General features: G+C 42.6%; 2 protein-coding genes across 7 annotated transcripts; both read left to right on the top strand.

Moving 5' to 3' along the window:
• Positions 1-10,120: 10,120 nt before the first annotated feature.
• Positions 10,121-58,628, top strand: GOLGA4 (golgin A4). 5 transcript variants are annotated; one of them, XM_033165385.1, is made up of 26 exons: positions 10,121-10,344; positions 13,636-13,728; positions 15,767-15,859; positions 19,574-19,636; positions 20,072-20,386; positions 20,735-20,782; positions 21,475-21,531; positions 25,561-25,659; positions 26,479-26,617; positions 27,381-27,568; positions 28,563-28,646; positions 29,301-29,448; positions 36,087-36,265; positions 37,076-37,207; positions 38,807-38,962; positions 39,155-43,347; positions 44,242-44,363; positions 45,334-45,464; positions 45,648-45,761; positions 47,544-47,564; positions 47,698-47,766; positions 49,463-49,538; positions 52,416-52,519; positions 54,592-54,678; positions 56,250-56,315; positions 57,934-58,628. In XM_033165385.1, exons 1-25 carry the CDS (start codon positions 10,252-10,254, stop codon positions 56,277-56,279), a joined length of 6,834 nt encoding a protein of 2,277 aa, XP_033021276.1. In that variant the 5' UTR covers positions 10,121-10,251; the 3' UTR covers positions 56,280-56,315; positions 57,934-58,628. The 5 variants fall into 5 exon arrangements, with proteins under 5 accessions (XP_033021276.1, XP_033021272.1, XP_033021274.1 ...); XM_033165381.1 differs by lacking the exon at positions 15,767-15,859; XM_033165383.1 differs by lacking the exons at positions 15,767-15,859; positions 37,076-37,207.
• Positions 58,629-74,948: 16,320 nt separating this feature from the next.
• ITGA9 (integrin subunit alpha 9) lies at positions 74,949-287,873 on the top strand. Of its 2 annotated transcripts, XM_033164920.1 has the most exons (28): positions 74,949-75,166; positions 92,103-92,230; positions 93,158-93,264; positions 98,981-99,104; positions 107,346-107,413; positions 111,440-111,569; positions 112,987-113,072; positions 114,493-114,561; positions 117,183-117,320; positions 122,253-122,358; positions 124,618-124,712; positions 129,152-129,242; positions 130,017-130,062; positions 140,158-140,312; positions 146,971-147,131; positions 198,410-198,559; positions 203,041-203,117; positions 214,231-214,381; positions 233,599-233,691; positions 234,669-234,748; positions 238,580-238,663; positions 239,248-239,356; positions 243,812-243,919; positions 252,876-253,001; positions 255,824-255,943; positions 257,683-257,784; positions 265,271-265,390; positions 287,423-287,873. In XM_033164920.1, the coding sequence occupies exons 1-28, from the start codon at positions 74,982-74,984 to the stop codon at positions 287,519-287,521; spliced, it is 3,108 nt and encodes a 1,035-aa protein (XP_033020811.1). In that variant the 5' UTR covers positions 74,949-74,981; the 3' UTR covers positions 287,522-287,873. The 2 variants fall into 2 exon arrangements, with proteins under 2 accessions (XP_033020811.1, XP_033020812.1); XM_033164921.1 differs by lacking the exons at positions 252,876-253,001; positions 255,824-255,943; positions 257,683-257,784; positions 265,271-265,390; positions 287,423-287,873 and adding an exon at positions 243,983-244,001 and having other exon boundaries at positions 243,812-243,945.
• Positions 287,874-288,358: the final 485 nt, after the last annotated feature.

The following is a 288,358-nucleotide window of genomic DNA, read 5'->3' as shown; positions in this document are numbered from 1 at the left end:
AACCTTTCCCCGACCATGCTGATACCACCCCCTGGTGTATGGATGATGTGATTTTGCCTGCATAAATATCTACTCAGTTAATTAAATTATCTACTAATGCACATAATGATTTTATATAATCTGGGAGGGATGCATTTGAGGGGAATTCCTCCACATTTGTCTCCACAAGTGGACTCTCCCCTCATGAATTTCGGTAAAAAAAATCTGTTGACAAACAGCCCCAAGGTAAAATTTTACCACGAGAGATTCTGGGGTTTGGGATTGTGCTCCCCCTCCCTCCATAATTATTGGTTGATAAACTATAACTGTGCCAAATTTCATCCTTCTAGCCTGTCTGGAAGATTAGCAGGATACTATTCCCTCCTCTTAGCAGTTCAAAAGCACGAAGTGCAAGTAGATAAATAGGTACCACGCTGGCAGGAAGGCAAATGGCGTTTCCGTGCACTGCTCTGGTTTGCCAGAAGCAGCTTAGTCATGCTGGCCCCATGACCTGGAAGCTGTACACCGGCTCTCTTGGCCAATAAAGTGAGATGAGCGCCACAACCCCAGTCATCCGTGACTGGACCTAATGGTCAGGGGTCCCTTTACCTTTACCTATTCCCTCCTCTAGTAGTAAATGAATATTCTTAGACAAGTGGCAACTGCAGGGAATTCTCGGCAGGCTTAGAATCAGGGGGTGGGAAACAGTCTAATTCTTTTTCTCCCTGACACAGTTCTCTATGCCCCCCCCCTGCAAAACCACCCCCCCAAAAAAACAAAAAAACCAGGACTCTGTAGCTGCTATTTGCATTTCAAGGAAAGCTCCCATGGGCACTAATGGAGGCTTCCTCTGAATGCAAATAGTAGCTTCTTGGGGGACTGTGGCAGTGGTGTAGCGTGGGTTGCCAGCATCCGCGACTGTGCAGAGAAGTGGATGAGTGGGATGGAAAAAGGCAGTTGAATGCGCATGCATACTCCGTCCAACAGGAGACCACAGCCACAGAGATAAGAAGAGTCCTTCTGTCATCTAGAGAGGTCACTTCCTGGTTTGCATGGAGAAGCAGTTTTCAACGGAGCCCAGTGACATAAGTGTGCAGAGGTGTACTGAGTCAGCACCAGGTGTTGAAATGTGGAGCCCTTAACAATTTTGAACCCGGGGCAACCGCCCCTGTGGCTCCCCCATGCTATGCCACTGTACTGTGGTAGGACCAATAAACAAATCAGGAATCAGGACCAGAAGATAAGCAGACCAGAAAATAAGTCAGGACCGGAAGATAAGCCAGGAAGCTGGCTCAAATAATCAGTCAGGATCACACCCAGGCAGACTTTGGCTGTGTACACATTACCATTTAATCTGACTTCAGTGCACCGCTCCCACTGATGGTGTTTGAAGATTTGTATGCATGACATTGGCCGCAATCCGTATCTGTCTCACATTTCCTTCAGAAATACTGCTGTTTGGTGCATGTTCCTTCAAAGCAGCTGCACATGCGCAGATGACAGCTTGTTGAACAGGAAGTGTGTGTGTGTGTGCGCATGCACATGAACAGGGAAACCAAACAGATAAATTGCATCAACTGAAGACATCTTGCATCAACTGAAGACATCCCAATCCCATCTCCGCTATGTGCCTCAAGGGCCAAAAAGGGAGGTCCTATTATCACCACCAATCAGCTATAATATAATACTTCTTAATTACAACAATTCATCATGCCACTGGCCAGATTTTGACCCCAAAGATTTCTGCCCCCAAAAGACAACACCCAAGATATTATGCCCGAGTGGTTCAGCTTGCAGAGGAGAGGCTCCCCCCTCATTGCTGTATCTCGACCCCATGCAACATGACCTGACTCTTTCTTTCGCCCCACAAACTTCACAAAGGCCAGTGTTGCTGAGTCCATTCCCCCAAAGAAGAAGAAGAAGAGAAGAAGAGTTTGGATTTGATATCCCGCTTTTCACTACCCGAAGGAGTCTCAAAGCGGCTAACATTCTCCTTTCCCTTCCTTCCCCACAACAAACACTCTGTGAGGTGAGTGGGGCTGAGAGACTTCAAAGAAGTGTGACTAGCCCAAGGTCACCCAGCAGCTGCATGTGGAGGAGTGGAGACACGAACCCGGTTCCCCAGATTACAAGTCTACCGCTGTTAACCACTACACCACACTGGCACAGTACCCTGTCAAAATCCCAAAGAAACCAACTTCCAATTTCCATAATGAAAGATGTGGAAATCTCCCAGAGTGGGACACATATAAAATAACCCCCCCCTATGGGTGAGCAGAATCCTTCTAGACTCCTTCCCACACAGAAATATCCAGTGGTCAGGCCAGATGGGTGAAGTCGGCACATTAAGAATTTGCTACCTGCAGGTCAGCTGTTCTCACAGATTCCTCCAGGTCCTGACACATGGCCTGTTTATTTTTGTCAGCAAAATGGCTAAGGTCATCCCTGGACATTTAGTATAAATGGAATGACTAGGAATAGCTCGTCGTTATGGGCTTTAAATATGGTGTGCTCCAATCAGTATGCATTAGGGACTATGGAAGATAACAGTTGCACCCTTTAAACAACAGAATTCAAGTAGCGCTTGCCAGTAGTAACACGCTTTCATAAATGTTTCTTATCTAGTTCAGTGAATTATCTGTTGACCGGTAAATAACACATGTGGGGAACCTTTGGCCCTCCACATGCTGCTGAACTACAATTCCCACCACCCCCTGGCTGTTGGCTATGCTTTCTGGAGGCGAGAAGTGTAGTTTAGCAACATCAGGCTGGGGGTGGGGGTGATGAAAGCTTCTCCACACCTGCACTATAACATCGCGTCTAGACACCCTGTTCACTGAGCATTCATCCTGATTTGTTTGCAGGGAGGTTAGATAATGTCAAATCAAGCATATGTCAGTATTGTCATAAAATTCTGGTTTTTGGGAGGGGTGAAGCCTAAAAGTTTCAAACCAACTTAGTGGAAGAAGGAGAGCCAAGAGCAGAGACTCATTCAGAGACGTAAAAGGCAGCCTCTGCTGAAGGCAGGTTCGTCTGCCGCATCTTTGCATATGGAGAGTCCCACAAAGCTTTGTCTGCTGTTGGCAGAAGCTGCTGGATCTGGGTGCTGCCGCCGCTAGTGGTGAACCACCAAACTGCAAGAACATTGACAGCTGCACTGAGCCAAAAAGGAAGTGGTGTGCCCTCCTTGCAGAAACGATAAAGCCATGCAACCTTACTGTTTGTGTTATTTCCCCCTGAGCTGCAACTTGTTTTATTCCACTCGGCCAGCCAGGGGTGACTAGTGAAAACTAAAATTAGAATTCTGCCCAAGGCATACAGAAATACAGTTAACTTAATATTTTCCATTATGCACCAGGATGAATCATCTAAACTGGATAGGCAATTGGCAACCCAGGACTAAATCAAGCTCTCTGGCCCTTAGCATAGTCCCCTTCCCTGCTGTTATGGACCAAAGAGCAACTTGTGCCCAGCAGACACTTTGGCAAAACTTTCCCATTAATAATTCTTATCAAAATTTAGGTGATCCAGCTTGAAGCCAGTCTTTCCACTGAGCAATAGGTCAAACGTAGAAGGAATGTCTCCTAAAGCCTTTCTAGCTATCCAGCCTAGTGGGAGGTTGATGATAGCAGATAGGCAGGAAATAAATCTCTGATGTCAGTATGAGAGATTATGAAGTGGATAAAGCTGTAATTAGAGCCCCCAAGCAAAAGCAAGGAAAAGCAGCGCTGCAATGAACCTTGCAGAAGGGCTGAACGCCAGCAACTTAAGTGGAAATTCCCAATCTGTCAAGCTTTTTAGCTAAATCATTTTGAGATTTTAAGCAAGAATCACACTAAGTGACGCAAACTTTTCACTTAATCTGCTTTGCATTCTGATTCCCACCCCTTTCAATGCACTTTTTTTTTTGGCAAGCTGCAAAACTAGATGCACAGGAAATTTTAAAATAATGTTCTGTTTCCTCACTGCACTTTGTAGTTTAATCTGGCCTTCTTACTTTGCAGTGATGTTGGCATCTCAGCTCTTTCAATAGACTGCCATGCCCTGAAATAAGATAAACTTACTTTGTCAGTGCCAGAGGTTTATGACACCATAAACATATATTTGACACGTGTGACACATTCTGTTTAAACAGTGAGGATGAACCTGGGAGGAGAACCATAAACACCACCCTGAGATCCTTGGAAGAAAAAGGTGGCATATAAATGTAAGTATTATTATTTTTTAAATAAAACCATCCCTAACTATTGGCCACCCTGGATGGGGTTGATGGAAGCTGGAGTCCAGCAATGTCTTCTGTTAGGTGCCCTGTGTCGTAAACCGTGCTGTGGTCTCTAGATGTAGGGCAGACTGGGCAGTATATAAATTTAATAAATAATAAACAACATCTATAGGGACACAGGCTCCTAATCTCTGCTACATATCTTGAGCTTTAGTCATGGGCACGAAGGTATTTCACCAGGAAACGGAAACAACTTTGTACAATATTTTAAGGCTTGGACTTTTGACATATTCAGAATAAGCAGGACCTACTGTTAACGTGTTTCAATATGTAGTGTTCCTGTTCACACGCCTAGCTAGCCATACCCTAGGATGCTTCATACATTCCCCCCACAAGTTTGCTTGTTTTGGTTCAGTCCTCGTTGGGCAGTTTTTTGGCCCTCCCCTTGCATTAGGGTATTCCCCATAACCTTTCTTTTTTACCTCTGCAAATGTTGGGGTTCCCTCAAGCTTGCTGATACCTCCTGCTTGTGTGTTGCTGGTCCCACAGTGGTGACTTAAAATGAACCCCCTGAGAATACGATGTGGTTTAAAATGTGGGGTTTTTTGGGGGGGACATGTTATTGGGTTGTTGTTTTTATTTTGATTATTTATTTTGTGGTTTTATATTTTGATTTTGCTCTGTGAACCACCCTGAGACCTCTGGGTATAAGGTGGTATATGTCCGGACATGTTGTTTCCAACCCCTGAAAAGTTGGCGGCTGAGATACGTATCTTTAAATATTGCATTAGAGTTGGAAGGTACTCTAAGAGTCATCTAGTCTAACCCTCTGCAATGCAGGAATCCTGCCTTTATTTATTATATGAAGGATCATATGCTGCAGCAAACATACCAAGAAGCTACCGGTAAGTCTTGCTAATTTACAAAAGACTCCATCGATCAGATGGCACTTTGTAAAAATAAAAAATTACAAAAAGACAAGAGGACCCAAAGCTGAATCATTGCTGCAAACACCAATGTTCTACTCACACTGTGCCATCTAGTGGTCATTGTCACTAATAGCACCAGTCCTATAACCCTGAGTATGGGCAGAATTGCCTTCTAAATCCTCCCCAGAATCAGCATGTTTTTGTTCAGTCGTGTCCGACTCTTTGTGACCCCATGGACCAGAGTATGCCAGGCACGCCTATCCTTCACTGCCTCTCGCAGTTTGGCCAAACTCATGTTAGTAGCTTCGAGAACACTGTCCAACCATCTCATCCTGTCGTCCCCTTCTCCTTGTGCCCTCCATCTTTCCCAACATCAGGGTCTTTTCTAGGGAGTCTTCTCTTCTCATGATGTGGCCAAAGTACTGGAGCCTCAACTTCAGGATCTGTCCTTCTAGTGAGCATTCTGGGCTGATTTCTTTAAGAATGGATAGGTTTGATATTCTTGCAGTCTTTGGGACTCTCAAGAGTCTCCTCCAGCACCGTAATTCAAAAGCATCAATTCTTCAGCGATCAGCCTTCTTTATGGTCCAGCTCTCACTTCCGTACATTACTACTGGGAAAACCATAGCTTTAACTATACAGACCTTTGTCAGCAAGATGATGTCTCTGCTTTTTAAGATTAAGATGCTGTCTAGGTTTGTCATTGCTTTTCTCCCAAGAAGCAGGCGTCTTCTAATTTTGTGACTGCTGTCACCATCTGCAGTGATCATGGAACCTAAGAAAGTGAAATCTCTCACTGCCTCCATTTCTTCCCCTTCTATTTGCCAGGAGGTGATGGGACCAGTGGCCATGATCTTTGTTTTTTTATGTTGAGCTTCAGACCATATTTTGCGCTCTCCTCTTTCACCCTCATTAAAAGGTTCTTTAATGTTTTTACATTGATAGAATGTGTCCTTTTATTTAAAATGCATCTCTGGGTTATTTGTGGGGCACAGGAATTCGTTCATTTCCCCCCCCCCAAATATAGTCTAGCCCCCTGCTGAAAAAGTTTGCTGACCCCTGACCTTGAGCATACAAAAAGAAAAACCTTTAATGGAAAAAACAAAGCTACTCGCTTCCAGGGGCCTGACCAGAACCCAACACTACAGCAGTAAGAACAGTAACTCTACAGAGGCGCAAAAATGCGGTGTTGGTCTGCCATAGTCGAAAGAAAAAAAAATCCTTCCAGTAGCACCTTAGAGACCAACTAAGTTTGTTATTGGTATGAACTTTTGTGTGCATGCACACTTCTTCAGACATGAAAACTCATACCAATAACAAACTTAGTTGGTCTCTAAGGTGCTACGGGAAGGTATTTTTGCATTGTTTTGTTTTGACTGGAAACGGTTATCCTGGGTTTTAGGCAGCAGGTTCTCCCAACCTTACTTGTGAGGTCCTGGGAACTGAACCAAAGATCTTCTATACGGAAGGCAATGCACGAAAGCTCTTCCCAAAACTATGAACCTTTCACAAACGGCCACAGTCCCAAAACTAGATGGAGAAATGCACCCCCATTTAGCTTTTATAATTGCTATAATTTAATAGAATTAGATAAGTGTCTTGTAAAATTGTCCCCAAGGGAACAAGCTCATCTACTGAAAAGTGTGGCCTACATACCTGAAGATCCTTTTAAAAGGAAGATTATCTTTCAGATTGATTTCTTAGTGTGAAGAATGGTTGTATTTGGGAATGCTGCTCATTTTATTTTTTTTAGCTTGCTAATATTTGTGTTGGACAGGTTGCTGACGGATGAGTTGCTGTCAAATCTGTACATTTCCCATGGGTCATTGTAATTGTGCATCTGAAAAGCTATACTGAGAATTGCATGAATAATATATGCCATTTTCCCAGGGAGTGAGTCTCTTGACTCAGAAAGCTGTCACCCATTATTTCAGCATCAGATAAAGGCTGGCAGGAGGCCTTCTATATATTGTTTTTAAAAGCTACTTACTAGAAAAATGACTGAACAAGTGTTTCTTGTAGTGTTATTCTAAAGAAAATTTCATTTGCGGCTTAGCCATTCACTTAGAGATGGCATTGAAAATTTGCATGTTTGAAGCCTTTGAACCTGCAGTACACAAATGTAAACTTTTTGAGAGATATATATTTTGTATGAGGAAATTAGCTTTGGAATGAAATGAATAATGTACAGATAGCTCTAGTGAGGAGGATGGAGAAGAAAAACAACATCATGAAGTCTAATTTATTGTGCAATACTTGCTCTGGCTTGAAGGGATTACAGCAGAATTCCTGCTTCTAAATTGGAGAGTCAGGATCTGCTTAGACTGAGCAAACATTTTAGAGGATAAAAAGACAAAGATCTTTCAGGTTGCTTGACAGTCTTACTTTATTTTAAAAACAAAACTGGTCTCTGTTACCTGAAGTCACATACACAGTTGTTTTTAGGCTATATATGACAATATTTCTGTTTCCTTACTGCAACTTAACAGTAAATATTCAAGGTATGGGTGGGGATTCTGTGGCCGGCTCTCCAGATGTTGTTAGTTAGACCCCCCCAACTCCCACCAGTCCCTCCCAGAATGACCAATGGTCAGGGATGATGCAAGCCAGAGCCTAACAACATCCGGAGGACCACAGTTTTGCCATCCTTGGTTTAAGGGCTGCTCCCTACATTGCTCATTTAAAAAAAAAAATGGTTACACCACAAATGTTGCACTTATGTACATACTTATGCGGGTGGCGCTGTGGGTTAAACCACAGAGCCTAGGGCTTGCCGATCAGAAGGTCGGTGGTTCGAATCCCTGCGATGGGGTGAGCTCCCTTTGCTCGGTCCCAGCTCCTGCACACCTAGCAGTTCGAAAGCACGTCAAAGTGCAAGTAGATAAATAGGTACCACTCCGGCAGGAAGGTGAACGGCGTTTCCATGCGCTGCACTGGTTCACCAGAAATGGCTTAGTCATGCTGGCCACATGACCCGGAAGCTGTACGCCGGCTCCCTTGGCCAGTAAAGTGAGATGAGAGCCCCAACACCAGAGTCGGACATGACTGGGTCCCTTTACCTTTATATCTCAAGTGTACACCATAAATGACTTGGTGCCAGGACTGGCCACAGCTACCAGTTACGTTTACATTGGGTGGAGCAAACTCCACAATATCTCAAGTAGCTGCATGTGTATTGCGTGCTTTCCTGTAAATGTTGTTGTATGTGGCAATCCCATCAAACTGCCTTCTAGGCAAAACATGTGTAGTCTTGCATGCATGGTTGCAGCTTCCCTAATGCAGCTGCTAAAACTGCATGTGAATACCTGGTTGGGTTCTGTCTTAAGAGGGCATGAGCATACCTGTCCATTTTGACTCTGAAGCAACTGTTGTCCTTTTTCCTGTGCTCACATTCAATATGTAGATTATACAAAAGGAAATCACAATAAGGCTGCAGAAAACAAGCATTTCTTTGGGTGGTCCAGTACAAACTTGTAGCATTGGCATATTTCCAGACCATGGGCATAGTCAGGATTTTTTGTGGGGGCAGGACTTTTGGTTTTTTGGGGGTAGGACAGAACCAATGTGATTGATCAGTTAAGTGTTTCTATTGTCTTACTTCCATTTTAATTCTGAAATTAATTACCTATATTTCTGAAATTACATGATGACTCAAACTGGGGCTTTTCAACCACGCTCCCTTTTTGATAGGTGTGGAAAACCTGTTGACGACTTTTAATGGCTGCACCCCTTGCCTTTCCCTGCAAGACTAATTGCAGCCATTAAGAGTCGTCAACAGGTTTTCCACATCTATCAGCTGATCACCCATTCCCACCACCCTTCTGAGTAATACCCCTCCCCTCTCCCTCACTATATTTAAGGATCTGGTGACTTCTGTTTCAGTGTGTATCTGAAGAAGTGTGCATGCACACGAAAGCTCATACCAAGAACAAACTTAGTTGGTCTCTAAGGTGCTACTGGAAAGAATTTTTTATTTTGTTTTGACTTGAGATATGGTCTCACTTTCCAGAATGTAACAGTTGGTTTGTCAACTGGCAATTTGTGTCACCACAATGGAATGCGAATTATTTTTTGCAATGAAATTTATTATTATTATTCATTTCAATACTTCAATACTACCTAGGCCCAAAGTCTTATCAAAGGAGCTTCCCCCAGGACAGATGCGCTGCCCTGGAAAGTAAACCTCTCACCAATTTTGTTGCTGCGCTGATGGCGTGGAAGCAGCAAACATGCACACACAATCATGCTCAGTCATGGTCTAGCTTAGTGTTATCTGACTGGGTTTCCTCTTCCACTCTGGGCAGCTTTCCAGCATCAAACACAGCAAAGCACCAAACATTAACAACTTCCCTACACATGGACTTAGCCCCTTTCTCATGCTAACCTGGAAGAATATGCGTTTCTTAGGTTTGGCTGCCGGTCTCCCGAACACCCCCACACCAAATGCATTCTCACTATTCCGTGTGAAGGCGGCACAAACTCCATGTGCCACTGTTCACGATCGCTTTGTCCTGCATTATGGCAGGCGCTGAGCATCCCTCCCCATGCATCAGGCGAAAGAAAGCGGGCGTAAGGAAAAGTCCGGATCAGGCCCCATTCCACCTATTGGGAATTACACTTCCGAGCTGCCAAACCTTTCGGCGGCCGAGGCGAACCGAACTGCAAGGGCGCAGGAACGACGCGGCGGACTTTGGTCACCTCGTCCCGGAGGAAATTTGAGCCTCACCCTTCGCCGTAGCCACTCCATTCCTTTCCTCCTCCACCCCCTCCCCATTACGCTTTCGGAACCACGTCGGCCGCGCATGCGTGCTGGCCCTGCTTACTCACCTGCCGCCAGAGCGAGCCCAGCGAAGAGGGGCGGGGGTGGGTGGGCCGCAGGGTCAACGAAAGCGGCGTCAGCGGCCATTAAGCCCCTCCTCCTCCTCCTTCACCTCGCGCCGCCCTGAGCAGGGGGGGAGGGGAGAAGAGCCGCCGTGAGGTAAACCTGAGGGCGAAAGACGTTACCCGCCTCCGCCGACCCCACCTGGGCCCTGGAAGAGGCCGAGCGCCCGGCGCCGAGAGGGGCTTCCCGCCCTCACATTTCACCTCAGCCCGGCCGAGAGCTCTTCTCCCCGCGCTGCCATGTTCAAGAAGCTGAAGCAGAAGATCAGCGAGGAGCAGCAGGCGCCGGCGCCGGCGCGGAGTCCCGGCGGCCGAGGCCCCGGCCTGGCCCAGGTAAGGCGGGTGCGGAGCGGAGGGCGGCCTTGGCCTTGCGTGGCTCGTCTTCATTCCCTGCGAGGGTCTCTCTCTCTCTCCCCCCCCCGCCGCTGCGTGGCCCTGACGTCAAGTGGCTCCCCGCCCCCTCCCGACCTCCGCTGCCTTTGAGGCTGCTGAGGGAGGCGGGTGCCGCGACGTGTTTGTTTGTTTGTGTGTGTGTGGGGGAGAGGCTGTCTCTCACCGCCGCGGCCTGATCCTGCGCGCTCCTCTTTCGCCTCATTAGGTGCGGGAGGCCGGACATCCTTCCACGCAGGTGCGGCATGCACAGGACAGCAGCCTCCGTGACCCATCCCGAGCTGATAACGTCTCTGACACCGGGGGTAGGGGTGGGGTGGAAGGATTTAGAAGCGCTGGAAGGGGATCCTTTAGGGTCATCTAGTCCAACCCCCTGCGATGCAGGGATCTTCTTGCCCAGCGTGGGGCTGGAACCCACGGCCCTGAGATTAAAAGCCTCATGCTCTACCGACTGAGCCATCCCAGCGGTTTTAGTTGGATTTAGTTGGGGTTTCCCCCACCACTACCACAACCCCAGATACTGGATGGACCTGAATATACTGGGTAGGATTGTAGCCTGGACATAACAAGTAGTAAGGGGTGTGTCTGTCTTTCTGTGTGTGTGGAGAGGTATTTTTGTGTGTGTATATGTCATAGCTGTCAACCCTCCCTGCTGTTCCCCACTGCTATATACATAGCTGTCAACCCTCCCTGCTGTTTCCCAATGCTATAATAAGGGAATTTCCCGCAAAAAAGGGAAAGGTTGACAGCTATGGTATATGTGTACATACATACACATACAAATTCATATACAGTGGTACCTCGGGTTACATACGCTTCAGGTTACAGACTCCGCTAACCCAGAAATAACGCTTCAGGTTAAGAACTTTGCTTCAGGATAAGAACAGAAATCGTGCTCTGGCGGCGCAGCAGCAGTGGGAGGTCCCATTAGCTAAAGTGGTGCTTCAGGTTAAGAACAGTTTCAGGTTAAGAACGGACCTCTGGAACAAATTAAGTACGTAACCAGAGGTACCACAGTACATATAACATCTATATAGACATACGTCTCTCTCTCTCTCTCTCTCTCTCTCACACACACACACAGAAAGAATATCATAGAATTGTAAAGTTGGAAAGGGGGTCCCAAGGGTCATCTAGTCCAACCCCCTGCAATGCAGGAATCTCAACTAGATCATACATGATAGTTGGCCATCCAACCACTGCTTAAAAACTTCCAAGGGAGGAGAGTCTACAACCTCTGGTGGGAGTCTGTTCCACAGTTGAACAGCTTTCACTGTCAGAAAGTTCTTCCTGATGTTGAGTTGGAATTTCCCTTCTTGTAACTTGACATCATTGGTTCGGGTCCTAGCCTCCAGGGCAGGAGAAGACAAGCTTTCTCCATCCTCTGTGTGACAGCCCTTTAGATAGTTGAAGGTGGTTATTCACTCTCCTGTCAGTCTTCTCTTCACCTGGCTAAACATACCCAGTTCCCTCAACCATATATAAAGTCCTGTTGGTTACAATTATATTTGTGCCTAGTCTATGTCTTAAAAGACCAAATGCAGCACATCCACTGTCTGCACCTTCTTTTTTCATTTTAAAAATCAAAGCCTACTAGTAGCACTATATTTAATTCTGTTAGCTCTTTGCTGTACAAAGAGTTCATTCCAGCCCCAAGCCCTTCAAAGACAGAACATCTAATGCACAGAAATTTCTTTTTACACAGACAATTGCGGAGGGTGTCTTTTGGCAGGAGCAGTGAGTGCTTGAAAGAGGTGGAGACAATTGCTGCAATCCCTGCTGGGAATCTGGCAAAGGTGCAGCAGGATATGCAGAACTGTAACTGATTTTGTGGAACAGATTGACATGTTTAGCTTTTCACATGATTAAGTTCAAAGACATAAAAGAGTAAATATGGGTGTGCTTATATTGTACCGTCTTCCATTACGTCACCTTTTCCTATAGAATAATATGAACTCAAGGGGCTGTTGGTGTTGGATGGTTACATGAGCATTTACCCCAAGTGATTTATAATTCTCAGTTATCACTTTATTGTGGGGGGTGGAAGGGAGGGAGAGGACTCTGAATGAACTCTACAAGCCTCAGCTCATGACACCCCTGAATTCTCATCAAATCACAAACCCCCTTCAAGTAGTTAAGAGGTTGTAACCAAAAGGTGAGGAAATCTCCCTTCTGCAATTTGAACACTGGTGAGTTGAAGTTGGTGGGGCTTTCTTGTACATCTAAACTTTGTACAGAGTGTTATGAGCAAATTTGTACTAATTAGGTTTTTGTGTTCATTGAACTTTCATTGCAGCGTTAAGCAGCATACTACATGGTCTATATATGCAGAATAATGAGGTGTTTAAAGTGCTGAGATGGGAGACTGGATTTCAGAATTGCATCAGTTTCTGGTGGAGAATATTATTTTTGAATGCTTTTCCACATCTTAAAGATTAATCTCATCCACAATCTTGAAGATTAGCTCAACAGGGAGAGAGATTTGTGTTGGCTTTTTTGCTATTGTACTGATTTGTAGGGAGTTTTTCCATGTAGGGTTGTATTTAAAATGTGATCACTACTTGCTGTCTGAACTGGTACAGTCAGTTCTACTAGCATAATGCATAACCACTTTATTCTGCTGCATGTTGTGTATCTTTACTAAATTTCTGCCCCATGTTTTAGCAGTGCTCTTGTGGTGACTGAATAAAAAGGAAAAAAATACAAGCACAACAATATAGAATAAAACAGTGTAGCTGCAGGAGATAATGATGGCAGATTAAAATAGCATTAACTGATTTTAGCAATTTTTTTAGAAAAGCGAAAGTATTTTTCTTGGTGCCAAAATTACATCATGAAGAGAGAATTCCAGAAGCTGAATCCAAGAAGGCCCTGTCCCTGATTGCCATTCACTTTGCCTCCGAAGCCATGGGCACCTGAAGAAAGGCTTCTAATGAAAATTTAAAGCATAGGCGGGTGCATATGCATTATTTGACAGGATGGATGGTGACCAGCCCCATACATCCAGATGGTTACATGCTGTGTTCCTCTTGAATGAAATTGCTGATCAGTTAGTTTTGGTCTGTTTGGCATTATTTTTTTCAGTTTCAGGGTTATGGCCTACGATCTTGAAATCCTTGTTATTGCAACTTGGTGGCAGGTACCCCAGCTAATGGATGCATGTAACACTGCATATGGTCAGATTGCTTGTGTGTAGGGACTAGCAGTTCTTCATTACTGTTACTTCTTTTGCAGGGATCCTCTGCATCTTCACCATCAACTTCCAGGAGTAGAACATCTTCATTTGAAGATCAAAATGATGAAGGCACTTTAACACCCAACAGAGAGGTAGGTGGAAACCTGTTGTCTGAAAAAGGTTGCACCCCAAAATAACCAACCACAAGAAAAGTAGAAATAGTACAGCAAAATTCAGTGAAACATTAAGAAAATTGCATGTTAAAAATATATTCGTCAAAGGGTAAGTATCGCACACATCATTGAATCGTATGATTGTAGAGTTGGAAGGGACCTCAAGGGTCATCTAGCCAACCCCCATGTGATGCAGGAATGAAGAAGACACATAAACAATGCAAGACGATGAGCACCCAAACTTGAGAATAGGATTGCACTGTTAAGGAGTTGAAGTACAGGGGCTCCTAAAACAATCGGGGGCTTGTTTTCAGTTTAATTTTGTATCCTTAGTTTGTTCAAGGGAATGACTATTCCAAGTACATATTTATCATTTCTGTCTGTATTGCACACCACTCTGAAGGAAGTTAACTAATTCTGTTATGGACTTTTTATTACTTAGCATTGAACATATAATTTCTTGTGAAGAGGAGAAAAAGTCATTTTTCATTAACACTGTTTCTTAGGGGCCAGGGTGGAAGCTGGGAAAGAACGGAGTGTGCAAGTGTGCGATCCACTTGTTGCACTTTTTCTTAGTCATGTTTTTATGTTTAGAGGGGTTAGAAAAGAGGAACAGAGCAGGGTGTTGAAACAAGGGAGCAATTCAATTTCCCCCCAATTCTATTTTCTTTACAGCCCTCCACTGGAGGGGAGGATGCAACAGAAAAGGGGAGATTCAGGATTGATCGGTGTGTGCACGCTTGAGGAAGAATCCTCATTTCTTACGTGGGCTGCTGTTTATCCTGCCTTTATTCCTGTTCATTTGTAGAGTGACAGTCAAGTTGCCAAACCTTACTTTCATACACTTGATTTTGAATAATTATTAGTGCATAGAGCAAAGGACAGGTTTTGCTAGTTAGAGTAGAGTCAGTTTATCAGTTTTGTGACTAGCAGTCTGATACCATCAGATTTAGTTAGCAAGCAGACTTTAGTTAAGTCTGTATTAATTGGGCAGATGACACATTGCCATCTTTTCTGCAACCCACTATTCTTCTTGACATATTTCTTTTGGCGAATAATGCACAGAGCATGGGTCAGCCTGAATTAAGTATTCAGCATGATTATACATAATCTGTTAGTGCATTCAGCCTTGATGCTTATAGCCAGAGTGGTTTAGAATAGCCTTTGCCAGCCTGGTGCTCTTTGGATGCCTTGTGCTACCACCTGCCCCAAACAGATGTGCTGGCTGAGGCTGGCAGGAGTTGTAGTTCAAATCTGGAGGGCACTAGGTTGTTGAAAGCTGGTTTACAGACATGTACTATTGTCATGCACTTTTAAAATAATTCCTGAGTTATTGTGTATATTATAGTTGAAAAGTTTGTTTACAACTTACTTTACTAGTTTAGAGAAGTAAAGGAAAAATCCTGCAATTATAATGTCATGTGAGGCTTTCCCTTCTTTGCTGTATTTTGATATGTGTATGCTTATACTGCTGTCACCATTCATTTAAATAAGTTGGAGTGGAATAAAATACGTTGGGTAGTGCATGTTAAAACGTAGATCTTTGCTCGTCATACCTTCATAACATGACAGTTAGTGAATTCTTGGAATCATAATTTAGACTATTGCTGTGGTAGTGTCTCATCCAGAGCTCTTTCCCCATTAAGTATTGACTTGTAAATATTGTGACCATGCACATATATGTAGATGATGCTTAAATATGTAGATGATACTTGAGAATGCACAATTATTTTCATTTTAAAAACTCTAAAATAAGGCCTATCAGTTTCTGTTGTTTATTCTCTCATGTCTGTATACATGCATATATCTTGGCTGGTTTGAGTGCTCTGTTCCACTTTCAGTGTGTCCTACTCAATAACTTTCCTTGATGCTAGTGATACATACTTTTGCAGTTTTTGTAAGCATTATGCACAAACATTTCTGAATTCAAACTGCAACATGCTTTTGTGTTCCTTCCCTTTACCTTATTACCATGTTTTATTTTTCATTTCCTTGCTTTTTGCAATGAATGACACAGCTGCTAGCTGGGATGATATCAGAGCCTGCTTTTCTTTCTGAGTATACTGTCTTTGCTTTGGATCCCACCAAACGACATAAGAGTGAAAGTGTGGTGAGTCCCTGCCCCTGTTCTGTCCCTCATAGTGACACTCTGACTTGGACAGGAGGATATTATAGGGAAAAACCAGCGCTTCTTTTGGTTTATAGTCTCACTAAAGCATACTGAGTGCCGTATTGCTAACCCTGCACTAAAATTCAGTGCATATTTTTGCTTATTCAAGAGTTAAACAAACCAAGTTATATGATAACATCAGCTTAATTTAACATATAAATTAACATTGCTTTGCTTTCAGGCATTAATCACAGAATACCTTTGTAGTATAGGTGATAATTTCAGTGTGTGGTTCTTTTAATTTTTAAAAAAGCTTTGTTCTTTATAGAAACAGACCTGATCTTAAAAATATTTTTTGCCTAGTATCCTTGAGAGTATTGAGGAACAATTATTTTCTAGTTCTAGTTCTGTGAAGAATAATATTTTGCACTTGCTCAGATAGAGGTTACTGAATGAGGACAAGCAGAAGAGTAAGAACATGAGAAATGGAATTGTTGCTCCCTGGTGTACAAAGGGTTCCTTTTGCTAATTTGTTCTGTTTTCTTTTTTGACCCTGTTAGAAATGATGGATGATTGAGAATAGAAACTTCCCTTGGAAATTAATCATTCCACCTCGATCCTTACGTCACCATCTTCAGTTGGTGCCCCATACAATTAGAACAAGCAGATGAGGCCAAAATTAGGTTTGGTATTTCAGGCCAGCTTGTTCTGCTGCCTTAACTTCAAATTGCTTAAAAGAACGTACTATGATGGCCTTTGGACATAGCATCCACAGTATTTGCATACCGTTGGAATAATAGAGGAGAAATGTTTCCCATAGGTTGCTTTTCCTTTTCATTGTTGAGCCAGTGTCACCTGCAGCGGACAGTTTATTTTTATTTTTTAAAAATGTTTATAATTGTAAGTAGGCTGTGTATTACATTCTCCCAGGGACATCCATTGATACTATGAAGTCTGTAAGCTCCCTTTTGTATTAAAGTTCTTGCATCTATCTGGGACTAAATGGCACTGGAAACAAGTATTGGCTGGGGCACAGAGGAAGCAAAGTTCATGCAGATGGGGTGTGTGAGAGAGCTTTGTTCCAAATATTTAGATTTCATAAATAAATTACATAATTATCCCAACCTAAATGGATTTTCTCTGATCCCATTATCTTTGACAGAGTTTTTTAAGTAAGCATGTTTAGGATTATGCATGTTTAGGATTATTACCTTATTTTAATTTCCAGTTTGATTGAGTTCCAATTTGTATGTGAGAAGTGCCTTTAAGTAATCACATGTGGTTGGTGATGAGATGAGCTACTTGTTTGGAGTGGCACTTACTTCCCCTCTGCTGCCGCCTTTGCAAATCTACTGGTAAGCTGGTTTAGGGCAGACTGATTCAGTATGAGAATGCCATTGTTTATGCACAAAAGTCCTGAAGCAAGCTGGTAGCATTGATTACACCTCAGCGAGTTGCTCATTGCTTTATGTTCTGGGTAGGTTTTGAATTAGTGTTGAATAATGGAATCCCCCTTGCACTTTTTGAGAACACACTATGATAAGGGGCAAGGTAGATGATACAGCTGGCAGGCCGAATCCAGAACCAGCTCACCCTCAGCTGGTTACATTGATAAAAGGAAGAGGCTGCCCATCAATCAATTACCTGATGTTATGTGACATCTGGTGATCCAAAATCCAAGCTGTGGGAGCTTGCAGGAGCAAGCAGGTCCTGCGGGACCTGACCTCCTTCTTCAGGGCTTGTAAGACAAGAGTTATTCCGCCTGGCCTTTAATCTAGCCTGATCCCCTTTTCCTTTTCTCCTTCCCTTTTTTCTGAAGAAACCCTTCTGGGTCCCTACATTAAAATTCCTCCCTGGGCTTCTTTCGGCGAACGGAAGTGCTGGCACGATCCAGCAACATCCCCTTTGCTTCCCGCTGCCTCCCCCCATCGCCTGCCGCGTTCAGCGGGAGGTGGGGAGAGGCAGCGGAGATGTTGCTGGATTGTGCCAGCACATCCATTCGCCAAAAGAAGCTTCTTTCAGCGAACGGAGGTGCTGGCATGATCCAGCAACATTGCCGCTACCTCCTCCCCCCAAACACTGCGGGGGGAGGCAGCGGGAGTGAAGCCTTCGCTCCATAAGACGCACAGGGATTTCACCTTCCTTTCCAGGAGGGAAAAAGTGCGTCTTGTGGAGTGTAAAATATGGTATTTCTGTTCGTAGTGTTGTGGTTCCAGGCAGATACTTATCTCAGATCTTAGTGATAATAGCTGTCTTTCATTTTTGTTGGACTTGGATAGGAGACCAACCAACTGGATTGCTCCCATTGACTAGTTCACACTTAACACTAAGCTAGACCATGACTGAACATGATTGTGTGAGCATGTGAGTATTTATAGCAGAAATTGCAGCATGTCCATTCCTCCTGTGTCCTCCTACTGCTGTGCTACACAAAGTTAAGCCATGGTTTGGCTTAGCATCACATCCAAACCCAGGTTTGTTGTTTTCCTCACTCAGATAAAAGAACAAACCCTGTCTACAGCTTGTAGTTTGTCTGGAAAAAAGACAAATGGGGTGGGGCAAGAAGCAAAATAACAAAAAAGGAGAAAAAGTTTTAATATTCAATAATAAAAGGACAGTAGAGACTTTATAACCAAGGACTGCACTTCTGATGAAGGACCTGAGAGATCTAAAATGCACTGGATATTATACCAAATATGTTTCTAATCCCCAATATATTTCTCTTTGTTTTGCTTATTTTTCTGACAATATAATATTTTAAAATGTGTGGGCTTAGTGAGTTTAAAGCAGAAGAGGGCTTTGGACTGGTGCTCTGTAAATAGCAGCCTCCATGCCTTGTATCAAACACTGTTGAACCCGAGGAGGCTTTGCAGAGCAAATTGTGATAGGTGGAGGTCAAATAAAAGAAAAAAAATTCAAAAAGCCGTTGAACGTACCTAAAATAGTTTTTTGGATCTTGGCTAGTATGGTTAAGCAAAATGTAGGGTGTATATAGGAAATACTAAAAATATTGCATAGTTTATGCTAAACGTTCATTATAGTAAGTAAGCATTTTTATATTTGAAGAATGCTGTGCAACTTATAACAATCTCTGTAAAATAAGTTTGGATTTGAGAGCAATCAAATTAATAGCTTTATTTTGAAATATCTTTTCACCCTAAAAGTGCATTTTCCAAAGAAATGGTTGAAATTACAACATTGAAAAGGTATAAGTACTAATCTTCATAGTTATTTTAATGGGATTTTTGTGTATATAAGACTGATGTTATCAGCAAACTTTCTTTCCCCCCATTTAGTTCTGGTATAGGGAATGATAATAATCCAAAGTTGTATGAAGTAGAATGTTTTCATGTAGGGATTTTGCTGGTCATTCAGGAGACCTCAGAATCAGAACCAGACCTGTGCTTGTTAATTAGCTTTTGAGATTCTTCTTAAGGAATACATCTTATGATAAATTCTCTATATTTTTTCATTGTTGTGCTAATTCATGTAAGCACAATTGCTTTATAGTTCTGTATTACGGGAGACTTTCTGGTTAACATGCTTGTTTCAATTTGCATGAATGCATCTTAATAAGCAGTTGCAAAGTAAAAGTACTAATTTACTAAAAAATAAAGTAGATTGCCAAGTATATTATTTATATACTGCAAAATTGCTACTTAGGACATTGTGTTCTAATTTTTTTCTTGAAATGTTTATTTTTTCAACTTTTAGAATGTATCTAAGCAAGCAACACCCAGCACTAATAATAATGAAAGTGAACTATCTTCCCCACAGGTATGTCGCATACAATATATCTTTTATTTTATTTTTGTAGCTATTGACTAACTTCTAGTTTGTGTCTGTAATGTCTTGGTACTAAAGTAGAGGCAGCCAAATAGCTTGATGCTTGAGCCTCATAGTGTCTTAGGAAATACATTATTTTTATACTTCTTATATTTTACTGTCTCATCAAACTTGCCCAATTCAATATATACTATATTTTACTACTTCTGGAAATGATCTGTTTGTTAGATAAATAAATAAATCAAAATTTATTCATACACTGATGGAGTACTTATATCTCATAAGCATCAAAGAAAATGATTTACTTTTGGAAGTAAATTTATACTGGCTGTGTAACACTTTACATGTGTGCCAGTATGTTTTGTTTGGTGTGTGTGTTAAGATAATGTGGTCTAGAAACTCAGGCAATGTCTTGTGTATTTACAGCCTAGTGATGTCCAGTCTTTTGCACAGAAGATTCAGATTCGAGTTCCTTCGATGGAATCATTGTTTCGAAGCCCCTTAAAGGAAACTTTGTTCCGATCCTCTTCTAAAGAGTCTTTAGTACGGACTTCTTCAAGAGATTCACTGAACAAACTGGACTTTGATTCTCCTGGTCCCACGTTTGATCCACCTTCTGATGTGGAAAGTGAAGCAGAAGAATTGCCCGGAAATGTAGACAGCCTCCCCAAGGAACAGCTGCTGCAACGGTTGCGCAGGATGGAACGAAGTTTAGGCAGCTACAGAGGAAAATACTCAGAGGTAGGAACATACTTGAGTTTTTTAGTGAGCCATGTGAAAAAAATAATGTGGGAAGAACTAACTGAAGGTGAAACAAACATTTGTTAACAGAAATTTAGGGCGCCCCCCCCACCCTGCAGCCTCCTTTGCCCTCCCTGTTCCTCAACCCTCTGAAGCAGGTTTAGGGTGTTCTTTGATGTATATTATAGTATAGTAAATTCAAAGTGTGGTGGTGAACATTTTCATAGGGGGTGAGAAACAATAAAGCTCAATGACCTTGCTAAAGCACATTGGGTTTCACAGTAAACAGTTTGTATAGACACTTCTTCAGATACTTCTTCATTGTCAGCTGTGTTTTACACTTTTCAGCTGGTCACTGCCTATCAAGCTATGCAAAGAGAAAAGAAGAAGCTGCAGGTAAGAAAAAAAAGACTTAGGATATTACCTGAACATTTTTCATAGCCTTTTCTTTGCCAGGCAACACTTTTAAGGGTGTAACTTTAAATTGTGTCCAGTATGCAACAGAGAGTCTTTAAATATAAATGTAATCCACAAAAGTGTTCCTTTCCCCTGGTGTGACCGTTTCCCTGGAGTCTCCTTCAGTCAAGCTCCAGTAAGCCTACCTGAAAACCAGATTCCCTGCACTCCTAAAGGCTGTTATTTCTAGCCTAAAACTATTTTGTCACTGATCATGACCATCACTGAAACCTCCTGACCAGAGGCAGAACAGTGATGACAAAGATGAGTGGGAATTAGAAATTGCAGTAATGTGCTTGTCTGTTTTAGAAACATTCTTAATAGGAACAATATTTTGCAAAGCTTGCAGTCTTCAGGACTTAAAGGAGAGAGCCCAAAATTAAACTGGAGCAAGCATTGCTAAGGAGGTAATGTTGGAGGGATAAGGAAATTAATTCCTTAAGTTTAAGAAAGTACAAACTGCTTCGTGCTTAATTTACGTCTAGACATTTCAGATTTCTATTTTAGGGGAAATATACCGGTAGCTCTTGAACTGGAACTTGAATTGTAGTGGCAATGCAAAGCAGAAATTGTTATGTGTAGCTTTTATGTATTCAGTATTTCAAAAATCATCTTTCTCTGTTTATTTTTAGGGAATATTGAGCCAGAGTCAGGATAAAGCACTTCGCAGAATTGGTGAACTGCGGGAGGTAATACTTAATTCCAGTTGTGCATGTAATCTTACAACAAAAAATCATGAGAATTGAGTTTACATGATTAGCTATGTGACAGTAATAAAGCACAGTAATAAAGAGTATTCCAGTGGTCAGCAGTGCAGTAATAAAGAGTATTCCAGTAGTCAGCATAGGCCTTATGAAGATTTTACGAAAAGCAAATATCTTTTCTAATATCTTAGCAGTAATTCTCAGTGCATGGAGCCAGCGTGGTGTAGTGGTTAAAAGCGGTGGACTCATAATCTGGTGAACCGGGTTTGATTCCCTGCTCCTCCACATGCAGCTGCTGGGTGACCTTGGGCTAGTCACACTTCTCTGAAGTCTCTCAGCCTTCAATATTGGTATAGAAAACATGTCTAAAATAGTGAAACCACAATGACGAGGCCATTCACTGGATAAGATCAATATGAAAACAATCAATCTTTCATAGGGTAAATAATATGTAGATCTAAAATTAAAGTATAACAGCGCAGGCCTGGCTTCAGATAAGCTTTTTTTTTAGGTGCAAATAATCTAGTTACTGTTTTCAAAGGTAGTAAAGGTAAAGGGACCCTTGACCATTAGGTCCAGTTGCGGACGACTCTGGGGTTGCGGCGCTCATCTTGCTTTACTGGCTGAGAGAGCCGGCATGACTAAGCCACTTCTGGCAAAACCAGAGCAGCGCACGGAAACGCCGTTTACCTTCCCGCCAGACTGGTACCTATTTATCTACCTGCACTTTGACATGCTTTCGAATTGCTAGGTGGGCAGGAGCTGGGACCAAGCAACGGGAAGTCCTAGGCTCTGTGGTTTTACCCACAGCGCCACCCACGTCCCCTTTCAAAGGTAGTATTGCAGTATAAAAACTGGTTAGTGCTGGTCTATTTATGGTCAAATATACAATTGTTTAGCCAAGTCAAGTTGGAGTATTATGCATTTTGGGGGGAAATTGTAACATGATCTCCCAAATTGCCAGGAGACAGAACTTATAGCCATAAGGAAAGGGAACTTGAAATACGTTTTCCCTGTTACTTCAGATGTATTCCCTAGATTGTATGTATTGCCATTTTCACAATTAATGTTCATTTAAAGTACCATTTACTTAATTACTCCCCACTACCAATACTGGTTTTATGGCCAGTTATCAGGGAAGATGGGAGTTATAGTCCCACAACAACCGAAGGGCCACGGGTTAGCCACCTCTGCTTTGCAGTGTTAGGGTTATCTCTAATGGTGTCGTTGATTTTGACAGTAAATTTTCAGTCAGCAGAATGGGTAGGGAAGCAGTTTCCCAGAGGTGTACTAGGGAAGGGGCAAGAGCTGAAAAACTCTTCCTCCTCCTTTTTGTGGATGGAAGGCTTAGCGTCAGCTGAGATACAACCCTCAGACTCCACAAATACTGCAAAGCCAGAAATTTGTGAGTTGCTTGCCTACTTCTATTCATTTTTCTGTATGTTAAATTAAGTTGCTAATCTCTGTTCTACTGTACAAACATACATTTGCAACTGCTCAATAAAGTTAAAGTGTTCTAGCACATCATTTTGTACACTAAAGCCCACTAATTTATTGGGACGAAGTACTTGGGAGTGCTGCAGGATTTGCAGCATTACTTCTTGCAAATGCATGTAAATAAATCCACTTTCTATTGTGCTTTCTACCAACTGAAGAACCATTTCATAAAGAATGATGTGTTCGCTTAATCAGTTTGAAATAAAAGTAGTAAAGTTAATGCTAGCTTTGCTAATTCATATCCCAAAGTGTTTGCAAAATTGTTAGTGTCACGTTATGTTATTAAAATTGATCAGTGTGTAATGGAGAATAGATACCTAAGATAGATAATAAAGGTCCATGAACATTGGTTATTTGATTTTATCAGGTAACATTGCAATGAGCTGGGATTTTCTGTTTGTTTGAGGGAGCAAATGAACACTTACGGTACTCAAAACAGCAGGGGACTCTCTATTCCCTGAACACTTTGCTCTGTTCTAGTGAAGCTGCAGCATCATTTGACATAACTGTAATAAATGTAGATGTTTATTTCAGAGTATTTAGAAATCAAAACAATGAGCAATGTGTTTAAAGTGGGAATGTGACATCAATCACTACATAGAAAAGCGTACCACAGCAGTTGTCAATATTCCTAGCTATTGGTTGACTTCAGGATATAATCTGCTGTTGAAATTAGTATGACACATTCTGCATGCAAACTGTCACAGTGATGTCACTGGGTTCCACCGGGTTATGTTCAACTAGGTTGCCATAGCATCAGTGAACTCCTAATGTCAGGAAGTATGCACGTATTAACCAATCTGGTCTGGGGTAATTTTAGGTGGCTGATGTGTTTAGATCAACGATAAGACAAATGATTTTAGGAGATGACTTGGCAAATACAAGATGTCTTCAGATATTGCCAAGGCCTTCCCCAATTCTGTTCAGCAATCCTTGTGGAAGCATGTATAGCTGTTCTGTGCAGCAGTATTTATGCCTTTTAATCCTTCTTTTTGGATTACAAGAAATTGGCCCTCTTTTTGGCCATGTGGAGTGTTAATTCAGGTATGTGTATATAACACTCACATTTTATGAGCAAAACAGCAAGGAACTAGACCTTCTAGCTATTCTGTTCATCACATTTCCGGAATGTCTTGTCAACTGGCCACAGGAAAAAATGGCTTAGTCATGTGTTGTTAGTTTTTTTTTTAGCTCTTGTGTATTTTCTAATTTTCATTTAGAAAATACCTGAAGGCAGCCCTGTTGAGGGAAGTTTTTAATTTGTGACTCTGTATTGTATTTTGGTATTTGTTGGAGGCCGCCCAGAGTGGCTGGGGAGACCCGGCCAGATGGGCGGGGTATAAATAATAAATTATTATTATTATTATTATTATTATGCGTTTACCATCAGCTCTCTATGCAGGAATTAACAGGTGGCATGGGGCTGTTAAAAGGAGAGTTAAAAGGGTGCTTCATAAGTTGGCAACCCTGTTGCTCTATGAACTTCATTAGGAATTAGTATGAGCTGTTTCACATTTCTCCACTGTTTGAGCAGCAAAAATCTTACTAGCTGCAGTCATGAATTTGTCACAAGAAAATCATTACCTATACACATTATCTGGGAGGGGATTGTAAACAGTGAAGTCAAAAGGGAACAGTGGTCATTCAAACAACAACAACAAAATAAAAACCAGTTGTTGATAGGAGGGTCATTCTGGCATTGGTTGTCAGCTAACATCATCATTTCAATTTCTTACCAGACCTTCAACCATACTTAGGGACCAAGTTGTTTAGGGCTTGAAACACTAATGTGAATACCTTGAATTGGGCTTGGAAACAGGCAACCAGTGAAGCTGCTTTATATGAGTTCTAAATTGAACCTCAGCCAGTAATCTGGCTGTTGTATATTTTAGATCAGCTGAACTTTCCGTGTCATCTTCAAAGGCAGCCCCAGGTAGAAGCAGTAATCCAGTCTTGAAGTTATCAGAGCATGGAGTATGTGGCAAGATCTCTGTCCAAAAGGAGCCATAGCTGGCAAACTAGACATAGCTGGAAAAAGCACTCCTAGCTACTGAGGTCACCTGAACTTCCAATGGCAATCCAGGAATGCCCCCAAGCTACAGATCTAATCGTTCCAGGGGAGTGCAACCCTGTCCAGAAAAGGCAACCTCCTGGACTTGAGACCTCAGAACACATCAGACCTCTGCTTTTGTAGAATTCATTTTCAGTTCTTCAGCCAACATCCAGCCCATCACTATCTCCAAGCACGGGTTTAGTACTTCACCCGCCTCTCCCAGGTAGGTGTAGAACAAACAGAGACTTGGGTGTTATCTGTGTATTGGTGACAATTCACTCCAAATCTGATTTCAACACACAGCAGTTGCATATAGATATTGAATAGCATGGGGGACAACATGGAGCCCTGTGGGGCTCATGGTGTGCTTGACCGCCCTTCTTCCAATGTATGGATAGCCCCCTAATTAAGCTGTTTTATTATTTTCAATTAGAAATATTTGCAAAATGTATGTTCTATTTAAGGAACTCCAGATGGATCAACAGGCCAAAAAACATCTCCAGGAAGAGTTTGATGCATCTTTAGAAGAAAAGGATCAACTCATCAGTGTCCTGCAGACTCAGGTATCTATGTTTGATCAAGAGAGATGCTTCCAAAGTACCCTGGAAGAACAGTTAGTTGTTTTTTCTTACACACTGAGTATACCAGCTTTGCCAAGAGATATCATAATCTTTCATTCTGTCTAAATTATCTGTGTCTCATTCTTTCTAAGTCAGTTTCCCAATTGTTTTGTTGATGGGTTCAAGAGAGAGGAAAATTGAGGATGGAGAAAAGTGCTGCTTGGTCTGCATTTTCGACCAAAATTTACACTACCTGTCCTGGACGAATGCATAGTTGGGAATGTAATTGTCCTTCAGATTTTAAACATACGTATCAGAGTCTTACTGTCATAAGCGTTGTGCAGATCTCATGGAGGGGATCTTGAGGAGGAATGGGGGGAGTTGGAGCTAGATGTCACTAGGAGAGTCCTAGCAGGATGGGAGAGGTGAAATTCGGGACCCCAAGAAGTGTCTGAGCCAGGGGAAGGGGTGGAGAACTGGATCCAGGGGAGGGACCAAGCAGGTTGACAGAGGAGTGTTCCGTCCCTGTGACCTCACACCTCTAGTCAGATACCTCCTGCACCCAGTGCTACCTACCTGTAACTCCCCTTAGAGTTGTTCCTCTGTGTCTCACCTGGGGGCCCTTCCCACCTGACCTTGCCTTCCTCCTCTGCCTGCTTCTGTCTCGCTCTCCAATATGCCTGCAATGGGCCAGCAGCTTTCAGAGGTCTGACATTATGCTGTAGTTCACCTGTCAGCAGCTAAGTGAACATTTTTATTATATGTTAAGAAATGTCAGACAGTAGCTGAATAAACAATTATATTACTTTGTTGTTTTTGCAGGTATCATTACTGAAACAACGATTGCAAAATGGCCAAATAAGTTTTGAGTTACCTGATCCAAATGTTCAGACTCAACCACAAGTTCAGAGTCCAACAAACGATTTAAATACAGAGAATGCTGTGCAACCAGAGAGTCCTGGTAGGTTGGTGTATTAGAAAAAGAGTGTAAATATCTTGAAAATAAGATATTAACAATCTTGTGCTTTCATCCAGTTCTACTGAATGTTTCTATGTTTCCTAATGCAGATTTCCAGTTCAGTGTTGGTAGGGCTTTACAGCTGCATTTTAGATTGTTGATAAAATATTGATCTTAAGATCTCTTATTGAACATGCAGGGGATTTTAAGTACTTCCAGACGATGTTACTATGAGAGCACTACAATAGTATTCTTCATTTATTTAGTTCACATTTGCCAGTATCCAGTGCCCTTGTTCCATTAGAATTTATGCTTGTACAACAGAAATTCCTTTTCCTCCTGCATGCACCCCTTTCTCTCCAGGAGGAGGGGCAAGATGGTGCCGAGGTAAGATGTGCTTATCAGAGCTCCGCATATTCCCTTTCAGTTACATGACAGGGGTTTGCTTTGCTGGATTCTCTCCCCCTCTTTTGTTCTTTTAAAAATTCCTCCTATCGAAGGCAAGGTTGTTTTATGTGTTCCGGCAATCCCAAATCTGCTCCACAGCGTAAGAAGAACCTTCAGACAAGATTTAGGGAAAATATGGGCAAAGGAGAGTGGGGAGTTTGGTTGTGCAAGCAGAAAATATTGCAATAACGGAACCAATGACTTAGTGCTATTTTGGATATAAACTTTACTTAACTCACACCTTTCTTCAGTCATGTTATTCAAGCATTTTTTGTCCAGGCAATTATATTGCCCAAACATAATTTTCTGTTTGATGTAGGTGGTGATGGGGATTCTGCTAAAACACTAGAAGCTCTTACTCAGCGAGTCAAACGTCAAGAGAACTTGCTTCATCGATGTAAAGAAACAATCCGCTCATATAAAGAGCGCTCAGCACAGCTAACCAATGAAAAAGAGGCACTTCAGGAACAACTGGATGAGAGACTTCAGGAAGTAGAGAAAATAAAGGTACTGAAAAATGACTTTGTGTATCAATTCATGCAAGGTGAAAAATTTCTTTGCTTAACTGATAAAGCAAAAGATGCCAGATGTCACATATTGTAAAATTCCTGAATGCCCAAGGTAAGGTCAAGACATGGTGTTGATTCTATTAAATGGACTAATAATAATAAAATATGTAGACTATATGTCAGAACCTTCCAGAACTGCATATTTTAAACTACACATTTCTAATTGTGTGTGTCTATTAACCTAACTTAATTAGACTTCAAAGTAGGTTTGTTTGGTTTTTTATTTTCATATAAGCATTCAGTGATGTTTTTATTCAGGAAACATATGGTCCTCTAAATGTTGAGCAGAGTGAGATATTTCATGCACAGTTGGGAGCAAGGCTGTAGTCCTTGTTACAATAGGAGGAACTGGACACATTTTACTCTTGATTTTATTTTATTTTTAATCTAGTGTATGCCTGAAAATAAAAATTTTAAGTGAGTTTTTATAGTAGCTTCCACATTATTCCTTAAGAAACTCTAGGAGCCTTTTTGGGCAAAGAGCATAGTGTAAATATTTTAAGCTTGTACCCTCAAAGTCTGTAATGTCTGATATCACTATAACTTCGCCAAGGAAACAAGTATTTTCAGCCTCCTCCCTATATAACCAGCATTTATAAGGAGCTAAAAGGTATCTTAACGCAGGGGATTCCCAGAGTTGCGTGTGTTGATGTCTTCCAGAGGGGAGCTGAATAATAGTATATATTCAAGTAAGAAATACAGGGTACTCCTTGTTTCCATGGGAGTTGCATTCCTGGTCATTGTGTGTGTCGGCAGGGTACGTGTAAGCCTGCGCCGTTTTACCCCCTTCCCGGGCTGAAAGTGGTGTGTGCATCAGCAGTCACATGCAAAATGGTCATTCCACGTAATCAAATGTGAAGCCTTGGTGGGTGAGGGGAAGAGAGTTCAATTGGACAACAGGTACACTGCTTATATTTTAACCTGTCTCCTAGGATCTCCATATGGCTGAGAAGACCAAACTGATCACTCAGTTACGTGATGCCAAGAACTTGATAGAACAGCTAGAGCAAGATAAAGTAAGCAATATAGATTATTTTAAAATTCCTAAAGTATTGTACAAATAGTGCTAATTCAGGCATAAAAATTGCATGTAATTTATTTTGTCAACTGTCTTGAAAATAATTGCTAAAATGAGGATATATGAGAGAGCAATAGAGAGAGAGAGAGAATTGGATCCAGAGTTTGTCTTCTGTGAGCGGAGCAACTCCTTCCATCCACGGAAGGCTTTAGATCCAGGGGCAGAATCCTTTTCTTGGAAGGAAGGGGAGGTAATTTTTGCCAGTTCTCTTCTCCCCTTGCAGCTGTCACCTCCAACACTGGTCTAGAGACTGTTCCAACAGGAAACCTCCAGAGCAGATTGCATCTCTTCTCTTCTGCTGGCAGGAGCAAAGTCTGCTGTTTGCTCTTCTTCATGGTCTTTGACTTGTCACATAATCAGAGTCTGAGGGTTGTTGTTTTTTTAAGTTCCACCAGTAATCTCCAGATCCTCTTTCCCTCCCCTTGGTTATAGCTGCTATATATTTGTCCAGCACAATGCTTCTGCACTTTCTTCTAATGCAACAAAGAGGTGGGGAAGTTGCATAACAATAACTATGTCTTGTTTCTGAGTGTGTGTGTGTGTGTGTGTATCCACACAGCACCCTCCTTATCTGTAATTACCCATTTTATAGGGCATGGTAATAGCAGAAACCAAACGGCAGATGCATGAAACATTGGAAATGAAGGAAGAAGAAATTGCCCAGTTGCGTACTCGCGTGAAGCAGGTGGTTATGCAAGGTGAAGAGTTAAAAGAACAGAAGGAAAAGTCTGAAAAAGCTGGTAAGAAATTGTGGTGATTGTTTCTTATCCAAGCAGGAAACGTTTCTTTGGCATCATTTGTTTGCACTTTGTCACTAACTGTCGCAACAATCCCGTTTCCCTGACCATCAAAATTAACATCACTGTTTGACTAATGGTAGTGAATATAGGGGTGTCCATATGGTTTTCAGAAGACCATGTTGGTGCCTTGTGGAATTTGGTGGAAACCTGCAGCCATCCTTGCTCTACTCCTTCCTTCATTGCTTGTACAGAAATGAAAGAGGCAATAAGTTGGCAGATAAAACAGTTTCAACATTCCTCATTCATAACACAAACATGTTAGGGGGGAAATGCTCAACCCTATCATGGAATCAAAGCCGGCTAGGATGGTCCTCATAGATTTAAGCCACCTCATTTTGAATAATGTGCTTCTGCAGTGCCTTACAAGTTGAAGGAGTTGGATCAGTAAGTTTGACAGCAAGTCCTGTGATGAGGAGCCACCTTACTTCTAAGTTCCACGCAGCAGCTAAAACTCTTGGCATTCAGTAGTAGTCATACCAATAGCTTAAGCATGAAGTCACGTTATGAAAAAGAGACACTCCATTCCTGCTGGTTAGCTTAAGCATGAAGTCACGTTATGAAAAAGAGACACTCCATTCCTGCTGGTTAGTCTGACCTAGTACAGCAATAAGCATGATGTACAGGGACGCAGGTGGCACTGTGTTCTAAACCACAGAGCCTAGGGTTTGCCAATCAGAAGGTCAGCGGTTTGAATCCCCGCGATGGAGTGAGCTCCCGTTGATCGGTCCCTGCTCCTGCCAACTTAGCAGTTCGAAAGCACGTCAAAGTGCAAGTAGATAAATAGGTACCGCTCCGGCGGGAAGGTAAACAGCATTTCCGTGCGCTGCTCTGGTTCACCAGAAGTGGCTTAGTGATGACCCGAAAGCTGTATGCTGGCTCCCTTGGCCAATAAAGTGAGATGAGCGCCGCAACCCCAGAGTCATCCGCGACTGGACCTAATGGTCGGGTCCCTTTACCTTTACTAAGTATGATGTAGACACTGAATGTGGGGACAGCAGGAGAATCTGTCTTTTGAGACCTGGTGCAGACTGTCTGCAAGCCATGTTTTTCAAATTTAGAAGCAGCCTTATGAATACACTTTCTTGCCTTCTCCATCCAGAGCACTTTACCTCTTCCCTTCTCTTCCCAGTGTTAACCATATGTATTATATGTGCACTGAAGCTATGGATAATGCCAAATCACATTTCAATGTGAAGAAGTGTGCATGCACACGAAAGCTCATACCAATAACAAACTTAATTGGTCTCGAAGGTGCTACTGGAAGGATTTTTATTTTATTTTTTTATTTTGTTTACACATTTCTATAACTATGGATTGCAACCACTTCAAACCATGATTTTCAACTCAGGTTTACAAAGTAATTATGGTTTGTTAACCAGTATTGACAGTGCAGGAGAAATTGCTCATGGGAGGAGATAATGTGCAGCCATGAGGGTGGCTAATATTTGCAGCACTGCAGTTTTATGTCTGTATTTTCTATGTTCTTAGTCACTCCACACATCCAACATCCTATCTCCAGACATTGCATTTCTCTTCTCGCTTGTTAAACAGAAATAGTTAATTGTGGGGGAAATGGCAGATAAACAGAATGGAATGCAAAATGTTACCTTTTACAATTTTTTTATTTTGATATATATGTTAGATAATACTTTACAAAGTTATTGCATCTATTTAATATTAGGGATAGGTAATATTTGATATGCTCTGTATTTCTAAGTCGTTGAGAGACACAAAGATACTGCTTTAAGCCACAGTCCTACTTGTTTTGATTTTTGTGAGTCAGTAGGTAGGATTGCGTTTCCAGTGTTCAAATGTGATGGACAAGTCATTGCAGCAAGTCTTGTAATAAATATATATAATAAAATATGCTTGGAATGCTAAACTTTGAAACTAAACGAAATAAAACCATAACAGTTCAGTTCATGTCAGATTATTATTGCAGCTTTTCATTCTGTAATAATGAAAGTATTGTGTTAAAATCTCACTAAGCATCTTATTTTTGTGCATCCACACATGCCAATAAGTGAATCATGGTGCCTTTCCCAAGCCTTGTATGAACAGGATTGGGGTAAGGGATCTCTTACTTATATCACTCAACTGCTGCTTGCAGAGGGCTTTAGAAAGTAAATTCTGTGCTTCTCAGGCAATACCTAAAGTAAGTGCCTTCAGTTGAATGCAATTAAATCTCTTAACGCCTTGGAATATTTGGCGTTGTTTTACAGCTCTTGGAAATCAGTTATGTTATAATAACTTGTACATTAATTTCTCATAATTCAAACTTTAGCATTATACCAGTATTAAATATTCTGCACAAAACATTGTGAGGGTTTGCCAGCGTTTGGCCATGTAAAACAGCCATTTCAAATAAATCCTTGTAATTGTTTTCCTTCTTTGCATAAAAGCTATTTCATTCATAGACAAGAAATTCTTTTATATATTCAGGTGCTTATTCAAAATCATTATTGGTGCAGGTTGCCTAAATGTTAGAGAATGTTGTTTTGACTAGATGATTTTTTTTGTTACAGTTCTGCACTTCCATTTCTTGCATACTTGTTGAAACAGACTAAATGAGTATTTCTTAGTCTGCATAATTTGGTTCCATGCTGCTTTCTCCTGCTTTCACCACTAGATAGTGCCATAAGTTGAAGACACCAGTTAATATGGCATGAAAGACTTAAAAGAAAGAGGTAAAGATAGCTTTTATTGCACCAACTCTAGTTGTTTATGAAAATTTGTTGCAAGCTTTTGAACCACACCTACCGGTAGGTGTTTCATCAGAGCAAAAGCAAGGAGTTGGCTTATGGCTGGCACTTCACTTTTTTTTAAAATGAAGGGTGTTTAAAAATAATTGCAAATTGTGCTCATCATTTTCCTTCACCAATTCCAGTAGAGAAAAAGGATATGCTGTTGATCTCACAGAATACCACTCTGTGGCTCATAATGATGCAGCACACTTGTATATGGCTGCCTTCATCTTTTTTGACACAACATCAATTCAATTGCCAACATTCTGCAGCCTGGTAGTGTTTCTTTTATCCCTTAGAATCCCACAGAGCGTAGTCAAATGTGATATTTTTCACTGAAACACTCTGAGCCATGAGCTACCTCTTTGTCCAGTAAAAGTCAATTGAACCTTCTCTGAATCTTTATTTGTTAGTGCAAGGTGAGACGCTAGGCTTTCATGTATAAAAACAGATAATTTATACTTTATCATAAATCCCCTATGACTGATGGAGAACCTGTGTGCTCAGCTTGTGTTCAACAGCTTGATAACTTGCTTTAAAACAGAGTTGGACCAGTAAAAGATACCATTCTTCTATAGCTGATTATTTCATAGATAGATAGACCATTTTGTGAAAAACCAACAAAATGCATTTTTGAGAATATGAATGTAAGCTTGCTAGCTCAGGTGAAGCTCAACCCTTCCTTTCGCTCCTCTTCCTTATCACAAACTCCTTTTAAAAAGTGATGACAGTTTACACAAACAGCAGATTAGGTGATAAGCATGGCTTTCCACTGCACAGCTTTCTACTGTAGAGAGAAGGGCAGTGAGGTTTTCCCCCTACTGAAATCAGTGGGTTGGATCTAGTCTGAGAGTTAGTTGTACTTAACTTTTTGTAGCAATTTCAATAAGGACTATTTCCTGTTGAACGAATGAGACTTGGGTTGTGACTAACCCTTTTCATTGATTGCAATAAGGACCAAGTGTAGTTAAATTAAAAGTGGATCTTTTATTTTTTTATTTTTTTTAATCTCTGCTGTCCTCACCTGCAGTCTGAAGGAGCACAGTCAAGAACTCTGGCTTACCATCTCATCTATTGTTTGTGGCTCGTAGTTTCAATTGCATTGATGGCATTGCTTAGGAATGCCTTCAGCGTTTGCCTTGAAAAACATTCATGTTTACCCCAGGATAGTGAAAGCTACAATGTGATCACTTCAGTGGAAGTGATTTATCATTGTGTACTTAAGATTCATAGAAACATAGAATTGTAGAGTTGGATGGGAACCAAAGCGTCATCTTGTCCAACCTTGTGCAGTGCAGGAATCGCAGCTAAATAATCATTGACAAATTGCCATCCAACCTCTGTTAAAAAAACCTCCAATGAAGGGGGAACCCATCAACTTTGGAAGTACCCTATTCCACTGTCAAACAGATCTTGCTTAGATTTCCTGTCAAGTGCAAATTGCAGAATATTCTTACACATTGATTACTTTGAAACAGCCATGCTAGTATAATGGGGGCGAAAACACACCTCTGTTTTACAATTTGGTTTTATAGCTTTGGTTTAACCAGAGACTCACTGAGTGAGTAAAAGGTGAACATGGACACTTGTTGTGTAACTTCATGAGTATACACAAATCATTTGCAGCTAGCTGGCACCTGCCCCTTGTATTAGAATTAGCTACCCTAAAATAGTAATGTTGTGTTTCTGCTTATGTGTTAGGATGCCTGAGATGCATAAAATTTTACTTTTAGAGAACAGAATGTGTTTCTGTGAAGTGCTGCTTCCTTGTGTTTTCATGCTTGCCTAGCTTTCTTCCTGGTGTCGTGTGTTTGTATTTATGGTAATGCATGTTGCTGGGTTTCTGCATTTAAGTAGTCATTCCTAGTCTTTACTGGAAAGTTTCTGTTCTTCCTGCCTGTGGGCCTGAATGTGTGTTTCTTTTTCACCCACTTTACATTTCAAAAAGCTAAAAATAAATAAATAAATAAAATGGCCTGTGCATTTATGAACTCTGCCTTTCAGAAAGTAGCCCTTTGACATCTTAAATTCTGATTTATTGCACTATGAGGTTTCATTGCTCATCCATCAGAGCTTAAGGGGAAAAGTGTGTGTTGCAGTTGACAAGCTGCTGCCACCCAAAATAGCATTCTCATGTTGAATCATTTCCCTTCCCCCTTATAAAATTTAGCACAATCCTATGAGTATCTACTTAGTAGTAAGACCCACTGAATTCAGTGGAGCTTACACCCAAGTATAGGATTGCAGCCTTGACAGTGCTGTGACACTGTGCTAGACATTTGCAACCATGGCCCAGTAAACAGGCAATGCTACTGCATATAGATAATTCATTAAAAGAGAGAGAAGATGGGCAGTGCCATATTTTTAAATGCAGTAGTGTTAATGTTTGGATTATGTGGCAGTTGCTAAATTTGTCCGTTACTACAAGTATATTTTTATCTATGTAAATACTTTGTGCTGAATTAAAATGCACATACAATTCAGTACAATGAGATTGATAAATATGTTCTGAACTGTGCTGGAAGGCACATGGGACCAAATCTCATGCTAATGTGGTAGAGTCTTCATAAAGGGAGTTAACGACACCATTTTTCTATTGCAAAGTGTCTTTATGGAAGAGTCCCCCCATGTAGAGGAATGTAAATTGCTTTTTTTAACAATTTAACCAATGTGGCAACTTGATTTTTTTTACTACTTGAGGATTTTACTATGCCAAAACAACAACATTGATAAAAATTATTCAGTCATAACATTTTTTAATTTTAAAATTATTTTTTCATGTATTTAGAACAATCGTCATTCCACTTTTCTGTCTTAAAAAGGGATAATCAAGGCAGCTAAGACACCAACTAAAGTTACATAAAAGGAAGACTAAGACAATACCAGCATATAGTCATTTGCATAGTAAATAATCAGCAAGTTGCAATATTAATTATGCACTGCCCAGACTTGGTTCACATATAACACTATGCCAAACTGTGGCTTAGGTTGACATGAGCAAGCTTGCTGATGCACAGAGCAAAAATATCAGCTGTTTTGCTTCCCTCCTGTTACTGTGGTAATACTGAGAGCTAAATCACCATTTGGCTTAGCATTATGTGTGAATCAAGGCTTATGGTTTGTCTCACTCCAAATAATGAGTTGTAACCAGCTGTTATTTGCTTATCACTCGTTGTTTGTTTGGAGATGACAACCCCTTGCTCAGATTTGCATGTAATGCCAAAGCAAACCATGACTTAGATTCTGGTAGTGAAACAGGTTCAGAGGAGGAACGAAGTGGCTGTGATTTTTGCTTGTTCACACTTAGCCATGGTTAGATTTAGTGTTATGTGCAGATGAAACTAGTGTTCTGATCTTTCTTCTAGAGAGCTAAAACAAGGCCATCAACTGAGCTGTAATAAAATTTAAAGAAACTGTATTAAAGTTAAATGGCAGTATAGTTATTCACGGTTCTAATGCAAAGAAGCTGCTCTTATGATTACATGAGTGCAGGCATTCTAGACATTCTTACATACTCCTGAGAATTGCTATGCAGTCATGTGTGAAAAGGGAATTTCTGTTGAATTACCTCTTCTATACAAAATTCTTGTTCAATTTATTTTAAGGGTTGAGAGGTTTGACACTAAGCAGGAAGCAGAGCCTAGTCCCTTGATTTCTGAGTTTTATTTTGTTGACATGATAGTAAATGTTTGCCTTTCCAGGCTGACTTCATGATTCCTCTTTAGCTAGGTTATTCAGTGAGAATATGGCCTACATATGGTAATTTTACTTTGTCTAGAGTTTCTGCGATGTTAAACCATACATATTACCTCTTCTTTTTCTTGTTTTCTGCAGCATTTGAAGAGCTTGAGAAGGCTCTCAGTGCAGCCCAAAGGACTGAAGAAGCACGCAAGAAACTGCAAGCAGAAATGGATGAAAGGATCAAGGCTGTAGAAAAGGCAAGCGAGGAAGAGCGTGTGAGCCTTCAACAGGAATTAACAAGGGTGAAGCAGGAGGTGGTTAATATTATGAAGGTAAATGCTAAATCTTCTGTAAGGTAAACTGCAGAGATAAGGTAACAATTCACTTTGAAATCAGAATATTTCATGGCAGAGTTCAATCTCCCCTTGTGGGGGGTGAATAAAAGTGCAGTTTACTAAGAAACTGATAGTAAATCAATCTTGCAGCTTTACACTGTTCCATTAAAGCCTTGGTTAACACACAAAAGAATTTGTGAGTTTAATCATGCTACTTTCTCTGCTGCAAAACCTAAATACAGATAGGAATTGTTTGAATCTCTGTACGGAAGAAAAGGTATATGGATTCTGTAGTATTGTTTTGAACCCGGCTGCTAGGCAACACTCAGAAATATATGACTAAGGTTGTAATGCTATACATACCTATCTGGGAGTTAACTCTATTGTATGCAGCTATTACCTCTGAGTAAATATTAATAGGATTGCACTGTTTGGCTGTAGTTCTGTGCATGCATACTTTGAAGTAAGGCCCATTGGATTCAGTGGGACTTCTGAGTAAGCATAATTAGAATTGTACTCTTGAAGGCCTATTAAGAACTGAATGGGAAGATGCGAGTCATTCATAGTGCAATTCTCTGCATCTCTGCCTCTTAGAGGTGAATGGGACTTATTCCTTAGTAAATGTATATAGAATTGCAGATGTGAACTCTTTTGGATTTTTTTTTTAAAGCACCAAATAGCATTTCTTGCAAGAAAGCAATCTGTTTAGTCACATTTCTGTTCTTTATTTCATTTCTCTTTGATCAATAATATAGAAGCACCTTTGTTTCTTGGGTAACATCAGACGTGTGCCTTTCAAATTTGCAGAAATCTTCAGAAGAACGAATTACCGAACTAGAAAAGTTACATAAAAGGGAATTGGCTAGCAAAGAACAGATATTAAATGATAGATTACGGGCTCAAGACCAGGCGTTTCAGGAACAAATGAAAACAGCTCTTGTAAGTGTCTCTTAAGAGCCAGATGGGTCTGGTGTGTGTATACGTGTGTTTGTGATGATGAATAAAGCTAAGTATGAATAGGAGAACTTGGTGCATAAAGATGCATTTGAATGTATGCCTGGGAATCTACAGACCAAGTGAATAATAACACCTATTTATTAAAAATATATACATATATGCACACCACCCTTCAGCAATTTTTAAAATAAAATGCAATAAGTAAGTTCATGTTAATCAAGAACACAAAATACATTAAAAAGTTTGGGAGAATAGAAGGTTGGTGCCTGGTGTCAAAAGGATAACAATGTAAGTAAACGGTAGGCCTCCGTGGGAGAGGAATTCTACAAATGGGATCCCACCACTGAGAAGGTCATCGCCTTTCTTACCTCATAATGTTGGGGCACCTGGAGGAGAGCCTCCGAAAATGACCTCAGTATACTGGCAGATTGGTATAGGACCAGTGTCCTAAACTCTAGAAGGCTTTAAAGATGAGCACTGGCATTTTTAGTTCTAGTAAGAAGCTAGTGCTTTCAGTATTAATGGGATACAGTGGTGCCCCGCTAGACGAAAATAATTCGTTCTGCGAAAATTTTCGTCTAGTGGGTTTTTCGTCTAGCGAAGCGGCAATGACAGCCGCGCTTTCGCTAGAGGAAAAAAAAAAGACGACAAATTTTCGTCTTGCGAGGCAGCCCCATAGAGTTTTTCGTCTAGCGAGTTTTTCGTCTAGCGAGGCATTCGTCTAGTGGGGCACCACTGTACTTTCCTACTGACTTGTCCCAGTTCAGTAGTTAGGACACTGTATTTTGAACAAACTCTAGTTTTTTAATAGTTTTCAATGCAGTGCATTACAGCAGCCAATCCTATACGTTCTAGACATGCCTGTTGCATAAAGAGGAACTTCTGAACTTTTGACACGTTTTGGAGAGATTTGCCTATCTGTTCTAAATGCTTCCTTTTTCTTTCTCCCCCACCCCCTTTTAGGTAGTTTGCTTGGTTTAAACATATACCTGAAACATAATGTATGGAAATGGGTTTCCAGATAAGAGTTTCCAGACAGAACTTGTCCATATTTCATTGTGTTGTGTAACTGAAAAGGCAGTCTTTTTTCTTCAGTCACCTTTACTCAAGTGTTTACAAATGCCCCTATTATTAGTAAGCTGTGTTTGGTTGAAGGCTCCCTGTATACCATGGAACAAATGTGCTTGCATCCCTATGGATGGATAGGTAGAGTCGGGGAATTATGCTGAGGAAATGTTAGAGTTTTGACATGGGAGCTTTCCCCTTAGACCCTGTTACTGTTGGCCATGCACATATGTAAGGTTAGGTAAGGACTAATAGATTAATTCTAAATCTAGATTATTGCTGTTATTTCTTCATTTTCTGCACACAGAAACTTCACTTTCAGATTTTTTACAGTTACATGAAAAATATAAAATTATAAGGTTCTTTGTGATTTTTAATCGGTTTGTGTGATATCCACTTTTATAAAAAAAAAAGGTACGAGCAAGAATTTTAAAATAGCTAATACTCCTAGTGCTGCTGATAGATCAGTGACTTTATGGTACTTTCTTTTTTAAAAAGTCATAATTCTTGACACAGGAAAAGTGCCAGAGTGAACACCTACAGACTACACAAGAAAAAGAGCAACAGGAATCGTTAGCCCTAGAAGAACTGGAATTGCAGAAAAAAGCAATTCAGTTGGAATGTGACAAAAAACTAGAGGACATGCAGCAAGAAATAGAAACCTTCAAAACTGTGAGTAAAAGATTTGTAAACTGCATATGGGGGGTATACATACCTATAATTGTGGAGCATATGTTTAACACGCCCATCAATGGGATTTGAAAGTACTTAATTTTGGATGGATTATGTCATAATGTTTTGAAATGTATAGCTCATAGTAATAATTTCATTAAAGTATTATTTTTCAACCAATCTTTTAAACAGAGAATTCTAGAATTGGAAAGTTCCCTTCCAAAGTGTTCGCAGAATGACAACAGGTTGGAGGAACTGACTGCTCAAATAGAATCAGAAAACAACAGGCACAATAAAGAAATCACTGCCATGGTTGAAAAACATAGAGAAGAGCTTGAGGATGTGAAACGGCAAGAACAACAAGTTTGGACAGAAAAACTTGATACATTAACACTGCAGAAACAGTCGGAAATGGAGAAATTGAAAATGCAGCTTGAAGAAGTGACTAAAGTATTGAAGGAGAAAGAGACTCAATTTCATGGCCATATAGAAGAGATGAATGAAAAAACTTTAGAAAAGCTTGATGTGAAACAAACTGAACTAGAAGCACTCTCTTCTGAGTTATCAGACACACTAAAAATTCGTCAAGATCTTGAACAGTGTTTGTCGAAATTAAAAGATGATGCAGATAAAGCAAAGCTAGAGTTTGAGGCAAAGCTGGAGCAAGAGAAGAACCATCATAAGGAACAAGTTAAAACTATCTTTAAAGATAAGGAAGTCATGGAGGAAACATTCAAAAATGAAATTAGTCAACTGAAGCTACTCTTGGAAGAAAAAGAGAAATGCCAAGTGGAATTGGAAGAGCATTTGAAAACACTGAAGGAATCGCTTGGAAAGGCTGAAATTGAATGCAAAGAAAAATCTACTGAATTAGATTGCCTTTTACAGTCCAATGAGAGCATGGCCAGAGAACAAGCAAGCATTTACGAACAAAAGTTAATAGATTTGCAGCAAAAGCTGGTAAATGTAGACGCTGAAAAATCACGTCTTGATGAACAGATTGTAAAAACTGAAGCTGAACTGAATGAACTCAAAACTGAATTAAAGTTTCGGATATCCGAGGTACATGATCTGAAATGTGAACTTGAGGAGCAAAAGAAAGAAAATATGCAAAAAGTGTCATCCCTGACAGAACAGCATGAATCACAGTTAAGAGATCTTAGAGAAGAGGTAAATCAGGCAAAGAGTCATTTTACTGATAAGGAAAATGAGCTTGAACAAACAAAGGGGCTCTTGAATCAACAAATTGAGAAACTTGGACAGCAGCTATCAGCCAAAGAGGCAGAAATTAGTGCTTTAAAGAGTGAATATGAAATCAAATTTAAGCAACAAGAGACACAAATGGGGAAAGTTAAAGAAAGAGCAAAGGAAATGCAGGAGAGATTCAAGAAGAAACTTTCAGAGCAGGAAGCAAAATTCAAAAAGGAGATGGAAAATAAACAGTTGGAATTTAGTCAGAAAGAGAAGCAATTCAATTCAAAAATGCTGGAAATGGCCCATGCCAGTTCAACTGGAATTGATGATGCTGTGTCAGAACTGGAGAAGAATCAGAAGGAACAACTAGAAAGCCTGCTTGAAGCTCACAAACAAGAACTAGCAGAAGTTGTCCAAATCTGGGAGAAGAAGCTGAGTCAGCTGGCTGAAGAACTTGGAGAAAAGCATGAAATGGAGTTGCAGGAAAAAGATCAAGAAGTAGGAGACCTGAAACAGAAACTGGCCACCTTCAGTATTGAAAGGGAGGACAGAAATGCAGATATTGCTCAGTTAAAGAATGAACAGACAGAGAGGGACAAATTGATGAATGAGTTGCAAGAACAGCTACAGCAAACATTAGCTCAAGTGACTGTTTTGATGCAAAGAGAAACTGATTTGAAAAAGCAACTTGAGAAATTAGAAGATGACCTTAGTTTGTCTCTGAAGGAGAAGATAGAAGTTCAGGAACAGCTTAGTGAAGTAAAAGCAGTAGGAGAAAAAGAGAAGAACAAAATTGGTGAGCTGGCAGAGAAGTTGAAAACATATGATGAACAACTCAAGGCTCTGAAATTGTCACATTCTAAAGAGTGTGAGGATTATGAGAAAAAGCTGGAGGACAAACATTTGGAGCTTCAACAAAAAAAAGTGGAATTTGAGAAGTTTGCAAGGGATATAGCTACACAACTAAAGGATTACCAGCAGAAAGCAGAATCTTTTCTAGAAATAAAAATCACTGAACTGCTTGAGAAATGCAATGAAAAAATTTCTAAAGCAATTTCTAGAGTTGTACACTGTCAAAATTGCACAACAAAAATTAAAGAAACAATATTAATTAAAACCTGTAAAATTCCTGACCTAGAAGCTCAACTTAAACAAATAAGAGAGAGTCGTGATACTTTAACCAGCTGTTTCAAAGAATCAAAACAACACTTGCAAGAAAAGGAAAACTTGATAATGTCTATGAAAGTGGATATTGACAGACTCATATCAGAAAAAGAGCAATTGCAAAAAGAAGGAGGACACCAGCAGGAAGCAGCAACAGAGAAAGAAACTTTCATCACACAATTGAAGAAAGAATTGTCTGAGCATATTAATGCTGTCACTTCTCTGAAGGAGGAGCTAAATGAAAAGAAGGCAGAGATCATTGATCTTAACAAGCTTGTCAGTGAGTTAAATCTCAAGCTTGAAATTGACAAATCAGAAAAGGAAGCTGCCACAACTTTGTTAAACAAGCAACACAAAGAAAATCGACTTCAGCTGTTGAATGAGGTGCAAGAATTGTCTTCCAGAATTGAAACACTGAGTCAAGAAAAAGCAACTGCTCTTGAACAGGTAGACCACTGGATGAACAAGTTGTCAGAGTGGAAGAAGAAAGCCCAGTCAAGATTTACACAGAATCATAACACAATTAAAGAATTACAAAACAAAGTTGAACTAAGTAATAACCAAGCTATTGAAAAAGAAGAGGAATTGAATAAAATGAAGGAAGTGTGTGATAAGCAAACCAAGCACATAGAACATTTGAAAGGCTTACTGGAACAAAAGCAGATTAGAAGAGAAAAACAAGAGTCTGATTTGGTTGCCGAGTTAAAAATCCATACAGCAAGAATTGCTGAGCTAGAAGAACACATCACTCGGAAAACAGCAGAAAATGATTCCTTAATGGACGAACTCAAAAGGCACAATGAGCACAACAGTGAGCAAAAAGAGCTGGCACAAGAGCTTCAACAAACTCAGGTGGCAGTTATGGAAAAGGATAAAAGGCTTAAGGAGATGGAACAAGAAGTACTACTTTTTGAAAAGAAAATGCAGACCATGGAAGTTGACCTTGGGGAAAAATCAAAAGAATTTGAAGAAACAAAAGTGGCTTTAATGAAAAGCAAAGAGGAAGAATTAAAGTCTTTGGAAGAGAGGCTTACTTCAGAAACCACTGCTAAAATAGGAGACCTGGAAAAGAAGGCTGAACAAAAAATTGCTTCTATTAGGAAGCAACTAACATCTCAAATGGAAGAAAGGGAACAGCAATATAGACAAGACATGGAACAGCAGTTAAAGCAAAAATTGCAAGACAAAGAAGACAAGATTATGTATTTAGAAGACAAAATTAGATCAATCAATTCTGAGTTAGAAAAGGAGATGATACAGAAGGTAGAAACCATAAAAGTTTCCACAGAACAAGACAAAGTATGTGCATTAGGGAACATGCAACAGATGTATGAATTAAAAATAGATGGTTTACAAAAAGATTTATTGGAAAAGGAGAGACAGCTAAAAGTGTATGACGAGGAACAAAAAGCAAGTAGTGTTTCAAAGCTAGGGGCTCAGTATCAAGAAGAAGAACTCTGTAAAAAGGAGCAAGAAGACCACATGCTCATGGAAAAGCTTCAACAAGCACTTGAGGATCAAATTAAGAAACATGCAGCTATCCAAGAAGAATTGAAAACCAAAGAACAAAATATGGAGGGTATGATTAAAGACTTGCAGGAAAAGCTGCAAGAAAAGGAGGGAGAGAGGCAGTCTTTGCAACAAAAGATACACAGTTTGGATGAGGCTTTAACAAAAGAGAGAGAACTGAACAGAATTGAGATGGGAGATACTATTTCAAAACATGATGAAAATTTGCAGGGACTCCAACAGCAGCTGGAGGAAAGAAATGGCCTTATAAAAGACTTGAAAGAAAGCACAGAAGAAAAGAGTAGATCAGTCTTTGAGCTTCAGAAACTGCTTGATGATCTGCACATCGAGCAAAAGGATATGCAAGTTAAAGTGGAGGAGACTGAGCGGGAGAAACAGAAACTTGCCAAAGATGTGAGTAGGCTACAGAAGGATTTACGCATCCTGCGGAAGGAACATCAGCAGGAGCTGGAGATAATGAAAAAAGAATCGGTAGAAGAAATGGAACAAAAAATAAAGTAAGTTCTAGTAGTAGTCCATAAAATTTCCAGTAAGCACTTGCATGAGCAGTAACACTATAAAATTAGAAAAGTTGACATTACATACCTTTATGTCCAAACAATAACTACTTGATATATAAAACCTCTATTATTCATAATCAGCATTGGCAAAATAAATCCTTCAAATTCATAGCAAATCATATAGAAAACTAGTCCTTGGCTGCATTTGGGCAATTGTAACGCCAGTTAAAAAGCCTCAAGTGAACCTTATACTCTGCCCTCAGTACACAAGCTCCTTAATTCATCCCTTTGTCTCACTTTAATAATCAAACCAAGAAGTCTCTCACCATACTTTCCCATTTATCCAAATTTAATATTCTGGCTTGTTCCAAAGCTGGTAACCATGATTTCCTGGTTTGGATGCAGCTGGAAACGTAGTCATTTCCTGGTTTCATTTCACATGCCTCAAAGGGGAAGATTGCCGGGTCTACATCCTTGTCCTACATTGTCCTAAAAGCCTTAGGAGTTTGCAGGTCAAATCTCAGGTTATGTTTATATGGTGTAATTAAATTATTTCATTTGCCCTAACAAAATTAATTGGATTTGTACAAGCTGCGCTGGACACATTTTTCAATTATCATAGGTAGATGGAATTTTATGCTCAGTACATTTTCACAAAAAGTCTATTTGGTATCATTTTTCTTAATGAATTATTTTTCTCTTTTCAGTAACTATTGTCTCAATCATACAAATAGTCATACAAATGTAAAGAAAAACTGTTAGTGAAACCCATTTATTTTAACGTAATCTTATGCTTGGGCAGGCTCTGTTGGAAATTAATACGCTTTTTTGCTTTGAACTGCCATATCTGCCCTAGAATATCTGGACTTCTTATTTTGCTGTACTTTATAGATATGAACAGGAGGACATTGAATTGAAGCACAACTCCACATTAAAGCAGTTGATGAGGGAATTCAATACCCAGATGGCAAAAAAGGACCAAGAAATAGAAACAGCCGTAAAAGAAACAATCAGTGAGTTGGAACAGTATCTTGTGTTGATTTTAAATGGCTATATCTCTTGTAAATTCAACCATCAGATCCATTCCTATAGGATCAATTTAGAAGAAAGAACATCCATAAAGAGAACAGTCGGGCATGATAACAAGCCTTGAATTCCCCTCTATTCTAGCCCTAGATTTGAATGCTCATGTAATACTGTATCTTTTGGCGTGTGAGTGTATATTTATTTAATGTAACTATATTAATTTTGCATATATATATGATAATAAACAAGTATGAAGTTACAGTTAGGTAGCTGTGTTGGTCCGCTGTAGTCGAAACAAAATAAAAAAAATTCCTTCCAGTAGCACCTTAGAGACCAACTAAGTTTGTTATTGGTATGAGCTTTCGTGTCTGAAGAAGTGTGCATGCACACAAAAGCACATACCAATAACAAACTTAGTTGGTCTCTTAACGTGCTACTGGAAGGAATTTTGTTAGTATGAAGTTCAGATAGGTTGAAAGTACCATAACATCTGTTTAGTTTTTTTAAGTAAGAATTAGGCATTCAATGACTCTGTATAGGAGTGGGGAATTCCAACTAACTGTACTAGCAGCTTTAAAAAATAAAAGTAGAGAAAGAAGAGGTGATAGATAAGCAGTTAAACCTTTGAGTGAAGTTTAATTCATTGCTTACTACTCAAAGCATAATCTTGCCTACTGATTTTAACATGATACTGGCTTGTTTGTCCCAACCTACTCTAGTGTGAAAGAAGACACCTTGTATGCCAAAATAAGAAAAGGAATATGTTATCAATTATGTTTTGACATGTCGACATCTCATTAGATTCTAATAGCGTTTTTTAAAATGAATTCTTCTTTAGAGTTTCTTACTGTAGTATTCATTTTTTTGAATGTATCTAGAATTTATTGCTGCTAATTCAGTTAAAATAGCAGCCCAGTTAAAATGCGATATATAAACACTGTTGACCATTTTTCACAGGTAAAGCCCAGGAGGTTGAATCTGAACTGATAGAAAGTCATCACGCAGAGATAACTCAGTTACATAAAAAGTTGCTAGAAAAGGATGATGACCTGCAAAGGACAGTGAAAAAGTATGAAGAAATCCTTGAGGTATATATGGTATTGCTTGTTTTTGTGTTTCTAAAAGTCAGAGCGCAGTTTCATCCAGTATTGGAGTATAATTCAGTACTTTCGCAGTTAAAGTTCTTGTCGCTAAAGCTGATGGAAGCCAGATTGTTTCCTAATTGTGATATATATAAAGTAATGGTTTTATTTATTTATTTTGTTCTGAAGTCTCGAGAAGAAGAAATGACAGAAAAAGTAAATGAGCTTCAGAACCAGCTAGAGAAATTGCAGGAGGAGTACAAACAAAGACTGGCGGATGAAGAAAGCTGGAACAGTGGTGAAGTAAGTTAGAAAATATTATTTTACAATTTTTTACTTAGGAATTTATTGTGGTTCTTAGCTTGTATCTTAGTTTACCTTCAGAGTTTTAATAGAAATATTTTGTTAATATTTAGAGTATTTTAACCGCCTTTTGATCTAACAATTGGCACAGGGGCTTGGCTGTTTTTTATCCTTTATTGCCACAGTTGTGTCTCACATTTGAAGCAATTGCTGTTCTGTGCTACAGAGGCAAATAATATTAACTGTGCAAACTGATCTATTCTTAAATATCTTAGTTTTATTTCAGTAGTAAATCAGTTAATAATATATACAGTTGGTTCAAGTCTAAGTTAGTTGCACTTGATTTCCTTTTAAATTAGTGAGATTGGAAAATAAGTGACAGCATTCAACGAAGCTTTACTCAGAGTTGACCCATTGAATTTAATGAATATAACTAAGTTAGGTTGATTAATTTCAGTGGGTCTACCCTGAGTAAGACATGGTTGAATACCACCCAAGCGCTTTTGTGACGCATGTGATTAGAACCACATCATATACGTACAGCTAGCTGCTGATGTGGTCTTGCTGCTTATCTGGAGGTGCTAGTAAGGAGCAGGATTCCAGCCCCACAATAAGAGACTACCTTCAACCTGCTCCTGACAACTGATGGTGCTTTATTCCCAGAAAATGCTACAGTTAGAATTGGAGGGCTCGGTGGCGCAAGCTTGTAGATTGGCTTGGGAGTTTGCTTACCATAAGTATGTCCGTTCCATAGGGATGGATGAGTATGCATGACAGCATTGCCATGTCTGAGAAGTCATTCATCCAGCTATTTTATGCTGCGAGTTCAGTTTGGCTGTTGAAACCTGGGGTTCAATCACCCTAAATGGAGAGTGTAAAAGCCCCAGCGCTACAACCAACACGCTAATTATTGCCTATGAATTAGTACCACATACCACATACTGTAGTAGTGCAGGGAGAATGAATAGCTTTGAGACCATCTCCTAACATGCAAATAAAAATCAAGTTCTGTATATGCCTTACCCCCCCCCCCAATTGTTTGGTTGAAAGCCTGATCTCCTGAGATGAGGAGAGTCGGTATCCTGGGGTGAAAAAATATTTCATACCTTTTATTAGTCCCATTTGAAACTGCATGTTCAGATTGCCTTTTACCCATATATTATATATGTTGTATTTTATCCTTTTGAATAGTGGGATTACAATTTAGTGTCACAAAATTTATAGTTTCTTTGATAATGTCCTTTTGCAACCATTTATGTACACTCATGTCTCATTAATGTAAAAGGGGCTGTGAGTTCATGTAATGACCGTGGGAATTTAGCATAAAATTAAACCTCTGCTACAAGAAAAAACCCAGTCTTCCTTCATGGCTCTCAACTGATAGAGATTATGATGAAAGCAAATTGTTCACAAGAAAACATGTATATTACTTATTTAGGAATTCATCTAATAGTTACTTAAGTCTCTCATTTGAATAGTTTCTTTGTACCACTTAGATTTATTTCAAGCTGTATTTTGGGTGTAACTAAGCTATTTTAATTATTCGTGCTCCTCAAAACTGCTTTTATGTGATAAAAAAATTGCAAGACAAATTTCTTCATACCAAATAGTAATATATACCATTTCAGATTTTGCAATAAGATTATGAATCAGATAGAATCAGATAGAAATAGATAATGGAGAGTTAATCAGGAATTAAAAATATCCTGCAGTGCTTTTTGTTTTATTTGGCAGGGTACAAAGCAAAAAACATTTTATTAAATGTTCATTTTTCTGTTTTAGGTAACAATAGCTGAACTTCAGGTAAGATTGGCTTCATCTTTACCACTAGCATGATGTCAAGTTTTCCTTTGATGCTGCTTACAATTTTGATGAAAAGTAAAAAATTAAGTGTTTGTAGTGCACATTCTCATATATGTTTTTGGTTGTGTTTCAGGCCCAGCTAGCCCAGAAGACAACACTTGTCAGTGATTCAAAGCTGAAAGAACAGGAATTCATAGAACAGGTAAGGATCTGATAAAAAAAGAAGGAACTTTAGCTCTTGGGTACATTAAAGTATTTTCTAGGTACAATTTGAAAAGGTTATAAAAGGCTACCTAGGCTGCAACCCTATATCCCATTTCATGGAAGTAGGCCTTATTGAACTTACTTTTGAATAAACATTCATAGTATAGTGCCGTTAAACACAGATTCAGTCTGATCATCATCACCAGGCTATTAAAAGTGTGACAGTCTAAAGCTCTAAAAGGAATCAGTTTGCAACAATCAAAACCAAGCTCAAATAACCTTTGTTTCTACAGTCAAACCTTGGTTGTCAAACATAATTTGCTCAAGAAGCCCGTTTGGCTTCTGAAGTGTTCAACAACCAAGGTGCGGCTTCCAATTGGCTGCAGGAGCTTCCTGCACTCAAGCGGAAGCTGTGTCGAACATTCAGCTTCCGAAAAACGTTCGAAAACTGGAACACTTACTTCTGGGTTTTCAGCATTCGGGAGCTGAAACGTTCCAAAATGGAGGCTTTTGTGAACCAAGGTTTGACTGTATTTCAAACCTACTTGAGTGTTATAGTCAGTTACTCATTCTCAGCCTACCCTACTTCACATGGTTGTTGTGAGGATAAAATTGGGAGGAGGAGGACTTTGTAAGACGCCTTGAGCTCCTCAGAGGAAAGAAGGGATATAAATGTAACACTAAAGGAAGTATGCATAATTCAATTATCAAAATACAGATAAAATCAACAGAATTTAAGAACAAGCATACATAATAAAACTATATTTCTAGGTAAAACAATAAAATTAGGTAAAAAAAAAGTTTTTAGCAAGTGTTGAAAAGAGTACAATACTCTTGTTAATAGAGAGGGAGTAGATGTGTAAAGCATTTGTTCAAGGAAACTGGTTCCAAGCTGCTGAGGGCTTTATATACCAATAGTAACACCTTGGGTCAGAGAGACATGCCTGTTTTTCTTGTACCGTTCCAATTTCTAACCCACAGTGGGAAGCACTGCTGCCTGTGTGTCCTCCAAGTGGTGACCCCAAAGGGAGATGATCTCTGATGTCCCCCACTTTGGGATGAATCCCCCCATGGTTGACCCCACCACATGTAGCTGGTTCTGTTCTTATCACCCGAGCCAGAGGCAGTGCTTTGATCCAAAGCAACACTCCCATGTGAATACTCAATTCAGAACAGAACCACTTGTCAGTTGCAATCAGCAAAAACACTCTTTCTGCAAACAGAAAAAAACCCAGTAAGACTATGAAACTGAAGTGGCCAGATAACAAGCACTTATACTGGATAAGAGGACAGTCCGGTCAAGGGTCAGTATAGTGCTAACCATCCCCTCTCTGCTCCCCAGGAGATTCGTGGCCAGGTCTACTTTTATCAGATCTTAAATTAGACAGAAAGAGAGGCAGACAGAAAACCCTAATCTTTGCTGATATTTCCCAACATGTCTAATGCACACTAACAAATATTTACATGGTAAGTTTAAGTGAGATAGATAGATAGATAGATAGATAGATAGATAGATGGATAGATAGATAGATAATATTTAACACCCTGAGTTGTCACCAGTAGTGGGTGGGGACAGACGGACAGGGTTTGGTAACTGCTTTCTCGTACATTCAATACACCTCAAAGTTGAAGCATATTCCAAGTCATCTCAGTTATGTTTGTTTTATCCTCCTCATCCATCACTTTATTTTTAGATTCATACACTACAAGACCGGTTGAAAAATTACGAGAAGAATATGTATGTCACAACAGTTGCATCGCCTTACAGAGGTGAGGAATGTTTGTCTTGGCACTGAGCTACAGAATAAAGCCTAAGAGAATACTTGAAAACCTAACTAGGGCTGCAAATATATGTACTCTTACCTGGGAGTAAACCCCATTGAACTATCTAAATTTAGGGTGATAGATAAATTTAGGGCCAAAAGTTAGTCTTCATACTTTTATAGTTGTGTGTCAGGTATGGAAGGCCTTCTTAACACTTGTTAATAGTTTCTCAGTTCCATGCCACTTTGCTCATTTGCGTTGAACTGAGCTAAACAGATTTTGCCATGTATCTAGACCCCTTCCTGTACAGTTGACCCTAAAAGTTTGCATATATCAGATGAAAGATGTTATGCTGAAATACTGTTCAGTAGGGCAGTTCTGAATCTTTTTACACAATACATATTTTAAAAAATGAAGTGATTTTGCATGATCTGTAAATGTAAGATTAGTTGCGTTCCAATGTCCACCTCATAGATCACATGCAATTTATATAAGTATTCCCTTGTGGAAAAATTGCTACATTGAAATCACAAATAAAACATAGTTCATATTTTCAGTCATTTTCATTCCAATTGCTTACATATCCTGACGACTAGACCTTCAGAGCAGTAAATCAACATGTGTTGCAGTAATACAGTTCCTGATGCAGATTATGGTTTATTCTTTAATTTTTATGTTTTGTTGTCCTTTAGTATAATTTTACTTCATGGCAAATGAGTGTGACATGTAAGGATGTTTGCTGCATGTATTTATGTGTGCGTGTGAGCACATGGAGAATATCAAAATTAAGGTATAACCAGTAGCTAACATTTTGATATATGTGTAGTTCATATTTTTCCAGAAATCAGGTATTGAAGACATGTTTTAGATCTCCTCAAATCTTGGGATTGATGATGCCTGCTGCAACGTCAGCAAGCCAAAGTATAAATACAGTATGACTGAGAGTTGGGCTGTAGGTGTTTTCATACTGCAGTCTCATACTAGAGGAAGATATTTTAGTTTAACAATCCTCTAGTTTTAGCAAGGGATTTCCAGGGGTAGCCACGGGTGTTTGCTGAATTCCATCAGCAATTATGTGTGTGCATAAAAAGTCAAAATTCACACGTAACTAGGAAAGTAAAATCCGCTACTTTTGGACTTTTAGTTTAAGTGAACATAAATGGAAAAATAAGAGTCATGGCTTAATCTCCAAGAATGTAGATATTTTCCTCTTACCCTCTGAAAGCTTGTCTAATGGCATACTTAGAATGCTTCTGCTTTCTTGTATTGTGTTTTTATGAAGAAAACATTTTAAGATATCAGTTACCATGCAAAAATATGAAAACAATGTTGCTAAGAAACATAAACAGGATTAGATTAGAAGTCTTAGGAGAAACACTTGTAGGAGTTTAGTTAATACAATATATTTGCAAATATTTCCCCAGCTTTGTCCTTCAACATTTGATGTAAAACTTGGACATGCATGCACACTCACACACAGTTGTCTCAAAGGGTGTCTGGGTTCTGTGGGGTTTGCTTTCTAAACTGTCATATCTCCATGTTGGGGGTGGAGCAAAGGATCAAGTTGTAATAAGCAGCAGCCAAAGATGCAAATCGCTTGATACAGGTAACACAGTTCTACAAAGGAAGGCTTTAAATTCCAAAGCAGTGAGGTGATGGTGGTCCAATGAGATGGCTTTTCCAGGCTGATGGAGCTAGATATGCTGAGAGAGAGAGCGTGCTTATTTGTAGTCTAGATGACAGCCTTGTAGAATATTGATCCTTGATAAAAATGTGGTCATGGTGATACAAGAGATAAGATGGTTAGATCTGGTTGCCGAGAGCCCCAGTTGGGCCCTACCCTCAGTGGTTACACAGGGTTTGATAATGCAGGTTTCTCACCTTCCCCATTGTGACCTTAAAGCAGGAGTGGGTCACACACAAACAGGTGGACAGGATCGCCTAACTGTCAATCACCTGACGACATAATGACGTCGTGTGAATGGCACCTGTCCAAATTGGTGCTTGGGGAGCACACCTTCAAAAGAGCTTTTTGAAACCACTGATCAAGTGATTGTGGATACCTGGAGCTCCTTTGAATTCTGTTTGGAGTGGGAGGTTTGGATCAAACTGCTTCCTTCAACTGGAACCTTTTTCTCTGTGGAGAGGAAGAAGTTTGGATATTAAACCACTTCCTCCAAACAGAGAAAGTGAGCCTCTTCAGCTGCACTAAGGAGCTCCTGTTAGGAACTCCCTAGTGCAGCTGATCCCAGTGGATCTCCCTGTCCATTCCAATCTGCCCTACTTACCAAAGGGACAGCGAGAAGCAATCTTTGGGCTCCTTATGGTATGTTCGTTTAGAGCATTTGTGCTCTGCTCTTCAGCTGAAAATCTCCCAGAGCGGTTTACATAAATCAGTTCAAACAAGACAGTCCTTTCCCTCAGGCTTACAATCTAAAAGACATGACATAAAAGAAAAATGGGATGGAGAGGGGAGGGGGGGTTGAATTCAGATGTTGATTCTTTGAGCTAAATAGTAATTCTTACTGACCAGCTTGGACAGAAACAGTTCAGGGACTGGAAGAGCCATCTTTCTCACTGAGGCACAAGTTGAGAAGCATGCTACCAGGAAGTGGCTTGAGCAGTAGTTGTCTGCCTCTGCCTGGCGGCATATTTGAGGCAGAGGATAATTTAGTGTCTTGAGTACAGAGGCAAGAGTTAAGAACTAGCTGCTTAATCCTCATGTTAAAATGTAAAATGCTCTTTACAAAAGCAGTATAATCCGGGTAAGTGGCAATCATTATGTCTGTATGTTACAGTTTGGTCAAGAGAGATAAGCATGCTGATTGTAGCACATCTGTGTAAAATGACAATTGTATAAAATACTGTTTCTTGTCTGTGCAGATGGGAACCTCTGCCATTCAGATGTCTCTCTTTTTGGAGAACCGACGGAGTTTGAATACTTAAGGAAGGTGTTGTTTGAGTACATGATGGGCCGTGAGACAAAGGTATCCCCCATATTCAAGGCACATGTTTGTTTTAACAGTCACTTCGAGAAAGAAGCAGAACTGCACAAGTTGTAGTATTATTATGCTGTCACAGGATGAGCCAGTTCTTGCTCTCAGCTACCTTGAATAGAGGCAAGATGTCTGTATGTTACAGCTTATCTCCTATTTATGAAGAGTTATATTTATTTTTGATGGATTTGTTTTAGTGTTTCATCATTAATGTGTGGAATTGGTTATTAAAGTTGTTTAGTTGTACCTCATCCTGGTTTCAGAATTGATGATGGGTTATAAATCTCCTTAACTAAATAATGCTTTCAAACAGGACCACTCTCGGTGGATATTACACTCCATAGGCCAGGGTGGGCAGCTTGCAGTAGATTGGCAAGAGTTTCCAACTCCCAATTGTCATAACAATAGCAACAGCTAAAAATCCCTCCTCCCCAAATTAGCTTGCTGAAAAAGAATACTGGACAGGAGTGAGGAACAGGAACAGATTTTTATGTGAAAGGATTTGCTACTTGCTTTTGGCATTGGTAAATTTATGAGCTGAACATGTGCTCAGAGGCACATGTAGTGTGTGTGTGTGTGTGTGTGTGTGTGTGTGTCCAACTGGCTGAGCCACTATTTTGTACCTGCCTCTGCTTCATTGATCTCAAGGTTCTAGCTAGCATAAAACAAAAGTAGGCCCCAAGTCTGCCCACTCCTTCTTTATGTTTCATAGGCTCCCCTTTGCAAATGTGATGAAGCTATTGTCCCCAAGCTTCCAAATACTCATATGCCAGCCCTCTTCCTCCTGTGATGTAGGACTCATTTAACCCTATTTCCCTGAAAACTTCATTTCCATCTCCCCCATGGAACCATAGCTCCTTCCTGTCCCCCATCCCCTTCCAAGTGAGATTCCAGACCACCTCCCCTGCAGTTTTGTCTCTTAACTATCCCTGAATCTGAATCAGGTTTAAACCTTCAGCTACATCTTTCAGCAAGTTCCCAACCTTCGGTCACAATCAATTTGCATGGGCTGTTGTCTTTTCTGGCCAGGCATCTGGGAGAAATAATGAGCAGCAGTAAATTCATTAACATAGTGTGGAGAGGGAATATGTGTATCCAGCAGCAGTCAGTGGGGCAGCACAGGCAAGGTGCCATTGTGCACCTGGGTTGCTAACAGCAAGCCACTTACCAAGAGGGTGAGGACTGAGGAGTAGTGCAGCAACAGATCCAATCTGATGGTCCTGCTGCTGTGCCTGCACTGCGCTGAACTCTCCACACTGCAGTCGTATCCCTCTTAGCAAGCAGTAGCAAAATTCTTAATTGGGAAGCCAGGTGCACAGCACTGCCCTGCTGGAGTTAAAATTTCAGATAACAAATCACGCCACAACATAGTTCAGTCACCATCTTCTTAGATCTTTTTTTTATTAAAATAAATTAATTTCCTTTGATTCTGCTGTGGACAGAAGCTGTTTTTCACTTACAAACAGGACCTTCAGCAAATAATACCATATAGCAGAGTCACCAGCACATTCTTACTTATGAAACTGTTTACTATATATTTCTTGCTATGAGGCCAGCTATACTACATTATTTTTTTTCTCCTTGCAAGAATTAGCAGTGGGAAAGAATGCTAAGAGCCTTTCTTATAAGTTGAACTTTGTTTTCAGTGGATAGCATTTGAGTAAATATAGGTTTTATCAACTAACTATTTCAAAAACATTGAAGCCTTAAGTGATGGAATACTGACTTTATTGTTGTTTGGAACTTGTACTCAGCTTTATTTTAAATCTGATCGTTTGGAATCCATTTCTGTATCATTTATTCTGGCCAAAAGCACTTTGGGAATTTTAAGTCACTGGTGATGTTGGATTAGAGATTCTTAGCTTTTAATGTAGTGCATCTATTTTAAAGTCTTAGCCTTAGGTTGCCACAGATTTTTTTTATGAAAGATACAAGTATTCTTTATGCATTCCTATGCTTTCATAAGGATTACAAAAAATACAGTGCTTTTATAAATCAATGAAACTGCTGTTTAGCAGATCATATTCTTATCGTTCCCATTACTTTGTTCACCTCTTCTTCAGACAATGGCAAAGGTTATAACCACAGTGCTGAAATTCCCTGCTGACCAAGCACAGAAGATCTTGGAACGAGAAGATGCACGGGCATTGGTAAGCCATAGAAGATACTAAATAAAAGTGGCTTCTCAGGTGTGTCTTAACATTAAAGCTCTTTGATTATTGGTCATCTAACTTTCCTGCAGAAGGATTTTGTATTTGGAAGTAAGGATTTCACACAGGGCAGGAAAACTTAGTGATAGCAATAAGCACCTTAATGCTGGAAGACCCTGAGTGCATCTTTGCCGATTGTGATGACAAAAAAAAATCTCCTGTTATGTCTACACCAGCACTTTGCTTGATATATCTATCTGTCTTCCAGTTGGACTACAACTACAAGTCAGGGAAACCTATAAAATGTCAGTGTTAATATGGAAGAAGTCCACAACAGTTTTACTCATCTATGCAAAAGCCTACTTACATGCCACCTTGGGAACTGTGATGTTGAAAAGCAGTTGCTTTTCAATTAAAGTAATTTAATAAATCCTATAGTATTGATCTCAGCTTGGGAAGGTGATAAATGCCCACAATCATAGGACTATCCAGGAATTAGGTTTATCATTCTGTTTGTTTTATTATTAAACACTAGGGTTCAACGTAGGAATTGCTAAAGGGAAAATTTGCCATATAAAACCAAGATACATTCATGGAACTTGGACACATGAAGTGCGGGTCATGATTGTTAATTCTTTCTCTTTGTTTCTTCTTTTTGTTTGCTCAGAGGATGCTGCTATCTGTTTTCGCTCACAAAATACATTGATCCCAGAGCAAAACAGTTTAAATGGGGTTTCTCCCCTTTTCTACATTTTCAGCTAACAATTAAATATGAAATAAACTTAATTCTGCCAGCATTCCATTCAAAATTATTTACCTTTTGTGGCTACCATTGGTTTGTTCTAAAACTGTGTACCATTTGAAGACCATGACAAAGGTACAAAGTAGAGGAAACGAAAATTCTGTACAATTCAGTTTTATGGGGAAACTATTTGAGTGGTGGCACACTATATTTTGTGGGATTCTGTTTGAAAATGGAAACATTGTCATCAGTTGGTTTTCCTGTTTGGCTACTTTCATATCCTGCTTTAACACATACTAATACTTGTCCTTTTCTGTTAGCTCTATAATTTTGCATGCAGTTGTTAGACGAGACGGGGGAAATAGAATACCAGACCCAATATTTCATGTTGTGTCTATCAAAATAAAGTCACATGTGTTCCTACCCTGGAGTCCTATTTTGATACTAGCAGCTTTAGTAGAAATTAGTAGGCCTTTGCCTGAGCCATCTGAAGGAAAAAGTAGCAAGAAACAAGAACGAGGCATCCTAGGCTTAAAAGCAAACCTCTGCAGGTTCGTGGATTGTGCATGTGCATTGCATGAAGCGGGCAACACTTGGCTCTAGTTTACCCTGGAGAGCACTGCCAATGCTAGCTGCCATTGCTGTTTTTACACTTCACCCGTATGTCAAACTCTGTACAGAGCAGAGAAATGGCACGGCTAATCATTGGCATCTCTCTTGCTATGTCCACAAGTTTGACAGTGTGGAAATAGATGTCTAACATGTCTAAACTCACATTGCTTTTATTAACACAGTAACCCACTAAGCTGTTCTTCTCCTGGCTTTGTAGTTCACCTCACCTCGCAGTGGCATCTTCTGAATAAGCCATCAATCAGTGCTTTTAGTTAGCATGTGGGTGAGTGTTGCCTAGTACATACAATATTTGGTTTTGCCTAGTACATACAATGTTTGTTAATAATAGTGAGTGGTATCCACTGTTAGTTGTACAGAGTAAACCCACTGAAATCTGTAGACTTAAGTACATTCACTTCACTAGTATGACAAGCTTTGACTACCACCCAGTAATAAATTGTCCTTCCCACTAACAAGCATGCCAAACACTTGTTCTTATCATATTTATTTTGCAAGGCAAGCACTTGTAATGAGGACTTCTTAATCCCATAACATTTTTTGTGATCTTGGACCAATTTGAGATTATTTTGAAGAACATGTTTGCAGCTTCACACATCTGATGCATAAGATTAGAACAACATAAGATTATGATACAAGTTGCACTGATTTTGGCTCACTTTACCTTGTGTACTAATAGCTGATATACTGCAGACCAAACTAGATGTAGTATATTGGATTAGATCTTCTGGCATTTTTTTTACTTTATTTCAATAGCAACAGCAGTACCCTGTTGCACGTTTCCAGTGTCATGTTTAGTTTGACCTTTATTTGCCTAAATATATTAATGTCAGTTTTCACTTCAATGCTCAAAATGTAATAAGAAATGGAAAACTCAAGTTCCAAGCCAGAAAAATTCAGTAATAGGTTTATTATTCAAAATTGATTGTACTAGTCATTCACAACTGTCAGGAAGGGCTAGCTATCCCCCTTTTTTCTAGCTGCCTGTGAATTCTACATCTGTTTTGAAATCTGGCATAGGACTGAATTCACAAGAAGCTAAAAAATCAAGTTGGAAGGAAATCTGAAAATGTGAAGCAAGCTGTCTGCAGAAAGTCCCAGTGCTGCAGAAGTGGGAAGTTTATCCTCTGTATTTTTACATGTTCTACTTTGCATAGCCCCCCAACTACTGAATTCCCACATAAAACTAGGTTCTTCAGAATTTAAATAATGATTTAAAGTCAAGCGTACAAAATGTGATTATGCGGAAGTTTGTTTTGAAAATACAAATTTATGTAACTTAGATTACAGAATACAGAAGCCAAGGAACTTGCAGAGTACAAATTATTTTGACCATATATATCCTCCAATATATTTATACTGGGTAGCATGCATGGAAATTACTCAAGATAATATGAAGCTCTTGTAAATGAAATGTGATCAGCTACGTTGGCCATTTCAGGGTAGACTAAAACAGCAAAACATTAAAATCACCTGTGAGGTCAAGTGAGCCAAAGGAAAAGCTGTTTCGAAGATAATAGATAGATAGATAGAGTGTGTGTCTTCCCTGCACCCACTGTTCTGGATATATTGCTCCATTCCCCATAGTACATTGTGCCTGCTGCCTAGCCCAAGACCCTTGCAGTCTTTCTGTCATGCCATTGTGTCTTTTCCATTTACATACTAAGGGAGGGGGACTGGATCTGGCTGGTGAGCCAAATGTGTAATATTGCCATTGAACTGTATTAAGCAACACACGATTAAACTACTTTTTTACTTGTGGGGACAGATAGTTTTTGACTTGCCTCTTAAACCTATTATGTCTTTCTATATCATAAATTAGTTTGTTGCTTTGCTTTTACTTGTGCTTTTATTTATTTTTTCATATCATCCCTTCCTTCCAGTCCTGGCTGCGATCGTCCTCTTGAAGAACTTGCAACACATGCACTTTGTAGCAGATGACGCTCCTTTGAAATCTGATCATATCTCCAAACTAGCTCTATGAAGAATGGACAGGAGAAGTACTATTCATTGCCCCACGTGAAATGAGCAAAATTAAGAACAATAATGGGTTGTGGGCTGGGCATGAATGTAATCAAACAGTTGTCTTGAAAGATTGTCTTATCCAGTGATGGAGTGCTTATATTGAACACAGTTCTCTATTTTGGTTTAGAATATTTTTCAATAAATGTTTTGCCTCACTGCAATACAGATCTCACAGGATCTCTCTGAAGAATTAATGGTTTGACTGCCCTATTTATTTTTAACGGTTTTATCGCCTGAAATAATTGTGCAATACACTTTGGGTGGGTAGGAGACTTTGGTGATGTTCTTGGTAAATTAAACCTCTCCCTCACAATTTGATCTGTTGATTGTTTGCTAAAGGTACTTTCTTTCAAGCACTTGCTTTATAATGAATCCAAATTGCAGTACCTCATTTGTTTATTCCTAGCTTTTGTACTCATATTTTGTGGGGAATAAATTTACACTCCTGTAAATTGTAAATAGTTACTACTTACTTGTATCATAAGCTGATCTCTGACTGTTGGCAGTGCTAATCTTGCAGAGCTGGGAGAGAATAAAACTTCTATTTACTGTACAATGCTGCAGACTGTTGTACTTTTTAATAGCAAATGTCACTGTCTAATAATTGATGTGATCTTATTCAGTAATATAGGTGAACTACCCATAAAGCCTAATACCCTGCTTCTGAAACAGAATTGTAAGCTGGTGATGCTTTTTGGAGTTCTAAAATTGAGCACGGCCTATCTCAGGAGTTGGAAAACTTTGGCCTTCCAGATGTTGATTAATTCCAACTCCCATCAGTCCTAGCAAGCTGTAATTCAGCAACATCTGGAGGGCAAAGCCTGGCCTGATAAGCAGAAAATGTATGATAGTGTCATTCACAAGCTTGGTAAAAAACTTACTGGAATGCAGTTGTAGAGTTCCGCAAAACTCAGATTCTGGCCAGAAAACAATTTTAAAAGGCAGGTATAAATCTTATGGCAGACATACAGGAATATTCCCCCCACCCCAATTCTCATTTTCATCTCACAACAGGCCTAGTAGCTTACTTTTCATGTAAAACAGATTTTCAGTATGGAATCCGTGGACAATTAAGTCACATTGGAGTGGATAAGCTGAGCTGGCATCCATGGTTTTTCAGCCTGTAACCCAATTTTAAGGGACCAGCTTATATTCAAGTACTGTCTTTCCCCCCCCCTCTTGAACTTTAAAGGTGTGGCTTATTTGTGGGTGCGGCTTATATTCGGGCCAATACGGTAATACAGATGTATGTAACTTACACAATTTGATCCTGGTACAAGCTTTTGATTTCCCTTGTGTTGTTTCTAGTTTGCTTTGGCAAACGAGCTTTGTTTCCTTAGAACAAAATGTTCCTATCCCGCTTCAGTAGCATTGCTCGATGAGTTTTTTCTTAAAGTTCCAGTCCCTAAATGTGTGACTAATCTTTGTTTGCATACAATACTTTCTAAGCCAGCAGCAGCTCTGCCATCCTACCAAATGAGCTGTCCTTATCAACTGAAGGGGAACGTAGAGAATTTCAGAAGCAGTTATCTAATGTAGCTTGTGGGGCAGCTGCTGGTGGTAGACCTTTGAGAACCCAGGAAGGCCTTCCCCAGATCATCTGCACAATTCCTTGTGTGCACCAAAGGAGGTTGTTAGGGTAGCAGCACATGAATTGTAGTTCCTTAAAAAAAAAGTAATTATCCCTCTCTCTGGCTTTTTCATGTTTGAGCATATATGGAAGAACTCAACCTACAGAAAATTGGCTAATATATAACAACAGACCTCACACTCCTCCACACTATGTCGAATGAGTCCTTTTCTTTCCCATCTTGCCTTTTAGGGCTTTTAAAGATTTGCACCAGTCATCTTTAGATATAGCTAAAAATACACATTTCCAGATTGGAGTTGCCATATACAGTATGTCACATTACTAGAAATTCCCACACCTGCAGTCTTTTACTCTTGACATCAAACTTTTGTTTTCAGCGTCTTGCACTTAAGATGCCAAAATCTTTTTTTTTCTTTCTCTCCCCCCCCCTTCAGAAGTGGGATTTATTTTCATTCCCATAAGATACTAGTGAAGAGCTCTTTTTTGCCAAATGTTGAAATGAAACTTAGGGCTGCATAAAATTATTTGTGAATAACATTGGAAGGGAATTCCCCTCTCCTTCAGCTTGCCTGACGTTAGCCATAAAGGACCAGTGATTTGATTAGTGGACAAATCGAATTGGAACTGAGAGCCTCTTAATTTCTATCCAAATTGCAGATATTTATAAGTGCCCAACAGTACTGCTGTTGCCATCTTTTTTTTTTTTTAAGTGTGTTTAAAATGCAGCAACACATGTGGCTGGTCTGAGTGAGTGTTGATTTTTCATCATGTTGTTCTGAAATTACATTCCTCTTGGCGGATGTAGACTGCTACCCAAATCTAGCCTTCAAGCTGACATGTGGGAGAGGGCATCTAACATAAGGTTACCAGACATCCCCGTTTCCTGGGGACAGTCCCCCGGATTTACAAATCAGTCCCCATGCAAAATCCATTGAAGTTGAAAAGTGTCCCTGGATTCATTGAAAAAAACTGTTAACCTTAATCTAACACAAATCCCCCACTTGCTCTTCTGTTATGCATTTTCCTCTACTCATAGTTCAATATATTTTGATACATTTTTGGGGGATTATCATGGATTCATCCCTCTTTTCCATGTTGCAAGCTGATAGCTAAAGTAGGCAGGGAGAGTAATCCTTCCAAGGACTCATTGCTCACTGGTCCTCATGCAGTCCAGGAGAAATGACCAATGGGAGGAACGCAGAGAGAAGACCCGCTATGGTGCATGCGTAACAGCGAAACCAGACACTTTCATCTGCCCCAGCTGCAGTAAAACATGTCTCTCCTGTATCAGACTCCACAGCCACAGCAGGCACTAACTCTCAAAGGGTTTGACCTTCCCCCTGATGGCACACTTCCGTTGCCTCTTGAGACAGACGGATGCCGAGGTCCAGTCCACTACAACAGTGGTTTTCAACCAGTGTGCCATGGCACCCTGGGGTGCCTTGAATGATGGTCAGGGGTGCTGCGGGCAACACTGGCCTCTGTCCCTCTTTCCTTCCCTCCCTCCTCTTGCATCTCTGCCTCCCCAAGGCTTGCACAGCTGTTTGTTGCAGCAGCCCTGGCTATAAGCTTTGCAAGCGAATGGTGCCTCTAGGAGGCACCTCTCTTTGGGGTGGGTGGGCAGCCCAGAGACCAGGGGCGGCAGCAGCGGTGGCTCAGAGGGCTCCCAAGTAGAGGGGAGAGGAGAGGAGGCTGAGGGAACACTCCACAAGGGAGTTACAGGTAGGTAGCCGTGTTGGTCTGCCATAGTCAAAACAAAATTAAAAATTAAAAAATCCTTCCAGTAGCACCTTAGAGACCAACTAAGTTTGTTTTCTAAAAAAAGGGTGAGAGGCTGCTGGCTCTGCAAGCAAGGGGTAACATAACTGGCCATCTGAGCCCTACAGAAAGAAGGTAGCTGGTACCTTACCTTAACTTACCTAGTAGACTCATCATCGCCAGTTCAAGGAAGAACATCACCCAGCTAGAGATTAAGGTGCACCATAAACACGCATTGATGAGGTACGAAAGGGGTCAAAATAATACATATTTACTAATTATTTAAAAAAACGGTCTTGGATTAAAATAAAGCATAATGCCCCATCAATTTACAGAGTCGCAAGACGATGCAGCACAATTCCCTCATGCTAGGCTGATGGCCAGGAGCTGTTTCGCAACCGAGCAAGTATATATTTGACATTTTTTATGTGTCAGGCTTTTTATTTTTGATGTCTGCTATTCAGCCTTTTATAAATCATTCAAATGCACATTTTCTTCAGCACAGCATCTTTCTACAAAAGGCACCAATTCAGATACAGCAGATCAATGCAACGAGATTCAGCAAGCCTAGCATAAAAAGAACACAATTTTGAGGGCCATTAACTACCCGGTTTCTAACAGAGAAAGTCCAGTTTGCTGCATGGACATATTACTGTTCCAAGCTTTTAAATGTTGCCAACTTGTTTTTGAGATGCATATACATTCTCCCCCTCCTAGCTTGATAGGAAATGTAGTTTCTCTTTAAATGCACGAACTGTTTGCAGGCTTTAGAAGGGAGGTAGGAGAAATTGAGATTAACAGCAGCTGAACAAATGCTAACCCGATGCAGTCTCAACGGTGAAAGACAACAGAGGTATTTTGGTTTAAGGCATGCAACTACTGTACAAATCCAGTCAAAAAGCCTTTAGCAGCAAACAAAATACTCTCTGCATTTCTCTCTATGTAAGTACCTGTGATATCTGGACAACTAAAGTGCTAACATATCTGAAGTATCAATGAGAACAGGTAGCAATGAGTTGATGTGGCCTGATAATGTGGATAGGATGTGCAATTATGTTCCCTGGCTGGTTGAAGCTAGCCAGAGTGGAGCAGTTGGTGGGTCCAGGGTGTTGTGAATGCCTTGTGAATGCCTCGTTGCATGATGGAGAGGTATCAGCCACATGATGAGTCTACTAGGTAAGTTACAGGTAGGTACCCGTGTTGGTCTGCCATAGTCAAAACAAAACAAAATAAAAAATTCCTTCCAGTAGCACCTTAGAGACCAATTAATTTTGTTCTTGGTATGAGCTTTCTGAAGAAGTGTGCATGCACATGAAAGCTCATACCAAGAACAAACTTAGTTGGTCTCTATGGTGCTACTGGAAGGAATTTTTTATTTTATTTTGTTTCTGCTAGGTAAGTTAAGGTAAGGTACCGTGATAAGTGGACTACCAAAGACACTTCAAGAGCTCGTATGTATGTATGTATGTATATATATATATATATATATATATATATATATATATATATATATATATATATATATATATATATATATAAAATTTTTTATACTATACTACTACAATACAAAACAAATCCAACATTCTCATACATTTTCCAATTTTGGCTGACGAAGTCATGACTTCCCTCAGTCCCTCCACATGGCTTTCAAAATTATATCTTAATATTATACTTCTTTAATCAACCATTGCTTACATTATCATAAAATTCCTACTTACTTTAACTACCATACTTACAATAATATTTCTACACATTAACTACAAAACTTCTTGAAGTCCTATTAGCGTATTCAATTGTAGATTGTCTTTTAAATAATTCGTAAACTTTAACCAGTCTTTGATGAATTTCTGGTCCCGCTGCTCCCAGATTCTTCCCGTCATTTTGTCCATTTCTGCATATTCAAGAGCTCGTCTCTCATTCTCTTCTAGAATCACTCTTTGCTCGCACAGTTTTGAGAAGGAGGAGGAAGAGGGTGCCATGGTTCTATGATACCCAAGGGAGTCATACTGATGACCCCCAACAGTAAAGTAACAAGGAAGCAACAACATCAAAGAACAGGAAATTCATTAACTTAAAACTTTGGGCATTTTTAATACGGAATTATTTAGGAGCGTTGTGAACAAGATAGAGTGAGGAGAAGGGAGGAGGGCAGGCAGGCGAAATCGGAAGAGGAATATTTGGCTGAGTTTTCAGGGTTAACTTAAAACAGCAGACCTACATGTGGGATCTCTGTATCTTTTCAGGCAACCCCTTGGGCCTGCATTAATTGGTGTCAAGGAAAGGGAAAAGAAATACCGGTTTTGGCAAGGTGATAAATATCTGAAACTTGCATTCTCGCTTGCCATTAGCCAACCAGGAGGTTTGATTCATTTCGCCTTGTTGCATCATTTTTTTAAGGCAGAAGTCAGAACAAAGCACAAAGGAAAGTTCCCACAGCCATATCAGAGGAGAAGGATGTTCTGTGCATAAGGATTCTCTAGTGAAAGTCGCTGAAGTTAAAGCATGCCATTACTCCGGGATTATCGCTTTATTAATCAACTGTAAGAGGGAGGCATGGCACTTGTCTACATTGTGAAGTTTCTGGTTTGTGTCACCTCTAGTTTAGACAATTGCAGCCTCCCCCTCCAATTGTTGGACTTCAGTCAGTTCAGGCTCTGCTAAGCTTATCTTCCATCAGCCTCTTTTCTTAAATTTATGCGCCGACCCCTTGTCACGGCCCACATCAAATTTGTACACATCTATTCGTTTTAATGCATTCCATCCTTTTGCCCCATGGCTTGGTCTCCTCCCTTGTTTCCCATTATGCTCCATCTTTCAAAAGGCCCTGGATTCATATACCAGGCAAGAGGCGGTGGCTTTTCCTTTATTAGGTCTCGAATCCCTGTGACGGGGTGAGCTCCCGTTGTTCGGTCCCTGCTCCTGCCAACCTAGCAGTCCGAAAGCACATCAAAGTGCAAGTAGATAAATAGGTACTGCTCTGGCGGGAAGGTAAACGGCGTTTCCGTGCACTGATATGGTTCGCCAGAAGCGGCTTACACATGCTGGCCACATGACCAGGAAGCTGTACACCAGCTCCCTTAGCCAGTAAAGCGAGATGAGCGCCACAACCCCAGAATCGTCCTGGACTTAACGGTCATGGGTCCCTTTACCTTTCTTTCTATATATTGCACATATAAAAAGCTGGGAAACAAAAAGACCCATGTGCACACATGCAAGGTGCTTCCAAACACATGGTTTTTTTTTTCTTTCTGGAGGGAATTTGTTGGTTTGGTTTGGTTTCTGTTGATGGTTTCTGCTTTCTCATTTTTACTTCCAATTGCTGCTTCTGCTGCTCAGTAGAATGCCACTCCTGAGAGTCGCCTAGACTTTGAGGTGGGCTGTAAGATTTCATTGGAAGTCTGGCAACCTATTGCACATGTGATAGGCTTCACCTCTCCATTAATTGAGTCACTTTTCATGCCCCTTAAAGCAGGGGCATAGCATCGGACTAAGGGGGGCGTAGCCCCTGGTGCACAATTTCTAGGGGATGCAAACCAGCCCCCCCGGGATCCCTGTCCCACCCTGCCTGCTGCCAGGGGTCTCTGGGCCTTGGAGCCCAGCCTGGCCTCATCATTGCATCCCTGGCCCCCTCACTAAATGGCTGCCTGGTCAGTGTTCGGGGGGATTTGCCCGCCAAGGGCTGTATTGGCTGGCCGGACTCCTCCGTATGCAGATGGGGAAGCAGCACAGTAAGTTTTGCATGCACAATTTATGATGAACACATCTCAACTGGAAGTATATTTTTGGGTCTGGGGGTTGGGGGCGAGGAGTTTGGGATCTCTCTAATGTGACAAATAAAGCCTATTATTCATCTGAACTTTTCACACAACTGTCGCATTATAGTTAACATATGTAGGAATAAACACCAAAAAAAGCTAGTTAATCAACAGCAGATGTCTGACAGATTTCCCACTGTTGTGTTTTGAAAGCTGAGCGGTAGGGTGGACCTTTCAGTAAGGCATCCAGATTCACTGTGCGATCATCTGGGTCTCTGGCTATTCATACCAGGAGAGAAAGCTGGGGAAACGGAGGCTATTGTGCAGAGTTGGGGAATGCTCTTAAGGGGCTACATACTAGTGGTTGGTGGGACCAGAAGACAAAAGGAAATGGAGCAGAGGAAGCAATTCTTACACTTGTTGTACAATAGACTACATTCCAGCCACACAAAAGCCAGAGGTTTCTACACACACAACCTCCTTCCTCCAAGTAGGCAAGAAAGAGCACATTCTAACCAGGCAAAAGGACATACAGCAGGATTGGTGAGGCATCATTAACTCCACCCCTAAAAGCTGAGCCATGTTGCTTGTTGTTCTCTCCAGACAAGATGTCTGCTACTCTCTCTCTCTCTCTCTCATCTCCACTCATCCATAGTTCCTGCATGAAACCTTTGAACTCCAAAAAAACTGTAAGTGATGATTCCAATCTAATTCACCCAAGCTGCAAGGTGTGCTTACAGGCCTGAGGTTCCCCACCCCGTCTCTAGTGGTTTATGTTAATCGGTGCACCTACATAATTAATGGGATTTACTTATTGCCACTGGCCTGTCTTACCAACACGACTCTTTCAACTGCTTAACAATGGCAAGGGAGGGGGGGAATGCTCTGGATTACAAGTGTATTAGTGAGCATCTGAAGTCCAGGACATAAGGCATTCTACCAGGGTTCTTGCTTAGACCACTTATGTTTTGCGTGTTAGTTTTGTGTGTCATGGTTTGCAGGCATCTAGTGCTGACAGTCACTAATAGTTAAGTACTTTCTGTTCTGCATGATGAAAAGTTCTGCCTAACTTTGTAGACTCGCTTCTTCTGCACATAGGACTCTGTACACATAGGTAGTCCTGAACATTACACGGGAGGGAAAACAATGTGAAAAGTCCGATTCTTTTAATTGCAGTGGTTTTAAGAAGTGCTTTGTCTCTCACAATGGCTACACATTTACACATTACGTTTGATTTCTCAGTGTGGGGGCATTATCAGTGGTGGTGGAAGCGACTAGCATTTGCAAAAATAGTGTATTGCAATCCATCTCTGAAGGGTATAATTTAAGGAATTGCATCACTTTGAGCTTTTATTATTATTATTAATAAATGATATATTTGAGATTTGTGAGGAGGTCTGTGTAACCATCTTACAAAGGTTGTTATCTACATAGGTGATTGTTTAAAAAAATGCTTGCGCTTTGGATAAAATGCTTAAGTGGTTCGGTTTTATTATTGTATAGATTTTAGCTGTAATACAGCATGGAGTGAAGTATGTTTAAGGCCATCAACTTTGTATTGGAGTGTAGAGGAGATACAGTTTTAAAATCTATGCACTACTTAAGGCAGCGTTGTTGCTTATCTGTGTCTAACTAAAGAACATAAAAAATACCGGATCAGCTTTTGATGGCCAAGGGTTTTGTTTTAATCAATTGACATAAATGTTCAATTCTCCACGTACACTGCTAGAGAGGTGTCATTGCGAACTAGATCACTAGTAATGCTAATCAAGTATGACTTAATAGAATAAAGATGAAGTCTCAGAGGCAATAGGGTGCTATTGATTTCATTAGGTCTGCTTCATATATAAGTACTGTAGCTGCAAAGCAGGTCAGCCTCTTCAGGTTTTAGTTCCACAGATATTTCAGTGTTTTATCCAGCAATATGGAAGGCTAAACCACACAGTTTTTTTTTTTAAATTGCAATCATGCTGTATATATAAAATGGAAAGAGTATGGGGTGTTTATTGGGTTAGGAGTAGGAGTAGGAATGATGGAGAATTCTGTTGGATATGGAGTAAGAAGTGGAAATTCCCACAAATTGCATGCTTGTCAGGAACAGAAACCATGCTTGTGGATATTCACGACCATTGTTTTAGTCTGCAAATGTTAACATAAATAAATATGTTGTTTTCTGCACTGTTTTTGATGTTTCCCTTGCATAAAAATTAATTATATACTTTCTGGCACTTCACTGAAGTTCAAGTGTTAGGAGCGAGCAAGAAAAACATTTGAATGCCCAGCCTAGGGAGATTCACCTGGTGCCTTCTCTCTCTCTCTCTCTCTCTCTCTCTCTCTCTCTATCTCTCTCTCTGCCTTTAGAATCATAGAATTATACAGTTGGAAGGGACTCTGAGCATAATCTAGTCCAGGCATAGGCAAACTTCAGCCCTCCAGATGTTTTGGACTACCATTCCCATCATCCCTGACCACTGGTCCTGTTAGCTAGGGATGATGGGAATTGTAGTCCAAAACATATGGAGGGCGGAAGTTTGCCTATGCCTGATCTACTCCAACTCCCTGCAATGTAGGAATATGCAGCTATGGGATATACAGGGATTGGACCTGCAACCTTGATGCTATCAGACCCATGATCTAACCAGCTGGCTTCAGGAAAGACTTTTTAATTTAAGAAAGCCTTTGCAACGTGAGCCAGATGACATTAAGTGCTTCCATTTTTCACTTGGTTATTTATTAAATATGTCATGCTGTTTTTATGAGATTGCTTTGCCTCTTTAATTAGCACTGGGCTTCCTTGGCAGAATTTGTCGGGGACCAAATGGTGGGATGTACCTTTCAACATAAATATGTCAAGTACATCTGATACATCAATTGTAAACCATTTTACTCTCCAAGGGAGTTTTCCTCAGTAATTTTAGTTGGGGTTTATATTCCACCTCAAGCCTGCTCTAGTCGGGCATTAGCAGATTTGGCAGACAGGATTATCAGTATGGAAAAGAAATACCCAGATTCCCTACTTATTGTACTAGGGGATTTTAATAAAGCAAACTTATCTCATGAACTGCCCAGATATAAACAATATGTAAATTGTCCCACCAGGGAAATGAATATATTGGATCACTGTTATACTACAGTTCCAAAGGCTTACCGGTCAGTTTCTCGCGCAGCCCTGGGTTTGTCTGATCACTGTATGATTTTTCTCATTCCAACTTATAAGAAAAAACTAAAAGCTGTGAAGCCTAGGGTCAGAACAGTGAAAAGGTGGACAGAGGAGGCAAAGCTTAAGCTTCAGGCCTGCTTTGATTGCACTGATTGGAACATTTTTGAAATGGCCTCAAACAACCTGGATGAATTTACGGACACTGTGACATCATATATTAGCTTTTGTGAAGACTTATGCATGCCTACTAAAACCTTGCGCATATACAATAATAATAAACCGTGGTTTACAGGAAAACTCAAGCAACTCCGATATGCTAAAGAGGAGGCACATAAGAAAGGAGATAGAATTTTGTACAACCAAGCTAGGAATGCACTGGCCAAGGAGATCAAAGTGGCAAAACGAACTTATGGTGAAAAACTGCAGATTCAATTCTCAAATAGTGACTCGGCTACTCTTTGGAAGAATTTACAGAATATTACTGGATATAAGAGAACATCTTCTTCTGCTCCGGAGAGTCAAAAATTGGCAAATGACCTGAATCAGTTTTATAGCAGGTTCGAAAGTCAAGCATTGCCAACTAGTGTCATTCAGTTGGCGCCAGAGGCATCAATAAGCAACTCAACATGTTCTGAAACCACCCCACTGGTAATCTGGGAAAAAGATGTACTGAGCCTTTTACAGAAACAGAAGACCAGAAAAGCTCCAGGCGCAGACGGTGTGACTCCTCGTTGCTTGAAAGTGTGTGCAGCACAATTGGCTCCGATCCTCACACAGATATTTAATCGTTCTTTGGAGTTGTGTAGAGTCCCTTCATGCTTTAAACATTCTGTCATCATTCCTGTACCTAAGAAGCCTTCCATCAGTGTGATGAACGATTATAGACCAGTTGCTTTAACATCTGTGGTAATGAAAGTATTTGAGAGACTAGTGCTGGCCTACTTGAAAGACGTTACTGATCCCTTGCTGGATCCTCTGCAATTTGCTTATCGAGCTAATAGGTCAGTAGATGATACAATCAACATGGCATTGCACTACATCCTGCAACACCTGGATTCCTTGCGGACCTATGTACGAGTTCTGTTTGTGGACTTTAGCTCAGCTTTTAATACTATTGTACCATCTAAATTGTTTTCTAAATTAATTCATCTCAATTTACCTGCCCCTGTTTGCCGATGGATATACAGCTTTTTAACGGACAGGAGGCAGCAGGTGAGGTTGGGGAAAATTATATCGAGCAACAATACCATCAATATCGGTGCTCCCCAGGGGTGTGTCCTTTCCCCACTTCTTTTCTCTCTATACACAAATGAATGTACCTCAACTGATCCATCGGTTAAGATCTTGAAATTTGCTGATGACACAACAGTTATTGGGCTTATCCAGGAGGACGATGAATCTGTGTATAGGCGGGAAGTAGACCATCTTGTTTCGTGGTGCACCGAAAATAATTTGGTACTAAATATCCAAAAGACAGTAGAAATGGTAATTGATTTCAGAAGGCACTCTTCTGTTCTGCCACCACTTTCCATTCTTGGTAACATGGTTGTAATAGTAGAGTCCTTTAAGTTCCTGGGCTCCATAATTTCTTATAACTTAAATTGGTCAAGCAACATCAATAGTATTATTAAAAAAGTCCACCAGAGGCTGTATTTCCTGCGTCAACTAAGGAAATTTAAATTGTCCCAGGAAGTGTTGATTCAATTCTACAGAGGCATCATTGAAACTGTTCTCTGTAATTCTATAACAGCTTGGTATGGTACAGCCTCTAAGAGAGACAAGAAAAAGCTCCAACGAGCTGTAAGAATTGCAGAAAGGGTAATTGGTGTTAGCTTGCCTTCAATAGAGACAATTTATGCTACCCGAGTAAGGAAGAGAGCAGAGAGAATTGTAGCAGATCCTTTACATCCCGGTCATTATCTGCTTGATTTACTTCCATCTGGACGTCGCTACAGGACTTCATATACAAAATCGGCCAGGCACAAGAATAGTTTTTTCCCTTGTGCCATTAAATTGTTAAATTCGTAGTTGTATAGCTTAAAGGGAGGTAAAATATGGGTGGGGTTTCTTTACTTCTTTGTATTGTGAGAGGAACAGTGTCTGTATGTTTACATTGCAATGTAGCCGAAACAAATTCCAAGTATGTTGGAAAATGTACTTGGCCAATAATAAATTATTCCTATTCCTATAGGAAAAAAACATTTAATTCTAAATGGAATTTTGCTCGTTTTCTTGGATACAAATGGATAACAGCAAGCAGTTTAGGAAAATGCATGCGCATCCTATGGTCACTCACGATCTTTGTATGCTCAGATTGGCACTGTTTGGATAATAACTGGGGGAAAGGGAGGGTCCATCTCCTTCCTCACAGCAACAGCTACATGATGGCTGAGCTCGAGGCCTGTGTAATTTCTGCTAAGGAAAAGAAAAGTCCCATATTCTTCCTAGCTGTAGTAGCTGTGTGGTGATAAGGTGGGCAGAGCAGCTTGTTGTACAGTTGCAATACTGTGTTGCCTGCCCAGGTTTCTGACACCCGTCTACCCAAAAAGGTAGACACCGCATGCCCTTCTGAATGGGTTGGACATTTTAATGAGTGTACACAATATATCCCCCATGTATACACACACACACATTTGCCTTTCGGTACAGAGGGGCAATAAATCATGGGGTAAAATTTCCCTCATTCCACAAACAGAGATACCTGCATTCCCTAAGCCCCTTCTTAAATAGAGGGCTTTTTTTGTTTTTTGAAGAGTAGCAATTCTTCAACACAGATGAAAATCCTTAAGTAGGGTTCTTTAGAAAAGAATCTTGAACGCTTGAGGTGCGATTGATTTTCCTGATGGAACTGAGAAAAATGCTTCTGAGGCATTACATATGATTGAAAAGCTTAGAGGAAGATGGGGTACACTTAAATGATTATTACCTCCTGTTCTGGTTTAAAAGGCAGTCTTTGACTGGGCTTTGAACTTGAAGGTGGTGGTGGAGAGAAATCCTTTGGAACTTAAATTAATTTGAAACTATGTGTCCCCAGTGAAACCACCCAAGAAGCATACATTATTATTTATTACATTTCTATAGTGCCATTCACCTAAGGATCACAGTGTGGTTCACAATGTGAAAAACACAAAGAATACAGCATATTGTAACAAACCAACCATAACCTGCCCCCAGTATAAAAGGCCACAGATTGTCTATTAGGCTAAAGGCCTTGGAGAAGAGGAATTATTTTGCCTGGCGCCTAAAGACATGTAATGAAGGTGCCAGGCAAGCTTCCCTGGGGAGAGCATTCCACATGTGGGGAAGCCATCACAGAAAAGGCCCTTTCTCATCTTGCTGCCCTGAGGAAGCACACAAAGATTTCAATTAGCAATAATTGTGCCTTGGATTAACCTAATTGGTTACAATATTGCCATAAAGGTGGACCATCAAATATTTGATACCCGAAAAGTGCACTATCAACTATATATGATTTTATTAAAAAAAAAAAAAAATATACTTGGGTTTGCAGCCAAATGAAATGGAACGACACTACTGCTTTGACATTTAATTCGACTTTCTGAACAATTACAAAATGCATTCCGTGGCACATTAAACTTGATCCTGCAGGTTGTGCCGTGTTTAAGAGGAATAAGTCTGTGTAATACCTTCCACTTCATGGGAAATGGTTAAGGTGAACTACTTTAGGATATGCAATTATAAGTGCTATGTTTCATGGACAGTTGTTTTAAATACCGTTATGTTTTAAAACTAATAAAACTTTGTGAATGCAAATCAGAAAACCAAAATCGATATGAATATAGTATCCTCATTGAAATGGTCATTACTGCTTGAATTGTACTTTTAAAAAATGACACCCTGTTTAGGACTTGTATGTGTGTGTTTTTAATCCCAGTACTGAAACCTGAATTGCCAACCTCTCATCCTTGTGGAGATGACGCCCCATGTCTACAGTCCTATCCACACCATGTGTGCATCAGTTTCCATCTTCTTTAATTTGATTGGAAAGCTTTTCCAGTGTTGGTCATTGTTTGGTGATTTAGCTGGAAAGCCTCAGAGCTTTGGTATTTCCAGATGCACACATCTTTGGCACTGGGTTTATTAATGGATTGCATTGTCATCTGTGGAATTTGCCTAATCATTTCATATCGACTTCCCTTCCAGTGGGATTATTTCACACAGAGGGGATAGCTCCGTCACTGAACTTGTGGAAATTCTGGTGATACAACATACGTGACAGTCACAATATCGTTTACTTTAGGACATTGCAAAAAAATGCGAAAATCTTTGTTTTGACCATTCTTTGTAACTGGCAAGCAGTTTAAATATTTTTAGATGCCCATGCCCATGGTAGATGCATATATGTGATGAGACCCCAATGGTCTGCTTCTTGTATAGATCAGAACACATCAAAATGAGGGGTTGGAGAATTCTGGACTGTGCTTTTTCAGCTAGATTGCAGCTTTGAGCGGAGAGAAAGCGCAGGGGGCGGGGGGGGGGAGTGGGAAATACTGAACTTTCATTCTTTTACATAGCATTTGTGAAAGGTTTTTGTGTCAGCATCATGTGGGTAGGTTCTTTTTTAATATTATTTTTTATTAGATTTTCCAAAAATTTAACAAATTTACTTCACATACAATATATTACTCTTATATTTTTTCTTTTTGACTTGCTACCCCCCACGCTGATGTTTTCATTCTTAACCATAATTGCTGCATTATACTTGTTATATCCCCCTAACTCCATCATAACATCATTTTAATGTTCCCCCCCCCCGTCGCTCATGTCTCAAATCCTGCACACAATTTCCTATCGATAAAATATCTTGATAGATAGTCCCCCAAAGGCCTCCAATTTTCCATAAACAGTTCATCATTTTGATCTCGTAGTTTTACAGTCAATTTTGCCATTTCAGCACAATCCGTCCTTTTTAATTCCTCTGCTGGAGTCTCTTCCATCTTTCCACTTCTGCGCATACAAGATTCTGGCTTCGGTTGTTGAGTACATAAAAAAGCTTAGTCGGTTTCTTCGAAACTTTCGTACTAATTATCCTTAGCAAAAAAGGGCTTTTTTGGAACCACCAATTTAAACATCTTTTAAAATTCACGATGGGTGGAGGTAGCTTCTTTTTCCTATTCATTTATTTGTTTTCGTTGGTGGTGTGGGAGAGACAACCAACCATGCCCTGGACCATGCCAACTTGAACAAAATATTATTTTTTGGGGGGGTGAGGGAGGGCAGATAAGCCCCGCCCCACACAATTGATCACATGACACACACCATTTTAATAGCAATAACCAGGGCCTTTTTTTCCAGCTGGAATTTTCCGGAACTCAGTTCTGGCAACCGTCAGGTGGGCACCATTGCCATTCTGAGAGAAAGAGGGAGGCGTTCTAGAAAAATAGGTGCACCTTTAAAGAAGATTGGAAAATGTTTCTTGGATATATGGGTGAAAATTGTGCGCATTTAAAAACGCTGGTAGCATTAAGATAAATTCTACGATGTAAATAAGCTCTGATGGAGGTTAACCGTGGAATACTGAATGGTTTATGAAAAATATGCAGGAATGTATGGCATGCCAATCAAACCAAGGAAAGAGAAGAAGGGAAGTCAACGATTTAAGGTTGTTTAAATGAATAATTTAAAATGTAAACTGGAATATAAGATATAATATGCCCATCAGGTTCGGGGGGGAGGGTGGCCCCCTCAAATATTTTATGGGGGCGCGTAGCCAGGATTTATTTTAGGGGGCAGGCTTTATGTTTGGGTGTGTGTGTGTGACAGAACATCAATTAAGCATTTTCAGTGCTTTTTTTCTAAAAAAAATGTTTAGGGGTACTCTCATTTTGACTCAAGAAAACCACCATTTTATAGTTCCAACCGGGAAAAATAAATACAGTAAAATGGACAAAAGTACAAAGATTCACTAAATGTTCAGGGGTATGCGTCTCCCCAGAAAAAAAGGACCGATGTATTTTTATTCATTTACATGCTGGGGGAGGGCAGCTGCCCCCTGCGCCCCCCCCCCGGCCCCTTGGAGTTGGCTCCTATGCCCCGGCCCCCCTAATCTCTCTCACGAAGGTAACTTTCTTATTTTTTGATTTTTTAAAAGACGCTGCGCCGGGCAGCTGCAGCCGGCGCAACTCTCTCCTCAGGCGCGCAAGCAGGGCGGCCGAGCGCGAGAGCCGTCGCCAGAGGGCGCTGCGCCTCCGGCTTGGACGCCCGGCGGGGATTCAGCTGGCTCCGCGGCGCGCGCCTGCGATTGGCGCCCAGCGGCGGCGCTCAAAAGCCCCTCGCTTGCTCCGGGACGCGGCCAGAAGAGAGCCCGCGCGCTCCAGCTCCAGCGTCCTGCCGCCGCCGCTGCCTCCCCCCTTGCAAACTCCCGCGGGGAACTGCCTGCTGCCCGGGGACTCGCTTTTGGATGCTCTTTGCTTGCAGGGGCTGCGTGGTTGCGCGAAGCCGAGCGCTGCTCGCTCCTCCCTTCCGCTCTCGGGCCCGGGTCGCGGGGCTCCTGCTGCCGGTCCTCCTCCTCTTCTTCTTCTTCTTCCCCGGCGACCGACGGAGCTGAGCGGCCGGATCCGGGCTTGCCGATCGCGCGCCAGAGAGAGAGAGCAAGAAGAGGCGCGCTTTCTCCGCCGAAGAATGGCTGCTGCTGCATCCCGCGGGGCGCGCAAGCGGGGCGCGTGTCAAGTGCTGGTGGCGACGCTGTGCGTGGCGCTGGTCTACTCCTACAACCTCGACGTGGACCACCCCGTGATTTTCCAAGGACCCAACAACTCTTTCTTCGGCTACTCCGTGCTGGAGCATTACTATGACAATACTCGATGGTGAGTAAGGGGAGAGGGGTGGGGACCCCCCTCCTCTGGCCGAGCTTCGCCTCTCCCACCCCCTGCCAGAATCATAGGGACCACAAGGGTCATCCAGTCCAATACAGTACAGGAAGCTTTTTTGTCCAAGGTGGGGATCGAACCCGCAACCCCAGAGATCAAGAGTCTCATGCTCAACCAACTAAGCCAAAGTTGATTTCCGATCTTCTAAGACCCACTCAACCTCCTGAAGACTCTCCTCCCCCTTTCTTTCTCTTAAAGTGCCTATTTCATATAATCACAGAATCTTAGAGTTGGAAGGGACCCGAGGGTCATCTAGTCCAGCCCCCTGCAATGCAGGAATCTCAGCCGAAGCATTAATGACAGATGACCATCCACCCTCTGCTTAAAACCCTCCGAGGAAGGAGAGGCCACAACCTCCCAGGGGAGACCTGCTCCACTGTCAAACAGCTCTTACCTTTTAGCTCTCTGATGGACTTACCGGTAACCCCTTCTGCCCTCTAGAACTGTGTATGCTGAAAGCCTGCTTTGTGATAAGAAAGCGGCCCTCTGCATGCGCTCAGAGGCTTAGAATTGTGGATTGGAGGCCACCTAGTCATCCCCCCTGGATCATGCAGACAACCCATTGCTTGGGCATCCCTAACAGATGGTTGTCCAGTGAGGGTGAGCCTGTTCCATTCTTTCTTTACCCTTGCAGTCAAGAATTAAGGATTTTCTCTTAACGTTAGTCCAGAATCTGCCTCCTCCCACAGCTGAAACCCATTAGCTGTAGTCTTGCCCTCTAGGGCAGCAGAGAGCAAATCTTTGCACTCTTCTTTGTGACAGCCCTTCAAGTAACTGAAAAGTATGGTGCTGTTTCTCCACCGCACACAGAAACTCTCCTCCAAGCTAAGCATGCCTAGGTCCACGCTCTTACTAAATCACACGTTTCAGGGCCAGATCTTGACGACGAGAGCCCTCGCTGAAATTAAATTTGGGTTCTCTTAAGTGGTATTGATTGGATGAAATTTTAAAATGCCAGCAATTGTCTGTCATGAAAATGGGAGGGAGGGTTAAAGTGGAACTCCCCAAAGTCTGCCTTCTTCCCTCCTCCCACTCATGTGATGGAGAGAGAGAGCGCACTGTTGGGCTGAGTTATTAGTTATGACAAATAGTTATGGGAGAAATTGATTCCTTTCCCCTCTTTAGGATCCTACAGCAGCAGGGTTGTGTTTGTGGATGTGGGAGCAATTCTGTATGTTTGTATACATTTTTTAAAAATCTTTTTTTTCTAGTTTGGGGTAAGGAAGAGGGCCACTTCCCCCTCCCCCCCACCACACAAAGAAGCATTGATTCTCAAATGGTCTGCTGGGAATGGTCACTGGTGGGGCTAGAATCTTATTAGGAGCTGTGTGATGCCATCGGGTCGGACTTTGGGGCAGAAGTCCAGGGTCTCTCTCAGCAAAATGAGCGGACTCCAGATGCAGCAGGGCTAGCTTACTACATTTTGAAGTGAGAGATGCAAGGCGCAACTGCTGTCTAAAGAGCCCCTCTCCCCATTAAGACCATTAAGCTCAGAGTCTAAAATAGAGAAAGCCAGTGTAGTATTGTTAGGCTCCAACTCTCATCAGCCTCAGCCAGCATGGTCTATGGTTATGGATGATGGGAGTTGTAGTCCGACAACATGTGGATGACACCATGTTGACTAAGGTAAAGGTAAAGGGACCCCTGACCATCAGGTCCAGTCGTGTCCGACTCTGGGGTTGCGGTGCTCATCTCGCTCTATAGGCCAAGGGAGCCGGCGTTTGTCTGCAGACAGCTTCCAGGTCATGTGGCCAGCATGACAAAGCCGCTTCTGGTGAACCAGGGCAGCGCACGGAAACGCCGTTTACCTTCCCGCTGGAGCGGTCCCTATTTATCTACTTGCAGTTTGATGTGCTTTCGAACTGCTAGGTGGGCAGGAGCTGGGACCGAGCAACGGGAGCTCACCCCGTGGCAGGGATTCGAACTGCCGACCTTCTGATCGGCAAGCCCTAGACTCTGTGGTTTAACCCACAGTGCCACCCTTCACTAAAATGGCCTAACTGCACCACTAATGTGGCGTGTGCATGTGTGCAGTATCTGTGTTTGTGTATGCGCGTTACCAAGCAGAGGATGACAAGGACAACATGCAGGAACTTGATGTGAGTTCACCCTTGAGTGAGGATTGGACCCGACTGCTGGATTTGGACCACAGACAAAGAGATCTGTGGCAGGGCCCCATGTGGACCCCTGGTGTACGTTGTACTTTTAAGAAAGAAGACAGAAAGTGTTTCCTCAAAGTCTCTAGTTGTAAGGATGCTTGGGCAATGGGGTAGATTGGCCAGAGAAATGGAGGTGTTTCTTTTCCTGCAAGTTCTTTGAAGGGACATCGGATATGGTGGTGGTGATCTTGGTACCAAATATCTTGCTCTGCTTTCCTTTGGACCATAACAGTGAGGCACCATCTTTATGCAGTTTTAGATACCAGGCAAAGGATTTCCTTTTCCCCCTAGGCTTTTGGCTCTTAATTTGAAGGGTATTGTGGGCTTTCATAGTGGGGTGGAACCTTTTGGTTTAGCTGTGCTTTTAGCCTTTTATTTGTGTTGCTGTGCTTTTAGGTTTTTGTTGTTGTTTATGTTGTTGTTGTTGTTGTTCAGTCGTTCAGTCGTGTCCAACTCTTGTTAACCCCATGGACCAGAGCACGCCAGGCACACCTATCCTTCACTGCCTCCCGCAGTTTGGTCAAACTCATGTTGGTAGCTTCAAGAACACTGTCCTACCATCTCGTCCTCTGTTGTCCCCTTCTCCTTGTGCCCTCCATCTTTCCCAACATCAGGGTCTTTTCCAGGGAGTCTTCCCTTCTCATGAGGTGGCCAAAGTACTGGAGCCTCAACTTCAGGATCTGTCCTTCTAGTGAGCACTCAGGGCTGATTTCTTTGAGAATGGATAGGTTTGATCTTCTTGCAGTCCATGGGACTCTCAAGAGTTTATAATTGGCATTAATGTAAGTTGCTCCTGGTTACTTCATATGAAAAGAGGCTTAATAAATACAACAACAACAACAGCAACTGGGAGTCCAAGATTATGTCCTTTAAAGCTCTGGACAAAGAGGCAAGTGGCCCCTTCCACTTGTCAAAGTGACTTGTAGAGGGATGGACATGGCTGGAACTGTCTCCCCCAGCTAGAGCCCCCCCCCCGGTATTAAGTGTTGAGGGGTGCTTTGAAAGCACGGTGATCCATGTTCACACATGCAAGGCAGCCTTTGATGCTAGTCACCAAACACACAGGTTTGAGTCCAGACTAGCAGCTCTTCACACAACAGTCATATTCATCATCTCTCAGAGGATCTGAGGTTGAACTTCATGGCTTTTGGGTAGGATATTGTTACGTCAATGTGCAAAGGTGACAGGGAAAGATTTCTTTCTGAGCAGCATTGCCATAAGGACCAGTTACAGTCCTGGTTTTCTTTTATGGCACGCTACATCATTTGATGCCTCATCTGCAGACCGAACCATCTCAGTGAAAAATGGACTTGAGACTGATTGTTTCAGTTCAGGGCCTTGCAGCCCTCCAGATGCAGCTTGACTACAGCTCCCATCGTTTCTGATCGTTGGCCATGCTGGCTGGGGAGGAAGGGGGTTGGATTCCATTCAGAGGGGCTTCGTTCCCCCGCCCCTGCATTAGTTCAGCTTCACATGACAATCTTAATGGTGGTGACGGAGTTTTGTGGCAGGTGGATGCTAAGAGAGTTCCTGGTGCCACAGCAAACCATTTCTAAATAGCACCCCACTTCAGATGCTATGCGCGATGGAGCCAGCAAAAAACTATTTGTGCCGGGTCAACTTCATTCGTCAAAAGTCGGGGCTTAATTTTAGCTGGGGCCTATCCCTGAAACCTGTTTTCTGTAGTCAGATCTGGAACATGTGAAGTAGTGGCTGTCAGCACTGAGCAACCAGGGTGAGGATCAAATAAGGAACAGATTGGGGCCAAGAGTCATGGTTTGAGTTATGGCATTTCTATATTTTAAAGAAAGGGAACTGGCAAAAGTGTGGAAAGTTTCACACTTTCTGCAGATGTCAAGCACAACGACAGAGCACTTAGAGTGAGAACTGTCTCTTTCCCATCTTCATGTGGGCTTCAGATCAGCCCTCTAGGTTAGTGAATCAAATATAAGGGGTTTTGGGAGAGAGAGAGAGAGAGAGAGAGAGAGAGAGAGAGAGAGATATTCAAGGAGCAACAGATGATGAATTGATAATTTATAGCCAGCAACTTTTTCCACTTGTTAGTTTCTGGGAGTCTGAGAGTTTTCATTCATTTACATTTCCGTGCCCCACACCCGTTAATCCGAAAGCTTTAGGGGGTCAAATTACTGCACGAAGAGAACATTGTCTGTCCTGGATTCTAATGCCTCTTGCCAGGGGCTTGTAGATGAAACAGTTGAAGAGGTACATTTGTGCGTCTCATATATAGAATTGACGTTGACATATCAGTCTGTACTGGATAACCAAAGTCTATCCTTGGCAATGCTCCCCTCTCTCTCTCCACATGTCAATTGCTCCCTAGCAAATATGTTCTCCTTTACAGCCATGGAGTTGACATTTAAAATCCAGCTTCAGTGATTTATTTTTTTTGTTGCAGAAAAGCTGCTTCTCTTGCTGTGGTTCAGGGATAGCACTAGAGTTGTTAAGCCTCCAGTATGACTGAGGTCACTTAGTTTGTACTTGGTATTTAAAGTAATTATGCTCCATCCTGGATATGATACAGTGGAACAAGCGCGGACTATTCCTGGAAACTGCAAATTACTACATAATATTTAGAAGTAATACTTTAGAAACAACAGCAGCAGAAGACATGATTCTTATGGTAGTTCGTGTCTTGTAGCCCTTTATTACTTTTCCATTGTTTACAAAGTAACACCTGCTTTTCTGGACTTTTTTTGGGGTGTGTGTGTGTGTGATAATCTTCACTTATTTTCTCTACTAGTAGCTCTTCAGATTTTATTTTATTTTAAAAAAAGTGGGAGGGTGGAGCAAATAGTTACGAAGATCCTGTTTCTTAGTCCTTTCACATTTTTATAGGTGTTGGGACCTCACCTGGGTAGCAGCCCACATGCTCTTTGAAACTGATTTCTGCAGTTAAGTACAGGTAATCCTGGAAGATGTTCAACCTGCATTCTGAGATGACATTTACAGTTTAATTTGGTAATGGGCTCAGGAATTGTTTATGGTTGTGTTAAGCCAAAACCCATGCCAACCATTGATGTCAGTGAAGTCATCGTGACCCAACCATTGCCGTATCTCACACAGTGTCTGCTTTAAAACCTAAGATTTTCTCCAGGCTAGTAACTGCTTTCTACACTAGTGGCAAGGAACTGAATCTTAACTGCTAGGCTGGATCCTTTCCCCCTTCACCCCATTGGCCAACTTTGAGAGATGGTTAAGGGAGACCGCTCACAATGAGGCAACCTGTTTTCCTTTGCTTGTGTGGTTGAGATTAGAGCGCTGTGGGCACATCGGTTTGCTAGTATTGATGATCAGTGATCGGTGGGGCATCACTTTTCAAGAGGCAATAACCAGCTGACCATGAGCACCTGCGGCCAGCTGAATGCCAACACTTGCAAAGTGCTGCGCTACCAATGAAATATGAGCATGTTTAAGGGTGTTGTGTAGAAGTTCAGACAGCAGCTGGGCCAGAAGAGCAAACTGTCTCCCATGCATTGTGGATCTTTGAGTGGGTATTTACCGAGACCTTTCTCGGGCACCATTTTAAGTACGAAGACTGGTGCCCATGGACAGCCCCTGGAATAAATTCTGCTGAGACTTGAAATCCAGCTTTGTAGTTGTTCTGTAATCGTGGTGATCCCCAATAACTGAGAGCAAGAGTCACGAATCCCTCTTGAAAACAGACACAGAAGAGTAGCTTGGCAATGGGAGTTGGCCTTAGTAAGCTTGCAGCAATGGATTCCAAATGTCAAGCTAATGAGCTGCTGCCGCACAAGGTCCAGTGTTTTTGTTCGCAATGACAATTTGGACTTGGTGGCTAATGGAGCATGTAGGCACCTGTCTCTCGCACTCCTCGGAGCACTGCTTATGCTTCGTTTGGTTGCCTTCGTTTCCCGGCTATTTCTCAGGAACGAGTGGAGAGCCCATCATCTTGACAGCAGATGCTCTCGATATGAAATACGATAGGTCCGGTTGCGCCGGATGGGAATAATTCGAGCAGCCTTAACAACTTCCAGTGAGGCTGGGGAGAGTAAATTCATTTCATACCTCTCGTGTTTTAAATGGTTAAAGAGCTGGATGTGGCCTTCTAAAAACAACTGTTGGCATACAAGGCCATAATGGGAGAAGGAGGTAAATATTTCAAGTGATGATTTAAATAAAAAAACACAGTGGTACCTCTGGTTACAAACTTTATTCGTTCTGGAGGTCCGTTCTTAACCTGAAACCGTTCTTAACCTGAGGTACCACTTTAGCTAATGGGGCCTCCCGCCACCGCCGTCATGCAATTTCTGTTCTTATCCTGAGGTAAAGTTCTTAACCTGAGGTACTACTTCCTGGTTAGCGGAGTCTGTAACCCGAAGTCTTTGTAACCCGAGGTGCCACTGTACTTCTTTCTACTTCGGAGCGGGGTGCGTGCAAGCACTCTTTGCACATTTATTGGGGGTGGGGGGGGGAGGCTCTGTGAAAAAGTAGCTCTCTGGTTTGGATGGCTCTAAATTCACCTGGAGCCGTTTGAATGAAGGCAAGGACAAGTGTTCACAATGCTTGCCTGTATCTCATTCCAATAGATGGGACTCTTATTTCTTAAAATGCTGGCCTTGGAACTGTGGCACATTGTGGTATCAATAAATGCATTCAGTCTGGAACCAGGCCCTAAAGTTGAATTGCCATCGTTCTCTTTGATTTGAAAGTGCTTTTGCACTTTTTCTGCCTTTCAGCTTTCCTGCGGTGTGTTTACTGATGGGGGGGAGTTTCTCGAATAATATTGAGAAGCAAATTGAAAGAGCTTATTTTAATTTGGGCTGGGGAGAGGGGAATAGAAATTATATTTTCAAATGTTGAGTTGTCTCTAACACACAATACACATTTCTTAGTGCAGGAAATGCAAAGCTAAAAATGGCTTGTTGGTTCACGCTGACCCTGGATGTACACTCATGTGTGAAAAACTAGTATGGCAGTAAAAAACCGTTATAAATATGATTATTGTTCCTGTTCATGGCATTACCTTTAGATTGTAAACAACAACAACCCAACTAGATTCTGTTAGATTTTTCGTGTTTCTCCAGGCGTCAGTTCTAGGGCCAGTGAAATGGATAGGTCATTCTGGATGTACAATTTATGACATATTCTTAAAATAACCTTTCTCAGTATTAAGGGCAGGTGCACCCCACACATTTAAAGCACACCCAGCACACCTTTAAAGCGTACGGCATCTCCCCAGAATCTTGGGAACTGTAGAATATTAAGGATGCTTAGAATTGTAGTTCTGTGAGGAAGAAACTACAGGCCCCTGGGATTCTCTGAGGGCCTGTGATTTTGGTGTGTTTTGGATGTGTGTGTATCTGCCATTGTTCTAACTATAGAGCCCAAAGCTCATACGATTCTGAAGGGGTCTGCAGTTATTCAAACCGGGTGTTAATGGGCCTCGTGCATAGAACATTAGACAACCTCTTCTGGATCAGACCAAAGGCCCATCTAGGTTGGCATCCTTTTTCTCACAGTGGCCAAACCCAACCAGATGCCTCGAGGAAAGTCGCAAAGAGGTATGAGGTTTAGTTCTCCTATTAGGGGAAGGGCTGTTCCTCAGCGTCTGTTCCATCTGTTTATTTAAAATGATATTGATATGCCACTATTTCATTAAAAAAAATCAAAGCGGTCCCTCACTGACACTTGCCCTTCAAACCAGAGCAGTATAGATAGTTTTCAACAGGGAGAACTGTCTTCTGGACTTCCAGATGTTGTTGGACTCGAATCACATCAGCCTCAGCCAGTAATGGCTAATGTTGAGGGTTGATGGCAGTGGAGTCCAAGCAACACCTAGAGGATTGCAGGTTAGTCACCCCTGTCTTCAATATGTGTGTGTTTTATCTTTCTGTTAGGGATGCGGGTGGCGCTGTGGGTTAAACCACAGAGCCTAGGGCTTGCTGATCAGAAGGTCGGCGGTTCGAATCCCCGCGATGGGGTGAGCTCCCGTTGCTCGGTCCCAGATCATGCCCACCTAGCAGTTCGAAAGCACGTCAAAAGCGCAAGTAGATAAATAGGTACCACTCCGGCGGGAAGGTAAACAGCGTTTTCGTGCGCTGCTCTGGTTCGCCAGAAGTGGCTTAGTCATGCTGGCCACATGACCCGGAAGCTGTACGCCAGCTCCCTCGGTCAGTAATGCGAGATGAGCGCCGCAACCCCAGAGTTGGACACGACTGGACCTAATGGTCAGGGGTCCCTTTATCTTTATCTTTCTGTTACTGGCTTCCCGGGTTTGGGAGTAGACAGCTGTTGCTTGTACTGTGGACTGGACACAGCTTTCTCTTACGCCAAAGAGAAAGTTGAGAACAAATTGAAATCCTGGGGCCTGCTTCCAAATAAGCTATATAGCACAGTAAAAACAAACAAACCTCTCTCCAGCGCCGTGAGACCGTATTGCTGTCATTATACACATTATACAAACAATCTGCAAGTAAGAGCTAGAAAAGATTAACCATCTGAAAGCCTATTCTAAATTCCACAGGGGAAATTTTTCACCTATGTGGGTTGTAATAGAAACGGTCTAAAGCCTGCATATGTGAAATAAATGATAGTACACTTTGGGTGGGTTCATGCATCACAGTAAGCCATAGATGATGGCTTACTACTAACTCACAGGTGGCTACAGATTTAGTTCTCACTAGCAGCAAACCATGACTCTTGGTTCACTGTTATGCCAATACTGGGTATTCAGTTGCAAACAAGGTGTGATGTAAAGTGATGTTTTGCTCGTGGCTTATCAACTCTCGGATCCTCTTCTGTCACTGTCACCAGATGCATAAGTGGCCTTCTATTGACTTTGGCTGTTGGCTCAGTTGTGACGCCATCTGGACAGGAATAGCCTTGCTTCAGTTGTTTCTAGGTTAGATTACTGAAGTGTGCTATATGTGGGCTGCCCTTGAAGACAGTTTGGAACCTATAGCTTGTGCAGAATTCAGTGGCCAGGTTAATATATTTACTAATACTGTCATTTGCTATAGTGATGGGATTGGCGATGAAGACCACAAGCTCCAGCATGCAAAATTCATCCCATGAATTGTCCATTTGCTTTGTGGTGTGTTAGTTTTTGTGCATATGTGTTTACATGTGAGTCATGATTCAACCCTCCCCCCCAACACTCAGATATTTAAATTGCAGAGGGTAGGGGCTAAATCCTGAAGAATGGTCATCCTAGTGCATATATGCAAATCCTTGTAAAATTTGATAAAGGCTACTCTACCCCAGATAGTCAGAATAGAGATAATGATTTATTCTCGCTCTGTGAAGATATATCCTTTTTGCCCCCCCTAGAAAATTGGCATGGAAGTCATGTTAGTGTTCAAACTTGAAATGTAGAATTGCTTTTTGTGTGTCTTCACCTGTTTCCTTCTGATATTTTTTTGTATCCAAGGCAGATTTTGCAGTATAACATATTTTGCATGTTTATTCCTCCCCGCACAGAAAGCAAGGTGGGGGTACTGAGCTGGTGTTTTCACTTGAAACGTAACATTGTGCCCCAAACACACGCACCAGGTTTAATTTCTTTATCTCAATGTTCAATAGAGACGTTGTATTTCAGAGAATGTCAGCCAGGTAAATGAAACTGAAGCCTTCACTTAATCCAGCCATTAAAAGTAATTCAGTTCACTGCAATGCAGTTGGCTATTTTTAAGCAATTCTATCTCAGCGGTTTATTGTCATCCAGGTAACAAAGCAGCATTTGAGCTATGGTGGTCTAATCGCTTTCTGGCACCACTGTGGGCAGATGCACATGCTTGGCACCACACAGTGCCCTCCATTCATCACTCCTTAAAGTGCCGTACTTCCTGCCATCTTGGCTTCCAAAGCTGTTTATCCTGAGGGCTTCTCAGCAAGAAAGGGACAGGAGGTGCATGTAAGGAAGGTACCAAGCAGAGAGGAAGAGGTCATAGGCGGATGAGTTAAAATTGAAATTGCTGTGTCGGCTTCATCACTAGCTGAGCCAGTCCTGCTGGAAATGGCGTTTTATTTTGCTCTTGAAACGGAGAGATGTGTACCTTCTTATCCTCTAGGTATGAAAATTGAGGCGTTAACTGTGTCAGGGGCAAGCTATGTTCCTTGCAGCCAGTCTTGCACGATAGATGTCAGCATGCTGTGGGGCGTGCGTACACGGTGTTGGCATTCCCCGTCGCGTGCTCCCGCCATGCGTGCATGCCCCATGGCATGCTGACATCACTTGTTCATGCTGCGGAGCATGCTGACGTCACTTGCACATGCCACAGGGTGCATAGCTGTCAAGTTTCAGATTTGAAAATAAGGGATCAGCAGTCTCACCTATCCCGGGGACAGTCACATGTCAGTGGTGGGCGGAGCCAGAAGCAAAAGTGGGCGTAGCAGCAAGGTAAACTCCAAGCGGGCTCAGGCTCGGAGCGGAGCAAAGAGGAGGGCAGCCATGTGCTCTGCGCGATGGAGCCTCATCGTCTTCTTGTCTGATCCCATCAAAACAGGACAGGAAGCAGCAGCTGCTCAATGGCAGCCAGGCTCCGCCTGCCAGCTAACCCTATTGGGCGGCTGAGGGGCTTGGCGGCAACGGATAGGGGCTGATGCAGGGGGAGCAATACACCCCCCTGTAAGCACGGGAAATGGCTCCCACTTGCTTTGAGGGCTGAGGCTTTTCTCTCCAAGTAGGCGAGGTCTTCCCACCCAGTCCCTGGCCAGCAGGAGAGGAGCTGCTTCGATTAAAAACGGGAAATTTAAGGGAAATAAAAAATAAGGGAGAGCAGCGGGAAACTGCTTAAAATAAGGGAGAATCCCGGGGAAAACAGGATACTTGACAGCACTGACAGGGTGTGCTGATGTGTCGGGTGGATACCGAGTGGCCTGTGCTTGTGATGCAAGCACGCCCCACGGCTTGTGTGCACAGCTGCCATGGAACTTTGAGGGAGCCCAGACTGTTCATAGATTTTTTTGGGGGGGGGGGCTTGGACCCCCGTTCTCCTCTAGATGGCGCACCCGCATGCAGGTGCCAACTAGACTCCAACTCGCTTAGCTTCAGCAAGGCTACAGCATTTTAGGCCTTCAGACCATGCTCCCAGGTGTGAGCAGTAGCAGCTTTTGTGTTGGAGCCGCCCTGCTGGCATTGGGTTACAGATGGTAGATTAGATTGCAGGTGATAGAATCTTAGAATCGTAGAGTTGGAAGGGACCCCATGACTCATCTAAAAAGGTAAAGGGACCCCTGACCATTAGGTCCAGCTGCGGACGACTCTGGGGCTGCGGTGCTCATCTCGCTTTATTGGCCGAGGGAGCCGACGTACAGCTTCCGGGTCATGCGGCCAGCATGACTAAGCCGCTTCTGGCAAACCAGAGCAGTGCACAGAAACGCCGTTTACCTTCCCGCCGGAGCGGTACCTATTTATCTACTTGCACTTTGACGTGCTTTTGAACTGCTAGGTTGGCAGGAGCAGGGATCGAGCAACGGGAGCTCACCCTGTTGCGGGGATTTGAACCGCCAACCTTCTGATCGGCAAACCCTAGGCTCTGTGGTTTAACCCACAGCGCCACCCGCGTCCAGCCCAAAACTGTGACCTTGGCGGTTTCAGCAGCACACTCTAACCAACTGATCTGGCTGGACTACAACTCCCATTTTTCCTTACCTCTGAGTATGCTTGCTGGTGGGGGTGATGGGAGTTGGAGTACAACAACATCTGGAGGGCATCACACCAGATATCCCGAGGGAAAGCTCTTTTCTCTTGTTTCTCTCTGCTTGAATTTTTGCACTGGATGCTGCTGCTGCTGCGAATTCCAAATCTGTAACCAAATGCTGCCTCAAATGCTTGAGGAATTTGTAACTGTAAAAGCCCCCCCCCCCCAATTTGGCTTTATTTTACATACTTTCCCATGCAGTTAGTCACAGAGATTCCAGCAAAAGGCTAACTTCTTGCAGTTAATTGTGGTTACAACAAAGCTTGTGAAAATAAATAATTTTCTTAAACAGAACTCTGACCACCTTGTGACCGGGTCTGCTACATGCAAGATTCCCATGTAAAATCTTTCTCGTCTTGGCCTATGGCTGAAGGATCTTGTTTTATCATTAAGCTGTGTCATTTAAACTAAAGTTGATTACAGAGGTGGGGAGATTTAGATTTGTTGCATAGATACCTGACAAAGGATGCAGTCCTTTGATTTTGGTGGGAGATTTTTTAAAAATATGTGCGTAACCATGGAACCATACCCCCAAAGAATAGCACTGTTTTTCTGTCCAATGGTTTGGATTTGGACTTAGTCACCCTTCGAGTATACTCATTGAAATCAGTGGAATTTGAGTTAGACACTTTTGTTCTGAAAAAGCTGGAGATCTCTCTTTAAAAACACACAGATGAGATTATAGCCATGCATGTTCCACTATGATATAATGTGATAATATATGCTCTGATGTCCCTTAAACATTGATGGATGAATCAAAGGAACTTATTGAATTCAGCAAAATTATGTAAATAAGCTTTCTAAAAAAGTTAAGTCATGAGTAACTTAACTCCCATTGATTTCGGTGGGTCCGTGTGGGTGACTTAGTCTGCATCCAATTCATTTGCAGAGGGTAGCTGTCAGGTCTGCGTTGGGTTGCTCACAAGTAAGCAGGCATGAGTCCGATCTGTCTTTTAACAGTTTGATTGTGCAAACTATTTACAGTGCAGAGTGCTGAAAAACATGACCGTATCAGTCGCTAGCAGAATCCGGGAGTGGCCCCTTCCGGCTGGGACCCCAACATAACAGTTTCGGTATCTGAAATCTCCGCCTCCCCTCCTTGCGTTTCACCCCTCTGCGCACTTAGGGCGACGGAAATGGCATGTCTCCCCCCTCGCCCGCTGAGCGAGGGGGGTGCAGGGTCTCTCCAACATCCCCAGAGCCTTTGCTCCCAAGCCCCTGAGCTGCATGCCCCTCCTCACTAGAGACATCGCTGCTTCCTCTGCTGGAAGAGGAGGTGCTGCTGGTCAGGTGGGGCCGGGGCTCTCTGTAGCATCCCGAGAGCCCTTCCACCACCCTGCGCTGAGTCGGGGACAGTTCCCTGACAGTAGCCAATGTTACACCCTCCAGATGTCATTGTATTCATCATCCATCATCCCTAGCCATTGGGTATGTTGGCTGGGGCTTATGTGAGTTAGGAGTCCAGTGATACCTGGGAGTCATCACATTGGCTATCATGTGGATTGACAAAAGAAGTGTTGCATCCCTGCAATACCAAATACCTCTCGTCAGGCCTCTCTTGTTGTGGAGCTGCCTCTGGCACCCTCTCCTGTAAATTATGCGCCTCTTCCTTCTGGGGAGGCAACTGAGAGTAAGTCAGATGCTAAGCCAGCTCCAACTCCGCCTCTGTCTCCATGGCGACACCTGTGTGAACAAACTTCACAGGCCCAATGCACCCAATGCCCCTTTGCTTGTCCAGTCCAGGGACTCTGGCCGCTTTCTGTGTTAACAGCTGTGCTAGTCCTGATCTTCAAATGGAAGATGCAGGGTGTTTGTGTCGCTTGTTGGGTTAGCGTCTTCGCTTGTGCTTAGTTATGCATTTACACCTTCCTTGTACCTGCTATATACCTTGTAACCAGAGCCTTGTCCACATACTGATCTGATTTGCGCATGAAAGTCTCTGGGAGTTCTCCTTCCAGCTGTGAGGGCCAGGAAAGTGCCTGAAATAATGAAACACAGGGAATGTTTGCTACCTCATCCTTATGACCTTTGTATGAACAAGAAAGAGAGCATTTGCTTTTCTCTCTATCAAACTTTGGGATGTATAAATAGCATATAATTATGTTGGTAAAAACTGGTTTATTTATACAGTTATAGATATTTATTTACATGCGGTATCATGCATTTACCCAGAAAAATAACTCTCACACTGATGTTTCCTCTGCAGCTTCAACATTGACTGACTTCATTGAAGCCAGAAAAAACTGTGCTAAGATATTTAAAACAAACTTTAAAGGAGAAAAGGCTACATTAACAGTTTGATTTCTCTTGAGTTTCAGAGGAGAAGCTGCCAAATCGCAGGCTTTTGACAGGGGCTACCTTCTAAAGAGCCATGTTTTCACAAGTGAGAACAATTAGTGGCCCAGTTACCTAAATTACAGAAAACTACAAAGCCAACAAACATTGAGAAGCAAACACAAGGGAGTCTGAAATAGCAGCTCTCAATACAAATGCCACCGAGAGACTGGCCAGCTTGGATAAAAAATGCCAATCATTTCCTCCCTAATGTACACCATGAAGGAGTGTCATTCATATAAATTTATTGACATCATTGAAAAAGTAAACTTTGATGGCAATATTACCAGGGTATGGGCCCACAATTTAAATTGGAAGTGGTTGATAAGGAAACTATTTCCATGACTTGTTACAAGTAAATACAGTTATGTCTTAGCTCTGCCTACTTTAAATGGATCTAAACACACTTTTCACCATTGGTGAGAGAAGAGATCTCTTAGTGGCCAATGGGAAAAAAGGAAGCTAGTCTGTAAAACTAAGGAAAAGATACACCCATTAATATAAGACAAATAAATGTGCAGAGCTTGAGACATTCATATGCTCATATAGAGGACTGTACATGTTGAGACTGTAATTTGAAGTTATTATTAAGTATCATGTTTCTCAGCACACCACTAATTGTAAGGAGACAGCTAGCCCCCCTTAAGGAACTGCAATTCCCAGAGTTTCCTGGGGATAGGCAATGACCAGTCAACTTGTTTCAGAGTGTAATATAAATAGGCATTGAGTTCCCCATATAAGATAGGATGACACTTCGTAAAATGCCTTTCAGGTTGAATGTAAGCAACTGAAAATTTCTCCTCAGATATGTTTTATATGTGCCTCCTGGTTTTAGCTAATCGTTGTTGATATCTATGTGAATTGTGTTACATAGGTAGGCATGAGCTCAGTTAGCTTGGCTTTGAAAACTTGCAACCTATTGAAGCTCTTGCCCATTCCGGAAAAAGGCTTCTGGAAACATTGATGCTACTTTTGCAATGCGATATCATCATCTGCTCACATTGGATTACTATATACATGGAATCTACAGGGCCTAATTAGAAGAATTTAATTTCTGTTTTCTGATATGAAATGAGTGTTCCAGTCTTCTTTCACCAAATTTTGTAGGGCAGAGCCAGCCCTGCCGTTAGACAGAGTGAGCAGGGTGCAGATTTTGGGTTTCATGAAAAAGAAGCAAATACAGTGGTAGCTCGACTTACGAAATTAATCCGTTCCGAAGGCGTAAGTCGAAATCTTCATAAGTCGAAGGCGCCATCTCGAAACGGGAAAAAAATTCGGAAGTCGAAAAAAGCGCATTCAAATTTTCGTAAGTCGAGGTATTGTGCCGCCGCTTTCCCTTCGCAAGTCAAAAATTTCGGAAGCGGTGACCATTTTTTCGCTTCCGGAGGTCATTCGGAAGTCGAAAAATACGGAAGTCGAGTTGCTCGTAAGTTGAGGTACCACTGTAGTTGCTTTACTCATTGTTGTATTTTTACAGGCAGTGAGGTAGAGAGGTGCTTGTGTGATTTTCCGCCTCTTTTGCCACAAGAACCTGACTGACCTTGGGTACAGTGCTTTATGATTTGTGCTAGGGGCAGGGGGCAACATTTGCTGTTCTGCCCGAGGCAGGGAAATGTCCCGGATACCCTATTGCAGAGTGTGCATTATGATGCACACATTTACCATGAGTACAAAAATGGAGTTTCTTGCATCTGGTTATGGGGACAAATTCAATTCAGTTCACACTTAAGAGGCTGACCTACCTAATTTGCACTTTCCAAAACAATATACAAACAGAAAAACAAACACCCTTTGAAATTTGCACTGCTCTGAATGTTGCAGTGCAGTCCTCCAACCAAGTGATGTTAATAAAAATGTGTATACTAAGGGTAAAGTGTGCAAAGAGTGCATCTAATAGACAAAATGGAATAAAAAATGCTTTGTATGAGACAAAATCACATACAAATGTAGCAGAAGCTCACACTAAATGGCTGCAGACTTTTCAGGATGACTTAAAAAAAAATCTTAAATGGAAGTGGGAATATGGAGAACTAAACTAAGATCAGAAAAATGAGAAACTAAAATGGACAGTCTGCCATCCCAAGTTCCAGCACAATTTCTTCTTCTTCTTCTTCTTCTTCTTCTTCTTCTTCTTCTTCTTCTTCTTCTTCTTCTTCCTCCTCCAAACTTTATTGATTTTAAAAAAATAAAAAAACCAATTATCAACCATAATGTGATGTCTTCCCAAAGAAATGCATGTACAAATGTTAAGTCTTGTATGCTGTCATGCACATGGCATCAAAGCAGACTTGGAAAATCTTTTACATCGCATATTAAGCTCATACCCACAGGGTGTACTTCAATCTCAGTCCATTTTAATGACTGTTCCACCTTTGTTCTTCTGGGTTGAGGGGTGCTCATATTTAGAGGGGTGGGGAGAGAATGCATACATAGTTGCTGTTGTTAATTTTCATTCTTGTGCAAAAGCTTATATTGGGGGGCTAGGGATTGTGTTGTGCATTCTTAGCTCCTTCAAATAATTCATAGTTTTATTAAAGGAAAATGCCTTGCCATGCACATGCATCTTGGAACATAGCTTCCCAAGGGTGTTGGGAAAACATAGCCTGTCAATGAGACCGAGCTGTTACTGTGCAACTTGTGTGCATTCATTTCCTTCTTGTAGCGTTAATGAAACATTCCTTTGCTCTCAATTTCCAGGGTTTTGGTTGGCGCCCCAAAGGCAGAGTCTAAATACAGTGCCTCTCTTAAGTCCCCAGGAGCTGTGTTTAAATGTCGTGTTCACACTAACCCTGACAGGAGATGCACAGAACTGGATATGGGCCGAGGTATGTATGGGGCTACCCTGTTTTAAGTTAAATGCAAACATTCTCAAGAGCCTTAGGGCTTCACTGCATGGGGAACGTCTCGTGACCCTACTCTTACTAAAGTTGCACTACAAGAAACTTAGATCTGTGCCTTACTGGAGGCTTTTGACAACCAGTGTTTCTCAGATGGAGGATACAGGAAATATTATTTGAGAAAAGAAGCTCCTCATCGTTAGTCACTGCCAGGTCCTCTTCAGGACCTGCATGCATGTTGAAGTGCTCTTTGCTCCTCCTTTAAATAATTGCAAATCAGAAGTCAAAGCCTGTAATGATATGTTTCTGATATGGCCACAGAGAAAGACTTTGATAAAATGTGTTTAGCCCATTCAGGATTTAAAGCAGTGTAAATACATATGAAATACTCGTTTAAGTGTAATAAAAAAATTCTATTTCCTTTATACATTTTTGTCTTAACTGAGTTCCCCTACCCTTAGCTAGCTGTACAAGAAAACCAGGGCTGACATGTCATGGGAGCAAATCGTGACCCTCCCAATTCTCCCTCCATTGCCCCATAATGAGCAAAAAGTGCTAATACATTTTGGGGTCTTGATCCAAAAGCTCTTGGAAGTTGGGAGTGGGTGAAATATTACAAATTTGCAAATCCATAATTTATCAGCAAACTCTGCGAGGAAGTTCTTGCTTGGGCTTTCAAATATTTCATCATTCAGCTTCCTTGGGTGACCCCAGATTCTGCTTCTGTGAGAAAGGGAGAAAAACTTATTTCTATTTATGCATTCCTTTTATTTTCCATTGCCATTGAAGAGGATATTGTGCCCACATCCTGAATTCACCATATATATGATAAATAACTATGTAAACTTACTTGTGTGAAATAAATGAATCTTTCTCTCTTATTAACTTTCATCCTTGCTCCTGCATTCATTCCAGCGAATGTTCAAGGAATGACCTGCGGGAAGACATGCAAGGAGGACAGAGATGAAGAATGGATGGGTGTAAGTCTGGCAAGGCAGCCCACAGCTGGGGGAAGTATCCTGGTAAGTTTGCCGTTTCCTTCATCCCATCAAAGTGTGAAGTGTCACACTGTCGGCCGGTAGTAATGCATGCGAATTAATTTGCTGTGCCGGTGATTGACAGAACCCAGCTAACTCTGTAATCACATCCTTTAAGAGGAAGGCAAATAGGGTCCCTGGGACAAAGCTTGCTTCTGGAAAGAAGGCTTCAAAGCGGTTACACCTGCTTCTGTCACCCTTGAGGGCTTCCTCTTAAAATTGGTGAATGCTTTAGGACTTGGAACAGAATGAATAGCACTTTGTATTCCTATGAATGAGTCGGGTCTCCTTTCTTCTATTAAAAAGCATGAAATTAGTGGTGCCACGAGTAGATGTTATGTGTGTACCTATAGATATGGCAGATTCATTATACATCATATCATAATTCTACAATAAATCTTCTAATGTATGCTGAAGCTAAATATTAAGTAGAAGGATTTCGGTACACTTACTAGACATGCATACCTCGTTTTGTGGCTGGTCCTTCTGGTATCAGAAGTTAATTACTGAAATCAGCAGGAGTTGGTATTTTTCTGTGCTAAGGGACATCAGTGATGAGCATGAACTGATGAGGATTATTCTGCAGAGGAACAGTGTGATTGTCCACACTCATTCCATGGTCCTTAGCTGCCATTACCAATGTTTGTGACATAATTAGTGCATATGATGTCACATTAGGCCCAAGCAATGGTGATCCAAAATTACTTGCAATGTTTTGCAAATATTTTTGGAAACCCTCCTGCCCCAAAAGACCTTCTGGCTTTAGCAGCTGTTGCAAAAATACCCACTTGCCCCTCAGGGGAAAGAGCATAAATAAGACTTTTAATCTCAGGGTTGTGGGTTTGAGCCCCACATTGAGCAAAATATTCTTGTATTGCAGGGGTTTAGACTAGATGACCCTTATGGTTCCTTCCAACTCTACAATTCTATGATTCTTTGATTCTGTTCTACTGCAGAATGAAACCTGGAGAATGTTGTGCTCCAGTTCTAGCCTCATATTTATTGAAACTAATTATGATCATAATTAGGGACCCAGGTGGCGCTGTGGGTTAAACCACAGAGTCTAGGGCTTGCTGATCAGAAGGTTGGCGGTTCGAATCCCTGCCACGGGGTGAGCTCCCGTTGCTTGGTCCCAGCTCCTGCCCACCTAGCAGTTCGAAAGCACGTCAAAGTGCAAGTAGATAAATAGGGACCGCTCCGGTGGGAAGGTAAACGGCGTTTCCGTGCGCTGCTCTGGTTCGCCAGAAGCGGCTTTGTCATGCTGGCCACATGACCCGGAAGCTGTCTGCGGACAAACGCCGGCTCCCTAGGCCTATAGAGCGAGATGAGCGCCGCAACCCCAGAGTCGGACACGACTGGACCTGATGGTCAGGGGTCCCTTTACCTTTACCTTTATGATCATAATGATGGGTATTGAGAGTTTTGTCCTAAGGCGTGATTGGTTAAATGAGTCAATAAACAGAGACCTTCACAAGTCTGCTGGTGCTCCAGTAAAACATGGTTCTGTTAAATATCAGTTTGAGATAGAAAGCTAAATAGAAAACCGGAGATGAATAAAGTGCTGACAGCATGAGCTTAAAATATAATTTTAGAAAGCCACTTGGATTTTGAAATATCAACATGAGAGTTAGTGTTTGTATTAATTTAAGTGTTTCTGTAATACAATAGAAGTTCCTAGTTCCTCCATGCTACAGTTGTAAAATTCATTATCTTATTTGCACTGGAAAAGTGACTGGGGACAGTGCATTAAAACTTGGAGAAAAGCCAGGCATCCTTTAATCTTGTTCTTTCAAGAAGCACCTGCTCTATTTATCATGCAGCTTGTTTCTTTTCCTCGTCAGAAGGAATTTCTGTGTATTCATAATGTGAGCTGGTGGTATTGTTGTTATTTCATTTCTTTTTCTTTATTTTTAATACACTTTTTATTTATTTCTTTTTTGTTAATACTTTAAATGTAAAATTAATAATAACAAAAAGAAGTATTTCCATTCTAAACTTATTTGAAATAGCCAAACAACTAAACCTCTAACTTCATTGCAGCTTCCTGTACCTAGGTGGTTTTGAATTTGAATGCCAACTTGTAAGCTTATAGGAGGCTTGTTTATCAAATTCAGGATGTGAAGTGATCTCTTCATGGTTGGATATATCTGAGCTCACATAAAAGCCTTGTTGTTACTTTAAGAAAATATCCACTGAATGGTCTGGGAAGTCTGATGCTCAATTGCTGAGGCTATTCAGGTGTGGAGCTGGTCAGAAGACCTTGGACAGAAGAGCTCTGGAAGGTTCTTATAAGAAACAATACACATAATAAATATTTAAGACAGAGGTTTTCAACCTTTTTGAGTTCACAGCTCTCTTGCCCAACTACATTCTTTCCGCGGCACCTCTGTGGGGCTCAGGAGAACTGGCAGCCTCTCACCCTTTTTCAAACACCCGCCCTTGTGGAGTGTTTCCTCAGCCTCCTCTTCTCTCTCCTCTCCTTGGGAGTCCCCTGGGCAGCTGCAGCTGCCGCCCCTGATCTCTGAGCTGCCCCCCCTCTGCCCCAAAGAGAGGTGCCTCCTCACACTTCCCCACAGGGGCATGGGAAGCACCCCCAGTCAACCCCAGAGGCACCGTCCACCTGGAGCAGGGGTTAGCAACCTTTTTCAGACCATGTGGTTGGCCGGACTATATTTTTTGGGGGGGAAATGAATGAATTCCTGTGCCCCACAAATAACCCAGAGATGCATTTTAAATAAAAGCACACATTCTACTCATGTAAAAACACCAGGCAGGCCCCACAAATAACCCAGAGATGCATTTTAAATAAAAGGACACATTCTACTCATGTAAAAACACATGGATTCCCAGACCGTCCACGGGCCGGATTGAGAAGGCAATTGGGCCGGATCTAGCCCACGGGCCTTAGGTTGCCGACCCCTGACCTGGAGAGTATGTAGCCAGGGCTGCTGCAACAAACATCCGCGCAAGCCTTTGGGAGGCAGAGATGCAAGACGGCATCAGAGGAGGGAGGGAAGGAAAGAAGGCCAGAGGCCAGTGTTGCCCGCAGCACCCCTGACCATCATTCAAGGCACGCCAGGGTGCCATAGCACACTGGTTGAAAACCACTGATTTAAGATAAAGCACCCAAGCTGAACTTTAATCAATTCACTCTTCTGCTGGCTCTTTTAGTTGGTGGATAGATAGATAGATAGATAGATAGATAGTACATTCTTTATGCTCATTATATTCTAATAGTTTAATATTCCCTGGTATATGGCAGTGACTGTGTGAATTGTGAACGAGGAAGCCCCTGGTTCAATCTTGTCTCTGTCAAGAACTTGCCCTAGACAAGTACAGAGGTTCCCCCAGTAGGAATCAGTCTTGGGATTTCACTTTCTCTGGAACAAACCCCTCCCCCCAGCTTTACCGTGGTCAAGAAAAACATCAATACTCACCCTTAACCATGGTTAACACTAACCACAGTTTCCCTTTTTGTGGGATCTGAAGCCCATTTGGTGATTGTTTACCATGGCTGAAGTGGCTAGACATGGGTAGTAGTTAACCGCAGTGAATAGTGCTGTTGTTTCTCTTAACTGTGGTTAAGGCAGAAGGGGGAATTTGCTTGATGGAACTATTGATGATCAAGGGTTTGTTTATAGGAGGGACCCTAGCTCAGTGGCAGACTACATGCAGAAGGACCAAGGTTAGATTTCTGCCATCCCCAGTAGCAGCTGAAGTTAAAGACCTCTGCCTGAGACCACAGAGAGCCACTGTGAGTCAGACCTTCAGTAGCCAACATAATGCTTTCTGTATGTTTGGAACTACAGCTTCCATCATCACTGACCATCGACCAAACTGCTTTGGGCTGATGGGAGTTGTAGTCCAAACAATCTTGAGCGTACTGCGTTGGCTCTCGGTGGAGTAGATAACACTGGGCTGTTATAAGGTGATTTCTTATGCCAGCAGCTTTGTTGTACACCTTTGGCTCTAAATTTTAGGCCATTTGGGTGAGATGGGATCAGAGCCCCCCACCCCATTTCCCTCCTCCTGCGCTTGGCTCAAAATTTTCGTTTCTGAGCTGGTGGTGCCAGGGAATCGCTGCTGATCTTCTCCATTTATAGCAGCCATGAATGCTCCTCTGAGAGAGTTTAAGTTGAGGAAGTGGTGTAGGTCACTGGCAGTTTTTTTCCTGATGTGGAAGATAAATCTACAAATGAGGAATTGTGAGACTTTAGTTACTTAGTCATAATTTAAAGGGGCCTTTTGTTTCAACGATTTGCATTGGATATAAATTTTCTTTGCAGTCAAGATTCCTTCCTCCTTGTGGCATGCTCTCCTCACTGGTTTCCTAGGGGAGGCTTGTAGAAAGTTGGCCTTGACACTGTATGTCTGTAGGATACTGTCTCCCATTAAAATGTATATCTGTGTGTTGTATTCACAGTGGAAATGCTCCATGAGAGAAGCTATTTCCTGAACACTCTAGATATAAATATTTCATGATTATTTTTTTTAAACCAAATTCTGAATGCAGTGTGTGTTGGGAATTGAAACCATAACCGAGTCTACTTAAAAGAGCAAATAACTTGAGTTCAGTTTCTTCCAAGCTTCCTTACATACATCTGGCTGTCAAAGCTGAGTGCCATTATAAACATCCTTTGTAGAATTGCATTCCTTGCCCTGACATCAGAGAGCTTCACAGAAACCCTTAGGACCAGGGGCATCGATAGGCTTGTGTGATAAATAGCTTAATTCAGTAAATAAAAGCATCTGCATTGCTGAGCACAGCTCATTTGAACTAAACAAGCCTGAAGTCTGTGTGATAATGTTCCCAGGGCTGTTAGGGCATAGACCAGCCTTGGGTCCCCTGATGTTGTTGGACTACAACACCCATAATCCCTGACAACTGGTCCTGCTAGCTAGGGATGATGGGAGTTGTAGTCCAACAACATTTGGGGACCCAAGGATGTGAAAGGTATAGAGAGTGCCAGCAGAGGCTGTCTTCCTTTAGGGAATAGACTTCCAGCTGTGAGGAACACTCTGGACTGACTCACATCTGGAGATGTTCCCTCTGCCTTGGAATAATTTTTGAGGCTTAACAGCTAGGAAAGGACAGTGGAATGAAGAGGTGGAGAAATCAGGAAGGACCACAAAGGCAGATGAGAACACCGAAGCCCAGAGTCAAATGATTTACCTTACCACATCTCCTTACTAATAAGGTATGAGGATAATACAGCTTGCAAGGTGACTTACTGCCTGTGTCTATCTAGATAACAAAAGGAGATGAACCTGGGCATGCCATAATCTAAAACTAAAAATAAAAATACTTGTTTAGTTTTAATTTGAAAAGTTCAAAAGCTTTCATTGCTTCAGTAATGCCTTTTAAAGAATGGAGACACACACTGATGTCCATAAGAGTGTGTTGAAGATAGTGTCATCATTGCCTGTGATGAATACTTTCCCTTTTTGTCCAGCTGTTGCCTACTGGTCAAATAGGGTTTGCAGCTTTCTGAAGCACCATGTACAGCTGCCAAGCCTATGCATGGAGATGGAGTGTGCATAGAACAGGGAATGATCCCTCTGTCTTCAAGTCGGGTTTTTTTTGCTGCGGGGGGCGGGGGGGCGGGGACAGGGATGGGGACGACACTTTCTGCCTCCAGGCACTGATTTTCTGGATCCAGGTATAAGCATTAATTTCCCCCATCTGGTTTGCTTGCCGTAGGCCTGTGCACACCGTTGGAAGAATGTCTACTATGAGACAGAGTACATCCTTCCTCACGGTTTTTGCAACATCATCCCACCCAATCTAGGGTCCAATGGCAAAAGGTTAATGCCTTGCTATGAAGGTAAGGGGATATTTTTCTTCTTTGTATGTACTACTGCTTGTGACTGAGTAGATGCTCACTATTAACTTCCAAAATTTGGTGCTCGGTGCATTTTAACTGTCTTTTTTTCTTGTATGAATGTAAACGGTATCCCTAAGAAAAACCTTAGACAGACAGACAGACAGATAGATAGATAGATAGATAGATACTTTATTTTCATTGTACATATACTTGCACTTTGACGTGCTTTCGAACTGCTAGGTTGGCAGGAGCTGGGACCGAGCAATGGGAGCTCACCCCGTCGCAGGAATTCAAACCGGCGAACTTCTGATCAGCAAGCCCTAGGCTCAGTGGTTTAGACCATAGTGCCAGCCACATCCCCAAATGTCTCTATAGGTCTCAGCAATTTTAGAGAAGTATCCTGGAAGGCATTTCCTTGGGTTTCCTGTGGTTTCTCTCCACCCTCCCAAGTGTCAGTCTGCTTCCCGTCCTCTTTGGAAGGCCTGGAGTCTGAAATGGGGTGGTTTGATGCAAGCAGTTCTTCCCTGTCTCTTCACTTTTGGCTCCAGTGGCAGGTTCTGGTATACTGCTGCTATTAGAAAAGGTTCTAGTTAACAATTTTGTTAGTTAGATGTGGTCAAAACTGGAGCTGTCTTGAAAGGATGGATTCATTACATTGGAGAGTAAAACTTTGCTGGATATTGTTTGAATTGGACCTAGGTATCTGATTTGTACGGTATGTCTCTCCCCCCCCCCCCAGTACCCTGTTTTCACAGTTTTTGGGTTCACGCCAAAGTTAGAATGTGGTGAAGAGTGCTCAGAGCAACACCCACCCCTCAAAACCCCATGCCAGATTGGATTTTGCAGTAGGTTTGGTCAGACTTTCACATTTGACAGCTGGCCACGCAACCAAAAACAACAACAACACCACAGAAAACTTGAGTTTAAGAAAAGCAGGCAACCACCCCCACCACAACAACTGTTGTGTGTCTGGAGATGGTGACTGCACTTCGGATCATTAGCAAAGTGCTTGCAGGCTTAACAAGTGTTTAGAGGAGAATTGTCTGGTTTTGGTTCTGTGTTTGGATCCGTCACTCCAGCTCAACTCTAATAAAATGAAAGGAAGCTATAAAATCCTCCCACTTAGGAGACTGTCTTGGGCTTTTCCCCTTTCATGTTGGTAGGTTCAGCCTGGATGGACTAAGAAGCGTCGTGCAGGTCGCACAATATTTGCTTTTATTACACATGCAAAATTATGGACAGAGGTGGCTCCTGGATCAGGCAGTCGCTTGTGTATGTTTTGGGTACCCATCACCTTTTCTGAGCAAAAACACCTCAGTTAATCAGACACAACTGCTATTAAAAATAGAACTGTGTGGACCCAAGATCTGTGAAGCAGCCAGTGGGAAATTGGCAGTTTGGCATTGTCTAGTGTGCAGTTGGTCGTGCTACAAACTGTCCTGAAAACTGGGGACTTGGTTTGTATGTCAGTTGCCAAACAGCACCGTCACATGCATTGAGTGGGGTGACTGAGTTTGCTTTTGGTGAACTCTGTCGCTTTCAACCTGAACTGCAGTTAATTAGCTTCATCTAAAGGGATGGCTACAATCCATTGCTCCGACTGGGATCCTCCCTTCCTGTAATAATCATTTTTAATGTGCCCTCCAGAAAGAAACAATGAAATCCTTGGCTGGGAGTTTGCAGCTAAAGATGGAACAAATGGAAATTGAGGGTGGGGAAGAAACAATCCAGGATGTAATTAGTTGCACAACAGCAGTCCAGTAGTATTTGCTGGATGTGAGCCTTTGATCGAGTCAGATTTATGTGCACCTTTTCCTGTGATAAGAAGGTCTCAAATGGATATGAGGTGGAATCTTAGGTAGTGTGGGTGTGAAGTCCTATGGGGCTGGTTCAGACTCAGGAGAGACACCCTCCACATCGACCAAGCAGCTCACACTCTACTATCACCTAAGATTCCACTACCATGAACAAGCAGAAGTTACCTATATTGGATTAAACTGCATCCTTACCTTCTCCATTTCCTTCCTGCTGGCTGCTGTGATTTGTGCGTAACTGTGCCCCTGAAGGACCAGGTGCGCAGCCTGGGAGTCATTTTGGACTCACAGCTGTCCATGGAGGCGCAGGTTAATTCTGTGTCCAGGGCAGCTGTCTACCAGCTCCATCTGGTACGCAGGCTGAGACCCTACCTGCCCGCAGACTGTCTTGCCAGAGTGGTACATGCTCTAGTTATCTCCCGCTTGGACTACTGCAATGCGCTCTATGTGGGGCTACCTTTGAAGGTGACCCGGAAACTGCAATTAATCCAAAACGTGGCAGCTAGACTGGTGACTGGGAGTGGCCGCCGGGACCACATAACACCGGTCCTGAGAGATCTACATTGGCTCCCAGTACGTTTCCGAGCACAATTCAAAAGTGTTGGTGCTGACCTTTAAAGCCCTAAACGGCCTCGGTCCTGTATACCTGAAGGAGCATCTCCACCCCCATCGTTCAGCCCGGACACTGAGATCCAGCGCCGAGGGCCTTCTGTCGGTTCCCTCACTGCGAGAAGCAAAGCTGCAGGGAACCAGGCAGAGGGCCTTCTCGGTAGTGGCGCCCGCCCTGTGGAACGCCCTCCCATCAGAGGTCAAGGGAATAAACAACTACCTGACATTCAGAAAATACCTGAAGGCAGCCCTGTTTAGGGAAGTTTTTAATCTGTGATATTTTATTTTTATTTTTTTTACAAAGAATTTATTAGTTTTCCACATAATACAAACAAAACAAAACGACAATACAACAACAAATACAACAAAACAAACACCAATATTTCTTATTCATCTTAAAAAAAAAAAAATTCTTGTTTCAAATCTTACTAAATGACTTCCCCCGTCCTCTCTCCTTTGTTTCCAATTCCAATCCACTTTGATAACTTCTCATCTTTAAATTTAGAATCATCAAAATTATCTAAACAAACTTCTTAATATTCAATTATTACATATAATGTTCACAATAACAAACAAACTTCTTAATATTTATTTTTAACTTCATGATATAACCTATTACTTCTTAGCTCCAATCTTACATCTGACTTCTCATATATAAATTTAAAATCATCAAAATTATCTAAACAAACTTCTTAATGTTCAATTATTACATATAATGTTCATAATAACAAACAAACTTCTTAATTTTTATTTTTAACTTCATGATATAACCTATTACTTCTTAGCTCCTAATCTGTGATATTTTAAATGTATTTTAATATTTGATAGAAGCCGCCCAGAGTGGCTGGGGAGACCCAGCCAAATGGGTGGGGTACAAAGAATAAATTATTATTATTATTATTTTATTTAATTTTTTTATTTCTATACTGCTTAATGTATTGAAAATATCTCTCAGCAGTGTATAAAAAAGAAGCAACAGCAGACAGCTTAAACAAAATATTACAAAAATATGTGGTTACATATAGACATGTTGCATCAACACAAAGTTACTAATACAAATTCATTTTCCTTCTGACACACCTTCCCTCTCAGCTTCTGGGTTCTCACTCAGGGTCCAAACAAACTCCTGACTCACCCACAAAAGTCTCACACCGAGAAGAGTTCCTGGAAGCAACGGATATCGCCCTGGTCTCTCACTCTGGACTTGTTACTGATAATAAGAAAATCTTAAGGGCCATTACATCAAAAGTGGGGTATTGGAAACATGGGTTTCAGAGCATGCTTCTGAAACCGCTGTTTCTAGTGGGTATCTCCATTGCTTCTCAAATGCTGCAAGGGTGCCCTTTTTAGATGTATGGCTGGTCAATGTAGAAAAAGCATGGGAATTTAAAAGTTAGAATTGGTTAGTATGCTGCAGTCTTTGACACAGTCATTCTCTGTAGGCAACATCACACCATCCAAAAAATGACCTTGTGAGTTAAGTTCTGCCTCTAAAACTTCCCAGAAAAAAAGGGATGGCCTGAGCTGACCAGCACATTCCTTTATGCTCCCTCCCCCTTCAGATTAAAAAAAAATTGTTTAGTTTGAGGAAACAAGTAAAAAAAAAAAACCTGCTCTTTGCAAAGTTTGCCTAACCATATAAATAACTCCATTACATGGCTTAGCTGAAACATGGCAGAGGCCCAAGTTTATCTGCCCATTTCCCTATTTTCATAGTTTCCCAATGATTTGCTGTTTAAAATCATCGTAGGACCACTGAAGGGGCTGCCTTAACACAAAACAACTGCTGCGTTTTCTCTTTGCTGCTGCCTTTGGATGCAACATCAATGTTGGAATGAACAGAAAGTGCAAGATGCCGTTGGGGGGAGCTTTCTGCTTTAGATGCCACACAGATATGAAGAAATATATTCATAATAGGAATAGCTACCAAAGTGAATTGGTGTCATTTTGTGCCAAATGCATGCGTGTCTGTTGATGACCATGCATTATGGGAATAAATGCCAGTGTGCCGTTGTTGGCACTGGTCTGTCTCCAGAAACAACGGCGTATGCCTCCAGGGGCGAAGTCGAACTGCGCTGTAAGCAGCACCAAAGTGACCTTCCCGGGGCGCAAGCCTGGGAAGTGTGTCTGGAGGTCCTGGGCTGCCCAGTTGACAGTACCCCTCTCTCGGCCTTGCTGATGTGGTCCAAAGAAAAGCAGAGCAATACATCAGGCACCAGCTTGGCTGCTGGAGTTGCGGGAAGGAGGTGTAGAAGGTGCCATCCAAACATTTTAGGGACTTGACTCCAGATTTGTGTAGGGTTTCCTCTTTAGCATTTTCTTCTTCCGAAGATAGCCTGCAAGGCAGAAGAGGTTTAGGATCCATTTTCCTTCTCCTAGATGGGCTACCTTCCCAGGCTTACAAGTCTGCCCCTGACAGAGTACTATAGTATCACAAAAATAACCCCATATTTGAGGGGGGGGAAGGGTTATCTGTGTGAGAAAGGGCCCTATGCACTTACTGAAGTAGATATACAGAATTCCTCATGAAGTGGAATCTTCATCTCAGGGTCGTGAGTTCAAGTCCTACACAATTGGGCAAGCGATTCCCGCATGGCAAGGGGGTTGGACTAGATGACATTTCGTGGTCCCTTCCAACTCTACAATTCTCTGTGCAGATATGAAGGCCCAGGTGGTCAGTGTGTGCATGGGGCTGCCGAGTGCCTCTCCTCATGCTTTCTCCTGTTGTGTCTCAGAGCTTTGCAAAGGGGGTTGGCTAAGATGGCCAATCCTTTCTCATTGTTTCTTGAACAATTGATCAGGATATGCCAGCCCCGTGGAAGAAATGCTCTTGCTTCAGGAGGTTGATTGCCTAGAATGAATGGGGCTTGCGTGCTCTTCCTGCTTCACGCAAGAGGCCCATTCTTTTTCTCAGCCATCTTTTCTATAGCTCTGTTTCTGCCTGCAACACAACATCTCCTTGTTCCTCCCTGCATTGTTTTTTTCCTCACCCACACCTCAAATCTATTTCCTTTTTTTCTCATGTGTAGATGAGAGTGGAGCTCTGTTATTTGTGCTCTACATGCCCTTCTCTTCATTCAGTCATTTTCATATTATACAGCAACGCGGGGTTTAAGAAATAACCCTTATTATATATACTCTTGATCAACCGATTTGGTTATTTCCATATTGTTGTTAGCTGTGACTGTCGCCCACCTCATTCCTAACGATTAATGTCCAGTATCTGCTCGGGAAAATTTTCTGTGCTTTGCATGGTTTGGCTTGGCACTAACTTAAACCAGATTGCTTTGATAACAGCTGCCTAATAATTGTGCTGCTCTGCCCTCCATTCCACTTTTCAGGAAGTCTTTTATCAAGTCTGTGGCCATTTGGGCCCATCTGCACTATACAATTAAAGCAGCATCACGACACTTTAGATAGTCATGGCCTCCCCCAGAGCATTATGGGAACTGTAGTTTTCTGAGGGTGCTGGGTGTTGTTAGGAGACTCCTGTTCCCCACATCACCACAATTCCCAGATTTCCCTGGGAAGAGGGATTGCTTGTTAAGCCACTCAGGGGATTGTAGCTCTGTGATAAGAGTCTCCTAACAACTCTCAGCAGCTGTAACAAACTTCAGTTTCCAGGATTAGTTGGTGGGGACTGTTATGAATTAAAGTGGTTTGATATAGTGCATAAATGGCCTCTGTCAATACTTAGCTTTCTTAGTTTATGTTACCTCAGACCACTGTCTTATCAACATATTATTCATACGAATTTTTCTGTTTTGTAGGCCTTAGGAATGAAATCCTGACCCCGATCAGGAGTCTCCCCACTTGTTTTTTTGCTGGGATTTACCCAGTACAAATGATCTTCATATTTGTTAAAAGTGGAAATAATTGCTGGCCATTCCGGTCAATATTCCCTTTTCTTTTATACAGACTCTTTCTATGTACAAGCTAAGGGTTCATTATTCAGTTCTTGTGGTCTGTCAAACCATGAGGAATACATTTGGTTCCAAAGAGACAATCTGCAAAGTACATTCCTTATAATTTAGCAATGAGTCGGTGGTTGGATGTTTGAGAGTGTTACCAGGTTACATGGCGGTTCCCCCCCCCCCCGAAACTGAAGCACACTATGTTTTCCTTGAAACCCCAGTTATCACGGGGGAGCATGTTGCAAGAAGCAGGAAGTGGGAATAAATGCTGTAATGATACTCTGATTTTCTTGCCAGAGATTTGAATGTGAAGTTCAGAAGCTGTTCAGATGAAGGACAGAGGCGCAAGATTCTAGTAAAGATTGGAGCCCTGAACACTTTGATTCTTATGGCACAGCTACACTGCACATTTAAACTAGTTTCATGTTGTATTCACTTGTTTTCATTTGGCTCAGATAAATCTGGGAATTGTAGTTTGGTGAGTGGACAGTTCTTTTAAGAGACCCTTTGTTAGTTCTTTCTCAATACTACAATTCCCAGGGTGCCGTGGTTTGTAGCAACAGCCTTTAAGCGGGTTTGCCATTTGGTTTAAATTTTCCAGAGCGAGTGGAAGTGAGGTAGAGAAGAAAACTTAAATAAACACCATAGAAGAAAATAATTTTCATGAAGGGCTTGGAGGACACACCAGACAAGAACTTTATTGTCTCTCTTTGACAAGGACAGACTAGACACAGAAAACTCCTTTTACCCAGGGTCAACTAAGTCCAGTGCCACCTAGTGATTAAACCATATAATGACACTATCCACATTTTGTCTGCTAAGTTAGCTATAAATTAGTACCCTGTCAAGCATGGTTCTATGGAGTTCTCAGTGTGACTGGTTATCATGATTCATTTATTTTGCCCAAAATGGCTGCTTCTGGATGTGCAGTAGCTTTCAATTTTTCTTCAGAAAAGCCCTGTTAGTTCTGTGCTATGCTGAATTTTTTCTACCTTACAGAGATGATGTGTATAACTGGGATGGTCTTGCTTAAAGGTGGGTGAACAGGCAATCCTGTCTTATCTTGAAGAAAGCAGAGTAGTAATTCAGAGGTGCAAAACCAGAGGAATATTCATGGTTGGCATTAGTGGTGCCACGTGCCGAGTATTCCCTGTGCCTCTGTTGCGTTCTCAGAGGCTCTGGGCTGCTCTTGTTGTTGTCCTCGTGGTCTTATTGATATTGTTATAGCACCATCAATGTACATGCCGCTTTATAGCCTAACATAAGCCCATGGAATAGGTCTCTGCCCCAAAGTGTTTACATTCCAAATTATCACAGTGGGAGGAAAAAGAGTAAAGGGAAAGACACGGAAAGAATGTCAAGAGAAGACCTGGGAGAGGCAGGGCATCAAGAATCAATGTGAGCAAACGCCGTTCTGTATTCTTCAGCTTCATTCTGGTTGGGGACCAAAGGGTTAAGTCAGTCCGCCTCTGATCAATGCTTTCAACCTTAATTGAGTTGCTGCGATTTACAAGCTATCAGGCTGCCCCCGGCATACAGGTCTCCCCCTCTCTCATTCTCGAGTCTCACGACTGGTCTCCCATCCTAAATGGTCAGAGGCTGTTTCCTGGGCCCTTTCAGATTTCACAAACGGGGAAATGATATCTGTTTACAGTGCTGTTCCTCCAAAGCTTGGCTTTGACAATACCCATGTACTGTGGCAAAGGAGCCTGGATTTCTGAGGTTTTTGTGAATTTCGGAGATTTCCCAGTGCTGGCTCCGCCGACGGCCTCCTGCAACTCAGCGCTGAGCAGCACATGTGGAATGAAGCGGACGGGACTGTGCAACTGCGAACCACACACATTTGGCAGGGACTGACGTGACTGTGTTTGTCCCCCCTCCCCTTTAATCCTTCTCCTTGCTAGAGTATAAGAAGAAATACGGCGAAGAGCATGGCTCATGCCAGGCCGGAATAGCAGGCTTCTTCACAGAGGTGAGTGGTGGAGCTTCGGCCAAGACCTCCCGGTTACTACGGTGTAAAAGTCTCCGAATCGAGAAACTTGCCTTCAGCTTTCAAGCTTTCGGTGCAGCAGTTTCCCAGCGTTTATGTTGCCTTTTTATTCTGCAGCTTTGCATATGAAACTATGCAGGAACTATTAGATACCTAGTGATTTTGCACACTCCCAGTTCACTTACTTAATAGGCGCTTATTTTAACACCATGCACACATCCAGATGCAACATAGCCAGCTGGTCCATCTATGACTGGCACAGACTCTCCAAGGTTTCAGGCAGGAGTCTAATGGGATTTGAACCTAATATCTTTTCTATGCAAAGGATTTGCTCTACAGCTGAGCTGTGGCCATTCCTTGCTGCGTGATGTATTGCGAAGGCAAAAGTGTGGGAAGCCACACCCGCATCCAGAAAAGCTGTGCAAAAGCCACTGCAGTTGTCCCTTGTTTAGCCTCTGCCACCCTCACTGACTGTGATGAATCCTATGCTTTGGGGCTCTCAGAAATTGGCCTGAGCGTTATGTGGCTTGTGGGTCTCAGTCTCAGGTGCAATGGCTTAGTGTGACTTTGCCCCCCTCAAAATCTTTTATCTTTTATGGGTGCAGGTTTTGGGGGGCCCTGGACAAAGCGCTCTTGATGGGGCTCTTCCCAGTCAGCCGGCTGGGTTGCATTTAGGGGAGTGGGCTGCTCATCCATGATGATGGCAGTGGCATTTATTGGAGCGATGAGCCCCAAATCAGTGGGCATACGTAAGGGGCAAGGCCAGTGTATTTAAGCTGATGCCTCTAAACAGTTGGCTCCTGGAGTGGGGGGGTGTCAAGCCACCTGCCGTGATTGCCCCTGACTCTGCAATGGGCATCAAGGAGCTGGCGGCAGAAATAGTGAAGGTGGAGGTTGGCCCAGGTGGCAGCAGTGGACTGCTGGGTCCCAGGATTCACCCCACCATGCCAGGCTCTGGCACCAGGCCAGAGGACTGTTTCATGTATTACAGGTCAGTTCTCATAGCTAAATTCTTATTGCCAGGAAGAAATTCGACAGTGCAAAACAAATTTGAAAAGCTGGGACCTCTTATTCCTGTATGCTTTTCCAGGTGGTAGCTGCTATTTGTTTCTGGTTGCGTGGTTGAAAAATAATGCAATGTGGATATATCTCATTCTTGGGAATTGGGCAGCAGGCAGGCTGCAACTCAACATCCCATAATGCTAACTCTGCAAACTTGGATGTGGTTAAAATTCAGTCCCTTTCTTTCTTGCTCCCCGCTTTTTAGTTTTTTGGGTTTTTTTTTTAAGCCACCAAGTTTCTAACATTGTTCACGTCAGTAGCTGCTGTGGATAGGGAGCGGGGAGGTGTCTTGATGGCATGGCAATATCACACCCCACATTTCATGACTGCATACTATTAGAGGAAGAACCGCCCCAGTTTCCCAAGGTTCTAGCATCCCAAAGGATATGTCAGACTTCTTTCTACCCGAGACCAACAATGGTTGGCAGGGCGGTGCAGACAGGCTGGCAATGCACACCTGGCAGCTTGATGCCGAGTGCTACTGCTTACCAGGAGAGGGATGGTCAAAATTCAGGGAGCTCTGTGTGGTGCAGCTGCTTTGGCAGGAGTGCTCTGTTGACTCCATCACTGCGCTTGCACTGAGCTCTCTGTACCTTTCCTTCTTGGAAAATGCTTGGTGCTAGGAAGCCCAGATGCACAGTGCTGCCCTGCCTGTGCCACCCTGCTGACCTCTGCTGCCTGAGACCCTTCAGAGCTGCTGCAAGCCAGAGCAGACAGTACTGGGCTAGACGATTGAAGAAGCTTATCAGAACATGAAACGAGACACAAGGCCACTGTTTTTGGCAGCGGTCGTGTGCTTTGGGTAATGTCTAGCTCTGCCTTGGGCAAATCTAGATTGGAAGGGAATGTGAAAGAGATTAATTGCCAAGGCATCTTTGCATCGGGCCCAAAGGGTTTAATCACTCAGGATCATATAAACAAAGCATGTGCCCACAGTGTTCAAAACAAGCCGGTGGGATTTTTTTTCAGGTTAATCTGGAAAGGGTGGCAACCTGTTTGATAACGCGTTTGATCACCAGAGCCGTGTCAGCAGCAGCTGTTTCCTGACTTGTCTGCAATATCAAGCCTGTTCCTTTTCCCATGCTCTGAACTCCCTTTGCCTGCTCCGCATTCAAAAGGTGGCTTTGAACTTCTGGTGCACTGCCTCAGAGCTTCAGCCATTTCAGAGTCAGCAGGAAATGTAGATAAATGGGTTCTGGGTCAAACAGACAAGCGTCTAATGCACAAGCATTCCGTCTTGCTAATGCATGCTGTTTTCTGCTGAGAGATGGGTTGGTTGTCCCAGAGCAGCAGCCACTCGAAGTTACAGAGCCTGTCGTGTTACATACACTGTACAGGTATGTATAGAACTGGCTGCTATAGCTTCTGACCCTGTGTATATGGAAGCAGCCAAATTCTGATAGTCCAGGCCTAGTTTGTCGGTCTGGTGGAGAAGAGCTCAGCAGCCCAGGGGATCCCAAAGTTTCTGAGACCCAAGCTGAATTCTTGTGAGGATTTGCTGTGATTACCCTATAAGAGAACTGAGCAGAGACTGGGGCGGTGCTGCTGGGTCCACCACACACTGGCGGAGGAAGAGGGGGGCAGTGGGAGCGCCCCGCCCCCAGCAGCGTGATCCCGGTGGGGTTCCATCACGGGTGCACCCCGCCCCAGGACGTGCGCCATGCCCCTGCGGGTGGCGCGCCAGCCCTGCCCCTGCCTGCTCTCTGTCCCCGGTGCCGCAGCATGAAGCACCGCCACTGCCATCACACTGGGCGCCGACACTAGAAGGCACCGCACAGCTTCCCAACTATAACACAGTGAGCTGAGCAGAACGGAATGGGGGGGGGAATGCCAGATTTTGGGTTTGCACAGTGCGCCACTGAAATTTCAAAGTTCAAAGCCTGCCACTGAACTGAGTAGAAGTGTTGGGGATAGATTCATAGCTAAAGGTAGGCCTTGAAAACGTGACAGTTCCTTTGCTACCACGCCTCAGTAAGTTCATTTCATGTTTTATGCTAACAAATACTTGGAAATGTAAATAACAGGAATGGACATTTTATCATGCTTGGTGGATGTGTAAAAAAGCCAAAAAAATATTGGATACAAATATATATACATTGATACGGAGAATTTTGAAGATTAACTTTCAACTGAAGCCTGAATTTTTCCTGCTGGGACTTATAGTTAGAAAAGGGTCTATGGAACTTCGTTTCAATTACAGCAGTGAGACTTTTATATGGTAGAGCATCATGCAGGACAGAAGGTCCCAGGTTCAGTCCCCAGCATCTCCCGGGGGGCTGGTACTGTCTAGCACCCTGGAGAGCTGTTGCTTCTCAGCGTTGGCAGTATTGAGCTAGATGGACCAGTTAAAATGGTTTAATGTGAATGAGCTGCTCCATTTCTCCCTTGTTCCTTCTTCTGCAAGGAAACAAGCCATTGTCTAGCTTGATGCACTGTTATATCCCAGGCGTGTGGTTTGTTCCCCCTATGCCGCGGACACATATTGGCTTCTGCTTGTGGTTTGTTTGGAGAACCTGCAGCTGGATGCGCAACAAGCAAAACCATAGCTTGTTTCCCAGCAGTAGGAGGAGTTCCTCACCTGGGTAACAAACAAGGTGGTATAGTGGTGAATTCTTACTACAAGGGGAAGAGCAAAACACCTGGGATTTCAACAGTGTGCATCAGCATGGTGAACGTTCACATTAAACCACAGTTTATTTTAACTATGGTTTAATGTGACATGCAAACCAGGCTATTACATTCTAATTGCACGATAGAATTCATGCTCTTAAAGTAATCCAAAAAGTTTAGATTATTTAAACCTGTTTCAGTCTCCTCCAATTTATCAATCTTCTCTGCGCCCCAGCACCACAGAATTTCTGAAGATGATTACTTTTCTGGTCTTCATCATGCTTGAGGAGCTCCAAATATTTATTTTATTGACTGCTGAAACTCTTCTGTTGGCAGGAGCTGGTTGTCATGGGAGCCCCGGGATCTTATTACTGGACCGGGACCATCAAAGTGCTGAATCTCACTGACAATATTTATTTCAAGCTGAATGATGAATCTGTGATAGCCAAGCGGTACACATACCTAGGTAAGTGATGTGGAGTTGCCCATTGTTACTAGTCTCAAATCTTGGTTTCCTCCAGATGTTGGGACTACAACTCCCATGAGTCTCAGCCATCACCACCATGCTGGTTGGGAGGCACCAAGCTGTGGGACACCGGTCTAAACTGTCTTGCTCAAAGTTTTTTTGTGGTAGGTATGGGAAATCTGCATGAATATAAGCCTTCTAAATGGACATTTTTTAAAAACCTAGTTGGTATCTGCATCAAATTTGAATTGATTTTATGAATATGCTCTGGTTGTCTTAAAGTGTTTGTTTATATCTTTATCTGTTTAGAAAAAATGTTTTTATATATGCAGCTGTTTCATATAAGTTTTTGTTATGTTTTAAACTGCTTTGGGGTGCCCCATGGGAAGTGATTAAGAAAGAAAGAATAGATTTGAAAAGCTAGTCTTTTGCAGGCAGAAGGGACTATGAAATGACAGCCTTACAAGGAGTTGAACCTCCTCCTCCTCCTCCTCCTCCTCCTCCTCCTCCTCCTCCTCCTTTACTTACAGACTCCACAATATATCATCTGTAGGATGGCAAATTGGGCCACATTACTGATCCCTCTTCCAAACAAACCCTTTCCCCTTAGTGTAGGCCCTTAATTTTTGTTTTAATCCTTAGCCAAGCAGTATTATTATTATTATTATTATTATTATTATTATTATTATTATTATTATTATTATTTTATTATTAATTTTATCAATAAAAGCATTTATAAACCGCAAGATCACAAAACTTAATCACAGCAGTTTACAACATTGAAAGGATAAAAGTCATACAACAAAAGCATTAAAAGATTAAAACAATTTTAAGCTCTTGTTAAAGCATACACTTTATACCTCTTCCCTGACCCCCACATCCCTTGGCATATCAGTTTAAACTGAGGGAACCCCCATTTTTGGGTGCCAAATGGAAACTGTCACTAAACAGGCATGAAAGATAGTTCCTTCAACATGAAGCAATCTGTTTCCTCCCCCTCCCCCGGCAGGTTGCTTCTCCTCCCATTGAGCATCTGTACTCTTAATTTTTATTTTGGAAACCAGGGCTTTTCCTGGCTTAAGCTCTTGTGCTTGTCACCTTCACAGCTTCTGTCGACACCTTTGCCATCGGGTCGTGGTGGAAAAAAAAGAGACATTCCGTTGCTTATTGTCACTTCCAGCGCTGCATGGTGCGCCAGCAAGTTCCTGTGCTGAAGAAGCAGACCTCTTGTTGGTTTTTTTGGGTTATTTGTAACAAGCCTGGTATATTTACACTCTATGAGAAGAAAGGGGGGGGGGGAGGGAACTTTGCTTTCATCCAGATGGCTGACCTTTTCCTTGGACCTGTTTCCTTTTCTGAATTCATTTGTCATTTCTCTCCTCCCATTCGTCCACCCAAAAAATGCTGCCCTGCTTAGGATATGCGGTGACAGCGGGTCACTTCTCTCAGCCGATGACGACGGACGTGGTTGGAGGAGCTCCTCAGGATGGAGGCGTCGGAAAGGTGTGGCTCTCGATCAAACAATGGCTCATTTAACGAACGTGGCAGCATATTCACTGTTTTGACTGAGTTCCCGGAAAAAAGGATGAACAAGGCATTTGGGGCTACAGTAATTTGGAAAGGGTTTATTGACACTGGCTTGGATCATAAAATTAGTTGCCTTAAAAGTGGTTCATGGGAGGGATGTTTTTCATTCCCACCAGACCCATGAAAAGCCTCTTTGGGGATTGGGGGCTCTTCTGAACGATATATGGTGGGAGTGTCCTAAAATTAGGTGTAGGTCTGCCGATTTTGGCTGGTTATCCCCTTCCTCAGAGGCCCCTATACACACCCCATGTTGTTTAGGAGGGTGATGGTGTTTGGGTAGGTAGGAAAGGGCAGTGTGGAGGAGGAAATGGAAAACGTTCATTCTGTGAACTTCCTTAACTTATGTTAGGATCAATGCCACTGTTATGCATTGTTGTATTGTTTATGTAACATTCCTAAAAAAAAATGTGCAAAGCATTTTTTGCAGTGTTGATCTTCCTTGGTTTTGTAATGGTCTTTTGTAAAGGACTAGCGTGGTGCTGTGGGTTAAACCACAGAGCCTAGGGCTTGCTGATCAGAAGGTCGGTGGTTCGAATCCCCATGATGGGGTGAGCTCCCATTGCTCGGTCCCTGCTCCTGCCAACGTAGCAGTTTGAAAGCATGTCAAAGTGCAAGTAGATAAATAGGTACCGCTCCAGCAGGAAGGTAAACAGCGTTTCCGTGCGCTGCTCTGGTTCACCAGAAGTGGCTTAGTCATGCTGGCCACATGACCCGGAAGCTGTACGCCGGCTCCCTAGGCCAGTAACGTGAGATGAGCGCCACAACCCCAGAGTTGGACATGACTGGACCTAATGATCAGGGGTCCCTTTACCTTTAGGGACTTGGAGGGTTGCTAATACTGAGCTGAACCAGTTCAGCGCTGACTGTCTAACCAAATGCCCTCTTCACGTGTTGCTTGTGCAAAGAGGGAACAGGTATACAAAGGGGCCATGCAGATACTCCTTGTCTTACTGTGAAATGTCTTCTCCAAACAGATTTACCTGTCACCTACTTTGATTTCTTTTAGAGGCCACTTGAAAACACCTTTACGTACAAAAGTCTATGGTGGATTTTCATAGGATATAGCTCACATTTCACTGCGGGTGGCTCTTGCTTTTTTCTGTTTGCTTTTAAAAATTGTATCCATCTTTAATAAAACTTAGGTTTTATTCTTAGTTTTTTATTGTATTTTGCTAAGCTGCCTTCAATTTTGTGGAAAGATGAGGCAAAAACTTTTCAGATTAATGAATGAAGTACCCGCAAACATGCACTCTTAGCCATATTTTGCTAATCAATAATGAGTGGATTCATATGCAATAGAATCAATTTGTTTCTTCTTCTGTTTAAAACTTCACAGGTATATATATTTCGCACTGATAGGAGGTCTGGTTCTTTAATAAAGATCTTTCAGGCTTCTGGTAAAAAGGTGGGTAATCGTTTTAATAATAACTGGTTGTTTATATTCTATGTGGAATATATCACTTTTTCTTTTAGTCCTGCAGATTAATTCTGATTACAGCTATGCTGCTCACAAGTTCTTATGTCCTGGGGCTGTAATTTTCTCTATTGTCCAATGCAGAGTTGGTCTAAGAGATGTCGCTACTTGTGGTATAGCAGCAAATGTCCCCCCCTGCCCACCTTGCAAATCTTGGTACATAATACCTAAGGTTGGTCAAGATCTCACAAGTGCCTCTTCCATTCCCTAACAGCAAAAATAAAATAAAACCATCATCAATGAAGCAACTAACAATTTGTGGTGTTTCGCGCCATGCAAAATCAGTTGCCTGAGGTGGCTGCTCCGCTCCGCCACATGGCAGGGCCGGCCCTTCACATTTTATTTTTTCTCACTGCCTATGTGGGTATCTTAATGAATTCACATGTGGTGAAATAAGACATTTGAGCGTTTGTCAGAAGTGATGGTTTGAGGTGAGAGGCAATAGCTGTGTGAGAAAATCTCGTATGTAAAATAGCCCTCAGAGATTTTGATACTGAGCCCTGTTCTGGCAAAGCCTTTGAAACAATTGAGGTGTGTGTGTGTGTGCACGCAGGGGAAGGCTTTTTATTTGTGAAATGTGTTTCTGAGGTACTAAAATCACGAGAAGGTCTAACATTTCCATGACGTCAACAACAAGGGTGCACTCTTGTGCTTTTTTCCTTCGTGTTAACAACCTTTTCCTGTTTCTTTGGGGAGGGGGGGAAATGTTAGGGTTGTTAAGCAGGCAAGTGAATATCGATCCATCCAAGAGTAGTTCACTCTGTGCCTCATTTCTGCGTTGCTTGGGTCAATGAAACCAGTAGGTTTATGGGACCACGTGGAATGCAGCTGTCCCTTTCTGTCACATGATCCTGTCATGTGATCCTTGCTGAGTTGGTAGCTGCAAGACCACTTTTGTGGGCATTTGTGATTCTGTAGCACAGCAAAGATCAGGCCAGCGACTCTCTTATCTAGTGAGCTACTACAATGGCACAGAGAGCGCTTGAATCCTGCTGCTGGATTCTTCACTGCTAGAGACTCTTAGTTCCTTAACAGGAAATTGGAAACCATGTGCCAGATGTGAATATCAAAAAGTCACGGTTCTCACAGTAACACCAGGTCACCAACTCTGCGCAATAATGTTGCAGTTGGGCAAACAAAATCCCTTTCCCGCTTGAAGTTGCTTACATCCACTGTGACATATTGCTCAGGTATTCGCTGCCTAGATTTTTTATTAGTATAAAAAACTGCAGTGCTTAATGAAAGCCTTGTAAACGAAGAACCCACAAAGGGAGCGAAATGCTAAATGTTTGACCTTAACCCTGCAAAAGCAACCAGATTGGAGATCAGAGCTGATGGCTTGCACTTTCTCTCATCTTTCTGCAGTGACTTGCAAACAGTGCTTGCGATCTTTTCTGTATTTGAGAAGTCGGTGTCGACTCTGTAGTGATAGGTGTGGCTGTTGCTGCACGGCTGATGTCACCATTGGCTGGAACCTTTGGCTCATCTTGGCCAAAGACAAGTTGAGTGACCAAATTAAGGAGTGGGGGTGGAGGGCGGGAAGGAAACAAAACTTTTCAGCCAATCAAGAGCAAGTGATGAGGTGAGAGTAATAATGCTAGTGGTAAAGTAAAGGTCATCGGATGTGCTTGCAATCTGGCACTGGATGAATTACACACAGTCCCAGATTCACAATGGGTGAATAAAGACAAAAGGTCAGGAAGTCAGGAAGAAATGGAACCATTTCAGGCAGAATCGTATTAGGACTGCCACATGGAAACTCCACTGAATGTGACAGTTCACCCTGTTTTGTGGAGCACCTCTGTACTTGTGCCAGCTGCCACCAAAAATATGCGAGATTGGCATGGAAATTATCCGTGTAATGGAGCCATTCTGCATGGTGTGGAGTCTTCAGTCCTAGGGATGCAGCGTGCAAACTTCATGACAGACGCCTTGCAAACATTGGCCACCACAGCATATTTGTCTGCCATCTTGATCCTTTTTCATTAAACATACTGCAAAGACATTCCTTGAGTGGCTGGTTCTAGAGCTTGTTCGGATCATAGTTTTCAACCCTGCTTACTCAACACAGCAGCTAAATATTCCTAGGCTTGATACACATTCCTTAAAAATCACATTGAAGTTAACATGAGTTTACTTTTCAGTCTTTTTTTTGTTTTTGTCTGTTAAACCAATCTTGTGAATGCCTTGAGCACATGCCTGACCTTTCCAGAAAGGATGATGTAAATGAGAATCTGCATGTTTGCTGGCATATTCACAAAACTATCATTATCGCTTGAAAGAGCCCGTGTGTGTTTCAAGTAATGATTTTTGGCATGCAGCAGCAACTTGTTAAAAAGTATAATTTTAATTCCTTTAATAATAAAAAAAAATGAATGAATGAATGAAAAGCTGACATGACCCAGTTGCCCAGAGACTTCCTAGAGCTGCTGTGGTGTGAGAGATAAAGTAGCAAGTTGCTATTTCAATTACAAACAACGAAAAGCATAAATGATTTCCTCCTGTGTGTGGGCAGATACTGAATGCTTTGTTGTGACTCGGCTTGGTTGCAGATGGGCTCTTACTTTGGCTCCTCCTTATGTGCAGTTGATCTGAATTCTGACGGCCTTTCGGACCTCCTGGTGGGAGCACCCATGTTTTCCGAGATCCGGGATGAGGGTCAAGTCACCGTCTACCTCAGCAGAGGAAATGTGAGTACAAAAAGGAGTGGAGCAAAATGTCCTGGGGAAATCCTTTAACACTAATCTCAGATCAGCTGCACCGTATCATGCAAGTTCTGCTTTAAGGCACTGAGCAGAGGTGGGTGCTGTTTCGGCTCCTGAATAGAAATGGCCAAACAGTCCTAGCAAAAAAGTAAGGATTCACTTGTTTTTCATAATTTGTTGGGATGTCCAAAATCCAGTTGATATCTAATTCCATTCCTGAAGAGCTGCCACATTAGCTTGATATTTCAAAAAACAGTAAAGTCCTGTAACCCCTTAAGAATAAGAATAAATAAGAATAAATGCTTCTTCACAGGTTAGGCTCACTTCTTCCATTGCATAAATCATTATAAACATTGTGGTTCATTTTTCAGTACTTTTATCAAGCATTTTCATTGGCAAATACCTAAAAGGAGCTTGTAAATGTAGCATAAAGGTAAAGGGACCCCTGACCGTTAGGTCCAGTCGCGGACGACTCTGGGGTTGCGGCGCTCATCTCGCGTTACTGGCCGAGGGAGCCGGCGTACAGCTTCCGGGTCATGTGGCCAGCATGACAAAGCCACTTCTGCCGAACCAGAGCAGCGCACGGAAACGCCGTTTACCTTCCCGCCGGAGCAGTACCTATTTATCTACTTGCACTTTGACATGCTTTCGAACTGCTAGGTTGGCAGGAGCAGGGACCGAGCAATGGGAGCTCACCCCATCGCAGGGATTCAAACCGCTGACCTTCTGATCAGCAAGCCCTAGGCTCAGTGGTTTAGACCACAGCGCCACCTGCGTCCCTAGAAATGCAGCATAGCCCAGCATAAAAAAACCCAGCAATATGACAATTGCAAGGAGCACACTATGGCAACAGCATAAAACTCACAGTCTGAAAATACCCAAGAAGAAGAAGAAGAAGAAGAAGAAGAAGAAGTGTTTGGATTTGATATCTCGCTTTTCACTATCTGAAGGAGTCTCAAAGCGGCTAACAATCTCCTTTCCCTTCCTCCCCCACAACAAACACTCTGTGAAGTGAGTGGGGCTGAGAGACGTCAAAGAAGTGTGACACCCCAAGGTCACCCAGCAGCTGCATGTGGAGGAGCGGAGACACGAACGCAGTTCCCCAGATTACAAGTCTACCACTCTTAACCACTACACCACACTGGCTCAGGGAAATGCTTATGTGTTTACTGCTTGCAAAAAAGCAAACAGTGATGGCTGTAGACAGGCTGCCTCTGAGAGGGCATTCCATAATTTTGGCACCACAATAGAAAGGCACCGTCCTTTGTGTTCACTGGCCAAGCCTCTAATGGCGGAGGCATATGGAGCTGTTTGGAGAGGCGGGTTGAGGTGGGCATCTAGAATTTAGATTGGGATAGAAGCTTGGGGACTCCCTTAGTTTTATACAGAAGGACTCAAAGCCTAAGAGTACACAGGAAACAGCAATGTCACAATTCTGTGCTCAGCTCTGATTAATGTAGAATCCTATCAGAGTAGGTCTGTTCCTTTCCCACTGTCAGGGATCCTGCAACTTGAACCAACAAATTTATTACAGCATAGGTTTTCATGGATCGGGGTCCCCTTCATTAGATGGTGTGCGATGAGAGCAAGGCTCCTGTGATTACAGGCAGTTGTTATTTATTAAATTGGTATACCACCCTTCATCCATAGATCTCAGGGCGGTTCACGGCATAAAAATGATTTGCCAACCTTCTTGTTAGGAGTCTTCTGCATTTGCTTGGTCAGCTGAGCGGTATGTTCTGCTTGCTGTATTCCAGGATCCAGTTTTTCTCCTAAAGTCACTAACTTCAGGGCCCTTGAATTGGGTATCATGTACTCCAGGTCTATAGTTGCTTGTGTCCAAACCAGGACATGACACCCATTACAGCTGAGGTTTACAGAATGCACCCGAGTAGCAGCCACTGTTGATATATAGAACCTGCATAGTAGAAGAAATAGCATTCATTTCACTTCACTGTATATACTGTGAAACCAGCACCAAATTAATTCACCTTCCCTTTCTGCTGAAGTATGGTGACTCTTAAGACCAGCCTTTGCATTCTCTGGGAGAAAGAAGCATGATTTTGTTTTTAAATGTGTAACTGAAGGTAAGTTTTGAGAGTTGAAGCCATATGAAAAGCAGCTGCAAGAACTGACTTTCATTTTGATTGCGTTGAAAACCCTATACAGTGTTGGTGTTCCTAGGAAAAGAAACCACTGGACTCTTGGTTGCAAAATTGCCCATTGCACAACCACCGTGACCCAACAGTAGCCTAGGGAAATAATCAACATAAGCTTCCTGTACTCTGAAATGACCGCGACTTGTTTGGAAGGAACACGAGCCACATGGGCTCTCTCAGAGACACTTTTGTTTATGAAAAATGTCTCCTTTCCCCCTAAATAAATGCTATTGGCGCTCTCCTTTCTTGCAATTCGACTCACAAACCATGGCTACTTAGGTCAATCAAGGCCAAACAGTCACAATGGCATGATGTAACTTTGTGCCTTTCTTCGGATAGTTGAATAGGTATAGTGCAAAAATGAAGATTTAGAATTAGAGCACCAGAAATGCAACGCCCTCCAGAATGTCGTAAATGGAGAGACCCTTTTGGATTGGATAAAATAGTCTTGACGAAAGTCCAACTAGAAGCACTGGGTTTTAGAGATCCTTGTTTCAATCACAACATTCCATTCCTGTTTGGATCACAAAATTCTAGTTGTCTGGAACTTCCAGTCTTATCTGAAGAAGTGTGCATGCACACGGAAGCTCATACCAAGAACAAACTTAGTTGGTCTCTAAGGTGCTACTGCCCAGGAAGGGCAGATCCTGAAGTTGAGGCTCCAGTACTTTGGCCACCTCATGAGAAGAGAAGACTCCCTGGAAAAGACCCCGATGTTGGGAAAGATGGAGGGCACAAGGAGAAGGGGACGGCAGAGGATGAGATGGTTGGACAGTGTTCTCGAAGCGACTGGCATGAGTTTGGCCAAACTGCGGGAGGCAGTGGAGGATAGGGGTGCCTGGCGTGCTCTGGTCCATGGGGTCACGAAGAGCCGGACACGACTGAACGACTGAACAACAACAACAACAACAACAAGGTGCTACTGGAAGGAATTTTTATTTTATTTTATTTTGTTTTGTTTTGACTATGGCAGACCAACACGGCTACCTACCTGTTGCAGACTTCACTCTCTCATCTACAAATTATCTACAAATTATACTCAACCTTAGTGTTTCCCCTTTTTAAAACCTATTGTTAATTTCACCAGCATTCCACCTTTCCTCACAGGAGTTTAGGGTGTGGAGTACAGTGAGATGTCTCCTTTTCATCTTGACGACAATCTTCTGTAACAGGACTGGATGAGAGAATGTCCAAGGCAATCAAGCACCCTTCGTGTTTGAGCAGGGATTTGAATCCACATCTTCTCACTGTAGTTGTGAGGCACATAGTCAGGAAGCAAGGTGACAGAGAACACTCAAGAAAACTGGGGTGCTCACAATAATGAATCGAAATATTATCTTCTGGGTTCTGTGAATCCTGAAAAATATTTCGCGTTACTAGTCCCTAATGCCCATCTCTAAACATGTATTTACTAGTAATTTCCCTGTGAGGCTTTATTGAAATGAATCTTATTAGGAAGTGTGTTCTAGATTTGCCAATGTGTTATGAATGCGAGGGCCACTCGTGTTGATTCTGATTTGCCACAGTCCAAATTACTTTCACTCACTCCGCATGTTCCATAGCAAAGTCACTTTGCACATAAGCATTATTGTACCACATGTGGAGCCTCAGGGCAAGCCTCATGAAACTGTACCTTGCGCTCAGTGCAGAAGAAAAGAAAAACACAATAAAACTTTGCTTTCACCTCATTGTTTTTGTTACAGATTCATTATATAGGATTTTCTTTATGCCAGCAGCTTTCTGAAGACCTCCCAAAAGATTTGGTTGCAATTTCCAGAAACCAGTCCTTACCTATTCACGAAAAACATGGGAAAGACCCCTTGAGATAGACACGGAGCTGGGTTTAAACAACGGTGTTTGGTTTCCTTATGGAAATAACTCTCCTGCAGCTGAAGTGTAGGGTCGATGGCAGAAATGGACATAAAAGCATGAAAAACATACCAGCATTTTTGTGGGAGCTTTGTTAGGGTTTAAAAAAGAATAATTATTCTTGTTCTTTTTGGTCACTCTCTTATATCTACATTATAATGTTGTCAGCCTATTCCTATGTAAAGTGGTTTCTTCGTCTTTTAAGATTCTTTTGCTTTGCTGCACCCCAAAATAACAGACTCCAAAGCATGGCATTCCCCCCCTATGTTTCATACAGTAGGGAACAACCCTTCTAAGACAACACTTGCTAGCTCCATTTTTATAAGTACTTTGTTAAGAACGATTTAAAACCTGTTGGCTGATTACCTGGAAGCATTTTTTTTAGGCAATCGAAATGTTTTAACGAATTATTCCAACAGATTAATTTACTTAAGTGCTGCAGACCTCATTATTATCACATGGGAGTTTTGCTGCACAGACTGAATCTATGCTATTACAATAGTTCTTCTTGGCCGTTCCTTGGAACGGAAGAGAATTAACCTCACCGGCTTAGTTGTTCAATTGTTTGGAACTTTTGCACCTGTCTCGAGTGCACGATTTTACTTATCTAAGATTTCTTTTTGAAATATTATAGTTGGCCACTAATCGGTCTTTGCTCTGTCATCCTGGCTAGCCGCTTCCTTTTCAGAAGCAATTAAGTGCCTTTTCAATTTACAGCATTTCCTTTATATAATGCCCAGGTTTAGCGTTGCCAACTTGAAATTTGGTTAGGACATGCTCCAGATGCTTCCTGAGTAACATGTGCATTGAGCATGCTCTAGCAAAGAGGCCCTGCATCTCTCAGCACTTCCTCTGTTTTTCTTAGCCTGTCCTATTTCCTGTTTGCTAGGGAGTCATGGAAGAGCAGCTTGTTCTGAATGGTGACAATGCCTACAACGCACACTTTGGGGAAAGCATTGCCTCCCTGGGAGATATGGATGAGGATGGATTCCCAGGTCAGTGTGTTTTCTTCTGCACGTGGGCTCTGGGCTGGTGCTGGGTCTCTCTGGAGCACTCTGAACTGAGGCAGGGACCTGCTATGGACTGCTTCAGAAATGTGTATGCTTCAAACCCGTCCCACCCAGATAATTCTTCATCTTTGAAGGCACTGGCGTAGGAAAGGCGGGGCGTAGGGGGCGGGGCGTCCCGGGCAGCGGGATCCCGATAGGGTTCCATCTCGGTGCGCCCCGCCCCCAGAACGCGTGCCAGCCCCGCCCCTGCCTGCTTCCCGCCCCCGGTGCCAGAGAATGAAGCTCCACCACTGTTTGAAGGCACACTTTCTCCCCCAGAGAGGTTTTTTTTTGTGTGGCTGACAGATCTAGCTTCTAATCCAAGCAAGTGATTTTACCAGGGCTCCCCAGTTATGGTGCTCCATGGAAGGGATGTTGAAGCAATGTATATTACCTCCTTCTTGTCAGTTCTCTGATCTTTCCTAGTTCTGCTAGAGTTGCCTGTCTGGTATCTGCAAGGAAGTGTGAGAAGTTACTATTTTAGGGTGCCATTGTATCTGTGGGTCAAATTTATTCCAACAGGAAAACACTTTCCCTCTGTGTTATTCTCACTGCCAATGCAATGGCAAGTAAACTACATTTGTTTCACGCTGGATTTTCCATACTCTGTTGCTGAATTTACTTGTTGTTGTTCAGAGTGTAGCTGAAGTTACTGGCAGTAGAAATTGGAGTTCTTGGTAATACCCAGAAGTCAAAAATTAAAGAATCCAAGAAATCTGGCCAGGCGGGAGATCAATTTTAAAGTCTTCAAACAGTTTTATTAATATAGAAGCAAATTCCAGTCGAAATAAATTCCAGGACAAGGCCCTGTTTCGCTAATTCTTCCTCAGCTGGAATGTTAAGAAATCCTACGTTAGAAATAAATATTATAATACTTTTAAGTACTTATGTACATTATACCCTTTCATGAAACCATTAGTTATGCAGTTTATACCAAACTAAATCCATAATTTACACAGTATATAACTAACAAAGACAGCTCACCTAGATTTTCATGGTCAAGGTGTACCAATTCTCGGTATGCCTAACTTACTCACACTGTTTGTAGTATTTAAAGGAAAAGCAAGGCGTGGTCCATTTAGTGATTCAAAGAGCAGTACTGCATCTATAGATGCTGAATCATGCAGTATAAGTTTAAAGATACAGTACCAAGGTATAGTTTAAAGATGCACTACAATATAGAACCAATCATAAGAAGTTATTGGCAGAGCAAACTATCCCTGTTCAAAAGAATACCTACCAGTCAGCCTTAATAAACAAAGGGCACTTGCTGTTGGAAAGAAAGGTCACTTGTCAACATTTTTATACTCCCAATTACAGTAACACACCAGAATGAAAACAGTTCTAGAAAAATAACACTGAGTTCCACAAAATCCAGTTAAAATTTGCCCTTGCTGGTTTTAAGTTGGTTTCTGCTAATTAATTAACTAAAACGAGTTGGTTTATCTGTGAACTAAAGGTTGCAGCTCTAATTATAAGCAAATTTGGAAAGTGTTGATGTTCCAGCATTATTATTATTATTGTCATTAATTAAATTTATTAGCTTCCCTTCATCCCGAGGCCTCAGAGTGGGTTACAAAAATTTAAAATCCAACATTAAAAACAATTTGAAGCAACTTACAACTTACTTAAAACAGCAGTGCCGTAATTCATCTGGATATAATGTCATTTGGGGGGGGGGGCTTGGCCTAGACACATTTCCTGCCACCCCTCTTTGTTGCTTTCTTTCAAACTCCTCTCAGTGCTTTAGAGTTGAGCAATCCATCCCAACTTGCATCATATCAAGGCTTTAGAAAGCTGGCATTTTGAGTGGATTTTTCAATGGATCTGCCATGGAGTGGCTTCATGGTGGGTGGCTTGTGTTCTGTGTGCCAATGGTGGCTTCATGTACAATGCCAGATCTTTCCCTTGAGATACATAAAGCATGCAAAGGCTTGCCGTGAATCCCCTTGTGCGTGGCTGGTATTATTTGTGGAACCCAAACAGATGTTTCTTATTAGAAGCAATGTAAATATACATTTTGAGGGTTTTATTTTTAAAATCAGCTCATTAAACGGGGCAACTTTTTTCTTACAAGCCAGGGAGCTGCTGATTGAGTGGCTTTCATCTTTATGATGAAGATGATTTGTTGTGGCAAGAGTCTTAAAAAATAAAAATTGAAAGGGGCTCTTTCCCATTTTCACTGTCTCACATTGTCTTACCTAGATGTTGCCATTGGTGCTCCTAAAGAAGATGACTACGTTGGATCAGTCTATATCTACCATGGATCCATGGGGGGCATCATACCTCAATATTCTATGGTAAGCGTTGGGCAAGTGACACCATAGGTTATGTAGAAACATGGCAGGATATATAAGGGGAGTTGGGGTAGATATAAATGCCACTGGGTGTTGTTATTGTTGTTTAGTCGTTTAGGCGTGACCCCATGGACCAGAGCACACCAGGCACTCCTGTCTTCCACTGCCTCCCGCAGTTTGGTCAAAACTCATGTTGGTAGCTTTAAGAACACTGTCCAACCATCTCGTCCTCTGTCATCCCCTTCTCCTTGTGCCCTCAATCTTTCACAACATCAGGGTCTTTCCCAGGGAGTCTTCTCTTCTCATGAGGTGGCCAAAATATTGGAGCCTCAGCTTCAGGATCTGTCCTTCCAGTGAGCACTCAGGGCTGATTTCCTTCAGAATGGATAGGTTTGATCTTCTTGCAGTCCATGGGACTCTCAAGAGTCTCCTCCAGCACCATAATTCAAAAGCATCAATTCTTTGGCGATCAGCCACTGGATAGACAACAACTATATAATGTGGGGCTGAGTTCTTGCATGGTTAATGTGACAAAAAGGCCTTAAGTAATATCATTTGATGGTCCACACAGCACAGGTCTGTGCCCAAGGTACTTTTGCTTAGGTAGGCTGCTGCCATTAGCATTGTCACAAAAGGGTACATCATCACAGCGACTGTGCTCTGCAATGACTCATCATGTTGTAATTTTAGCTAGCAGCTTGAAGTCTAGCTCCATAAGTGCAGTGTGTGTGTGTGTGTGTGTGTGTGAGAGAGAGAGAGAGAGAGAGAGAGAGAGAGGATGCTTGAGAAATAGAAGCTGTCCTGTGGGGTTCATCACACCACCTAATAGAAGCTGTCCTGTGGGGTTCATCACACCACCTATCGCTCCCCTCAGAGAATAGACACCCTAAAGATGGCCATGTGATTATCTTATTCGGATGATTCTACCCCTCCTCCCCACACTGTTGTTTTTGAGGAACAAGTGAATGCACAAATGTGGTCCTTACATGCTTGGACATGTGTGTGGTGGTGATTTCATGCCATACTTCACTTCGGTATCTGTTGGGGCAGATTGGAATGCATCCATTCCATCGCCATGGGAAGAAATTTGATGGCTTAATGTTTTTTTATTAATATTTTTATTTTTTAAATATTATTAATGTGAGGCAGGAGGCAGAAGATGTCATTTCCATGCCACCAATGTTTGTTGAGTATCGGGGCTGGGCACACATTGTGGGTGGAAAAACAAGAGGCATTACAACGAAAATCACAGAGATAGTGAAATATCTGAAAATAATGTAAATACAGGCATGTTTCTGCGCATGCGCAGGGTGCACAGAGTGCTTCTGCGCATGCACGTGCTGTGAAACCTGGAACTATATACTTCTGGGTTTGCCGTGGCCATAACCCAAAGATTCCGTATCCAGAGGGATACATAAGTAGAGGTACGACTGTAATACATTGTGGGGAATGAGTCTATGTCAAGGGTTCAGGTTCAGGGAATTTATCCAGCACAAATTTTAGTTGGCTTGAAACTAGTTGATAGTGATAAGGATGGTTTGTTAGAGCTCTCTGGACCCTTTGATGAACTATATTTCCCTCTTCCTTGGTTGTTAGCCAGGGCAATTGTGCAGGTTCTAAATTCGATAAGGTTACAGTTGTAGATGTGCTCTTAAAAACACTTTCCCAGGGATCAGGAGGACAGCTATGGGTTTTCCTGCCTAAACAGCAGAACAAAATTAGGAAGGATGTTTCCCCTTAAAGTGTTTGTGGGACTGTATTCCAATCAGGGTGGATTTGATTTAAATCAAACCGATTTAAATCACGATTTAAATCACTAGTCAGTAAGGCTCAGGGCCGATTTAAATTTTTAAAAATCTGATTTAAATTTAAAAAATCCGAATTAAATAAAAAAATCCGATTTAAATCGGATTTTTTTTATTTAAATTGGCCCTGAGCCTTACTGACTAGTGATTTAAATCGTGATTTAAATCGGTTTGATTTAAATCAAATCCACCCTGATTCCAATAAGAAAAATATAAATGCTTCTTCAAATGCACCTAATCTGCAAGCTACTTAACATCAGGCTTTTTCTAATATTCTTAATAAAATTGTTTTTTAAAAAAATAAAATAAACTAAAAACAGACAAGCACTAGGCACCTTCTATTGACTTCAGTGGAGTCAATCAGCAGAGAATTAATAATGTACTGTGTATTTCAAAGATTTAGTCAGTCCTACCTCCTGCAATGATTTAGAACGCTTTAGTACAAATGCATCCGTAGATCATAGACTGAGTTTTTTGTTCTAGTCTGGATAGTGGCAAGTTTTTGCTTTTTCAAAGACAAGAAGAAACCAGGCTTGTTTTTTCAACTTTCAGCTGTTTTAAAGTTCTGGTCTAAATATTTTGTTTTGTTGCTGGGCGGGAGCTGGTGCAGGATGCTAAGTCAGAGTTTCAGTGGTTGCATTTGAGATGCTTAGAGCAGGCTGTGAGTGATTAGTTCCGCCGTTTGCTGACTTTTTTAAAGTACGCATTAACTTTTTAATAAAGAAAATGCAAACGAAATCATTTTTTATGATAATTTTTATAAGTGATAATTTGTGGCATGTGAATGACAGTGAAAAGATGGGAGATTACTGAACAGACTGAAATGCAAAATGGCATTTTGGTTGAGGATGTCCAGATTTGGACTGATAGATGTTATTTCTTAATTTTTACATATTTGAGGTAATATAGGCATTTCAGAAGGAGACAGCTTAATCATAGAAAACAGTGAAGTTGAATGCTGTCTCTGACCAGATTAGTCTTCAGCTTTTGTGATCTTCTTCAGGAAGTGCTCTTGCCAGCTACTTTCCATTACTTTTCCTTGTGTTCAGTGTCTCTCTCTCTCTCTGCCATGTTTTAGTGCTATGCTTTGTCCTCAAGGAAGAGGGCTGAAGGTCATTTGGCTACAAATCCATCAAGCTGTTTCATATGTTTAATTTGTAGTGTCTGTCTACCTGGCCTCTATTTGAACCAGTAACCTTGGGGTGAAAGGCTTTGTGTCCTATTGCTGGAACTCTGAACCATCCAGATGCTGTGTATTAAAACACACACACACACACACACACACACACACACACACACAATCTATGTTAGAAGAAAGGACCATTTGTTTACAGTGAGATACTCCTACCCCTCCCATCTCATTTTGAATGCCTGATTTTTACCTCTGCTGCAGCAAGATTTGGATACAGATGAAGCACTTTTAATTGGTTTGCAGATAAATGTGTATGCTAGATAAATATTATCAGGCTAGGTTTCAGGGCCTTCGGTTCTGTCCGCAGCTCTCAAAGCTGTGTCGCATTATACTGCAATCTTTATACCCTAATAGCCTGCAGATGTCTGTGGGATATGCATAGCCCTGGTTTGCCACCCTAACAGGGACCCCCCACAAAAACCTAGCCACATTCTCTTGTGTAAATGTAATTTGAGGAGTTCAGCTGCTTTCAGTTGCCTTAGTGTTATCAGGTCCAAGAGTGGGAAAGTTTTCTTCATTACTTTTTTTAAGAGAAGAAGTTTTGGAGTGCTTTCCTTTCCTTTAAGCTTTAGATATTTGTTGTTTTCTATTAATTTCCCAGCTGACAGTTGGTCAATATCACCACCCATTTTATTTCTTTTTCTAACCCATTAAGAGCACGTCCACCTGGGAGCTTTGCATCCAGCCAGAGTGATGCTTTAGCACTAAAGTGAAAGTGCAGGACAATAATCGCACCCCCTTCTCCAAAACGGAGGTGCCGTGTTCAGTGGGGTATTTTGCAGTGTTTTCCTGCATGGTCTGTGCTAAGGCCTCTATGAACATCTATCCATCTGTTAAATGGGCTAGCAGAGAGTCAATTGACAACTGCCTTATGGGTATTGGACCAATAGTACTGTTAGGGATTGGAGACCTTGCTCTGAGTTGAAAGCATATTAAGAGATCTCACAAATCACCCACTCAAAGCAGGAATCTGGTGTTCTTTCCTCTCAATATTGCTCTGTTGAAACTCACTGAGAGAGTCACTAGTGCACATTATACTTCTGGGGGGGGCGGATAGTGGTGAATTCTCACACAGGTGGTTCAGAAGAATGAACAAGCTAAGGAGCATGTGGATAGAGCCTCTTTTTCTTAAAAAATACCCAGTGTCATTGCTTACGTGTTGCCTCAAACAGAATGGCCTTGAACAGAGGAGGTGTAACGTTGGTGAATTAGATCCAGTGTGTGAGAATTCAAAAGAGCTGGAAAACCTTGCATGTCCCTTTTTATTTTACAGTATTTCCCTCGGTTAACAGTGAGACCTCAATCAACGTGTGGTTCCCAGCTCATGCATTCCAATTCCATGAAAATCATTGAGACTTGCCATTGAATCCAACGGATTTTAAGCAACTTCGGTGCTATGTTTTTTCTTGGTTCCACTGATTCCGGTTCTGTGTTGTCTATTGCAGAGGATACCTGGGAGGAGAGTAAGCCCAACGTTACAGATGTTTGGCCAGTCCATTTCTGGAGGAGTTGACATGGATGGAAATGGCTATCCAGGTAGGTTTGTAATACTGGTAAAGAAGAAGAATACAAACAAACAGATGAAATGGAATGGAATGGAAGAATGGATAATACGAATGAAAAGATCATAGGAATAGAAAAAAATGAAGGGGAGAATTTTCATATCGCTAACTAAGCCTAACTTACCTCACAGGATTGTTGTGATATAATATGGAGGGGGGGGGAACAATGTATACCATCTTGAGTACCTTGGAGGAAAGATGGGAAATAAAAGGAAGGAAGGACCAATTTTGTGTATACACCCAATTCCCTTTTGTTTCCTTTTTAAAAAAATATCCACATGTTTCAGAGTATTTATTTATTTATTTGTAGTTGGACTAAATTATTTCCTTTGGAACAGATCTGAGCAGCAGTAAATAATCCCTTCCCCCTGATCACGCCACCTTTTAGGAAGAGGATGATAAATCTCAACTAATGTGAAGTTAAAAAGACCAATGACTATGGTACCTTCACAAACCACAAAATTGGTCTCAGATTAGCCAAAGGGCAACTGCCAACGACCAGTTTTTTTTTGGGGGGGGGGAAGCAGTAGATAACTGCAAGTTGATAATTGGATGGTGGTCAGGCAACTGCTTGCTGTCTAGCTGAGATGCATGTTATGATATGAAAGATATTAATGGTAGATTATATTAACTGGGAATATTACATTGCAAGTGGGGAGAGATTTGTTTTTAACAACTGTAGTGTGTTTTGGATGTGGATGCTGCGCACCTGTGCAAATTTCCCTAAATGTTTTCTCTTTATTTTCAGATGTGACGATAGGAGCCTTTATGTCAAACAATGTGATTCTTCTAAGGTGAGATCAATTTACTGCCTTCCCTTTAATAAGGTTAATCTCTGTGCATCTTGCAGTTTCTTGCTGTTCCTCTTCCAAGTTATCTTGGGAAGAAATTGCCACTGAGTCTTGCATGTGCAACCGTTTTTACTTTTTGGACATTGGTTATAAAGAGTATTTATACCCGTTAGCAAAACAGCCAAGCACTAATAGCAGCAACTGCAGGTTAATATTTCTACAGTATGCTCAAGTGGTTGTACGGGAACAACACTGTGTGCACAGCAGCTACAAATGGTGTTAAACTGTTCTTAGCTTTGGCTCTGGTAAGAGATTCTTTTCATGTTCACTCCAATTGAAGCAGCGCTATACAGTTGAGCATTGAATCTATATGCTACATTGCTACATTTCACACACGGTCATAACTCCCCTTGTTTACACCTCTGGCCGACAAAGAAACAGTGCTGCTAATGCTCTTTCATTGATTTGTTTAAGCTCTCGGAGCACCATAGTATTGATTTATTTGAGCTCCTAAAGAGCACCGTAGAATTGAATGAATGATACTCAGGGTTGTAGATGTTGTTCACTTAGACGCAGCAAAGTCAGCAGTTGACAATAAATAGTGGCAAAGTGTTGAAGGAGCATAGCAGGTTATCAGAGCTTTTTCTTCTTTGGCGTTCACTCGTAGCTGAGTAAGATTGTCTTCCATAAACACAGTTTTAACAATGAGTCCATAAGTGATTGTGGAGGCCAATTCTGGATCCACATGTCCTTCCACAGTGGGGACATAGGTTTCTGGGCGGGAGTTGATCACGGTGAGGGTTTGCCAAGCGTGCCTTCCTCTTAGCACGTTCCTCCCTTGCGTCCTGAGTTCGAGCGTCTTCAAAGCCCATGACACCTTTGGTAAAGGCTGTTCTCCAACTGGAGCACTCGCAGGCCAGTGTTTCCCAGTTGTCAGTGTTTATACTACGTTTTTAAAGATTTGCCTTGAGACAGAGCAACCTGTACCCTCAGTGCTTCTTCTCTTTATATTGCTACAGGAGATGCATGTGCAACTGTTTGGGAAATCATATGATATTGTTTAGTTAAATTGCCAGTTTGTGACTGCAAAATTAGGGAAGATAGCAATGGTGTTTTGTTTCATAACTGTGATCTGCTGAAAAGGCTTGAGAGAGAGAGGTGGTGTGTAGATGATCTGATTAGAGGAAACAGCTGGAGTAACATGCCCATGAAACGAACAAAGAAGTCTGATAATAAATGGTGGAAAAATGAGAAGCTCTGGGTTTTTCTTTTGCTGTTTTATAGGGCCGCTCATTAGTGTATCAGCACCAATCAAAAGGCAACTTAGAACAAACACAATTATGGGCATCCTTCATTCAATTAGGCACCCCTTTGTACTTGTTTTATGGTTTCCCATTTTTTTGCATACCGTTCTATTGCAAACAGATGTTAACATTTTTGGAGGCACGTAGAAATGGTTTCTGCTATATAGCTGTGCCATGAACAATATTTCAAGGCAGTTCCCCATTTCCTCTCCTCGCCTAGCCACAATAGCTAAAATGGAACCTCCATATTCAGAGGCAGTATACCTCTGTTTCGGCAGATGCTGGAGAAAAGAAACAAGGAGTGGCTGCCTCTACCATGCCCTTCTTGTGTGCTTCCCATGAGAAGCATCACCGGCTAACAAAGGTATTTTCCAACATGCTGGAAAAGGGCCTTTTACATCTGAATTGTTGCTCTGCTCCACCACATTCCTCCTCCAGCTAATTCCTTTCATGGCCATGGAGGTAGCTAAGAGTTGTTTCTCTCTCTTTCCCTCCCCCTCTCCTCCTTCTCCCTCTCCCTCTCCCTCTCCCTCCTTCTCTTTTTTTGGTATTATAGGGCATGGAGAGTGCCAGAATATTTTTCCAGTTGTGTGTTTCATTGTGTTGTGAGACAGCCCTGTCTTTCTCTCTCCATGCCTTCTTGAGCAGAACCTGTGAAGCTGCCTTGTACAAGCAGTTGGACCTTTGGTCTGTCTGGCCCAGGCTTTCCAGTCGGGTCCCCAGCATCACCTGATACCCGATTCTGCTTCATCACTGCTCTTCTTTACCTGCCAGTGCATGTAGTAACGCAGATGATGAAGATGGTTCCAACAAGGGCAACTAGTCTGCACGATTGGCTTCCCGTGTTGTGCTTGGGAGAGTACATTATGGGAAAGGACACTTGTCTTTCCTGGGATATTTCCCATATACAGGGGTACCTTGGTTTACGAACGTAATCCGTTCCGGAAGTCCATTCTTAAACCAAAGCGTTCTGAAACCAAGGCATGCTTTCCCATAGCAGCGGGAGAGACTCTATTTACAAATGGAACATGTTATGTACTGAGTTGAATAGGATCCAAAATGCAGCAGCCTGATTGGTCCTAAAACAATAGGATTGAGATTGCAGCAGTCTGGTCCTAGAACAATAGGATTGAGATTGCAGCAGTCTGATTGGTCCGCAGGAGCCACCCAATCCAGCTCCAGGTGGAAGTGAATCCGCAACCTGATTGGCATACAGGAGTATCCTGGAATTAGCCAATCATGTGGGGCCCATTGTGTAAATAGTGTATATAAAGCAAATGTTTTGGGGGAACTGCATTCCTCACTACTATGAGCTGAATAAAGAGCATAAAATTCACACTTGACTCCGAGTATATTTCAGAACACATTCAACATGTTCTGCTTCCAAGGCAAAGTTCACAAACCAAAACACCTACTTCCGGGTTTGCAGCGTTCTTAATCCAAATTGTTCCTAAACTAAGCTGTTCTTAAACCGAGGTGCCACTGTACCAAGTTTGTGTTGCAACACTCAGGCGGGGGAACATAAGCATGGCCACCTTGATGTGCCATGATAAGTTCATAAAACGCAAGCAACGTGGATCTCCATGTGCTGCTGCTCTAGGAAAAACCAGAAGTAACAAAAACCTTAACTTTATAGGCATCCATGCTGCTGTATCCATTTCTCGGTGTCTTACTGCATTTCTGTGAAGGGAAGATCCGGTACTGGCTTTGCAGGTTCCCGCAGCAACCAGAACCCACCCGCCACAACAGCCTCTGTTTATTTCTTTAGAGATCTGTGCATTACAAGCGACACATGTGGTGTGGCTGATGAGTTGCAGCTACCGGCTGTCAGGGAGTGTGCTGCATTTGCTGTTTGGATTAAGATTAGGGTAAAGTCGCAAGTCGGCCTCTGCCTCCTCCCCAGCCCACACTCCCCCCAAAAAAGTTCTGTAAAGTTTCTTTGCCAAAAGCAGCATGCATTCTGCCAAGTGATATTAAAAGCTTTTGGTGAAGCTGTTTTGATTTGGAGGGATTGATGGGGACTCTCAAAGGGTGCACATACTCATTTATACCCAGCCAGCAGATGGATGGTACTATTATTATTATTATTATTATTATTATTATTATTATTATTATTATTATTATTCCAGATTGATGTGAGCAACTATCACCCTGGTAAACCACGGGCAGTTTATTGTGCTTAGGATATGGGTCAATAAGCAGCCTAAGAAAAAATAATTGTTCCATTCCCTGTGTGCATACAAAAGGGCATGTCACAGAACCACACATATGGTTTGGGGAGGGTTTTAGAGAATTCCAGAAATCGCCCTAAATTGTGCACTTTATCATAATAGCACAGCAATAAGTTATGGATGCATGCCTTCTGAGGTTCTGGCGTTGTGGTATTACGCTTGCTAGATGAAACGAGCACTGGCTTGAGAGAACTAGCCCCTCATCAGAATATTGTAGCAGGTGTCAAGCTGCTGACCAGTTACAATAATGGTTAGCATGCGTCTAGCCAGGCAATAGAAAGCCACAAGTGGAACCTGCAACAAAATGCTGCAGTGTATCCTTCCTCCTAAAAGGCGGCTGGTGCCCATTTGGACTGGTAGGGCAGGAGACCCAACAGTTGGTGGAGCCAGAGCCAATGACAGGCAGAGCCACCTCTTGTTTTAAGTAAGATGGCAGGCAGGCTTGATCTGACTGAAGGCAGACAGGTTGGCCTTAATGCATGGGTCGGCAAACTAAGGCCTGCCAAATTGCCTTCTGGATCTGGCCTGAGGACGGTCTGGGAATTGCCGTGTGGATCGCCAGTGTGCGCATCCTTTCCCTCTCCCTCCCTCTCCCTCACACGGCGGCGGCAACGCCTCCTCCCTCCCTCCCTCCTGGCTTCTCCCTGCCCTGCCTAGAGGAGGAAGGAGGCTGGGCTTTGTTAGTGCCAGCAGCAGCAGCGCTCGAGCGGCCGCCATTTAAAGCTGCTCCTCTCCAGAGCCCTTTCTTTCGCGCACTGTTCATCGTCCCATCGCCGCCGCCAGCCCCTGACGTTCACAAGACATAGGTAAGCCGCCACTGGGGCTCGTGTTGCTCTTGCATCATTTCCCCCCCAAAATATAGTCCGGCCCCCAGAAGGTCTGAGGGTCAGTGGACCAGTCCCCTGCTGGAAATGTTTGCTGACCCCTGCCTTAATGGATCTACCTCCCCTGAGGAATGACCTTGTTCAGGGTCCTGCCCACCATTTCCAAGGAGGAGAGATAACTGGCCTTCTTTTCCAGCTGACACTCAGCATTCCATAGTTACTGAGGATGCAACGGACAGTTTTTCACCCTCTTAGGCATTTTTTAAAATACCAAACTGCCCTTTTGGAAACCTCAAGGTTCCCACAAATATGCTAATCGCTTCCCCTTGCTTCACTGCGGCCACATTTTGGTTCTGATTCTGTGTTTACTATCAGAGGAACCAGAGGAATCATGGCTCTTGGTTAAGAATAAGCTTCTTCTGCAGGGCTTGGAACAAGCACCTTGTGAAAATAGATAATTTTCTTTTCTAGAAATCTTTAAAGAAAAGGAGGGTATCTGAAGGCAACCCTGTTTAGGAAAGTTTTTAATGTTTGATGTTTTATTGTGTTTTTAATATTCTGTTCGGAGCCACCCAGAGTGGCTGGAGAAACCCAGCCAGATGAATGGGGTAATATTATTATTATTATTATTATTATTATTATTATTATTATTATTATTATTATTATTATTATTATTAAAGTATGGGGTAACTGCTGCAGGAACTAATAAAATGAAAGCCACTTCTGCACTTGGTTGCAATAGGCAATAGTCCACTGTATTTCCCAGAAATGAGTCTAGAGCAAATATAGGGAACTTTTGGCCCTTCAGATGGTACTGGACTACAACTCCCATCAGTCGCAGCAAGTATGGCCAATGGCTAGGGATGATGGCAGTTGCAGTCCAGCTGTCTCTGGAAGGTCGGATGTTTCCAATACTTGGCTGCAACTTTCTGATTTCACAGATGGCTTTATCGGCATGCAGCAGATATGCTTGGATGGTATTTGTTTATTTATAAATTTTACACCCTGCCCTTCATTGTAGGGTGTTGTCACAGTCTAATAAAGCACTTCAAATACATTGTACGTAAAATCAATCGGCAAAACATTAGAACAATTTGGTGTGATAGCACAGAAAATAAATTTGAAAAGAAAACAGTTTCTGCCATTTTTGTCACTGGACTGATGATGTTTTAGGGAAACATGAAGCTGTCGCTCAGACTCTGAATTTGGGTAGTTCTTAATGCATGAATGGGCTCTTTGATCCCATAACCAAACCCCAGCGTCATGTGGCACAGAAAACCAGTGCAAGGCCATAAAAGCCACACGACTGAACTCTTTTTCAACTTGAAACAGCCCTAGCAACAAGTCAGGCTTGTGTTGCAGAAATGCAAAGCTTTTGGTCATAATTTGCAAGAGGGTAGCAAGGTGATAATCATACTCCGGTTCTCAAAGGAAGTCTGTAAGTCTAAGTTCATGATGCTAGGAATTAGCCATGCATGTCTCTGTTGACAACCATGGGTGCATAATATGCTTGTCGCACCTTACAACTCAGTGGGAGATCAGCTAGGTTGATTTTTCTCCCCTCTTTTCAGGTTCTTTCCCCCTTTCAGGAGGAAGGGGGATTCTTCTGGGGGGCAGGACCCTGCCTCTGGGATCACGAAGGCAGAACTGCAGCCATTTCCTGAAGTGACAGGACCTCTCCCCAAATCCCAAGTCGACTGCTTGTCCTCCTACAGGAAAGCAAGGCTCCCTTGGTGCTCTGTGGAAGAGCTGGTGGGGGTGGGGGTGGGAATGAGGAGCTGGAGAGGAGAGGAAGGAACCAAAAGGGCTTTAAGCCCCACCAGGCAAAACAGCTGCCTGGACTTCCCTCCTTCCTGAGCAATATCCCTTGCTGAGGCACTGTGTCACCTTGGGCTGTTCTTTTAATGGCTCTCTCAGATGTTTAAGACATTTCCTGGGAGGAGACCAGCAATGAGCCTCACCGAACCCATTCCTTTTCACCACACCATAGAAGAACCTCTTCCTTCAGTTTAAGCAACTTGGGCGAAGAATTCTCTGAACAGGGATGGGAAACCATTGTAATCCCAAGGGATGCATTTCCTTCTGAGGGCCACAGGCCAGTGCTAGGCAAAGGCCAGAGGCAAAAGTGAATAGGAAAACGGTAGGCTAGTTTCTGTGCACTCTCTTATGCCCCTCTCTGGCCATCTAGACAAGTAAGAGCCATTACCAGAGTTCTACAGAAGCCCATTCTAGGAGTGTGGGAAGCAAGGTGTGGCCTGGGGAAAAGAGGTGTGACTGTGACTCTGACATGAGGAGAGTCCCAGGAGCCAGACAAAGAGTCCTGCCCCCCCCCCCCCACATTTGGGCTCTACGTCTGAGGCTCCTCACCCCTGCTATAGAATATACTGCTTTCTGAATGAACCGATACAGATTAACCAATACTTTCATGTCAACTCAACTTGCGTCAAGCTTTGTAATTTTCAAGGGAGCAAGTTCGCATATTCACCTACAGTCGAAACAAACAAACAAACAAACAAAAATCCTTCCAGTAGCACCTTAGAGACCAACTAAGTTTGTTATTAGGGCACGGGTGGCGCTGTGGGTTAAACCACAGAGCCTAGAGCTTGCTGATCAGAAGGTTGGTGGTTCGAATCCCTGTGATGGGGTGAGTTCCTGTTCTTCGGCCACAGCTCCTGCCAACCTAGCAGTTCGAAAGCACGTCAAAGTGCAAGTAGATAAATAGGTACCGCTCTGGCGGGAAGGTAAATGGTGTTTCTGTGCGCTGCTCTGGTTTGCCAGAAGTGGCTTAATCATGCTGGCCACATAAAGCGAGATGAGCGCCGCAACCCCAGAGTCGTCCGCGACTGGACCTAACGGTCAGGTGTCCCTTTACCCTTTACCTTTAAGTTTGTTATTGGTATGAGCTTTTGTGTGTGTGCACACTTCTTCAGATATCTGAAGAATGTTTATTTTGTTTTCACTACGGCAGACCAACACGGCTACCTACCTGTAACTAGAAATATTCACCTACAAGTTGTCAAGTGATGAGAGAAATTGACTTACATGCATTGCGTCTACAAGTAATAGGGGGGGGTGCTTTTAATTTTATTTTAAATAAGCATAAGAACATAAGTAGAAGCCTGCTGGAACAGACCCGAAACCCATCTAGTCTTGTATCCTGTTCTCTTCCTGCCCAACCACATGCCTATGATGGGAAGCCTACAAGCAGGGTCTGAATGCAGCAGTGCTCTCCCTGCTTGTATGTCCCAGCAGCTGGTATTTGGATGAATACAGAGTTGCTTTTTTGCAATTCTGTCCTAACCAGGAATTGTGTGTGTGTGTGTGTGTGTGTGTGTGTGGATTAATGGCCGTGTGTTCTTCAGGAAATGACTGTGTCCTGTTGTGGATGGCTAGACCTCATGGGTGTTGAGTGAAGTTTTCAGCAGATTGGCTGGAACCACGAGGAAGGAAAGGTGGTGGCAGCAGGTGGTGGTAGTCAGTCACAGAGATTCAGGAGCAGGTGCTGGTTTGATTGGCAGCAGGGATCAGGCAGAGTCTGGGCCAAAGTTAGGTTAGGCAGATATTCTCCATTCCATTTGGTAAACCTTAAACAGATCTCTCTCTCACTCACACACACACACACACACACACACTTATTTCCTCCCCTTTTTCTGGCAATATACATATTTCAGTCGGCATTAAACTGCTCATATTGGCTCTGTTTAAAAGAAAGAGATCTTGATTTCAGCTTACATACACAATCATTTTCTAAAAGTAATCTTGTGAGATTTTAAGGATGGTAAAGGACTTAAAAAAAACACAAAACCCCACATAACCAGTTAAATTGTATGTGTGCTCTGCCATAAGAGCAATCTTTGCAACTTTCAGAAATGCAGCTCAGAAAGATAGCAGAAAGCATATGCCCTGGTGCTGCTCCTCAACATGCACAAAGCAAATGTCGAATTGCCACATTATTTTTGAAATGTCTAAAGAGGGTTATTTGTAAGATTACCTAGTTAAAATTTGTTTGTTTGTTTGTTTGTTAAAATCTGGATGTGCCAGAACCATGGACAGCTCCAAGTCAGCAAAACAAGTTGCTCTGAAGAGCTCAGTTGATGCTGTTATATTTTGATACCCACCTTGATTGTTGTTATTTGCAGTCCTTTTGCGAAGGCATGGCTATTTCCTGACACGGCTGTTCATACCGTCTTGATGAACAAAAAAGTGTGAGGTTTTGGGGCAGCTGGTTTGATGGTTTCTCACAAGGCTCAGGATGCCCACTCAGATAACTGAGCTACTGGTTATTTTATTTATTTACCTTATTTATGTCCTGTTTTTCAGCCTCACAGCAGGCCACCAAGAGGGCTGACAATTAGAAAATATTAGTAAACATAATGTGATTTTTTCAAATGGCAGTGGTGACTGCTAAATGCTCTGGAGGGACAGTGGTGTCAAATGATGTCAAACTCATCCCTGGATAATTACAGGATCTGGGTACTAATGGGGCTATCATTTCCCCTGGGGACTGTTTCCCATAAACAAATTTGGTCTTCATTGAATTTTGTTGCCTTCCAGATCTAGTTGTTGCTTGGCAGGAATCAAATCAGCCAAGGCTGTTCATATGAATATTGCGTTTCTTGAACTACAATTGTTAACAATCCTGTGTATTTTGAAAACTGGACTGCTCTAATTTTGTATCGTACTTTTGGAGACTTGATTCCAGCTTTGCCTATGAGGTTCGGGGGTTTCAGTTCTTGTGGGGCAATCTTTTCTCCTTTTTGTTGGCTACGTCCTCTGGTTTGGTGGCTGTGACTGATGGCTCTACAAAGACACTTCTAAGAATGCAATCCTAAAACATAGTACAAGGGACCACTCCCTGCTCTTTTCTCTGACTCTTCTGAGGAAGGAGAACACTGAACAAGTTAGTACAGTCATACCTCATGTTACGCATGCTTCAGGATGCGTACGACATGGGTTACGAATGCGCCAAACCCGGAAATAATGGAACGCGTTACTTCCGGGTTCAGCGGTTCGCACATGCGCAGACATGTCAAATGATGTCATGTGCAGAAGCACCAAATCGTGTTGCGCACACGCGCAGACATGGCACTTCAGGTTGAGCACGTCACAGGTTACAAACGGGGCTCCGGAACGGATCCCGTTCGTAACCAGAGGTACCACTGTATTTGTAGTACAGGAACATCTAGAAAACAGAACTTTGGAGGGACTATTCTGCATGGGAAGAGGCTCATACATCGTTGCAGATATTTAATCACAATAGACTTCTTCCAAATGGACAGGGATACTGATAAGGTTAAGTTTGCTGCAACCGCTTGTGGAGGCACTCCACACTGATGGTTCTTCATACAGAACAGCACCCAGCAGAACACTGCAGTAAACCATGCCATCTTCAAAAAAAGAATAGAGGCAATCTGAGATAAAATAAGAGGCAGATAAAATCTGAGATAAAATAAGAGGCACAGAGAACAAGGACATTCCAGAGGAGCTTTGCGCAAGCTTGTTAGCATTTATATAGTGCTTTTGGGTGTTTGTACATTATCTCAGTCATTGTTTCAACCGGTCTGCAATGTAGTTCTGTAGTTTTATTCTTGTGTTGCAAATGGGGAGCTGGGACAGAAGGCTTGCCTAAGATGACTTCAGGTAGATAGACTTCTATAGACTTCTCACCCATAGGTCAGTTTCTTAAGCCATTTCACTCCACTATTATAAAAATAATACTTTTGTTGTTGTTGTTTTAAGATCCAGGCCTGTCATTACTATGGACATCTCCATTTTCCTGCCTGCTTCCATTGACATCACAGCTCCTCAGTGCCACGATGACTTGCAGCCGGTGAACTGCCTAAACGTCACAGCCTGCTTTAGTTTCAGAGGCAAACACGTTCCAGGAACGATAGGTAAACTATTATCTTGGCATCCATTGCTGTTTATAATTTCTAAACTGATGTTTGTAAAGATTTCACATATGTTGTTTTTGTCCTCATAAATTTACAAACTAGACCTGTCAGTCCCATTGCAGCTCTCCCTCCATGTTTCTCCACCTTCTGGTGTTTGCTCTCCCTTCTTCCACCACCCAGCCTTTCGTGTAACCATGTTATTGTAAACTTAGACATTAATTTTGCTTTCAGCAGATGCGCGTCCGTGGTATTTTATTGTATTTGGATGCGCTTCACAAATTCCTCTTCAACTCATGTCAACTTGTAGACACTCTGCTTTGCCCAAAATACCTTCCAGGCTTCCTGCTTCACCTCACGATACTTCCAAATCCAATGCACGGCCCTAGCATACACTGCAACATTTTGTCGTAGGGTCCACTTGTTGCTTCATTATAGCATGTTTTAAATATTTCACATATGTTATGTCAGTAATCCTTACAGCAGCTTTGAGAGGCCAGTTTAATTACAAAACTGCAGATGCAAGAGGTAAATGGCTTACCTAAGATGAGATTGGAACTTGAGGATTTCATGGCCGCCAGTTTATTCTCTTAGCCACTATGCTACAATAGCTCTTTGTTAATGCAAAGACTAAGATCAACGTGGATCAAGGTTTTTGTGGGTTTTTATAGTAGCTAGAGCCTCCCCTCCCCATTGTTACCAAGAGCCTTTTCTGGTAAATATCTGAGGAGTTACTTGAGTGTGATTTTTTTTTAATAAAAAAAAAATTGAAAACCGGAAGACCAGTAGATTTATTCCAGCTCTTCTTAAGAGACCCCATAAAACCAAAGGCACTCTTGGAACAAGCCTGGATTTATGCCTTGTGTTTTTTAACATTCCTCTGAAATCTTCCTTTAAGGTTGTGTGAAAATGGCACATCTTCCTCTTAACTGGTTAGTTTAAACATAAATCTTGCTATTTAAAAGTATTTTTTATAGTGCTGCAAGTATCTTGAATGTTTTAGTGGCTGCTCGTATCTGTTTAGTTCTGCAACATATTTTGTGAATTACGGTGCAAATTCCATGTGCTTTATGGGAACATGTTGAAGGCTAAAATCTTAGCCAGTCTATTTATAGCTGAGATGGGCGTACGTTAACAAGCAGTCAGGCAAACAATAGCATGTTGCTATGCAATGTGTCCTATTGACTTCTCTTTCAGAGAGAACCAGATACAGCGACTTTCTAGCACTGCCAGCTCTGTATAACAGGTGGGCTAAAATTAGATATAGATATCAGTGAGGCTGAATAAATGTAGGGATGCTTGAGGAACTCATTCTTCGCAGATTCGGGTTTGAACTGATCTGATCTTCACCTGCCAGCTTAACGTAAAAGTTTAGTCATATTTTAAGCCAAGTTTTAAAAAGCAAAGACATCACCTTGCCGACAAAGGTCCGTATAGTTAAAGCTATGGTTTTCCCAGTAGTAATGTATGGAAGTGAGAGCTGGACCATCAAGAAGGCTGATCGCCGAAGAATTGATGCTTTTGAATTATGGTGCTGGAGGAGACTCTTGAGAGTCCCATGGACTGCAAGAAGATCAAACCTATCCATTCTGAAGGAAATCAGCCCTGAGTGCTCACTGGAAGGACAGATCCTGAAGCTGAGTCTCTAGTACTTTGGCCACCTCATGAGAAGAGAAGACTCCCTGGAAAAGACCCTGATGTTGGGAAAGATGGAGGGCACAAGGAGAAGGGGACGACAGAGGATGAGATGGTTGGACAGTGTTCTCGAAGCTACTAACATGAGTTTGGCCAAACTGCAAGAGGCAGTGAAAGATAGGCGTGCCTGGTGTGCTCTGGTCCATGGGGTCACGAAGAGTCGGACACGACTGAACGACTGAACAACAACAACAAAGCCAAGTTTTTCAATAAAGTCTAGGTACAGTGGTACCTCGGGTTATGTTACCTTCAGGTAATGTAATTTGTGAGTTATGAACGCGGCAATCCTGGAAGTGTATACTTATGGGTTTCGCCGTGCGTGCATGCATGCACAGAAACACTCTGCGTGCTTTGCACATGCGCAGAAGCAGCACCTCCGGATATGGACTTTTCGGGGTAAGTGTGGACCCCCCCGGGATGAATTAAGTTTGTATCTGGAGAGTCCACTGTACTTGTTTGACATCCATTTTACCAATATGACAGGGCAGCTGAGCTGAAATATAGAAAAGTCATATTGCCCATGTGGTTATTCTTGAGGGGAAGCTCCACATCAGCAGCTGCATCCCTGAGCCATACAAATATAATTTAATTTGTGTGCCACCTTTCCATAGTTCAAACCATGCTCAGGGTAGAAATGCATTGTTGGCATCCGTCTGTCTCGAGAGACAATGGAGTGCGCTTACGGGGGTGAAGTCAAACTGCTGCGTTAGGAGCACCAAAGTGACCTCCCTGGGGCACAAACATGGGCAGCGTGTATGGAGGTCCTGGGCTGCCCAGACAACAAGACCCCACCTCTCAGCCTCACTGATGTGGACCAAAGGAAAGCAGAGCAATACGTCTGGCACCAGCTTGGCCGCAGGAGTTGCCGGAAGGAGGCGTACAAGGTGCCACCCAACAGCCTTATGGATCTCACTCCAGATTTGTGTAGGGTTCACTCCTTAGCCTTTTCTTCTCCTGAAGATATCCTGCAAGGCAACGGAGATTTAGGATCAGAGTTTTCCTTCTCCTAGATGGGCTACCTTCCCAGATTGATGAGCCCCATCTGCCCCGCATGTGCAGAAACCACCTTCTTGATCATTGGACGAACTATTGGTCTCGTCTGCTCAGTCTGCCGGAGCCTGTCTTTGCGTGCAGGGGAATAAAAAAAAAAGTAAAGATAAAGTAAAATAAAATAGTATAATGCAGGAAGAAAAAGGGATTGGAAGGGAGGAGAGGGAAAGCAAGCTGATGCACTAGTTCTGCTAGCATAGTTATGTAGTTCTGTCTTCGCAGATTCTAGCTGTCTTGGAGAGCAACCCTACCCTAAAAGTACTCCCCCTTCCACAAGAAAGAGGAGCAGTTAATATGACATTGTCCAGTCCAGTCCAAGACGTCTTCCATTGCACAGTTCTTCCCACAGGCAGCTGATACGATGGCAGTTGGAATCCTCCTGTTTATTTATGCGCCGTGAATCAAATTTGTAGACGGCCTTTCAGCCTTGACAGCTCTCATGGCTGTTTATAACGAACATGAAGGAAAACAACTCAAAACTAAAACAAAGTTAGTTGCAGCAGCAGTACGTGGAAGTATGTGTGTGTGTGTGTGTTGTTGCTACATCCTTCTTCCCCCCCCCCCACCCTAGAAGTTCCACCTTCTGCAGCACCCCTGCACTTCAAGGCACTTTGGTTCAGTCTCTGGCTGGCCCCCATATTCCATATTAAAGTGTCGCTTGAGAAGCCAAGCAGAAAGTGGCAATTAATGATCTCAGAGCAGGTTAGACTATGAAACGCAACAAACAATGAAATGACGCAGCACATTAGGCAAACATTTCAAGACTGCAATGAAAACCACATACATTTAATAGCAAAGCAGATAAACACTTGGTTAATTTTGCGGTTGGCCTCAACTATATCAGCCCTCCGAGAAGGCCTGAGCAGAGAGGTGCGTCTTCAGTTGGTACCACAAATAAGCAGTGTTGGCACCAGTTGTACCTCAGAGGGGAGGGCATTCTACAGCCAGGGCAGGGTGGCCAACACAGAAATGGCAAGCAATGTTATGCCTGAATTTTAGTCTCTAAACAAGAAGATCAGGTGAGCTTGCATGTGTCTGTTGCTCTCATGCTCTGCTGCTTGCATGAACAGCAATCTCTAAAAGACTGCTGCTTACAGCATTGTCTGAAGCGACTCTTTTTTTTTTACCATTCTGAAAAAGAGCTATTTATGAGCTGAAACTCACTTAGACACAAGCCCCCCAGAGAGCAGCATACAAAAGGGGTGATCTGAGTCAGCTGGTAACTACCAATCTAGTGACATCTGCAAGCTGGGTTTTTTGTTTTGTTTTTTAAGTTAGACTTGCTGTTTCAGTTTTCCACTTCTGACATCATTGGTTGTGTCTGCCAAAAGGCAAAGTGGAGAAAGATGTGAAATATACTACTCGAGGTTGTAAAATGTCAGCTGTTGCTGAGAGGTGGCATGGTCACAGCTGGATGTAGATTGCTCATGGACAGTTTTCTGTTACGTCTGAGAGTCAGTGTGCTCATTGCGACTACAACCTGCAAGGTGCTTTAAACTGCTCTGTCAGGTGGCTGTTGCCACAGCTTAGTGAGACCATCCTGCAGACTGGATGCTTTATATAACTGAAGCATTTTTACATCACGCCTAAGTTGAAAAGGCTCTCGGTTTGCAATGGTCAGTAGTCAAACAGCCCCTTCCCTAAAAGATGTGACACGCAAGGGAAAGGGATGGGGATGGAGGAGGAAAGAAGCAATCTCAGGCACTAGTTCTTAAAGCAGGGATCATGTGACCCTTCAGATGTGCTTGAACTCCAGTTCCCATCAGCCCCTAGCAGGGATGATAGGAGCTTGAGTTCAACAACATTTGGAAGTCATTCCTGGTCGAAACAGGAGCAGCTATCAGTGGTTGTGGTGCTGGGAGGAAGAAGAGGCAGGGTGTGGAGGGAGGAAGAAGAGGCAGGGTGTGGAGTGAGGAAGAAGAGGCAGGGTGTGTGCTGGGAGGAAGAAGAGGCAGGGTGTGGAGGTTGGTGTGAGCACCCCTTGCAGAGCCATTCTGGCACTCACAACCATGCATTTGCCCCACAGCGATCTTCACCCCTCTCCCTCTTTCCGAACTTCAGTTATTTCCATGCTCAGAATGCCTTCGCTACTGGCTGCTTCTAGGTCTAAAGGGTCTCAGCTGAGTTAAAGATTATTTCTGCAATTCTTGATCTTGGTCTCTTAATAGCTGCTTCAGTTTTCCTCTTGATAGAATTTTTTTTAAAAATACTTTGCTTTGATTGGAAACAAACCAGATGTGTGGCACACTTAATTCTCATGCCTCTAAATAATCTAATATGCAGCCAAAATATGTAATAAGCCCTTTAAAAGGCACAGGAGTCGCTTTTTACTGTCGCGTGCACAATATGCAATTTGGTTGCGTGGTTCTTAGTAATCTGCAACATCTGTACTTTCCATTTTTACATCAACGTTCTTATCTTGATGGGATGTGCCATCAGAGTGCCAGATTGCACACTGTTAAGTGCAGTTATCATAAATGCAGGGGATGCTGGGAGGTGTCTGGTTTGCAGCAGAGGAAGTTTCCTATTGGAGTGGGGCTCATGGATGTTAATGAAAACTATGCAATAATGGTGTTAACTTAAGCAACTTAAACTTGAGCAAGGCAACCTTGGCAGATGACTTACTATGCTAACCTTTGATGCCAGCCCTGATTGTAAACGTTTAGGGTACCGATTAGCAAAATTAGGAGTAACTAGTGTTGAAATTCGAGGGAACCAGTTGTGTCGAAACTATACTGTTAACACATGGTAGTTTACCAAAGTTAAAAGATGCACTTCTTTCCTTTAACAGACCTTTCACTAGTGCAGGCTTGCAGACAGGGCCGTCTTAGAGGGATCGGCCGCCGTGGTGCGGCGATCCCTCGGCGCCCCCAGCATGCTGCCTCTCCGCCTGCCTCCCTCCCACGCTGGCCGCCCCTTGGGAGGGGGGGGGGCGAGCGGGGGATGAGGGGCGTGGCGCTGGAGCGGTGCGGGGCTTTGCGTGGCCTTCCAGCGCTCCAGCTGGGGCTCTAGGAGGTGAGGGCGGCTGGCTTTCAGCCCGCCCGTGGGGGCAGGGGCGGGTTGGGGAGGGGGTGCCCGGTATGCCAGCAGGCTCGCGGGGGCGCCCCTGGGGGGCCCGGCGCCCTGGCGCAGCGTGCCACCAACCCCTATGGACGAGACGGCCCTGCTTGCAGAATTTAAGATCCAGCAACTTAAATGTAGCTCTCTACCAAGTATTGTAGAATGCTGAGTGCTTGACACACTTTTGTATCCTTAAATGGGCTGCAAAATCAGGTTTATGGCACTGTTGCTTACATGGCTGGTGGATTGCATTTAAGTCATTGGGTCACAAGTAGCATAAGCTTGCTCTCAAGCAGTGTTTTCCCAACTTGAGTCTCCAGCTGTTTTTGGACTACAACTCCCACCATCCCTAGCTAGCAGGACCAGTGGTCAGGGATGATGGGAACTGTAGTTCAAAAACAGCTGGAAAACACTGCTCTGGAGCTTTGATGTCTTTATTTCAACATGCACTTGTTAAGAACCCGGAAGAGCCTGCTGGATCAGGCCAGTGGCTTATCAGCATCCAGCATCCTGTTCTCACAGAGGCCAACCAATGCCTGTGGAGAACCTGCAAGCAGGACTCGGGTGCAAGAGCCCTCTTCCCTACTGTGGTTTCCAGCAAGTGGTATTCAGAAGCATTCCTGCCTCTGACCCCGGAGACAGAGCATGGCCATCATTTCTGGTAGCATTGATAGTCTTATCCTTCATGGAATTTGTTCAATTGTCTTTAAAAGCCACCTGAAGCTGTTGCAGTTAAGGACCTGTTGCTGAATGGCAGAGGTCAGCGTGGTGCAATCCTAAAACAAACCTAAAGACATATACCTCTGGGTATGTAAAGGTTGCCCTTGTGTTAATTTTTCTTTTTCTTTTTTTTTAGGATTGAACTGTAACCTGACGGCAGATGTGGCAAAGAAGGAAAAGGGCCATCCCATCAGGGTTTACTTTGTTTCTTCTGGAGAAGCAGTGGGCCAGATCACAGAGCAGTTCCAGCTGTCCTATATGCAGCAGAAGTGCAAACAGTACCTAGCCTATGTGAAGGTCAGCCCGTTTCCCCTATATTATTTATTAGTTGAACCTTCTTGTATTTGCAGTTGTTGGATCTGCATGTGATAATTCAGTTAATCAGGGCCAGTCCTACTGTTGGGGGATGGCAGAAAAGCGATGGAGGACAGAACTGTTTGTGACACAAAGCCTGCCCCATCCCTTCCTAAGCTAGCCTGCAGTGAAGGAAGCTGTTAATGCCGCCAGTGTTGGAAATAAGATTGGAATATGTGAGGGAGAGAGTTAATGCAGGCAGCAAAATGTCCTAGGCCAGCCCTCATCACTAAAATGTTTCTGGTTACTAAGACTGACCTGGGAGTAAGCCCTACTAAACTTGCTGGACACACTTCCAAATAGGATTGATTGCGTTGTAAAAGGGCCTATTTTTTAACGGCAAGACTTAGGCATTTTATATACAGTTATTGAATGCATACAACAAATAAATCTGCCCTGAAAATGTAGAATTAGCAGAAGAAAAAACGTCTGGATTTCCTGCAACAACCAAGTTACAATTGGTTCATTTCCGTATAGCAAATGCGTTATCTCGAAAGACCCTGAACTAGTCCCTTTTCCCATGTCTGTAAATAGATGTCTCTGCCGTGGCGTTTGTTATTTTTGCTGCTTTCCTTTCTCAAGTACAGTGGCTTTAATTTGCTTAGCTTTATTTGTAATAAGACTCCAATGCACAATTGTTTGACTCAAGTAAGGAGTTGATGATGACATTGCAAAACAGCTAATTTTGTCAGGAAGCTGCTCTTCTCCCTAGAGTAGAATCCATCCACTCACTTATCAGCTCCCCCCCCCCCACGATTTTGGTAGAGACCACCCATGTCTGTCCTAATAAGCTTCTTTGCATATGGAACATTACTGTTCCAGAAAACTTTAAGCAGGCATGCAAATATGCATGACTTGGTATCCCTCTTTGGTATTGTTATGAGTTTGAGGAGTGGCATTAAGCCGTATGCCAGATCCCTCTAATCCCCAGATCCAGCAAGTGTTAAAAGCTAATCAAGCCTTATAATTCCTAGCATAGCCAAGCTAGTTCCTGGGGGATTAAGGAGCTTGCAAAGGGGTGGAGCCCCCTCCCTCAACAGACAAAGCCAGAGCTGAAGGCAGAGTTTGCAATGATGGTGAGCTGGAGAGTCAGAGCAACGTTAGATTTCTCTTTGGATCCAAGTCTGTGGCTATGGGAGAAACAAGACCCTTTCGGGTTGTTGGTGCTGTGAAGCCCTCCATCGTAGGCTCAGGTTGTATATATGTGCAACTAAACTGTATCTCATGAAGACAGCACAATCTCTACTTCCCAAAGGAAACACAAACCCTGAGTAAGCGCTTGGAACCCGTGGAATCTTGCACTGCTCGGAGGTTGGGGTGGTGTGCAACTGCAACAATATGGTTTTCAATTATAGTTCCTTGCTCAGCTACTATGTGCATCAATGGAGTTTGCTTTGATCTAAAGCATTCCTGGACTGTAGGTCAGTTCATCTAAATGTCTTAACAAAACTTATTTCCTGCTTGTTCTTGTTGCAGACGTATTTCCTTGTTAGGGAAACTCCCAATAGGAAGAGCATGTCCCTCAAAAAACAACCCCTACCCTTTTGTACCATTACTATTTTTTCCTAGATAAGTGTGATCTGCTCCAAGGAGATGAACAATTGCCTGCTGAAGTTTGTTGGGAATTGCAGCTGCTTAGATAACTGAAGGCAAAAAGGGCAATGTTCAATGTCATTTTGGAGAAGTGAGAGAGATGGGAAGCCGTATAGTAGGAGTGGGGAACCTGCAGCTTTCTAGATATTGTGGGACTCCAACCCCCATCAGCCCTAGCCAGCATGGCCAATGGCCAGGAGTGATGGGAGTTGTAGTCCAGGTACATCTAACGGTCCACAGGTTCCCCACCCTGGCCATTCAGAGTGCTGACTTTATTTTCCTAGCTCTAAAAACTGCAGGAAAGTTCATTTGCTTGTACAGTTAAGGATGGGAAGTGATAGGAACGAAGGTCCTGGACAGCCTGTGCTCCAGTGGGAGGAAGCAGTATTGACTGTTCAATGTTTGAAATATGGAAGAGCCTTGAAAACTGAAGAAGGCTGGGTGAAGGGGTCATGATTACTTAGGAGATATATATGGTGAAGAGGTCAGGGAGAGAAACATTGCTCAATTAACTGCCACAAACAGTTCCTGTAACGTGTTGTAAGAGATTGCCTTCATAATTTTACATGTGTTCCAAAACCTCATCTACTCTCTTGGTTGTAACACGGCCAACATGAAACAGCCTTCTTTTAGAAATAGCTATTTATTTTCTTTCTGCTGTGACTTCTTCTAATATACGTACCTTACTTTCCCTTTCTGACTATATGCATTTGGACCGCATACAGCCAACAGGGTAGAGCATAATGGAAAAGATTATGTGGATTGTGCTCTTAAAACAACAGACTGGGCCCAAAGGGCCGTAAATGAGCTTCTGGTCATTCGCTGTGAATTTTTCAGGCCCTGACACTGCCTAGGCCACTTTACTCTTTGGGGAGTTAGCTTCCTGTTTTGGTAAGACTGTTTACGCTGAGGAGAAGGGGTTGAAAAGCTGGCTTGTGTGCTTTGGCTTGCATGGGAGTGAGCCAATAAGTGGAGTTAATGCTCTCAGTCCCCAGTCCTGGCTTAGTGTGAAAAGGCCCATACAAAAATGTACTCATTTCCTTGGAGCATTTTACCCCCTCTCTTAAGAAAGAAACGCTTCTGGAGTAGGGTTTAGAAACAATACCCTCAGGCTTAAAATCTGTCAGGGGATTGTCCGAGGCTCAGCGCAGGGTGGTGGAAGGGCTCTCGGGATGCTACAGAGAGCCTCAGTCCCCACCTGACCAGTAGCTCTTCCTCTTCCAGCAGGGGAGACAGTGATGTCTCCAGTAGGGAGGGGGAGGCAGCCCAGGGAACTGAGAGCCGAGGCTCTGGGGATGTTGGAGAGACCCTGCACTCCCCTTACGCAGAGGGAGAGGAGAGAGACACTCCATTTCCGTCGCCCCAAATGCATAGAGGGGTGAAACGAAAAGAGGGGAGGCGGGGATTTCGTATACCGAAGCTCTTATGTTGGGGTCAGAACTGGAAGGGGCCACTCCCGGACTCTGCAGACAGTTGATACAGACATGAACTTTTAAGCTCTGCACTGTACATAGTATTCACAATAAAACTACTAAAAGAACGGCTGGAGTTTTGCCTGGTTACTCATGAGCAACCATCCAAGGACCTTACAAAATCCAAGAAAAATGGCACAAAAGGAAAAGGTATGGGGGAGAAGGAGGGGAGGGAAATGCAAAATCTTATAGCAACCAGCTGAAGTGGATACGTTCAGGGAGATGAGAGCTCAGTACAGTTTATCGCTCAAGAGAGCTGATGGTTCTTTCTCTGTTCCCTGTACCCTGATGGAATGGAAAAATCAGTTGCTGATCAGGGCAATAGGAAATTGAACTAGTAGATTTTAGGCAGTTAGAAACTATATATATATATATATATATATATGTTGAAGCCTTTCACTATCTTTCTTAAGTTAACATTTGCCACCAATGTTGTTCTGTCAGCATCTGCTGGACAGTTCCTCATGCAATTGAGTTATCACTGGGAGAGAAGTTTCAAGCGGTATTCCACTACCGCTAACTGTCTTAGCAAACAAACACTCCATCGAGTTTTCCCATTGCTTCCCCACAGTTTCCGCAGTAAAAACTCTGTTTTCTCAGCTTCTAGCTAAAGCCAGATGTTAGAGATGAGTAAGCAATATTACAAATGTATTGCAGTTTCAAAATACACCATGTTTCATTTCTTAAATATACAATGTGCTAATACATTCTGATGAAACAGGATATTGTTAAATTAAATGGGCCATGTATATTTTATAATGCAAGATCCTTTAATGTTTATTGGCTTAATTCTTTTCCTAGTTAATGGGATTTTGCAATCTGCAACAGCACTCCCAAGCCACAGAGCTTTTGTAATATTTCTGCTTTAGGGTGGCTGCAGGAATTTCACTTCCAGAAAGACCCTTGATCATGAGCTTTCCATTTCCTAATGTTTTTATTATTCGGGTGTGCCACTGCTTGGTCTATTAAAAGGGACACACCTCTTATCTATCTATGCGTGTTTATTTATTTTTATTGCAGAATATCAAACATCAATTTCAATTTTTGGGAGAAAAACAGGAATAGAGTCATTTGTTTTAATATCTGATTCTGCTTTTCTTTAGTAGTAGCCCTGCCTTTGTTGATTCACTTGTTTATTACTAAAGGAAATTAGAAAATATATATATATAGTTCTGATTCCTATGTGCTAGGAATCTTGGCCATTCACAGAAGATCACAGGATTTCTGTTGGGATAGCTGCTGCTTGAGCAGATGTGTCTGGATGTAATAGAGAAATGGAGAACTGTGGCCAGTCTGAAGTTTAACTCCAGTTTCCATCAGTCCCAGCTAACATAGCCAATTGTCAGGGATGATGGAATCTGTAATCCAACAACACCTGAAAGGGGACACAGACTCTCAGTTCCAGAGCTAGATCACACGGTGCTTTGTTGGGAAGAGGTTTCACACTGTACATTTGTGGTGCCGAAAACTTGAGCATCTCAACATGGAGGTTATAATCTGAGCCTAGAGTTTGGCTTAGTGAGCTGCTCTCAACAGCAGGAGCTTCGACCTCAGAACTCTTCAGAATTGGGGTATCCAGCACCAAACCCTGGAGTTGGCAGATAATATGAAGTCTGGGGATTGGCTAAGTCTGACATAAATGCTGGGAGCTTGGCCAACAGAGTAGTACCTTCTGCACGCTGCTGTTTAGATTCCAGCGTCCTCATCACTAGTTGCTGGAATTCATGATGTCCAGGTTGAGAGTCAGGTACAGCTGCCATTCAGCCTGGGCTGGTTCTGGCACAAAGCTCTGTCCAGGGCAAATAAATATGTGGCTGTCCTTTTCGAAGGTTATTCTGAGAGTACAGTTGGGCTCTTTTGGCATGATATCTGTTGCATAGTTGAACCTCCAACCATCATCCCACAAATGTTTATTGGGGCAAGCTGGTTGTACTGGTGCGCTAGGCTAGTTGTGCATGTAACTAGCACCACTCCTTTGAATTTCTGACTGTGGCCAGCATCTGTTGGTAGTTGCAGGTGAAAGACAAAGGATTAACTGCAACACACACAGATGTGTTTATGATTTTTCATGCCCAGTTGGCTTTGAGGGGACACTTTGCCTTGTGCAGCCAACAAACTGGGTTGCAGACACACAGAAAAGTTACTGTGTGTTTTGGGAAGAGGTGTTAAGTAGTACAGGGATTGCCCAGCTTCACTGCTCAACAGCATCTTGCAATGTGTTTGCCCAGCATGTGGAGTTAAATGTGTCAGGTAAGATGGGGCTACCTCCCCACTTAAAAGGAATGGAGCTCCTTCAAGAGGCCTCCCCTAGTTGGGTATAGGGGAGCCCAAGTTGTTGAGCTTCTTTGGAGGGAGCCAGTGATCTATATCAGTGATCTACTACAGACGTCCAATGATCTACCAGTAGATCATGATCTACCTGTTGGACGTGCCTGATCTACACCATGGAAGCTCTTGGCTGCACAGATTAGAGTCCACTGCAGACTCTGCGCTGCAGGAGGTCATGCCACAATACACTTGTTAGTTTTTAAGGGGTTGCAGGACTCTTTCACGTGTCACATTTCAGTAAATGTTCCTGGTGGCCATGTCTGATAAAGCTCTTGTGGCATTGGTGCCCAGTTGTTAACTTTTGAAGATAAAAAAAAGCCATGGCATGCTCCTGGTCATTAAGAGAGGGAAGGAATAGATAATATTATCTCTGCACAGGGGCCATGTTGTGGCATGGTTATGTGTACATTTCACTAAAAACAATAGGAATTGTATCTTTGGGTTTGTGTCCCTGTCTTTATCTGGGCACTGTATATTTTGCAAGTACTAATGCCTTTTTTATAACCTTCCTCTTACCAGACTGTTGCCCTTCTGCATTCTTGTCTTCAAACGCTAGAGCCTTCTTGTTAGCCCAAAGTGTTTAAAAATCATTTCACAAAACATTTTTCTAAGTTATTGCATTATTTTAAGTTGGCACTAATACCTCTCCTCCTTCCAAAGCATCCAGCTCAGTAGCAAGATACAACAGCTGCTTCTTTCTTTCCTTGCTCTTGCCCCGGAGAGTTAACTTCAGAGGGATTTGGAAATTATTTTGAAAAGCGTTCGGCTTTCTTCCAACAATTGCATTGTTTCACGCATGTGCTTCCCCCCCCCGCTTCCCCATGCGGTTAGGAGCAGCAGTTACAAGGCTTGTTTTCTTAGGAGGAAAAGCACAGGAGGCTTATTGTGATATCGGCTTACTTGCAAATGTCTACGTTGAGTATGGGGGAGCAGGCAAACACCCAGACACGGTGAAAATCTGGAATGAAGCATCAGTTCCTCCTGCAAAGCAAACAACATTGACCTGGAGAGTGCCCACCCCTCATTATTTCCAGCAAGCTCAGGCTTGTTTCTCCTTTTGCTAGCTACATCGCAATGGCAATGTGTTATCCAAAGTCCTGCTCAAGGATCTAAGGAAGAGACCGGGAACTTGTGGCCCTTCAGATGATGTTGGACTGCAGCTCCCACCAGCCCCAATCAGCATGGTCAGTGCTCAGTGATGATGGGAGTTGTAGCCTAGCAACAGCTGGAGGACTAGCAAGTTCTCCATCCCTGATCTGTCGCCATTAATATCTCCCTAGCCTTCTCATGCTCCTGGGAGGAGCCATCATCTTCCGGCTGTTCAAAGCCTTCTTCCGTGAGCTCTGGAATTGTCAACTGACCATCAGCATTCTATTAGAAACAAATCACGTTAAGCAAAAGATCGCCATGACACACTGCAGTAGCATTTCTTTTAGAAGGTATTTAGCAAGGCGTGCTAAAAATCAGGGGGGAAATGAATTCAGCAGAATATATGGAAATGGAGCAGAATAATTATTGTGGTTTCAGAAGTTGGGGACAAAGGAGCCTTTATGTCTGTCAGTGTTTGTGTGTCTGTGGTTTGACTCTTATTTTTCTGTGGCTTGGCTTCAGGCGTGTGAGATAAAGTTGCTCAGCCCTGGTGAAACCCAAATGTGAAAAAAATTGAAAGCAGTGGAGAAAGCTGAACTGGGTCTTAATTTTTTTTTATTTTATTTAAGTGTTGTATTTGAGACACATTCTACCCACAACCCTAAAAATTGTGCACCGAAGCCATTGGGAGTGGATCAGAATTGTTTCACAGTGACTCTGGATTGAAAGAGGAAAATGGTGCTCTCCTTTGTGCAGTCGCAAATATCCCTCATCCTCCTCATCCTTTAGCAATCGCAAGGCTAGCGTAGTGATGATAAACTTCTCGTTTGATCCCTATGTTTATTCTAGATGACGTATGCAGCTTGTGTCCAGCCAACGGGGGAGCCAGCAGAGCTAGTAACTGCTATCAATCATTTATTGTTGCTGCTCAAAAGCCTGGCCCCCGAAACAGCTTCTGCTTAACGCCGTCTGCAATTAAACCAGACACAGCGTTTATGTCTTCCAGGTACTTGTATCTTTATGGTCTGGCAGGATGTCTTAAACAGCCCCATGATGCCTTAACATTAACTGCCTACTTGAGGTGATGGATATATGTTGCTGCTAAACTCAACCCAAACATAGTCCTAAATATCTGCACCATATGACAGGCATCGAGAATGGCTTGATCATCTGTGGTCGCCTCCTAACATTGCCCAGGTGGATCTGCAGCAGCATAGCTCTTGCCTTTCCTTAGCTCTGCTTCTGATGGTGCAGACAGCCACAAGTGTTCTGAAGTGGTGGATGAGAACCTTTGGGATGGTAACAAGTCGACCGACCACGTTCTTGTGGCATTCACAAAGCAAAACAGTTCATAAGTAGGGGTGCGTCCTCTTTGAAGAGGGATTGGTACACCCGCTCCTTCCTCACACCAATTCTTCTTTTGGTCTTAGTAATGCAGGAGTGCAGAAGCGGATGGGTCTTGCTTGGGGTTTGTTAAACTTGTCCCGTCCGTCCGTCCCCCCACAAAAAAATCTGCCCAAATTTCTAACTGGAAATGCGCATGTTGCTGACAACCTAAGAGGCAACCTGAATTCTGAATACTGTTGCATTCCAGTACTAATGAACACAAAGACTAAATCTCACCATCTAAAACCACCTGGTGAAATGCACTTTAGAGCAACGCAGCTAATTAACTTGCTGAGGCACCTGGCAGTGACTGCTGTGGGTGAAGTTGTTGGGAAGGATTTGCTTCCAAGTGCAGGGTTGCAAACTGACCAGGAAAACTTTTGTTTTTTTATTGCCAGCTTGATCTGCTGAAATGGGCAAGAGAAGCCCATTTGAGTGTAAAAATAAGCCTTAGCACCTGGCTGATGCTTGCATATGAAAGACAGAGCTACAGAGATCAGTTTAAAAGTTGGCAGCCCTCAGCATGCCATGTTTGCTTCTAGTGGTGTGGTTCATCTAGGTCAGGGCCTTTGAAGCTCCTTTGTACAACAGCCCGGTACATTTCCCAGTACATTTCTGAGCACAATTCAAAGTGTTGGTGTTGACCTTTAATGCCCTAAACGGCCTCGGTCCTGTATACCTGAAGGAACGTCTCCACCCCCATCATTCAGCCCGGACACTGAGATCCAGTGCCGAGGGCCTTCTGGCGGTTCCCTCATTGCGAGAGGTGAGGTTACAGGGAACCAGACGGAGGGCCTTCCCGGTAGTGGCGCCTGCCCTGTGGAACACTCTTCCATCAGATGTCAAGGAAATAAGCAGCTATCCTATTTTTAAGAGACACCTGAAGTCAGCCCTGTTTAGGGACATTTTAAATATTTAATGCTGTATTGTTTTAACATTCGTTTGGGAGCTGCCCAGAGTGGCTGGGGAAGCTCAGCCAGACGGGCGGGGTACAAATAATAAATTATTATTAATATTACTTTTGGGGGACCCTCAGCAACATTTGATGCTCCCCCCTGCAGCCCTCGGTGCTGCTTTCACCAAGTCCGGTAAGTGAGGCATTGGGCTTTGGGAAGGAGCCATGAGAACTCTGGCATGGTCCTAGAATCCTCCTTCCTCTTTCCCAAAACCTAGTTAGTGCTTCCCCAGTTTTTGGGAAGGAGGTGGGAGGGCTCCAGGACCCTGCCAGAGCCTTGCACCTCCTTCCCAAAGCCCAGCACCTCACTTAGGCAGCTTACTTAGCATCTCACTTAGCCAGTGCCTGGGCTTGGGTTGGGGGGAAGGGGTATCACACTTTGGCCTCCCCCCCCCCCGCCGTCTGCATGAAAAGGCAGTGTGCAGCCTGTGGGTTCTGTGTCAAAGTACTATTGCGTCCCACTTGCCATGAAAAGTTGGACTGCCCTGATCTAGGTTATTCCTGAGCATCGCCATGTCATTGTAAGCTGACCCTGTTAAATGGGCACGTGTTTGGTCCTGGAAATAATATTTGACACAAACCTTGTGCTTCGTCAATGTTGTGCGTCTCTTCCATTCGCAGAGAAGTAAGAATACTTGGTGGCCTCGTAAAAGTCAGCACTGAACTGAAATTCTCTGGTTAGAACTTTCACCTCAAAGCGTGGGAGGAATGGGGGAATTAAATGGACATGGTTTGCTTTGTAGAAGGACAAAGGAGGACAGAACTGTTGGAACAAGAGAGAGGTTGCCCTTGAACCTTCATGTTGATTTTGCCCCTTCCCTCTCATGGATCTCTTGTGAATGAGATGGTAAACCGAGGGAGGGCATTTTCGTTCAGTCCAAGTAGGTTCCCCAGTTTCGATGTGTTTTGCCTTTACCCCCTTCTGCCACTAGTCTTCGTGAATAGCTTGGACTTAAAAGGCAATTATTTTGTTAGGCAATCAGTCTTATCTCCAGGGAATACAAATGTAAGGAGCTTTGCATGCTGTCTGCCAGGCTTGGCTATGCTGGAATTGGGATGCAGGCTACATGCCCGGTAAAGGGCAGGGTCCATTGGCTGGCATTGCACATTTGGAAACTATGTGTGTGCACGCGTGAGGGAGAGAGGGGAAAGTATTTAGTGGCAGTGACAGATCTCCAATTTAGCAAGCATCTGTTCTTCCGACCCAGTTGGCTTGTGATGTCCTTATCAGTTTCCTCAAGGTAAAGAGTGTCACGGGCTGCATTGAGGCTAGGATTCAAATTGTCACTGAAACTGAGAATGGACTGCAAAAAATGATGCGTGGCAGCGTTTTTCAATTTTCTGACTTTGCTAGAATAACTTCCCAGAAGAACTCTTGAGTAAAAGGCACCCATTTCCATTTTTCTTTGGGAATTTATATATTTATTTATGTTTAAAACATTTCTTATCCACGCTTCATTGCAAATGCAATTCCAGGATGGGTTACAGATCTGTATGCTCAATGCAATCATTAAAAAAAACCAGGCAGATAAATGACAACCAGGCAGTAATATAATCAGTGCTTTTTTCCTTTTAAAAAAATGTTTAGGGGTACTCTCATTTGCCTACTGATATTGAAATACTGCCCCCCAATGAGGCCAAACTTAGATTCACAAAATGTTTAGGGGTATGCGTCCCCCTGCATCCCCCCAGAAAAAAAGGACTGGATAAAATGCACATGAGGACTTCAATGCTCCCTAACTGGAGCTGTAAATTATATATATATATAATTAAATTATATATATATAAAAATCTGGCTGCCAATTTCTACCAAATCTTGTTGTTGTTGTTCAGTCGTTCAGTCGTGTCCGACTCTTCGTGACCCCATGGACCAGAGCACGCCAGGCACGCCTATCCCTCACTGCCTCTCGCAGTTTGGCCAAACTCATGTTAGTAGCTTCGAGAACACTGTCCAACCATCTCATCCTCTGTCGTCCCCTTCTCCTTGTGCCCTCCATCTTTCCCAACATCAGGGTCTTTTCTAGGGAGTCTTCTCTTCTCATGAGGTGGCCAAAGTACTGGAGCCTCAACTTCAGGATCTGTCCTTCTAGTGAGCACTCAGGGCTGATTTCTTTGAGAATGGATAGGTTTGATCTTCTTGCAGTCCATGGGACTCTCAAGAGTCTCCTCCAGCACCATAATTCAAAAGCATCAATTCTACGGCGATCAGCCTTCTTTATGGTCCAGCTCTCACTTCCGTACATTACTACAAATCTTAGTTGCGTGTAAATGCATTCATTCTCACTCAGTGGCACTAAATAAAGGACACTTTCCATGGATGTGTGCTTCTCTTAGAATTGCACTTCTGCATTTAGACATTCAGCATTGACAGAGCTGAGCTGATGATATTGTCATTTTGGTGAGCAATTCTTTTAGCAAACGATTCTTGGCAGATTTGCATAAAGGGAGGCGGGGAGGGTGTTTAAAGTTACCAGCGTTTTGGTGTCCATTTGTGCATTCATGCACAGTCACCAATACCAAGACTATTGCAGTGTTTCAGATCATGGAGATCCCAGAGGCGATTGGGGGAAAGCTGATCTGTTGCGTTCTTCCCCTGGAATCTTATAAATGCAGAATGTAAGACCAAAGACCCGGAGCTGCTTTGCCAAAAATGATGACTGTAGCAAGGAGCAGCTCAGTGATTTGGGGCTAAGGCTTATATCCTTTGATTTTGTTTATTTCGTTCTTCTAGAAATAAATCATGTTTTTGCTCTGCTTCAAAAATGGATAGGGGTGATCTTCCTTTCTTCTTCTTTTTAAAAGATTTATTTAGACAAATGTGCTATTTTTGGTGAATCGTGCACGTCTTTGCTATCCGGATCCATGTGAAGAACGTGCTGGGAGTCCATTGTACTGAATGTCCCTCATAGATTGAGGCTGAGTGGCTGTAAAACTGTTAACTAAACAAACACAGCATTTTCCATCTCCTCACTCGGGTGTGAAGAGTTCATCTCCCTCCCTGGATTCCTGCTAGCCAGGAATGACTGTGCAGTCAGTGAGTGTGAATCTGGACTCCTTCCCTCCGCCGGTGATTCAGAACCGGTGGGGGGGAGGAGAGAGAGAGCTGTTTTTTCTGTGTTAGAATATTTAAATTTGTGCAAATTGCATAAACACGAGAACCTTGGAATTTACACAAATGGAGAATGATATCTTAACTACATAGGTTTTGGGCTGCTTAAGTTAGGCATTTCGTCAATCTCTTTAGCTTGCCTTCATGGTAAATGTTATCCCATTTTACTCTGAGTAAAACTTCGTTGAATACCACCCATATGGTGGCAGAACACGTTGATTTTTGAACAGGACATGTGGGGGTACAATATTAGCTTCCCCATGTGCTGAACGTGTCATGGCTCCATTTTTAACAATGTGCCATTTTGTTTTTGTGAATTGGCTCACAAATTTCTAGATAGATCACTTTTTATGTTATTTATTTATTTATTTAATTTATTTATTTACAACACATAAACATACACTTGTCAAACTAAACATAGAAATAATAATACAAAATCAGAAGATAAACAAACAACAATATACCACAAAACACAAACTAAAAATAACGCCAATAATACCAGTAGTACATAACAACGTATGAGAACTTATATAAAACAACTGATCAATTATTTTATACACACCCACACCCACAAACATTTCAATTCCTCTTTACTTCTTAACTTAAACCTAAATTATAAACATAAACTAAACTTTAGTTTAATACTTAAATAAACACACAACATGTAGACTTCCTCTCTTTCCTGATAAGCGTTCATTTTCTACTTGTGAAAGTACTTAACATTTTCATTTGTCCTTTATTTAATTCCAAAACCTTCTACAAACCCAAACACAGCTTCATTTTCTGACAAACAATATTTTCCTCCAGGATCATTCAAAAGCCGCCACAGACTTTATACCGTTAAATCACTTTTTATGTTATATAACACAAAGGTTTCTCAGCTAACTTGCCCCGTTCTCTTGCCAGCCAAACTACTCCTTTAGAGCTCACTGAATTTGGGCCAAATTGTAAGGTTTTTCTCCCTCCCTCCCTTATATATCTATAGACTATGCAGGAGGAGCAAAGATGGTGCATCGCAGGTGTTATTAGACTAAAATTTCCATTAGCCCCAGCTAGTATTGCTAATGGTCAGGCATAATGGCAGTTGTAGGGTACTAAACTGGTTGTTCTTAGACTAAACAGTCTTATATAACCTCTGAGACTAAAGCATCCATGAGACAGGTTGGATGGGCATCTGCCATGGATGCTTTAGTTGAGATTCCTGCAACGCGGGAGGTCGGGATCTCTTCCAGCTCTACATTTCTATGATTCCATGTTTCTGTGACTTTCAGTGTTCCTTAAGAGAACCAATGACATCCCCGTCTTTCTGAAATCTTTGTAAAATACTAAACGGCAGAAATCAGAGTGTCATGGGGTGGGGGGAAGTCAGCACTCCTGTCAGTCTTTCTAGCTTTTGGAGGAGATTCTAAGTTCTTTCCTTGCAAATTTATGACTTGGCTCGAGAAGTTTAGAACTTGTAACTCTGGTGGAGATTTCATGGTGATTGCCTCATAGCATAACAGTGTAGTAAAGTTATTTTTATGAATAGTGGGAGGTTTAGGATTGGGCTTTACAACATTAATATGGTACCTTTGAGTGTGCATTTTTATTTCTTGGCCTCGATATTTAATAAGTGGCTCAACATTCAAGCATGGTCCATATATAGAGTAGGATTTATCAAGTTCATTCTGCAGCATGTGTGCCTTTTTTCAATGTATTTAATAAAGTTGATGTGTTGAATGCTAAATACTCCAAAGACTGACCCTCCGCATTTATATTTGAAAGTTTTACAGAGAAAACTATGAGTGAAGAAGAAGAAGAAGAATAAAATTACATGCAGGTCTAAAACACTAGAACATACTGTTTTCTTCCAAAACAAGCCAATACTGATTTAGGAATTCACCTTGTTGGAAGTGTACCCATTGGTCTGTGGTTCTGTGGTTGTTTCCATAATAGTACCTTACCTACTATGTTTGAAAAGAAACTTTTTCCTTTCTTTAGGCCATTCATAGCACATCATGTAAATTACAGGTTTGGCAACAATCTTCGTATGTGGTTCTCCTCATTGTGGGCAGTAGTTTCCGCCTATATCTTGTAATGCTTGTGGGATTGAAGCTTTGCCAAAAACAATGCATACATGTATGGTAGGAAGACACAAGAGAGAGATTTATATGAATATTTCTCTCTCTCTCTCTCTCTCTCTCTCTCTCTCTCTCTCTCTCTCTCGCTCTCTCTCTCTCTCTCTTTCTCTTCCCCCACCCCCGCCTTCTAGGGTTAGCTAGATGGTGGTCATTGAGAAGAATTGTCTGTGTTGGAATTTACAAGCAAAACTAGCCAATGTTTAGCAGACATGTTGCATTGGTGCTGTTGCGGGGAGGTATTAAAGAGACGTGTTTATTTAGAAAACGTTAATCCCTCCTTTCTTCTCAAGATGACTTACCATCAGTTAAAGCAATATAAAACACAGCAATAAATAATGAAAACAAACTAAAATAGATGTAATTGTCTTCTGAGTAGAAAGTTTGATATAACTTGATTACGACTCGCTTGTTTTGAAAGAAAAACACATGGGTCTTTTGGGGTAAAACAAACATCAAGAACATCAAGTTATGTTTGTTTTGAGCCAGTCCAGATATTTTCTTTTTCATCCTCAAAAGTATTCTGGCATTTCAGAGTCACTCCCAATACATGATGAACAGACTGTGTGTGTGTGTGTGTCTCCTGAAGGATATAAACTTCCTTTATTAGGCAAATTTTTGTCCGGCAGGCAAGCTGGCCTGTGTCTGGAGGCCCAGTGCCAGTTATAAGGCAGAGACCACAGGATTAGCTTTTAAGTGTCAATTCTGTTCTCTTCAAGCCAATGCAGCCTCATTTCTTGGGAAAACAAAAAGCAGATTCAAAACAAGGCCATTATAAAACATTATAAAAGCAGATTCAAAACAAGGCCTCTTCAGAGAGATGAGTCTTTTTAAAGCTGAAGCTGCATCTGGGTCCATATCATTCCTTGTCAGTTTTGATATGCCCACCTACCCGCTCACTTTACAATAGAATGGGCTTTCTTGATTCAATGATTATTAAACTCGGAAAGAATCAACGGGCTTGAAAGCCTCAGTGACAGCCTCACCACCTGAAACTAGGGCAGCGTTTCTCAAACTTGAGTTTGTTGTTGTTAGACTACAATTTCCATCATCCCTAGGGAGCAGGACCCGTGGTCTGGGATGATGGGAGTTGTAGTCCAACAAGTGCCGTAGACCCAAGTTTTAGAGACATTGCTCTAGTCTAGGGGATAAACTGAATGTTGTGCTGTTTGTGATAGTTCCATAAATGCATTTCTGCTTGCCAGATGGAACAGTTTTTCCATCTCCTTTCCCCTGCAAACTGTTATGGGGCTTCTCCAGACAATCCCCAAACTGCGGGGGACTGTGTGTGGGGGGAGGGGGGGAAGCCCCAGTGGGGCATGTTGCATTAACTGATGGCCAAAGGAAAAATTCAGTGTCTCTCTCAGTGGCTTTTAGACTGTGTATGTGAGTAGCTTTGTAGTTCATCAAGAGAGTCATTGCTCCTCACTGAAAAGATCAGCAATTGCAGAAAAAACTCCATGCAAGAGAGCATGCCTTCCATTTCTGAGTATTCCTTGACTAAATGATGTATTCTGGGTCCCCCATTAGTTCACACTGGCCAGGGGTCTGCCCCCCTGAGCCTGGCCTGTGCCCTGCAAGATAGGAGTGTATATTACAATGTGCAGACCTGCAACAGCCTCTACTGAGTTAATATTTCCCTGAAGTTAAAACGTTTGACGTGCACTGGTCTGGCTAAATATAACAGTTGTCTCACGGTTGCCAATATCATATTCATTCATTCATTCATTCATTCATTCATGTCATCTTTATAATTATCGTGATAAGTAGTGAAAGAAGCAAACGCTGGAGTACTGTCACCTTTTCTGCGTTACTACCTGACTACTTTACTCTTGGCTTTGATCGCTGAAATAAATGTTCCACTCCCTCATTCTTCAATCTCTGTGCAAAAATAAAAAAATACCAGAGAGGAGAGAGACTGTTAAACGTATGTAGGGTGGCTTCTCTCTGCAGCTTGGTTTAAGTGGTTTTCCTGTTTATAATAGTGTGAGAATACAACGGGATCTGGTGATCCCAGGCACCAGTGCACACATGCAAACAGCCTACTTTTCCTGTCCAAAACTGCCTTTAATGGTCACATTTTTTTTCTTTTTTTCTGTGTATGTTTGAGTGAGTGAGCAGAGTATATAAGCAGGAAATGCTAGAGGCACCTCCCACAGGGGAAAAAGGCTTTCTTTTCTATTATTAAATAGAAAACAATTGGTTTGTAAAAGGATGTGGTCACTGGTAGTATTTCAAGCAGTGACTTCTTAGTAGTCTGCCAAGTCTATAGGGAACTGTGCTTTTTATGCTTGTGGTTTCGACAATGAGCAGGTGAACTCCAGGTTAGGGTTGCTTTTATTTCTTTTGTCCCACTGTCCCAGTAAAAAAAAAGGAGAGTGGGGACAGGGCAGCACCCATAATAAGACATTAAATGAGGATGAGGAACCCATCCCATGTTGGACTCCAGCTCTCACCAGCATCAGCTAGCAAGGTCAGGGATCATGGGAGTTGGAGTCCAGCAACAACTTTTGGGCCTCAGGTGCCTGAACGAAAAGGACCTGAAACTTCACAGCAATAGCATAGCATAGATTGAAAGACCTGGGGGAAATGAGGCCTTCACATTATGCAAAGTGATGTCAACATAGGCACCAGTCAAGAGCACCCCTGCAGTGGGGGAGAGCATCTAACAGTTGATATGCCACTACTGAGTAAATGGCTCATCAAAGACAGTGTCCCCTGGAAACTGGAGGACATGGGTCCACTCCCTGATACATCCTGTGTGGGGCCACAGGTATTGGAGTCTGCCTCCCCTGATCCCTAAGCAGACACATCTGCTGCCAGACTCTGCTGGTTGCTCCACATACATATTGAGTGATCTAGAGAGCCCTGGGGAGGGATTCCCACAGCTGGAAACTTCATTACCTGGAATGAGCCAATGGTTATGGAGGGGAAGGCACCAACCCTTCCACTAGGCAGGAGGCAGGAGATGGGGCCTCCAGTCATTCTCTACCTAGCTTGTCTATAAAATTCAGCCCATTTATCCAGGGTGGCCCTCACTGAGACAATGTGGATGTTTGGCCTCATCTGCAGGGGCACTATCCATGGTCCTGAACCCACACTTTGACCTCCCTCTCAGGTGCTGACCCTTACCTAGGGAGCCAAGAATTTCTCACCTGCCCTTGCTTGAGCCTTCATTACTCCTTGATGGTTTGGCATTCCTGCAGATCGTGACAGAGTGGGAGGGATCATGAATGTTGCTGCTGTTCTCCACCTGTTTGGCGCACAGGGTTGGTGTGTGTAGGCTGAAACTGCACAGTCAGTTCTCTGGGTAAGAAGTGGGAAATCACCTGTATATTTTCAGCTATGCCTTTAAGCTATATTCTGGCCCTGTGTAGAACTGTCTGGCAACAGATCCATGCATGTTCTGTTTTGCACACGATGGGTTGAACTGGGGGAGCACCATCTGATCCGGCCCATGTATAATCCTACTGTAGCACATAGGGGCTAGAAACTTGGCTTTTAAAATTATTTCTCATACACACTCATACACACACATACACACACACACACACACACACTTTCTAATAGGCTTGAACTGTGTTCCAAGGGTAATGTTTGCAGATGTCGTAGATGCACAACTACTTGTCTTTGGGTTTATCTCTCATTTTCGTAGCATATGAGGAACACTGAGTAAATGTAACACTTCCATGCTGCCTTTCATGAAGAAATATCCAAGTGATCCGAGCAAAACGTTACAAGGCTATAAAGGTTTACATGTGTTTTCCCCCCCTTCCTTAAAAGGAATGGTTTTTAAACTGAGTGAAAACAGGTGCTTTCCAGCTGTGGCAAACTAGTCCATTACGAGCCATGTTTAGTAGGTCATTGGACAGTGTTCTGAATTATCCTTTTGGGAAAATGCCACTGAAGGAAACCTAATTTCATGTCTTGGAACATGGCAGCCTGATAAATGGAAAGTTGGTTACATGGCTTTTGTCACCCATGAAATTCCACGCTTGTCATTCTGCCTGAATGAATGCAGCTTCTGCAGATGTAAGCATCACTCTTGACTGTCCTCGTAATGTAGGAATTGCCTCAATGGATCACAAAAAGGGATCTTTCTCCAGGAGGGGCAGCCAAATGTAACATTAACACTTGATGCAGCCTAAGGTTTGGAGTGGAATTGCGAAGTTGGCGTGTCAGTCGTTAAACTGAGCTTGAACTCCCCTTTTCAGATGCAGCGAAATGTCTCCTCGGAAATGACGCGGACTCTGTGATTCCTGTTGCTTCGACTGCCTTCTCTTTGAACAGCACTGTCTAGGCTAGTCAGCTCCAAGCCTTTGCCCAGGGTTGATGCCTGTCTCTTTAAAATCCGCATGCCACTGATAAAGGTGCGGGCACTGAGTCAGGAAAATAAAAAGGGTGGGAAGCCCATTTCATTTGGACCAGGCTCATGAGGGAGTGGGGTTTCCCCTGGGATGGAGAAGTATAAACTTCTGGGATGTGGAGTGCTTTGTCGGAAAAGGACAGTGGGTGGCTATTGGAAAAACGTTGTGTAATTTATGGAACTTCTGTAGCCTCTGACGCGCCGTGCATTATGTAACAGGATATATAATTCCAGTGCCCCCTATTTCTTTTTTCTTCCCTGCCTAGCCCTGCCCAAATGCCCTGGAACGTATTCCAGAGCTGTGGATGTCTAACATTTAAAAGCTGCCTTGATACCTCAGCCATGGCAAGCAATGCAAAAATGCTTCCCCCCCCCTTTTTCTCTAAAGGGGGGTGAGGGAGAGGGGAAAGCGACTGTTTTGCATTTGCTCTTTCAAGATCCTGGAGGAATGCCGAGTTTTATTTTTATATTTTACATAACCAATTTAAATATTTGTGATGGCTCATGTTGCTTTTCCTGGTATTTGGGGAACACTCGCTTCCCCATCCCAGGGCCCACCCCTACACACGGCTTTCCGTGTTTTCAACAGAGCATTTGAGCTGTTTTCTCTTTGTCATACGATACGAAATGACACGCGGTATGCTGTCCAGGGCTGCTAGATTACTAGCAACACACACACACACACAACTGTATGTCAGACTCGCTCTCTGTAGTCCAATACTTTCTTTTTAGAATGCATAATTCAGATTCCCACCCGCTCCTTACTGTTAGAAAGGCCCTTAGGAGTACTGTGTTTATGGCGTTTTCTCTTTAAAGGATTGAGCTGGCTTAGCAGCAGCAGCTGTGTTTATCCAGGGTTGTGTATTTGTAAGCTTATTTACTCGTGCCTCTGTTATACTTATCCATTCTCAGTTTTCAAGAGCCGGCCACCTAACTCATTACTGAGAGGGGGAAAGGTGCATTTGAATCTAGAGCTCAGCCAAAGCCATCTTTTAAATGTTGCTGTCACTTACACAAGTTCAGGAATACCTCTTCGCCATGACTGTTTCCTTAGACTTTCCTTCCAGTAGCACCTTAGAGACCAACTAAGTTGCACATGAAAGCTCATACCAAGAACAAACTTAGTTGGTCTCTAAGGTGCTACTGGAAGGAATTTTGTTTTGTTTTGTTTTGACTATGGCAGACCAACACGGCTACCTACCTGTAACTGGTCCTTAGACTTTTTTCATCCAGGCTGTGGACATTTGAAGGAACCATGCAGAAGGACTCAACACTGGTTTTTACAGCTCCAGCGATCTGTGCCATCCCTGTGCAGTCCCTGGGGGTACAGCTTGGCAAAAGCTCCAAAGCCTTGGGAGCCAAACACACAGCGGGTGCTTTTCAACCTCCCTGAGCTAAGTCTCAGGTGGAGGCCCTTCTCTGTACACTGCACCCACATGACAGTTAAAAGGCCCATTCTTTCTTTATAGAATCATAGAATTGTAGAGTTGGAAGGGACCCAAGGGTCATCTAGTCCAACCCCCTAATATTTTATTAGAAGAATGTCATTTATAAGAAGATAAAAGAGAGAGAGAGAGAGAGAGATATAAAAAAAATAAAGGTGTGGGGAATACATTACAATACAATAAATATAATCAGTTACATTTCCATACATTATTATATAGATATGTTACAGGTCTTGGTCTGCCATAGTCAAAACAAAATAAAAAATAAAAAAATCCTTCCAGTAGCACCTTAGAGACCAACTAAGTTTATTCTTGGTATGAGCTTTCGTGTGCACGCACACTTCTTCAGATACACTGAAACGGAAGTCACCAGACCCTTATATATAGTGAGAGAGTGGGGAGGGGTATTACTCAGAAGGGTGGTGGGAATGGGTGATTGGCTGATGGGTGTGGAAAACCTGTTGATGACTGTTAACGACTGCAATTAGTCCTACAGGAAAAAGCAAGGTTTGAGATGGCTAATGATAGCTTTGTCGTGTATAATGAGATAAGAATCCAATGTCTTTGTTCAGACCAGGTCTTTCCGTGGTTTTGAGTTTGGTAATGAGTTGCAATTCAGCAAGTTCTCTTTCCAGTCTTTTTCTGAAATTCCTTTGTATTAAGACAGCTACTTTGAGATCTTGTATAGAATGTCCTGGGAGATTGAAGTGTTCTCCTACTGGTTTCTCTGTCTTGTGATTCCTGATATCAGATTTATGTCCATTTATCCTTTGGCGTAGGGTTTGGCCTGTTTGTCCAATATAGAGAGCTGAAGATCACTGTTGGCATAGATATGTATAGCCTTGTGAGTGTGAAACTGGGCTAGGTAGCCAACCGGAGCATGCTTCCGGATGGATTTATTGTACTTCCTTCTTTTGGCCTAGTGGTTAAAACAGTAAAAACAGACTTTTCCCCCTTTCACGCTTAGGAGGACTGTCTTATTAGCTCTTCTCCCTTTTCCGTTTCTGAGAACACACTAATGAGGCGAGACTGTGTTTGATACATAATTGATTCAGAATCATAATTTTCTCCCTTCCTCCAGCCAGGACAATTTTGTCTCTTTCTCCACCCTGTCCAGATTTTTCTGCACTTCTCTACAATTACTTTGAGTGAAATCCTTGAGTAATTTTTTTAAAGTGCATACCTTGTTTTACCGTGGTATATTGTGTCAGACTAATACTTAGATTAATGATTTCTGGATAATGCTTCTGGGCATGAAACATTTTCCTGAATAGGCAGAGAATATGCTGCCAAACATTTCACTCTCTCAGAGGAGCTCTTTGGTTTGTTGCTGTAAATAGGTGTTGTCAGAACTTGGTTAACTTCCATATTAATTCTCCATCCACTCAGCCTAATAGCACCCTTCAAAATGTCTTTGTGTAATACATGTTGCAGTTGCATTGTTGCAAGTGCAGGTGGATCCATATGACTGCTTATATACAGAATAGGCATTGAATAATCTGAGTTTGCAGCTGATCTTGTGCTTTCAAATGCAACTTTTGACATGTTTTGCTTGACTAATGCTGGGCCAGTAAGAAAGGCAGCGGAGATTCCAGCAAAAGTCAACATTCTTTTTCCAACATTTTATTTACATTTCTGTTGGCACTTCATAATTTTCCCATTTTAATAACATAGTTTATTTAGCATCCTGAAGGTTTGGTGTAGCTGTCCCTAGTTTCCAACTTTGCATGGTATACGGAGTGCATAAGCTGAACGATCAAAAAGCTGTAACTTTTCCTGATTGGTTCAGGAGGCCATACTATATGTTAGAACTGCAGTGATCCATGTCTACTTCCCTGATTGATTAGTAACTATATCGTAAGTAGAGGCTGACAAAGAGCAGTGCCTGCCGTGAAAATGCACAGTTTGCCCGCTAAATGGAAGTGTTTCAAAAGGGCCTTTTTATGATGCGGCTATAAATTCAAGAATGTGAAGTGATGTGCATTTCATTCTGGGGAATGTGGAATGAAAAATGATAGCGTTGAATGTCCTGAATGACCCGGTGAGGTTGATATATATGGGACTGGTCACCATAATCACGAGCAATTTGGTGTCGGTTTTTTAAGAACAGTTTTGCTTTTCGTTGTATTTTGCAATCTTAGTGGATTAGCCAGTCAGTTTCCAAAACTCAATCCTCAAATCAACAATATATACAGCTGTTGCTTTTCTCTATCTCAGTGAAGTAGGGCAGACAAATGTTGAGTTTACAGTTGCGATCCTACTCTTACCTACCTAAGAATGAGCCTAATTTTACTCAGTCGGACTTGACTTCTGAGTTGCACCGTGAGTCTCTGTTCTCATCTTAGAATGAGCACAGCAGATTCTGGTTAGTTGCCGACCAACACTATGAATCTGAAAATAGTAAGATCGTTTTCCAATCCATCATTTGCTTTATCCTGTAGAAAAGACATATCATTGTGTTCATAGGGTCAGTTCACACAACCCAGTCCTAGCTTTGTAGTGAATCCAGTGTGACTTGCAGCTGCAGAAGCAGAACGGCATGAATTACCTTTGAAAGCAAACATATATGTCTCTAGGGAAATTACTCTGGCTATATTCATGGTCTGTCTGTGCTAAATTTCAAATTCCTGCTGCTGATGTGGATTTTAAGGGGTGGTAATTTGAATCCATGAGATGTGCTGTATTTGGAGATTTTCATTGTGTCCTTTTGTAAAATCACAGGACCTACCAAGGATTTAGAAGTGACCTGGCCAAAATTGTTTCTGAGCGTCAAGCAACAACTGTGCCTGACTTCTCCATGTCCCTCCACATCCCTCTATTCAGCACAACACTAAGCCAAACTATGGCTTCCAAATGAATCATGAGCTGTAACCAAGGTTTGTTCTTGGCAAATTGCTCATGGTTTGTTTGGGGAAGACATACCATGAGACTGGGTTCACATGTAGCAGTAAACCATTATAACTTTTAGCTCCTGGTGGCACAGTAGCAGTGGAACCAAGGGAGGAATGAAGCGGCCTCGATTTTCTAAATGAACACCAGCATCTTTGCTTGTTCACGCTAAGCCATAGTTTAACTTATGTAGATGACCAGTGAGAGGAACTCCTAGATTCTCTACGTTTCTAGGAAATCCTCTCACTGGCCATCTATACCAGTGTTTTTCAACCACTGTTCCGTGGCACACTAGTGTGCCGCAAGATGTTGCCTGGTGTGCCGTGGGAAAAATTAAAAAATGACTTTATATATAGTCAATATAGGCACAGAGTTAAATTTTTTAACATTTTCTAATGGTGGTGTGCCTCGAGATTTTTTTCATGAAACAAGTGTGCCTTTGCCCAAAAAAAGGTTGAAAAACACTGATCTATACATTGGTACCTTGGGTTACATACGCTTCAGGTTACATATGCTTCAGGTTAAGAACTCCGCTAACCCAGAAATAACGCTTCAGGTTAAGAACTTTGCTTCAGGATAAGAACAGAAATTGTGCTCTGGTGGTGCAGTGGCAGTGGGAGGTCCCATTAGCTAAAGTGGTGCTTCAGGTTAAGAACATTTTCAGGTTAAGAACGGACCTCCAGAACGAATTAAGTACTTAACCAGAGGTACCACTGTATAAGCTTATCTCCCAGATGCAAGGGTAACCGTGTACATATACTGGCAACATACCTATGTTACTACATATAATGCTAAATGTAGCAACCACTATGTTGCCAGTATATGTACACGGTTACATACGCTTCAGGTTACATATGCTTCAGGTTAAGAACTCCACTAACCCAGAAATAACGCTTCAGGTTAAGAACTTTGCTTCAGGATAAGAACAGAAATTGTGCTCTGGTGGCCTTGTACCAAGTGAGACAATTGGTCAGTCTGGTATATGTCTCAGTACTGACTACACTGACTGACTGTGACTCTTCAGGGTGTCAGACAGGAATATTTCCCAGACAGGAGGTTCTTGGGATTGAATCTAAGACCTTCTGCATGAAAAGCATTTTCTCCACCACTGGATTACAGTGTGGTTTTTCTTGAGGTATCTCCACCGTTATCCTTTTTGACAATCCGTTTTCCATTTGACCAGATGACATGGGTAGGAACATAACAACAAAGTTAGTGGTTTCACTTGTAAAGGTAGTTTTAGAATCGTGGCCCCGGTTACCTTCTTAGCTGTCTTTGCCCTAGGATTGCAGGTTAAACAATGCGGATGCCTTCGCAAGTAACAGCACGGCCCGATGTGTGCCGCACACAACTTTATCACTGTTTCATTGCTGAATGAAACCAGACCTCCAGATTCCCAACAATTTCATTTGCTTCCATGCTCAAAACACAGCCATCTGCAGCTCACTTAATTCTGAACTTCCTGCGGCAAGGAAGTTGTTAAAACATACTCTTTGGGGCTCCCCCTTCCTCCTAAACAGTCCTGCCTTTAAAAGCTTTAAAAGAGAAAGAGAGACTCTCCAGATATAGGGAAAAGTATCTAATTTCTTGTCAGTTTCTGACACACAAGGTTGTTGCGATAATAATAGATACCCAGCTATAAATCAGTGTTTCAGCACAACGCAATGTCACTGTTGGCGTTCCTGCATTCTGATGCTTTGGCCACAGTGGTGAAATGTAAAACCTTCCACTTAATCCTACAGCATAATTTTCACCAAGCTCATATAGCTCATCTCCATTGTAGAAATGGCAAAGGAGAGAGATCAAAGGAGATGTGAAACTGCAGTGACAATTAAAACAAAACAAAACAAAAGACCAGTCTCAATAGCTTGCCAGGACTGGAAGTGAGATATTAATCTGAATTTCCACCATTGTGGAGATTTCAGACAAGGAAAAGCAGCATACTTTCCAGGAGAGAGAAGACTTGTGAATGGCATAATAATAATGCTCAGAGACTTAAGGTTCACAAGCATTCCCTCTGAACTAGCAGCATTTAACAGACTTCTCGTTTGAGTTTTGCACATATTAAGAGAAATGGAACTCCTGGGAATCTTTTAAAGAGCATTTCATTTCACAAAATTCTGCCTTTTATTGGGCAAACGTCCACGATGTTCATTATATAGAGATATTAGGGCATCAAGCAAATGGGAGAATAGCAGAATGCAACAACCATTTCCTGAGATCTAGTTGCATGCCTTAGATATAAGAGCTTTGCCCTGTTCATTAGAGTAGCCTTTGAAGTCCCCCTTCCCCCACCATAGCTAATTGCTTTGCCTAAAATACTGTGAAGATCAGCAACGCTGCACATACCAGGGCCTCAGGAACAGGGAAATGCCAGGAAAGCATGTAACTTCAAGGAAATCAATCCCAAACGTAGAGCTGCAAGAGCTAGTTAGAAGCAAAACTCAATTCCAGCACTTCTCAGATGGGCGCCATTGCTATTCTAAGAGAGGGAGGGAGGTGTTTCGGCACCTCTTTTTCTAGAAAAATAGCACTGGGTAGAAGAAAAAAACCTTATGCTGAGTTAGACCAGAGGAAAATTAAGTGTGGCTAAGCCCTTAGTCTCTGGAACTGCTGTTTCTTCAGTATTGGTACTGGAAGTGCTAGGCAAAATCCAGAGGCAAACTCTGACCCAGTTTGCATGTAAGGATAAACCATGGTTTAGCGTTACAAAAACAAGTGCAGTGAGCTTGGGCTTGTAAACTCCCTTGTCCATTCTTCCACTCTTGTATGGCTGTGAGGACAAAAAAGAGAGAAAGAAATTAAATAAACAGTAAACCCACTCACTATATTGCATGTAAAGAACCGAAACAGAGGGATGATAGTATTGCAATAAGGTAGGATAACTTTACTGAATACAGCAATAGTTTAAGGCTATTGGTTTATTAAGTCCTGAATTTGTTTAGAATATAAGTAAGGGAGAATCTGTGTCTAAATTCAATATATATTAGTTGCCTACTAATGCCTACAACTGGACATGTGAAAATAGCTGCGTATAGATGAGCATATTGATACAGATACATTTTCATTCATTTGTGTTACGTGTTTTGTACAGCTACATTATTTTTATGTTATGTTTCAATGTTGGCAAATAATAAAATAAATACAATTCCAGTATGCAAGTTATAAAAATAACATTTTAAAAAGAAAGGAATAAAGGTTTAGATCAAGTTTGGAGAGCCTCTGACCCTCCAGGTATTGCTTAACTCCAGGTATTCCCATCATTGCTGGCAAGGGGCTGTGCTTGCCAGAGCTAATGGGAGTTGTAGTTCAGCAACATCTGGGCCAAATGTTCCCCACACCTGGTTTAGATCAACCTTGGAGTGTTAGAGCAAAGCTTTTCCTATGCTCTTAAAATTATCATGGGCGGGGGGAATCAGACAGCAAACTCCAATCATATACTCTCTGCTTCTAATCAGTGACTGCTGTGTTTTGTAGAATCAGTAATAGTTTAGTAGTAGAGAAAGACAGTAGAATGGCCTTCAAAATTAGATGAATCGATTACTTTTTATGTTTTTTGTTGTCTATTCATTATCATGCATTGTCTATTCGTGAGACACCCCCTGAAACACATCCAATTCATTCTATAAGCACTTTGAAGAGTAGGTATGTTCTATTTTGGGATGCTGTCTGTGTGTGTGTGTGTGTGTTTTTTTTTTAAATACTGTGCTCTATCCAGTGAGAGCAAAACTATTTGTTGCTCAGTTTTAAATATCTGGAAATGTTTTGCGGCAGGAACAATGCAAACGTTTATTTGAGAGGTCGGCGCAAAAACAATTCACATGTTGTATTTCAAGGTATTTCAACATAAGCTCTTACCACAGTTCATAAGGAAAGTGTGTTAAAGAAGTGACTTTCTAGAACTGAGAGTGCCACCTGTATATTATTTCATTAATCCTTGCAATAATCCTGTAAAATAGGCTGAGAAACCAGATGCTGCTTGGCTCCTCCTGTCTCTCAATTGTCTTCTGCTGGCATCTGGCTGTAGCACAGCCCACTTTGCCTCAGCTTATAAGACTCACTCCATTTGAATCCTGCTTCCCCCAAACTATTTTCATTCAACCTTGTCATTCAAAGATTTTGTAGCTTTAAGAGCTTTACAGCGCAATCTTATACATACCTATGCATAAGTCTCAGTGATTTCCCAGTATAGAATTGCAGCCTTAAGAACTGGTGGGTGCATATGCTTGTTTTCCTCTACTCTCTGCATCACTTTTTTCTTTTGTGTCTTGACTTTTGGATTTTGTAGGCTTGCAGGAAAGGCTCACATAAGCTGCTCTGGAAGCTTTTTTTTTTGCCATGGATTGGCACACAAATGCTTTAAATAAATTAAGAAATGTTACTCCCCTAGCTGAGACTAAGAGAGCATTGCTTTCCTAAAGTCACCTGTTCGTTTATGTATTGGTGTAATTTATTTGTTCAATTGATAAGCAACGCTGCAGTAACAGGACACTTAGGGTTGCATGCAGTTTAACAGGAGATACTATAAAATCATGAAAACAAAGCCACAAAGCCAGAGAACTCATTGGGTGCAGGGAAGAAATCCCTAAAATTCAGCAAAGCTATAAGGGGGAAAAAAATCCAAAAACACTTTTAATGATGCTGAAAAGATATCAGAGTTGGTAGAAGGCAAACTTCTCAGAGGAGGGCATTCCACATTTGAGATGCCATGACAGAGAGTGCCTTCTCACTGGCAAACAAATCTGATTTATATACATTTATCCCAACCATCCTCCAAGGAATTCATGGTTGCATGCCTGGTTCCCCCTTTCCCCATTTTATCCTCATAACAACCCAGTGAGGTAGGTTATGCTGAAAGAAGACGATTGGCCCAAGATAATTCAAGGAGCGTTATGGCCAGGTGGGGATTTGAACTTGGAAGACTCTGTAGTCGAAACCTGCAACCAATATATATCGCAATGTCAATCTTCGTTTAAGCACATGAAGGGTATTGATTCCAAAGAGGGGTGGGAAAGAGCCTGGGAGAGGAGGCGGCGGCCCCATATTCCTTCAGCCCATGCCCAGTCTCTAAACTGTAGTCAAGGGAGCTTCCATCATTGTGTCTGCCTTGGCCCCTAGTGAATTCATGGCTGAGGTCAAACTTCAACTTGAACCGAAAATTGTAACTTATTCTCCTAACTGCAGCACTAGCTCAGTATAAAGTACTTGTGTGGGTTCCGTGTGGAGGAAAATCAGGACCTACAAAAATGTGGCCCTGTTGCTTTAGCTTTCCCTGGAGGGTGGGGTTTTGTTTTTTGTTTGTGGTGGAATTGGTATCCCAGCATAAATCATATGCAAGGCCCTGGTTGTTTCAAATGTGAGAGGAAACTACAGAATTGTTTCCCGAGCAATTAATATATATATATTTTGGACTGCTTTGACATGGTTCATGCTGTTGCCATATGTGCTGTAAATCAGGTATCATTTTACTCCCCAAATATGGCTCAGTTTTAAGTGCTTTCTGAAAATGTTTCTGTATAAGTCATAGTGTATGCAGAGTTCTTTGGGATGCTTCCAGAGAAACGTGAAGGCGCTGAGTTTTAAAACTCATTTCAGACCATTTTGTTGCTAGCGGAGTGAAGTGGAGTGTGAAGGAGATAATTGAGTAGAAGAAAATAGATGCTTATCTTCTGATAAAGCTGATTGTCGGAAGAAGAAGAAGAAGGGTTTGGATTTGATAATCCTGCTTTATCACTACCCGAAGGAATCTCAAAGCGGCTAAGGTTCTCCTTTCCCTTCCTCCCCCACAACAAACACTCTGTGAGGTGAGTGGGGCTGAGAGACTTCAAAGAAGTGATACTAACCCAAAGTCACCCAGCAGCTGCATGTGGAGGAGCGGAGACACGAACCTGGTTCCCCAGATTACGAGTCCACCACTCTTAACCACTACACCACACTGACTCCCTGGAACCACTACACCACACTGGAAACTTCTAAGCAGCAGATTACATGCCTAAAAGGAGTCGCAGTTAGAGAATGCTTGTATGTGGCTAAAAAGTTCATCTTGATGAACTTGAACTAGTTGGTTTCATAAAGGATGAATTCGGACATGAACTAATTCCTTTTAAAATCTACAGTCATGCCTCATGTTGTGTCCGCTTCATGTTATATCTTTTCAAGTTGCGTCCCGCGGCAACCCGGTAGTACCAGAACGGTTACTTCCGGGTTTTGCCGCTCACGCATGCACAGAAGCGCTAAATTGTGCCGCGTGCATGCACAGACATGGCACTTCTGGATGCGAATGCTTGGAGTTGCGGACATGCCTCTGGGATGGATTACGTCCGCAGCTCGAGGTTCTACTGTACTGGAAAACTTTGTAGTAGTAGTAGTAGTAGTAGCAGCAGCAGCAGCAGCAGTAGCAGTAGTGGTGTGGCCTGCTACAGAATATTCCAGGTTCAATCTGTAGCCTGGCTGGAATCTTCAGTGAAAGAATCCAGGTCCCACTTCAATCTTCCTTTGAAAGACGAGGCATTTCAGTATCTGAGCATCTGCTTTGCATGCAGAAGGTCCTAAGTGCAGCTTCTCCCAGCATCTCCCAGTAGGGTGGCAAATTCATAGAATCATAGAACTGCCGAGTTGGAAGGTACCCTGAGGATCATCTAGTCCAACCCCCTGCAATCCAGGAATATGCAGTTGTCCCATACGGGGATCGAACCTGCAACCTCAGCATTAGACAGTGAGAAAAATCCAGGACAAGCTTTTTTTCCCCTTTTTTTCTTTTTTGCAAGGATGGTTGTATTCATAGCCCAAATATTGGAAAAGTCAAGGTGTCAAAACTCCTATCTCAGATTGTCATTATTATTAATGTTTTCCCCTAAAGGCAGATTAACAAAGCACATTAGAAACAGCCCCTGCTATTTTTAAAAACTTGAGCACACTTCTTGGACTAAGGACATGTTTGTGTCTGCTCGGTAGGTCTCTTGACAAGCTAAACAGATTGTTTTATTTCATTGGCTCTCAAGGCGCATGTCTGCTTTAATAAAAGGGGAAAATCATTTCCAAATAGGGTCTGAATGAGATCTGGAATCTGGGCTATATTTGAAGCATGCAGCACATTTTTAAAAATGAGGGAAAAACCTGAACTTTGGGGAATGAGGAGGGTCACACTGCAGACTTCCAAATCATATGCTGAAGCCTGCCATAGCTCAGCTACTACATTCACAGTATTTCAGGCTGTTCCAGAATTTGCAAGGGAATGAATTTGTTCTGGGTATCACAAAGCATAACACAGCTGCTAATGACTGAATCTGTTTCTCAGGAGGAAAGGTGGCAAGCGGTGATAGCATTTTAGGTGTCTGAAATTTTGCATCTGGTATTTTGGAGCTTGCTGGTTCCACAGTAGAGGAGAGACCAATTGCTGTTTTGCGACACCAATCCTTCGTTGGTGTTAAGAGCATGTGAGCTTTGTTCAGTTGCACACACAAACAAAAGTGTCATTGGAAACAAAAATCAGGAATCCACATGAAGCGGCCTTTTAAGTTCATTTCCTACATTAGTTTTTCTAGATCAACATATTAAGGAGGAGCAACACAAATTGGCACAAAGCCCTAACTTGTCAATGGGCAGGTGATGTCTCTCAGCCAGGTATTCATTAGGCATCGTTTGGAATCTGAGCGGGCTCAAAGCACGTCTAACAGGGGGGGAAAGTTAATTCTCGCAGGTACATAGCCCTTTTGTGGTCTGTTTTCATTTGATTGTACCAAATAGCAGATTTGCAATTTTTTATATATTCAAGGTCCTTTTTTTGCATCTTCGCTAAACACAACACCTCGTATCTTGTGATCAGAAGCCCCTGACAGTATCACTGTTGGAGAGATCGAATAACTCTGCATCAGACCTCTACAAGATTTTACCCAGCCTTCCCTTTTCGGCAACTCCAAAAGAGATCTTTTGGCTAAACGGAGATTCGAAGTCTCAAAACAGAGACTTTTTCTGGTGCAGAAAACAGAGGGAATGGCCACACATCGCTGGCTCAGTAGGGGAGGCATTGTTGGGTCTCTGAACTTGGGGGAGTCATGGCGCGATATAAAATACTGATGCAAACTATGTGGAACTTGAGATATGGAGGATTTAATTGGCTTTCAGAATGTTAAGCAAGTTGCCAGGATTGAAATGCTTCCTGTGTGTTAAAATGCTGAAGGGTCATTAAAGACTTGAAGGCAGCACTTCCACCAGTGTTTTACCCCTGCAGAATCCTCGATGGGTGTTTATTCACTTAATGGCTTGAGGAAATACTGCCTTCTAACAAAACTCTCTTTGGAAGTCTTTTGGCCTTACCTTGGCTGGTGCAACTTGTGAGATCTGATAAGTTAGTAAGAAAAAATGCTTTGGCATGTTCTGGGTTGATTTCTTTTTAAACTGTAAGTGTGTGTGTGTTTTGTGTCCTCTATGAAGATTTTGAAGTATAAATAAATCCCAGGTTAGTTGTTGGCTTCTTGGCAAAAGATAAGTATGCCTGAGAAAGGGAAATAAAGAATCATATCCGGCTATTTTGTATAATGGCAGCAGAGCATTCTGTTGACTTTACAGGCACGAAATATGATTGTTTTGGCAGTGGAATTCAGAGTAGAGTCTTCCCTTTTATCCATAGGGGGTGGGAAGTGGTCAGGCTCTTGTTGCAAAAGTTATAAATATTAACCATGTTAAAACAACATTCAAATGCTCCAGCAATGCACATGGTACCAGACATTGTGGCTTAAGGAATTGTTTGCATGCTACTTTCTTTAAAAGGGTTTGGGAGTGAGCGTGTCATTCCCCAGCCAGAACCAGAGGTTTACCAAAGACTGTCACTAGACTGAGCCAGTTGACTATTGATCACTCTTAACAGCCTTATTTGTATCCCACCCATCTGACTGGGCACTCTGGTTGTCTTCCAGCATATCTAAAAACATAATCAAACATTAAACATTAAAAACATCCCTATAAAGGGCTGCCATCAGATGTCTTCTAGGGGTTGTATAGTTAATTATCTCCTTGACATCTGATGGGAGGGTGCCACTACCGAGAAGGCTGGTTCCTTGCAACTTCACATCTCTCAGTGAGGGAACCACTAGAAGGCTCTTGTAGCTGGACCTCAGTGTCCAGGCTGAATGACAGGGGTGGAAACGCTCCTTCAGGTATACAGGGCCTTGTTTAGGGCTTTAGTCAAATACAAGCCAGAGAGAATGATATAATAGTAATATCAAATGATTCATGTCCAGTGAAGAAAGAGCCTTCTTAGGTCAATGATGAATAAAAGTCTTCCAGTTCCTGTTCTTTAAAGGAATAGCCTTTGTAATATATTTATTCATTGTCTCTCCCCATTCTGATATAGTAGGAATAGACAATTGCTCCCACAACATAACAAAACCTTGACACTACAATTGTATCATCACTCTCCTCCTCTTGCTGTTTTCTCAAGTTTTTGACAATAAGAGTAACAGACAATAAGAGTAACAGCCAGAGCCAATTCCATCTTTGCCATCTTTCTAGTTACAGTGCACACTTTCTCTCGGCTGCCTGCTTATTGTTCCCTTGCTCTTGGGGCTTGGTTTCTCTCCAGGCAGGAAGCTGGCCTTTATTGAAATGGTTGAACCTGGCGGTTTCAGTCAGGGAATTTAGCATATCCTGTCAGTGATGCAATTAGGTAATTTTAGACGCTCAGTGTAAAAGTCTTATGGAAGTCACACTCGGGACTTCATGGTCTTGGGAAAGTCGGCACGTTTAAGTCATAGTCAGACTCTCCTCTAGAGACTGGAACAGATGCTCCCTCTAAACAAGGACTTGCTGCTCAGATACCTCCAGAAACTCCAGCACTTGATTCATAGTCTTGATATTCAATAAATAAGTTCATTGCTTATATACAAATGGTCTGTGTGGCTGCTGTCACATGCTGACAGCTTCTGGGAGCCACAGGCTAAACCAGGTGAGGCCAATGGGCTTCAAACCCTTGGTGAATTTAGAGACTTCTCCTGCGTGTGAAGATAGGCTCTGGTGGGTTGAGCGGACGAGGCCAATACTGGGTCCAACAGTTTAAGAAGGAGGTTTCTGTACATGCTGTAGAGGGATGGATGGGGCTCATCAACCTGGGAAGGGAGTCCATCTAGGACAAGGAAAACTCTGATCCTAGGCCTCCGTTGCCTTGTGGGATATCTTCAGGAGAAGAAAAAGCTGAGGAGTGAACCATACCCAAATCCAGAATGGAGCCCCTAAGACAGTTGGAGGCGCCTTGTATGCAACTCCTGCAGCCAAGCTGGTGCTGAACATATTGTTCTGCTTTCCTTTGGACCACATCAACGAGGCTAAGATTGGGGGGGTCTTGTCACCAGGGCAGCCTAGGACCTCCATACACACTGCCCAGGCTTGGGCTCCGGGGAGGTCACTGCTAATGCAGCGGTTTGACTTCACTCACAGAAGCACATTCCCTCGTATCGCGAGACAGACAGATGTCAACAGTGATCAACAGAAGGGCATGACTGATTAAATTGTTTCCAAAGTTGCAATTTGGGGGGGGGGGGGAGAGGTGGAAACTGCTGTTGAAAAGCATCTCCCTTGAGGGATTTCAAAGGTATAGCATGTCTGCTTTGCTGACAGTTTTCTACACCACTGTTGGTGCCTCCTGTTGCTGCAGTGCAGGGATGCTTTCAGGTTGTTTTAACAAGGAATGCACAGCGGTGAAGATTTAACCGATTCAAAATTGGTAATTGCTCAGCACTGTGTCACAGGTGAGACCCTCCCAGGCATCCATTAGGCAAAGCTTTGAGGTTTCATTATGACGTTTAAGTGGGATTTATTGTAACACTATCACTTAAACATTTAAGAAAGTAACAGCATTTTTAATCACTGTGTCTTAGGAATTAAATCATTCTGCTGCTATTGATATACCTAATTCTGTAGGGTGGTTACACATCAGAACGAGGTAGGCAAAGCTCAATTAACTTGTAACAACTTGATGAATGTTAAGGTGCTTGACTTTTTCATGTGTTTTTTCCTTTTCTTTTTGTCCTGTCTATCGCTCTTTTGTACTGAAACAAAATGCTGGTTTATTTTGCACTTTTGTATGTATCCAAGGAACCTGAACCACACCCACAGGGTTTTTAACAACAACCGTGTAATGTAGGTTCAGTTGAAACAACAGTGATTTGCCCAAGACTCCCCACTTGAGTGTTGTGGTCAAGTGGGGATTTTTTTTTTTTTTTTAAACAGAATTTATTAGCATTTTCATAATATAACACAAACCCAACCCCACACCTACAAATACAAAAACAAATACAAATACACATAAAGTCAGGATTCTTCTTCTTATTTATAACCTTACAAAAAAAAAAATTCTAGTTCTGAATCTTGACGTTTGACTTCCCCCGCCTTTTCACCTTCGGTTTTAATTCAATATACTATTTCCTTAACCACTTTTCTCTATAAAATTTTTTAACTTTACTTAAAAAAAGAAAACATACTTATCTCAATCTTTGCATTATACCCTAAATCATAACCAAATATTCTTATAGCTAAACTTATTTCTTCTGTCCTTTATCATGCTGCTTTTAACTTAAAATTCAATATCTCCTTACTTATTTAAAATAAATTTATCATTAACAGACTTCACACTCCGACTTCGGATACCATGACAGACCATTTAGATTATACATTTAACACTTCAACCCACTCCCCCTCTATCCATTGTCTTTTTCTGTCTTTCTCCAGCGCCAAATCTCCCATTGTCTTCCTCCAAGTGTCCACAGATCCAGGCAGCATCCACAGCAAACCCCGCATCGAGCCTCAGGGCGTTTCTCATCTGCATTCTGGGCTCCTCCGTTTCTTTTGCTTCTTCTTCTTGTAAAAATTCTAATTCCATGCAAGTGGGGATTTTAACCCAGGTTCACATAAACCAAGTTCACAACTAGCACGATAACTAAAATTAAAAATTCCACAGGAAGCCTTTCTTGCATTATGACATTAGGCATAGCACTTGGAGAAGCCTGCAGCCAAATTCCCCCTGTCCTACTGCTGTCCACCAAGGCAGCCTCCTGTTTTTTTGCCGCCTGCCTGTCAGTGCAAAACAACATGGCGTTGTGTGTTGTCAGAGCGACTGGTAAACCATAATGACCGCCTGATGGGCTGCATTCAGCTTGGAAGACCACAAATTGTACAGACACAACCATATAAGCCCGACTCATTCAAGAGGAAATGTATCACATGTATATTTCGGCTTGGCTTGGGTGTATGATCATTTCCATGTAATTAACAACATTCACATGTCAATTGCAGACGCATTCTCATCATTATTTTTTGTTCTAGCCTTAAAATGAGCTCAATAAAGCAAACTGTGTTTTGGAATAGACCAAAGGTTCTGTAGGTACAACCACTCCCTTTTCCAGCAAGCATTCTCTAGAACAGACTTCGAAACCTGGGCAAATGGGGGAAGCAGCATACTTGGGAAACTTTTGTCTGGGAGAGACCTTTCCCCAGTGCCCCACTACCCCAAGAAATATAGAGGAGAATAGTTCAGTTTTAGAAAAGCCACCAGTGCATTTGTAACATTGGCAGCCCTCAAACCAATCCCTACTCTCATCTCAGACCCATTGCCTGCCTAGCAACCAATGGGCTTTATATACTTAACAGACCTAGAAGCAAAAGATCAGAAATGAATGTGTGCGCACACAACTGAGCAACAACCAGCGTAGCTACATAATTCACCAGTCTTCCCCAACCTGATGCTCCCAACTGTTTTGCACGACAGTTCCCACCAGCCCTTTGCATTGACCATGCTGCCTGGGTCTGATAGGAGTTTGAGGGTGCCAGATTGGGTATATGCACTGCTTGCCAACACCAGGGCTTTTCACTAATTAGAATTAATAGTGTTATCCGTGTCCTAATCAATTCAGTAACTGTATGCTCACAGCATTTTATCTCAGCCACCATGCCGCGCACTTTATCCATCTTACAAATCAATTCCACTTGCGTCACTGGGCTGAGACATGTATTCACATCTTGTTGTAATAGGGTTGTTCCAAAACGTTTACTATTCACGGGATGATGATTTTTTCCACTGTCCGATTTGATTACCTGGAAGAGCTGTGTTGTTTTGAAATCTTAATTCAACTTGCAGTTGCTGGATGGTTCTTTCCATCCGCCTTTCAGCTGAACTCCTAAATCTGTCTGAACTTAAGAAAGCCTGCCTGTGTTGTGTGTATTGTTATTATGCCCATTGCGTTGAGACTTTCTGCCGGAATGCTACTGGTTTATTTAGTATCACAATTTAGCTCAGGGAGGAGGTCAGGAAGGGTGGAACCATTACCTCCCAGAACTTTAATAATATTGGGAACTAATTTATGTGGAGTCACACTTGGTTTACTGCTCTTCTGTCCAGGATCTCAGGCAAAGGTCTGCCCCAATCCTTTTCCATGAGGCCCTATAATTAGCTGTCATTGTACAACCTACGGTGTATACATGATGGCATATATGCTCGGCTCCCACTCGCCAGAGATGCGTGACTTCCTACAGCAGGCTTCCTAAACCTCGGCCCTCCAGATGTTTTTGGACTAAAACTCCCATGATCCCTAGCTAGCAGGACCAGTGACCAGGGATGATGGGAATTGTAGTCTCAAAACACCTGGAGGGCCGAGATTGAGGAAGCCTGTCTTACAGGCTTCAGTCCTGACATGCCTGGCCCCACCATGTGGTATTATCAGGCAAATGGTGGCGCCCACATGATGGCAGCTGGGAGGGACGACAGCCACTGCCTAAGGCCACCATCCTGGTCCCCCTCAGTTATTGCAAAATGCACTGTTCTGGAAGTTCCTGTGCAGGTGCATTGTGGGTAAAAACATGGCTGCTGTTACAGAAAACATGCTACTAAAACTGTGCATAAGGGATGGGGTTAAAGTTTAGGTCTAAAGGGGCTTGCTTTCCCATACCCTCCAACATTTCTCCGATGAAAATAGGGACATCCTAAGGAAACGTGGGACATCCCGGGATCAAATCAGAAACCATGACAGCTTCTGGGTATATTCCTGGAAAATAGGGGCACTTGGTGGGTCTGCTTTCCTCCCCCACTGTTCTGGTGTCTATGCACAAACCTGTTTTTCCCTTTCTCACGCTGCTAAATCTTGCTTTGCCTGACACTTTTTTGTTGTTGTTTTTTAAACTCCAGTCTCTGTAAACGTATAGCTCACACGATTTTTAAGGGGGGGGGGGAGCAGTAGCTAGCATGCTAAGGGTGATGGGTGAGGAATTAACCTGAACTCCCAGTCCTGATTTGAGACAAGAATTGTGGATTTTAGCACCAAGACATAAATCAGCCAAGGCTACATGTAGAAGTTCAAGAAATCAGTACTTAGTTTTCTTATCAGATTCAAATGACTGTGTTTTAAAGACATTCCAGACTTATTGTAGTGAACTGGTCACTGGAACAAAGACAGATGGTATAGCTCACCCTGACTTGCTGTATTTTAGAGAAAGTTCGTTCTTCTAAAAGCAAGTGGGAAAAAAGTTGTTTGGATTAATATATAAACTAATGTGACTGTAACATCCCAGATTGTTTTTCTCCTCGCCTTTGGCCCTCCACATCCCTTAAACATTTTTTTTTATTTAAAAAAATCCTTTTTGGGCAGTTGGCAGTTTTGTATGCCCTTCTAAAGAGAGGTTTGAAAAGCATACTGAGCTGGTATAGTTCAGTCAGTGGAGAATGAGACTCTTAATCCCATGGTCATGGGTTCGAGCCCCACACTGGGCAAAAGATTCCTGCATTGCAGGGGGTTGGACTAGATTACCCATGTGGTTCCTTCCAGCTCTACAATTCTATGATTTCTATAGCTAGACCAGGGCATACTTTGGTAATACTGCACCTTGAGTGAGGACAAAACTTTATGCTATTCCCTCCTCTCACCTTCCATTCTGAGCATGCTCTCAAGTGCGCTGCGTCATCGTTGTGTGTTCCTTCAATTCTGTACCCTGTGCTCTTTTACTTGGAAAAAACCTCATTGAACACATTTGGGCTTGCTTCTGAATAGACATGCGTAGAATTGTGCTATTAGTCTTGAGCCTTCTCTGGAACTGCTCCAGTTCAAATAAATTTGCACATACTTTGCTAATTTCATCAACCCATTGCTGAGTGCAGAACTTGGCCCTGTGATAAAATCAGGCCCTAAAATCCACCCTTTATGTAGCTTCCGATATAATCAGCTCTTTATACTGTAATTAGTTTCTGACTGCTGGGGATATCGGGCTTCTGGTCAGTACTGGACGGTGTGGTAGAACTGTGCTGCTCACCTAACTTCCTTCTGGCTGAGTTGCTGCTGTGTAGAGAGGGGGAGAGGCAAGGGGTAGTGAGGTTGGTGCCGCGCAAACATGCTGGCGGAGCCAATCTTTTGCTCCTGCTGCCACATTTGCACCATGCTGGCCTCTCCCCTCCTGCTGTCTGCAGCAGTAACAAGCTGGAGGGAGGTCACCCCAAACCGTTCACTACTGCTTATGGTATAAGTTCCTTAGAAGCAATATTAACAAAATAAATAAATAAATGAAAGTTTAGTTGGGTTGACATTTCTACCTTTCCATGATAACACCCAAGGAATAATTTAGGGGTCATTTATCCAGGGTTCTGAATCATTGCTAGAAATTGGACTTGGGGAACCTCAGAATCTTTTGGGTCTCGTGCTTGACTTTTTCAATTGGCCAATTTCCCCCCTGTTATGTCACAGTTTTTGTCACTACGTAGCACATCCTTGTTGTCTGGAAGATTTGCTTATGTCTAAGGACTTTTTAATTTTTACTTTTACTGTGGATTGTACATCTTGGCATGAGGCTACAAATACTGACTTGCTTCAGCAGGTAGCCATAATTTATTCCCCCCTCCTTCCCTAAGACATGGAAAAGAACCCAAGGAAGTGAAAGGGGATAGCTTCCATCACATCTCATGCTGGTTTGAAGCAGCAGAAGCAGCATGCTCTGGATGCTTTATGCACAGCATGTCATGAAAGAATTGTCTTTGCTCCATATGCATAGCTGGGGGTGGGGCAGTCACCCCTCAAACAAACAAACAAACAAACAAACAAACAAACCTAACTAAAAGTAGAAATAGTCATAATATTTGAAATTCAAATGCTTGTTGAGTTCACTTGGATGATGATGTTGCGCATTCTAGTGACACAACTGGCCCCCAATTGAGTGATAGGTGTGGCTTCGGTGAATTGGCCAATTGTGTCACAGGTAGCTTGGTTCTGGAAGCTTCTCATAGTTTCTGGCATGTTCTCCTGAGAGCATGCACCTGTCTAGAAATGACTGGAAGTTTCCCACAGGCTACTTATACCTCAGAAAGCCCTCTGGCCTCAATTTATAGTTCACTTTATTCAAGTTCACAATTCAGATCGGTGCAGAACTTGAATAAACGTTTGTTGTGAACCAGTGTTTAATTTAAATATCATATAGTTTCCTGACTGTCATCAGTGATCCAACCTAGTCAGCCTACCTCAGGCACACCATTTAACATCCCGGTTTTCAAATGACTGACAATATTGATAGGTTTTCCTGAGCACTTGGCACCCAAAGACAGTAATTTAAAACAACTGTTGATGAGACATTACATTATGAATCTGCTAGACAGAGTTGGTTGAGTGTCCTGCCCTCCATCAACATAAATCCTGGCTACACCCATGCCTTAATCCTCTAATACCTCCATGTGTGGCAGAGAATTCTAAGTAAGGATGCAGAGATCTCAGGATTGCTAGTCAGAAGGGTTTGACTAATCCAGTGTGGGCTCCAGTTTGGGAGGGCCTTTGGTCAAGACACTCTCCATGGGTCCCACTCCCTCAGGTGAGTCTGTCCCCTCACTGCAGCACACCCAGACTTAAATCAGTGGACACTTTGCCAGCACTAGCCTAAGTGAATTAATAAATGTAGTGCAGGCATAGGCAAACTCGACCCTCCAGATGTTTTGGGCCTACAACTCCCATCATCTCTAGCTAACAGGACCAGAGTGGTCAGGGATGATGGGAGTTGTAGTCCCAAAACATCTGGAGGTCCGAGTTTGCCTATGCCTGATATAGTGGTATCAATATATTTCCCGGCTTCAAATTATATGTGACTACCAAAATATTATAAAAGAGTTTCAATTCTGTTCTGAAGAGATTTGGCAATGCCTGAACTTGCAGTATGGAGACTGTGTGTGATTTTAAAAACATTTCCCAGCCATATTCTTTAGCTAGCATTTGTTAGAGTAAATGGAATTAAAAAAAAAAAAAAATCAGCCCAGGACATCAACAGCAGGAAGATAAATAAAGTGAGCTTCCAGACACCTAGGGAATGTACGTTTTCCTAATTTGTTTGGGCTTCAACCTGAAATCCACATGCCCACCACTTGTTTAGTTTCTCCTAATCAGGAAATGGGAATAGCGTATGTTGTAGCACATATGCATTTTCTTTAAGCCGCTGCTAGATTTCCTTTAAGAAGCCTTCCCCCAACCCCCCTTACCAGAGTGATAAACCATGGCTAGGAGTGCCTCTGGTTTCCTTTCTAAAGAAAATTGAGGGATTATTCACTCAATAAGAAATTGGGGAAAACAGCGGGAGGGAATCCAGAGCGAGCCGTTTATATATCGTTATAGAATAGGCTCGATTTGAATAACAAAGAAAACTTTGAATGGCTTTTCTCTACAGTGTTGGTTTTGCTTGTTCGTTTTTTGGCTGTGCTGACTTTGGCACCATTGCATCCCAGTCATTGGCAAAGCCACTTAAAATAAACCAAACTCGAAGCTTCTGGTACAACTTCAGTGGCGCATGTTCAAAGGGCTCATGAATAATGGTGAGGAAGGTGTCAGAAAGTGGAGCCAATGTGTGTATCTTCGCCTTCCTGGCCTTTTGTGTGTGTGGCTCTTGCATGTCCGTCCTCCATTTGCCACAACTGCGGACGGCGTTGTGGACTGTAATCCGAAAAGAGCTGCAGTATACAATTAGTTAACACTAACATCACTGCACATGCATATCTCTTCTCATTGCCCTTTGCCCATCTGGTTGTGATTTTAGACTTGATATCTCTGGTTTATTTCCTTTTATCAGTATAGGGCAGGGGGTGGAGAATAATGAGTTTATAAAGTATGTCAGGAAACAGCAAATAAATTATAAAGGCTGTGCAGCATTTTGTTTTGTGGTGACCCTACTGTGGAGATCTGCACCCCCCTGGCTTCTACTCCTTTAAAATATGATGTGAGGAGAGTCAGAGAGGCTCACGTTTATTGATTTCTGGCTGGATAAAAATTCAGTTTTCATGAGTGTTTGAGGTCTTACCCCATGCATAACTTGCTAGTATGGGTGGGACTGAGGTGGAAGGGCAGCTTATATTCATGATATGAGGTCCGTATATTAAAAAATGGAAACAATATTGTATCTTGTATTTGCAATGTTAATAAAAGACAACTTTATTGCATTTAGATATGGGTAGAATGTGAAGTTCTTAGCTATTCAGCTCAGTTATTCACCATGAATGGAATTGAATTTTGAGTAGTCTTGACAATAAATAAACCAGCACTTTCTATAAAAGGATTGCTCACCTACACCTGCAGATTAAATCATTCATATGGCCTGGCGCTGTGCTTATTGTTGAGGAGGGATAAATCCATTAAATCCAATGCACAGAATCGCAGCCCGAGTGCCAAAAGAATAACTTCATTCAAAATGAGTCGTAGTGTAGATTTATTCATGGACTAAACTATTTGCAGACTGAGCAGTTCTCATGATAAGCCTCTAGAGCATATGTATCTTCTGCTTGGCTTCATCCAGCTCTCTTGAAGGTACTTTGTAAACCTGAACCACGACTGTATTATTCTGAAGCAAACAGGTGCTTAAGATGGATCACAGTGACGGCCATAAATTGATTGTTCAGGGTACGCCTAGCCCCTACTATTAGGCAGAGTGAGATGTCCACCTAAGGTGTCTGGCTCTGGATGTCATGAAAGGGCAGCAAGTTTTACTTAATGCATTAATTATTGTATTTCTACTTCTCGTCAGATTTTTAATGCTTATGGGATTTTCCATCTCAGGTGCTAAGATAACCTGACCAACCTCAAGTATATTTTACAAGACCAGACACCTGTTGCCTTTTGATACGGTAGGGCAGTCGTTTTCTTGTGTTTTGGGGAATCCTCGCATGTCATAAGTTTATAAGTGAGAGGATTAATAATAGCGAACAAGCTTGCCTGAGAGAGCAAGCTTGCCTGCAGTGGAAGGGAATGCTGCCCCTCTTGCCACAGGGCCCTTCTTCCATTCAGAGAGAGCAATGATGAAGACCTAGTGTGCTTCTGAAAACAAACCCCAGAGTCCTTTGCACAGTGTAGGGATCCCATATGAAAAAAATTCAGGGGTTCCTCTATCAATAAGCAAATGTTAAAACTATTTCCTAAAGACAGAATGTTTAAAAACCACAAGGCTAGGGCAAAAGAGCACCAGGCTACCCTACAAGATGCTATTTTTTAAAAAATGAAGTATTTTAAAAGGGGAGATGCTCATAGGCAGGGGTCGGCAACCTGCGGCCCATGGGCCACAAGTGGCCCATGGTGGTCGTTTAAACGGCCCATGAGCCGCCCCTGAACTGAGCCGCCTGCTCGGTGAGTCGCCGCACGCTGCGCTAAACCGGCGGAGCACGGAGCAGGGACTTGCTTCCGCGGTGCCGGAAATAATGTCTGTGCAGACGCAGATGCTGAAAATCGCGTCTGCGCAGACACGATCCGCCCCACAGAGCAATCTCCATGGGAGTGAACCGGCCCAGGCGAGGTAAACCTTTCCGACCCCTGCTCATAAGGCTGAGAGAAAAACAACTTGTTGACTTGGCAGAAAGCATTTTTTACAAGGCATTTTCCATTCCTGAAGATTTTAAGCGACACAGTTATAAGTCAAGGGTATAAATATAATTTTATGTAATTATCACCGTTGTCTCCCACTTTTATATTGTGTGCTCTGAGACCTGGACATCTTTGGGTTGTGTTTATTTCAGAATTTCAGATGGCAAGATACTGATGGAAGTTCAGGCTGCATGCAAGTCGCATATGAAATCAATCTTGGAAGGGGGAAGCTTGTTAAAACAATTGTTCTGACATGTCTGGTTTCTCTAGCGCACCAGAAGTGCTGGTGTGGTGGATTTTGAGAGGTCTTTGTACATAAACATTATTTAATGCAGCGTGCCTTATAAGCCTTCCAAATGTTCTTGATGGACCAGATGCCAGTTCAGCACCCCAGCGCTTCATGTCATTTCCATTAAATTACAAGATCATTATTCATGGTGCACAAACACTGTGTATAGGTTCTGAACGGTGTGTGCAAAGAAGTCAAGGTCAGGAAAGATTGAGAAAAGGAAATAAGAAGAAGAAGAAGATAACAGTTGTAGAAAAAGAAAGAAACAGGATAATGATGGGGGGCTAGAGGAGGAAAGAGACATTAAGGTAATCCGGAGTGGAGTCCCTAAAATGGTTGCCTTTTAACCTCCTTCCGGCAACTTCTGCAGCCAAGCCGGTGCCAAACATATTGTTCTGCTTTCCTTTGAACCACATCAGTAACGCCGAGGGGGCGGGGGCGGTGTCTTGTCGTTTGGGCAGCCCAGGACCTCCATGCACACAGCCTAGGCTTGCGCCCCAGGGAGGTCACTTCAGGGATGCTAACGTAGCAATTTGACTTCACCCCTGGAGGCGCACTCCATTGTCTCTCAAGGCAGACGGATGCCAACAGTATGGCGGAATTGAACACCTGTAGCCAGACAGTGGTTTTCAGTGTGGTTTTGCATTCTTAACTCCCACCAGTCCCAGCCAGCATGGTGAATACTCAGGGAATATGGGAGTCGGGTTCCGGTGACTTCTGGCCATGTTGACTACCACTGGTGTAGACAACACTGAGTTAAGTGGACCCAAGTTGTGCTTCTGCGCAAGGGTCTTATATAAAAGCACGTGACATTTTGAAATGCTAACCTAAATAGAAATAACTTCAGTATACCTGAAGGAGCGTCTCCGCCCCATCGTTCGGCCCAGACACCACTGAGGTCCAGCGCTGAGGGCCTTCTGGTGGTTCCCTCACTGCGAGAAGCAAAGTTACAGGGAACCAGGCACAGGGCCTACTCGGTAGTGGCTCCCGCCCTGTGGAACGCCCTCCCATCAGATGACAAAGGAATAAACAACTATCTGACGTTTAGAAGACATCTGAAGGCAGCCCTGTTTAGGGAAGTTTTTTTTAATGACTGATGTTTTAATGTATTTTTTAATCTCCTGTTGGGAGTCGCGCAGAGTGGCTGGGGAAACCCAGCCAGATGGGCAGGGTATAAGGAATACATTATTATTATTATTATTATTATTATTATTATTATTATTATTATTATTATTATTATTATTATTATTATTAACACCAATGGGGAAAAACCTGAAAAATGGTTGCTTCTTCTGGGTGAAAAATTAAATACTTTTGATTTTACTATGAAGAAGACAGCGACTTCAGAAATTCCCTGAGGTGTAGCATATTCTTTAGTTGCAGTTTCCTCTCTGCTGCTGAGCCCCAACTGCAATATTATTGGTCTGTTCTCTGGTTATTTTGCTCCTTGGGCTGACAGGGCTGTACGCATGGTGGCAGTGGAGCAGGCTAGGGTCACCTCACCTCTTTTGCTCTCCTGCTAAAAGTGAACAGTTGAACTGGGGACCTCAGTTACCCTATCAGATAAAAGTCCATTTTGTAATATATTAATATATAGAATCCAAAATAAATTCACGTGATTGGCTCAAGCAGTCCTAGTGATGACAGGTTTCTATTAAACAGTCTGCAGTTTGCAAGTCTATTGTGAGTATCTGAGGCAGGGGTAGGCAACCTAAGGCCTGGGGACCGGATGCGGCCCAATCGCCTTCTCAATCCGGCCCGCAGATGGTCCAGGAATCTGCTTGTTTTCACATGAATAGAATGTGTCCTTTTATTTAAAATTCATCTCTGGGTTATTTGTGGGGCATAGGAATTAGTTCATACCCCCCAAAAAAGAAATATAGACCGGCCCATGGCTGAAAAAGGTTGCTGACCCCTGATCTGAGGTGTCTGGTGTTCATTCATACACCTTTTCTCCATGTGCAATATGACATGTGAGAGTCACTGCATGGCTCAAACAAAAAAAAAAGGGTGAGAAATGCAGCTCTGCTTTAAGTTCTCGTTGCAAATTCATAACAGATTCCTCGTAAGACTTTGAACCTATGTAATGATTGGCATGGAGAAAACGTCAATGATGACAAGCGTATATGCAAGTTGCAAAGAGATTTTCTTCAATGCTTTGGAAATTGCCCTTGTAATTGAGTTAGGTATTTTTTAAAAGAAAAGAAAAGAAAAGAAAAGAAAGAAAGGCAGTTCATTACCCACTGTTTATGTATTTGGGGGGAATGAAAGGCTACAGTACAAACAACCTCTAATTTTAAAAGATTGCCCTGGGAGACTTTAATGCACGTCAAAATATTGGGCATGCCTCCCCCTTCTTGCTGGCTTTCTGAAATGCAGTCAAATACACTATCTTACCCTATATTTATACATTGGCCTCTGGCTTATAATTAAGAGTGGAATTATTTGACATCCCAGCCAAGATTGTTTTCTTCTGGGAGTCATGTAGTGGTGATTAGGCATAGTGATTGATTTAGCCTCTCAAGTAGCAGTATGGGGGGGGGGGGAGAAATACTGCATGTGCTTTCTTTGTTAACTTCTCTCCCTTCAAAGTTATGAATGTGTCATGGATTATGGATGGGATGTCACTATAGCAGAAGATGCCTACAAGTTGTTTGGTTCAAAGATTATTGTCTTATGCAGAGTCAGTCCTGTTAGCTCCCACCTTCCTGCTAAACATCAAGATGAAAGGACCCCAAAGCCCTTTCAATCTGTGTTGATATTGTTACTCCCCTCCTTCCCATAATAGGGGTTATACCTTATCTTATTTATCTGCTTTGTATGGAAGAACTTCCTGGGTCCAGAATACATAGCGCAGTGCCCATGTACATAATTTATGGCTTTTTTTCTTTGCAATATATGCAGTGACAAGACATATTAGGATATGATTTTGTTGTTGTTGTTCAGTCGTTCAGTCGTGTCCGACTCTTCGTGACCCCATGGACCTTAGGATATGATGCAGGCTCCATAAAGATGCTTCTAAAGTGTTTCAGAATAAAATAGCAACAGGAGGGGTTTGGTGGGAGCCTGAGGAATCAACATGACTTCCCATAATATGGGGACATTGTGGACAAGATTGTTTGTCTTCATTGTTCCACTTTTTCCTCTAGTATAAAGTTAAAGGGACCCCTGACCGTTAGGTCCAGTTGCGGACGACTCTGAGGTTGTGGCGCCCATCTTGCTTTATTGGCCAAGGGAGCTGGCGTACAGCTTCTGGGTCATGTGGCCAGCATGACTAAGCCGCTTCTGGCGAACCAGAGCAGCGCATGGAAATGCCGTTTACCTTCCCGCCGGAGTGGTACCCATTTATCTACTTGCACTTCGACGTGCTTTCGATCTGCTAGGTTGGTAGGAGCAGGGACCGAGCAGTGGGAGCTCACCCCATTGTGGGGATTCGAACCGCCGACCTTCTGATCGGCAAGCCCTAGGCTCTGTGGTTTAGACCACAGCGCCACCCGCGTCCCATTTTTCTCTAGTATAGCTAGCCCATATTCAGTTTTTCCCTTTATGGTGCATTGGATAGACTGCTAGACTAGGGAAACCAGAATGCAAATCTCAACTCGGTTTACCGGGCGAAACTGATCATGAGTGCAATGGGATAACTCTTTCTATAACATTCTGACTTAGATGAGCAGTGATATACATGAAAATTAAACTTGGGTGTTGTTAGCTTATCTCCCTCTCCCCCCCCCCCCTCTCTCTGTGTGTAAATCTCTATCTATCTATCTATCTATCTATCTATCTATCTATCTGTCTGTTGTAATGGCTTTAATTTATTAGAAAGACCACTGTTTCCGTTAGTATCTGCTCTGACACAGACTGTATTTGGATGATTGTATCTGCCTGCTTAATACAAGGCAAGATATGAACGAGCCTTTTGGCCACACACACAGCCTCATAGGCTGCATACACACTATGCATCTAAAGCTTACAACATTCACCAAAGATGTAGCTTGTTAAGGGTGTTGGGTACTGTAGCTCTGTGAGCAGTAAACTACATTTCCCAGGAGTCTTTGGGGGAATGTATAGTATGAATGCAGCCATAGTTTCTCCCCTTGTGCTATCAGACTAGGAAGTCTTCCATTAACAATAGTTTCTCATTTAATCTAAAGCAGGAAACTATAATTTAACAGCTTCCAAATAAGTCATGAATAAGTTGTTTAATATGCTGGTTTAACCAGAGTTTCTCATTTTGGACAAAACAAGGAAACCATAACTAATCATTCTTATTTAGACAAGCCTACCCAGATGCTTAGAAAGTTTAGGGACTGTAATTTTAATCTGTTTTAGTATTTTGACTTTTGTATGTTTAAAAGTATGGTTATGGATTTTTATTTATTTTACTGTTCTATCTTTTGTAAGCCACTTTGAAGGGGTTTTTTTTTAAACAACAACAACAACAACCAATCAAGAGGCCTATAAATTTTATGAAATAAATGAATAAATAATGAAAGACCTCCTGGTTTGTTTCCTTCCACCGTGCAAGGGTTTCATGTGCTGCTGAAAGGCTTGTTCATTTCTTGGCACATTAAGCAAACATAGGATTGCTTGAAACCTCATTACTATTGTTAAAGTGAAGTTATATGCGCTGAAGAACTGGCTTTAGTAGCCTTTGAAGGGACTCTAAATTCTACCAAATTTAGTAGGACTTAAACAGCTGCTTAGATTCTGCTGAAATGAATGAGGGCCCCTTGTACAAAATCCCCCCCCCCCCGCCATCCATGCTTTCTGGATTGCACTCATTGTTTGTAGTGTCCAAAATGCAGCAATTGCTTTGGGCTGGAAAATAACATACATACAACATGTGCAGAAGCCCTTAGGCTTTAATGACCATTTATGGTATATGTCGTCTACATCTGATCAAAGAATCAGGGAGTTGGAAGTTCAGCTGCAACGAAACACCAACAAGAGATTGATCCCAAGAACAGTTATTCAGCCTCTTTGAGCCAAGTGCCATTTTCATTGCATTAGAACTGGCTCTGTATTGCCTTATTGAATCTGCCAGTCCTCTGGAAAGTCTGTAATCTGCAAGGAGATCACTTGAAAGAGCTGAACATGTGCTGTAATGAATGGCTGGTGTAGAATTTGCACTCGGAAGCTTTAATTAAAGACAAACGGCTGTATGAAATCTATTTCCCTAGGGCTTTCTGGAGGGAAGCGTCCACACATGCGATTAATCTAGCTTCTGCTTGCCCACAGCTTTCATCAAAAGAAGTGAAGCAGAATGACGCCCAGCAAAAGCACACTTTAGAAGTTGCTGGTATTTAGAAGACAGATTTAGGGCTCCTGGTACCCCACCCCACCCAAAATGTGTATCAACAGCACTGATAACCTACTCAGTCCCAGTGCAATGCCAAGTGCCGATTTTGATATATAAAGCCCATAATGGCTTGGGTCAGGTTATTTGAAGGACTGCTTTTCTCTTTATAACCCTGCCAGAGAACTAAGATCTACCACAGGAGCCCTTCTCACTGCCTCTGCAGGTACTTCTAAGGTGACAATAGTACAGAACAGGGCCTTTTCTGCAGTGGCCCTTTGACTCTGGAGATCCTTCCTGCAGAATATTTGTATGGCTCGCTCCCTACTTGTGTTTAGGGCAGTGAAAATTCTTTTTTTTTTAAAAAAGAAGCCCAGGTTTTTTGAGCCTATCTAGCTTTATTGGTGCCTGTGTTTTCATCTTATGTTGTCTTATCGTGCCTTGGTTTTGTTTTTCTTGTACACTGTTCTCGTGACCCATGGAGAAGAAGAGTGGGATCTAAATCCTTTTCATATAAATAAATAAACATGAGCAAAGGATCGGGGGGGGGGGGCTCTTTAGAAGTCATTAAGAAACTCTGAAGTGTTACTCTTAGACTGAAGGTACCTTGCAAGTCGCATGGCCCCGGCTCCCTCAATCGTGGGGGCAAGGCAGTGTGCATGGTGACTTTTGTATTCCTCGTGCAATAGGTCAGCTGTTTAACAGCAGCTGTGGCATTAAGCTTTTGCCATCCATAGCAGTGTTGTTTCTCACTGGGGCACGCTACCCCCACCCCCAAATTAAAATGGCTGGAATCCTTCACTTTGACACTCAACTACCGGTATGTTTATTTATGTTTAATTTGGGATGACATCTATCCCCAACCTCACTCAGTGCAGGATCCTCAGTGCAGGATGTCTGACTAATAAGTTTACCACCCAAAGCAAGTTAGTGTTCTGATCTGGAGGCAGCCTTCTCTAAGAGCAGGCAATTTTCCATGGTGAATTGCTGCTCTGGGCTTGTCTCTTTTTAGCTACTCTCCACGGATGTGGGTGGTAATTCGGGAATGACTGAATGATCCAATTACATCCTCTAGTCTGATTGAAAGGAGGCAAGGTGATGGCAATTAACCACTCAAAAGATCTGGCCAGTAGCCTCCTCTCTCCTAGATATTTTGGGCTCGTGGGAAATTTTTTTTTAATTTTAAGCCATGTTTTTCTCATGGGATACTGGTGGGCTGTTACATGATGGACCTGTAAGAAAATGATCCTGCTTAACCTCACTGCCAATTTATAGATTCAGACACTTGTATACTGGAATCTCAGTGAAAAACAAATGTACAGTAGTTGCAATCAAAACCAAAACTGCAAAGTATTCCTGTTCAGGGTGCCAGCCAGCTCTGGCCACCTCCAGGATACTGTAAGTAACTGTGAAGGGCTGAAGAATGCCATTCTATAGCACACTTCCTCAGTTTTCCACTTTTCCAATTGAAATTCAGTATTTGTGGCTACTGCCCATAGTTAGTCCTCAGTCCTCATCAAGCTGTTTTTCACCTTCTGTTGGAGTTTTTAAAAACAGATTTCAAACTTTCTCCAAGTATGCTGATGGCCCTCTCTTGCTTCTTAGCAGACCTGTTTTGCCTCTCTCATCTGCGTTCACTCACTCACCTGAGTTCACCATTAATGAAATGATTGGAAAAAAGGGGGGGAAGTTATTCAGTGGTCTAATAAGCAGGTGGCAAAGTGGGCTTCTTTTTACACATTCCTCCTGAGCTACTGTTCTCAGAAGGTTGCAGTTGACGACTAAGATTTAGCTTAAATTGTTGTTTTTGTGTGTGCATGTGTGTGTTTCATTACCCTACCTTTTCTCTCATAACGAGCACTGTCTTTATTGTCTACTGAAAGCTCTGCAAACCCCTTGTGGGTGGGTGCAACCCAATATCTGCTTCTGTTTTTCTTTTCTCAATATGTCGTTCTACTTCCATCTACAACCGGTGGCGGAAGATAAAGAGAACCAGGACTTGGATGCTACAAAGGGCATGCTTAATTGCTTGTTATTCTTTGTTCCCTAGCAAATGTTAGGATAATGCACTAACTGCAGGCAATGAGCATAACAGGTTGCCTGGTGGAGCTGCCAGCTACTCTTCCAAATGTTATTTTTAATTTAATAAGCTCTTGGCATGCCAAGCCACATCTTACACTTCCCAAATGCTTTATGTAGCTCGCAACTCTCAAAACCCCACCACACCGAGCTGCTTTGAACAAATGATGACAGCAAGTCCTTCCCTCAAAGCATCCCTATTTGTTTTGGCCAGTAGGTGCCATTCAATAGCTTCACTCTGATAGAAACTGAAGTGAGTTTAGGAGTCTAATTTGTGTGTAAATACTCCGCCGAGGGTTGATTCATGCCTCACTTACATGAGCTCATTAATATGCAGGTCTGCTGCAGAAGGAAATGTTTTACTGATCCCAGGCCAACCCAGACAAATTTGCAGTCTGAAGTGAAGGGCCCCTGCCACCCCACAACTCCACTGGACTGGCCATGAGATCTCACTTCATCAATGGTGACAGCACAGGATCCTTCATCTCATCTGTGTTCCAACAGAGGGCAAATGACCAGGCGGTCTCAGGAGAAATAGCTGGAGGGTTTCCATTGTGGCACCACCCAAATTCCCTTGCATAGAAGAATAATCATTTTAATCTTCTCATCTCCATGTCTGAGTCTATCATTTGACTGGCAGATTACAATACAATACATTATTCTGCCTTCCCCCAATGCCTCACACATTTGTGTATTTATGTTTGAAAGAACAAATCGTTCTGATGCTGGGTTGCTTAACCATAGTTCTGCAACTCCATATTTCTGACTGAAATTTGAAGATGCCATCTTTTCATTGTTGGGTGGAGTAGGTGGCCCGAGGAAGGAAGTGAATGGATGGATGAGAAGGATAGGAAGAAGAAGGCAAAGCTACGTTGCTTCTGGTATTCACTGAGCCTGCAGTGGCATCCCAGTCTATGCTTTGATTTATACAGCACTCTTTTTGTATAATTTAATCTTACAGAGAAGGGTCAAAGATGTGATATCACCAATTGTATTTGAAGCTGCGTATGATCTTGGAGACCATATCACGGCAAAGGAGGAGAAGGAATTGCCTTCACTCAAGCCTGTTCTTCGGTGGAAGAGAGGGCAGAAGATGGCTCAGAGAAACCAGGTGAGATACCAAATGATCTTCCTGCTAAAAATGGATAAATAACAGCACCATGAGAATCTAGGAGGGAAAGAACTTTGCACTAAAGCTCATGTTTACCATGCCAGGTAACACCAGATTTAGAAAGACTGTTGCTCTGGAGATGGTTGCAGTCATGGATTTAGTGAGGGACAGGCAGCCTGAGAGCTTTCATTCAGTCTTTCTGAGCACTCTACAATGTTTCTAGTCCTCACTGCTGCGTAAGTGTGGTTGCACAAATAGCCTCCCCTGCCCCATAGCTTTTCTGGTGTCCTTCAGTATTTGTTTTTATTCACCACCACATATTACACACTAATTTATTTATTTTTTAAAGAAACCTTCAAGCAGATGATCAGAATGAACTGTGATGAATAAGATGCTGGGTATTCACTCACTGCCTATTCAGAAGAGTGGTCTCCCATCTGCATTCCAAATTTCATATAGTTAAAAATAGCTGCTTCCAACTGGTACAAGTAAATGAATCTTAACAGAATACCGCTTTTGCCAGAGGGTAGAAGTGTGTGAGGGTTTCCTGAGGAATGTGCCCGCTTTCATGGGGCAGTTTTTCTTATTGTCTGTAGTTTTGTAAACCAATGTCAAATGAAAGAACATTAAACATGTTGTGGGCGGGGGCGGCGGATTGTAAAGTTTTAGACTTGGCATGGTGTTTGTTGTTTTGCTCCACAAAAACTACGGATTGGGGATGTTATTATTATTTTTTGCATTTACGTATTACCCAATGCAAGATGCCTCTACGCAAAACTGCACACTACACTGCAACAAACAATTTCCTGAACACACATTAATCAACATCAATGACAACATTCCCACTTAAACAGAGGACTAAACACAAAATCGCCATTCAGAGTATTAACATTACTGGCTGAGAAAGATGGCACTCTAAAGCACAGAAAAACTGCTACCGCTGCAGCTAAATCTATTAAGATACTAAAAAGTATGAGGAGAAGGCAAATCTTTGTCCCGCATCCAAAGGGCTGTAAAGCAAGCACCACTCAAGCGTCCCTGGGGAGAGCATTCCGAAGGGAGGGGGCCAACACTGAGAAGGCCTGCTCTTTTCTTGCCACCACATAAATTTGAGCAAGAAGGGCCTCCCCAGGCTGGTTGAAAGGCTATTCTAGTGTGGAATCAATTTAGGGTTGTGCCTACTACCATTAGGCAGATAGAGGTGGAAGCCTCAGTCAGATGGTTTTGAGTGTCATGAAAGAGCGGCAGGTAGTTATTTGTTTTATTATTGCTGTAGTTTTACTGTCAGGGAGGTGAACTTGTGGGATGTGTCTTCCAGGCCAGACACTGGTTAGGGCTCGGCTGCTCCTTATCATAGAGAGAGCTTCCTAGGCCAGCACCGCGTCAGGTTTGAAGATGGTGAGAAAACTCTCCACACAATAGGGAGAAGTCCCACAGCAACCAAAGGTTACAGCACACTGTGGAAACTCTCTGTGAGGAAGTGGCTGGGGAGCAGATAGGACGCTTTGTAGACCAGCCCTGATATCATTCAGGATGGCAACAGAGGAATTTCACGAGGGGTAGGGAAGGCAGTGACCAGTTTCACAGGCCTAGCATTGTCAGGCAGTTCATTATCCTTCAAAACATCTGCTACATGTAGGAGAAAAATTATTTGATGCCGAGGATGTACTCTGATGTTGGGTAGAGCAGAGGAGAAGTTGTCAGTGTTACTCCCAATATGTCCAAGATACAGATCTTGCCTTTATTACAGGAAACTGCTTTCTCCTACCCCTCCCTCTTAGTCTAATTGAATATAATGTTTGTGTCCCCCCCATACTTTGGTTGAGTGGAATCCCTAATGCATCCAGACCCACCCACATATACTTGCCTGGCTTCTCATGTTGGAATTCAGTGGTCAGAGTGAACCCAAAGTTGGCAGTGAATGGACCCTTCCCATGCCAGGAAATCTAAATACGATCCCACCCAGCTTTTGAATACAATTGGCTTGAACTGGGCTTTCCAATGGTCTGTCCTTTAATGAATCAGGCCTGCATGTGGGAAGGAAAGCCAGACTGATAGGCTTGGAAGTAATTTAGTCATGACTTGAAAAAGAAAGTGTGTAGAAGCATTTCTGACTTTGAAATGTCTGCAGTTGATTAACTTAAGCAACAAAACCGTACAGAACAGCCGTTACCTTTATGCTAAATGTGACTTGTGTATTTGCAAAACCATTCACTTATGCAGATTGGGACAGCGGCTTTTGGTTTTTCCTTTGTAACAGAGATCATGTGATTGGCAGGTGGGTTGCTCCACCCACCTATCAAGCAAGTCCCTTGCACACCACTTCCCAAGGGCCCAACAAGCTGAAAATTTAGGCAAAATGCAGAGCACAGAGCTGGCAAAGTTGCTTTCTGCAGGTTCAGTTGTATGGCCATGATCCTGTAGCCAATCAGTATGTCAGGTGCTTATAAATGAGATGTATGAAGACGTGGGTGGTGCTGTGGGTTAAACCACATTGCCTAGGGCTTGTCGATCAGAAGGTCTGCGGTTCGAATCCCCGAGATGGGGTGAGTTCCCATTGCTCGGTCCCTGCTTCTGCCAACCTAGCAGTTCAAAAGCACGACAAAGTGCAAGTAGATAAATAGGTACCGCTCCGGCGGGAAGGTAAACGGCGTTTCCGTGTGCTGCTCTGGTTTGCCAGAAGCGGCTTAGTCATGCAGGCCACATGACCCGGAAGCTGTACGCTGGCTCCCTCGGCCAGTAAAGCGAGTTGAGCACTGCAACCCCAGAGTCGTCCGCAACTGGACATAATGGTCAGGGGTCCCTTTACCTTTACCTTTATGAAGTACTTATGCTCCTTTTCAGTGCTTTTTTTCTGGCGGTACTCAACGGTACGCAATACCAGCACCTCGCCCCTCCTTCAAATATTGCGGTTACCCTCGTGGTCACTTCCAACTCTATGGTCCTGCTACTTCCTAGAGCTTTCAGTTGGTGTGGAAGAAGGGAAAAGGGAAAAATGTGGGGCAGAAGGGGCCTCTGTGAGCCCGTGTGTATGCGGCCAGGCAATGGGACAGGGCAGACGGCTGTGTCTGGTCAAGAGGCAGACATTTTGGGGGGTGCCGCGATGCACCCCCTGTGAAAAGGGTGGTAGATTCAGAAGGGGGATCACCATGAACTTGGTGAACACCGGCAACTTTTTTACAGGGGAAAAAAGTACTGCTCCTTTTCTGATTTATCATTTATCTCGCAGCAACCTGGTTTGGCTGCTCAGGGTTTCGTGCCTGGGTTGCCCATTATCTGCTACCCAATACTGACCCTTCACCCCATGAAATGGAACATTTCCCTGGCAGGTCAAGGAATTTTACAGCTGTTCCTGGTCACCTCTTGCAAGAGCACGCCTGTTTGTTTAATAGAAGGATTCCTTTTTCTACATCTATAGCTCCTCATAAATTCGCCCCCATTTGCTTCACCTGCTATGACTCTCGATGGAAGTACTCTGCCAGTTATTTTGTCTTCTTGTAACCCGTGTCTTTAATTAAATCCCAGAAAATGCTCAGGAATGTTAATTACTTGTCGTCAGTGAGATGAAATCAGGTGCTTGCATTGGGATTCATGAGATGTTTTTGCATTGGGATTCATGGGATGTTTTCTATTAGACGTGCTTTACAAACAGCCAAGAGTCTGAGCATGTGCAGTAAAAAGCAACTGGTTCTTTGCCATCACTAGATGCAAGGGAAACCTTCCTTATCAAGGAAAGGTGAAGAGAGTCACATGTAATGCTTTGCATTTGATCAATTCCAAAGGGATGCTTTTTATTTATAACTTCCTTTATTAGCCTTAGTTTTTGAGGTTTCAAATCTCCAAGCTCTCTTCCAGACCATGTGTTAAGGCTGTTTCAAACTATCGTTTGCTTTTTAACTTGGTTATGTCATCACAACTTGACAGTGGCTCATAAGTGGTGTTCTGTGGACCCCAAAGGGTCCGCATAACCCACCCAGAGAGTCCATGGCACCATTCACACAACAAAATCTACCATAAAGGTAAAGGTACCCCTGACCGTTAGGTCCAGTCTTGGACGACTCTGGGGTTGCGGCGCTCATCTTGCTTTACTGGCCGAGGGAGCCGGCGTACAGCTTCCGGGTCATGTGCCCAGCATGACTAAGCTGCTTCAGGCAAACCAGAGCAACACATGGAAACGCTGTTTACCTTCCCGCCGGAGTGGTATCTATTTATCTATTTACACTTTGACGTGCTTTCGAACTGCTAGGTGGGCATGAGCTGGGACCGAGCAATGGGAGCTCACCCCGTCGCGGGGATTTGAACCGCCGACCTTCCGATCTGCAAGCTCTAGGCTCTGTGGTATAGACCACAGCGCCACCTGCGTCCTAAAATCTGCCATAGCAATATCAAATTTTTCAAAAGTAGATCCTGCACCATATCAGAGATTATTTGGTCTGCTTGTTTTCCCCTTCCCAGTAACGTTATTTTCTTAATTCTCGTAGACTGTTTTTGAGAGGAATTGTCAGTCAGATGACTGTGCCGCTGATCTTAACCTTCAGGGGAAACTATTCCTATCCGGGTGAGTGACACTTTTAAATGCTTGATTCATTTTTTTTGGCAGGGGGAATACTGGTTTAAACTGTCAGGACCTGTATAATTATGTTTACATGCATAGAGGACACTCTATATTCAGAAAACTCTAGAGCTAAACTTTTTTATTCCCCCTTTCCCCAACTTTTTGTTTGCAGGCTATTTCATACTGTTGGTTCACCCCACCCCATGCTTATTATAAATTATATTTTTTATATATATATATATATATATATATATATATATATATATATATATATATATATATATATATATATATATATATATATATATATATATATATGAATATGAATTGTGTCCCACTTTTAATTTCGAAGAAATGCCAAGGCACTTTATGTTGCTTTATTGATGCTTCTCAGGCATTTCACGTGCTTGGGTATGATTTCTGCATTTGCAGTAATGTCTCCCCTCCCCATGGTTGAATATAGTTACTGACACATTCTGCAGCTGCTCCAGCCACGTTGACCAAACCTGTGTGCGTTTGATCACAGGTCTGCCAGCAGCATTCAGCCGGCAGCTGTCAGGGAAGAGAGGAGCGGTGTCCGGGGCCATGTTCAGAATGTAACAATGGCAAAAAGGCAGACGCACAAAATGGGTTTGCCTACGTGGCACTACATACGTGAAAAGGGATATGGGGGGCAGCGGGCTGAGAGAGCCCCTCTTGGTTATTAAAAATAAAGCAGGCAGCAACGGAAAGTGGACAGGTGCCACCCCTGGAGCAGAATGGGCAGGCGGTTTGTAGCAGTGCAGCTGGAGAGTAAATCCTCCCCGAAGGACTATATAAATGGAATAGCACTCCATGTGGTGCCATGAGAAGGAGTGCAGCTTGACCGGGAGTGGTAATAGAAAAAGCAGAGTGCCTGGGCTCCTCGCGTGGCTTATGCATTCCCTGTGGGGGAGAGGCCGGAACAAGACTTGCGCATGGACTGTGCGTTGGTTTATGAGGACAGGGGGAGTGCGTATGATCTTTGGATGGAAGACGAACTTGTTATAAATGACGGTTATTGATGGGAGAACTTCAAAAGCAGTTTTCCTTCCTCGTATTTCAGCTACCTAAACTTTCCCTGCTCTTGTCATTAAAACCAGAGTGAGTTTTATTTCCCAGCATATTCCTCTGCTCCACCACCCGCAAATGCCGACATTTGGCTTTAAGGCCAATTGGCACCAAGTATTCAGAGACCCTTTCAGGATCTATCTTCCAGCTGTCATTCATTTGCAACCCCTCCGTACCATGCCAAGCTTTTCTCATTTTTCATCGCTGCAAATAATGTGCAGTGGGTGGTGGGTGGAGGGGAACGCCGAATCCTGAAATGGAAATTGGAGGACTTAATTGCGGTGCAGGAATTCCTTCTCAGTTAGTGTCAGATTCACAAGATGCCATTTCTATGTTGTTTCTCGTAATAATTATAGTGCTAGCGTTTCTGGAGCCCAAGTATATAAAGTGTGTGGATATCTATAAATATGGGTTCAGCCCAGTCCAATGCATGCCAATGTCTTTGGATGGATCTGGACAAGAGAGATCAATTTGCAATAGCCACTTAACTTGGAGTAAACACTCTTAAACTCAATGCTGCTTTCTTCTGAGTAAGCATGCATAGGATTCCACTGTTAAATTAGGGGTGCTGTGTTAATCCACCAGCTTCTATTTCTAATGCAGATAATTGATGTCTCAGGGATGGAGCCAATTAGTCTGGACTTTGGTTGCTTCTGCCAATTCTGGCCAGTGAATTTTGTTTAATAGTGAGATACATGGATTTGACAGTGGACAGGAGTGGGTTGCAGATGGAGATGCCATCCAACTCTGTATGTCTGTCAGCGCTGCATTATTTCAAAGAATTCCTGAGTGTAATTGATTACACATTCCCACCCTACAACCAGACACAGATCAGAAGATAAATGGGCAAATCTTAATATTTTAATATTTATTTTGTCACAGTCTGTTTTGGGGGAAGGGGAAGGTATCTATACATTTTTAATATGTATATTTTGCCTTTATGCCTGACACAACAAAAGAAAATCAACGCATGGTAAATGCAAGATTTTTCTAAATAAATGTTAAAAACATTTACCGGTATACCCTACCTTTAAGCAGAACAATGAAAACTTAAAAGATAGCTGAGAAATATAAAACGAATGTCCTAGAAACAATCATATTAGTAAAGCTAGTTCATTAGGATTAGTGCTGCAACCAAGTTAGAGAAATTGTAATTGATCGTTATCAGATTTTTAGTTAATTAATTTATTGATTAATTTGCGTTAAGATTAGAGCTGCAGCCCAGCTAAAGGAATTGTAATTGATTAATCATCAGATTTTAGTTGATTAATCTATTGATTAAATTTGCACAAATTTACAATTCATAGAAATGCAATCTTTCTCTTTAAAAAAAAAATATTAAAATATTGAGTGTTATTTGGCAGATGAGTTTGCACATGATTTCCCTCTTGTAGGGGAAATGCCAGCTGACTCCAATAGCCTCATTTTTTAAAAAAAAATTGTTTGGGATTGCCTTAACAATTGTGGATGAGTTGCCATTTATTTTCATGCCAAATATGTGCCACTCATTTGCCTTTCTGTAGAACTGAGACCCTCCCCATATTGACAGAGACCAACGTCCATTTTTACTGTGTAAAAAAATCCACCCACCTGTTAAAAACTTGTACCATTATTAATAATGCTATGGGGAAAATTCATTCTTGATGTTGTTTGATTGGTGCAAAACTGGCTCCAGGTTTGATAGGGCATTGTGCCTTCTGGTGGGATCCCTCTTTCACTGATAGGCCCCAACAGGCAGTAGCTGCAGAAACTCGCCAAGCAGAGATGCCAACTTGAATAAAATAATGGGGGATGGGGAGTCCTACGTTATGTAATTGATCCCAAGATGCAGCACGCACACACCATTTGAATGTCAGTGCCTATCAACTGGGGGTGGGGTGGCACCCTCAAATGTTTTATGGGTGGTGGTGGTGGTGGTGAAGGAACCTTGGTCCCTAGGAGTGGGCTCCTATGTCTCCAACAGGGTCGGATTTAGGTTTAATGAGGCCCTAAGCTACTGAAGGTAATGGGGCCCTTTATATGTCCAGCTGTCCTTTGTCAACAACAAATTGCCGCTGTTTTTTGTGTTGAATATACGCTATATGGTAATTTATGGACCTAATAGATATCTAAAGCCATTTGCATATGCAGAAGGTAGGCACCCTCTATACTGTATAGAAATGAGCAAACCAGTGATATTTTAGGGAGCAGGCTAGCAAGTGGGGTCCATTACTTACACCATAGGAGCCTACACAACACTGGATGTAGGTTTTATTTTATTTGTTTTTTATCTTATATTTTGGAAATGTACATCCATTTTTTTCCTTTAAATTTTTTGGGGTCCCTCAATAGAGTGGGGCCCTAAGCTATAGCTTGTTTAGCTTATAAGTAAATCCAGCACTGGTCTCCAAGGATGGCTGGGTGTAGCCATTTTCATTTCCCACAGTGCCCCAGCGTGCTTCAGCTAGTTTCACCCCAGAGCACTGAAGGGAATTAAAATGATGTCCATTAGTTCCTGCTGCTGGGGATCTGGAACAAGTATCACTCCTGATCCTGTGCTACTGGGTGCTCCGGCAGCTGCTATAAGATGCCAGGAGTTGACTCCAGGCCTGGTAGAAGGGATAGTGTGGGACTTTGCTCAAAAAACCCGGTCCATTTTGGAACTGGGTCCAACCCCCTTTAAGTTGTGTCGGATTTTAAAATGGGTTTCATTTTCCACCAGCCTGCTTCCTTCCTTCCTTGAGGGGTGGAAATCCTTACCCTGGGGAGGGAGAAACAGGTGGGAGAGACCTCTTCATTTAAGGCTTTTCCTTAATGGAGTATTAGTTCTTGCCTGAGGTGTGCCTGGGGCTTTTAGTTTTCAAAGTAAAGCTGTATGCCTGGCAAGAAATTATAATCTGTGCCTCTAAACCATTTTTTTTTTAAGGTATGGGTGTTTGTGGAGAGACCATTTCTGAATTGAGATGGGTAGGTTTTGCCCATCTCTACCCAGAAACAAAACTCACAACCCATTCAGATGCCCATATGAGGAGAAGGAAATGATAAAAAAGTTAAAGCTGTTCACCACTCCAGTAGAGATGGCAATCTTGGAATACAAGCTCATAAAGTTTACTGTTGGTTGCAATAAAGAATTTGTTGCACAGTAGCAAGTGATTTATGTCAAGAAAAAGAACTATGCTCAAGCCAGATATTTTTTAGCCAAGAAACGTGTAAGTGCAAAAGAAAAATTCTCAAACAGCAGTTCTTCCATTTCAGCTCACCAGGTGACCCTTAAGAATCCCAATTTCAAATTTCATATAAGTTGACTGTATGCAAGGTTAGTAAACGAAGCTTATGCAGATGCTTAAAATCAAATCTACTGAGTCAGATTTATTTTACGAAAAGCCAAACACAACTGTGCATTTATGGTGTTCTGGCTTTCATCACAAATTTTCAGCCTGTGCAATATCAAATGGGCCTGGATTTACTGTTTCTGGAATTTAAATGCTCTCTTTGGCAAACCTTATATTGCAGGGACAGTATGGCAGTTATGCATGCACTAGGAATTGCTGCATCTTCCACAGGGCCCATTCATTTTATAGCCTTGAGCCATGCCACCAAATGGTTGAATTACTACCATATGTGATGAACAATGCTGAATGTGATCTATCAAAAAGTGTGTTCCTCGAGAGGCAGAAAATAGGTGGCAGACTTGTTGCAATTGCTTTTGTGTGCAAGCACAATTTTAGCCGTAAAATGCTTAATGAACTCATTTTTTGCAGCCCACTCAGGACTGCAAACATGTAGGAGGCTTATCAAGCATGTTGCAACCCCCCAATACTGCACAAGCACAATTCTGTTTGGCTTGCTGGTTCATAAGTTGTGCAAGCTTTCCCTGGGATCAGGTTAGATTTAGAATAGCAGCAACAGCTCAGTCCTGCTGGAGCATTTAAATGAACCAACCTCCTCCACCAACAGCTCTCTTCTTTGCCAGTTTATCTCCTACTTGCACTTTCCAAACCTACCAAAACTTAGAAGTTTTGGAGTGGGGAGAGAAAACCTGCAACTCATATTTCTTGAAATCTTATTGTCAGGAAGTGCTCAAAGAGATTCCCCACTACTCTCGCAAAGATAATGTACGTGAAATGCTTTGACCATTCTTAACTGTGTTGTAGCTGCTGTTAAGACTGTCTACTGTCCTGAAAATTTCTCCTTAAGCAAGCAACAGCTATGAGTCCGGTCAGCAGCAATATTTATTTGCGAACATAATACAAAAAGGTGCACAGGAGCCAATATGGTATCAAAAGTGTCCACATGTGGGACTGAAAACACGATGGAGCAATGTGACGATAACAGTTTTACAGTTAACAGGCACTTCTGAGACCCTGTTGTTAGGGCTTTGAGTGTTTTGCAGTTGTTGTTTTTAAATCAAATTTATTTGCTCCCCAAAGTTGAATTCTGTCACCAGCATTAAGTGTGTGAGTTTTCAGGGTCCTCCCTTTTAACTCTTCTAGTCAACTTAACTCCCTTACCCATGGATGTGTTATTAAGCAAATTCTACAGCTGCTTATATTTTATCACACATTGTTGACATATTGTTATTCATATCCTTTGCAACTGTGAGGCCTAGGAGCTGGCATTTTTAAAGGTGAAAGCTGAGAATCAAAAGAAGCTAAAGATTTGCACGATGCCGATATCATACATTTCTACGACCTTAGATTTATTTTTATTTAAAGTCTATAGCAGAATAAAGAAATCTGAAACCACTTAATCCATTTTGTTATGCCAGTAGAGGTGTTGAAATGTTATTGGAAGTTACAAGGAACGTTAGAATATATCTCATGGGATGAATATTGCCAGGCCTTATAGCCAGTGTGTTGTACAGTGGTACCTCGGGTTACTGCTTCAGGTTACAGACGCTTCAGGTTAGACTCTGCTAACCCAGAAATAGTTACCTTGGGTTAAGAACTTTGCTTCAGGATGAGAACAGAAATCATGCGGTGGCGACGCGGCAGCAGCGGGAGGCCCCGTTAGCTAAAGTATTACCCCACGTTAAGAACAGTTTCAGGTTAAGAACAGACCTCCAGAATGAATTAAATTCTTAACCCGAGGTACCACTGTAGTGGTTAAGAGCAGTGGACTTGTAATCTGGTGAACCGGGTTCGCTTCCCTGCTCCTCCATATGCAGCTGCTGGGTGACCTTGGGTTAGTCACATTTTTCTGATGTCTCTCAGCCTCACCTCACAGAGTGTTTTTTGTGGAGGAGGAGATTGTTAGCCGCTTTGAGACTCCTTAGGGTAGTGATAAAGCGGGATATCAAATCCAAACTCTTCTTCTTCTTATACATATATTACATTAGTCTGTCTTAATACACATTTGAAGTACATCTTCCATTGAACATCTGCCTGATAAACAGTTAGGGCTGTTGGAACCACCCAGTGAACTGCTACAGAAATTACTACAAATGATATGAATCAAAGCCACCGAAAAGCCCACAAGGAAATCCTGCTGTGTACAAAGCAGATGAGTTCGATTTGAGTTGGTGTCGCCTATTTATGTTTGTTGTTGTTTCTTTTCTTTGGGTGATGAGTCTTCCAGATGAAAAAAAGAAGTGGAAGGGAAAACGCTTTGAAATATACAGCTATATATATATCTGTATATCTATATCTGTTTTGAGATAGCTAAAGAGTCATGTGTCTGCAGGCGCAATGCTCATAACTGAAGGAGATAGCTATTAGGAATGGATAATCCGGTGTCCATTGGCAGCTAGTCTTTTCACTTGCCAAGGCAATTCTCTCCATGACAGCTGATCTGTGATAGGTCTTGCACACCACCAGTTTAGTTATCAAGGGTGTGGCCACATTCCATTGACTTAAGGCGAAGTTTTTCTTTCAAGTTAACGGCAAAAGCCCATTAACAAGAATGAAGCCAGATGACACCCTAAACGATTATTGTGGCCTTGTGAATAAGCCCTAGGCAGAAACTGACGTAGCATATTAGATCTTACAGTTTTTAACCTTACAGTTGACTAGCAGTAGTGAATTTTGTTCCATTTCTTAAGACAGAACAGATCCACATTACAGTTGAACTGAACCAGAGGACAGAATTTCTCCACTATTATTAAAACAAAATAAAAAATAAAAAGATTCCTTCCAGTAGCACCTTAGAGACCAACTAGGTTTGTTCTTGGTATGAGCTTTCGTGTGTATGCACACTTCTTCAGATTATTCTTCTTCCATTATTATTGTTCCCTTTGAAAGTCTGCCCTCTCTGCATTTTGGGGGGGGGGGCTGTTGAAAGGATGTTGTGGGGTGAGGGAATGGGTTCTTGTTACCTGGAAAAGCAAGGAACAAAGAGGAGAGGCACTTTGATTCCCATATAAAGCAGGAGAGAAAGCCCCCAAACAAAGAAGTCAGTATTGAGAGCAACCCCTGAGGAAGAAAAGAATCCCTTCTGATCACAGGTTTGTTCCCTCCCCATTCATGCTGCTCTGTCCTGTCATATGCATTTTAAGGCAAAATGGCCTGTGAAGGGTTGGCCACTTCTGGATCAGCGTCCCAGTCAAAACCAGTTCCCCTAGCCCTGATTTAACTTATTGGTTATACCAGAGCACTAAAAACAGCTACCTCAAGTGTTCCAGTTACTGGGTGTTCTTGAGTACATTTTGATTTGCCACATTATTTATAGAGATTTTGTGTACTTGTGCAGTCATCTGCTTAAATTTTGCCCTGGATAAACCAAAGAATCTGTAGACGACAAATTTCCGCGCCTTTTTCCTGTGCTATTATATAACTTGATTTTGTAAGCACAGATTTTTATCACGGTCTAAAGCACTGTTTTGAAGAGCCCAAGGCCCACTGGAATATAAACCCCACTGGAATGCTTTTGACAGTCAAATTCTTGAGCGAAAACCTCTTCTAAGCAGAGATAATCTAGACAATATTCACATGTGCACAGAGCAATCCAGACTTAAAATAAGTGTGGCTAAGGAGTTCAGTGGCCATGGGAACCAGTCTCTCCCCCCCCCCTTTGATAGGAACTAGGCTGCCCATATAAATGCTAATCAGTTAATAAAATAAAACCGATATCTCTCTTTCATTACTGTTTTGCTTACACCTTCAGTTCCTTAAGAACTGTGTGCCTGTCTGTTTGTCTGTGTCCCAATGAAGCATGGGTCACGTTGTTTCTTGAACAATGCAGTTCAACCAACACATTTTGATGACGGCAGCACTTCCTGTTTAATGAACTGCAGATGCTAAAGAAGGATGGCACCACACTGGCAGTGCAGTTCATACATCACTGCAGGCAATCCATACCCAATGACATCATGCCCCGGATAAGCAAACAGGGCTCAGGAATTCCCTAGCCAATGGAGAGATTCTTTTTCTTAATCCAGTTCTTACTGAAAGTGTACCTGATTCATTCCAGATGTCCTGAGATTTAATGACTCAGGAAACTGCTGTCTTGAAAGGAAGGCCTAAGCTCAGTCTCCTGTTGCTGTTGTGATGAGGATTAGAAACCCTCTGTCAGACTCAAACCAATGAGGTTTTCAATAAAGTACCCTAAAGCTATGAATCTGATGGCAGTTCCTTCAGTTCAGACATTTAGTTCGTGCTTTCCAAAGAATCCCACTTCCCCCCTCCCCTCAAGGGTGGAATATATGCTGTGCTTAATGACTACTTAAACATTTCCCTATTTTTCATATATTTTACTCTACGAGATAACCAGCAGCTGCAGGTAGTGACCTGTGATCCTTATTCATTGTTAACTTGGTGAAAAATTCTGTGCTTCCCTGTATGTATGGCGATCAATAGTTTATTGTGTATATAGTTCGAATGCTTTTAAACTGGAATAATATTTTTTAAAGTCAGGGGTAGCACCCTCCCCCGATGCTGTTGAACTGCAGATCCCATCATCCTGAGCCAGCAGGTTGGGGTTGATGGGAGTTACAGTCTTGCAATCTTCGGGGAGCACCATGGCTGCAACCTCAGGGCCGTCTGGGTCAAACTCTTATGCATCTGTAGCAGTGCATTCCATACTCAGAAAGGCATTGTCCTTGCAGTACAAAACAGGTCAGAACCATTGCACACATTCTGTTTACCGCCCATTTTGCACAAAAATCCACAATAAATATTTGAACTCCATGCTGAAAGAAAGGTTAAAGAAAGCCAGTGTGGTGTAGTGGTTAAGAGTGGTAGACTTGTAATCTGGGGAACTGGGTTCGTGTCTCCTCTCCTCCACATGCAGCTGCTGGGTGACCTTGGGCTAGTCACATTTGGGCTAGTCACACCCCTTGGGCTAGTCCCACTTTTCTGAAGTCTCTCAGCCCCATTCACCTCACAGAGTGTTTGTTGTGGGGGAGAAAGCGAAAGGAGAATGTGAGCCGCTTTGAGACTCCTTCGGGTAGTGAAAAGCGGGATATCAAATCCAAACTCTTCTTCTTCTAAATTGCACCGACTTCTTCGGGGTTTCCTTTGTGTTGAACGGTCATAGGTGCGACATCACAGAGAATTGTAGCAACATTTCTGAGAGATGCCATTAAATTACCTCACTACAAGACTTGAAAGGCACTTTTTACCCTGAATATTTTTTCCTCTTAAAGTATCTCCTTTTATGAACAGGCGCCCATTTTATATTTGCATTTATGTACTTTTGTATCCTCTGCACGCCAATAAAGGAGACTGATTGACATGTGGCGGGGCTGGCGCTTATTTTGATGGGGCTGGGCTGGCAGTGAGGTTGGGGATGTGTGGCTGCACCGGTGGGAGAACTGGATTAGTGGTGGTGCACCACTGCAGCCCCATCCAGATACATAGCATCAATGCCAATGTCACAAGAATGACTCTGTGGCTCTTCCTCACCACATATGCCACTGCTGATGCTCATGTAACGAAAACACGAGGGTTGCTTTTCCAATTGCTGTGTTATTACCAGTAGCCAAGGAATCAGTTTTTGATGGAAGGACTACATCTGTTCTATAAATGAATGAATGAAATGTTAAAACCCACCAAAAGCATCAAGAGGGTGATTTGGAGTGTGCTTAACCCTTTTGCTGTCTGCTGCTTCTGCACTTCAATTATCCTCAAGTATGCTTCCATGCACGAGGTTCCATGTAGTCATGTCTTCAGTCAGATTTAAAGAAAAATAAAAATAAATCAGAGGTAAATCTGAGCAAAAACACCCTTTGACAAAGGCACTCAACTAGTAGTACCCATTTAAGGGCAGAGGGTTCCCACCCACCCCATCCAACCTGGTCAGTTCAGTTCTTCAGCTCCTTTATCAACCTTGAGTCCCCAGATGTGTTTGGGCTATAACTCCCATCATCGCAGACTGCTGGCCCTTCTCAGTAGGAGCTATATTCCAACTGCATCTGGGGATCCAAGGTAGAGAAAATCTGGCTCTGATGCTGATTTAAAGGACTGCAAAGAAGTCATCTGCAAGCATTCACGTTTGCCTACTGTGACCTCTCTGCAAGAGGTCCAGCAGTGCATCAACATGCGCTTCCAGTTACTGCTTTTTGCCCCTACAGACTCCACGATAATCTCAGATATTCATGGCGTCCTTGTGATTGACCCAGTCAAGCAAGGTGCTGCTGCTGTAGAGGATGCAGTGATGTGAAATGGCATATCATGTCTGCAATGCCTTATGTTGTTTTATTGTCAACATATGTATTCTATTCTCTCTTTTTGCTTTCTTTCTCGCAGTTACAGTGTTTTTATGTTAATGTTAAGTTTGTATGCAATGCTATCCAACCCTCTTCCTCAAATGCACCAGCACATGGGGCCATCCCATTTTTCTCATTCATTTCAGTGCGCAGTAACTGCAGCAAGCACTGATGGTGGATGAAATATGATCTCTGATTTGCAACGTGGTCTCAAGTAACGCTTTTGGTCTGGCCACACGGTGACTGACTAGGAGGAGAGCCAGACAGCTCATTCTTGTCTCCCCACAACAGGAGAACTCTTTTGACTTGCATTTTTAAACTGAGACGTCACGTTTCTCTACCGTGAATTGAGAAAAGGTGGGAATGAGTAGCAAAGGGTTAACCTGCTGTCGTTTCTGTTCACAGCGTGGATGATAGGGCTCCCTATCTGGCTTTGGGAGCCGTGAAGAACGTTTCCCTGAACATCACCATCTCCAACATTGGGGACGATGCGTATGACACGAACGTTGCCTTCAACTTCTCCAGAGAGCTCTTCTTCATCAAAATGTGGCAAAAAGTAGGAATAGCCGGTCAGCCTTGGGGACAGGCAATACTGTATTTTTGTTAATCTGAAGTCATGAGCTTGGACTTCAAGATATACTAAGGAAGTAAATGGAAGGAAAGTTTCTCATCTCATCCTACACCCCGCAGTCACTTCTTACACCCCCCACCTTCATGGAAAGAAGGTTTCCTATTCCCTCCTCTCTCAACAGCTCCCCACGCCCTATCCCATATTCCTCAGTGGGGTCCTCCTGAAGCCCCAGAGAGGATTGGGGGGGGGGGAGATTCAGGCTTTTGGGTGGTTCCTCAAGGAGAGGAAAAGAAGGAAGCTTTCCTTTTGTTAACTTCTATAACTTAACTTATTTTAGGTTTTAAACCATGGAGATGAGTGGAGTTTTAACTGCTTTCATTTGTCCTAGGGGTGTAAAATCAAGGGAGCATGGCTCTCCTATTTATCGTTATTAAGCTATTTTACAAATAAAAGGAAGAAGCTTTCTGCAGCTTCTTTCTGTTCTTAATGTTCTTGCAGTCACTGGTTTGATTGCGACAGCGAAAAGAATTCTCACTTGATTGCCCAGATGCTTTTAGCTTTCTTCTTGTATTAGGATATTAAAAACAGCACAGCATTATTTAAAGGCTTTTAAAAAAAACAGTTCCCAAAATAAAACAGTCTAAGAAGGGAGTTCCAAAGTCTGGGAGCAGACTTACGCATCCCACTTTTTGCCATCCAGATTTTGAAGGGACTTAAAATTATACAGTTTACAAAATGTAAAACCTAAATTAAACCTCCCAGAGTTTGATGATGTATTGAGAAATGGGGGAGGGAGAGAAGCTTTGCTATCCCTAATTATTTCATTCAGCTAACCTCCCCTGCTTTTCAGCTGCAAGGAGGCCTAAGCTGAGTGAGATAACTAAGGTTACAAATCTGCAGCTGGCACTGCCCCTTTGACTCTTAGTGATTTCAAGGGAAGCCTCCAAGTTCCCTTGATTCTTGAGAGCTACGATAGGTCCCACCCATCTGTGAAGGTATGCTGTGTTTTCCATGTCCCACATATTTCGTTTGCCTGCACAAGCGCATACCTAGAGACAAGCAGACCTGTCCAACAACAACAACAACAACATAATGTTGCTGTGTTTAGTGGTCCTACGTAAAGCATGTTTCCACTGAAAAAGGCAGCTCGGTCCGGATACTTTTAGCAGCTGCTCTGTTAATGAACACAGTCCAGCAGAAAAGCCCATCTCCCCCCCATATTGCCACCTGAAATGCATTCTCTGCAGAGGTAAACCTCAGAATCAAGACCACCCTGCCTGCCAGGTTTATAATCTCTCTCGGAGAGTCCTCCTGATATACGGTAACCTGCCGCACGTCTCGGTTTGTTTTTTCATGTGCCCGCTAAGCGCTGCTTAGTAGATTAAATGTAATATGCTTTCATCTGGTTATTGTAGCTACGAGAAGTGAGGACAATAACTGGCTCTTTGTTTCAAATGGGTTATGTAAACTCCCGAGAACGTATATTCGGCGCATGGACACTGAATATCTAATGGTATGATTTAAAGGAAGAAATATGCCCCGGCTCAGTAATTATTAGAGTAGCATTTACTTTCCGTGCAAGTGTTATTGTTGCTGGCTCTCATTTCCTTTAGCCTCTGAAATTTCATGAGCCATGTTAATGGGATTTCTGGGCAAACCCCCTGTTCCTCTTCACTGGGGTGAGAAAGGGCACGTTGATATTTAAAAGACTTCATTTATTGAGCTATTTTAGCCAGCCAGCACCAGTGTCTTGGCCAGAGGCTGAAAGGTTGCTTTCCATAGGCTTAAAGGACAATTAGTCCTCAAAATGCGCATCGTTATAGAGAGGATTCTTTGAGGTGTGCTTTCAAGTGTGCCTGCTTATTAACCTTCCATCATTTGGTTAGTTGTTCTAGCATTGCTATTTTGGAAATGGCCATCTGTGTGGCAAAAGTTTTGCAAGGTTAGTTGTCAATGGATATTTCTGAAATAAAGAAATTTCCCCCTCTCCCGCACAAAAAAAACCCACTTTATTTAGAATGCTTCTATACTCTTGGATGGTTGCTACTGTACTGATCAATATACAGTCGTATCTTGGGTCTTGAACGCCTTGGCTCCTGAACAAATCGGCTCCCGAACGATCGAAACCCAGAAGTGAGTTTCCCGGTTTTTGAACGTTCTTTTGGAAGCCGAATGTCCGACGAGGATTCTATGGCTTCCAATTGGCTGCAGGAGCTTACTGCAGCCAATCAGAAGCTGCGCTTTGGTTTTGAAAGTGGAATGGACTTCCAGAACAGATTCCGTTCGATTTCCAAGGTACAACTGTATAGAAAGAACACATTTTGAATGTGTTCCCATAGATCAGAACTGTATATTAGTGGATCTGGATACAAACCAGTTCCAACTTAGGTTCTACTGAAATCAACAGGATTCAAATTAGTCATTGATTTTTTATAGTATCTAAGTGACTAGCTTTGTCTCAATCCAGCCTATGGTCAATTTGAACAGAAGAACATTTGGAGGGTGGGTGGGTGTAGTGGGGTGAGTCCTTTGAAAATAAACCCAAAGAAATTAAAAAAATTTAAGAAAAAAATGCTGAGTTAAATTGAAGGATTTTCTCCCCTGTTCTCCTGGTCTCCTTTGTGCAGTTTGGTTTTGTAGTTAACAATTGGAATATGTTAGTACTCAAAACAACAGGGCACTGTCTTGTGGAAGAAAGTTTCACTGAAATCAGTGATACCCTTCCAAGCAAATTGGGATCCTAGACTCTTTTGAAGTCAGGCTTGTGTTCCAATGAAAGAGCCTAATGTTAATGACCTCTGTAGGTCATTAACAACAGACAGCTTTTAATGGCCTCCTTCTTTCTCCTTTTTCTGCAGCAACAGGAGGCATTGACCTCTGGGCTTATTTTCTTTGTAACAAGACCTAGAAGTTTATCAGCTTTTATTAGAAAGGAACTGCATCTTTCACACCAGAGTCTTTTACTCGCTTTTAAGAGTGGCAGTTGGAGATGGTGCTGAGAGATAAATGGCACCCTGAACTGAAATCCCAACAGTATGTATGTGTGTGTGTGTGTGTGTGTGTGTGTGTGTGTGTGTGTGTATATATATATATATATATATATATATATATATATAGGCCTCACCCAATTACACGTTCTATTTCAATATGCCTTAATGACAGGACTGATCGTCATTGTTCTCTTTCATTTGCTAGCTCATTTAGACAATTTGGTAGTAACAGGTTCTGAAAACTAAACTGCCCTCTTGTTAAGAACATTTTAAAAAGGATAAGTTCCCAGTCCTGCTTTGCTTATTGAAGTCACCGAGGATGTCAGCCGTCTAACAGTTGCAGAGTCAGACTTAACATTTTACTGGCATATGTTATGTCCTGGCTACAAGCACTGCTTTGTCTAGCTTTGTCTAGAACAGGGGTCGGCAACCTAAGGCCCATGGGCTGGTAGTGGCCCACAAGGCTTGTCTAACTGGCTCATGGCAAACCTTGCCGCCCCCCCCCCCCACCAGCGCGGCGCAATGCGGTGTAGGAACCAGCTTCCAGGTTGATTGTGCCTGTGCGCATGCATACGGGCGCTCCTCTGACCCGCATGTGCACTATTTCCAGCGCACTTCCGGGTCGGAGGAGCATCAGAAATTGCATGTGCACATGCACATGAGTCCTATTCCAACCAAGAAGAGCATGTGTGCACACATGCTCCGGCCCATCCTCCGATGGAAAGAGCATCAACCGGCCCATCCTCAGATAAGGTTGCCAACCTCTGGTCTTGAATTTGGGTTCTGAACTAGCAACATTCCTTGACTGAAGGCTAAGTTGGGTTCCTGCCTAGTGGAACTCGGAGGCTGGATACGCATTGCCAGGGATGGTGTAGCACCGTGCATTGCTGACTCTGCATTGAGCAGTGGATTGGACTCTTATACTTATAATGATGAACAGAGAAGAGAGAAAGAGTGTGAGTGAGGAGGAGAAGTGAGCGAGCCTGTTGGGGGGTTCCTGATACACAAACCATGGTTAGCCACTGGCCAGTGATTCCTTCCCAGAGGTGCCCAGTGCCCTAACAGCAATCCTCCTGTTTTATTTCAGTGCCTGAAGCATTGATGGCACTGCCGTGATCTTTGTGGCTTGTGCCAGCATTGGGGGGGGGATGCTCCTCTCTTTCCCCCCTAGATGCAAACATTTAAGAAATAAAGTATTCTCAGACTCTCCTTCCCTAAGACTCTCTATCCCCAGCAGTTTCATAAGGGGGAAGTGGAATGTACTCAGAGCAGCTTGGGGTTTTTTTTGGAAATGTAATAGGGTGCTATACTTTTTCCTTTGGTGGACTCTCAGTAGGTTACCCAAAAGAGAGATGGAATACTTGGTTAGGGCCAGTTTTCTCATTGGAAAAGTGGCACATCAAGGCAGTGTTTCGGTCCATATGTACCAATGACTGAGTTCCTGCTCCGGAAAGAATCCAAAACTGGCATTTTGCAAAAGCCTGTTGCAGAGATGATGAGCAGTATGTTAGATGGTCCATGGGACATTTACCGTAGTATCTTTCAAGTCAAATCTGAAGCCAAGTGGAATTTGGTTGTGGGTAAGTGGAATTTGGTTGAGGTTAAAGGAGCTGTCCCTGCTGGCTCTAGGAGAGTGTGTGTGTGAGAGAGAGAGAGGGATCATGATGGGAAAGACCTGGAGTGCAAGGGAAGTAGACCAATAGCCCAGGTGAGGAAATGAGCCATTGGTTGGCCAGTCATTGGAAGTAGTTGCTTTGTTGTTTCTACAGGATAAACAAAAAACAAAAAAAGTTATCAGCTCATGGAGGATTCTTGTCTCAAAGCAATCATGATTCTCATGAATAAAGTTCTCATGAAAGTGATAAGCCTGTGGCTTCAGAGTGCAGGTGGGCGCTTTTCCTAACAAAAGCCAGATGTTGCTCTTCCCTAGTCTTCTCACGAGTAGGACTGTTATTCTGTGAAGGAGTTTCCATCACCCCTGCCCCCGGGTTCCCACTTCAATAAGAACTAGGCTTAAGTCAGGCCATGTAACTCCGTATCATTTGTATGTGCTACAAACACCTTTGAGCCTTCTGTGATGAAAAAGCTTCCAATAAAAGCTATCGCCTGGTTGTAAATGGTTCAAGTTATAGCAGCCCAGAGTGGATTCAGTTATTTGATTTTAAAAATGCATTAAATTTTTTAAATGCAGGCAGATTATGAGAATGGGTAATCCTCGTAATCAATCAAAACATATGCTATCGTGCTCTACATTGACACTGCAATTCCAAACCTGCTTACTTGGGAGTAAGTCCAATGGAACTCTGTGGGATTTATCTTTGGACAGAACTATATAGGATTGTGTTCGAGAACAGAGTATTTTTATTACATGCTAAATGTTATCTTCAAATTTTAAAATGAGTGGTCAGCCTCTTAAGATTAGAACTGATACTTTTTATAATTATGTTGATAACGTGTCATGTTGCAAGAAGGTTAAAAAGCTGCCCTAGCAAAATCCCCCCATTTGTGCAACTGCTACATGTACTAGAGCCCTAATGTTGAATGCTTGGCCATTCAACTTCAAGAGTTGCATCTGTTTTGCTATCCCATTTTAGATATCCCATTTCATATGGCTCCCATCTGCCTAACAGAGGTGACAATAAATCCATTTGAAAACTGCGCAGTTACAGTGCAGAATCGTGAGGCTGCTGAGTTATTAGAAGCGGGCAGAAATGTGTTAAACTTCCATGCAGCTTCATCATAATAAAATATGATGCTCAGCTGAGAGATAGTTTGGCTTTTTTTTTCAAATCCTATGCATTTTGCATGATAGACTTAATCAGACACATCTACAACTGAAAAAACAACAACAACCCATGTCTCAGCAGGTATTTTTGAAGAAGTGTGTGGCTTATTCATGTACAACAGACCCTCCAAGTGTCCCTATTTCCCAAGGACAGTTTACAGAAGCCATTCCTGTTTCTGATCCCGGAATGTCCTGCTTTTACTTAGGGCTCCCCCATTTCCATCAGAGGGTATGAATTTTTGCAACCCTCCGAGCCAAGGAGCCTTTAGAATACAACTGATGGCAGCCCTGTATAGGGAAGTGTTTTTTATGTTTAATTTTTTTAAATGTTTTTATATATGTTGGAAACCGCCCAGTCAGATGGGTGGGGTATGTGTGTGTGTGTGTGTGTGTGTGTGTGCGTATGTATGTATGTATATATATATACATATATATATATAACCATGGAATAGGACTTTCCTATTTTAATTGGACAAATGTTGGAGGGTATGTGTACACCAAGCTGCAGAATGAAGTAGGATGCACTGTACCACTTTATATTAAATGTGGGCCATACCAGTTGCAAATATCCTGCTCCATCTAATAAAAACCTGCCTGACGGAAGCAGTACAGTCTATTCTCCTGCCTCATCTAGCTGCATTGTGTAGACCAGGCCTTAGAACACTGATAGAGAAAGACTTGGCCTGAAATGTTATAGCAATATGACATCTACATGCACAACACATAACTTCTGGTCAATCCGTAATCCTCGTTGTGGTAGTTTTCCAAGTTGGACATGCCACCGTGTAATTTGGGGCATGTCTGTTTTGTACAAACAGGCCTGATTTCCTGTCTTACGTGCTCTCATTCCATTTGGTCAGGCGTTTACTCCTTAGGAGAGATTTAAGGGTTTTTATTTAACAGATTCAAAGGTGCAATTAAGAAGATTTGTGGTCTCTGTATGGAAAGGGATGTTCTTTTCTACGCTCCATGCAGTTACCTTCATTCTGTCTGAGCTTATTCTAGGGAAGGAGGTGGTTTTCTGCACACAAACAACCCTCATCTCATTTCTAATACGTATAGTCATTTTGGCCATAACTGAAGACTGATTTATACAGGAAAAAGGCAACAGCATAGGATCACTGTGTCGTTCATTCAAGCACTGCAATCTCCTATTCCTATGCCTATAATTAGTGTTACTTTAAAAAAAAAACACAAAAAACTGAGATATATCTTCCAAAATATAGTTCATTTATGGCCCATCTGTAACATTTAGATTTCTAGAAAATGCATCCTTGATCAGCTGCTATTTCCTTTTTATTTTTCACTGGGGAGTTGCTGTTATAAGTTACACACACACACACACACACACACAAGAAATTCAGCTGCTTGGGATTTGTTTGACCTTCAGATGTAAGAACCTACTGCATCTACTGTAACTGGTTGCAGATATCCTGGTTTTAAAAGGATTAGGCTCAGATTAAAGGGGCAAGCAGAGGAAGCTCATTTATCTTAAATAATCATTTTGACAGCATTCTTTTCCATGGTCTTGTCAGTCCCACGTTAGTCCCTTAACTCTTCATTTCTCTCTTCAGCTCACTTGTGAATTGATTTTCTGATAACTTCTTGTGGTCTTTCTCTGTGCATCAAAAAGGGTATTGAAGTATAGTGGTTAGAGCTGGCCTGTAGATCTGGATTTGGCAAAATCAAAGACAAGTTTAAGCTCAGCTTCCAGTAGTTTGTCAGCTGCCCTATCTCCCTCCCTTAAAGGCTTTCTAAATGCAAGAGTGAGTGTGCATTATTTGAAAATATATATCCGTGTTCATTCTCACTAACCCATGGTTTGTCTCAGCGTTGCGCATGAACAAGGCCAGCTAAATTTGAATGCCTTGAATATTAGCAAAATTTATTTTCATAATGTAACCAGTGCAGTGCTGGTAACTGGTCCTTTCCAGTATTTACAGGAGAAGATCATACAAAATTCAATTGTTAGGATTTAAATCAAGAAAGATCTCCGCATTTCAGAGGGTTGGACTAAATGACCCTAAGTTCCCTTCCAACTCTATAGTCCTATGAAATCTATGAAGCAGTGTCTGATCTGTTCCATACAAAGTAAGTTCTGTAAAGAGGCTTCTTTCTGGCCTTTCACAGTATGTGAGAAGTATTAGTTTTGGCTCTTAAGAAATGGAGTTTCTTTTCCTTGGCAGCAAGACACAGTTGCCTTTTAAAAACTTTGCCGTATATCATTCTAATGAATGAATGGACTATGTGAGTGTGAGAGTGTTTATGGAACAAGAGCTTTGGAATTGTTAATCGCAACCGAAGTATTAATAAGCCACAACAGAATGTCTCACCCGCTTCCTACCCACCCCAGTTGATGAAGCTCAATGAATTCAAGTGCCTCATTGACCACACCTCTATTCTCCCAATTGGTGCCATTTTACAGGAGAGCAAACTATGCAGATAATTCACAGGGCTGACATTTTCAGTGACAGCCCCGTGTTCTTGATAAAATAGCCCCACCCCCTCTCCATGTCATGTTCCCTAAATCCAAACTGAGAGGCTGGTGTTTGTGCAATAGCTTTTAGTAACACCACATAGACAACAGCTCAGAGATCACACCAGTCTTTATTTAATTCGCAGCATAGAGTCCAGGTGTGCACACCGGCGTAGAACCATTGTAAAAATGACCCATGCATCACTGCATCACCTACCTATGTGTCTCACTGTGCAAGGTGTACATACAAGTGATTTTTTTTTATAAAAAAAAAAGTGGCACTTTTCCAGCATAACACTTGTGATCCAGAAGCAAAGGTTTAAGTCATGTTCTGGATTCAGTGACATTTTTTTTTACTCGTTTTAATTTATAGAATGGCAGACGATTCTTGAAGCTTCTACCAGCTATTCCTGTTAAAACTCAAAGCACACATACTGTATTAACTTCCAGTGGTTACAGTTGTGTTTACCAAAAGGCTCAGGTTTTAATTCTGATAATTTTTTTTGGGTGATTACAAAGCAATGCATTTTGAGATGCTCACAAACTATCTGCCTTACCAATGGAATATTACCAATGGGATATCTGCCTTACCTTACATACACGGGGCTGTTTGCCATCCCTTTTGCCATTCCCCCACAAGCCCCAATAGCTTCTCCTCCACACCCCATGCGACAAGATTTTTATACATTATTTTTAACAATGCTTTTAATGCTGTAACCCATCCCAGCACCTTAGGGTGAAGGCCAGGTAATGAATTAATGCAACTACGGCCCCCGTTGTTCACCTTCCCGACTCCATTTCTGAGGCCACTTCTTCCATTCTGCAGTCCCACTTTGTACCCCTTCCACCCCCATGTTCATGCCTCTCCCCTCCTTTAGTACACCTGCTTTGCATCACTTGCATCCTCCTCCCACAAATTGCCGCTACTAAGTACAGTGGTGCCCCGCTAGACGAAAATAATTCGTCCCGCGAAAATTTTCGTCTAGCGGGGTTTTCGTCTTGCGGAGCGGCAATGGGAGCCGCGCTCCGCAAAAACGAAAAAAAAAAAGACGAAATTTTTTCGTCTTGCGAGGCAGCCCCATAGACTTTTTCGTCTAGCGGGGCAGCCTCCCGCTAGACGAATGCTTTCGTCTAGCGAGTTTTTCGTCTAGCGAAGCATTCGTCTAGCGGGGTACCACTGTACTCTTTTCACCTTCTGCCCAGTTACGAAGCTGAAGCCACCTCCTCCTTAAGACCCTTTCATGTCCCTGCTTTCTGTGGGATGTGATCCATGAGAGGCAGTCAAGTACAACATTCCTTATAATGCTAGAGAAGACATTCAAGGGAATGTTTGGTCCAGCCACTCGAAACTTCCTGTTCCTCCTGGCTGGAGCATCCTTCTTTTTGCAAGTGATAGAAGGTGGGCGTCCAGGTAACAAAACGACGACTCACGCAGCACACCTCTCTCTCTTCTTGACTTCCTTCTTCGTTTGACCAGCTTCTAGCTAGGAATGCTCTGCTAGCTCTCAGCTAGCAGAATCGCTGGGATTATTCCCCCATATGGGGTGGATCCACATGTACATATTTGTAACTAAGTCTGCCTTCAGGAATCCAACTGTAAACTGATGTGAGTAAACTTCTTTTATTGACTTTGAATAAGATTGCCACGTCTTTCTTCTTTTAAGAGGGATTCAGGGGAACTTACCAGGAACATACAATTCAATCTGAGACAGATCGAATTGTATAATAGTGAGAGGCTCACACGAGCCTGCAACCAGCTATCTGCTGTGCATATAAAAAGGGAATGTAACTGCTACATAAAGGAACTTGCTAGCCCAAGTTAGGAAGGATATTAAAAAAATAATATATCCTCTCCTGCCACCCTGAAGATTCCCACACTTTCATCTTCACCCCAGTTCCTGAGCCTTCTATTATTTCCTCTCTTTTTTTTCCAGCCCCCCTTTGTGCTTTCAAAAGTTTCGTTGTTGTGAGCATTGTACACTGCTGTTGTTCTGTGAATTGATTTGGTGTTCTCTGAATGCCCATTATTTCAGTAAACGGATAAATTAAGTTGAATCAGTGCATGCCACAGCCAGCCACTAGCCTCATCCCTGATGTTGGAACGCTCTGATCAGCCCTGCCCTAAGCTGTATGCAGTAAGATGCATGTGAGAACAATACCCTGCCATCTGGAATCCTGAACATGCATGGAAGTCTTCATGGATATGGCTGAACGTATGAAGGCACCCTCTCTCTTCATACTGCACACCAGGGGTGTGACTAATAGGACGTATGACACCTGGAGCAAGGAACATTGGATCAGCTCATATATTGGATCTGCTGAGTAGGGCTACACACATACCTTCCTGTCCATCTCCTTCATCCCACTTAGTTCTTTGCACTGATGTTCATTAATGCTGTACCAGTCAACCTTTAAAAATATGTATTATTAAAGTGGCGAGATGCCTCCCATCTTTAATCCGGGAACTTATTCTGGAGGAAAGTCTCTTTTTAAGCTTTCAGGTTTTGACCGAACTACCAAAATAGACTTTGCTCTTTAGCTGCTTCAGATGTAATTCCTTCCTTGACATGATAACTGACTCAGTGATAAATTTGGTCCTTTGGAGAAACAATAGCTTCGTCTCTCTTAAAAGGAAAGAAGTCCAAGAAGGGTTTCAAAAGACAGAGAAAACACAAGCGAGTCCAAAATGAGACTCTCGCCAGGGCTTTCTTAAGGGAGCCTCTGTTAGAATCCTCTAGCTTTAATGGCATTTTATCACAAGAACCTGACTTGCAGAGGGAACAGACTTCTCCTTTTTTGGTAGAAATGAACTAGTATTTGTGCAGATGATAATCTTACATCAGCATGTCCCAGGGAACATGCGAAGAGAAATCCAGAAGCAGCTCCACCTTTGAGTTAAAATGGCATTCAGTATTACAAACAGCAATGAGAGAACCCATAAAGGTTTTTGGCTGCTTGTCTTGGATAAACACAGAGACATTTAGTTGCTTATCCTGAGCAATAATTCAGAACCTTGCATCTGCAGAGCTGCTCTGCAAAATTCACAAGCATCTTTTGATTTCTGTTTAAAACACACACACGCACACACACACACACATTTCCAGAACTTCCTGTCTACAGACAGGGCCGGATATTCTTCACATCCAGCCCATCTAAACAGCAATTTAGCTCAAGTAACTTCCTTCCCAATTGCAGAATTAGAAAGAGTTAACGTGTCGGGAAATCAACACAAATGAAAGGAAAACCTATTTGAACTCTTGTTGGCAGCCTCCTTCCTCTCTTCTCGCCGTGCAAATGCTCTTTTGTGTTTTCAGTTTGGAACTTGATTGTTTGAGTGTTTTTTATATTTTCCCAAGTAATGTGCTGATAATGCGCTGGGAGCTCAATCCTTAACAGTAGTATTCACTACATCAGTTTAGATCAGTGTTTCCCAAACTTGGGTCTCCAGCTGCTTTTGGACTACAACTCCCATCATCTCTAGCTAGCAGGACCAGTGGTCAGGGATGATGGAGACCCAAGTTTGGTTTAGATGCTTCTAAATTTCTAGCATAGCAATTGGTGGTCTTCTTGTGAATCACTGCTGTGCAAGGTTTGAAGAAGACTGTCCTTGATATCCCTCCCTCTCTGCATTCCCATTTCTAAAGGTGTCAAATGATAGGTAAACCTTATGCGGAGTTAAGCCTGAACTGGGTATTAAATCTGACCTAAGATTGAGATCTGGTAGTTAAGTTGCATAAAAGCTTTAATTTAACTTCAGAAAATGAATGCAAACAATTTATCCAAAATTCTTCAAATGTTTGCTATTATTATTATTATTATTATTATTATTATTAAAAACTTGTTTCCTTGCAAGTGGAACCATACTAATATTCTCTTTCCTGCCAGACCACTTCAGCTTTCTCATATGCATGACTTCAGACACACACACACACACACACAGATTCAAGGATTTCTGGTTTTGGTTTTGTTTAGATTGATCTAACACTCTCTGTCACACTTTGGACACATTACTTACAGCATTTTAGACACTGGATTCTTTTGCCATGTGCTAATGTTTCTTGTTGCAGTTACAAAGGTAGAGGAGAGTTTGGAGGGAGAGGAACTATATTGAAACCCCCCTGGGATGTTTCTTTCCCCCTTCTTTCCTTCGTTTGGAGACTTCCTGTGTAGTCAACACCTGTGATCTCATGATCCAAAAATAGATTCAGCTGTGTGGCAGCGGGTTTGGGGGAGCTTTTCTGCAATTAATTTTATTGAAAAAGCCCTCCCCAAACAAGCAGGGACTCCAAGATGTGAAACCAGAATTTGCTGAATCGGAGTTGTGGGTGTGCCTTCAGCACTTACTAATGAGATCATGGAAGAAAGCAGGAAATCTGTGTCCAGTGCCAAAGAAAATATTCTTTCCTTTATTTTTTGGGGTTTTTTTTTGTTAGAATTCCCCTTCCCCTTCCTAGAACAAATGTGGAGATTCTTGCACTGACAAACTCTAAAACAGTGAATCAGACACAAGGGTTGCATATGCGCTTCTGTGAATTATGCAGAAATAGTGGCTGGATCTGTTTCCCCCTGGCATCCCTTCCCCATTCCTTTTTTCCTTTTATATAATGTCTAATGGATTGTAAGCTTCCAGACAGGGATTGTGTTGTCTTTTAATACTTGTACAGTTCCTGGAAAATGCTAAAGGTAAAGGGACCCCGACCATTAGGTCCAGTCGCGGACGACTCTGGGGTTGCGGCGCTCATCTCGCTTTACTGGCTGAGGGAGCCGACGTACAACTTCCGGGTCATGTGGCCAGCGTGACTAAGCCGCTTCTGGTGAACCACAGCGGCTCACGGAAACGCCGTTTACCTTCCCGCCAGAGCAGTATCTATTTATCTACTTGCACTGCATGCTTTTGAACTGCTAGATTGGCAGGAGCTGGGACCGAACAATGGGAGCTCACCCCGTCATGGGGATTTTAACTGCCGACCTTCTGATCTGCAAGCCCTAGGCTCTGTGGTTTAACCTACAGCGCCACTCGCGTCCCTTTGGAAAATGTTAGGTGGTTCATAAATGATGTGTTGTATCCAGACTTTCATCCTTCAGCTCCACTGAAATCAATGGAACAGGTTAGTTGACGCTAACTTGAGAACTGCTAACTTAAGCCTGGATCCAACCATAAAATAAAATATATCCACATGTGTAGTGTTGTCAGATGTGATAGATTTTTGGAGGAACAGCATAGCTCTATACAGGTATTCAATTTGATCTGGGGGAAGGCTACATTTATGTAGGGGGTTGCTTGACAGGGAACTTTTGAGTTTCTACATGATCTCAAGGAGAGTTCTAATAGTGCTCAGCTACACACAGTTAGAAGGTCTCTCTATATCTTTGTAGTAAAGCTTGAAGGTTAGGAGAGGAGAACAGTCCGCACACATAAGGAATGGTTGAGTCTCGACCAGGATGAACATACCCAGCTCCCTACACCTGTGATCAGGCTGAACACTTGAATAGGGCTCATACCTGTAATATCTAATAGGGGTATTTCATTAGCTGCCATTCATTTTAATGAATGGGTAATTAAATAGTGTCTTTTTAGAAAATCTGAGTGTGTAAGCTTTTTATTTCACCATTTTATTTTATCCAGTTTTTTGAAATCTGTATCAAGGAATGTAAAGGGACTCTAATTATTTCATCACAAAATCCTCTGAAGAAGCTGTTACTTATCTTTAGTTGTCTTTTGAACTTCCTCTCTCCGGATGTTCATAGTTGTCAGCTTGTTTGATCTTATCAAAAAATGTAAGATTAAAAAAACCCTGTTGCATTTTGTCCAGGAAATGTCTCTTCTCAGTATATAGTTTTTTAATGTTTGTGTTGCTGGATTTCTTCGAGCTGCCTAGATGTATTTTTTTTGCACAAGTAAGGTTTGATGTAGAAAAGATATTTAAAGTTAAGAAAGCACATTCAGGTGTTCAGCACTAGTTCACATATATTTCTTCAAGCCACACAACTGAGTGACAAACTAGTTTGTTATAGGTTATACTTCCTGACCCTTCTCAGGTGTTGAGTCTCCTTGGTCAATTGAGGAGTATTAAGTGTCAGGCTGAAGCCCACGTGTATTAAGGAAATGGTCATCCTGTCATGAGATGAACAAAACAAACGGAGAAGGAGAGCAAAGCAGACTTAGATAAGTGTATATAGGAATATAAAATTCTGTTTTACCTTGAGTTAGACCAATGTTTCCCAAACTTGGGTCTCCAGTGGTTTTCATTTTTTTTTAATGAAGAATTTATTGGCATTTTCATAACAAAACACACACCCAAACCCACACCTACAAATATAAAACAAATACATATATTGCCAGGATTCTTCTTCTTGTTTGTATACATAGAGAAAATTCCGAATCTTGACGGTTGACTTCCCCTGCCTTTTCACCTTCGGTTTTAAATCCATAATCTACTTTTTTAACAACTTCTCTCTAAAAAATTTAACTTCAATTAGAAATTAAAAATAATATCTTAATCATCTTATTCTATCATAAATCTTAACAAGATATTCTCGTACAATCTAAACTTATTTCTTCTATTCTTTATCATGCTGCTATTAACATAAAATCACAATATCTCCTTACTTATTCAGAATAAACTTACAACTAACAACCTTTACCCTCCGATTTCAGGTACCATAACAGACCATTTAAGTTTTACATTTAATGTTTCACCCCACCCCACCCTCTGTCCATTGACTTTCTCTGTCTATCGCCAGAACCAATCTTCCAAATTTCTTCTTTTCCCAAATGTCCACAGATCCAGGCAGAATTCACAGCAAACCTTACATCGAGCTTCAGGGTCCACTCCTCTTTTCTCGGCTCCTCCGCTTCTTTGTACCATTCTTCTTCTTCTTGTAGATATCTTAATTCTTTGTCCCTTGCCCCCGAGCTCACACCTCGGGGTCTGGATATTGCAAATTTTACCGTTCCGGGACTGCCACCCCCAAAGAACGGATCTTTTTTCCGGAGTTGCCCAGTCATCTCAATCCATCCTTCAAACACCCCTTCTAGCTCTTTGCCCAGGTTTCCTTCCATTGTGTAGAACTTTTGGAAAGCCTCCTCTGTGGAAAGTAGATTTTTTTTATTTATTATCCCACTCAAGACTTTCAGTTTCCGATTCAGCAGTTCCAGCCTCAAGACAGTAAGCCTTTCTTCCTCCGTTAGTCCAGAATTCAAAACAAGTGCAAACACAAAGTCCAACATATTGGGGGAGGGGGTGAGTGTCAAATTTCAGTTCCTGTCTCTATATTCCTCCCTTTGTTTCAATTGTTTCCCACGTCAGTCCAAATTTTCCATCGCCATTTTTCTGAAGCCAGAGCGTAAAGACCAAAACTTCAAACGGAGATATTTTCTGCAAACTTAATCCCCAAAGGGAAATCTCAACAGTCTCACTTTTAAAAATTCAAACACTTTGTATCCAATACTGTAGCAGCAGTCACTTAAACTGGTTATTTTCTTTCCCACCGAAGGGAGGGAGGCAGGCTTCCTTTCCTCTTCCCCCCGGATCGTTCAAAACATATAAGAGTCAATCCATTTCAAATACTCACGACCACCGGGTTCTTTAGCGCCATTAAAGACAGGTAGAACTTAGACGCTCGTCGCGGGGGCGACCGCCGCATTTACATCCCGGTTGGGGCATGTCCCCTATAGCCCGGCTCCGTCGTCCCTTCACCCCCACTCCCCCTTTACAGGGGGAGCGAGGGAAGGGTTCGGAGCACTAATGGGCACAGCCGGGGAGCCCAGGGTGCGGGACGCTCTTCCCGCACCCCACCGGAGCCCCGCTTTGCGGTAGCGGGGCTCCAACCCCCGGGATGGACTGGGTAGCCTCGCAGCCGAGGCAACCCACGACCTCCCGCAATGGCGTCGCCGCCGGAAGTCCGGGTCTCCAGTGGTTTTCAGACTACAACTCCCATCATCCCTGACCACTGGTCTTGCTAGCTAGGGATGATGGGAGTTGTAGTCCAAAAACAGCTGGAGGGCCATGTTTGGGAAACACTGAGTTAGACCATTGGTCCCCCTAGCTGTCTATCCCAGAAATGGCCTTCCACAAGTTTTTGGACTCCCAACTTCCATTAGCCCCAGCCAACAACATTTAGAGGGACACAGGTACTTCACTGACTGGCAGCAGCCATCTGTGGTTTCAAAAACAAGTTTTTCCTTGTCCTACCTGGAGATTCCAGGGATCTTTTGCATGCAGAGTTCCCGCTGAACCACCTTGCTACAGCCCTTTGCCAAATATAAACAGTGTAGGTGTTTTTGGGAAACCCTGGTGTTCCCCACAGCTATTTCAACACATCCTATTGCCTTCAGACCAAGGGCAGCACAACACATCTCACCTGTGGCTGTAGTGTACGGTCTGAAGGATGCAGCTAAGGATTCCTCACAATGATGCAGATAATTCTAGGTTATTTGCTGTTGCAAGGGGTCCATATGCTGTTTCATATGGCTTGAGAGTAAAAACATAGTACTTTCACATCTTCAGACAGCTAACAATATAAAATGAACATGTTATTCCAAGGCTTCTTTCTGTTTGTTTGAATGAATGATTGATTAAATTTAGACCCTGCACTTCCTTCAAGTAAGTTAGGAATCTGTGGTTCTTTCCTCCTTCCATTTTATCTTCATCTGTATGGTTGAGAAAATTTGTCTAGTTACAAGATTACCCACCGAAGTTCTTGGATTAACTAGGAGTTTGAACATAGGTTTTCCCAGTCTTGGTTCAACACTGTAACAACTTTCTGGCATACAGAGAGAATCCCTTACTTCAAATTTCCATGCAAAGTATGGGCTTCCCCACTGAGTTATGGTTGCTGTCTTTTGCTCATTGACCCCAAAAGGTACTGTTTGTACAAGATCCATAGTTTGACTTTTTTTGTATAATCCGGTGGCCTTGATCCCAGTACGTGCAACAGAACAAAGTTTGATTCTAAAGTGTCATAGGCAGTGCACATGCGTATAACTTACAGAAGTTCGTGTTCTTTAGCGATAGATTTTTCTGCAGCATTCTTTCAATTAAAATCCCGATCATGTTCTCCTAAGGTAACCATAGCTCTGTTAAACTACTGAGAATATAATTGAAAATACTAGATGAGAAGAAATGTGGGAGTTTAGGTTAAAGCGAAACCAAACATCATATTAGTACATCCATGGAAAACCACAGTAGGCTGTTGGGTGGTGATCATCCTAGCTGGTAGGCCTTGACAAGATTATATGGAGGAATTTTCTGAAACCGCTCAGATGGTCTTTTAATTTCTGAAAATAGGAGGCCCTTGGATGTGTGGAGTGAGTATATTCAGCTACATCCTTTTTAGGTTTTGCTCAAACCAAAATGGCTCACTTTTAATAATGATCAAGCCTTAAATAATGAGTCCAAGGGTTGATGAAACACACTTAGAAAATAACTGGGGTGGTGTGCAAGCTTCCTGTCCTCACTATAAGCAGGAGCCCATGGGACCTGATGGATACCTGAGGGTGGCTTAGGGAGGGAGGGAGTTGCAGACCACTGGTCCATCGCAGGGAGTCAGTGGAAGGTTTTGGAGACAAATTAAGGAGACATACTTTCCCTCATGCTCTTGATAGCTAAGCTTTGCAGTCAACTTTGCAAAGGAAAAGTAAACTAAGCTGCATTGTGCTCTTACTGTGGTCATTTAACCACTTAGTAGCCATTTTGTAACCTGGAATAGGAATAGGAATAGGAATAATTTATTATTGGCCAAGTACATTTTCCAACATACTTGGAATTTGTTTCGGCTACATTGCAATGTAAACATACAGACACTGTTCCTCTCACAATACAAAGAAGCAAAGAAACCCCACCCATATTTTACCTCCCCTTAAGCTATACAACTATGAATTTAACAATTTAATGGCACAAGGGAAAAAATTATTCTTGTGCCTGGCCGATTTTGTATATGAAGTCCTGTAGCGACGTCCAGATGGAAGTAAATCAAGCAGATGATGACCGGGATGTAAAGGATCTGCTACAATTCTCTCTGCTGTCTTCCTGACTCGGGTAGCATAAATTGTCTCTATTGAATACAGTGGTACCTTGGGTTACATACGCTTCAGGTTACATACACTTCAGGTTACAGACTCCGCTAACCCAGAAATAACGCTTCAGGTTAAGAAGTTTGCTTCAGGATAAGAACAGAAATTGTGCTCTGGTGGCGCAACAGCAGCGGGAGGTCCCATTAGCTGAAGTGGTGCTTCAGGTTAAGAACAGTTTCAGGTTAAGGATGGACCTGCGGAACGAAATAAGTTCTTAGCCCGAGGTACCACTGTACCTTTCAATGATGCTGTTTTTCTTCTTCTCTGTGACTGTTATAGAAACTGTAGCTGAATTCCTGTTGAGAGCAACAAAGTCACAAGCTAAGATCTTGTCCAAATAAATGTAACTATGTTTCTTTACTGTTAGGTAGTTATTTGGTATTATATCTAATCTTATATTTGTTTGTTTGTTTGTTTAACTAGATTTATATACTGCTTAATCAACAACCAAAAACTCTAATCAGTTTATATAAAATAGTATAAAATATTAATTGAAAATACAGTTAAAACAAATTTAAAAACAAACAAACCAAGGTGTCCCAAAATTGATCAATATATGAAGCCAGCGGTTTAAAAAACAAGCATACATAGTAACATTGCATGTTAAAATTACATGTGTGGGGTTTGACTAGACAAATAAAATTTTAGCACACGTTGAAAGCAACACAGCAAAGGCGCTTGCCTAATATTAGTATTTTTATATATTAATGGATATGCAAGTCTTATTGTGAGGTCTGTTGATTGACTCAGTTAAATCCCGCTGATTTAATTGGGAAGAAAGTGCATCTAACTTTGTCTGGATACAGCCCAATGTTTTCTTCTCTCCGCCGCAGTTTAATGTACTGAAGCATTTCTTCGCTTTCCCCTCTTTTTCAGGATGAGATGGGCATTGCCTGCGAGTTGCTGGAGCCGGACTCTGACTTTCTGAAATGCAGTGTGGGCTTTCCCTTCATGAGATCAAAGTCAAAGGTAGAGAGTTACGGTTTTCAGTAGCTGTGAGCTTCCCTGTGTAACAAGCGGACCATTGGGTCTCTGACTGCTTTGCAAACACAGCATGGCTTTTCGCCTTGACCACAGAGGTGCTGTGGTCACCGTTCTGCTCTTGCTGTGAAGTGCCACTGGTCTTTCCTCACCAAACAAAGTTCAGTGGTATGCCTGTGGCGGCTGTTCGTAGCCACAGAGCCCTAACAGAAGCTGACTGGGAAGTCTAATGTGAGTTCTTTTTAGCGGCCAGGAAATAATGCTATGAAGCTTCCTTGGCTGACATTTGGAGGAGAGCAGTCCACCATTTCTGTCCTTAGCTGCCCTGCTTTATCATGTATTGTCTCCTGCTATTCAAAGTATGTAATGTTCAGATACACGCTATGCAACGCAGAGCCAACGAAAATAAATGGTGGTATTATTTTTTCATTCCGAGTTTTTATTTGTCATATTTTTTCAGTTAGCTAGTGGGCCCATAGCCTTTCATTCCGACAGTGCTGCTGGATGTTTCGAAGCTAGATTCTCCGTGTACAACCAGTGAAGCCAATTGCCAAATCAATTTTGAATTCTTCAGTTCTTAGTTATTTCCTGTTCCTTGCTGTTCCCAGTTTCTTGAACTTGGGAGGGGAGCTCTTGTCATGGGACAGCAATGTAGACGCTTTGTGTTTGCACACATTCGATGGCATACTCTGGTACAGATCCGAGAGGGACCATACTTCCAATGTTGGATATGAGTTCCTGTCTGTACTTGCATTTGTGAGTAATGCATGCAGGTTACGTTGGTTATGTATAGAAAAACAACTATGGCTCTTTACCTATGAAAGCTTTAGGCATTTCAGATTGTCCTAAATTTTAGAGAAATGGCAGCAATGTCACAGAAGAAATGTACCATTTAATTCCAATATGGTTCATATCCAGAACAAGATCCACAAAGCACTAAACACTATTTTCTTTCCCCCTCCTAGTATGAGTTCAGCATCATCTTTGATACTAGTCATTTGTCTGGGGAAGAGGACATTCTCTCATTCCTTGTCACTGCTCAGAGGTAAAGTATATTTCACTTTTAATCTTCAGGCAGATAGATGCGGGAAAAGGATGGAGTGGTTTTATGGAGAGAGAAAAAACTGGCACGGGACTGAAACAGACTGACTTGTTCATCCCTAGCTAGATATGGACATCTTTGGAGGAAAATATTTATTGAATGCTGGCACAAATTTCTTCCTTTTCTTTCATTTTTTTTAAAGATGCAAAATGGTTAATGTTTTAGCATGCCATTTGCAGAGGGGCCAAGATTTAAACACTGGTATGTGTATAGATGATAAGAATATTCAGAAAGGCACAGCATTCAGGATGCAGGCCGAGTCCTGGAAGGATTAAAACCAGCATATAACAAAGAATCTTTGCTCTCCTTTTAAGGAAGAACATAAATGGTCAGTGATGTAATATAATTTAGTGTCTCAAGTGACTGAGACAGTCCATTCCCACGTTGCTAATTCCTTGAATGTAGCCTTGAATGCTTTTAAAATGGGCCATTTATTTTGCTTTCCTGGTGCTGTGGGAAGTTTCACCCCTGGGCTCTCTCCGCTGTGGATCCTTTTTTAAATTCTGGATATGAGTTATGCACTACACCAACCCTACATTTTTGTGGTGGTTTTACATGGCATTTTGGTTTTTTGTGTTCAAAGCACAGGTTTTCTCGAAGCCATTTTCTGATTTCCTGATGAGAAAAAATGTGAAAGGTTTTGAGAGAGGGACAATGAATCAATTGCTAGGACTTGCCTCAGAGGTATCCCTGTCATTACCACATTCATTACTGAAACTCTGCTTAGACCAGTGAGGGAAAACACAGAACATGATTTCATACATGATTTATTAAGATCTGTGCAACTTTTGTGGTGCCAAGGGATTCTGACATTAAACCTGATAATAGCTCATAAAGAATAACTTGATGCGTTGGCTTAATCTCTCCCTGTTCTGTGATGACCTAAGATACAGCACAAAAAAGGCATTATTCCTTTTCCAAGCACCAGTCTAAACTGGCCGAGAAGCATCCTTTCCAATCTCTATAGGTATGGAGATTAGTCAACAACACAGCCACATTTGTGCATGATGAATATAATCAATGATCCTGCCTGGCTAGGGACCACTTTGAGATGATGCAACTTATCTTTGTTACATGGCTAGATCCATCTTATCTATGTCGTGGCAAGATCCAGAGAACTCCAAAGCTGGGATAGGTTTACTCATTCCATTCTTGCATCCACTAAATTTAATTTTTCAGCCACGACTTGAAAAACAACCAACAACTTATTTTCTGGCACTCCAGTAAAATATTCAATTGGATCCAAGCCAGCAAGCTGACAGCTTTTATTTGATGTTGATGGTCCATATGCTGGCATTTACAGGGGGCTTTTTGGCCTCCCCCTATCCTGGTTTGAAAGTCCTCATGAGGCTGCTGAGCTGAATGTTTTTTTCTGCCCCCGAGGATATCCTGAAGTCTGCTAGGAGAGCATTCAGGCCAGCTCTCAGTTTGACTATAGATCCCTCATAATGGGTGTATAGGGATTTGATAAAGAGAGTGCTGAAAACTATAATGCACAGTGCACACTTCCCATAATTATAAGCCACAAAGAAGCAAAGCCCATCTGCGATTAGCCACAGGAAATAGTTAAACTCACATGGGAATGAACAGCTCAGCTTCATGAACTTTGGCTCTTAGAACCCACCACTTCTAAAGCATAGGCTTCTGCTTCTGCTTTTTGATGATGTTAGATGTGATGTTAGATGCATGAAAGGGCACAATCCCACGCTTGCATCTAACATAACAACCCTTGATCCTCTGTTTAAAACACACACACAGCCCCCATACAGAACAGCTGGAGATGGGAGAAAAGAGCCACTGGTTGCTCTGTGAAACTCTAGGGGAAGAAATACAGTGGTACCTCAGGTTACAGACGCTTCAGGTTACAGATGCTTCAGGTTACATATTCCTCTAACCCAGAAATAACGCTTCATGTTAAGAACTTTGCTTCAGGATAAGAACAGGCGGCACTGTGGCAGTGGGAGGCCCCATTAGCTAAAGTGGTGCTTCAGGTTAAGAACAGTTTCAGGTTAAGAACGGACCTCCAGAACGAATTAAGTTCTTAACCCGAGGTACCACTGTACCAGGTGTGTGGAACAAGATCTGTGCTGCCAATGAATACCATGAGTGAGCTCAACACACCAGACAGTCAAGTCTACGTGCTGCAACTTTATTCCTCAGATTGTATTGTTTTTTATTATTATCATCCACACAGAGGATAATAGTCAGGGGATTCAGTGGCAAGCTGCTGAGTAAATATTGGAGCTCTTGCACAACTTAAGAATCCCAGAGAGGCCTTTTCCAACCTCATGACCTCCAGACATTTTGGACTGCGTTGCTGATGAGACACATGGTTTTTTTTGTTTCAAAAACAGAAATATAGCATGTAAATTGTGTGTTTTCTTTGCAAAAGTGGCTAGGCTGTCCCTGCACAAATAGGATTGAATGAAGTTATTCAAAAGCACAAGACACTGCTATATGGAGCGGTCCTAGCCAGGGTGCCTGCCAGCTAGCCATGTTCTATCTCAGGATATTGCATTCCATATCTGTGAGCCCCCCCCCCCCCCCAATTTCCAACAGCTCCTTTCAACTGTCTGCCTATGTTCCATGACCACCAAGCATGTTCAGTCTTGTTTGGTTCCCTCCCCTTAACCCCCTCCCCCCAATATTGTTTCTACATTTGCAAGTCTTGATGTGTCCCCAAGCCTGCCAGTTCCCCCCTCCATGGAATGCTGCCATTTTGACTCCGTAAGAAAATGAATTTGCCTTTAGCGTATAGCAGCGATGTCCACCAGGTCATTCACGATCTACTGGTAGATCCCCATGAAGTTTTGGTAGATCCCGACCTCTGGCTCCCTTTCCTTAGAGTCACTAAAACTGACTCCTGCCATGCCCCACCACCCCGCCCTCCATTGTTGTATGTCCCTTGCCTTTAACCCCCCCCCCAAAGCTTTTTTTACCCCTTTAAAATGGGGCTTTTCTCCTCCCTCAAAAAGCTCGACAACTTTGAGCTGAACCCCCCCCCCCAAAAAACGGGAGTAGATCACAGCCAGTCTTTAATTCTGAAAGTAGTAGATCGCAGTTGGGAGTTGGCCTCCTGCAGAACAGTGAATGCTCCCCGATACTCGAGGTTCTAACACAGCAGAACTAGAACCAGTTTATACCTTAAGAAGAATCAAGTGATTCAAAGCTTAAAACAGCATCACTTCAGACTTCAGGTAGGGTAACTGCATTTTTGAACGCTCCCCCATGGAGACAGTTCTTGCACATAGGAAACTGACATGCCAGGTAAAATGAATGGATGGAACTCTTCATTACATATCTGCTTTGTAGATGCAAGGAGGTTTCTTTTTTTTTTTAAGTGAACATTTACATATTCATATATTCAGCCACTCACCCTCAGCTTGAGACTCCTTCATTATCCTTGATTGTCTTTATACTTTATTTATTTTAAAATTACATTTATATCTTGCCTTTCCCCCAAAGACCACAAGGTGACATACACATGAATTTTCTCCTCTCCATTTTATAATCACGACAACCCTGTGATGTCAGTTAGGCTAAGAGACAGTGACAGCAAATTTTCATGGCTGAGTGAGAATTTGAACCCAGATCTCCTGGGTCCTGCGGGAGATCTCATCCAGGAGGATTCATAGAATCACAGAATTGATTGTAGAGTTGGAAGTGACTGAGATATATGAACATCAAAACTTAGATTCAGGGCATTCCTTCGGCCGGTTGTGTGATGCAAAAGTCATTTGCAGAGCAAGCTTGATTCTCCTGTTTTTGACACAGTGGGAACTTGGAACACAACCTCCATGACAACTCTCTCATCTTGTCTGTTCCCCTGATACATGAAGTGGACTCATCCATCACTGGGTAAGTAGCAGGTCATCAAATGAGCATGTGCACGCGCACAAAATTCCTTATGTTATTTTAAGCATCTCTTCTGGGAGGAAAAAGAAATACATTCTTTTCCTTGTTTACAAGTAAAGCTGGGGGCAGAATGCCTCTTTCCTCTGTACTAACTTCCCAGACTCTGAAAGCAGGACATGATGATAGGATTGTGCATGTGTGTATTTTGCTTCAATCTTTGTTGCTCTTCCTCAGTGCAGAAACATTAGGCATTAATTACGGCACTGTAAACCACCTAAAAGAAGAAGAAAGACATTATTTCTGAGGTCAAGTCAAATGTTTTGGTTCAGGCCCACTAGGCCAAAGGTTAGGGTCAAATGTTCTGGGATAGTACAGGTCACAAGGAGGTCTTGATATGAGCCTTTCTGTTTTATTTCACAGTCAGAATTCAGTTTATGCTCCCCCCCCCTTTTTGTAGGATAAAGGCACTCAAAGAGAAATAGATAGTTTAAAATGGCTATTTAGAAGGAGAGGCTATTTGTGCAAGAGAAATACAAAATGGGCCATTTTTTTGCACTCAAATATGACCTCCTCTTTCTCTCGTTCAGAGTGGTCTCTCCTGGTTCTTTTGTTTATGGGGAGTCTGTGCCGGCATCTCAATTTACTCAGCTGGAAGATCTGCAGTGTCATTTTCAGGAGCTCAACTTTACACTTCAGGTAAGAATTAAGCACAAGGTTCTTTCTTGTATTTGTATGGGCTTTTCGTTGTGACTGGTTTTCCTATCAACAGTTCAGCATGCGAAGTCATCCTTGCTTTATGGAGAAAGCTGCTAAGCTCTAAAAGATTTAGAATCCTATCTTCTGGGTAATTATTAGAGAAACCTATGGATTTTCTGTGGTGCTGCCGTACCCTCTGAATTAATCATTTGTTCAGCGGTGGGCAGCCTAGGGGCACTGGTAACTGGCAGAGATCCTCACCAGTAGAGACCAGTGAATCCAAGCCTGGGTGGAGGAAGAGATTCTTCTTCCTTATCCAAACCTCTTCCAGGATGGCAGATTGGGGATTTGGGTTGCCAGTGTGATGTAGTGGTTAAGAGTGGTAGACTCGTAATCTGGGGAACTGGGTTCGTGTCTCCGCTCCTCCACATGCAGCTGCTGGGTGACCTTGGGCTAGTCACACTTCTTTGAAGTCTCTCAGCCCCACTCACCTCTCAGAGCGTTTGTTGTGGGGGAGGAAGGGAAAGGAGAATGTTAGCCACTTTGAGACTCCTTCGGGTAGTGAAAAGCGGGATATCAAATCCAAACTCCTCCTCCTCCTCCTCCTCCTCCTCTTCTTCTTCTTCTTCTTCTTCTTCTTCTTCTTCTTCTTCTTCTTCTCTGAAAGTTCCTTCCTGTTTAGGGCACAATACAGCCCAAGTTGAGTTCTGTTAAATTCCAAAGTAATAACAATTTAATAATAATATTTTTTTATTTATACCCTGTGTATCTGGCTGGGTTTCCCCAGCCACTCTGGGCGGCTCCCAACAGAATATTAAAAACACAATAAAACATCAAACATTAAAAACTTCCCTAAACAGGTCTGCCTTCAGATGCCTTCTAAAAGTCAGATAGTTGCTTATTTCCTTGACATCTGATGGGAGGGTGTTCCACAGGGTGGGCGCCACAACCGAGAAGGCCCTCCGCCTGGTTCCATTGTTTTCAGAGGGAGAGATCTGAGCATGTGCCTAAGTGTCCACAGAGGATTTTAAAAGAACATAACTTTGGTTGGATTATGATTATCCTGATGATGAAAAACATTTCCCAGATCCCAAAGGTCGCTTGAGTGAGTCCCTCTTTGCCCTTCATTTCCCATCCAAGCTAATCTTGGGTCCTTGCAGTGTGATAAAGTCTTTTTAGTCACTAGGTGGAACTGCAAATGGCACAATGACGGGAACTTGCAGCTAGTAATATTCCATGCATCCCTATTTTTACCCTTTCCTCTTAAACACAATGCTTTTTTTTTTTTTTTTTTTAAACAGTAACATATGCCTTCCCAGTATGGGAAGTTACTAGTTCACACCAGTTAATTCCTTACCGGCTGCTATAATAATAATAATTCAGTTGTTTGCTGGGAAAGAATGGAAAAAGTGTGTTTCTCCCTTGGATTCCAGGGCATTGAATATCCTGTGAACCATGCTGCTAACTTAGGCACTACGGTTCTAGAGTTTACACCAGGCATAGGCAAACTCGGCCCTCCAGATGTTTTGAGACTACAATTCCCATCATCCCTGGCCACTGGTCCTGTAGCTAGGTATGATGGGGGTTGTAGTCCCAAAACATCTGGAGGGCCGAGTTTGCCTTTGCCTGGTTTGCATCTTTGCCCATTTGATCTTCATATAAGGAACCAAAAGGAGAACAAGTGCCACATAAATGAAATGCTTTGACTGCTATATTATTATTATTATTATTATTATTATTATTATTATTATTATTATTATTATTATTTTAGGAGGAGAACATCTACAGTAATTTAGGGCTTTGCCAGATTAATTTTGGGTGGGGAAAATTTCTGGAAAAGCAACTTAACTCTACAGCTTTTCACTTTTCTTCCAAGCTTTCTGCTACTAACTTTCAGCTGTGCTGGCCAAGGCCAATGGGAGTTGTAGTCCTTAACATCTGGAAGGCACCAGGTGGGAGGAAAGCTGATGCAGAGTATAGCCTGCTTTGCATGACATATTGAGCCAAACAATGGCTCCCTGGGACTGCACAAACATGCCAGCTTCCGGAGAGGAATTTGTACCTCGTTGGCTCCTCCTTGGTCCTTTTAGCTTTGCAGGGCAGCTAAGCTAAAGGTTTGGCTTAGTGTGCCATCCTTAACCACGGTCTTTAGCCAAGAGCAGACCTTTGCTTAAAGGAGGAGACAGCTCAACTACAGTCGCAGGTTTGGACAACATGCTAAGCCAAACCTTGGTTTAGCTACGCTGCTGTGCTGTGCTGAGCTGAAAGGGCCTGGGATGAACCAAGTGCCTACATTCACCTCCCTGCAAGGCAACACATTCATGCGTTTGCACTAAACCATGCTTTGGCTTAGTGTTACATGTGAATAGGGTCACTGTGTGATTTTTGAGAGCAAGCAAAGCCTTTGCAGAGTGAGGGCAGTGCTTCCTGAAAAAGAAAATTAAAGCTTTTGTGGCCTTTCATGAGAATCCTCTCAAAATTGTAATGGAGATTGGGTGCCCTATGGCACGGACGATAAGGTGTTTAGAAATAATCCTTGATCTAATTTATGCCTTAACTCCATATGCATCCTATTACACACACTGGCCTCTCTCTCACTGACAAAGAGTATGATACTTCATATGAATACTGACAGTTTTTATTAAAAGGCTATGAAATTTTCTGCAGTAAAATGGTAAACTATAAAAAGTTAGGTAAACCACCATTTTACCATTCTATATGCTCAAGTGTTTCTAACTCTTTTAAATTATTTTTATTAATAAACAAAATGAACCAACAATAAAGAGCATTGAAAAACAATGAAAGCCGACTGAAAGCAGCCTAAGGTTGAATATTATCATTGAACGTGTTGTGCCAATACATTACAACCCTTTAAAAAAGGTTATAGAGTGATAAAAGTAATGCAGTTTGCTTAGAAAAAAGTTTTCTTTAAAAGTTTCTATTTTAAAAAATGGGGAGGGGGGGCTTTCACCTCCTTTGTTGTGAAGATTCAAATACCCCTTTTCATTTCTTATTACACTCATGTCTCATTGCAGGAGAGTTCCCAGATCATTTGTTTTCTGTTACATTATTCTTGCATTTCATGCAGCAGTTAGGACTTATTGTAGCTGGATCCCCCCCCCTTTTAAGTGCCTCTGGGACATTAAAGGGTTTGGCATTCTGCACCACGTCTCTTTATCATTCATGCATTCCTCAAAGCACAAACAATGTTTGGAGAATGGTCTAGATGTTTGGAGATTTAGAGTTAGCTGGATTCTGAACAGCAACATAGATCTCCGCATATTCAGAGACTGAATCTTAAACAAGAGAGGACCGTGCCTCATTGAGATTTGTTTATTTTTCAGAATGTAAATGTTTTGACTGTTGCATCTATATATAAGTACGCAGAGCTGGATTAACGATTAGGTCCAGTTTTCTATAGAGAGAGACTCCAGTCCCACTGATAACCCTAATGATCATTTTTTTAAAAAAATGCAAAGTTGTGGCGCACAGTCCTTTCTGTAAGGCCTTTCCCCTAGTTTGGGGAAGCTAACGGAGCCAAGCAGTGATGTAAAGGCAGCTTGCATGCACATACTTGGATGCTCTTTCCCATTCTTACTCTACATGTTTTAGAGCTGGGCATTGGTTGTGGAAAACAAGTTTTAGAACTGAACCATGGTGTCAGGAAACCCCCCCTCCCCACGAAAGGTAGCATCCCGGGATCGTTTGCAGTACAGGGAAACCCCGGCGCTGTTCACCAGCTCGTCCTCCCCTCCTCTGCTGGAAGCAACAATTCCTCCGGTGAGGAGGGGGAGTTGGAGGCAGGACGGCGGTGCAGGGGCTCTGGCAGAATCGCAGAGCCTCAGCGCCGAGGGGATAGCGGGGAATGGGGTCAGGTTCCCACGCTCCGAGGGAGCAGGCAGGAAGGACGTGGAAGGGGGAGGCGGGGGTTCAGAATCCCGCGCCTTTTTTGCTGGACAAAGAACCGGAAGGGTTCATTCCTGGACTCTGCGGAGGGATGAGATGGACGTTTGAACTTTTGCTCCACTGTATATAGCTTTGCACAATAAAGAACTTAGTTTTAGAAGTTCTGCGTTTGCCGCTTTACTCATGAGCAACCACTGAACGTCCTTACACATGGTTCAGATTTAAAGCACCTTTTGGTGTAACATGTAAATATCAAGGCACTACCAACTGGAGAGCAATCTCTGCTTTCTGGGCAGGTTCATCCATGCAGCCTCCAATTTAGATCGAGCTTGTATAGATTCATGAATTTGCCTTGTGAGAGCCCCTCCCCGTTCAACACAATGGTGTGATTTTTATTCCTTTATCATTGCTGCGATTTTATGTTGTAGGTGAAGTTCATGCTGCAGTTGATTATTGGGAAGCCTATGCTGGTTCCTGGTGGGGTTTCTATGCTAGTTAAAATTAATAAAAGTGTGTCACAGATTTGTTTGTTTATTTGTTTGTTTGAAGGTCTACAATGCTGGCCCAAGCACACTTCCTGGCTCTTTTGTCGACATTTCGTTTCCGAATCGTCTCTCGGCTACTGGGGCTGAAATGTTTCACATTCAGCAGATGATGGTGAGATCTTTTTCAAAGTCTGTTCTGTGTAGACCCTGGAAGCTGCTCTTGATGGAAAGGACAGTAACATAAGAGTTTGTCCCAGAGTTGGCATTTCAAGGAATAAAGTTGGTATTGCTGCAGCAGTAGCTACTGAATTTAAAGCTTTGGCTTAAACTTATTTGTAATAGGGAATTTTGCCTGATTGTGCCTGTTATGTTAAGCATCCATTCCTCAGTTGATATCATAATGCAGTGCTTTCCTTCCCTTAAGAGATTATTGGCCCCATTTCTATCCTCTTCTGGCTCAGCTTTTTAAAACCACCCCATGGCTATTTTGGATGAAGTGTGGTAAAAGAAAAATCAAACTAATAATCAAAAACAATAATCAGATCTTTAACTCTCTGTCAGTGTGTGTCAGATATGCTATACTACAACCTTATACTTTCCTGTTGAAACTTTCAGATAATCAATGGCTCATAAATGGGTGTTCTATATTCATAGACTTATATTGGCCTCAACAGGGCCTATGCAGGAAACTAGAAAAAGACCACATGTATTTCCATTTCCCCTACACATTGGTGTGACAAAATCTTCCTTACCACTGGGCAAGATGATATAAAGGACCAAGCTACCTCCAGGTGAGAGAGCTTGTCCTGTTGTAATTTAGTCATCAATATATAATGGGTTAAAAAGAGAACAATCTAAAAACCGAGGCCTAGATAATGTTGCTTTCTTCTGTGTAAAGTGTCAGAGTGGAGTCTGAATGGTTCATAGGTGAGTATGAATTAGTTGTCATAACAAGTCACAGTAAGTATTTTAATTTCAGTTATTGTTTAGTGTGCATTTACTATAATTATTTTCCAGCACTTTCCATTTCACATTTCCTCCCCTTTTCTTCTATGCCTTTTTACATGAGGGACTTGTTTACATTTATTCACATACTGTTCCTTATATAGTACAGGTAGATTTATAAATAAATGCTATCACCTGATGTCAACTCAAACACGATGTGTTTTAATGGAGGCATTTCACACACATTTGTAGAAGAGCAATTTGGAGGAGAGAGAGGGACATGGGTGGCGCTGTGGGTTAAACCACAGAGCCTAGGGCTTGCCGATCAGAAGGTCGGCGGTTCGAATCCCCGTGATGGGGTGGGCTCCCGTTGCTCGGTCCCTGCTCCTGCCAACCTAGCAGTTCGAAAGCACGTCAAAGTGCAAGTAGATAAATAGGTACCACTCCGGCGGGAAGGTAAACGGCGTTTCCGTGTGCTGCTCTGGTTCGCCAGAAGCGGCTTTGTCATGCTGGCCACATGACCTGGAAGCTGTACGCCAGCTCCCTTGGCCAGTAAAGCGAGATGAGCGCCGCAACCCCAGAGTGATCCGTGACTGGACCTAACGGTCAGGGGTCCCTTTACCTTTACCTAATAGATGTGGATGTGTACTGTATGCGTGAACCAACTCAAATTGGAAGAGGTTCCTTTGTTTCTTTAAAAGATTTATAATGTATTATTTGAGAAGATGCTTCACAAAACAATTCGCCTAAAAATCCAAGTACGATACAAAAACCTTTTAAAATATCCATTTCATAATAATACAAAAGCCTAAAAACCAGCACAATAAAACTCAGCCAGAACACAGTGTAGCTTCCCCACTTTATAACTCTAGGCTGTTAACTATTGAAAACCATAGGGTCTCCAAGGCCTGCTCAGAGGACATAAGGGATGGGGCCTACCTAATCTCAGAAGGAATTGAGTTCTGTGTTTGCGAGGCCAATTTAAAGAAAGCCCTAATACAAGTGCCGGCCAGCCTAACGGTCTTCTCTGGCAGGTACCTAAGCTGGTTGAGGAATTTAGGTACATGAATGTAGCTGCACTTTGAATGCTTTACAGTTCCAAGACAGGGAAAGAAAGAACATAGAGCCAATTACTTTTATTAAATAACAAGATGAAAAAATCCCATTGCTTTTAGGTGGTTTCATATCCTTGATGTGAGTGCCTTAGGCCCAGTCCTCATGGCTTTCATGGTGACGATTGAGCTCCAGTGCCGCTCTTTGGTGGAAAAGGAGAAGACCCGGCAGAAAAGCCCTGTACTATTATCCATCCTTTCATTGCATGGTCTTAGGTTTATCATGTATCATCATGGTGGCAAAAAAAAGGCAAAAAAAGAGCACCGCTGCTGTAGGTTCCACAATATAACCCTGCATTAACTATACAATCACCTTTCAATTTCTCCTTTGAGAAAAGAGGAATAAAATTCCAAAACATTTTAGAGGTGCTTTAGGAGCAGGCAGAGGGCAGGCAATATCCTTTCTCAAAAGCCCCAGACTTTAGGGATGGGGCGGAAGTCACTGTTTGAAATGTTTTTCTATGACCATTTGTCTAAAAATTCTCATGTTTTAAGAATCTACAAATGAGGAGGTGGAGTATGTCTGGGTCATAGTCTGAGAGACAAAAGAGTTCCCATCAGCTCAGAGGCAAGGCAAAATTCACTTCTCTACAATAGCCTGACCGTTTGCTCTGTAGCAGCTGGAAATTTTCTTTATTCCTTGGCAACGCTCATTAGTGGCTCTGAAAGATTGATGTAAGCAAAATAATCTTTAATTGGAAATTGGTAGTGTAGTGCAGGCTATTTTGAGATATCCCTCACATCGTATTCAAACAGGGCCTTTCGCGCATTTTTTCATACAGTCATTGTGTAGTTGTTGCTGTTTTGCTGCCTGTGGCCTAGCTGTCTTTTCTCAAAGGCATGCTTCTGCTGTGGCGTGACTGCATTTTCCCACCATGTTGAGCTGCCGTCTTCTGCTATTGAAAAAATGTCATTCACTTCCATCAATTACATTAGTTGGCGTGGTATGCAGTGTGTTCACACAAGTGTCACAAATCCCTTCACACCTGTACATTCAGCCAGCTTTTCTCAACCTTGGGTCCTCCCTTCATCCCCAGCCAGCATCGCCAATGGTCAGGGGATGAGGGGACTTGTAGTCCAATGACATCTTGGGACCCAAGGCTGGGAAAGGCTGTGCCAACCAGGCGAAAACCTCTTTCCTGTTGTGCTCATCCTTCCGTAGCAGCTCTGCTGTGTGTGTCTGACTATCAAAGCCACAGAGCTAGGGATGGTCAGGTGGGTTTTTCCACCTGCCACAGGAGAAAAACATGAGCCCCACTAGTGAAGCCTCGCCACAAATCCCCGCCTCTTGCCACCCATATCATTATCCTTTCTGAAGCACAGAGAGCTCTGCCCCTTTCTTTAAAATTCGGTGTGTTTCCTGTCTACAAGACCGCATTACACATCTCTATGAAGTTTCTCGAAAGCAGAATGGTAGATGAGCACTGTGAAATCTGTATGCTTTCCTCTGTTGTGTAAATAGCAGCTTTGGGGGAGTGAGTTAGATCAGAAGAGCTGCACGATGGAAACCCGACAGGGAGGGAAGCTGTTGTGGGAAGGGGAGGGAAGGGGTCGTGAGAGATTGTGGGAAGGAAAATGATGAAAGAGAAAGGGTGTATGTTGTGAAAACCGGAGGAGAAGACAGGGTGGGGTTCAGCCCATAAGGGTAATGAATTCATTAGCAGGGAGGGTTCAGAACTCCAGTTCAGGACAAAAGGCTACCCTTGTGCAACCAAGGGTGGCCCAAGTCCTTTTCCTACATGGAGTGATGGACAAGATGTCCCTGCCTAGTTCCATGTACAGAAGTCCTCTGACTGGTAGTTGACTACACTGGTGATGGGGAAGCAAACTCTATTGCACCTGAACGCAGCCATGGGGCACCCAAGTTCTGTCCTCCCAACACCTGGTCTTCAGTCCCTGCCCCTCTCAGCAGCTGCCACCTGAGCCAACCACCTGGCAGTGCAGCGGTATCCCTTCAGAACAGATGTGCATAACAAAAAGGTTGGGTAAAGGTGAGCAGCGCCAGTGTTTGGGATGCTTGACTTCTTCAGTCACCGTTTAGGAAGAAGAATTGTTGTGTAAGCTGAATGAATGGCTTATCCTGTGTCACATGCAGCAAGGAAACAGAAGGTCTGCTAGGATATCATGAATGTCAGAACAGCTACAAAGACCTCCGGAAGAAGGTTCCCCCTAAGTTTCCTGGCTAGGGAATTCCCTCCTGAAGAGTTTTTGAATTTGAGAAAGAGAAGGTCAGCATAATTTTCTTGAGGGACTCTGAAAAGTGAGATAATTTCCCCTTTCTGCTATTGGTGTGGCTTTAAATCTGCTAGGAACAGTGAGAAGGAAGTTAGAAATGATTGATTACTGCTTTAAAAGGTAAATAGAGTTTCTAATAAGCCATTATTCACCATTCACCCTTTCTCTATATATAGTTTTAATAGCTTCTTATAATAGTTATTGGAATTGTACCAGTTAGAATTGGAGTTATGTATCAACACTGCACACGGTTGTGAGGAAATAGTTTGTAAGGAGTTTCTGTCTCTTTACGTAAAGTCCATTCAATATTCAGCAAGGATATAATTATTTTGTTTATCTCACCTCATTTACATAGCACTTGATTGTAATAAAACCTCAAAGTGAATTTTAATACATTTTAATACAGTTTATTCAAGCGCGTAAAGTCCCATAATTAATCAGCCCAATAAAATAATAGTAATAAAAAGATAAAGGACCATCATCTGAAAGAAAAAGTTGTGTAACTTCTGGCAAGATTTTCCTGTAATGACGTTTTCTTCTTGGTGAGCAGAAAATATTCACAAATATTGAAAAACATGGAAATAATTCATGTCACCTGACAACTTGAGAGCACCATTCAAGTCCAAATGGAACCCTTCCTTGGATGGCTGTTTTCAAATTCATGAAACAAACATTTTGTTGTTGTTCCAAAGTCTTTCACTGTTGTGAAACTTAATATTTTTTAGTAAATCAAGGATTTTGAAATTTATTTACTTATTTCTACTAAGTTTTTTTTAAAGACTTATTCTCAGTAAAGCTCTTATAGCTGCTTTGAAAAATAATAATACCATAAATAGTTAAATTCAATAATGCTACAACACAAAACTTCAAAAAATCGACTGAGAAATCCAAAGCAAACAAAAAACATTTCTCTTTCCAAATAAACACTGTTTCCCATCCAAAGTAAAATGAGTCTGTCTTAAACTTTGTTGTTGTTGTTCAGTTGCTCAGTCGTGTCCGACTCTTCGTGACCCCATGGACCAGAGCACGCCAGGCACCCCTATCCTCCACTGCCTCCCGCAGTTTGGCCAAACTCATGCTAGTAGCTTCGAGAACATTGTCCAACCATCTCGTCCTCTGTCGCCCCCTTCTCCTTGTGCCCTCAATCTTTCCCAACACCAGGGTCTTTTCCAGGGAGTCTTCTCTTCTCATGAGGTGGCCAAAGTACTGGAGGTCTTAAACTTAAGGGAGGCCAAATGTTCTCAGTAAGCAGTGATTGTATTTATTTTTTGTATACATTAAATTTCTATACCACCCTTCATGCATAGATCTCAGGGTGGTTCACGGCATAAAAATACATTTTTATATATAGGGAGAGAGAGCCCATTGCATTTGAAATTAAATGCAACTTAAAAAAAAGAAAAGATAACAAAGGCGCTGTTGTCAGGTTGGTTCTTCTTTAGTGGGGTACCAACTTCCATACAAAAGAACACAAAAAGTTCTGCCATGCAGTGCAACCCTATATATGTATACTCAGGAGTAAGCCCACTGATTCAGTGGGGCACTCCCAAGTAAGTGTATATACAGGATTTCAGCCTTTATCTGATGCCAGATTCTGAATGAGATGTGAACTTCTTACGTTGTTAATAGTGCTGCCAGCTCCATAAGATGGAGCAACTGCCTGAATTTGCACGTACTCAAGAATAAAAGAGAGACAGAAGGAATTTGAAGGATAAAACTCTGCTTCAGCTCTCAACAATTTGTGATCCACAAAGCTGAAGGAAGACAGAAAGCAATGTATTGCTGCCTTAAGAAAACCAACTGCCATCCCCAGTACTGTATATTTATTCAGCCCCTTGTGGACCAATGATCCGTGGCTGGATCCATGTAACAGTTACTTGGACAATTCCTACAAGACACTTTGCCCCATATCAAGCATCCGTATAGTGGATAAATTACCCTGCTTTGCCACCAGAGAAAGGCAGAATGTAAGCACAGCCTTGGATTTAAACCACGGAGTGCTGGAACACAGGAATGTTACACGTAAACTTGCCGTTTGGATTCCATGTATGGTGGTGTTAACTGTAGACTTAAACCTTTCCTGAGCCCTAAAATTAAATAAAACAAATGTTTCTCTTCGCTGTTGATACATTGGACGCAACATGTTCTTCCTGTTCGCAAACACTTTAATGTCTTTGTTAGCCATACCGAAGAGGGACAGTCATGCCTTATTTTGGTTGCCACAAAAGTTCAGAAAAGTTTGATGTAGGTGTGAATTGACCCATTACAGTCATTTTTCTTCGAATGGGAGACATTAGGTTCCAGTATTTTTCAGAGAATAGTTATGACAAGGTGCCCTGCAGAAGCTGGGGCTTTTGATTCTGATAGCATGAATAATGGTCAGGGAGGGTGGAAGTTGTAGTCTGTAACATAGAGGGGGGCAGCACATTGGCTACTACTTTCTAAGATATAATGCATGCTGTTCTCTTAAGCTGGTTGGTAGACCAGTTTAGCATGGGCATTCCAAAAGTGCATAAACTCTAACAAGAATGTAGATTAGCAAGGAGAAGGAGCTAGCAGTGCCCAGCTCATTGGAGGGGGAAGTGAAGGTGCTTCTATAGCATTGTATGTATGATAAGCAATGTCATCAGTGACCATGGATCGGCTGCAGGACACATGTTTGTGATGTTTGGCTGCTTGTGAAGCTCGTGCAGTTTTCTCATGGGTAGATAAGGACATAGAATGCTACTTTACACTGAGTGAGATCATTGGTCCATCTAGCTTTCTGGCATTTCAGAAAGAGATTTTTCTACTTGGAGAAAAATCTCCATGTTGAGCATGTTGAGCACTCTCCTTTTTCCTAATTCACAAGAGCACTTCTTGCACACTGAAAGGAAACCGGCAGAAAGGAGAAACATCACTTCTCACATCTGTTTTCGCAGCCTCTTGCCATGTGCAAAGCACCCCCTGTTTGCTTGCTGTAAGTCGTAAATCTGTCCAGGAGAACAAACTGTCTCCGCATTTGGAGAGGCTGCGTACAGCTATTTATTTTGCAATGTCCATTTTTGAAAGAAGTTGGATCCTCCACTGAAAAAGGGGGATGTGTGTGTTACAAGTTACCTAGTTTGTGGACTTGCACTGCGAATACGTCAGGAAATACTTGTTAAAAGATACATGCCAAAAACAGCTCTGACAACTATTATAAGATAAAACATTTGACAAGTCACCGAGGTCAGCATACTATGGAGCTTGTGAATAAAGCATCTGTTTTCGGGGCAAACAGAGTCAGCTGATTCATATTCATCTCAGAAGGGTCCCTCTTGAGAAATTGCAATTTGTCATTCACAAGCACTCCACTACATTATTCCAGCTTGCTCAGCACTGCTAGCAACAGGAACAGTCTGCAGAAACTTCAGAGCAAGGGTACCTTACATGGTGCCCTCCAGATGGCTGCAACTCCCATCAACCTCTAATTCAGGCATCCCCAAACTTCGGCCCTCCAGATGTTTTGGACTACAGTTCCCATCATCCCTGACCACTGGTCCTGTTAGCTAGGGATCATGGGAGTTGTAGGCCAAAACATCTGGAGGGCCGCAGTTGGGGATGCTTGCTCTAGTTTTTGGCCATGCTGACTGGGAGTGATGGGTGCTGTAGTCCATAATATCTAGAGACCATCCATGATAGGTGTATGATTGCTCGTGTGCAAGTGCAAAAATGCCACATGCAGGGGGAAAAAAGGTTGATGGGAGGGCATGGAATGGTTGGGAAGAAGTAATTGAGAAACAATTATTGAGAAACGAAGAATATACAAAGGATGTGAATGCAAGGGATTTTCCCCAAATTTCCTGCTAGATTCTGAAGTTACTTGGTTTTGTTTCTGTGGTAGAATTGTTGCATTAGCAATCTTCAGTTGATCCATTTTTTCTTTCTGAATTTTGTACAGAGTGTTCTGTATGTACAGTTTGGAGTAGCTTTCACTTGTTTTCATTCGTGAGAGAATTTCCCCCTCTGTACATAATCAATGGCACATGTGCACATTGATAAAGCACTGATAAAAATCCATCTTGACCATATATCTGATTGTAATTGTGTTCCTTTTGTGCAGTGTTTTACCGATGTGCATGTTGGTTTGTGTTGAGAAAACACTACAAAAAAGCAATCTTGCTCTAATTGTACACGTGGCGGTGATTTGAAAAGGTGTCAGGATTGAATAAGGTGTCAGGATTGAATCAGTAAACACCTCCCTCACCAAAAGGACATACATATCTACAATCATATTCAGTTCTCTTTTTGCCTTGGTATGCATTGGTAGCATACTTCTGAAGGCATGGATGCCACTTCTCCATGCCTCTACCCCAGACTGATCCAGCACCAGTAGTATTAGAACCAGTTCCCAGTTTCTCACCCAACAACATCCCTTGAGAATAACTCCTATATGATCTAGCAGTTCTGATATCACCATACTGGAGTGAGAATGGCAACTATACTGCTCCTTTAACTCCTTTAACTTAACAACCAGCCTTTAGTTCCATGGAAATAAATACTGCTTGCTTCCAAAGAAAGGCATTTTAGAACTTACCAGTCACTAAGATGGAAAGGAAATAATTGGTTCTCAGTAGGCAAAATTGGGTAGGATTGACAATAGGCAATTTTCTATTTCCATTCATTGCAGTTAATATATGTAAGCAAGGAAAAGCATATCAGAAACTGGCAGCCCTTGAAGGAGTGGTCTTTCTTTCATTTCATTTCATTTCTTTCTTTTTTTAAAAAAAATCTAAATTAATCTAATGGAAAATGTGGTGTTTTTACAAAAGAGGGTGAATAAATTATTTTTGTGTTGTTGTGACCTTTCTTTAGGTTGCCCAGGACAAAGGAAACTGCTCTTTTCAGAAAAACCCAACCCCATGTGTCATTCCTCAAGAAAAGGAGAACATTTTCCACACAATATTTGCCTTTTTTACCAAATCTGGGAGGAAAGTATTGGTAAGAAACTAACTTCGTTTTCGACTTCTAAAAAGTCAATTGCCATATTCCAGAGCCTCGTACATGCATGGGCTGCCCACTACTCTTACAGCTAAAAGAGCACACTGAGTTAACGGGGGCCCTTAGTGTTGATAACTGTCAGTAGAGAATCCTTGTCTTTATCCGTTGATCCGATCTGCTATATCATTGCCCACAACCCAGAAAAGATTTGCTACGAAAGGAAGAAGAAAGTCCACTGATGTGTTTGCCAAGTTGACATTCCACTGTGTGAAAAATGGATGCAGAAAAACATAATCATGCCGATTTTTCATGCATTCTCACATGCAGCCTTAAGTTTAGGTTCTAGCTCAATGCATACAAGCCTGTAATTAGAGTAATATACTGTGCTGAAGCAATGCATGATCCTTGAAAGGGGGAACAGGTTCAGAGCTGTGCCCTTCTTTGATAATCCACAGCTGAAATACCTGCATTAGGTATCCTTTATCCAAAATATTTGAAATCCAGACTTGTATTATTATTGTTGTTGTTGTTGCTATTTTAAGGTGCCTTTATTCATCTCATTGCTGTTAACCGAGTCACATTAGACATGAGCGGCTTGCACATAGTTGGGACAGATCATTTGAATTAGCAAAAGGATTCAATCAACCATAGAAATATAGCATATTCTGTAGTTGCTCAAGACTGGTCCAGTTCCTAGGACAGGTTCAGTTACTGAGTATCTGCAGCTGATTCGCAAATAGTCATACTGGGATCCATAGAAAACATTAAAAGAGATGACAAAAGCATTGGGGTGTGTGTGATGTTATTCTTTTTACGTCTGAAGGTTTTGGAGAAAGGCTTATCAAGAAAGAAAGAAATCAGCAGTTGGTGGAACAATTGTGGAACATATTGTTTTCTACAGTCCACTGTACAACCAGCTTCTTGGGTAGTTGAAATCAAGGCACAATGAAAATATCAGATTCTACCTGTCTGATGGGATGCGGGTGGCGCTGTGGGTTAAATCACAGAGCCTAGGGCTTGCTGATCAGAAGGTTGGCAGTTCGAATCCCCGCGATGGGGTGAGCTCCCATTGCTCGGTCCCAGCTCCTGCCAACCTAGCAGTTCGAAAACACGTCAAAAGTGCAAGTAGATAAATAGGTACCACTCCGGCGGGAAGGTAAACGGCGTTTCCGTGTGCTGCTCTGGTTCACCAGAAGCAGCTTTGTCATGCTGGCCACATGACCCGGAAGCTGTACGCCGGCTCCTTCGGCCAGTAACGCGAGATGAGCGCCGCAAACCCAGAGTCAGACACGACTGGACCTAATGGTCAGGGGTCCCTTTACCTTTACCTCTACCTTTCCGATATTAACCCAGTTTCTGTCAATAGTATCTCTTAGAGTGGCGAATGGCACAGTTTAGTGGGAAAACATTCCAATGAAAATTTCTGTTCCTATATATGGCTGTTTCTTTGTACAGTGGTGGCGCGCTAGACGAAAATAATTCGTCCTGCGAAAATTTTCGTCTAGCGGGTTTTTCGTCTAGCAAAGCGGCAATGACAGCTGCGCTCCGCTAAACGAAAAAAAAGACGGAAATTTTTCGTCTTGCGAAGCAGCCCCATAGACTTTTTCGTCTAGCGGGGCAGCTTCCGCTAGATGAATGCCGTTCGTCTAGCGAGTTTTTCGTCTAGCGAGGCATTCGTCTAGCGGGGCACCACTGTATATATTTTTAAAATTTTGTATAGGGATGGTTTAAGATGGTCTATATCTGTAATGCCTAATAAAGGTTTGGAGAAAGAAAGGAAATCAGCAAATCAGGTGGAGGCCAGCTCTCCTTAGGACATCTGAGATTCATCACATACATAGTGGGGAGTCGGCTATTAACACTTGTCAACAACCCAGTGAGATGGTACAATTGACATGTGAACAATCTTCTCACGGGGTTCCCATCAAATGGAATTAATTAAGGAGAAACACGATCTTGTGTGATGGGGGTGTTCTTCTGTCATGGAATAGATAGCTTCTGGGCAAGGATAAGGTTTCCTAAAGGGGCAGGAGTTAGCTCTTCTGTTACTTACAGCATTTAGAGAGAGAATAACATTGATGGATATTTTTTTTTAAAGTAGAGATAGTATTTCAGTGGTTGATGCAGCCTAAAGAGGCCATGAACCTTATAATGCAGGACTTCCATGACTGGATCTCTTGATGTCCTTCTCTTTTCCTTAAACCAGCCACGGGAACCCCATAATTTGAATTGCGGCTGTGCTGCAGTAAGAAGAGCAGTTAACCTTTCCCCCTTGTGCTGATTCCCCAGTGCCTCTAGCAAAAAATAAAGATGTCAAGAACCACAGATCTCCCAAATCACATGTATTGTGACCCTTTGCAGTACCATCTTATGCATGTTTACTCAGAAGTCCCACTATGTGCGCTGGGTTTGCTCCCAGGAAAGGGTCCATAGGACCAGCGTTAGTATGATTGAAGATGACACATTACAGCTTTGGGACCTGAGGCTCAGATGCAAGCTGACTAGTTTCTTTACTGTTTGGGAACAGGCTCTAGACTGAATGATAAAGCTGTTCATTCAGCTGATCAGCCATTTCAGTTACTTTATTCAGTTAATTTATTCTCCAGCCCAGCAGGCCAGATCCTGGCCTCCCCCACCCCTGGGGGTCAGTGTGACAGTCACTTGCTCCTACAATTCTCTAGGATACATTTCTAGAGAAGTTGGACAGGAGTTACAAAACCGGGGCTGATGTTACCCACCCAGTCAGAAAGGCCAAAGAGCGTTTCTTTCAATTTTGCCACCTTTCCTTACTTGTCTCACAGCTTTCTACTTCTCTCCCTTAGGACTGCGAAAGACCAGGCAGGTCCTGCCTAATTATACGCTGCAACTTAAGCTCACTAGCTAAAGCAGAATCCTGCAGCATAGATGTGCATATGCTGTTGAATACCGAGATATTGAAAAAGGTGAGCATCGTTGCCTGAATTATACTCTTAAGGTGCCTGGGCATGATCCGTCACACCGTGGGAATTACAATGGAATTATCTGGAATGGTTCCTTACTGTTTGAGCAAACATGAGCAGAATGCGTTTTAAACTTAACAAAATATAAAATCAAAAAAATCCTTCCAGTTTTTTTTAATTTTATATTTTGTTTTGACTATGGCAGACCAACACGGCTACCTACCTGTAGCGTTTTAAACTTGTACATCTTTTCATGCCTCCCACCGTCCAACTTCTGAATGCTGGCTCTAAACGGGATGGGAAGTTTATAAAGAAAAAGAAAATACATTATGTATTGTCATTATATGTGAAATCTCTGGAAAAATATATACTTGATTTCCCCCCCTACCCTGTTGATGGGGCAGCACCCTCCATTGCACCAGAGGTAACGGGGTGGGGGGTGGGGCAGGCCAAGCCATGTAATAGACACAATTCTGCCCTCCAGTAGAGAAGAAGAAGAATTTGGACTTTATCCCGCCTTTCTCTCCCCTTAAGGAGTCTCAAAGCAGCTAACAATCTCCTTTCCCTTCCTCCCCCACAACAAACACTCTGTGAGGTGAGTGAGGCTGAGAGACTTCAGAGAAGTGTGACTAGCCCAAGGTCACCCAGCAGCTGCATGTGGAGGAGCGGGGAAGCGAACCTGGTTCACCAGATTACGAGTCAACCACTCTTAACCACTACACCACACTGGTGTAGTGGTGTATTCCTGGTGTAGAGAGGAATAGCAACCAGGGGCCTGCTATTGCTGCCCCCATATGTCAGGGGCATTGCCTCACTTTGCCCAATGGTAGGGCAACACACCCTTGGATTATGTAGTTGGTGCCAGAGTGTCAGGTCCACAGTGGGCATTTAGGAGCCCCCTTTGACCATAGATACTGTGTAGGTGAGAGCCACAGGGTAAAAATAATTAATATAGCCAGGAGGAAGTAACAAAGAACAATATAACTTTAGTTGTGTTTTCTAATTTGCCACTATGGTCCTGCAGTAACATATAACAGTAATGTGAGTAGGATGCTGTAATTCTTGAGGGCATAGGATGCAGTTTTATTTATTTATGTATTTCATAAAATTTATTCACTGCTTGATTGTAACCTCAAATAATTTGACATTCTAGAAGAACCGTCAACTTAAAAAGGTTACTGGCTCCTTGTGTTCAGACTCCTCATGCTCAGAACTCCTCATAGGAAACACAAGACTAATTCACTTTTGCAGAATAATAATAATAATAATAATAATAATAATAATAATAATAATAATAATAAACACAACACAACACCAGAAACATATTTAGGCTTTTTGCAGTGAGTCATGTCAGGATTTATTTTGATAATGCAATATTTTAACCAGTACTGTGTGCAACTGCATTTTAGTAATTGTATCTAAATATCTGTTCCTAATTATGTGGAAACAATTCAGGTTAAGATGTTCTTTGCTGGTGATGTTTGGCAGTGTGTTGCATTCTTTTAATTGGGCGATGTATCCGGACTGAAGAGCTTTTCACCCATATCAGATCTGAGTTTGAAAACAAAAAAGAGGGCTATATATCAAATTTAATGGGATGTGTTGGATTTAACTCTGGAATATTGGATCTTTATGGACCTTGCATCTGATTTGAGGCCATAAAAGAGCTGGTGCTTAAAAGTCTTTGAAGGCCGTGGAATTGACAGAGTTACTCAACTTTTATTGTTTTTTTCAATCCTTAGGACAGTTCATCCGTCATCCAGTTTGTAACCAGGGCAAAGGTGAGGGTAGACACAACTTTCCGGGCAGTAGAAGTACCCAATGGGAATTCAGAAGATGCAACAGTAAGTGAATGAATCTGAAGAGCAAGGATTACTTGTGCTGCTCATATGGAATGCGTTAGAGAATCCTACACTGAGCGAGGAATTTGTGGTCAAGCCTAAGCTTAGACTTCAAAAATGAACGAGCGTGCCTGCCTTTGAATGCAACAGTGGTGCTGCTGCCTTGCAATCCTCCTGTGGTTTTGCTTGCTGTGATAAGCTTTGGCCCTGTAGCAAATGATGCTATTTGGAATACTTGAACGCACGTTGTGCTGCAGTTAGACCGGCTTGTAAAGGCCTCAGCTATGCTTTTTCTTAACCAGTGAGTTCCGTTTCACACTGTTGAAGCCTGCTTCAAACTAAAAAGTCAGGTTTTTCAAAATCTAGGAGATGGATTTATCAGAATGGGATGATAAAATGCACACAATACAGTGGTGCGTGGTCATTGGACTGAGGGGACTAGACTAGTCCCCTAAATGTCCCCCTGGTGCCTCCTTCCCAAGGCCCAAGAAGCTTCTGTCTGGTTTAAGGAGGGAGGCGCGATGCTCATGTGCGCGACGTCAGGACATCGCAGTGTCACACGCATGACATCGATGCCCCTCGCAAGCCAACGCCTATGGCCCTAACTGTTCCCCTATGAAAAAAATCGCACGCTGCTGAAAGCAAGTTTCATTCTGTTCAGTTGGGTTTGCTCCATAGCAAGTGTGTTTTGGGCTGTTACCTTAAATGTTTTAATAACATTGGGGCTTAAAGAGAATAGGCAAGGAGGTATAGTAATCAGGACAGAAGATACTCCTTTATCTTCCATGACCCTTTCTGTCTCCAGGTGTTGTTGCTTATATGCCACATGGTAAGGGCACATACAACAAAGCCAATGGCCTTAGAAGGAGAAGGAGAATCTTTATTATGGCCAAAGGCCAGCATAAGGCCAGAGGGAGGGAGAAAGAGAGAGAGATGCTTTAGGAAAACACAATTTAAAATACAGAAGTAGCAGGGATAGGATGATATGCTTCTTTGCTCTGAATTGGCGTAATGCTGACTTAAGGGAGGCGGGTGGCGCTGTGGTCTAAACCACTGAGCCTCTTGGGCTTGCCAATCAGAAAGTCGGCAGTTCGAATCCCCATGATGGGGTGAGCTCCCGTTGCTCGTTCCCAGTTCCTGCCAACCTAGCAGTTTGAAAGCACGTCAAAGTGCAAGTAGATAAATAGGTACCACTCCAGCGGGAAGGTAAACGGCGTTTCTGTTTGCTGTTCTGGTTCGCCAGAAGCGGCTTAGTCATGCTGGCCACATGACCTGGAAGCTGTCTGCGGACAAACACCGGCTCCCTCAGCCAGTAAAGCGAGATGAGCGCCGCAACCCCAGAGTCATCTGTGACTGGACTTAATGGTCAGGGGTCCCTTTACCTTTACCTTTAATGCTGACTTCCTTGTTTCTTCTTTGCTCCAAATCGCTTCCCTGCCCCCAAGCCATGTATCTGCTGCAGGGTTTCACTTTTGTTTTGTGGGACTAAGCACACCTTTGAAAACCTACGGAAGAAAGGTAGTGTGTGGATAAAATTTGAAGAGGAGCAGTGAGCGAAATACCCACACACACCATTTCTCAAAACCACCCCTTCCCAAAGAGCCTGTTTGCTTGTAATATTAGTAACACTTAATTTGATGCTAATTGTGCCACTTTCCCCTCTGCTTATTCCCTCTCAGTATTCGCCATCTGTAAAGCATGACCACAATCCACTGAAACCCCTCTAAAAGCCGAGTATAAAAAGCAGCTTGCATTCTCTGTATGTCACAGAAGGATTGTGTGGAAAAAACCCTTTCAGTGTCCGTATCTGGCTTCATTAGATTAGATATTGAGCATCTTTGCTAAATGTTGTGTAAAATTATTTCCAAGCTTCAGGCTGGCTGTCACACCGATCCTGAATACATTACTTGGAATTGCTTTCAGTGGAACATGATTCCAAGCAAATGAGGTTGGGATCACAGCCTAGAACAATTTGCCTGCCATGTTGAATGCATTCTAGGAATTTAGATCCACAAATCCAATTAAATTGAACGAAACCAGGAATTAGAAGCATCTCCAAAGATTTAACAGTCCTAAATGTCTTTAGAGATATTTCAGACCAGAATTTGTCACTCTTTGAATCAGGGCTGGCCCAAGACATTTTGGTACCTGAGGCAAAACACAAAATGATGACCCACCCCCGTCGGGGAAGAATATCTACAACAGGGACGGGGCGGTGGTGATCAGATCAGTCTTACCCAACAATGGGAATCAAAGGCCATCAGTTGGAGGGAAGGGCCCCACTCTGAATCACATGGGGGGGGGGTACAGAGCCGAAGAGACCCCAGAGGGCAGCCCTCACCATTTCCTCCCTGTGGGTGGGAGGAGACCAGAAGCACCTCCTGTTCAATGAGAAGCCAGATGTTTGGCCCCCCCCCAGATGTTTGCACTACATCTCCCATCAACTTTGGCCCATCAACCAACATTATCTGCCCCACTCCTGAAGTACTGTAAAGGATTTGGTAATTCTCCAGGATGATAAGTGTAAGTGTAATCAGAGTGGATTGTTCCCAGTTGTTACTTACTGCTTTAAAATGACATTTTCCTACTGCCCAAAGTGGGATTCTAAAAAGATCATTTTGGGTTACAGTTGTTACAATTTCATCTTAATATTGTAAAAAAAGAAAGAAAGACACACAAACAATCTCTAATCAGAATGCTGCCTCAGGCTTTGGGGAAGCACTGGCTGGAAAAGGACAAGTTGGACAGAATTTGGTTTTGAAGCATCAGTTTGCAATCTCATTCTTTTCTAATATGAATGTTAACTTTTAATCTTCGTCCGTGCAATTTCCATATGGCTCTTGGCTTCTCTGATCTTGAACGCTTTGTGTTGGGTCATATTCAGGAAAAAAAATGTAAGACATGTGGTTTGGCTCACAATATTCATTCTTCTTCTCTCTCTCTCTCTCTCTCCCCCCCCTGCCCACCCCACTCCCTGGCCATGGGAATGCAGGAGGAAATAATGCATATTGCAACCACAGTTATTCATACATAACAAATTCTTGGGTTGTCTCCTTCCTCTTCCCTCTGAAACGTCCCCCTGCCAGTTCCCCCCCCTTTACTTTTGAGTTGCATCAATTCATCTTCCCCCATACCTCTCTTTGAGCTGTTATTTAATGGACACGGACGTGAAACAGCTGATGAGATTTCTTAGCATTGAAAATAGTGTTCCTGGGTATTCCACGCTCCTCGGTGTTAATAGTCTTTCATTTCAGCAGTAGGGTGGATGTCACAAACTGTTTTAAAAAGCAATATCATATCATGAAGCAATTTACAAGAGAATCCTAAACAACTGTCTTACATATGTATTATGATTTTCACACACACCCTTGTTTATCCATATTGATAACCATGGGCTGCCCCTAAAAAGGATGGTCCTAAACAACTGTTTGAAATGTTTTGTGCAGATAGAGGCACACGTTGCCACCTAAAACTGATTTCAAGAGGAGACACGAGAAGCTCATATATTTTAGCTCCTGTCCTAAGGCAAGAGCTTCTGTTTCTAACTTCATGCTCAGCATACCTTAGCTGCAACACATGCATATAGGTAAACTAGCATCCTGATCATAATGCAGAAAGTGGCAGAAAGCTACATGTGCAAATCAGAGATGTTTGCTCAGCATAAGAAAGAATGTGGTAAAAGGATCCCATCCAGATGGCACTGGTTTATGATCCAAGCCGCATGCCAAAGAGGAAGGAAATTAGTTCACCCTCTAGTTTGCTAGCCAGTCCATTCTCACCTCATCTATAGGGACGCGGGTTAGCGATGTGGTCTAAACCACTGAGCCTCCTTGGGCTTGCTGATTGGAAGGTCAGCGGTTCGAATCCCCATGACGTGGTGAGCTCCCGTGGCTCTGTCCCAGCTTCTGCCAACCTAGCAGTTCAAAAGCTCACCAGTGCAAGTAGATAAATAGGTACTGCTGCAGCAGGAAGGTAAATGGCGTTTCTGTGCGCTCTGGTTTCCGTCACAGTGTTCCGTTGCGCCAGAAGCGGTTTGGTCATGCTGGCCACATAACCCGGAAAGCTATCTGTGGACAAACGACGGCTCCCTCAGCCTGAAAGCGAGATTACAGCCACAACCTCATGGTCGTCTTTGACTGGACTTAATCATCCATGGGTCCTTTACCTTTTACCTTTACCTTACCTCATCTATCCTGCAGGACAGCAATTGTGTGAGAGATTACCTGCTTTCGTGAACTACTGTATATTTAAATGTATAGCAATGGAGATGCTTAAGTTTCCTGCAAGTTTAACGAAAAAAGGGTTGGATCTAGACTAAGTAACTTGCACTGAAGCCCTGTGAGTGTGTGACTATGACAGTGTGAGGAGTTAGTCATGACCAACACAAGTCTAATTGGTTTCAGTGAGAACTAAGAGCAACTAACTTACTTTGGATCCAACCCAGTGAGTTTATTATTACTTCTTGCTAATAGTACTGCACAGGAGGGCACTTACCTGGCCTCCTGACACGTGGGTTGGTACTGATAACCAGGAGGCAAAGTGAGAGGGACAAGATGGTGGGGAGATCAATGCTGTGCAAACACACCATCAGGAGTGCCATATTGGCTCTGCCTGTGTCCTTGCCCAGCACCAACCTCCTTGCCATCTTTCCCCTCTCTCTCCTAGTCACCAGTAGCGACCCACTGTCAGGAGTCACCCTTTGCTACTGCTTAAGTATGAGACATCAAACAGTCAAAGAGCAGTGGTAAATATAAATGCAACTGTGGAAACGACTTGTCATTCACTTTAGATTAGAAACCAAAGTGGTTGTTACTTTCCCCTGAGATGATTTTTGTGACAGGTGGGTAGCCGTGTTGGTCTGCCATAGTCGAAACAAAATAGAAAATTCTTTCCAGTAGCACCTTGGAGACCAACACTTCTTCATCTGAAAGTGAAGCTCATACCACGAAAGCTCATACCAAGAACAAACTCAGTTGGTCTCTAAGGTGCTACTGGAAAGAATTTTCTACTATGATTTTTGTGGTCACTCTCTGTATGGGCCCATGTGGAAAGGCAGTCTTCTGAAGGGGTCCAGCAGGCATTCTCCTTGTCACAGTACCACCTGTGAAACCTCACTGTGAATTTATTTCTAAGCAAATCCCATGGGTGGGGCGGGGAATAGTAATTTAACTCTTAAATTCCCCTGGAAGGGCCCTTTTAGTGTCGCGTGAAATGCAGAATCTAAATAAATTGCAGCAAGAGCTTTTCAATATGTTGAGAATTGTAAGAGCTGGAACTCAAACGGCGTTCTAAAACGGATCCAGTTTTGCGCTCAGGTTCTTGGGCATCTGGTTCAAAGCATGAAAAACGAGTCTCTGATTCACTCCACGTTTTTATAACCCTTTTATTTCAATTAGGCCCACAGCCTCTTCCCAACCCAGTCTTCCTTTCTCCTGTATCAACCATAATATATGTTTCACCGTTGGAGATCGCTCAGATCTAAGACAGCGTTAAGTACAAGGAGATGTTAATGCTAAGCAAGCCAAGAAAGGCAAGAACAGGATTTGCTCTTTAACAGATTGTTCACTAGCAGTGAAGATGTAAGCGGTTCAAGAGCATGGCGTCTGGCTGGCACATTTCCTTTTCACCAGCGTCCTTGCCAACACCTTGGGAAGATGAATTGCTTCCACTTCTTCATGCTTTCAATGGCCACGTCATGATGCATGTTAGATCAAAACCCTTTTTGTTATTTTCACTGGAGCTGATAGAACGTGCTTCTTAAAAACGAATGAAATATTTATAAAAGTGACATCCTTTCTTTTTTGAAGTCTTGCGTTGCTGGAACAGACCAAGATCCATTTAGTCCAGCATTCTGTTTGCAGAAGGGACCAGACAAATTTCTCTAGGTGTTCAGAAGCAGGGAATGAAGGTTTCGGCCTTTGTCTTTGTTTGTTCCCAGCACTTAGTATCCAAAAGTATCCCGACTCTCTACATAAAGGCTTTTTTAGCCATCGTGGGAAATAATTCCATGGATAGAATTGAATTTTAAGAGAGTTTAATTTATAAAATGATCTAAGTGGCTACCATTGCATCTTTCTCATATTGTTTTATTGAGGTTTGGGATAAAAAGAAGATCACAAATGCATAAAAGCAACAATGACAACAATCTTTTAACAATAGATCCCTCCTACTCCATTACTAAAAAAAACCTTCCAATCATCCCATGCCCAGCAAATATTATGTCAATTTACACTACAATTATTCTGATTCAACTACTCTGCTCAATAGTTGCATTGGGTAACAGCAACAGAGTCAATGTCAGTTGGCCTTACAGTTTAAGACTCTAACGTAAAACCTGTCTTTAGTTCTTTCTTCTTCCTCGCCATAGCCTTGGGTGGTATTTGAGCCCATGCCTGTGAAACCATAATATTGTGTTCCAAAAGACAGCTTGTATGTAGGAGTATTGAATGATTTTGCGTGATCTGATTTCATTATGAATTTGAGAGCAGGGAAACAACATTGTCACTAATATATATGTGTCTACTTTGGAAGGTTATATCTGGAAAAACTCTTGGGGAAAATGAGTCTGCTGGTTTGAGTAGATTCCTGGAGGGCAGATATGTATAGTACTGCTAACCCCTGATCAGCCAGGAAATCCAGCCAGTGCAAAATTAACAGAAACGCTTTGAAATAATGTGTTGCATTGGTGGGAATTAATGTACAGTGGTACCTCAGGTTACAGACACTTCAGGTTACAGACTCCGCTAACCCAGAAATAGTACCTCGGGTTAAGGACTTTACCTCAGGATGAGAACAGAAATCGCGTGGTGGCAGCGGGACGCCCCATTAGCTAAAGTGGTACCTCAGGTTAAGAACAGTTTCAGGTTAAGAACGGACCTCCAGAACCAACTAAGTTCTTAACCCGAGGTACCACAGTATAGCTCATGGAATTTAAGACTGTATTACTTAATCCTGCCTGGAGGGTTGGTGAATTTGATTTGACCCTCTGGCCTGGGAAGGTTACACTTCTCAACTCTTGAAGCTTTGCTACCAGATAACTGTTTTCAGTGAAAATTGACACATTCTGTTCTTTTTTTCTTTTTCTTTCTTTCTTTCTTTCTTTCTTTGAATGAGTTTCTATAAGTTTTAATGGAAATTAGAGAAGATTGGCATCTTCATGCCAGCTGCTGCACCCTTGTGATAGGGAACTTTATGCCTGGGGGCGGAATTGCAATAAGATGGAATTTCAGAGAATGAGACATTTCTTATTATCAGTGCTTACATCTGATTGTGTGTGTGTGTGTTTTAAGGAAAGGCTTTTTTAAAAACCCTTGAGGAAAAGTATCCTTGACAGCTGAAAGTTGCAAATATGTTTGACATTATTATACTGTGCTATTTATGCTTTGGAAACGTTAATAGGGAATTCAGTGTAGCATGTCTGTCATACGAAATAATGAAGACTTGTTGTGTAAATGATATATATATATATATTTTCCTAATTGCTTTGTAGGTGGTCTTTGAGGCCTTGCATAATCTGGAGCCTCGTGGTTATGTGGTTGGATGGATCATTGCTATCAGCTTGCTGGTGGGAATTCTCATCTTCCTGTTTCTGGCTGTGCTGCTGTGGAAGGTAAGCTTTCTGTCAGACACAACACAGACACAAGGATTATCCACGGCCTTGGCATAAAATATACATCTCCCCCCCCCCCAACCCGCTCTCTTTCAGTCCCTGGTAAGTATTTAGCATCCATTAGCTTTAATGAGCAAACAGTGTTCCGCACTGAGGACATAAAATGTCAGAAAAAAGCTCGTTTCCCTTATTGGGAAAATGGAAGATACATAACGAGAAGCCACTTCTGCCAGTCAATATTCAAGTAGCTTCTTTAGTTAGCACCTAATTCCGTGACTTATTTAGCCTCAAAACGAGCCCAACAGAAAACAGGTAGGTGTCCTTTGCATGATTCCCGATTATAAAGAGTCATTTTTTATAGAGTCATGTTTTAGGCAGCTTTTCATTCAGGACATTTTCTGCTCTTTATTCATCACTGTGAAAAACTTGGTTTTTTAAAAAATAATAATAATTAAAGTAAATGTTTCCCTGCCTCCAGTAAACAGTATTTATATCTGCTGTGCAACCCAGTTTTCACATCACCACCAAGAAGGAAATTGCATAGAAGTGTGGCCAGCATTTTGATGGTGCTGTTAGTGCACAGGGAGCTTTACATACCCAAAAGATAGATCCCTGCCCCTAGGAGCTTGCAATCTAAACAGAGATTGTGGGTGGGTGAGGGGAGTCAAAAGAAGATGCAAGGGACAAAGGCATGTAAATGCCATTAAATGTATTGTTGCACTCTTGCTGCCACATCCTCCATTTCACCTGGGTCACATCAGCTCAAGGAAACATAATTCCCAATACAGACAGCAATCACACATGCAGCCTACTTCCTCAAGCACTCAAAAATTCCAGGGAGAGCATACCTGTATACCTGAGTTTGGCTTCCTTTTATAGGAGGCTGCTAATGCTGTTGATTTTTGAAGTTTTAAAGATTTATTTACAAATGTGCAAATGAAGCATAGGAAGAGACTATGATTCTAATATGATCTAGTTGAGATTCTGGCATTGCGGGCAGTGGCGGAGGAAGCCGCTTGGTCACCCGGGCCCTCAAACCCAGGGGCCTGCCGGCGACACATGTGCCGTGTGTGCGGCGCATGCATGCCGCAGCCTGCGAGCAAGCTGCAGAGCGAGGCCGCTCCACCCGCTGCTATGGAGCAGTGCGGCACGCATGCACAGAGTGCATTGCACGCAGTTATGCATGCGCCGTGCGTACGACATGTGCCGCTGTGTGCGGTGCATGGCGCATGCGTCACATGTGTGCTGCGCTGCTCCATAGCGGCACCAGGGGGCGGGCCGCGGGGTGGAGCGGCCTCGCTCCACAGCTTGCTCGGGGCCCACCGGCAGGGCTCGGCTTGGGCGGGGTGGGGGCGCACCGAGTGTCACCCCCCTCCCCTGGAACCCAGGGCAACCCACCCCATTGCCCCCACCTCGCTACATCACTGATTGCGGGGAGTATATGGCCCTCGAGGTACCTTCTAACTCTGCAGTTCTGTGATTCTATGAGACAGGTAGCCTACAACTCCTACAAGCTGCAACTTCAGTGCCTTACATCAGAGATGTCGCCTCTCCATAGTTAACAATACTTGAGGCGGCTTACAACATGAAGTGATTTACATAATTGCAAATGAACATAGTCATAAACAGTAAATAAAACACATCAAACAGTACACAACCAAACTGAGCAATTTCTTCATCAATAATAAGGTCTAAAAATAAAGATTAAATAATTAATATCAATAACGAAAACAAATGCCAAACATCCCCCCCAGCCCAAGATTCTGTTCAGCAGCCTGAGCTTTTGTAGCTGGAGTCAGTCCAGGCTGCATCCTCCCAGGCCAGGTGGGAAAAGGCTTGCAAGGCAGGGAGCTGGTCTTCCAGGACTCACAGCCAAGATGGTCTCTTTTAAGAGGGTAAAGGGGGTCAGCCACAGTTTAAAAGACACTAGCCATTTTACCCTAACACCCCTGCCTCAGAGATAGGCCTTGAAGCATAAAGTCAGGCAAATTCACAGCTGCCATGGCAGACTCTAATGTAAATATCACATGCTTTCCATTACAGTAGCATTTCAGTCCCTTCTTAATAACGCAATTTTAACATACAAAGCTCCCTTTCACAAAAGGAATACATTGTTTATCACTTTCTTGCTTAGTGTTGGCCACAGATACACAGACCCTGTTTAGGAGATGTTGAAAGCAGCCTTCCTGTAAATACCCCATGGCTTATTTGTGCAGTTGTGAAAAGCAGTTGTGATGTTGTGTTTTGATAGTAGTGATATTGGGTCATAAAACCTTTGACCCAAGTAGTGCTGCTGGCCGGCACTGCAATCAATCACCTTTACGATCGTCTCCGACATCAATGGCGCCCAGGCACACTTCTGCTTCGCCCTGAGCGTTCTCCAATTGCAGAGTAACTCGCAGCGTCGCGATGGCTTTTTAGGTCTGCTTCTCCGTGGCGTCGTGAAATAACTTGACAGACGCCAGTGCTACTAAACTAAACTAGACTTTATTTAGTAGCACACACACACAAGTCCTCCAGACTTGAGCTGCATGCTTGCAGCAAACTAACATTCAGCAGTAACACAAAGCAATAAGGCAGAAGAATGCAGAGAAGGGGAAAGTGAAACCAAACCTCCCCTTTTCTAGACAAAGGAAAAGTGCCCGTATTACAGTGGGCAAGGCTAAACTCCCAGGATCAGAACGCCTCTTGCATCATTAACTCTAAGATGCCCAGAAAACCTGACACCCCCTCTCGTTCGCAATCCTGGGTAGACATATATACATTTCATTCAACATTTAACCCATCACAGAAAACTTCGTGTTTCTGGAAACTCAAGGGCTTTGTGAATCCATCGGCAAGATTCATTTCGCTAGGACAATATTTCAGCTTGACCACATTTGTCCTAACGCTCTCATGCACATTTTTGAACCGAATATCCAGGTGTTTGGTTCGTGCGTTGAATTGACCGGATTCCGCCAACTTCAGGCATGGCTGGTTATCCTCCCATATGGTGATGGGTAGGTAACACTTCTCACACACTTCCTGCACTAGGCACTTGTAGAATTCAAGCTCTCGACACATTTCTGAAAGAGCACTGAACTCTGCCTCAGTTGACGATAGAGCAATTAAACTCTGCTTTTTGGACCTCCAGCCAATTACAGAACCTCCAAATTTTACCACTATTCCAGAAATTGACTTTCTGTCTGAGCCGCAAGCCCAATCAGCATCTACCCAACATTGAAGCTGTTCATCACCTTGGGCTGTCAGTGTGAGGCTAAACTCTTTGGTCTCTTGCAAATATCTAAGAACTCTTTTGACCCCATTCCATGCCATCACGCTGGGCTTTGCTGCCTCTTGGCTCAGCAGATTAACTGCAAATGCAATATCGGGCCTGCTCCACTGCGAGAGATAGAGCAGGCTTCCCAGAGCAGATTGATATACCTCTTGGTTCTCAAATTCTCTTTTTTCAACAGATTGGTTATCAGTTACAAAACTCGTCTCCATTGGTGTCCTTGCACCTTTGCAGTCTGCCATATTGAATTTTCTGAGTAACTGATCAATCTTTGCGCTCTGGTTCAACACAAAACTGCCATCTTGGTCTCTGTGAATCTGAACCCCTAGATACATGTTCACAGGACCCAACTCCTTGAGTTTGAAGTGCTGCCTCAGCTTACTTGCAAACTCCTGCACCTGTTTGTTTGTGTTGGCCACTAGAACAATGTCGTCGACAAAGATCAGGGCCAATTCTTGTTGCTGACCTTTCCCTTTTATGTACAAACAGTTGTCCGCATGGCTTTTCCTAAAGCCTAGCTTCTCCAGCGCTTGGTCAAGACACTGATTCCAGTTTCTCGCGGACTGTTTGAGACCATAAATGGAGCGGTGTAGCCTCCATACTAGACCTGGCCTGTCGCCCTCAAAACCCGGAGGAGGTAGCATATAGATTTCCTCCTGCAGCGGTGCATTTAAGTAGGCGACATCAATATCAAAATGAGCAGCTTCTGCGCCTCTCTGCGCTGCTACAGCAAGAAGCAATCTCATTGTTTCACTACGGGACGTGGGTGCATAGACTTGTGAGTAATGCACTCCTGGCCTCTGACTGAAACCTCTTGCCACCAATCTAGCCTTATATTGTGGCTCTCCACTTGCAGTGGGTTTCAATCTATAGACCCAGCGACAGCTCACAGCTTGCTGTCCAGCTGGCAGAGTTGTCAGCGTGAAAACTCCAAGAGATTTCATGGCACTAAGTTCTTTCTCCATTGCTTGTTGCCACTTGCTGGATTCTGCCTGAGGTAATCTCTGCACCTCAGCGAAACTTTCCGGTTCGCAGTAAGCAAAACCGGCCCAAACATTAGTGGCTTGGAACTTGTCAGGAGGTTTCCCCTTTGTAGTGCGCTTGGAACGCCGTGGCACCACCGGTGACTCGCCCCCTGACCCAGACGTGCTAGACTCAGCCTGGGAGTCCCTGGCGTCTGGTGAACCACCAAGCGACCTACTGCGCTTGCTATGTCCCCCTGGACTGGGCTTCCCAGTTGGGGACCTTGGAGACCTACCTCGCTTGCCTCTCCTAGCTGCTTCTGGAGATGTGGGTGCACTCCTTGTTTCTGTCTTCACCTGTCTCTTTGGGATTGCCCCCTCTGACACTGCACCCTGGTCGTGTTCGGGAATGCGGCCCGAAACACCAGCAGGTTGACCACCTTCTGCACCACTGGCAGGTGTAACTGGCTGATCTTCATAGTCAAGATCGCTGAACGGATCTGTGAGCACCTCAGGATTTCCATGAATCCTTTTCCAGCCTTGCTGCTCACAAAACTCAGCGCTCCTGCTGATTATGACTCGTGAACGATCGCCATTTGGGAAAGCAAATCTCCAGGCTTTCGAACCTGTCTCGTAGCCACAGAAAATCAACTTTTGTGATCTTGGACTGCCCTTTCTACGTAAATGTTTAGGGATAAGAACCCAAGCTTCTGCCCCGAAGGTCCGAAAATAGTGGACCTTGGGCTTCTTTCCATAGAGTAGAAAGTAGGGCGTGGTCCCTATCACGGAACTATATGTCCTGTTAAGAGTGTGGCAGACAGTTCTCCAGGCTTCAGCCCAATAGCATCTTGGCAAGCCTGAATCAAACAAGAGAGCATCTACTGCCTCCTGCATTGTTCTATTCCTCCTCTCAGAAACACCATTCTCTTGAGGAGAATAAGGAGCAGTTTTTCTATGCTTGATACCTTTGGCACGAAAGAAATCCTGCAGCTTAGATGCAGTAAATTCTGTGCCTCGGTCTGTCTGAAACGCTTTCACGCGGGTTCCAAATTCCACCTCTACTGCTTTCACCCATTCTATAATCTCCTTCGCTGTTTGCCCCTTGTCTTTGAGCGTGAAAATCCAACCTGCTCGACTAAAATCATCAGTGAGACAAAGAACATAACGAGAATTACCCATGCTTGGCACCCCCATTGGACCACAGAGATCCGCATGCACAAGCTCGAAAGCTTGCTTGGTCACCCTATCAGATGATGGGTAGCTGCAAGAATGCACTTTGGCTCTTTTACAAGCTCTACAGTCTAGAAACTTGGAGCACTCCTTCATTTTACAACCATCAGTGCACTCTACCTGCTTGCGCACGTATTTCCAATTCACGTGCGAGAATCTGCGATGCCATAAATGCAAACACTGATCATGTGTGGGTAAGTTGGCATACTGAGCTTGAGTCTCCTCAGAGATGCCATTACTTGTTTCAGCACCCTGCGCCCTCTCTGTGGCGCTGTTGTCAGTTTCCAGCATATACACCCCATCATGGCCTTTCACCTGGACCAATTGTTTCCCATCTTTGGAGATGGTGCATACCTGGTTCCCAAAACTGACCAGATAACCTGCATTGTCTAAAGCTGAAACAGAAAGTAAACCAAATTTCATACCATCTAAAACATACACATCAATATCATCATTAAGACAAGGCATGAACATAACACCAGTTTTGGTAACAGGTCTTGTGGTTGAATCAGCCAGAGTGACTGCAGTTGCATCTTGGATCGGCCTGCAGTTCCGCAACTGGCTGCTAGGTGGCGCTAGATGTCTCCCCGCACCACTGTCTATTAACCAACGCAGCTTGGGGGTAGCAACTGTCTTTCCAACCAAGGCATATGCAGCTGCTTTGCAGTGGGCTCCAGCCCCTCCTCTGCTTGCTCTGGAAGATCCTCTTCTCCCACGACGTGGTCTTCCTTTCATCTCCCGGTTGCCATGGAAACCATCTTTGAAGTCAGCCTGATCGCAGTCTGCCTGAAGATGGTTATCAGAATTGCATAGATAACAGCGCTTAGCTGCAAAAGCTTTAACAGAGCTCTCAGCGTTTTCTCCACTCCTGGGCTTAGGCAAAAAGCAACCCCCCTTAACAGCTTTCCCTTTCTCTCTCTGCCTCCGGTCCTGTTCGTCCTGCAGCCTCCCAGTAACATAGTCCAGATTCAACTGGCTTGCAGGCATGGACTCCAGCGTTAAGGAAAGAGTCTCATAACTGGGGTCTAGTGAGCTCAGAAGGATATAGACCTTTTGTTCCTCTGAGAAAGGAACATTCAGCTGTCTCAACTTGTTGAAGAGTGCCAGCATTTTGGCCACATGTTGACGCACACAGCCTCCTTCTTGCAAACGTAACTCAAACAGCTGTCTAGTTGTATGAAGTTTGGCACCAGCTGACGTTCTTTGAAACACACGCTTAAGACACTCCCAAATTTGGTGGGCATTAGTGGCAGCGTCTATGTGCACCATCAGCTCTTCCTCTATGCCCATGACTATGTGAGCAGTAGCCCTCTGGTCTTTCTTAAGTGCTGCAGCAGCTTCAGCAGCAGGGGCTTGAACTGGTGGGCTCTGAGTACAAGTCCAAAGATCTTTAGCAATCAGAAATATCTCCATTTTCTTGGCCCAATCTTGCCAATTTCTCCCATCCAACCTTGGAAAGGGTGGCACGAAACTCTCATGGGACTGCGCCATCTCCCCCCTGGGGCTTGAGGTAACTCACGTGGCTGCAAACTCAGCACTCGCCTCTCAGCTCCCAGCTCCGGAAAACGGCTTCTCTTCACCAGCGAGGTTTCCCTGCTTTGTGCCTCAAAAGCATGGCACAAAACAGTCCTCCAGCTGGGCTATCGGCTGCCGGCCCCGCAGACATGCAGACCTCCCGTCCTGGCAATCAATCTCCTCAGGACGCCTCGCCATCAAAGCGTAGCTTCTTGGCAATAAAGCAATTAAGCCATTAAGCCATAACCTGTTTTGATAGTAGTGATATTGGGTCATAAAACCTTTGACCCAAGTAGTGCTGCTGGCCGGCACTGCAATCAATCACCTTTACGATCGTCTCCGACATCAATGGCGCCCAGGCACACTTCTGCTTCGCCCTGAGCGTTCTCCAATTGCAGAGTAACTCGCAGCGTCGCGATGGCTTTTTAGGTCTGCTTCTCCGTGGCGTCGTGAAATAACTTGACAGACGCCAGTGCTACTAAACTAAACTAGACTTTATTTAGTAGCACACACACACAAGTCCTCCAGACTTGAGCTGCATGCTTGCAGCAAACTAACATTCAGCAGTAACACAAAGCAATAAGGCAGAAGAATGCAGAGAAGGGGAAAGTGAAACCAAACCTCCCCTTTTCTAGACAAAGGAAAAGTGCCCGTATTACAGTGGGCAAGGCTAAACTCCCAGGATCAGAACGCCTCTTGCATCATTAACTCTAAGATGCCCAGAAAACCTGACATGTTGTAAAAGAAGAACTTGAAATTGCTTGGGAGCTAAGCACCATTATAAATGCTACTTATCCCCTGTTCCCTCTCTGTGGCCTCACTGTGTGTTATTCGTCTTTATTCTTCTGGCTAAAATGCACAGCTGGATGTTTTCTAACAGGAAAAGATATATATTAATCCTTTGCCAGTGATTTTCTGCGTAGCCTGTCGTTTCAGTCCAGAGATCAAAAAGAACATAAGAGAGAGCCTTGCTGGATCAGAGCAGTGGCCCATCATGTCCAGCATCTGGTTCTCACAGTAGACAACCAGATCCCTGTGGGAAACCTATAAGAATGGGTCGAGCTGGTATTCAGAAGCATTGCTGCCTCCAGCTGTGACCCTTCTTCTATACCTGGGGCTGAAGTACCAGGGGCAAGTGGGAGGGAGGCCCTGTTTCCTGCCTACTTTGCATGTACCATCCAGCATCCCCTAGCAGAATGCATGTTTCAAATAAATATGTTTCTCAAAGGTCAAGCATTCATAAGAATGCTGCCTAATCCAGGCAACCATTACTTGGAAAAAAGCATCCTGGGCTTGCGGCCTTGTGCATGCTTAAAGGTAAAGAGACCCCTGACCACTAGGTCCAGTCACGGACGACTCTGGGGTTGCAGCGCTCATCTTGCTTTATTGGCTGAGGGAGCCAGTGTACAGCTTCCGGGTCATGTGGCCAGCATGACTAAGCCGCTTCTGGCGAACCAGAGCAGCGCACGGAAACGCCGTTTACCTTCCCGCCGGAGCGGTCCCTATTTGTCTATTTGCACTTTGACGTGCTTTTGAACTGCTAGGTGGGCAGGAGCAGGGACCGAGCAATGGGAGCTCACCCCGTCGCGGGGATTCGAACCACCGACCTTTGGATTGGCAAGCCCTAGGCTCAGTGGTTTAACCCACAGCGCCACCCGCGTCCATGCATGCTTAGTTGGGAATAAACTGCACTGAACAAATTGGCGTGTGCATTCAAACAAACATGCGGCCAATAATGTCACAGTTACCTTTTAAAGAGACTTTTATTTTTGTGATTTCCTGGGATTGTTTTGTTTATTTATTTACAACATTTTGTTGTCGTTACCCTGCTCTTCAGTCAGGAAAGTATCTCAGAGCAGTTTACAAAGAGCAAAAATAATACAAGGTTGCATTTTCCCAAGTTATCCAACATCTTAAAAAATACTTATTTTTTAAAAGCAAACTTGCCCAAACTAAACAAAGAAAAAGCTGGAGCCCCGAATCACAAAAAAATGTTTTTCATTGCTGTGGTATGTTTTTTCTTTTTTCTTTTTTATAAAAAAGCTGTTAACCTAGCAGCTTTCTAACTTCCTCATAACTTTTTATGAGCTGCAGTTTGTTTTATAGTTGATAAATCTTGATATGTTCACCTCAAAATACTCCTCACCTCTTTTACCGTGACATGATATTTGAAACACAATACTAGCATATTTCAAATGTAGCTTTTATTTTTTATTTTTGGCAAATCTTTTGGATAAATATAATAGGAATCTAGTTTCTGACCCAGCATTCATATGTTTCTTTTATTTTCCAAGAGTAACGGTTAAATGTGGTCATCTGCCCCAAATGAGTTCATGTTATAATCAAGCTTTATTCTGCATATTTAGAGCTGTGAATATTGGAATAGGTAGAAAACTACTCTGGTGTAAGTGAGTACTGTACAGGATTACTTCTTGTGAACTGTCAAAATCACTCCACACACATGAAGGAATGTCCTGCCTATTTCTCCAAATAGGTTTGAGGAGACTAGCAACCCACCACAACAGGCACACAAAGCTCCAGGGGGCTGATGTGTCTTTGGCCCCCTCAATATTTGTTAGAAAGGGGCTGAGCCCTCTCAATGTTGAGGGGGCCTAGTGTCACACACATTGTAGCTTCAGTGGCCGGCTCCTCCAAGGCACTTGGCCTCCTCCAGACAACGTGACAGGTCCCCTGGATTTTTAGGGCAACCTAGCACCTCTGCACCCCAACACACATTCAAACTAATAAGTTAATAGTATCTATTTAACATCTATTTAACATGTAGAACTGAGCCAGCAAAAATTACACAACTGATCAAAGACTGCTTTAAGAAGCCATGTCTTCACCAACCGCCTGAAGCAATAGAGTAATGGGGCCTGGCAGAACTAGGCCTGCCCCTAGTTGACACCAACCGTGCCTCCTGAGGTCAAGGGATTTGAAGCAGAACCTTAGATGATGAACTTTGTGGGACAATTGAATGGAAACTCCCATCTGCTTCCTTCATGTTTAGATTCGGCAAACTGCATGAACTTGTACAGTTGAAGTTTAATACATTAAGCCGACTCTTTAAAAACATGCTTAATGCTTGCAACTTCTTCCTCCATGAAATGTGACTTCACAGTCGATACTCCTGATATCCATTAGGACAGGCTTCCCCAAACTCGGCCCTCCAGATGTTTTGAGACTACAATTCCCATCATCCCTGACCACTGGTCCTGCTAGCTAGGGATCATGGGAGTTGTAGGCCAAAAACATCTGGAGGGCCAAGTTTGAGGAAGCCTGCATTAGGAGTATCCATGGGGAGGATGGGCTTATGAAATTTGCAGTCACTATGAAGTCATGCAGTGAATGACTGGTTGGTAATTGGGGTGTGATTTTGCTGAGCTCTCCAGAACAGGGCATCTTCCAGTATTTTCTAGTCCAGGAGTCAGCAAACTTTTTAAGCAGGGGCCCGGTCCAATGTCCCTCAGACCTTGTGGGGGGCCAGACTATATTTTGGAAAAAAAATATGAACCAATTCCTATGCCCCACAAATAACCCAGAGATGCATTTTAAATAAATGCACACATTCTACTCATGTAAAAACATGCTGGTCCGTGGGCTGGATTTAGAAGGCGATTGGGCTGGATCCGGACCAGCCCATGTTCTAGTCTAAAGCCTGTTCCAAGCAGGCATGGACTTTCCATCCTTTTGCTGAGATGTGCACATGTACAAGGCAGAAGCTACATGAGTTAAGTGCAAAGGCCCAGTGGGTGCAGGCAGCTGCATCACTTGTTCAACTTGGGCTAGCTCACAGCTGAACGTGTGAACAGACTCCATTGAAATGCATTATTTGGGGGGTGACAAATCTGTTGTCATTCATTGGATGCACATGCATGTATGAACAAGTCCAGAGAGAATGAAATCAGAAGTCCTTTTGCACTCCAGGCAGTGTGAGACTTGCTGCTGAAGGAAAGGAGAAACCTATGCACTAAGCCTCAGTTTTTGCAAAACCATGAAGGTCTGAGCTTATGGGCCATATAGGAAAAGGCTTTGGAAATTTCATCTACCATGCCCATGGCATAGGAAGTTATTCACAAATGAGCTAGTACGAGCATTGACAGTTTTACTGTATGCACAAACACTGTGACAGATTTGGAAGAGAAACGAGATGGATTATGCACAGTTGCCACTTCATAGAAATAGGAACTTGGTCAAGCCTTTCCTTATTCTTCACTGTATTTCCATTTATCCTTCAAAAGTAATTGCACTTTGTTGGTGGTCTGGGTATATGCTTGCAAAGGCAACACATCGTCTGCAATCATGTGGGTAAACAGTCTATCTGATTTTAAAGTTCGTCCAATGGGGACACTGCATACATCAAAAACCAGCTACACAGTCTAGCTTTTATCTTGGCACCAGATAAACATATTTAATCCACTGGCAAGCAAGAAGTCCTTTTGTGGTGCAGCAGACCTTTCAAAATATCCAGTATTCTTAAGAACCCAAGCCAAGACACACTATATATGCCAACTTTAAAATTGCAAATAAGCGCATATGATTATAAAATTCTCAGACATATAAACTTAAAACAGCAGATACATTTTAAAAATAAACAACTGTTCCATAGGTCCATCGTTCTGAGAACTGGGAGGTATTAATTGCTTGATATGCATTTACCCCTGGTTGAACCAAGCAGAGAACAATTGTTTATGCTAGTAATTATGGAAAAGATACAATTTTCTGTCAAATATTCTGTATTTTTGGCAGACAGAATGAACCATTTGCATTACTCTTTTATTGAGCTCATTGATACTAGTTAAACTTTAGCCTAAATATAGAGTTTTTTAAGCAGTGCCAGAAATTTTGTAATATTTTTTTGCATCCTTTTGGAGGAAAAAAGAGTAGCATATTTAATAAATCATTTGCCTGACAGTGATACAGCATTTAGCTACTACTGTGTTCCAGCTGGGTTTTGCGAACAACTGACGTTGTTGTTCAAATATATTTTGCTCTTCTCATTTCTGAAGAGTAAAAATTGGGCAAAACACTTCCTGATGTTTATCACCTTCATTATAAAGGCAGGATTTTGTCAACTAATAGTAAACTCCCACTGATTTCAGTAATCGTGTTAATCCTGTCCTTATGTATCTCCCATTAATCTCAATAATAATTTGAAAGGGCTTCAGTTTGTGGTAGTCATGCCTGATATCCAGGAAAAATAATAAAATCTAAAACTTTCAGTGTTAACAAATTTTTGTTAATACAGATTCATCCTTAAGGCCTAAAATGATTATCTAAACTCATTCATTTTAAATGGAATTAATGAAGAAAGCAGTAAGATCTCAAAGTCATAACTTTCAAACCATGGCTGTGTTTGAAGGAGCATCTGTGGCATTATAAACCATGGTTTATAATGCTGTGGATGAGCACCATGGTTGTACATTCCTCCCTCTCTCCTTGCTTCCTCCCTCCTGTCACATGATCTAGTCCGAGCTTTTCGTCCTGGTTTGTTAACTGACATTAAGCCAGTTCCCAGTTTGGATGTAATTGGGAACTCAAACTTAACTCAATATTTCTGTACCAAAGCCAGTGGCAGCAGGGCAGGGTTGGAGTGTGCAGCCATAACTCATCCATGGTTTCACAAACCATGGTTTATGATGATGCAGAGAATTGAGTAGATTTTTTGTGGGTATCGGCAGAGCAGAAGAAGCAGAAGTCCTGTTGCACCAACAGAACTCTACTTCAGCTGCATTGAATACAATCCCCCCTATAATCCCAACATGTAGAAATATGAGAATCATCCATAGGAAATGGAAGAGTCTTCAGAGGTATCTGTATCTGTAACTACTGAAATTTCAATAAATAAATCCAAGGAAGTGGAAGTATTCACATTGTTGACATATAAGTATTTCACCAGTTTAATCCTCTTGGTCATCCTCTTAATCTGTGAATGGAAAGGATATTTCCCCCTATACAGTGCCTTCCCTTTAACTTTTCCTGAGCTGTTTCTTTTGGCAGTTCAGTGGATATTTAAGCCTTTTGTTGCCTGTTCTTGTTGTGGTGATTAATTGCTGTCTAGTCCCAGCCGCCTGTTTTGGGTTTGAGACATCTATTTTTGCGAGGAAGGGAGAGAGAGATTTCAAAAACTAGAATCTGCATTTTAGTTATTGGATTATTTTCCGCCTTTGAAATGCCTGCAAATTAATTCCCAACTTGCCCTTGGTTACGCTTCAGACAGAAATGGAATTTTTACCACCTCTAAAAAGTTATATTTAAAGGATGCAGTAGATGGCAGTGTAACTATACTAGATGCCAAATGATACACCGCAGCGAATGATGTTGATTTTGCTTAGCTACAGGATCTGATAATTGACTTTTGCATTCTAGCTTCACATTAGTGCCATCTCTGCTGGGACTCAAGTTACGTTGCTAGTACTATGTGGCAACAATGTTCAATTCTGCTTTTCATTTTTCGCTGGGAACCATGGGAATTTGTTAGCAGAAGTTGTCAGATGGCTTCTGCTGCTTCCCTGGAGCATGGAAAGTGACCATCATGCTATGTTGAAGCCAGGGGACAGAGTTTCCCTGACTCCTAGCACCTTGGTTTTGTTTCTGTACAACACAAAGCATAGCATAATATTAGGGATGGAGCGCCCACTTAACAACTGCCTAATTCAAGGGTCAGCAAACTTTTTTCGCAGGAGGCCGGTCCACTGTCCCGCAGACCTTGGGGGGGGGCTGGACTATATTTCTTTTGGGGGGGTATGATGCAAGAGCACCACGAGCCCCGGTGGCTACTTACGTGTGTCTTGTGAGCAGCAGGGGCTGGCGGCGGAGGAGAGACAATGAGCAGCACGCGAAAGGGCTCCGGAGAGGGGCTGCTTTAAATGGCGGCCGCTCGACCACTGCTGTTGCTGGCACCAACAAAGCCCAGCCCCCTTCCTCCTCTAGGCAGGGCAGGGAGAAGCCAGGAGGAGGGAGGGAGGAGGCACCACCGCAATGCGAGGGAGAGGGAAAGAACGTGTGTGCTGGCAATCCACATGGCGATTCCTGGACTGTCTGCAGCCCGGATCCAGAAGGCAATTGGGCCTGATCCGGCCTGCGGGTCTTAGTTTGCCTACCCATGGCCTAATTGTATGCACAGTCATATGCAAACATATGTATACTCTACACATACATAAGGACATTCAGTTCACTAAGAGACCCAACAAAGTTTGAGATATCAGTTGCATCTGATAATCCGGTTAAAGGTACTCTGAATAGTATATATGAGATTATAACTGTTTTGGAATCCTTAGGGCACAATGGTCAGGTAGAATGGAAACGAGGTAAGTTGATTACAATTTCAGAGGAACAACATGTCTAGATTTGAAAGAATGTCTCATCTTCTACTGTATGTATGAATTTTAAAGAGGATTTGTGAATGACGAAAAAGCTTATGGCACCAACTAGATTAAATGGCAATAATTTAATAAGGCAGGCTTGGAAGTGATTGATGATAATTAAACAATCAATGGCCTTTTAAACTTTGTGTGGTGGGGTTATGTTTGTTTTTACTATGTCATATATCTCGTGTGTTTTGATATTGTAAACTGCCCTGTGGTCCTTGGATGAAGGGTGGTATAGAAATGTAATTAATAATAACAGTAATAATTAATAAATAGCTGTAGTGGTGAAAACTAGTTAAAATGTATTGCTATAGTACTGCAACATTTTTGTAGCACTGAAGAATGCTTTTGACTTCATTTTCTTGCACACGTCTAATATTTCAAAACAGAAAAATGAATAGGAAATACCATAAAAGGTAGCAGTTGGGAAAGAAAGATCAGTGCAGAAAAACATGACATTGTGATTTTCAGAAAATTCTATCCCATCATCACAGGCTCAAACAAGCCCTTCAGTTTATAATGCTCATTTTCCTGGAAAATTTTCCCCTGCCCCGCCCATCCTATTGGTTTCTTTTTTATTAATAATTTTTTATTTGCAAAGTTTATTTCGATTTCCCCCTGCTTATTTCTTGACGTCGATTGGTGGTTCAGAGGCAACTAATACTCATTATTTTCCTTTCAGAGAGCAATAATCTGCAGATGGAAAGAATTATCCAGAATAAAGCAACAGGTTTTTGAACCGTTGCCAAACACTTAACACAGATTGCATGTTGTGAATATGGGAGTAGTGACTTTTTGTACAATCAAGCTAATTGCATCAAACGGGGGATATTCAGAAGTACTGCACTTTTTACAATGAGAAGCCTGACCATCACTTTCACCTGGAACAGAAATAAGCATTGGCAAATTGTCCAGTGCTTAGACGGGGAGAAATTATAACAACTAATAACTGCAAACTCATAAATGAAGAGAAAGTGTAAACACTAACAAGCTGAGCTGAGCTAAGACTGAGTTAGAGAGGTACCGTATGTGCTTGTAAGACAGGAAGCAGTTAGAATACCTGTAAGGCAGTACTTTGAAACAGTGAATGGTGCTTGTTTGTTCTGGAATGTGAGCTAAAATGCAACCCATTTTGTAATAGATGCTCTTACTTTTGCAAGAAAACATCCCAAATGTACAGCGTTGATTACTGGTGAAATGGAAATCTCTCTAGAAATATTTAATAGATGCATGCTGAGATACACACATACTTTTTTGGGGGGGGGGAGGACAAACAGACAAAAAGCAGTCTTTGTTCTTGCAGCACTCTTGATCTGATGCTTTTTCTCCCCAAAATTGCTTTCCCTTTATCTTTTTGACCCCACTTCCCAAAAAAACATTGTCTTATTTACATTCTCCATATTGGTCTCTTTGTTTTGTATTTATGCTCACCCAAATCAACCGAGCCAAAATATATTCAATGGTAATAGGATCAATGCTGGCCCCTTGCCCCATGTTTAGTCATCTCAGGTGGGACCAGTCATTTTTAATTAATCAGAAAAGCTTCGGGGGGAAGGGCACTCCATTCCCACTGGGCCATTCTCAACGAACAACACTGCTGTATCTTATTGCAGGCTTATTGTGGGCTTGTTTTCAAAATTCTTCTTTTTCAAGCCCTCTTCTGACCTGTATTTGTCAAGTTAAGTGCCCCCTCCCCTCCAAATGTTAAAAAGTTCACAAAGATCACAAAAACCCTTAAGGAATGTTCCTTCCCCACAACCTACAAAAATAAGCTAGGCCCAGCCCCTAAAACAAGATACATCCCACACATAGTTTCTGCCACACAAATTACCACCGGAGAAGAGAGACCCTTTCTTGACCATCATTAATTAATCTGCCTTGATAGTCTTATCTTTTACTGATTTGAGCCCTTTTCAGATGTTATATGAACAAGGGGCAGAAGGTTAGGAATCCACAAGCCCAGGTCTCCATACATTAATTATATTGTTTTCTCCTGCTCTGGAGGGTAGGAGTCGAGGCAATGGCTTCAAGTTAAAAGAAAGGAGATTCCGACAAAACATACGGAAAAACTTTCTGACAGTAAGACCTGTTTGGCAGTGGACTGGACTCCTTCGGGCGGTTGTGGACTCTACTTCCTTGGAGGTTTTGAAGCAGAGGTTGGATGGCTATCTGTCATGGGTACATTAGCTGAGATTCCTGCATTGCAGGGGGTTGGACTAGATGACCCTTGGGGTCCCTTCCAACTCCACAATTCTATGCTTTGTTAATTATTTGACCCAAAAGAGCCTCTTGTATATGCAGCTGTATACATGAAGGATTCTTCCCTATGCTGTTAAGATTCTTGCTTTCTCTTGGGCTGTGCAGTTTTTCATTATCTTTCGGGATCTGCGTGTTGTGATTGGATCACAGGACAAATATTGGAGCTGTCCCATAATTTTGCGTGTTAGTTGTACATGGTAAGGCGCACATGCTCTAAAGAATTTTGTTTCAATTAAATGCATATATGAGAGTGCCTTATCTCTGCTGATCTCCCTCTATTCTGGCCCGGTTTCAGAGCACTTAACAGAGATTACAGCAAAGTCAACAGCAACAGAGATTGCAGCAAATCTTCGGTTTCCTAGCAGGATCACCTGTAGATTCTCGGTTTCATGCTTCATTAATATTTATTAACTTTTCCAGCTCATTTTAATGCTTGTGGGAAGCCCTGTGCGCATATTCTTGATCCAGTTGTGAAATAATACAAGTGCCTGAAATTGTTGCAACAAACTTTTAAAGATAATTCCTGAAGCAGATGTTTTGCAAGCAGACATTTTTTTTATTAAAAGAACAGTAGGAAATAGTCTGCTCTTGCTTGTTTGGCCCTGGAGGAAATTAAAATGCATTTCTGTAATTTTGATCATAACTTCTACAAGTGTAGATTTTAATGTTCAAAGTATGCGGTTTGCGTGAAGAATAGGCACCTTTAGGGCTCCGCTAGCAGTTTTAAAGGACAATAAATCAAAAGCCTTTGCATATTTTAGGAACGCAAGTAATGTGGCAATTGTGTTATTCAATAGTTGAAGTGTTTCAGTACTTTGGAAAGTAACTATGTAATAACAATATTCCCAATATGCACAGTCTTGCAATCCTGTACACACTTACCTGGGAGTAAGGATGTAAGAAGGCATTGTTTTCCATTCTGCTTTGTAGCCATCATTTGCAGCCCTGTTTCTGTTCCCCTGCAATTTCTCTTCTGCCCAAAACTGCGCTAATCATCCCTGTGGCAAGCTTACTTAGCTTAAGTAATCTATTATGTAACTCATATAAATTATATTGATATATTATTCCACCCCATTCATTTCAATACAAAGTAAATGCAATGCAAGTCTCTCACTCTCTCTGTGTTCGTTGGCGGGTGTAATGTATAATTTGAGAACTGACAGCAACAACAGCGAATACCAATTGTATTCACTGGATTGACTTCTGTTCCAGACATCAGCCCAATGAGCGAACATGGGCAATCTCCGCACCATTTTGTTTTCATCAGAATTGTCTGACATCCCTACCTGGGACGAAGTCCCATTGTACTCAGTGGTGCTTACTCCTGAGTACACTTATCTAACATGAATTGGCAGGAGGTGGATCAGGATCAGGGCCTGCCCAAGACTATTTTGCACCTTGAGGCAAACCTTCAAGATGGTGTCCACACTGTTCCATATTCGGAAGTGTGTAGCTAAGGGTAATGCGTCACTTTGCTTAATGGTAGAGCCAGCCTTAATCAGAATCTACTTGTAGAGATCTCCAAGTGTCTTAGAATCGTAGTGTTAGAAGGGACCCTGAGGATCATCTAGTCCAACCCCCTCCAGTGCATGAATATGCAGATGCCGCATGTGGGGATAGAACCTGTGACCTTGGTATTACCAGCACCACACTCCGACCAATTGAGCTGTCCTTGAAGTAGATCAACAAAGTTTTCTGACTCACACTTTCTTTACAACACTTTCTTTACAACTCCCCACCCCCACCCCCAAAAAACTCATACTGCATAATAGCTACAGACTGTGAGCTCAGTTCAGTCCTGGTATTCAATTCCTGGGCTCTGAATTCTTTAACTGTATGGCTTTTGTACTTGGGTCTCTGGAGTCTATTTTAAAAAATGAGATCCTGCACACCTGATGTCTATGCAGCCTTGATGTATAGGGTGACACTTCAGACAGCAAGTAGAGTACTTCATGATTAATTTCCCTGTGGGGGTGGCTGGGAATTCCCTACATTCCCTACACACACACACACACACACACACACACACGGGAGAACTGGAAACCAAAAAGCTCTTTGACATTCTAGTTTTCCATTTAATCCAGTATCCTGTTCTCCCCGTGGTCAACCAGAGGCTTATGGGATGAGTCCAAAAGCAGGAGCTGAGCACAACAGCACCCCCAACCCCCACTTGTGTCTCCCACTTTTCTAACTTGGTAGCCTTACATCATGTGGAAACAAGTTCCATAGTTCAAAGCAGACACTGGTGCTGGGAACACCATATGGATAACCTCTTCCTAAATGCCCAGCATCATATGAAAAAGAGCTGAAACAGGTCACAGACAAGGGAATTCTGGACTTTTGCTGGGTGTTTAATTTGATAAAAGATTTTCAGTTTAAAAGTCACGTTTAATAGAACCGTTGCTGGATCAAATCTAATGTACAAAGGCATTTTGAATATGCTCCATGTTGGGGAAGAGGGTAATAACATCTGACTGATGGAGGCAGGCGAAAACATCACACCCTGCAGGAGGGTGAAAGCAGGTTTAAAACAGTAGGAATAACATAAATGTTTAATTACAATGAACAAAATATTGACTTAATGATCGCAATGGCATGCTGCTATGTTTGAGTAATTACTCCTGAACGGTTACCCAAACCTCTTTATTGCAATCATTTTTTGTTTATGGGAAGGACATAAAAATCCCAGTCAGGAAGAGAAGACTCAAATGTTCCACGCAAATCAAATTGTTTTAGTCAGGGGTGGGGACTTGTAAAACTACTGATTAATATTAAATGGCCAGCAAAAATGGCAACTCCGCAACTTCTTCGTTGAACAGAAGGGTTTGAAATTCCCTTAAAGGCAGCAGATTTGATTTCCTATTAGAAAGAGAAGGCACAAAAAACTGCGTTCTTATGTAGCTCCCATTGGGCAGGAGAAGTTTCTGGTGTTTGCACTCACAAGCCTATGGTCATACAAGTGTGCTTCCCTCCTGGACAGTTCACCCCAAATTACTATCACGTGTGAAGTATAAAACTTGTTAGCTATATAGGGCAGGCTTCCTCAACCTCGGCCCTCCAGATGTTTTGAGACTACAGTTCCCATCATCCCTGACCACTGGTCCTGCTAGCTAGGGATCATGGGAGTTGTAGGCCAAAAGCATCTGGAGGGCAGAGGTTGAGGAAGCCTGCTATAGGGGATCATTAGATACCAGTAGTTTCAACATCACTCTTCTAAAATAAGAAGTTTTTTTCCATAAAATGAAAACGGGCATCATTTTGGAAGGTCCTGTTGAGGTGAAAGATCTGCAAGAATCTCTAAGGGAAGTGTAAAAATAAAATAAAAAATCCCAATGTGAGTAGCAACATCTCCCCGTTTTCCCCCACTGTACTCACTTTTAAGCATTGTTGCCAAATGTATCCTAAAGCAAAATGTGAGGAGTGAGTGAGAATGTGGGAACATCATGAAGAACTTGAAGGGGAGCTACTAGAGAAGAATCTGCCAGATTAGCAACATTTCTCAGTGGTTTTTTAAACGTCTCCAAATGCAACTTCAGGGGAAATTTGGTTTGAACCGCTGACAAGAGAAGCCTCTGCTAATAGGAGTGCCGCTAAACTCAGGTTGATTTCTGGACTGAACTGATTGTGTGTGTGTGTGTGTGTGAGAGAGAGAGAGAGAGAGAGAGAGAGAGACAGAGAGAGAGAGAGAGAGAGGAAGAAAAGAAAGAAAGAAAGAAAGAAAGAAAGAAAGAAAGAAAGAAAGAAAGAAAGAAAGAAGGCATCGGACTTCCCATACCCCAATCCATATAAGTAAGGGACCAATCAGACTGGGTTTGGGGTAAAAACAAGCCACAACTTTATTGAATACAGTTGAAAGAAGCTTTGGCATGGGGCAGTCTAAATTCTTCCGGCCCACCTGCCTGAAGTGACGCATGGTCAGTCCAGGCGGGGGGTTCCTAAGACTTACATAAAATAGGGTGACCCCCACAGAGACCACTGTTTGGGGAGTGCCTTTGGCCCTGGCCCCCCTGGGCATGCGGACATGGCCACTCCCCCTGGATCCCTTTAATGGGATACCCCAGCGTTTGCAGGGGCAGGCAGAGACTACAACCTCCCCTCCATCCAAAACAAGGGATTGCCCCAATGCTCAACCAGTTGTGAGGTAGACAAAACCACCGAGTAAGAGCCAATTATCCTGGTGGGCAAATTCCTACCTGGCCCCATAAAGAACGTCGACCACCGTAAACACAGCAAAGTCATTGCCTATCAGCATAAACCGAGGGTGGGTGGGATGGGGGAAAACCCGGCGCAGGAACAAATGGGCTGAGCCCCAGGTGCTGGCTGCTTAAATGGGCAGGGGGCGGACCTGAGGGAAACCCACCGTTGGCTCTATTGGTTCCACCCCCTGGCACAGCCCACGTCCCAGCCTGCATCCCCATTCGCCAATGCAGGGTGCAGGCTAAGATCCGGCTCCTAATAGGCGGTGGGGGCTTATGCCTCCTCCACCTATCAGGAAGGGCACTGCCGTTTGAATTCCACCATCGGGGCCCCAGTGGGGCCTCTTCTGTCTAGCAGTGCTGCTGCACCAAGAGAGGTGAACAGACTTACCCAATTTATCCTCACAGCAACTCTGTAACATAGATTAGGTGGGGAGATGGTGACTGGTCCAGTACGATTCATGGCTGAGGGAGTTGTGTTTAGCAGCAACTTGGTGGAATTGTGCATTGTGGTGAAGCAGGTAAGTCTCTTGCTAACCCATTACTTGCCTGCCTAAGAACTCTGAGGATTAGATTTCAGTTCAGAGCGCCTGAATTCAGCTTTCAGATCTTAATATACAACCTGCTCGCAGGGTAAAGACAACAACTGTTCTTGTTGCTGTACCAGCTATTGTCCTGATACTACTGTTGTTGCCAACCCCCCCCAGCCACTTTTCACGCTAGCGACCACAACTGTCTTAAATTTTTTTTTCCCTGAACACCACCACACATATGCAGACACAATGACCATATATATCTTATTTGCACGTGCATGTGAAATTAAAAAGGCGATGAGCAGCAGTTGCCGTCTGGAAATGGTAGGCCAACCAAGAATAATTAAATTAAAGGTAAAGGGCCCCTAGACAGTTAGGTCCAGTGAAAGGCGACTATAAGGTGCTGCAATCAACTCGCTTTTCAGGCTGAGGGAGCTGGCGTTTGTCCACAGACAGCTTTCCGGGTCAGAGGGACAGAGGCGGAAGGGGGAAATCGATACTGTGGATCCCTCAGACCAAACGCCAACCCAGATATCCGTTCCCATTCACATCTATGCAACGTATCGTACCATCCAATCCTCCCTCGTGTCCCATTCAAGTTACTGGAACACCAGTCCAAAAAAATCACCTTAAGGACTTTGCAAATTGCGATGCGTGTATAAATCTTCACGGAGATTTCTTTTTCACTTGCAGATGGGCTTCTTCCGCAGAAAATACAAAGAGATCATTGAGGCTGAGAAGAACAGGCAAGAGAATGAAGACAGCTGGGACTGGGTGCAGAAAAGTCAGTAAGCTTCTGGAGGGGAACCTTGAAAGCCCGTTCATGTGATACACACTCGCTACCCTATTGATCCTGCTCTTGTATCTTCCATATGTGGAAGAAGGAATCTTCTCCAGATTTTTCGGAGGCCTTGTTGACGCTGTTGTTCATCATCATCTTAAGCTAGGGAATGTATCCTGAGGCAACCACTGCAGGCATGCCAGGTGACTGGAGCAATTTGTACTTCCTGGAAGAGATGAACTTTGATAACTGAGCTGCAGTGCAGAACAATATTTATGAATCCAACACATGTGGTATATACCCTCAGGGGAAGACTGTTGCCTAAAAAAAGTATTTTTTATAAATATAAGCTTTTTATACTGATTTTGACTTTTTTATATATTTGTATCAATGTTTTATGTTTTCTATTGAATAGCTATATATATATATATATAGTTCACTAACAGTGCAGTCTTGTACACGTCTACTTATAAGTAAGTCCCATTGAATTCAATGGGACTTCCCTCCAGGTAAGCGGGTATAGGACCGCAGCTTAAAGCACTGATATCCAGCTGAAGTCTTGGACATGCATATATCAACCATACTGTACATTTGAACTTCAGTGCAGAAGAGGCAAGCAGATGAAACACCCTACGGACACAATCCACTAGCCTTGGTGATGTTGTATATAAAGCCTTCAGTGGCACTAAGCCAAAATCCTTTCATTAAAAAGTGGGGGGGGGGATATTTGAGTTGGGAGCTAAAGAACCATAAATGCTGCTCACAATGGATTTTGTGTGTATGTGTGTGTGATTCTGCTTTTCAGGGATCTGTCTATAAAGTATGTCACATTCTGGTTTTGTTTTGAA

The sequence above is a fragment of the Lacerta agilis genome, chromosome 12 (assembly GCF_009819535.1).
Source record: "Lacerta agilis isolate rLacAgi1 chromosome 12, rLacAgi1.pri, whole genome shotgun sequence".
NCBI lineage: Eukaryota > Metazoa > Chordata > Lepidosauria > Squamata > Lacertidae > Lacerta > Lacerta agilis.
The sequence above is the reverse complement of the archived record's forward strand: the minus strand, read 5'-3'. Positions and strand labels throughout refer to the sequence as shown.

What these genes read in the sequence shown, in the direction of transcription:
- GOLGA4 (XM_033165385.1), top strand. Translation starts at nt 10,252, where the DNA reads ATGTTCAAGAAGCTGAAGCAGAAGATCAGCGAGGAGCAGCAGGCGCCG. An exon ending in CTTTAACACCCAACAGAGAG is followed by an intron (nt 13,729 to 15,766) that starts GTAGGTGGAAAC and finishes TGAATGACACAG; the next exon opens with CTGCTAGCTGGGATGATATC. An exon ending in TAACAATAGCTGAACTTCAG is followed by an intron (nt 47,565 to 47,697) that starts GTAAGATTGGCT and finishes GTTGTGTTTCAG; the next exon opens with GCCCAGCTAGCCCAGAAGAC.
- ITGA9 (XM_033164920.1), top strand. Translation starts at nt 74,982, where the DNA reads ATGGCTGCTGCTGCATCCCGCGGGGCGCGCAAGCGGGGCGCGTGTCAA. An exon ending in GTTAATGCCTTGCTATGAAG is followed by an intron (nt 99,105 to 107,345) that starts GTAAGGGGATAT and finishes TCTCCTTGCTAG; the next exon opens with AGTATAAGAAGAAATACGGC. An exon ending in CAAGCGGTACACATACCTAG is followed by an intron (nt 111,570 to 112,986) that starts GTAAGTGATGTG and finishes TGCCCTGCTTAG; the next exon opens with GATATGCGGTGACAGCGGGT.